Consider the following 288,358-nt stretch of genomic DNA (forward strand, 5'->3'; position numbering starts at 1 on the left):
CGTCCCCCGTGAGTGACCATGGTGACACCACTTCTGTCCTGGGGGATCTTCAGGCACTGTCAGATGGACAGGGGTCGGGAGATCAGCGCCAGGCAGACTGTCACACGACACATGAGTTATGTGTCACCCTCAGGGGGGGCATGCGTGCTCCCCGGGAAGTCCTGGTGCGCCAGGCGAGCGTTCAACCGCATGGGTTGGTCCCAGGGATGGGAAGCCAGGTTCAGGTGTTGTCTGGCCTGGAGGGTGGGACTACTGTAATCAGCGTCCTGACCCATGTTGCTTCTGGGGGTACCACGCCAGTTGGGCGTGGGCAGTACTCTGGAAGGGGGTGCAGAGGGAGGGAGTCCTCGCCTCTGACCCCGGCTCAACTGAAGGGTTTAGACCCTAGGTTGGAGGGCCAGGTTCAGGGTGTCCCCCCTGACCTGGACGCCCAGTTGCAGGATAGAACACCTGAACTGGTGGGTGAATTGCGCAGGACACCTGCCCCAGGTGCCCTGGCAATTCTGGAAGGGGGTACCACTCCAGGTGGGAGGGTACAGAGCCCCAAGGAGAAGGACCGGGTGTGGGAGAGGCCACCCCAGTCTTGGGTCCAGCCGCCGGGTACAGTCCTGGGGCTGGTGGGTCAGTGCCAGGATGTCATACCTGACCTGACAAGGGGGAGAATGGACAAAGGGTGCCAAGCACCTGGGGCTACTGCCCCCCGCTCCCTGGCGCCACAGAGGATTGAGGGCCCTGAGAGGCATACGGCCTGGGTCTCATCCCTGACTACTGTCAGTGGCCACTGTAGCATTTTGCTGTCTGTCTGTTGGGACACACCTGTGGGCCAGTTAAGGTTAGGTGCTGCACAGGTGGTGTCCACGGGTGAGGAGAAGGGTTCCCCATGGATTGGCTTGGTGGGCCCTGAGAGTATGGACAGAGGGAGTCCGATAGGTTCAGATTGGCTTAGAAATGGAGTCTGCCCCTGCAGTTGCGGGCCAGGTCCTTGTTCTATCGCCCCAAGCAGGGAAGACCATCACGGTGGTGATTGGTCTACCCTGCGTTTTGGCTGGAAGGGGGTTGTGTTGGACTTGGCCCTTTTTGCAGGGTCATCCCTAAACTTTTTGCCTTCCTCCTGTATATTTTCTGACCTGTTGTTGGCTGTTTTATGACTCTGGGCACCTTACCACTGCTGACCAGTGCTAAGGTGCATATGCTCTCCCTATGGTAAAATGTATACATTGATTGGTGTCCATGTTTGGCTTATTCGGTTTACTATCAGCCCCTAGTAAAGTGCACCAGGAGTGCCAGGGCTTGTAAATACGAATGCTGCTGGTGGGCTTGCAGCGCTGGTTGCGCCACCCACAGAAGCGGCCTTGTAAAATATGTCTAGGGTCTGCCACTGCAGAACCTGCGTGCAGTCTGGTACTGTCATGCTGGCTGGGCAAGTGCACACACTTGCCAGCCTCCAAACCTTCCCTTTGCCTCATGTTAGTCACCCCTATGGTAGGCCCACGGGCAGGGTGCATTGTAGGTGTAAGGTAGGACAAGCCCTGAGTGTGTGGCATGTCCTAATAGTGAATTACAGCCATTTTCGTTTTTCACTATTGAAGGCTACCTGCTCTCCATAGGCCAGAATGGGCTGCTGGAGTCACTACACGCTGTGACCCCAGTGGACTCATAGAGCATGGTAGAATGTCAAGTTTAGTATGCCTGAACTCAGAATAATAAAATACTTCTTTTAGTAAAGTTTATTTTAATATCCTGCGTTTGTAAATACTACTTTTAGAAAGTTAGTATTTACTGACCTGGCCATTTCAGTCCGCCTCTGCTGTGTGTGTGTGTTCTGCCTAGCAACAGTAAGGAGCAGGGTTGGGAATCCCCAGAGACAGGCTGGCTGCCAGGTGGTGGGTAGAGAGATTACACCAGGATGGGTGGGAGGAGTACACCTTGACTCTTAAATAGACCTGTGCTCTGCCACCACAAAGCCGGCTCCGCCCCCTGTGGAGCGGCTGATGTCTCTGCCCTGCTGCTGAAAGGAAAGAGCAGAGTCACCCATAACAAAGTGCTCCAGAACTGGACTGAGCCAGGCCCAGGCCCCCTGGCGCTAAAGAACAAAAGAATCACGGTATAAAAGTAGGAGCCTGGCTCCTAAGAAATCAGAATCCTGTTTACCACAAAGGACCTCTGCCCGACTAGAAGGAGAAGAAGACGCCGGAGGAGCTGGCCTGCTGCTTACCTTGCTGAGAGAGGAGAGGAAGAGACTTACTGAAAAGACTTTGCTACTTTGTGCTTGAACATTCTCCAAGGGCTTGATCTGAGCTTGCCCCCTGAACTGAACCCCAGGAACAGTGGGTTCTCTGTGCTTCTTGCTCGTCCTCCAATTCGAGCCGTGTGTGCATCCCGCTGGAAAAGAGACTGCGCCCCTCATCGCCCCTCCTAGGGCCGTGACACTCAGAAGCTCGCCTGCCTCCAACCCGTGAGAGCCCCGCTCCGTCCGGAGCCGCTCTCTGTTCCCGGGCCAGGCCGCCTGCATCCCTGTCACCGCCTGCCATTGGAGTGCGCTGAACGTGCTATCACCCCTCCTGCCGGAAGCCGTCCGACGACTGTGATCTACGCCGGGTCATCCAGCTGCACTGACCGTGCCCTGCGACCCCGCTTCGCTATCCCCGGACGTCTCAGGCCGCGCCGCCCCCGCTGTGGAGACCCTCCTGCACCGCCGTGCTAAAGGGTCGCTGGCCGCGCCTGCCTACGTGCCCACACCTGCTGATTGAGGACCCAAGAACACTTCCCAAGCTGAGAGTCGCACCGACCTGTGCCGACTCTCCACATCGCGAAAGAAGTTCCAGTATCGGGCTCGGGGCCCGCAACGCCTTATTTCCCCGTTCGCAGGAACCGATCTCTGTGAGTACTGGAACGACACGTAAAGAACCTACGAACTATCCATTTGAAACTACGAACCAAGAACATTTGCCTGCTGTATAACCTGGTGGCCTAGCGAAAACGTTATTGGTCTTGTGATAAGTCTGCTGAGATATATATACCTTATTTTTACATAAAGAATCGTATTTTTATATATATCCAAGTCTGGTGTCCGTTTCTGGGGGGATTGATGTATTTACTGTGTGTACGATTGTAAGTGCTTAACCAACAACGCCTGAGGAATCGCCTTGGCTGCTCACGCCACGCACCTTGAGGGTGAGCAAGGGTCATTCGCGAGGGGTTATCCTGCGCCCTGACGTGGAGGAGAGGGTTCCTGCTTGACACAAGGGCAACCTTGCGCCAACCAGAGATCCCCGACTCTAACAGCAATGAATTTTGCGCAGCTGTTTAGGGAAGTCATGTACATATCCAAACAAAGCAACCTTGGGTGTAGGGGCTATATCAAGGTGAATCTTACGCAATAAAATTGTGTAAATAGCTCTCCAGTAATCCCCAATTTTAACACAGTTCCAGGTCATGTGAACAAAATCAGCATGCTGCAGTCCACACTTAGGGCACTTGTGCGGCCGGTCGGGGTCAATAGAGTTGATTTTCGCAGGAGACATGTATGCCCTCCACAGGAACTTAAAATGAATCAGTTTGTGTCTACTGTTTAGGGAAACCTCTTTGGTCTGGGTACAACAAAAGGAACAGTGTGAGTCCTGTATCGGGTCGCCCGGGTCACGCTCCCATGCCTCCCGGACCTTGGTGTCCTTACTAGGGATTAAAGCCATACATGATCTGTATAATTTGGAGATCAGGTGGTCACCCCCTTTGCTCATGATCAATAGTGTTAGTGGCGGAAAGGACTCGGGCTCCAAAGGGAATTTAGTAATCTGTGTCCTGAGCGCTCTCCGAATCCTACTGAAAACGAAGTGATCCATAAAAGATGTCTCCCTTCCTCTGTGCTAGAGAAAACATAGCCCTCTGGGAATAGGTCCCTGATCTTATCTGAGGAATATGAGGTGAGTGTGCGTTGAACCAGCTTTTCCTCAGTAATGGGCAGCCATGGGTTATTAATAATCGGGATCGCAAAGGGATTTTGGGTGCGGCCACCTGTCACGCGCGCTAGCTTCTGTCAGCCCAGCTAGTGGGGGATACTGTTTGGATATCCCGGGGGTCTCTGGGAAATCCCTGTGGAAATACTGTTCTCAATGGGGCTGGGAGCACTAGATCAGCCTCAGGCCTAGTAAAAGGAATCTGTGCGTCAGGGTGGTACCAGGAATGCACAAAACTGCACTGCTTGACTAGATAATAAATCTGAAAATTGGGGTCCCCAAATTCTCCTCTTTTATACGGTAAGGTCAGTGTGTCCCAACCAACTCTGGCCCTGCCACCTACCCAGACAAGCCTGATGAGGTGGGAACGGAGAGTACGGAAGAAACTGTTGGGTAGCGGAAGAGAATATTGTGCAGCAGGTAAAAGAATTTGGGAAGGACCACCATTTTTATGATCGCTACTCGACCAGCCAGCGAGAGAGGGAGCCTTAACCAACGTTCCACCTGCTGCTCTAGCGTATGTAATGCTGGGCTATAGTTAAGTAAAATAATCTGTTCAATCTTCCCTATGGATATGGATTCCCAAATATCTAGCCGTCTCATCACGCCACGACAGGGAGAACTCACAATCCCACTTAACAGCACTCGGCGTTAGGGGAAAAATTTCCGATTTACCCCAGTTTATGTCCAGTCCAGAGAATCCACCAAATCGGATGATCTCTCTGATTAGTTGTTCCAAATTCTCCTGAGGATAGCGAACATAGATAATAATGTCATCAGTGTAAAGTGAGATTAGGAGAGGGCCCCTATTGAACTGAAGCCCCCTATGCAGGTGCCGCTCCTGCAATTGTCGGACCAATGGGTCCAGCACAATGATGAAACGCAGTGGGGAAAGCGGGCAGCCCGGTCCGTTGCCCCGGTTAAGAGCAAACTGAGGGGACAGGGTGCCGTTTAGCCTAAGCCTAGCTAGTAGCATCAATATCACTGATGATTTCATCAGTGGAGAATGGCTTAGCTAGAAATTGTTGCATAACTTTGTCGAGCCACACCAGCGCAATTTCTGCTAGGTATTCACTGCGATTCTCGGCGCTGTGTGTTACGCACGTTGAGTGCAGGTTTGAATAATAGTCCAAAAATTCATCCCGTATGTCCGGGGTGCCTGTCAATGTCTGCCCACTTGAGGAGCGGAGACAGGCAATGTATGATTGTCCCGGCCGGGGTTCTCAGAAGCTACGCTAAAGTGCTCTCTCCATAGCATTGTGCAATAGCATATTTACTTAAAAAATGTGCCTCACGCTCACCAGCTTCCGTAAATTCTGTCAAGGGTGTCAAATGGCAGCCGTGCTTTGCCAGATCAGACTGCCCAGCCTGCTCCCTGTCAAGTAACTCCAGGTGTTGTTCAATGCGAGCTAACGTGCGTCACAAATCTCTCAACACCCCAGCATGCTTAGAGATACAGATGCTCCGTAAATAAGCTTTAAAGGCCTCCCAAAGAGTGGCCCAGGATTGAACTGACCCTTTATTTATTTAAAAATATTCCACAATTGCATCTCAAAGTTCTGCGGCATCCATCAGCGCCTGGACAGAAAACCTCCACTGTCTCTCACAACCCTCAGGTCTGGGGATCCTAACCGTTAACACAACAGGGGAGTGATCAGAAAACGTTCTAGGTAAATGTTGGGATGACCGATACCAAGCTACCAAATTAGGGGTTACAAGCCAAAAATCTAATCGTGTCTAGGTATCATACTGTGCGGAATAGTGGGTATATGCTGATTCCCACGGCTGGCAGTGTCGCCACACATCAATTAGACCAAGCGTGTCGCACACTTCCAGCAACACGCTCGAGGTTTAGTGTCTGGGGAGTCAGACGTACTGTCACGCGTGGGATCTAGTAGGAGGTTAAAGTCCCCACCCATGCAAATGTAGTCCACGTCTAACTGTATTAGCTGCGCTTGTAGATCGTGAAATAATTCTGGGCTATCAACATTAGGCGCATAAACACAAACACCATGCGATGGCCCATCAAGTGACCCACTACCATTGTGTAGCGACCTTCACTATCGTTACGAACCCTAGAAAATTAGAAGGGCAGGCGTCTATGGATCAGTATGGCCGTACCCCTGGCATACGTGCTATAATTTGCAAAATAGCGATGGGGGGCCCACCTCGAGGCAAAGCTGGTGGTAGCTGTCTTTGGCAAGTGCATCTCTTGTAGAAATGCAACATCAACTTGGTGTCTCTGTAAATAGTGCAACACTTGTTTCCCCTTCCTCGCGTCGTTGAAGCTCCTTACGTTCCAAGAGATCAGTGCCAGGTCTGAAAAGGTGGACAATTTACCCCTCAAATGACTATGTTTGTGTGTCGCATTGAGAACACAACATGCTACAACGAGTAAACTGGAAAAGAAGTAATGGTTTCCTGTAAAAGTGAACAACCCCACCCCCCACCCATCCCTGCGCACCCAATCGCAGCGAGTATCCTCAGTAACTAAGAAATAGAATGTAACATGGAAACACCATAGGTAATAAAGATGAAGTAAGACAATATACATTTCCTATTGGCACCGCAGCTCCTTTTATAGTCTCTTCAAAACTCCTGAACTGCTGTGGGGGTATCAAATACTCGGGACCTCCCCTAGAGAGCAACTCGAAGACGAGCCGGGTAAATCATGCCACACCTGAGTCCCAAATTGCAGAGCGTGGCCTTCACACAAGCGTCTTTTCTCCTCGCCTCCTGGACCATAGCAGTGAAGTCAGGGAACAGCGCTATCTTCGAACCTTGCCAGGATGGAGTGCAATTTATCTCGCCATTCGTAGCACAGTATCCCTGTCCCGAAAATTTAGAAGGCGGCTATAATGGGTCTAGGTGGGCAACCTGGGTTGGGACGGGAGCCAAGGGAGCAGTGCTCTCACTCCACAAGGAAAGTGGTGATAAAAGCCTCCTTACCAAAGAGATCCGTAAGCAGGGTTTCAACAAGCAGATCCATGCAGCCTGTATTGGTGGACTCTGGAACACCAAGAATGTGTACGTGGTTGCGCCTGCTTCTCGCTTCCAAATTTTTGTTTTTCATGGCGACATTATTGAGGATTTTCTCCATTCGGTCCAGGTGTTTGGTGGATTGAGCGGCTCCATCCTCCAGATCGGACACCGTGCCCTCCGAGTTGTCCAGGCGTTTCTCATGCGCATCCAATTTAGCCCCCATGGTATCCAGACGCTTTTCTAAGGTATCAAAACGCCCATCTAAGGCCTTGAAACCTGCTCTAATGTCCTGCATCAGAGCATCTGATCCAGAAGGAGCATTCACTAAACTGGCCACCTCTGCCCCCACTTCAGCCATGGCAGTTCCAGGCTCCACAAATGCGTTGTTCAGTCGACCAAACTACAACAATCTTTGTTTAGGGTCCTTACGTACCATGACGCTGTCTGCGGACCAGATGTAGGTTGGTAGTAGGCTAGGAGGCCACTGAACTGCGCCGCAAATATGGGTTCAGGATATAAGTGCCTCGTCCCCCCCAAAAAACGACCAGGGATAACAGCGTAGTGCCTGATCAAAACATGGTGGTTTAACTCGCTCTAGGACCCCAAATTTAGACAGTCCAGCGTGAACAGAAACTTAGCACCCCCCTGGCTCCTTTCACCAAGGTGAGGCTCCGATTGGTTCGGGCGAAGTGCGGTGCTATTTCAAATGTACCCCAGGTAGGCTGTAGTAAGAAGGAACATCACAGGCCAGGCAGCGGGGGCAAATCGGATCCAGCGAGCAGGGTGCCATGCGCAGCTCAGGCCCAGGCCGCATGCACACAACTCCCAAACTCTCAGCCTGTCCCGGGGCCACACATCATTCCATCAAGGTCGGCCAAACACTCCCCCAGAACCCACTCGACCGTCCCGACCGGCCCGACCAGCCAGGTGGCAGGCCCCCATGCTCACCCACGGCCCCTCTCACCGCGGGGCTGTAGAGTTGCGGTCTAGTCGTTGCGTCTACGCGATGACGTAGGCGCGCAGCGGCCATTTTGGAGATCATTAGCGCCGAGACTGTGCACCGGTAAGACGGCCCCCGGCGCGCTCCCTCTGAGAGTGATTATCGTTGTTAGAGTGAATAAAGAGATCACTAATTCCACTTACCTGTGTGTCCCTACCATCATTGACAAAATTGAGAGCAAAACAAGTGTATTGGTGGCCGGCGATAGACAACCAGATAGAGAGGCATGTGCGGGAGTGTAGCCAGTGCCAAGGGGCTGACAAATCCCTGAGCCTACTGCGCCCACCCCTGGGGAAGTTCGACAACCCGGTGAATCCTTGGGAAGACCTAGCCATAGACATACTCGGGCCGATACTGGACAAGCAGGGCATCCAGAAGTATGTGTTGGTTCTTGTGGACAAGTACTCCAAGTGGCCGGAGGTGGATGTACAAGAGGATATGGATACGGACAAGATACTGAAGTTCCTGATGGCAGTATTTCTCAGGGAAGGCATCCCTCGCTCCATCCTAAGCGACAATGGGCCTCAATTTGTGTCCGACAAATGGAACACGTACATGGCGAGGAACGGCATTAGGATAAAACACACGTCGATATACCACCCCGCGGGGAATGGTCAAGCCGAAAGATTCAACCGTGTCATCATGGGGTCGGTGCAAGCGGCGATTGCGAGCGGAAAAGACTGGGAAAAGGAACTGAAGGGTATGGTGTGGGCGTACAGGATCACGCCTACCAGCACGGGGTACAGCCCCTTCCAGATCTTGAGGGGTAGAGACCCCTTTACGAAAGACAATGTGGCTTGGAAGGAGCCAACCATCACGAGCAAGTGGTCGCCTGCTGTCGTACGTCACAACCTAGAGAGAGCTCAAAAGATATATGCGGAACACTACAACAAAAGGAGAAGCGTCAAAGAGACGGAACTCGAGAAGGGAGAGTGGGTGCGGGTTGAGCTGGCCCAGTTGCGAAGGAAGGGGGACAGCAAATTTAGCGCACCGATGCAAGTGGAAGAAGTTTACAACAACCGTTCAGCCCTCCTCAGCTATGGGAAGGTGTGGTCGCAGGACCGCATGTCCAAGTGCAACAAGATCATGCAGTGGGACGGACGGGAAAATGGACAAGGGATACCGTCCCGGACCCAAGGGACTGAGTCAAGGCTGGCAGACAACACATCAAGCAACCAAAGAGAAAGTGGAGGTGAAGCGGACGTAAATGATGATGAGGGTCGGGGTAACTCGGACCTTTGGGGAAGCGGTAGCAGATCTCCAGGGGAAGGAGTGATCCCAAACACCGGGAGGGAAGACCAGAGAACCTCCCGGGAGAGCGCCGTCCCCGCCTCAGGCACCCCTGTGAGGTGTAACCGGAGTAGAAGGACAGTGGTGAAACCTACGAGGTTTAGAGACTTTGAGATGGAGCACTGGTGGGGAAAACACGCAAGTAATAATTTTCTGGTTATTAATGTGTAAGGAGAGAAGGGGGAGAATGCACGCAAATAATAATTTTCTCGTTGTTTATGTATAAGGAAAAAAGGGAGATATGTAGAGTTGCGGTCTAGTCGTTGCGCCTACGCGATGACGTAGGCGTGCAGCGGCCATTTTGGAGATCATTAGCGCCGAGTCTGTGCACCGGCAAGACGGCCCCCGGCGCTCTCCCTCTGAGAGTGATTATCGTTGTTAGAGTGAATAAAGAGATCACTAATTCCACTTACCTGTGTGTCCCTACCATCATTGCCCCTGCAAGCTAACTTCTACAGGGGCCTCCGGGAGCGACGCAGGCCAGTCTACCTGTGGGGCGAGGAGTCAAAGGTCGAGCTCAAGGGGTCTAGCTCCGGGCCGTGCTCACCAGCCCTCCAGCAGATCTCTAGGCACTGCTGCTCATGCACGGGTACGAGGTAGGCTCAGCAGGATCCGCCCAGAGTGCGCATGACGGCCTCGCCCCAAATCCCGCACCGCTCAGGCCTCCGGCACTGCAGTATCGAACACACCAGCTCCAGATCACGAGCTCCGCAGCATTTCGGCCGCTCAGGACTTCTCCGTCATAGGAGGGCGCATCACTGCACCAGAGTCTGCCACCCATAGGTAGGACGACTGAGGATAGTGGCAGGATAGGGCAAGGATGTCGGGTTCGCTGGCAGAGCTTCAGCGCTACATGGCATTCTTGATGGCAGCCTGGCCACGCCCCCACACATGGAAAGCTTTAGGATGGTATTGCCATATTTAAGAAATAAACGAAAATGTTAACATAACTTCTAATTAGTTTAAATAGCATCTGACTACTTATCAATGCATACACTCCTACATGAATATGTGTGTTTATGACTATACATGCAACTATAAATGCAAAAAAAGCTTTTAAAGCATTTTTAGATCTGGCCAGAAACAGGATTAGCTCTTGCTAGACTGTTTTTAGTTGCATTTCTATGTACAACTTGTGGCTACTTCAGAGGAGTATTTCTTGTTCACCTTCAAGCCCTTGACTTTTTGGTCCATCATTCCACCATTGCATGAGGTACACTGTTTGCAGCTGTGGCAGGGACTTTTCGCTAAGCAGGGACACCATCTTCAAAAGATCTCTCTGTGCACTTAATGCAACAGATTTCAAGTGATAAAGACACCTACTTTAACTTTCATTGAAATAAGTATATAATTGCACTATGTACATTTTTCCCAGAAAATGTTTTACTGTGTAAAAGAAAGTCACATAAAAATACATAAGAGACTTGATAAGTTTTAATCTGTGTTTACATATTTTCCTTGGTCACAATAAAACTAAGCATTTGTTTCTTCGTTGTATTTAGTCATGCCTTTTTTGATGTTGTGATTTGCCTTTCAAAAATTTATTTTATGGACAATTTATTTGTTTTATTTTAGGCTGCTGCCATCTTGGTGCTGATGATGACCCTGTCATAAATTAAATGAGGGGTCGAAAACATCGAAATTCACTAGTGGATTGATGATGATCATACACATTTTCACCCAATGACTCTAATTTTGAGTCTTGTAGTTGTAATCTTTAACATCAATTCCAAGCCTATATATTGTAAATAAGCGCCCGTACACTTTATTCACATATCTCACATTGCAGTGTGCCATATTTGGAGCCCCTACAATACGAATTTGGTATCAAGACTTTGCCATACTGATTCATTGTATGATAAAAAAAAATGTATTTACATACTGTACCAATATTAATTACTGTACGGTTCTCATTGGCCATGGGGGGATAGGCTTTCTCTTCTCTCCAAAGGGATCACTGTATTGCATAACTGATTCATTACCCAGATCCCAGGATTACCGGGTTGTCCCCTATTTGATATATACTCTTGTCAGTCGCTTGACTGCGAAGGCTTTTTACCAATTTCTACTTACTGGATCCAATCCAAAGAGAATGACTGAAAAAGATCCTCTATCATATTCAGAAGAGTATATCAAAAAGCTTTTACAAGGTCCTTCTTTCCTTGATACACCTATGATGCCCAATAAGCCAAAATTTATAAACTGGAAAAGATAAAAAACAAACTGATCAGAACCCAAGTAAACGGGCATTTAATGAACCAATACTTACAGTCAAACATTATTCCGTTAGGGTTACAAGTTAAAAACAAGCATTGGCATAGCCAATAGGTCTCGCCTTTGGGACCTTATAAGTGTTTAGCCATGCAACAGTTGCATAACTAAACACTTATAAGGTCTCAAAAGCGAGAGCTATTGGCTATGCCAAGCGGCCGCGAAAGTGAAAGTAATCGCGGTAAAAGCAGCGCGCGCGCCCGAGCACATGCACTGTAGCTCTAGGCTGGCCTGGTAGCACTTTTTGGAGCCCTCTCAATAAGTCTCGCCAGACCAGCGTGTGCGCTGGGTCAGGCGAGACCTAATGAACTAGCAATTTTCACTGAGGACCCTAAATTTCGTTGTAAGTTCAGTTAACGTGGTCAACCAATGTTGCCGACACTGGATGGTCCTTGGGATTGATACAGCTCTTGAACACATAAGGAAATTGCCTGAAAATTGTCCAGAGCACCACCACACACAAAAGTAAAAGTTCCGTCATTTTAACGGGTCCATTCAAGTAGAATTAGCTGCGATGCACAAAGCATAGCACAGAGAAGCTGTTGGTTCCATTCTTTTATTCTGTATATAACCACAGAGACAGCCGACACGTGTTTCGTCGCACTAGGTGACTTTTTCAAGGCTTTGGCGTACAATGCTCTGTTCTTCCAAGAAGGATTCATGAGAATGAAAGCCCTGAGGCCCCCTGAGCCTCAAGGACTAGAAAATAGGGATCTCAGTCAAAGTTAAACGATACAATATCAGTCAATGCACAAAGAAATATATCTTGAAACCAAGCCGAGACCTTGATAAGTCCGGAAGGCAAATAAGCTCAGTCTTGTGAGCTCTACGCGTCCTCCGTTGTGCGTTTGCATAAGGAAATTGGAACAAGAGATTTCTGAGCTGACCAGGGAAATTTTCAATGGTGAGGCACTTATTGATTCTAAGGAGGCAATTGAGGCTTTAGAAAAGACCGTTAAAGAACACAACAGCTTAAACTCAGTAAACTAGCCAAAGAAATTAAAAAATATGATAAACTACAGCCATCCCTATGTTAGTGATGACTACTACAAGCAAGATGACACTAGACGATACATTAAAAGAGGTAGATAGTACCCTAAAAGACACATCACATTCTCAGACACTTCTGCCTCAGATAGCTCTGAGACTCAAGCAGGCTCAAGTACTAGTTTGGTCCATCAATTACGACCTCACAATCAGGAACCCAAGACTTTTTAGGGAGAGGCCATGGAGGCTGAGATCAGCAGGACAGGGACAGGAGGTGGCGAGGTATGGGCAGGGAAACGTACTAGTCAATAACACACTGCAAACGACAGACACGCCACAACCACTACTCAAGGTAAATGAACCAACAATACCCATACCATATACTGCTCATATAGTTAATCTTTCCAACCATAGATTATCCACACATGTGATGGATTTTCTTAGTAGAGGACTCTTGTTTGTAACAACTGTGAGACCTAAGTTTTTCCAGACCAAAATTGGGATGCAGCGTTTTTTTAGGAAAATTTGACTGAATAAATTTTCTGGTACCAATTCCTTTCAGACCACATCTGATGTCGCTGGGCTCTGCCCACTTCCTCTTTCACACCCCAGATGCAACTCATGCTCCCTGAAATACTCAGTTTCAAAGAAAGGGTGCTGCAAGACTCTTAGATTCTCTTAGCAAACAAACGCAGTCCATACACTACAATATTTCTAAACCTGAGATGGAGGAGACATGCCTAAACACCAAAGATGGCAGGGCCTGTCCGCACTGTTCACAGTGGAACGAGCCCATTGGGTGCCGTCATGTCGTCCACTTCCAGGAGCACCACCAAGACCATTAGTAGCCCGAATCCACAATTTCAAGGACTGTGAAATGGTGCTACAAAAAGCCAGAGAGAATGCGCCTACACATGTGGATAACGCAACGGTGTCTCTTTTTCCTGACTACTCGTTGGTGGTCCAGTGCCAGTGATCATCCTTCCATGCAGCCAAAAACAGCTTTGATCAGTGGGCCTCACCTACACACTTATGTTTCTGGCCAGGTTGAAGGATGTCCATAGGCGTGCTCTTTTCGTTGATTCTCTGGAAACCGTGTGGTACTGGAGAGAGCCATATTATCCACACACTCGTTGACTGCTTCCATTGAGACTACCCTCTCAGGAGACTCAGCAGCCTACCCAACAGTGCCTGCGTGTAGCTGCCCGACTTGTGTCATCTACAGCGGTGCCATCCTCGCAGCAAACTCTGGAAGGCAGACAGGCAGTGACTGCAACGATGTCTTCCATTAGAACACAACAGCTTTTTCCCCACTCAAGCTCCTCTGGAGACAACACTTCTGACTCCAAATCCAACGCCAGTCTGGCTCTGTGTTCCTCTGTGACACTACAAAAAGCGAATGACATACTCTGAAACTGTACACTAACTGTAAACTGTACTGTGTGAGTACTCAATTGTCCCTGACTTGCGAGACTCCCCTGACGGACTTCATCCCACAAGAATCGCCATCTTCAAGGAACCAGGGATGGATCGTATAACCTACATTGTTACTGGGTGAGTGGGAGGTGGGGGGTCTGATTACGGGACTTGTTCCTTCCAGTTCACCCCCACCAGATACACTATATGATATTACACTAGATTCCTCCATCTGGTCCCCCAGTAAGATGTGGCCACACTCTGGCACTGGTGGCATGGGGACCCCCACCATTATGGAGGGGATGGATCTGGTATACTCATCTTCATATCGGAACACCCTACAATTTTGTATACTTACAATTCAAAACACGCCTCCCAATATGGTTTTCTGGGGCATGCATTCAGGGGCGTCTCATCCTCACTATTTCTTACAGCTCTGTAACATTAAGAGGTACTTGTTGGCCTACTCCTACAGCAACTACACACTGCAATAACCTGTTAATATGGTTTTACAGTTCTGGTTGAATGGTCGTTCGTCGATGGACCTAGTATTGGGGACATTTTTTGTCATCCTCTGGCTCTGTCTCATGTTACATAATATGCCTGATAAGTGGATCATACTGGCATAACGCATTCTACTTGTTCAAATGTTAAACATAAATATAAGATACTAACTTGGAATGTCAGCGGCATAAGTTTCATTACAAATGACAGAGAATCCTCTCCCAGCTCCACCGCTGTAAGGCGAATATAATTTATTTGCAGGAAACACATCTCTCCGCCACTGAGACTGTTACATTATGGACAAAATCGAGGACAATTATTTTCCACAACATACTCGGCCTTCGCCCGTGGATCATTCGTTTGGTTGAAGACTGGAGTACCATTTGAAGCCGGTGACACTAGAATAGATGAAAATGGCTGTCATGTCTTTGTCCCAGGCACAGTGGATGGCAGACCGGTGGTACTGAGAAGAGTTTATACCCCTAACACAGAACAAGATATGTTTTTGTCACACCTCTTCATTATATTAGCTGATTGGACACATTTCCCATGGTTTATTGGTGGGGATTTCAATGCAGTCATGGACATAGACCTTGACCATTCTCACCCTCCACCGCTGAGTGCGAGCTTGGTTAAACAGGCCAGGCCCCTAAGGGAATGGATGGAATTGTTTCTGACTGACGCATGGCATATTCAAAATGCAGGGATGCATGAATACTCATTCTACTCCCCCCTACAAATTACATGCCCGTTTAGATCGAATTATTTGCCCTTCCTCTTCATAACCAAACATCATAAATGCCACCTACCTGGGTAAAACACTACCAGACCACAATCCTTTAGAACTGTACGTGGCCTGGGGGCATGTCTCAACTCCTATCCCAGCATTGTGCTTGCCGCCACACTTATTAGAAGACATTGTCTTTAAGGATACAATAGCCAACAAAATTGACACATATTTTACAGATAACACCAACACTGCGTCATCCCCATTGATAGAATGGGAAGCTTTTAATGTGGTAATAGGAGGGGTATCACTCAGTATCATCATAGGTGCATGGAGTACTGTCCTCCAAGACCTAAGTCATATTGAAACTCATTTTACAGATAACACCAACACTGCGTCATCCCCATTGTTAGAATGGGAAGCTTTTAAGGTGGTAATAAGAGGGGTATCACTCAGTATCATCATAGGTGCATGGAGTACTGTCCTCCAAGACCTAAGTCATATTGAAACTCAGCTGTGGAGACTTGAACGTGAAACTGTATTGGACGATATGAGTGAGGACAGTTTACAAGAGTCATATTTAAACACGCAGAACTTCTTGAGTGCATATGAGTTATAGGCTATGCTGCATATACACAGGAACTACATACAGAGGGGGACAAAGTCAGTGCACTTTTGGTAGGCATAATCAGACTGACACCACCACCTACACCTCTTCTATCGAAACTCACACCCACAAATACTCACTGCACCACTCAATTAGATATTGATGAAGCCTTTTGCGAGCACTACACTGAGTAATATGCTGCCCTCCCCCTCCAGACCCCTGGCATCATTGATGCCTTTATTAACGATCTACAGCTGCCTCAGATATCTGCTACAAATAGGGAAGGATTGGGAGCACCTCTGACACCAGGCAAAATCCGCCAGGCTATTGCCAAGCTGCCCTGTAATAAGATTCCCTGGATGGATGGGCTACCCATTGAATTGTATGTCAAATTTGCTTACCGGCTGATTCCACAATTGGACTGGCTCTATTATGCACTCTTGGAAAGTGGGATCCCTGCCACCCACTACATGACAGGCCTTGGTTACATCCTTACTTACTCCAGGCCGCAACCCAAAAGACCTGTCCTCTTATAGACCTCTATCCCTCCTAAACATGGAATACAAAATAAAAAATGTAAAGTATTGGCAAGACGATTGCTCCCCCAACGGTTTCATGCCGACCAGTTTTATTTTGTTCCGCAGCGGTCATGGATGCAGCACATGAGCGCTACCCTGCAGCAGGCTGTCTCTCCTTAGACTTACAGAAAGCACTTAACATGTTGGGATGGAATTATATTTTCCTTGGCCCTGGCGAAATTCAATACCCCTACTACATACATACACTAGGTCAGGCTCTTGTATGCAAATCCCATAGCTAGAGCAAAGATGGCGGCACATATATCATCACAGTATCCAGTGTTCGGCGGCACCAGAAGGGATGCCCACTATCACCTCTGTTATTCATTCTGGCTATGGAGCACCTGGCACAACACCTCAAAGTAGGTGGCCTTCACTTGGGGAATCCCACAGGAACGTATGAGCCATACAGTCTCCATGTACGCAGACAATAGGATTTTATATATCAGTGACCTCCACACAGCTTTGACGCCTATATCTGAATTACTCCAATAATTTGGTTACCTGTCCGGCCTTTGGGTCAACCATGCCAAATTCCTTGCATTCTTATTACGGAACAGAACGGAGCATGATACATTACCCATCGGTACATATGATTTACCAGGAGCACACCACATGTCCGATATCTGAGAATCCAGATCTACGGAAGAACTGAGGACTTTATAGATGGGAATCTCATAAGAGCCATCACGTCACTGAAATCTCAAATAAAATTTTGGGTCACACTGCCTCTGTCAGTAGCAGGTAGGATAACACTGACTAAGATGCTGATGTTGCCCTGCTTGTCGAACTACTTAGTTAACTTATCTGTCGTTCTCCCTGCTGCGACTTTCAAAACACAAAATTCCTTATTATTGGAATAATGTGTGGTAGAGAATGACGTAGGGTTGGCCTACTCAAAATGCAATCACCACAGGGGAAGGTGGGATGGGCACTTCTTATTTCAAAGCGTACTGCATAGTCGGGTAGCTTCAGTGGTTCTACTGGTCAGCGGACTTCCATTTAGGTGAATTTGGCTATACGCACCACATGCTAAAAACAGGCAACCTTTAGAGAGTACTCTTACCAGGAGCGACATGGCCCACTTCTCTCCCACTATTACTCTGTATTGCACTAGCCCACTGAAAATGTACCATATGTTATACAACTACACTTCCTAATTATGCCCCTAATATACCGCTGAGGGGTTTGCCCACACCCCTGGGCACACTCACGGTGACTAGTCTATCACCTTGGGAAAGTGCGGGGCTCACTGCGGCAGGGGATCTGTTCACAGAGGGTGCACTAATGTCTCAGTAAGAATTCACACAGTTCCATGGTTTGCCAGACTCACTTTTCTTGGCAAACGCCGACATTCTTCTGTATGTTCGTACACCATGGGGTACAGAGCTTGTTACACACACTGATACAAACAGTTTATAGGGTGGGTCATGGTCCATACCTGGTTACATGGATATCCAGTGGTCTGAGTACCCGTTTGAATACATCTTTGGAATCCCTGCGGACTAAATGGGAGGAGGCTCTAGATTGAACCCTGCACGATGAAGAAGGGCGCTTTGTCCTGGAATACCTGAGCAAGGTCTCTCACAGTTCACAATTTAAATTCATACAATTCTCGCTTCTTCAAAGAGCTTACTTAACACCGCTGAAACTTTACACTCTCTACCCCACTGCCTCACCCATCTGCCCTAGATGGCATAGAGAGGCCGCAGACCTATTACATATGTTAGGGGCTTTCCCCACCTTAACCTCTTTTTGAATAAACATGTGTACCGGTCTTTCTGGGCTGACAGCACCCCTCCACCCCCCCTTCCATCACCACTGGGGTAATGTTGAACACCTACCGGGCCTCTATCCCAGACCCAAGAGTTTCAAAGTTATAGCAAGGATTTTGGATTTGGCGCTCCTTTTGGGGATGCGACAAATAACCAGACCCTGGCAGCCCCTCATCTCGAGCTGGCATGAGGAGGTCATAGCTGGGGCACAGCTAGGAGAGCTATGCGTTCCGCAGAGAGGAATACCGAGGTCTGTGGAAACGACCCATTGCCATGATCTGGGACGACTTACTGGAACCCTTTAAATCCCAAGATGAAAATGAGTGAGAGTCCCTGCTTACAAGATACAGCACCCTTTCCCCCCACCCTCTTCTGGTGAAAGACTATCCTGTCTTGCCCGGACTATGGGTTGGAGATACCCTCTGCAATACTCGACTTCATGCCCCTAAACACCATGGACTCCCGCCCTCCAAGGGCATACTTACACACCCTAGCACTGCCTTCTTTAGACATCCCTACACCGGTGACATTCCCACTCAAATATAATACCGCTTGTAGAGACGTATTTAAGAGTTGACACTTCGGGGTTATGGGTAGGGGGTTTGGGGTTACAATGGAGTTCTTTGTTCTGTTTTTCTTCAGTTTGCTCCTACAGACCATCTGCATAGGGATACTGTATTGTTTGAGGTTTGTTCAACATGTTACATGACATGGAAGAGCGATTACATAATGTACTTACCCTCTAACGACACTCGAAGCTTACGGTATTGTTATATTTGGCATGTATGTGATTTATAATGCCCAATAAAATGTGTTTGTATTTTTAACACGAGAGCTTGGCTATTGGCTCGATCAGCAACAACCCAGAGATTGTAATTAAATCTGCAGATGAGGGCTGTGGCATGGGCATTTAGAACATTGATTATTATTGTGTAAAAATTCTGAACGATTAAAAGGCGAGACTTGTGGCTGTAAGATTAACTCTGCCCTCACCAATGACATCAGGACCTTAATTAAAGACCTTACTAAAATAGGGATGGAGTAAGGTTTTCTAAGCCAGAATGAATACTCATATCTTAACTAAGATTTCCCTCACATTCCTGTTAGCTACATCCTACCTACAATTCACAAGAGACACGATATGTCTCCAGGTTGACCTCTTGTGTCTGGCTCATTTTGGCCCTCACACTTATCATATTAAGTCAACATTTCTTATAATTTTACAACCATTTCTACTTTCAAACCAAATGAGTGGTGAATGGGCAATCTTTGCCCCAGATTGAGCTAATCTGTTTATGGCCCATTACGAGGAGATGAATGTGTTCAGCCATAAAAACCCTTTCAAGAACAACTTCTCTCAATGGATCTGTTATATAGATGATTTCTCATTCATTTTGGCACTGCTCCGATACCCCCGTGCTTGAATTTCAAATATAGCTGAACTCTATATCACCAAACATCCAGTTTACCCTCAAATATTATAGCCACCACCAAAGGAATTTGACGGACAATCTGCCTTTTGTCTAATTCCTGTGGATTCTGAAGAATTGTACCAAAAGTGCAGATTACTTTCGAGAATCTGACATACTGATGACCAGAATACTGGAAAGGTGCTACCCTAGGATATTAGTCATACAGGCTTGGTACAACCCCCAGGGACAGTTACTTGGGCCTGTCATCACATTCACCTCTGCAGATAATGACATGAAAAAGATCATCTTCAAACATTGGGGTTTGATTAAGGATCAGGTATCCATGTGAGAATTGCCAGTGTTTTTCTTCAAAATGAGGTAACAACCTTAGAGATGCGTGTACAGGCCTCTCTCACAAACCCAACTAAAATTACTCTTACATCTCACTGGGGTTTACCACCAGTCCTTGGTCAATACAAATGTGGTCACTGTTTGGCCTGCAGATACTGTATCAACACAAACGTATTCACTCATCAGAATGTCAATTTGGTTTACATGCATTTACTAACTGAAATTCACAAGATGTAATCTATGCAATATGGTTTCCAGGTGATTTGGTATACATCGGGCAAACACCTCAAAAAATCAAGAGCAGCATAGCATAGCTTAGAAGCCGGATCAATTGTTCAGTTACTGGAGCACCTCTGGTAGAACTTTTTTTGCCTAGTGCACCACATGTCTGAAGACCTGAGATGGCAAGTGATTGAGCAAGTGAGGCTCGGCACCAGAGGAGGTGTCAATTTGGATATATATTGACAGGTAAAGAACCGCAATCCATAGATAGAGTGGGCTGTGCTGACAAAAGGAATGTGGAAGATTGGAAACAAGCTGCCTTTTTAATCTATTATAAGGCTGTAATGTGGAGATTTATTTATGCCTCATTGATTGCATGAATGTATATAATGACTTTTAATACATCATGAGCCGTCAGTTTTTTAAATGCTTTTTACAAATGTTTCCTTTTTCATTTTTTACTACAATCACTTCTTTCATTCCCTTATTTTGGTTATGTTTTAGTTCTAACTTCATCACATATTACTGTTGATGTATTCTGTTTTATAGTCCGGCAACCTATTTTTTTCTGTGCCCATAGTAGTCCATTCTTGGATTGGACTTCTCCTTTTTTAAATGGCGTCCATTATTTTTAAATTTTTGTCTACACTCCTAATAATCTTTGCTTTTGCCCTCTTGGGTCCTCCGTAAGATACAATGTTGTTTTTCTTTTTAAAGTAATTTATTTTTGATGCGGCATGCACTCTTTCGCACCCTAACTTGGTCTATTCCTAAAAGCCAACTCACGTGAGGTCAGAACACACATCCTTTCCTATTGCTTTCAGCCACATCTTAGAGTAAGTACAGCTTCATGCCATTTGTCAGCATCATGCCTCGTTTTTCTCCCCATTCTTTGTCCTAAAATATTACTCCCTCGCTTTGCCCTTTTGGAATTACTTGGGCCCGAACCACTGATTTTTGCACAGTGTTGCCATTACGGAGAGCAAATTGTCTCTCTTTTTACAATACGGGGCCCTTCTGCTTTTTGTTGTTCATGTCCTGGTTGGTGATTTTTTCCCACCTTTTGTTTTTCCCAGTAGATTGATTCTTACTGTGTCAAAGAAATTGGTCTTATTTTACCACCGTTCCGTGTTGGTATGTTTTGCCTCTTCTTTATAAAAAAATATTTTAGGTATGCAGTAATTTTTCAATAACTCATTTTTTGGACAATGTATTTGTTTTTTTGTAGGCTGCTATCATCTTGGTCCTGATGATGACCCGGTTATAAATTATGAATGGAGTCGAAACTTCGACTTTAACTAGTGGATTGATGATGATGATACACATTTTCATCCAATGAACTCGAATTTTGAGTCTTGTAGTTGTCATCTTCTTTAACATCAATTCCTAGACTGCATATATTGTAAATAAGCACCTGTGCACTTTATTCACTTATGTCATTTTACAGCGCGCCATTTTTGGAGCACCTACAATTTGAATTGGCTACCAAGGCTTTGCCATACTGATTCATTGAATGATTAATACATTGAATTTACATACTGTACCAATATTAATTGTTGTACGGTCCTCATTGGCCACGGAGGGTAGGCTTTCACCTCTCTCCAAGGGATCACTGTGTTGCCTAATTGATTCATTACTCAGATCCCCAGGATTACAGAGTGGTTCCGTACTGTTGCTAGTATAGTATACCTTCTTGTGTAAATCTCATGCACATACAAGATTGATTTGAGCAAAACTGGCAACAGTATGTCACTGGCATCCAGGTACATCACTGCCACTGAAATGACCACTAAATGGCAGCATGTCCACTTGCTAAAAAACACAATTTCTCAGCAATCAAACCTCAATCTCACAGGAAACATGGCTGCCTGTGCTGCCACATAGGATTAAGTCTTTATACCATATGGAATGATGGGCCACCAAGAATCTCGTTAAATAATCTAACTCAAAGGTTATATGATTCAGGGATCGCCCTCCCTGATATCTGTAAAGAGTAACAGTCCAGAAAATGATGGTAGTCACAGTTCTCCCCAACCCATTGACACCATTACTATTCCAACAAGGGTACAAATCCTGCCCACTCCTTGATCTTGAATGGCATGTATGCAGTTGTGCCACTGTTGCAGGTGATGCAGGCAATCTTGAAGGTGATGTGGGAGGCAAAGGAAGCAAGCAGAGATCTCTGAGGGTTGGAGTTATGCTGTCGACTTTCAAAGGCCTTTTATAACTCTTATTGCAGCCAGCATACGGAACACTTCTCTGGGGTATGAGATGGGTATCTAGCATGCGGGCTAGCACAGCAGTATAGGCAATGCTTTAGCCTATCAAACCTGGATGGCCATTCTAAAGTTGATTTTTTAGACAAATAGCTTCGATTTGTGCAGCAGGGACAGCTGTTGGGAGGATTTCTTGGTATTGTGCGCAATCTATATCTAGTGTCTGGGGTGTGACTTTGATGTAGAAACCCAGGGATTTGGTGCAGTTGATGGGTCAAAGTGTGAAGCTCTTCAAAATAATTTGATTGAGCAATTCCTGGCCTTGTTTTCTAGCAATTGCAATAAGCATGCAGTACCTCTTAGTAGTGTTTAATTTGAGATAGGCCCTGGATATCCATGCACGGATCATGGGGATGAATGCCTTCAGTCACTTCAGTCAGATAATGTCATTGCTGGATGTGACCGTCAAGTTGATTTGTGTTTAATTTGCTTGCCTGTGAAGGTGGATCTCTTTGGTGTAAAGTAGAACTCCCAGAGGCTCCATGTAAATGCTGAAGATCACTTGTGAGAAGACAAAGCGTTGGTGGTCACTTCAGGTTATGGGGATGAGTTTGGAACTACTGAAGCTCATTTGCTTAAGGTGGTCTTTGACCTTCAGATGTGATTCAATCCACTAAAGGGCAGTGCTATGGAAGCCCATTATGGAGTTGGGGTATGAAGCAGGGCTTGATAGCTGAAGGTATTAAAGACTGTAGCGGTGTAGTAGGATAAGTAAGCAGCTGTGGACATTATGTGTAAATTAGAGTCTCTCTCTGTGCCAACTTAGAGCCTTAAGCTTAAATTGGTAATACTGTAGGGGTTGTTGTTTTTTATTTTTTCATAGAACTGGTTAGCAATAACCTACTTGATGATCTTTCCCAGAAATAGACAGTGTGTGGTTGTGCAGTAGTTTACAAGGTCCAGGTTTGATTTCTTGAGGACCTCTAGTATCTCTCTGGTCTTAAGGGCATCTCAGAGATGTCTGGCAGACTCGAAACAATTATGATGCAAGAACTTCTCCAGATATTGTTTTCACAATAGATGGGGGGCTGATATTTTCATCATAGGATGTGGCTTTAAAGTGGGGCTGCTAGGTCTTCTATATAAAGGGCATGTAACCTAAACCACTTTGGACCAGTGTGTCATATGATTGTCTGGGACATTTCGTTTTTTGTAATGGGAAACTTTGTTCCATGAAAGCTGCTCTATGGCAAAGTTTCAATAAAACATGGGAGTTGGCTGCCATCTGAAAGGTAATATAGAAGTCCCATAGGAAGGTTTTGACATACATAAGTGCTCTGGTCATATACATCTGGCCTAGGCTGTCAAGTGTATATGGAAGACATAAATTGGGAAGTTCTTAAAGAGTCTGCTCAGCTTCTTCATTGTATTGTTTTGTCCTAAAAAAAAAGTGCCTGGTGGGTCAGGGTCATATGAAGTAGAAGGTGACGTTGGACATGGATGTGATTTCAAAGCTAGCGGAGAGTGTTGAGATAAGATGGGACGGCTCAGTGTAAAATGCTGGTCTCAGGTCTGGTTATTGACAGATAAGGTGCGGTACAGGAGAGGCAGACTGATAAATCTAAATGTTTGCTATCTTTAACCCCTTTATAACTGAGTGATCCATGATGTGTATAAGCCCCTACAAATGCTGCTATACAAAGGGGAATCGTTCTAAAGAATACAGGAGGCATGCTAGGGCTATCATCTTTAGTGTGAAGAGTACGGTCATTATTTAAACCTCTGCATAATCCTACATCAATAAGAATTTTGGGGCCTTAAGTAAAAGCTCAATAGTTTCATGAATACCCATAGCGAAGTATTTAAGAGTACCAGATTGCAAAAGTAAGCCTACTTCTTTTAATTGGTATACTTTATACAGTGAATCACTAGCAGTGTTCATTCAGCTTTGCCTTTGTTCAAGGTATCATCCTTGACCCCAAAATAACCTGTTATCATTGACAGAATAGTGGCGAGTGAGTTTCTTAGTCAAAAGGAGGTATGCAGTACCTATAAGAAGATGCAGTTTTTACCGAGAGGAAACGAGGGGGGAGTGCTCCATAAAGGAGCAAGGTCTAAGAGTTTCTACACTGGAGGAAAGAGAATGTTCTTATCTGAATAGGCTGCACATGATTATGATCTACTTTTCATTTGAATACCAATCAATTTATTGTTTTGTCTGAGAGTGAAAATCAAGGTTAACAGAGCAAATGAAAAGAGAACGGGTAATAATGAAGCTCTGTCTTGTACCTACTGAAAGCTCAAAGTTTCTTCATTTTTTAAGTTGTGCTTGTAGGCAGGCAGCACACATACAGCTGTTTTTATCACTTATAAAGCACTTATGCCTTGAAAAGGTGTCGAGTTGTATGGATAGCTCTTGTTTAAAACTTAACGGCGCTAAGACAGAGCTGATGCTCTTGGGTAATTCCACTACATTGGGCAATGGCTCATTTTGGCCTAGCTGCTTGGGGCTACCACCTTCCCCAAAAGAACAAATTAAGAGTCTGGGTTTATGGCTGGACCACAATCTTGATTTTAAGGAGCAAGCACGCAAGGTTGCAGCTTGTTGTTATGGGATTTTAAGAATGTTAAGAAAGATTCTCCCCTTGCTACCCTTCTCTGCAAGAAGAGTGTTGGTCCAAGCGTTGATCTTGTCACGCCTTGACTAAGCTAATGCTCCCTATTCAAGAGAGAATCCAGTTCAAGGCTTTGTGTATTACACATAAAGCACTCTCAGGCAAGGGCCCGCCTATCATTAGGCCCATTATTCAACCCTATTGTTCTAATAGGTATTTAAGGTCAGATAATAAACAACTGGCGGTAGTCCCAAAAATAAGAAAAACACGGAGCGGAGGGCGTCGCTTCGCCTACAATGCTGCTAAATTGTGGAATCTCTTGCCCCTCTGTAAGCTGTTAAAAACCTACTTGTTTCCCTAACACTGCCCGTAGTTGAAGCTGCACTGCTATTAGCGCTGGGATGTCCCCGGGTAGCCATGCGCACTAGAAATGCCTTTCATTCACTTCATTTGGGTACTTCTAAATAGCTAACAAATACTATCAGCTTCTCCAGAGGGAGCAACGCCTATAGAAGTAGTAAAATGTCTCTCTTGATGAGTCAGGTGTTAGCACTGGCCTGGGTAAACCCACTGCAGCATTCCACACAGATCGAGTCTCCAAGGAGGATGAAGTCAGTATGTTTCACTATGTGCCCTCACATAATAGAATAGAAAGGGAACGAGAGGAGGAAGCTGACACTTTGCCCCCTTTCTTCTCACCTTCCCTACAGCCTTCACTTACAGGACAGCTGATCCTGACATTAGCGGGATCGAGGCAGCCCAAGCTGAGCCGACTGCTCATGTGACCGGGACTCTACTGCAGGAGGAAGCTGGAAGCGACTCAGGCCCTTTAAGAAGAACCCCTGAAGAAGAAGGAGGCAGGACTCAGTCGACAAATCCGTAGGAAGACGCAGACAAGTCAGAAGGAGGAGGATCAGGAGAAAAGGTGGGTTTATGGCTGGACCACAATCTTGATTTTAAGGAGCAAGCACGCAAGGTTGCAGCTTGTTGTTATGGGATTTTAAGAATGTTAAGAAAGATTCTCCCCTTGCTACCCTTCTCTGCAAGAAGAGTGTTGGTCCAAGCGTTGATCTTGTCACGCCTTGACTAAGCTAATGCTCCCTATTCAAGAGAGAATCCAGTTCAAGGCTTTGTGTATTACACATAAAGCACTCTCAGGCAAGGGCCCGCCTATCATTAGGCCCATTATTCAACCCTATTGTTCTAATAGGTATTTAAGGTCAGATAATAAACAACTGGCGGTAGTCCCAAAAATAAGAAAAACACGGAGCGGAGGGCGTCGCTTCGCCTACAATGCTGCTAAATTGTGGAATCTCTTGCCCCTCTGTAAGCTGTTAAAAACCTACTTGTTTCCCTAACACTGCCCGTAGTTGAAGCTGCACTGCTATTAGCGCTGGGATGTCCCCGGGTAGCCATGCGCACTAGAAATGCCTTTCATTCACTTCATTTGGGTACTTCTAAATAGCTAACAAATACTATCAGCTTCTCCAGAGGGAGCAACGCCTATAGAAGTAGTAAAATGTCTCTCTTGATGAGTCAGGTGTTAGCACTGGCCTGGGTAAACCCACTGCAGCATTCCACACAGATCGAGTCTCCAAGGAGGATGAAGTCAGTATGTTTCACTATGTGCCCTCACATAATAGAATAGAAAGGGAACGAGAGGAGGAAGCTGACACTTTGCCCCCTTTCTTCTCACCTTCCCTACAGCCTTCACTTACAGGACAGCTGATCCTGACATTAGCGGGATCGAGGCAGCCCAAGCTGAGCCGACTGCTCATGTGACCGGGACTCTACTGCAGGAGGAAGCTGGAAGCGACTCAGGCCCTTTAAGAAGAACCCCTGAAGAAGAAGGAGGCAGGACTCAGTCGACAAATCCGTAGGAAGACGCAGACAAGTCAGAAGGAGGAGGATCAGGAGAAAAGGTGGTGTTGCTCTGCGGGACGCCCAAGCTAGGGACGAAGAGTGACCGGTGCTGGAGAGAAGGAGACCCGGTGCCCCGCCATGTTCCCGGAGGAGCGTGGCTCTCTCAGGTGCATGGCCGGGTCCTTAATTGGTGGGAATCTGCTCGAGTAAACGAACAAACTTAGCGTAGGGGCAAGTTGGGAGGAGGGTGGAGGTGGGGAACCACAAGGGAGACCCTTAGAAAGAAAAATAAGACGGAGTGACTGCACTGGTGACGGTTGGGTGGCAAGAGATTATTTAACTCCTCACATCCCTCTACCACACTAATGAATACAGACAGTTTAAAATACTAAGAAGAAACAAAGACAAAGGTGCCAATTACGATCCTGTAAAAACCGGGTACGAACCGTCGGACGGAGCATATTCTCCGTCCGACGCGTACCCGGTCGTAACAAAATACAAACATGGAAGTACGATTCGCACGGACACAACAGTTCCGTACGAATCGTACAAAACCCCGACCGACGAAAATATACATACAAATGTCATCCGGGAAAGCGCCGACGTGACGTCGGGATGCACGCAGCCTGCCTTTCACGAACCAGGAAGTACGATTCGCACCGACGTCATCCCGCACGTAGAATATTTTCCGGCAGCCAAAAACTGCCGGGAAATCAGGACGACGCGAACAAGGAGTACCTGCACGCGACGGACAGACATGGACCCGAACCTACGTGTCATCCCCGCCCTCATAGCAGTCGACCTCCTCCACAGGTTACGACGCAGACGCCGCAGAAGGTCAGAACAACAAAGGGAGGGGGGAAAGGGGGGGGCAGGAGCAGGGGCAGGCCACAAAACCCCCACCCAAGTCACACAGCACACATGCCCTGGACATACCTGACCCCAAGGCCCTGGTCACTACGAGGGGGTGGGGGCGTGTCCAGCAAAGCCAGCGGGCGCCACAACGGAAGTGCTTGACCACGCGAACCGGTAACACAACAATACAGGTACGTCCCGTACCCACGCCTTAAGAGCGTGGGTACGAGTCGTACCACGCCCACACCTACGTCACCCCAACAATGGCGGGACGGCTCGTACCCACGTGGCAAAGGCCTGGGTACGGCCCGCACAAGCATTCCACAGCGTGGGTATGGATATGTACGGACCGTACCCCCACCCCAACCGTGTATGTACGACCCGTACCCTCACCCGCGTATGTATGGAGCGTACCCCCATGCCAACAGTGTACGTACGGACCGTAACACCACCCCCGCATGTATGGAGCGTACCCCCACCCCCCCGTATGCATGGAGCGTACCTCCCACCCCAACAGTGTAAGTACGACCCGTACCCTCACCCGCGTACGTATGGAGCGTACCCCCCACCCCAACAGTGTAAGTACGACCCGTACCCTCACCCGCGTATGCATGGAGCGTACCCCCCACCCCAACAGTGTAAGTACGACCCGTACCCTCACCCACTTACGTATGGAGCGTACCCCCCCACCCCAACAGTGTAAGTACGACCCGTACCCTCACCCGCATATGCATGGAGTGTACCCCCCACCCCAGCAGTGTAAGTACGACCCGTACCCTCACCCGCGTATGCATGGAGCGAACCCCCCACCCCAACAGTGTAAGCACGACCCGTACCCTCACCCGCATATGCATTGAGCGAACCCCCCACCCCAACAGTGTAAGTACGACCCGTACCCTCACCCGCGTACGTATGTAGCGCACCCACACCCCAACCGTGCATGTACGGACCGTACCCCCACCCCAACCGTGTATGTACGACACGTACCCTCACCCGCGTACGTATGGAGCGTACCCCCACCCCAACCGTGTATGTACGGACCGTACCCACACCCGCGTATGTATGGAGCGACCCCCCCCACCCCAACAGTGTAAGTACGACCCGTACCCTCACCCGCGTACGAATGGAGCGTACCCCCCACCCCAACAGTGTAAGTACGACCCGTACCCTCACCCGCGTATGCATGGAGCGTACCCCCCACCCCAACAGTGTAAGTACGACCCGTACCCTCACCCGCGTACGTATGGAGCGCACCCCCCACCCCAACAGTGTAAGTACGACCCGTACCCTCACCCGCGTATGCATGGAGCGTACCCCCCACCCCAACAGTGTAAGTACGACCTGTACCCTCACCCGCGTATGCATGGAGTGAACCCCCCACCCCAACAGTGTAAGTACGACCCATACCCTCACCCGCGTATGCATGGAGCGAACCCCCCACCCCAACAGTGTAAGTATGACCCGTACCCTCACCTGCGTACGTATGGAGCGCACCCACACCCCAACCGTGTATGTACGGACCGTACCCCCACCCCAACCGTGTATGTACGACACGTACCCTCACCCGCGTACGTATGGAGCGTACCCCCACCCCAACCGTGTATATACGGACCGTACCCACACCCGCGTATGTATGGAGCGAACCCCCCACCCCAACAGTGTAAGTACGACCCGTACCCTCACCCGTGTACGAATGGAGCATACCCCCCACCCCAACAGTGTAAGTACGACCCGTACCCTCACCCGCGTATGCATGGAGCGTACCCCCCACCCCAACAGTGTAAGTACGACCCGTACCCTCACCCGCGTATGTATGGAGCGTACCCCCATGCCAACAGTGTACGTACGGACCGTAACACCACCCCCGCATGTATGGAGCGTACCCCTACCCCCGTATGCATGGAGCATACCCCCCACCCCAACAGTGTAAGTACGACCCATACCCTCACCCGCATATGCATGGAGAGAACGCACACCAGTGTATGTCCTAAGCGTACATATCCTGAAATTGGAGGGGTGGGTGCAGAGTCCTCCCAACAGTGCCCAGACGCAGGAGGGGTGGGTGCAGAGTCCTCCCAGCAGTGCCCAGACATTAAGGGGTGGGTGCAGAGTCCTCCCAGCAGTGCCCAGACGCAGGAGGGGTGGGTGCAGAGTCCTCCCAGCAGTGCCCAGACATAGGAGGGGTGGGTGCCTAACACACACAGCAGTGCCCAGACACAGGAGGGGTGGGTGCAGAGTCCTCCCAGCAGTGCCCAGACATTAAGGGGTGGGTGCAGAGTCCTCCCAGCAGTGCCCAGACATAGGAGGGGTGGGTGCAGAGTCCTCCCAGCAGTGCCCATGGAAATAAAATTGGTGGAGTACCCACAGATCCAATGGCCACAATTGTCAGTCAGGTGCACAAAGACCCTGCAGTACATGCAACACATGTGTGCGAGGCTCGGAGTACACACATGCATACTGCCTAAAAGGGAACATGTCCACATGAACTCATGTCAACAGACTCCATACACAAGTAGAGTGATCACCAAGGATGCCACGAATGATGCAGGTGTAGACATCGCTCTGCATGCATAGCCAAAGTTGAAGGGCTCCGTCACACACCCAGCTCATGTAGACACAGCTCAGCACAACACATTGGAAACACCCTGCAGGGAAGATGTCAGGGTACACAGAGGAAGGAACACACCTTGGGACAATGTCACCATGCAGTAACTGCTTACATGAACAAAGAAAGTTAGCTAACACCTTGTGATGGCACACAGATCCCAGGGTCCCCCCTATGAGCAGCACACTACTACATTTCCCACACACCCAACACATGAACACCACCCAAAACCATGTAGCAGCCCCACCAATAGCAATACCAGCAAAGCAGTAGTGTTCTAAGGAAAAAAATAAATTGCTTTATTCAGCATGATCCAAAAATTGTTGTTTGTAGGAAGTTCAATATTTACAAAGCCCATAGGGCAGTCCAGAAGTCACAGCCGGATGGGGGACACAGTGGGATGCGTGTCCCCTAGCTTGCCTGCACAGTCAGACTCCGTCGTCTTCCACAGGGGTGAGGGCATCATGTGGGGGGGAAGGACCAGGCACCGCAGGGACATGAGGGCGAAGGGTAGGCGTCGTGGGTGCAGGGATGGAGGACTCCACCACAGGGGGTGGGGCAGGGCCAAAGGCGGAGGCCAGGATGGCGCTGCACACCTTAGCAAGGTCCTCCAGGGAATCCCCTGCACCCGAAGGAACCACAGGCCCCAAGGAGGGGGGGGGTCAGAGGGATGGGTCGCAGCACCACTGGGGGAGGGTGTGGACAGGGGGGGGGACTCAACCACCCTGACCGGGGACTTCCTTGACCGCTTGCGGGGTGGTGTCACTGTGGGGCTCAGGGACAGAGCGGCCATGAAGGAGTCTTTGTCGGATATGTGGCCAGGAGAGCTGAGGGGAGGGGATTTGGAGGGAGTGGATTTTGTGGAATGCGGACTCCCACTCTGGCTGCGTGTCTTACGTTTGCCCCCCGACCCAGTGGGTGTGCCTACTTCACCCTGTGTGTGCGTGCCAGGAGGTGTGCGTTTGACCTTCCCTGCTGGTGTGGTGCCTGTGTCTGTTGTGGTGGGTGCATGCTGACGTCTGGGTGTACGTGGGACAGGCATGGGAGTGGGAAGTGTGGATGGGTCAGGGGTAGGGGGTTGGATGAAACGCTGCAGGAGACTCACTGCTGTAGTCAGTGTGGAATCTATCGACCTCAGCAAGTTGCGTTGGTCAGCCTGCAATGAGTAAATGCCCTCCAAGTATGCCTCCATGTTGTTCAGCACCTGGCTGTGGCCATGGGCGACATTAAGGATCGCAGCCTGACCAACCTGCAACTGCCGCTGGATGTCCACAGACTCGGCATTGGCGGCAGCAGTGGAGACAGGGGCAGGGGGTGCGGTGCCTGGCATGAAGGAGACATGCGGTGACTGGGCACGCTGGGAAGGGACACGAGCAAGTGGGAGGCGGCTGATGGCAATGGAGGGGGCGGGGCGAGATGTTGTGCCGCTGTCAGCTGCTGGTGCAGCCTCCGCCCACTCGGAGAGATCATCCTCGGACCCGTCAGCTTCATATTCTGTGGTGCCAGTGGACAGGTCCTCGGCCTCACTCTCCTCCGCCTCAGTCCCACTCGATGTGCCAGCCACGATGTCACCGCTGGCACTGGTGCTCGGTCCCTCCGCTCCGTCTGTGCCCATGTCTCCCTCCGTGTCCCCCGACGATGCTGTGGGCAGGGTGAAGAGACAGCAATTAATCATACACCTGTATACATATGTCACATGAGTCCAATCTACATAGGTTACAGTGCATAGCCTGAAAAGAAAGATGAGTTACATCTACAAAACAAGGTACATATGTAGGGCATGCAACACACAGTTGGTTGACCCACCATGCCACTGGGGACAATCCAGCACTGCATCTGCACCGCACAGCGTGGCAGGAAATAGGGATGAGCAGGGACCATATCCATGAACTTGAGGCACATGCTGCATAGGTTATACTGAAAACATGCCCACCATGACTGGCTCACTGCACCTTGAGTGTATGTCCACACAAACATCACACACCGGCCAGACCTAGCAAGGAGACAACAGGTTTTGACATGTAGGCTTTGCCCGCACCAACTACCCCCTACATGAGACAATTAGTTGAGACACAGGAAGCACTGACATCTCTTAGTCTGGGTGAAATACACATGGGCTGCATGAAAGCAAGATTGGCCACCAAATACCCAAGGTGCGCCTGTCCAAATAATCATGTACAAATGGGCATCATCAGATGATTGTAACAAGACACACAGGCACTGGCCACCGTGAGTATGAACAAGGAAATTCAGGTCAGGCTGTACAGTGAACACTTGCACTACATTTTACGTCAATATACATGGTGCCAGGGGACAATGGCACAGAGCACAACCTATGCTGTAGACACTGAGAGTGTCCACCTTTTGTGATGACACACATGACACCTAGGAAAATATGCCCCAGGGGACAGTATTGGCCACGCAACTCCATGGTCCTGAATGGGAATGACTGCAACACACGCCACCATCCCTGTACCATGCGTATCGCACACTCATGCACATCATGTCACAGGCCACAACATAGGACATGCGTGCTGTAAGGCATGACACTTGGGAGACTAACTCCCATGTCTGGACTCAGCATCAGTGCCAACTGACATGGAACCCACAAGTACTGAACTGGACAGGGCACAGGCAAGGTCCCAAAACCTGTTACACACCACCCCCACACATGATGCTACAGGCATTGGTCACATGGATAAACTGCCAGCCTAGATAACCTTGTGTAGGAGTGACTACACACACACCAGGGAACACATTGCAAGGAGGGGAAGGGAGGCAGGAGAGCACCGCTATACTGTGGGTAACAGGATCTGCACAGCACCTTTGAACCCTGGCAGTGTATCCATGCAACTGTGCACTTACAAATGTTGGTGACACACAACAAACACACATGTACCTACCCCCTTCCTGCTGCTGCTTCTCCTGTAAGCGCCTGTCAAAGTCTGGAAAGACCACCGCCAGCACACGCTTGTGGATGTGGGTCAGACGGCGGCGCCCGCGGTTCTTATGGGTCTCAGGTGAATCCCACAGCAGGACCCGTGCGATCCTCCGCGTCCAGCACCGGATATCCTGCCAGCGTTTCCTCACCTGGGCCAGGCGCCGCTTGCAACCAGCCGTCCTCCTCACGGCACTGACGGCGTTCAGCCAGATCTGCTTCTTGGCAGAGGCGCCTACCTGTGAGGATGAACAAGTGACACTACATCAATACACCTTGCACATGTCACAGAGACACATATTAGAACTAAATAGCTGCTTACAACAAGGCATGTTCTGCAGCCAACGCATTGCACCTTTGTCATAGGGACATTATCCTCTGGGGAAGGGCAAAAGCAGTACGTGCCATTGAAAGTACACAGGTGGAATGAGGGCAACGACACAATCAATGATCCAGGCTCACACTGTGCATCACAAGCCACACCATGATTATGTGCAGCACCTCAAAGCAGTCACATGCCACAGGCCACTGACGCTACCTCAGCAGAGTACACAGGCACACACAGGCACAGGACATTCACATGCCATTGCCAAATGCTGCGACATACCTCACTCTGCACATGTGCCACTAGACGGGGCAGGCTCACAGGTGTGGGGCTGGCTCTGCACGTCAGACACACAGGACTGCTCCCTGCTCACATCAGATGGGCAGGGTATATCCATCCCTCATGCAGCCCGGGTGCTACACTCCACATATGCACTCACTCACATGACAGGGGACTTACACACACACACCATTGTCCAGGGGACAAACACATCATTTGGACACTCTCAGCACATGTACACTGAACAAACACACATCTGTGGGTACTGCCACCTGTCACACTTGGGGGAACACAGATTCACATGAGGACTGTAGTACCAACATTCCCAGGAGGATTAGACAGGCAGAATGTGTAATGCCACATGCAGTGATTGTCACAGTACACACAATGCAAGTGAGGAGAGCAGACATGCACCACAGCATGCTCTGGCTGGGAGACATCAGGCATTCCCCCCCCTGGTACCCCCCCTACAGTACATAGCATGTGTGTCACACCTGGACACAATGCCAGAAGTCACAGTCACAAAAAAGGGACACAGTCTGTGCTAGTAGCCTCTGCACTCACCTGATACCCTGGTCGCCCATACAGCATGGGGTACTGTGGGAGGATCACATCCAGCAATGCCAGGTTCTCCTCCAGGGTGAATGGCTGTGCCCTCTCCACAGACCTTGACATGGTTCCAGGGAATCAGGAGCAGCAGCAGTGTAGTCGAATCCAAATATGTGCAGGCAAGTGCTCCCTCATGGGACCTGGCTGCCTTATATCTGCCTTGCTGGCCTGTTTCATGCACAGGAGTACAGAGTGATTGGTCACTCACATTTGCATCCTATGTTTCCTCTAATCCCTTCAAACCTAGCACAGTCAGTGGTTTTTTATAGTGTTTTTTTCTTCAGCATGATGTCAACTCCAGAACCACATTGCAACAAAGTAGATTCATTCAAACTGACTTCTGCTGTGCACCTTCCGGAAAAAATTCAAACTTTAAAATTGGTCTCCATGACAACCAGCATGCATGTAGGCCTTTATATATGTCCCTCATGTGTCCCCTATGTAATTTTGAGTTTCACACACAGGTACGGTGCGTACCGGGGCCCTAGGGCACCCCAAATGCATAGCAACGGCCCGTACAGGCGTGTGTACGATCCGTATCACAATGGGTACGCATACGCGAGCACACCCATAGTGATTGTGAGCGTATGCGCGTGTGTACGCTCCGTATCACTATGGGTGTGCTCGCGTATGCGTACCCATAGTGGTAGTGAGCGTACAGCCGTGTGTACGGTCCGTATCACAATGGGTACGCATACGCGAGCACACCCATAGTGATACGGACCGTACACACGCGCGTAAGCTCACAATCACAATGGGTAGGCCTACGGCAGCACTCCCATAGTGATAGTGCACGTACACACGCCCTCAGTGCGAATGTACGGTGCCTTACACACATAACAGTGGTGACAGACAGCACACAGAAGGTAATGGAGCTGACATACTTGTCCATGGATGGACATCAAGGCATTGTCTGGCAAGTACTACTTGTGTGGGGCACAGGTGTGTAAGGCTGTGGGGTGCCACATTACTCCTGAGTCTTGAAGGCAATGGATGTAAGATGAGAAGTGTACAGATGTTATGTGTGACGGTGCTATATGTGCCAGACATGCCCTTCACTCCTTTGACATGTGTGCATGTGGTACAGCACACTTGAGATGTCCGTCCGTGGCGTGGCAGAGTCAGCAACACACGCAAGTGTCCCCTGACGCCCGCTACAGGGGTTACCACACCAGACATGTGACTACACACGGTGCACGATGTGACTCTGTCATGTATGTGTGGTGTGTTCACATTAGCTTGATGTTGGTGCTCCCACAAAGGCATCTCCTGTTGGTGCAACCAACATGTGTCTGTGTGTAGATGGACATGGCACACTGTCACGCACACCAGGCCACATGTGGTATCGGCAGTTAGGTGTGTATGTATGCATGGGACACGGAGTAGCGTAACAATGACCTGTCTGCATCCTCTCAATGTATGTGTGGTCAGTGATGACATGTACACCTTCATGGCAAGGTGTGTGGGCTGTCCTAGTGTAATGTCATGTGACCTGTGGCTCTGGTGTTCCGCTACCTGTCTCTACAATCGGCATCCTACTTCTGCTGATATGTTGATGTATGTCACTCCTGTATTGCGTCTGGCTGTTCACTTACACTGGGACACAGCTAGTCCCATGCCATGGGATGTGGAGGTTCACAATCTCCGTGTGTAGCTGGGTCTTGGTAGGAGTGTCACCTGGCAGCCATACGTGTCCAGGGCATGTAGCACATAACTGACTCCCTATGTAGCATATGTGTATTGACAGATTAACATGTGCTCAGTACATACAAATTGTTGTTGTAGTGCACTCACTCTTCCTTGTCACTTCCAAATTACTGCAGAGCGCCGCCTCTTCCCCGACCCATTCCGGACTTGGCTGACATGCGGGAGAATGACTGTATACGCTGCTACCGCTTCCCCCAACCGTTGATTGCGGAGTTGACGGCAAGGCTGGCACCACACCTGCAACCGCTGCACAGGTATCCTACGGCACTGACACCCAAGCTGAAGGTAATGGCAGCCCTACATTTCTTTGCCACGGGTACCTTTCAAAATACCATTGCCCATGTTGGTGGCATGTCCCAGAGCATGTTCAGCCGTGTGCTGCATGATTTTTTAGAGGCCATGTTGCTTCACCTGGATGAGTTCATCCCTTTCCCAACTCCTGAAATGTTGACTGGTGTCAAGCGTGGTTTCTATGCCCTGGGAGGGATGCCCCATGTCATTGGGTCCATAGATGGGACACATGTGGCTTTGGTACCACCACAGGCACAGGAGGTAGTGTACAGGAATCGCAAGCACTACCACTCCATCAATGCCCTTGTGGTGTGTCTGTCCAACATGGTGATTTCACATGTCTGTGCTCGTTTTCCAGGATCAGCACACGATGCCTACATCATGAGGCGTAGCAGGGTGCCTGAAATGATGACGCAGCTGCGAAACGAACGAGCATTTGTTGTTGGTGGGTACACTCTGGCTGTCCTGTATTTTGCGTAGACTTCCAGCCCGACCGCTTCCCCTGTCCTAATTATGTCCATGTTGTTTCCATGTAGGGGACGCTGGCTATCCCAACATGCCATGGCTGATCACACCTCTCCGCAACCCCATCACGCCAGCCCAGCTCCGCTACAACACCGCCCATGGCCGGACAAGGCGAGTGATAAAGAGGACGTTTGGACTCCTGAAGAGCCGATTCAGGTGCCTACACAAGACCGGCGGCGCCCTCCCATATGCCCCGGCGAAGGTCTGCAAAATCTTCATGGTCTGCTGCATGCTGCACAACATGGCAGTTGAGAAAGCTGTTCCACTCATCCTGGATCAAGATGATCAGGACCATCCACCCGTGGAGGACGAAGGGCTTGGCAATGGGGCTAGTGATGTGGAGGATGTGGTACCGCAAGAGGACATCAGGAGTAGGCTCATACGCGACTTCTTTGCTTAGTGGTGAGTACCAGTGTCTGAGTGTGCACGCATTGGTCCCCGTGTGGCATGTGTTGCGATGTGTGTGTCCATCTGCATGTATGGCACGTGAGTCAGAGGTGTGTGTGGATGTGTCACTCGAGTGATGGTGCCAGTGATGTGTGTATTTCGCCAGTCATAATTGTGACGTAGCATGTTGTCATCCTTACATGTGTCGAGTACATGCACATGCAGGTGGCTGTGCTTTTTGTGGCTGACTTCTTGTGTGTCTCTCTTCCCCAGGTACTTGCGCATGCCGTCTGCTGGTTGCATTGTTGTGGCACTGCTATTCCTCACGGACACGTCATCGTGAGCTGACTCTGCGTTACACGCACGGACAAGTTTGGAAGTCTCCTTAGGGTAAGGGATGCATCAGGGGTGGATTGGGTGTGGCAGTTGTTCACGGTGTGTGCACAATGCCCCTGTCGATGTTTGGTTCCTCTGCAGACATGTTGCATCTCCATGGGACACATTACATGTAGCTGGATACACCTGAACAGATGGTCAGACTTGTTGACAGTCAACTGTGATGGGATAGTGGATTGTGATGATGGCATCAATGTGTGTAAGACTGCCCTCGGACACATACGGTTTGCATTGGCTTGACATGGTGTGGGACTTCCACATCAGAGGATCAATGGTGTATGGCAGGCTCTCTGTGAGCAGCAGGGGGTGTTGAGCTGTTACCAGGCACTTGTGTGCCCGTGCCATGGATATCACGCATTTGTGGGGCAGAAGGGGGGGTGCCAGTGTTGGACCCACATGTTAATCCACATAACCTGTGTATGTGTACTCCGAGTTGCCTCTGCATACAGGAATACATGACTAGTAAAGGTGTCCCTATGCCTCCAAGGTGCCTCTTCTCAGTCAATGCTGGTGTGTTGCCACGGTGCATATGACATGTCTGGCGTGGTTTTCAGTCATAGTGGCTATGTGTCTATGTGTAGAGTAGCAAGATGCAAGCTGTTTGTGTGGGATTGGACTCTGTATTGTGCATGATGTCCAGGACTGTGTGGGTATTGTGACATGTGCCATCCCCATGCATCCAACGTTGGCCAGGCCACCATTCTCTGCATCCACCTGACTCAAACTTGCAGGACATGGTCCTGCCACCTGTCTACACTTACCTGGGTGCCCCCCAGGCCACTCCACATGATCCCTGACCTCTGTGCATGACTGTTGCTGTACTCAATATGTCTGTCGGCACAGTAGTGCGGCCACCCCCTCAGCTGGTTGGGCCCATCACGGGCGTGTATGGTGCTCCATGTCTGTCTTGCTTAATACATTGTGACCCATGTGTGTCCTGTGCCAGACTCAGGCCCCAGGGTGTGGATGGTTGAAGTCATTTGAGAACTCAGGCATGCTTAGACTTTACAAGACATATTTAAGGTAATAATGCAATATGTAGGCCTCATCTCTTAATCGTGTTAGCTTTTATTTGTGTTGGGGTAGGTGGGGGGGGGGGGGGGGGGGCAATGACAAGAGGGGCTTTCCGGGTGTGTGGAATCCAAAGTTCACTGGGGGAGTTGGTGTCCTTGCCATTGAAAATCCTCTGAGTCCATGCCACAGTCTTTGTCAACATTGGTCAGACAGTGACCAGCAAGTCCATGTGGCAGAGAATGTAATTTGCTGCTGTGCTGCTGTTGCTCCAGTGGGCCAGGTGCCAGGCCAGGTGTCCTGGGAGATGGTGCTGTTGCGCCGACCCTCACGGTCTTTTCCGTGGACGACCCGTCCTCCTGCGGGAACCCTCAGAAGCAGGCCGTGACGATGCTTGGGAAGCTCAGTCGGATGTATCCTCCTCCTCCTGATCCCTCCCTGTGGGTGGTGATGTTCTTCGCCTGGTGGCACAGGGAGGGTTGCCCATGTTGTCGGCTATCCGACGGAGTGAACGGTCAATTCCCGTGAACAGCGTCACGAGCTTAGCCTGTCTGTCCTCCATCCGCCCTTGGTGTCGCAGTAGACAGGCATGTTGCTCCGCATGTTGCTGGGCCTGCTGGGTCTTGATCTCCTCGAGGATGGACACAACCTGGGCCATGCCCGTGGTGTCCTGCCGGTATGTGTCCAGGATGTTTCTGACATGGGCATATACCGGTTCCGCAGCCAACTGGTCAGGCTCGCGCCTCCGCCGTCCTCCACTCCCACCACCCCTGCCCACTTGCGCCTGGCCTGCCCTTGTGGGCACATCGGGTCTCCGGGACCCCTGAGGGGTGGCATTTGCGTTGTCGCCTGCCTCCTCCTGGGTGCCCGGTACACCGTGTCCCTCCTGGTCGGCCTGGCTGCTTTGTGGTGGTGGGGCAGGGATCCTGGGTGTCTCCTGGGATGTGGCAGGAGTGGGGGTGGTGGTTGGCCCAGTTGTACCTGACGCAGGTGCTGCAGGTGGTTGGACACCAGAGGGGCCAGGTTGGTCGGGGTCGTCCACAGAGTGGTGAGAGTCGTCGCTGCGGGTGGGGTCGTCATCCCGCAGAGCCGGGTCCTGTGAGTCTTCCCCCCCAGTGTTGGGGGGTGATCCACCACGTTGACCTGTGTGTGTGAGAGACAATGTTATTAGTGTACCATGCAACATCCATGTTTCATTAGTTTCAAAGTTTGCACATTTCCTCTGGGTATTTGGATATGTCTTGCATTCCACTCACAGTGCACTTGTGCATGAGTATGTCCCTTGTCCACAGCTTTTGAGACTTTACCTATGTGTGACACAGTCTTATTTGCTGCGTCAATTGTGACTGCAGTCAGCAGTGGAGTGGGCAGGTGTGGCAAGCCATGCATTGGCGCCTTCCGTGTTGCACTGTACGTGGGCACATGGAGTTGTTCCACACACTTATGTAATGCAGGTAGCTGTCGTTGTGCTCGTGCACAGGTTGAGACATGGCCCAGTGTTTTGCCATGGAGAAGAGAGGGGGATTCATGCACTGGCCACCCTTGTCTACATGCACGCAGTCCACCTGCTGACGAGCAGACATTCCCACACCACCCAAGGCTGGATTGTTCTCCCTGTGTATCTCCCTCCATGTGCCAGCCTCCTCCCTCTGTCCGTCTCCCTGCGTCTTCCTCCCTCTCTCTCCCCCTCTCCCTCCCTCTGTGTGTCACCCTCTGTCACCTCAGCCCAGCTTCCTAGGCACACACTTTTTGCAGATCTTTGAATGGCCCTTGGCTTGTTCATGTGAGTGTGTTTGTGATCTCCAGGCACCCATTGGGTGTATTGTCTGTGTCTGCGCTGCTGCTGTGGTGGTGTGTGCTGCCACTGTTTCACAGTGTTGGCTGTTCATTGGCTGCTGTCATGTGCAAAAAGGTGCCTTCAAGCCCATGTCTTAATGCTAGGCGTGCGCCATTTGCAGGCAAGTCTTTCCTGTGTGGGGACACACTGTTTGTCTGGGTGTGACCTAGGCCATATGGGCAGAGGGCATTGTTGTCTGTTTCTGAGTTGCACTATGTGATTTTTGAGGCCCACACTCCCACCATCCGGGTTCCCGTGTATTGTGTTGGTGTTTTCTGTGGCCTGTGACTTGGGATTGTCCAGCTGGGTGCATGTGGCATGGTGGCGCTAGTGGCATGTGCGTGTTTCTGGGGTGTGGTTGAGTCATGCGATAGCTTTGGGGTGGTTGCGTGCATGATTGTGAGTTTGGTTGTGGATGACGTTCCCCCCATGTGAGGTGAGTTGTTTGTGTACTCACCAGGCTCTCGGAGTCCTTCTACTCCGTCGACTGCCACCACCGGCAGTATGGCCATCACCCTCTCCTCCCAGGGCTGGTATTGTACGCGTCTGCGGGGCGGCCCTCCTCCGGTGATGTTGGCCTGGTTGTGGTCGTCGGTCATTTTGGCTCGGACCCTCCTCCGCAGATCGTACCACCTGGCTTGGCATTCATGCCTGGTCCTTCTGGTGGCCGCAACAGCATTGCCAGCATCGACGATCCTCTGCCACATGCCAGTTTTTTCAGACATGCTGGTCTGTCTGACCAATGTTCCAAAGAGGTGTGGCTCGACTCTGAGGATTTAATCGACAAGGACCTCCAACTCTCGGCTAGTGAACTTTGGATTCTTGTTAGTGGGCATGGTGAGGGGTGTGGGTGTGGACGGTTGTGGGGGGTGTGGATGGTTGTGGGTGTGTGGGTGTGGTTGTTTGTGTGTGTGTGTGAATGTGATGAGGGGGTGTTTGTGAAGGTGTGTGTGTGAAGGTGTGCAAGTGTAAGGTGTAGTAAAGGTTCAAGTATGGTGCTGTAGGTTGTCTGTGGGGTCTGGCAGCAGTGAGTCTGTTGCAAAGGCTCATGGTTTGTGTGTGTGGGCCCTTTTTATTGGTCCATTGGTGGGTGTGGCTGTGTTTGAACTTTGGGTGGGTGTGTTATAAGGAGTGGTTGTGTTTTGGGCCTCTGTTTGGGATTTTGGCAGTTGCAGGTCAGTGAATGTGTTGTATTTGTGCTTGTTGGACATGTTTTGTGGCTTTGTGCCATTCGAATAGTGTATTCTTGTGTTGTTGTGCTTTGTCCTGGTTGTGTACGTGCGTTTTTTGCGTCTGTACGGTGTGTACTCTGGCAATTTTGTTGTACAGTGCTGTCCTTGTGTCTGGCTTGGTTCGACTCGTACATGCGCGATGTTGTGTGAAGGTGCTGGTGTTGGGGCCTGGGGTGCGCTCAGTACTTAGAATGTTGGGGTGGAGGTACGCTCCATACATACGCGGGTGAGGGTGCGAGTCGTACATACACGGTTGGGTTGGGGGTACGGGATCGTACATACACGGTTGGGGTGGGGGTGCACTCCATACGTACGCGGGTGAGGGTACAGTTCGTACATGCACGGTTGGGGTGGGGGTACGCTCCATACATACGCGGGTGAGGGTACGGGCCGTACTTACACTGTTGGGGTGGGGGGTATGCTCCATACGTACGCGGGTGAGGGTACGGGCTGTACATGCACGGTTGGGGTGGGGGTACGCTCCATACATACGCGGGTGAGAGTACGGGCCGTACATACACGGTTGGGGTACGCTCCATACATACGCGGGTGAGGGTGCGAGTCGTAAATGCACGGTTGGGGTGGGGGTACGCTCCATACATACGCGGGTGAGGGTACGGGCCGTACATACACGGTTGGGGTATGCTCCATACATACGCGGGTGAGGGTGCGAGTCGTACATGCACGGTTGGGGTGGGGGTACGCTCCATACATACACGGGTGAGGGTACGGGCCGTACATGCACGGTTGGGGTGGGGGTACGCTCCATACATATGCGGGTGAGGGTACGGGCCGTACATACACGGTTGGGGTACGCTCCATACATACGCGGGTGAGGGTGCGAGTCGTACATGCACGGTTGGGGTGGGGGTACGCTCCATGCATACGCGGGTGAGGGTACAGGCCGTACATGCATGGTTGGGGTGGGGGGTACGCTCCATGCATACGCGGGTGAGGGTACGGGTCGTACTTACACTGTTGGGGTGGGGGTACGCTCCATGCATACGCGGGTGAGGGTACGGGTCGTACTTACACTGTTGGGGTGGGGGGTACGCTCCATACGTACACGGGTGAGGGTACGGTTCGTACTTACACTGTTGGGGTGGGGGGTACGCTCCATACATATGCAGGTGAGGGTACGGGCCGTACTTACACTGTTGGGGTGGGGGGTACGCTCCATACGTACGCGGGTGAGGGTACGTGTCGTACATACACGGTTGGGGTGGGGGTACGGTCCGTACATACACGGTTGGGGTGGGGGATGCGCTCCATATGTACGCGGGTGAGGGTACGGGTCGTACATGCACGGTTGGGGTGGGGGTACGCTCCATACATACGCGGGTGAGGGTACGGGCCGTACTTACACTGTTGGGGTGGGGGGTACGCTCCATATGTACGCGGGTGAGGGTACGTGTCGTACATACACGGGTGTACATACACGGGTGGGAGTTCGACTCGTACATACACGGGTGTTCATACACAGGTGGGGGTTCAACTCGTACATACACGGGTGTACATACACGGGTGGGGGTTCGACTCGTACATACACGGGTGTTCATACACGGGTGGGGGTTCGACTCGTACATACACGGGTGTACATACACGGGTGGGGGTTCGACTCGTACATACACGGGTGTTCATACACGGGTGGGGGTTCGACTCGTACTTACACGGGTGTACATACACGGGTGGGGGTTCGACTCGTACATACGGGGGCTGGGGGGGGTGTTGGGCGCGTATGCGGGCACATGTCTCCATGGTTGCTATGGGAGTTCGGTGCGGACTGTGTTTTTTCCATACGGTTGTAACATCGGACGGTGTTTTTTCCATCCGGTTGTAACATCGGACGCACGGGATGGATCGTACTTGCGCGGTCGGACTTCACTTTTCACATTTGTACGGTAAATCGTCCAAGGACGTGTCGGACACATTTTCCGACCCGAGGACGTGTGGGGAAATATTCCCAATGCGATTCGTATGGACTTTTTCCCATGCGAATCGTACTTGGCAGTTTGTACGGCACTTGTACGATTCGTACGGTAAAAGACCGGATACGAGTCGTACGGGGATTTTTTTTACAGGATCGTAATCGGCACCAAAGTCTTACCTGGGTCCTGTTTTCTTCCGAGGGACAATCTGCGGGGAACCAGAACATTCCAGAAGGAAAGTAAAGAACCTGAAAAGGAAAAGAGAAAAAGAAGACTGTAAGAGTTGGGACGAACAGACTGTCTCGGAAGAGAGAGAAAACCAGGTATAATTTACGTAATCAGAGAAAATAAAAGGAAAGAAAACCAAGAAAAAAACATGCTTCTCTCTTCCTTTACAACCTTAACTAGAAACGCTGGCCTAAGTGCCACAGTATGTGTGACAGGTCATCAGTCAGTTCATTTTGATTTGGAGGTTGACAAGTTTTCCTGGTGTCATGTCCCAACGCTGCAGCCAATCACCACCAATTGAAGGCTACAGGAAGCAAAGGATCGCTAGTAGGGTGAACAAGCAAGTTCAGGGGGGGGAGGGAGGTTAGTGGTGAACTTGCATGGTGCTGATCTAGTTTCAGTTGTTACCTATGAAGTTCATTCAACTGGATACTAGTGAATATGTGCTTTATAACTCTGTTTAGCGCATACAACTTTTAAATTCAAGAAGTGAAATGATAAGTAGGCACGTGGCTCCTTCGCCTTAGTACAAGTGGGCGGGCTCATTAACACTGCCAGGAGTACGCCTTTTTATATGTACTTTTTGTCGTACTTATTGTTAGAAATTGGGTTTCTGGCTGACTGGGATGTGAGTCCTGGTCATGCAGCAACCAAACTTTTAGTTAGGATAAAGCACCCCAAATTAATCTGTGCTCTCCCTCTGGTAGTTTGGCACAGAGCAGTCAGGCTTAACTTGAAGGCAATGCATAAAGTATTTGTGCAGTACTTCAAATAATACAAACAGTGAAAAACCCACACAAAAAGATCCCACACCAGGTTAGAAGAATAGAGCTTAACTTAATGAACAAACCAAGACCCAAACAACAATATTCTAATAAGTAGAACTGGAGTTATGAATTTCTAAAGAATAAACTGCAATAAAGTGCCTAAAAGAATAAATCGCCAACCTTGTATATCTGGTCCTGCTAGACCGGGTCAAATCCAAAAGTTCAAGCCGACCACAATAGAGTGTGGCTTGGATACAGTCCTAGATTAGTCGCCCTTAAAGCTTACCTTCTCAAGTTTTGTGCCAAGGGACCTGTTTGCAGGTTAAGAAGTTCACTGGGAGAAAAGAAAGCGTTGCTGGCAAAGGTCTGCATTGCTTAAAGAGCAGGCCGGATGTTGCAGGTTGGCGGACTTGTGTCTTGTGGTGGTGATCCACGCCGGCAGACGATGCTTGCTGAGAGAAGAGATTAACTTTCTGCAGCTCTCAATCATTCTTTGTGCGAGGAGGGCAGTTCCAGAGCCCGTTCACATTCACAAAGAGCCCAAAAGCTTGATTTTAAGAGCTTGAGATCCTCAGCAAGGTCCAATGGGCCTGAGAGATGCCTCTTGGAGGTCTGAAACTTATGGAAGACGGGACCATAAGCTGTGGGAAGCCTGGTATACCCCTGAGGCTTAGATCAGGAGGCCAGCAGACTAGCCCATCGAGTCAATTTGGGGTCCTGGGTTCAAGACGGGTTCCAGGTCCAGTTAGGCCAGCAGACTAGCCCATCGAGTCACTCTGGGGTCCTGGGTTCAAGACGGGTTCCAGGTCCAGTTCTTCTTCCTCAGGCAAGAGGGCACCAGACATCCGATCAGCATAGCAAGGCAGCAGCTCCTTCAGAGAAGCAGTCCAGCACAGTGGCAGTCCTTTAGCAGCACAGCAGTCATTCTTCCTGGCAGAGTATTCACAGGTCCAGAAGTGTACTGAAGTGGTGGGGTCTGAGGTGCAGTTCTTATACCCAGTGGTGCCTTTGAAGACCTGGATTTTTGATGGACACACGGCACCCTCAGCGCCTAGATTCCCCTAGGGGTGCCAGCGATGCGCCATACAAATGCTGATTGATTGATAAACTGGTGTGGAGTACTTATGTGATGTTTTCGCTGTGTTACTGTGTGTGGGTGCACACATACTTTACACATTGCCTCTTTAGTTTAGCCTGACTGCTCTGTGCCAAGCTACCAGAGGGTGAGCACAGGTAAACCTTTAGTGTGTACTACACATGTCATCCTGTATCATAAATGTTTTGTGGGCATAGTGGGCCACAGCACAGATCTATACTGTGGCACTGCTGTTGCATAACACAAGTGTTCTTATTTGCAGCACACTCTTTCACTGACCGTTGTGGAAAAGAAGTGTGACCAAGACAATAGATTATATTTTTCACAAGCGGCCCTTATGAAAATTCAATATGCTCCACAGATACTTCCGCATACCATCTTAACAAACGTGGACATACAGGCACCTCGTACACTGTCTCTGAACAGGATAAGCTCAAGCCTATGGCACCCACTGGATTCCCCAATCCTTTTTATATATCATGAAATGGCAAAGGATCAAATAGGTGGTCTCGGACATATATGCTATATTGATTGCACAACGTTTTTTCAAAGAAAGTAGAGGAAGATGTACATCTGTTTTTGGCAGGCGACTTTGTCCCTGGATTGATAGGAAACTGAATTGCTATCCATGGTGGAAATGCACAACAAAGTGCTGGGGAAAGCAAGGCTTAGAATTCTGTATTTCAAAGTGCTTCATAATTGGTAATGGACTCCATACAAATTATTGAAAGCCAAATTGACTGGAAACGGAATGTAACAGGAAAGTATTGAGTAGGGATGTGATTTGATGCATGTTCTTTAGTCCTGACCAACTTTTTCAAGCTACTGGAGAGAGATGTTGAAAACAATGACACGAGTCACTATGTCTTTCTACTATTGGTTAAAATAGCTATTTTACATGATATGTGGCATGTCTAAGAACCTCATCTCACTGCAAAATCTGTATGGCTACTTTTTACAGCAAGGATTTCCATTACTCGACACTGGAATTAACCGATACAATTCCCAAACATGCTGAATGGTTTAGGTAACTTCTCAGCTTTGCTTCTCATGAGTGTATTATATTCAGCCTAAATGACCAGGTACCACTGTTTACATGTATTTGGTGCCCGTGCTTAGAGATGGATGCCAAGTGATGGTTTCAGTGCATTGAAAGGGATTCCCTCCATACCACCCCTCTCCCTTTTTATGTCACCACAATGGCATAAACAACATTCCCTTGCCACCTTACCCCTTCCCATCTATTTCCCCACCCCACTGCCACCTTCTATTACATTCCAACACCTTCTGATTTCCAGTACTCTCTTATCCCTCTTTAAATAGATCTTGATTTACGTCCACAGTCTTTTTAAGGTACAGTGAGCGATTGTAATACTCACTTTTTTACATATAAGTTCCCTTCAATAGTTTGGTGGCATTCTGTAGCACTGTAGGGTAAGGCAGCATTTCATTGAGCAACAATAAAGGAAAGTGAAAAAAAATAACAGAGGACCAAACCAGTAATACGTCTTAAAATGAGCCAATACTCCATCTTATCACAGATAAGTTGAGAGAGGAATTGAAAGGTTACTAAAGACAGGTGACAACGAGGAGATCACAGTGGTTGGGAGAAATAGTTCTGTCATCCAAGGCATTTGCATGTGTGAGTAAACGTCTGGGATCTTAATAAAAAAAAGTTGGGTAGATCAGTACACTCTTCCAAGATTTCACAATCATAATAATAGATTTGTTTATTTCACGATTACTTAAAATCATTACAATCTAAAAACGCTTCCATATTAAAACAACTACAATAGAGTTAGAGCAGCACACATAAATAAATCATTTAACAGAAGCGATAATGAAGCGAGTGATATATTAAAATCAAATGTCTCGGGAGGAGGTTAGTAGTAGGCAGGCTGATTCCCCCAACCTCCAGAATTCTCAATTTCACCCTGTCTGTCCCTATTTTAGTCCACATGTGGTAAAGGGGAGTTAGTGTGTCAGTTTTCTCTTCAATGGCTGGTTAAGCGTTATGAGTTATTAAACATTCTGCCCATGAGCAGTCTCTTGTAATTGTCAAGAAGACAGCAGTGCCACTGCAGCCTTCATAAATTTCACAAAGCGGGCAGAAAATTGTACAGATTCCCCTTTTGTACACTCATCTATTGCTCTTCGACAAATCCAGACATTCAAGATGTGCCAAAGTGGGCGAAGCCAAAACTTCTTTAGCAGAGATCAACTCCTCGCAGATACAAAGCACATGAGTCAGTGAGTCCTCTTTCTGAGCACAGAGGTGGCATCGCCTATCCTTCTCCACTACGTTCCTCCACAAGTACCAATAGGACTTCACGAAACTAGATCAAAGAGTAAGCCCATTAGCTGTTGTTTCATGGTAGGATTAAGGGGCAGGGAAAGGTAGAATGGAAGGGAGCTAGGCTCATAAAACACTGAGGCCAGACTACCATGCACCAGTTTTTTCACAGCTTGTGCGTCATGGTCTGTCAATATTAGGCTAGCTAACTTGTGCCAGTTTGTTGCCAGGTTGCTTATTCATTTCCAGATACAGTTTTTCAGCATGCACTCCTGTGCCCGCTTGGCTTTCAGGCTATAAGCTAGGAACCTGGCTTTTAGTAACCATTACTGCAAGGTTATCCCGAACTCCAGCTGGATTTGAGCATATGAAGTGCAATTTGGAAGCAAAAATACTCTTCAAAAGCAAGATGACTGTGCTCTATCCAGCCAGTTGGCCATTCTGCTTCTGAAGATCAGTGCACCATAAGCCACTGTGGGTAGAAATTTACATCCTATTACTTTCAGAAGCAGGGATAATTGCTCAATTATTTTTTTACTTTGCAAAATTCCCCTTCTAGGGAATTTGCTGCCCTCTGTTGGGCGGTGAGAAGTGCTGCAAAGTGGCCCCTGTGGTTCAACCAAACTTCCAAGTGTTTGTGGTCACCACCTCTACGTATGGCCTTTCCCTCGATAGACTATGACCCCTTTATTAGCAACTTCCAGGAGATTATCATCACCTTTGTTTTTATTATCAGTCAGTCAGTCAAACCACTTTATTCGATTATTTAAAATCATAAAAGTATAATACACAATACAATAAACAGAATCTTATTATCATTAAATACATATGAGCGATGTTAAAAAAGAATAAGAACATCTTCATCAGTTTTATAATTAATCAGGGCTAAAAGAAGTATGAAATAAAAACAAAATTTCATTGAGAAATAAAATAGGGGATTTCATACATCATTAAGCATAGGATATTTTTTTTTCCTGAGGCGTACAGCTGCAACAAGAAAACTAGCGATATTAAAAATGTTCTGTATTATCAAGCATTTGAAGATAAATTAATGCTGGTCTGACCTGTAAAAAGCCGTTTCCCCTCAATAGAGGGACTAAAAACCTCCTCCGAATTTCATTGTAATATCAGGGCTATTCTCAGCGAATCAGTCACATAACCCAGCCCCATTTCCTGATGGATAGCAAAAGTTGGGGCTGATTGGGGTACGCACAGAAGGGTACGTAAAAATCTGTTTCCAGCCGTCTGCACCCCTACCAACTGTTTATTACCCCAAATGGCTGAGCCATACGTAGCAATAGCCAGGCATTTGGATTTGTAAATATTAAGAATAGCTTCGAAAGGCCTAGCCCCCAAGCGGTGTGAAAACCCTAATAGAGATGTCATTGATATAACTACTGCATTTTTTTTAACCTTGTGTTGGGGGACCCAGGAGCATCTATCATCGAATAGGACCCCCAAATAGGTAAAAGAGGACTCCTCTGTTCCATTACAGAAGAAAGATTTTACTTTTCTGTTTCTTTGGCCCATTGTCATGACATGTGATTTCGAGATGTTCACTATCAAGTCCAGGGATTTCATATAGGACCCAAAGGCATCCAAAAGCCTCTGGAGGCCTATAGCAGTACGGGATAATAACACAGCGTCATCCGCGTATAGGAGAACCGGAATAGTCCTTTCTCCTACATGCGGAATGTCCAAACTTGCCTGGTCTAATTTTTTATCTAGTGCATTAATATAAAGGGTAAAAAGTAGTGGCGCCAATATGCAGCCCTGGCGTACGCCTCTACCTGATTTAAAGTGCCTTGTGCATTTACCTTCCTGAGTAACCCTGACTGTTGCTGAAAGATCCCGGTTTAGAGCTGCTAAAAAATACACTAGGCAAGGCTCAATGCCCATGTCAAGCAGAATAGACCACAGCTTCGACCTGTTAACCAGATCGAACGCTGAGGTAAGGTCCATAAATGCCATCTGCAAAGAACCTTCTTTGGCTATGGTGTATTTGCCTGTTAAATATAAATTAAGGCACTGATCCATGGTGCTTCTGCCTTGTCTAAAACTGTACTGTAGATTAGATAAAACCTCATTATCATTCACCCAGTCCGTGACTTTGGCCAGGATCACTTTGCCTAGTTTTTTAACTGCAGAATCAATCAATGATATTGGTCTATAAAACCGTGGGTTCCCTCTCTGTCCCTTTTTAAAAACTGGTATAATTGTTGACAGGGACCAGGATGCAGGAAACCCCTGTGCACCTGATGCATTAAAAACGTTTGTTTATATCTTAGTCCAAAATTTAGGGTCACATTTATACAGGTCTGCAGGGACACAGTCTGGGCCAGGTGCTTTATTACTAGATGTTTCTATTATCGCCCTTTCAATATCCTCCTCTTTAAAAACCAACAAGGGTAAGTCACAATAGGTATCTATACAAGGGAAGGAGTCCAAAACCTCACTAGGTCCATCGAAGTGAGCAAGCCACTGCCCATCTGTGATGTTAGTTTCCAGGGCATTATTCTCTATGCCAGAAACAAAGGGTGTATTAACAATAGCCCAGAATCTCGAGCTGTCCTTTATGACTTCAACAGACATAAGTGCGTTCCAGGCCTCTTCTTTAATCTCATTTTTTCGTGTATGTACTGCTAGCTTATACTGTTTCCTTAAACTGGCAATCTGTTCCCTATCTTGAGGTATAATTTTCATGGCTTGTACTAGGTTTTGGTGGGCCCTAAAACAGTTGGTATCAAACCACATTTCACCTGTATTTGATCTGGGTTTAGTTTTAACAGTCAGATCAGATGCTACCTTGCCACAAATACCTTCAAAGGCTCTAAGGACCTCTACCCTTGGGGTGGTGTAATCTACACATTTTGCGATATTTTCTTTGGCCTTCTCACATAAATCTGCAAAGAAAAATTCAGGAATTACCTTGGACCATTTGAGCCTCCTCCCCTGATCACTTGTTGCCACACAATTAGGTCCCATATTCCTACCCGCTGATCCCAAAAGATCACAATCTTTGTTTAACTCTAAAATTACTGGGTTGTGATCACTAAAGGGAGACAACCTAGCATTGTAGAACACTACCTTAGCTAACATCATGGGGGACAGAAATATATAGTCAATAACAGTGTCCCTCTCCTTGGCCTTAAACGCCGGAAGCCGCTCAAATCGATCATTAAAGCTAGGTTCGAAGAGGTCAGCTCCAGCCAAAACGTCCTCCAGAGCCTCCCCCTGTTTGGTGTGTGTGCTTAAAGTGAGGTGTCACTGAGTAGGCAGGCCCCAAGTGATCATCAACATGGCAATTCGAATCACACAAATGAATATTAAAATCGCCCATAAGTATAGTATAATAAAAAGTGGATTGCTTCAACCTATAATCTTCTAAAAAAACATTTCAAATAACATAAATGTTCATTCATAAAATCACTATCCCCAGAGTTATAAAAATTAACTAATAACATTTTAGGATAGTTAGGAGTGCTTAATTCTACTATCAAACAATTATGGGAGCTCGCCTCCAACCTCTTTGTTGACCCTATTAGCTTAAGTGAAAAAAAAATGAGCACTAGGCCCCCCTTTGTTCTACCTGCCGGGGGTGGACGTGCAGTTGAGCAATACGTTTTAAACCCATCCAGCCAGAAATTGCTCGCCCTATCCCACGTTTCCTGGAGGGCAATAATGTCATATTGTTTTATAAAATTCATCCAGCTTGGGACATCTCTTTTAGTTCTAAGAACCTCAATGTTCCAGCTGATGGTCTTATAATTGGGGGTAGTTTCTATATCTATGGCCTGATCATTGTGGCTGGGTTCAGGTAAACAATCATTGGGTGTCTCCAGTCAATCGTTCTCATCCAGCTGGGACAGTGGGAAAAATCTATTTGATAGAGCTAAACCATCTCCTTCAGACCCTGTTTGCATGGATAATATTTATGGGCTGCTACGTCTCTCCAGCAGAAACTTTCTGGACGTAACTCAGGGTCTTTAATTCGTGAGGGGCGATTAAAAATCTGATAAGGCCTCTTTGGGTATGCCTCACGATGAGATCTAACAAGTGCATTTGAACGCCTTACGGGGAGATAGAAAAAACCCAGCGGCAGAGCCCTAATACCCCCTTCTCCAACTCAGAAGCATCCCAAAACAGCCTATCAGCTAAATTCCGTTAGTTAAAATTAACAATAATACAATCACCGCCGACTTGTTTGGAACAATTACCAACCCACCCCACCCGTCTAGCCATTATAATGTTAGAAGAAATCTCAGGATTGCCAGTACAATGTGGATCACACCAATTTTTGTTTTTTCGTAGCAGAGCCAGGGTGGTTTCGTGGTCATCATCACCAAGTGGGGGTACCCCTACAAGAACCGCTACCAGAGGGGTGGCTTCTGGGGGAAGATTAAGTCTACAACAATTGGGTTTTATATTCCTCTTTTGTAGGGCTGGGGTCTCGCTAGTAGCCAGAGATGTGTCATTAACTGTCAAGTTTAAAAGGCTCCGGACAACATGGGTGGATACCCCCCCCCCTACATGGGGGCCCTGGACTACCACAGATCTATCCTGGAATCCAGATTTAGACCTAGCCCGTGATTGGAATTGGGGTTGACTACTAGTGATTCTTACCAGTATGTGGCCTAATCTCTAATTGGGCCTTAGGTAGCATATTTAAGCTGGGGGTAACTGAGAAATTTTCGGTTCCATTAAAAAAGAATCAATACGCTCAAATTTTTTCAAGATTCCCGCGACACAAGTATTCAAAGTGTCAATTATATCTTTAGCAATACTAGTGAGTATAGATTCCAACCGCGAGATAAATATGTCCTCCAGCAGGTTCCGCAGTATTAGTTGAGTATTCTCACCCACAACATTCCCTTGCATAGAGTTACTCTTTTTCGAGCCTTTGTCCCATTTAATAGATTTTCTGGTGGCCCTCTTTTTCCCAGAAGGCTCCAAGGTCGGCCCTTTTGATACCTTTTCCAAATCAGGCAAGGGTTCTTTAGTTGCACCATCCAAGGCCCCAGTCTGCACAGCATCATGATTCGGTGCTTCTCTCACAGCTATCGGTGTATTTATCAGCACCCTTGGCTCCAGAGGAACAGGGATTTTTTTTTTTTTTTTTTTTTTTTTTTTAATTGGTATTTCAATAAAATACAACTCAAACACAGACAGAAACAGTGTGGTCACAGTACAACAGCATCCTTCATCCACTCGTATAGTTACAGTTCTTATTCCAAGGTCCGCCAGGCCCCCCGCACCCCAGAGCATTTAGAATATACATTCAATTTATCTGGTGTAATTGCAGGTATTGGGTTAGGTATGCCCAGTAGTCTCGTGGCTGCGACCCAGTGGGGAGTTCGTCTTCATATGTCTTTAGAGTGTCCCTACAGTATGTTAGGTCCGTGATCCAGTCTTTAAGTTTCGGGATTTTCCTGCCACTCCAACATAGCGAGACTCTCCGTTTGGCCATGAGCAGTGCAATCACGCAAAACTTGCGCTTCAAGGCCTTTACCCCGGGTAGGAGACCCAACAAACAGGTTCTAATACTGCAGCTCACTGCACAGCCCACCATCGCCCCCAACAGCTGCACCACCTGCGTCCAGTATTCCATAACCGCCCCACAAGACCATGCGAGATGGACAAAGTCCGCCCCCTCCACATTGCATCTGTCACACCTAGAGTCGGCCCGTAACCCGTACCTGTGCAGCCTAGCAGGTGTGTAATATGCTTGGTGTAAGTATTTGAAATGGAGGATGCGTAAGTTGCCATTTGGCGTCAACATGCCTGTCAGTGTACATGCCACACCCCATTCTTCCTCATTCAAGGGAGCTTCCAGACATCCATTCCACTTCTCCATGGATTTACTTGTGTTTGCCGCTATATCGGCTTGTAATTTTGTGTAGAGCGTGGATACTAAATGTTTGGCCGAGGGCGTGGTTATCAGCCATTGCAGGGTATCCAATACCGGCGGTTCCACCGGAAACGTTGGATAGAGGTGGCTCACGGCCTTTTGTAGGCGTTGATAGTTGAATTGGAACAACGCTGTCTTGTTACTAATGAAAGTCAGACTGTCAAGTGTCTTGAAAATTCCATCCTCATAGAAGTCCCCCATCGTGTCTATACCGACCTGCCGCAGCAGTCCCATCCCCACCTCCTCCTGGGTAACGGAGATCTCCGGATGCCACTGGAGCCGGAGCGCCGGGGCATAGAGTGGCAGCTTGTTAGCCTTCCTTCCCATGGCGCGCCAGGCCTTGTTCGTGGCATCTACCGGGTTAATGTCGTTCTTGTGCAAGGGGGGCCTACGATGGGTGATGACCGCCTCCAGCGGGATCGGGGCGGCGTCCCCTTCCTCAATTGCTGTGTGGGTGAGAAATGGGACTTTGTGATACCAGAAGTGGGCATATTGCGCTTGCGCACATAGGTAGTAGAGCAAGAAGTCTGGGACTCCGAACCCCCCCTGGCTATAAGGTAGGGTAAGCGTCTGCATCTCAACCCTGGCCGTTTTCCCTGCCCATATGAGCTGCAGTACCATCGAGTTAATACGTCGGAACACCTCTGCTGGGGGGTGAATTGGAATGTTATTGAAAAGATATAGTAGTTTGGGAAGCACTACCATTTTGACTATGGCAATGCGGTCTGCTAAAGATAGCGGTAGTTGAATCCATCGTCGTACTTTCCCTTCCAGAGCAGCTATTGCCTTCCCATAGTTAGACCTAATCACAATTTCAGGGTCGCGGTGGTACCACACTCCCAGATATTTTACCGGTTCGGTGATCCACTCCAGCGGGTAGTCCATGGGGTGCGGCAGCGTTCCGTCCGTTAAAGGTATGATCAGAGACCTGGCCCAGTTTATAGTGATACCCGAGTGATGCGCAAATTTGATATATTCCCGCAGGAGCGGGTTCAGATTGTCCCCTGGGTCCCTCACATATAACAACATATCGTCTGCATACAGCGATATGTGCAGCGGCCTTTGCGGGAATTGTAGCGCTGAGTAGTGATGTCCCTGCCGAATCTTGCATGCCAGTGGCTCTAGCGCTATTGCGAATAAGAGAGGGGACAGTGGACATCCCTGCCGAGTCCCCCTTTGTATTGCAATGGGCTCCGAAATATATTTATTTACCCGAACTCGTGCCACCGGCGCATCATACAGTAGGTGTATCCACTGGAGGAACATAGGTGGGAAGCCCATCCTTCGCAGCACTATATTTAGATACGGCCACTCCAGCGAATCAAAGGCTTTGGCCGCGTCTAAAAAGACCGCCGCAGCCTTAGTCGCGGGGGTTAGATAGTGCGACAGGGCGAACAGGGTTCGCGTATTATGTGCTGTGGATCGCGAGGGAATGAACCCAGATTGATCAGGCAAGATCAGCTTAGGCATCAGAGGGTTCAGCCGGACCGCGAGCAGCTTAGCCAATATCTTATTGTCCACATTTATGAGGGACAAGGGTCTGTACGAGTCACAAATCTCCGGGTCTTTTTGCGGCTTAATCAGTGCCAGTAGCAGTGCTTCACGCAAGGTCGGTGGCAGTCTCTGCTGTTCATGGGCATTGCCATACATCTCCACCAGACGAGGGGCCAGCTGATCCACAAACGCCTTATAAAACTCGCCGGTAAACCCATCTGGTCCCGGGGCCTTGCCATTCGGCAGCGATTTGATCACGTCTGTGACCTCCTCCACCGTGATGGGTAGAGATAGGTACTCCCGGTGTGTATCCGACAGCCATGCTATCGCCACATCATCCAAATATTCCGTGATTTCCGCCGAATTGGCTGTGGGTCTGGAGGCATACATCGCTCCATACGTTGCCACGAACTCCTTTAGAATGTCCTGTGCGCTATACTGCCGCTCCCCCTGTGAGTCGCGAATCACTTGGATGTGCTGCGGTGCACGACCGCCACATATGCTAGCCGCCAGATGCCGTCCAGGCCGGCCACCCTCCCCATAGGCCCTCGCTATCTGTCTCTTCGCTGTATATTTGAGTTCCTCCTCCGCATAGTTTTGGTACTCCGAAAGTACAGTTCGGATAGTACCCAATACTTTCGCGTCTCGTGTATGCTCGTACTCCCTTTCCAGTTCACGCAACTTATCTTCTCTCACCGTGAGCTGCCGCCGTATGTCTTTTAGGATTCCCGCAGTCGTACTAATACAGACACCGCGAATCGTAGCTTTAAAAGCCTCCCAGAGCACGCCCGCGTCTTTCATAGTAGGCGCGTTGTGTTCAAAGTACTCCTGTATCGCCTGCCCAATGGTGTCTACGTATAAGGGATCTAGTAGCGCTTTAGCATTAAATCTCCAGCTGAAGGGGGGTGGGGTATAGTTCGGGAGCTCTAGCGAGAGGAGCACCGGGCTGTGGTCAGACAGCGTTCTGGGCATGTGCCGAACTTCCCTCGTCCACAGAGCAACATCCCCAGTAACCAACCAATAATCAATGCGGGACCAGCTACCGTGTGCTGCCGATGTGTGCGTAGCCTCATTCCCTTCTGAGTTCCTATCTCTCCATATATCAGTAAGTCCCCTGTCCATCATTATGTCTTTTAAGACCTGCAGCGCGCGTCTATGCGGCTCTACCGTCTGTCCAGATCTATCTAGTTCGTCACATAGCGCGATATTAAAGTCTCCTCCCCATATCAGGTGTGAGTCATGGACATCTCTTAGTTTACCCCACAACGAGTGGAAGAACTGTGGGTCGTCCACATTCGGCCCGTAAACGTTCACTATGGCCAGTCTCTGCCCCCGTAGTAGACCCGAGACTATGACAAAGCGTCCCAGGTCGTCCACCACGACATTATCTATCGCATATTGTAGCCCTTTTCTTACCAATATTAGCACTCCTCTTGCATAGGATGAATACGAGGAGTGATGCATTGATTCAGCCCACCTGCGCCCTATGCTGGGTTGGTGATTTGGTGCACAGTGCGTCTCTTGTATGAGTGCAATATCGATGTGTAGCCTGTCTAAGTATGCCAGTGTCTGTCTGATTTTCTTGGGATTACCTAGCCCCCTAACATTCCATGTTAATAATTGGAGGCGCCCAACCCCTATATGTGCCTCAGCCATTGTCCAACAGTGGTATTAGAGCAGCATTTACATAACCGTTCGGGTAGCACGCTCCAAAGTGTAGGCAAGCATGGACTGACCTCAGTGTGCCGCAACATAAGTGCTCGGATTTCAGCGATGCGTCTCATGCACAGTGACCAACTAAACAGTTCCCCAACCCCTACCCGCCTCCCCCCACCCACTTCAGCACCCCAACCATGCCAAAGACAAACCCCACAAATCAGAACAAACATTATTGAAACTTGATTCGGGGCTCACCCGTGTCGGGGGGACCACCTAGAGCCCACAAACTCCATCCAAGTTAATGGATGTGGACGGGGATATAGTACATGTCAAGTCCTAAGCGGTATTGTGACTGCGCAATCATCACCTCACCTTGCGGTAGGGCCTGCCGTAATCATGTCAATAGCCTGCAGCTTATTCTCTACCACATTATAGTCTCGCAGGTATGTGGAGTGCAGCCCGGGTCCCAGTCTCCCAGGCGCGCAGCCCCCTCCGGGGTGACACTTGTGTCAGAGGCCCAACGCTGTACATTTGATGCAATTCTCCCACCGCCCCAGCCGATTGTCCATCGTCCCGACCCCCAGGTTTCACAGGGCCATAGGAGGGAGGATCAGTGTCAGCCAACATGACAGCCCAAAAGTATGTGAGCATTACCCCCCTCGGCAGTTTTTAGCTGATCCCAGTCTCAGTCTCATCAGGGTTAGAAAGTTTGCAGAGGTGCCACAGATCAGCAGGGCGTGTGAGATGGCGAAACATTGCGCATCATTCATACTTACAGTCTCTGACGATCCAGCAAACCTCCACTGCCAGAGAGACACCATGACGCCTCCATAGTAGGGCCGCGTGTTCGCCCCACGCTATCCAGTTCGGGCGACTTGGGCGTCCTCTCAGCTTGACCTGATCCAAACCACCATCTCCCGAGGTTTTCTCATCGACAGGTCACTCATCTGCGTCCGCATTCTGGTCGCCTCTCTGCCGTTCTTTGCGCCTGGTTCCGATTCTTTTGACGAGGTCCTGTGCCGCCTTAGGTGTGTGGCATATTGTCGCTCGGCCTTCATACGTCACCCGAAGCCGGGCTGGATAAAGCATCGCATAGTCAATACCAAAGTCGCGCAATTTCTTCTTCACCGGGTTGAATTCTTTTCGCGCCAACTGGACGGCGATCGTAAAGTCCGGGTAAAATTCCAGCGCATTACCTTGATGTGTAATTTGCCTCTTTTCTCGTGCCAGCCTGAGGATGACATCACGGTCTCTGTAGTTGAGGACCCTGGCGATTATTGGACGCGGGGGCGCCCCGGGCTTCGGCCTCTGGGCCAGCGATCGGTGTGCTCTTTCAATCAGGAACATCGGGGAGAGGTGCTCCGTGCCAAAGACGTTACGAATCAGCTCCTCCACATACGTCTCCATCCGGCCAACATTGGTGGATTCCGGAACCCCCGCTATGCGCACGTTATTGCGCCGCGATCGCGCCTCCAAATCCTCTGCCTTGTTTTTGAGCACGTCCAGCAGTCGCTCAGCTTCCGCACACTTTTTGGCCGTGGCCTGTGAGAGATCCTCAACCGCTCCAATTCGATTTTCGGCCTCCACCAGCCGCTCCCCGTGCCCATCCAGCTTGGCCGCCATGTTGTCTACGCGAAGCGTTATGGTGTCCAGTTTACCGTGGATATCCTGTAGACTCTGCTGGATGGCCTTCAGCGCCCCCTCCATACCCGAAGGCCCTGGCTCCCCAGCGTCCGAGGCAGTGTCCGACAGCGCCGCAGCACCCTTGTTCTGGCGCTTGGATTCGAAGGGGAGCTTGGATTGCGTTTTTTCTGGCTTCCCCATGTCGCACCACTCCGCCGTTAGATACCAGGGGAGTCGACTGTCCGAACGGCGACGACCCCAGCTATCACCCGCTTACGCAGCGTGCCCCAGTCGCGCCGCTCACCAGGCTCAGCACAGCGCCCCAGTTGGTCGCGCTCGTAGTATCGCCACTCTCCTGTACAGCCACCCGGGTGCCGGTATCAGCGATGTCCGGCAGCGCACCTTCGGGCCAGCCAGCGAGCCAGGGGGTCGAGAAGCCAGCAGGCCGCGCAGGGGGCCGTGTCCTTCAAGCCAGGTCACCAACAGCCAGATCACACGTCCCGAGGGGGGGGAAGTCATCAGCCAGTTAGTTGCGCCCAGAATCAGCCAGGATCTCCAGCTCCGCCATGCAGGCCATCTCCTCGCAGGGAACGATGCCAGACCCACCCAAGAGCCCCCAGAGGCCCCCTCTCAGCATTCGCTCTGGTTCCTCCTCATGCAGCCATGGGCATCCGGGCAATCGCAGGCACGTTCATCATGGAGGAAGCTCTCACCTTCCTCGCGCGGATTCCTGTGTTGCAGCCGTGTCACTCTCGGGCCGGAGCAGTGCCTTCCGTGTGGGATATGCTCGTCTCGAGCCAGCGCCAGTGCCTCCTTACACCGCCGTTTCGCGCCGCTCCGCCCCACAAGAGCGACGCCTGCTCCGATACGCTCGGACCGTCAGAGCGTGTTTGAATTTCAGAGGCAGCAGGCAGCGCCAAGCCTCAGTTCACCGCCGCCACACATCGCGGTTGCCCCCGCGGGTTCTTCCTTCAGCGCGGCTCGATGTATCCGGGCGGCGCCATCTTGTCAGCCGCCGGCCGCATCCGCATCAGGGCACTCAACAGCCCATATCTCTGCTCGTGGAGCCTCCCGAGCGGTCCTCGCACCAGCCCCAGGTGGCCCCCGCTTTCCGGTCACTCAGGCACTAATTGGCGACGACATCACTGCACAGCTCACGCCCGCCGCGTCGTTTTTTGTCCCCCGTCCGGCGGAGCTGTCTCAGTAGGCAGCCATTCCGCTGTGCGCCCTCTAGCGCCCCCGAGGAACAGGGATTTTAGTAACAGACTCAGTTATAACATTCCCCTCCCCAGACTCTTGACTCGTCCCCAAACCCAGTTCTTTTTCTGCGTTAGCTATCTCCTTATTTAAAGCTCCCACTGCCGAGGTTAAATATGAGATGATAGACGCAGACTTTCTTGGGATTTTTGCTTTTAGACCCCCCTGGTCTTGACTGCATAATTGTTTCCGCTTACCCATAATTGACATTAGAGGGATGGCCCAGCCTCTTTCGGTTTCTGACGGGCCCGCTCTTGGCCCGAGCTTCGCCCGGGCACAGCCGCGATTTGGATTTACGTGCCTCCGGGCGTGGGAAAGCGGCATCGGCCTGGTGCAAAGGCCACTGGGTCTTGTAGTCCCCCTGTGCTCCCTCCTTGGTGCTGGTAACTGTCGGCGGCGGCCTCAGCGCTGCGGGAGCCACGAGTTGGATTTACGCGCCTTCGGGCGCGGGAAAGCGGCATCGGCCTGGTGCAAAGGCCACTGGTGCTTGTAGTCCCCCTGTGATCCCTCCTCGGTGCTGGTAACTGTCGTCGGCGGCCCCCGTGCTGCGGGAGCCGCGAGTTGGATTTACGCGCCTCCGAGCGTGGGAAAGTGGCGTCTGCCTGGTGCAAAGGCCACTGGGGCTTGTAGTCCCTCTGTGCTCCCTCCTCGGTGCTGGTAACTGTCGTCGGCGGCCCCCACGCTGCGGGAGCCGCGAGTTGGATGTACGCACCTCTGGGCGCTGGAAAGCGGCATCGGCCTGGTGCAAAGGCCACTGGGGCTTGTAGTCCCCCTGTGCTCCCTCCTCAGTGCTGGTAACTGTCGGCCGCGGCCCCCGCGCTGCGGTAGCCGCGAGTTGGATTTACGCACCTCTGGGCGCGGGAAAGCGGCGTCGGACTGGTGCAAAGCCCACTGGGGCTTGTAGTCCCCCTGTGCTCCCTCCTCGGTGCTGGTAACGGTCGTCGGTGGCCAAGTACTCACAAGTAATTGGTTTTACAATAAGCAGTGCTGTAAATTGTCTTTGGAGGCCAATCAGTGTTTGATCTAAAAGGACCGTATCGTCCACGTACTGGAGTAATTGGATTTCAAGGTTGACCATTTTTGGTGGGAATGCCCTCACCGGCACTAGATGGTCTGGAAGGTCAGCCAGGTACAGATTAAATAGAAGTGGTGCCAGTATGAAACCTTGCTTCAAGCCTTTTTTGTCTGGATTTTATCTGTGGTGGCCCATCCAATGCTGACTCTTATCTTTACCCAGGTGTCCGATGTAAAGGATGATGATTGCTTTTAATACATTTAGAGGAATGCCCCAGTTGCTAAGTTTCGACCAAAGTCTTGGCTGTGACACGCTGTCAAATGCAGTCTGGAGATCGATGAGCTCAACGTCGAGGGCCCTTCGCTTTCTTTGCTAATATGGCTTCAATCAGATGGGAGATACAAATAAGGTCGCCTTCAATTTGGCTGCCTTTTTAGAAGCAACTTTGAGACAGGGAATAAGCTTCCTTTCTTCAGCCCTGGCTTGGAAATCTTGGTTTAATATGCTGGCGTAGCACTCTCCTTCGATGTCCAGTCATGCGATCAATCGGTAATTCCCCGGGCACAATCACCAGCCTTTTTTATGCATTGAGACCAGGAGTGAGCCCCTCCATGTCCCAGGAATACTTCCACCTAGCCAGCATTCTTGGAATAGAGGTGCCATCACTGTGGCCCATCGAAATGGGACCCACTTGTATACTGCGGCAGGGACGCCACTTGGGCCGGTCATACCGCCGGCTCGCATTGACTTTATGGCTAGTGCTACTTAAGTCAGAGGTTTTAGAAGTATATCCTCACAGTCTGGTGTTAGTAAAATATCTTTGCCATCTCGATCTTGTTACATCATGGAACCATCTGTGTTCTTTTCTGATAGTCTAGGCTGGCTATGGGCCACTGTAGGGGTCCACATATAGAGCCTTAGTATAGGTTTCCCATTCCCCAGGGTAAATGTTGATAACGGTCGCCTGATGATTCTGTGGCTTCACGGTAACGGCTGCTGGTTCTTGTTCTAATATATGACTGCTACTGATGCCAATTTGCACTATTGCGCCTTTTGCACACTTGACATTTTTACCGATCTCAATGGTTTTTAAGTGCTTTTAAATTGATTTATTTCTGTGTTTTGTGAATACTTTTTAAATATTGCTTGCCTCAGCCGATAGTGCCTTAGAACACTTTACCCCTGACCCCGGTCCGTCACGGCTTGTGCCGATTGCACGGAGGGTCGCATAGGGGTTGCGCAACTTCCGGTTTTCGGCCGGAAACGCAGCTGTGCATTCTAGTGTTTCCCCTCGTTATCCCTACTTTAGTGGGCTGAGGGCGCGGACGCGCGCAGCGGCGCGCAGCGGCGCGCCAAAGGCGCGCCAAAGGCAAGCCCGTCTGCGCCTGACCGCCGCCAGACGCCAGGACCGCTGCCCATTTGCATTTTTACCCCCTCGCATTCTATCTCTGATGGCTCACATCAAATACTCCCGTTTGGAGCTTCTCGCCTTGAACACTTGTAACTCAGCCACCAGCACACCGAACAACACCTCACTCCCTTTTAGGAACAATTCACTGATCGGACTACCGTCCCTGAGAAAACACCCTCCAAGTGTTTCCACCAACATCAGACCCTTGCCCATCACACCTAAGTACCTCACCTGCTCATATTGTAATGTTCGATCCCTTCCCAAACACTCTTTAGAAATCTGGTCACTCTTAGATTCTGACAAGCCCGACCTCTTTTTTATTACTGAAACCTGGCTTTCAGAATCCTCACTGCCAGACATTGCAATCGCCCTTCCCCAAGATTATAAAATTGTAAGACTGGACAGGACAGATAAAAGAGGTGGAGGAATTGCCATTGTGTACAAAGCCAACATCAAGCTTCATCTTGTTAATTCACTTCTTGCCGAGTGGGGTGAAATCTGTACCTTTACAGTAACATTGGGGAATAAGGAATCTTGAAAAGGAGGCCTCCTATACAGACCTCCAGGAACTAAAACTAACTTTGTAAATAAACTTACCGAAACCATCGCCCCGCATGCTCTATCCTCGACAAATTTCTTTTTATTAGGTGATTTTAACCATCACATTGAACTGTCACAAGACCCACACACCACTGAACTGATTACCAGCATGAATGCGCTAGGTCTTGACCAGTTAGTGACCGGTCCCACCCATATTGCCGGTCATACCCTGGATCTTTTATTCACTAATTCCAACAAAATAATTATTGACTGTCCTGTACCCGTTCTCTGGTCCGACCATTTCAAGGTCAATTTTCACATTCAGCTCAACTCACTTCCACCACAATCTAGGAAAGATCCTAACATGAGCAGACCTTGGAACAAAATTAGTCTTGAAGCATTTTCCACCCACTTCTCCCCTTCACCCTTTGAATCGCTCACTGATCCTAACCTGGCGGCGATCAACTTAGATCTAGCTATTACTACCACCCTCGATATCATTGCTCCCAGTAAATTAAACAGATGTCCCAATAAACTGTCCCCATGGTATACCGCAGAACTTAAGACTATGAAACTGGCCGTAAGAGCTTATGAACGCAAATGGCGGCACGCTAAAGACCCTAATGACAGGTCCCACTACAAAAAATTGCACCATCAATATATGAACGATATAGCTCTAGCCAAAAAAGTCTACCTGGGGAACAGGATAGACCAGGCTGCTAATTCGCATAGAGAACTCTACAAAATAGTTAAAGAGTTCTCTAACCCCCCGGCCTGCCAGCCCGCCACAAATGTTTCCCATCAATGGGTTAACACTATTTCCTCTTTCTTCTACAATAAAATTAATGATATTTACAAGACATTCACCAATCTCACCGATATCACTCCTTCCCTTGAGCAATCCATCATTACAGCCTACTCCGGTTCAATCGCCATCTTAAATCAATTTCACCCATTTACCGAAGATGAAGTAACTCTCACTATGAATAGAATCAAGTCAGGCTCTCCAACTGACCCGGCTTCTTTTGTAATTCTGTCCAAAATTGCGCCCATCCTGATCCCGCACCTGACCAAAATTTTTAATCTCTCACTTTTTCTGACCCTTCACAGCCTCTGAACTACAGGCCCATTTCCCTTCTCCCGCTGTTCGGTAAGGTATTGGAATCCCTAATTAACATCCAACTCACTAAACATCTTGAGTCTAATAAATTATTAGACCCATCCCAGTCAGGATTTAGGGCTTTCCATAGCACCGAATCAGCCCTACTCGAAATGGTCGACAACATTAGGTTAGCTTTGGATGCTAAACAGTCAGCCATTTTAATACTACTCGACCTATCCGCCGCCTTCGACACCATCTCACACAGCATTCTGAAAGAACGGCTGACAGAGGTTGGTGTCGAAGGCCCAGCTCTAGCATGGATCAAAAGCTACCTGACTGGACGGAGCTCAAAGGTCCAGATTGGCAAATTTTCATCAGCAAATCAGGAAGTAGATAAAGGTGTTCCGCAAGGCTCCATTCTGAGCCCCACGCTCTTCAATCTTTACGTCTCTCCTCTTGCAAGATTAATCAAAGCTCACGGATTTGAAACTGTGTCCTATGCAGACGACACTCAAATCCTTATCACTTTGGGACCCAATCCTACTAACTCTAAACTGAAGTTACAAAAATGTATGCTTGCAGTAAAGGACTGGATGTCAAGCAATTATCTTTTACTTAATGCGGCCAAAACAGAGATCTTGCTTTTTGGCAACGCTCATAGGCATAGGTCAGACGAGTGGTGGCCAGCATCGCTGGGAGCTTGCCCTCTTCCTAAGGAAGCAGCCCGTAATTTAGGGATCATGCTTGATAATAAACTCACCTTGGCTGACCATATCAACAACATCTCTCATACCAGCTTTGGGCTCATGCGTAACCTAAAGAAAATCTTTAAGTGGATTCCTCTTTCTTCTCGCTTGCCTCTAATCCAGGGACTTATTATTAGTCGCCTGGACTACGGCAATGCCCTTTTCGCCTCTATAAATGAGAACCTCTTGAACAAACTCCAGGTTCTCCAAAATACTGTAGCCAGGATGGCTCTTGATCTCCCCCCTCGTACCCCTTCCGCCCCTTGTTTGAAGTCGCTTCACTGGCTCCCCATCAAAAAGCGCATTAAGTTCAAAGTGTGCTGTTTAGTCCATAAATCTTTGAACGGCAAAGGCCCAGTCTATCTAGCAAATAAACTGACAGAATACCGCCCGACTAGAACACTCAGATCTATGCCTATCATCTGAGTATCTGCTGGCGCTATGAGACCTTCGGGTGATATATGCGCCTTACAAATGCCAATACAAATACAAATACAAATTGGGTTTGAAGCATTTGTTGACCCATAGCTAACATTTCCTCTGATCCCTGGATTTTATTACCTCATGTGAATCGACCCACCTCTGACCTACTGCTTCCCTCATTTGGGCATATAGGACTTTTCTATATTGTAGGCGAATGGTAGTGACTTGAGTCCGCAGTCGTTTAGTTTTCCCCTTATCCTTGCTAAACATCTGGCCTCATTTAGGCTGCGTTTTAAGGTCATTGTTTGATATTTGATATTGCCTGCTAAGTTGGAGTTTACAGGTGGCCGGCCAAGGACTACCCGAGATTTACGGGGGTAATTTCATTGCTTGGTTGCCAGGTCGTGTCCAGGAAAAGGCCCACAGTTTCCTATTGCTTCTCTTGATTCACTGTGGGCCACTTTATTTTCTTGACGGGCTCAAGCTGTTCCTTGGTGCAAAAGGGTCTTGTTTTGGGGCGAGTGCACCAAGTGGACCAGACTTCACACGTAAGGATTGCATGGATTGCAAGGATTTCACTGGCCAAGGAAAAGGTCACAACAAACTTGGTGATGTTTTGAAAGTGAGCCAACGATACCCAGATATAGACCAGGGTGGCCATTCTGAAACTAGAGGTGTGCATGTAGCCCGTGGGTGAGTCTGTAGTGAGTCTCCCATTTAGTGAGCACAGGACTAGCTGGTTTATAAAGGAGGCCAAAATTACTTCCTGTTTATCCGTTCTTTGGACTTGCCTCTTTATCGGGGTATGGCCCATATTTGATCGTCCAGGGCCACAAATGGCGTATATGACACTATAGGCATAAGGTCACCCATCACGACCCACATGTCGTCTGGGTGTGAGGCTGATAGACATTTCATGATAGGAAATAGTATAGATATTGTTGCATCTCTTCTTGCTTTTGCTGGATGAAGATAGATACTCCCTAAGATAATGGTTATGAGCCTAGTTCTTGCATTGCCAGTCTTGGCCAGCGAAAGTTTAATAAATATGTAGTCACCGCTTCCTTTGCAAAGCACTGTGGCGGTTGCTGCCAAGTCATCCTTCAAGTAAATTTGCCCCCTACCAGAGGCGTGACCCCCTATCCGTGAGGCTACTGCTCATGATTCACAGGCTGTGAAGTCAGGCCAGAGGAACGATAGAAGGGCCCAGGTTTCCGGCAAAGCAATAAGATTGCATTTCTTTAATTCGCTGATGGCTGCCATTCTGGCTTTACAGTCATTTAGGCCTCGTATATTCCATGACCTGATTTTCAAGCTAGGGCTTGTTGCTTGGTTGTAGTTTGTCCATGACTGTTTGCTCGGGTCGGGAGCTGAGAGCGATTAGGAGCACACCTAATCTGGCATTTCACATGTTTTGGCTGCACTGGGAAGTGAAATTGATTTTCGTGTTATGGATTTGTCATCTGCCTACTATCAGGTGATGCGGGAAGAAGCAAGTGAGTTTTAGTGAGAAATGAAAAATGTATTGGTTGGCATTGACAATTGTAAGGAAGTGGGTTTCATTTGCAGTAACCCCCCCACTTTTTGCCTGATAACTGATGAACTTTCCCTTGTTGTGCCCTGGGCTCCTGCCAATCAGTTGCCCAGGGCCTGTGTTCCTTCCCTAAAAACTGCCTAACAGTCAAAACCCAATTGGCATCTCTGGTCACATATCAGCCCCTGGTAAATGGTACCCTAGGTACCCAAGGCCTTGTGACCAGAGAAGGCCCCTAAGGGCAGCAGCACTTATTGTGCCACCCTTAGAGGCCCTGTACCCTGACACACACACACTGCCTTTGCAGGCTGAGTGTCTTGGTGCAGAACAAAACAAAGAGTCGACATGGCACACATCCCTGTGTGCCATGCCCACAACACACACTGCCCTGGCATACCTCAGTCACCCCACTAGCTGGGTGCCCTATGCCAGTGGTGTGGGCACAGGTGCATGAGCCCTGTGCCCCTACAGTACCCAGGTCCATTCCTGGGCACTGTAAGTGCAGTGCTGCCTTTAAGAGTATATGGTGCTGGGAGGTCGTCAACACAAACTCCACAGCACCATGATGGCTACACTGAAGACTGAGAAGTTTGGTATCAAACTTCTCAGCACAGTAAACCCACACTGATGCCAGTGTGGGATTTACTGTAAGATGCACGACAGAGGGCATCTTAGAGATGCTCCCTGAACCTAACCTACAATTCACGTCTTGTCTGAGGGGCTGCCTAGGCTGCCACACAGCAGACATGTTGCTGGACCCCTGGGTAGAGAGCCATCTGCTCTCCTGGGCCTGCAACAATGCACATCCTGGGTGAGGTGCTAGGTCTACTCCCCCAGGATGGACAGGGGAAGCTTCAAAGGCATTCCGCCTTTGTGAGCTTCTCCAGGGCACTTGCTGTACTCAGCAACTGGCCCCTACCGGTTCTGACCCCCACTCTGGCTGGAAGACTGGCCGGAAACCCCAAGGAAGGAAAGGGGGTGTGCCAGCCTCTGCCAACCCCACCCCTCAGGTGGGGGAGGCGAGGTGAAGCACATCTCCGGGATCTCGCCATCTTGAAGATGGGAAGCCCTGCCCAATCAGGACTAGGCTACTGCCTCCCTCCCACAGGAGAGTGGCAGGATAGGGGGTGCACCCACCCTAGGGCAGGGACCCATTAGACCCTGCCCTTTACCTACCTGTAACGCCCCTAAATCTAGTTTTTAGGGGCACCCTGAACCTTCCTTCCTCAGATCCAGATTCCGAAACAGCAAAGAAGATCAAGAAGCAAGAAGACCTGCTGTGCAGCTGCTAACAAGAGGAAGACGCCAACTGCTTTTGCCCCAGCCCTACCGGCCTGTCGACCCTCGAACCTGCTCCTGCTAAATCCCGGCATCTCCTGTGGCCAGCAACCTCACAAACCCCGGAGGACCTGGCTACCTTGTGACTTGTTTCCGGTCCAGGGAAGACATGGCTTGGCAGTTCGGGCTGGACTGTTCCCATGAGGCACAGGGTCAGACTGATTTGCATATGGCCTTGTCTGAACTGGGGTGGCAGAGTGGGCTAAAGAACGGTGGTGGATTAAACCCAGATCAGTTGACTGGGGGTGAGTGCTTGCAATGTTCAACACTCCATCCATCATTTCCTTTGGTTTTGCTTTGTTCGCCATAAGTTGGCAGGGTATGCTCAGACGTGAGTCCCTTGCTCACTTTGCCACTGGAATCAAGCAAGCCTGGCTGAAGACGGCTGAAATGCCAGAAACCGGTCCTAGGAAGCTTGTTTCCGGTCCAGGGAAGACATGGCTTGGCAGCTCGGGCTGGACTGTTCCCATGAGGCACAGAGTCAGACTGATTTGCATATGGCCATGTCTGAACTGGGGTGGCAGAGTGGGCTAAAGAACGGTGATGGATTAAACCCAGATCAGTTGACTGGGGGTGAGTGCTTGCAATGTTCAACACTCCGTCCATCATTTCCTTTGGTTTTGCTTTACCTTGTTACTCTAAGCATCTGGGACTCCCACGAGAAGCGGTACTGCTCAAATCAAGTATCTGACCCCTGGCATCAGCCAGGAACCACGAACCATGCACACTCTGCACCCGCCAAGCCAGGCCTGTGCTGGAGTGGACAAAGACCACGAGGACGTCCCCCCAGCAACTATGACCCTGAATCCGGCACTGAAGGACCCACCTCGACGCTCTTGACGACGCCTGCAGCCTCAGAACCAGGGACCCCCCAACCGCGATCAACAGAGGGTAACATTTCCCGACACCAAAAGGCACCCCTGCACCCGGCGCCCTGCGGCCCCCTGTGCCCAACTCCTGGGTACCTACCTATCCTACAACTACCCAACTTACCTCTCGAAGTGGTGGTCGCACCTGAAGAATCTTCGTCCCCGAGCTTGCAGCCTTTGTTCGTTCTTGAGCTTCTCCATTGCAATCCATTGAGAGCCCGACGGCTCAAAAGCACCTTGCAACCAGCCGCCCGAGTGGCCCTGGCAGTGCAACTTCTACTCTAACCTACTTCCCCATTTGCCCTGAGCAAGTGACTAGGAGCCCAGCTCCCACAGCTCCGTGGCCTGCTAGCCAGCAGCCACCAACCACGGGCCCCCTGCCTCCCGTAGGATAACATTGGGCCTAACTCACTCTGCACCCGGCTGCCCCAGCGCCGCTGAGGGTGTAACAACTGTACTTACCTGACCCTGGGAGACCCCTGAGTCTATGCCCAGAACCTTAACTTTGCCAGTCGAGTACTTACCCAAAAGCTGATAACCCACTTTTCTTCCATAGGGTAACATTGTCTGGTTTCACTTGAAATTTCTTCTAAGTGTGGAGTTTCTAAACTTTAAAATATTCACCTAAAATCAACCGAGTAACGAAAACGAAAATACTCACCTGCTATCAGGAGAGATCCCAGTGCTGGAGATTGGTGCCCAGCCCTCACCCTGAAAAGTAATTACATCCATACTTACCGCTAACTCAATTTTCTTCCATAGTAGACTATTGACTGTTTTTCTGTGAAATTTCTTCTGTCGATTTTTGCAAACTACAAATATTCTTTAAAAATCGCACCAACTGTGAAAACGTAATTACTTACCTGTTTTAGATAGATGTCCCAGTGCTGAACCTAGGAGCCCAGCACTGGATTACAAAAGTAACAAGAACATACTTTACCTGTAACTTGAATTTTCTTCCATAGGAAACCATTGATTGTTGAAATTTCTTCTGTCGATTTTGCAAACTTACAAATATTCGTTAAAAAGCGCCATATTCTATCAACTGCTTACAGGTGGTACACTAGTGCTGGATCCAGGATCCAACACTGAACTAGAAAAAGTAACCATAGCCCCTCTTACCTGCTAAGTGAATTTCGTCCTATAGGATAACATTGGTGATTCTATTAGAAAAAGTGTCAACTTTTAAAATACCAAAATATTGTTTAAAAATCACAACAGTAACTAAAACGTATTTACTCAACTGTTTCCAAGAACGTTCCCAGGACTGAATCTAGGATCCAGTCCTGGAGTTAGAAAAGTAATCCTAAAAGTAATCAATTGCATTTACTTAGAAATTCCCATTGAGCTCATGTATAATTGTGTTTGAATTGTGTTGCCAATTGCAACAAACTGTAACTATTGCGTTCAAAAGTCTATTGACTATTGCAAAGTATTTAACTAAAGCATCTCATTCTGAGAAAGTATATTTTGATACCTATTGTTGGTTCTAAAATAAAACAACCATAAATGTTTATATAGAAACCATTGGCCTAGAGTTCAGTTCTTGAATGTGTGAGACCATTTGCTGACTGAGTGTGCACAACAAATGCTTCACACTGTCCTCTGATACTGCCTTACTGCTTGACCAAGCTAGCACTTTAGAGAGTAAGGTTATTTCTAACTTTAGCCTCTACCAATCCTCTGGGGACTGTGGACTCTGTGCACACTATACCTATTTGGAAACAGTATATACAGAACCACTTTCTTACAACAATGTAACATTTTAGTTTACAATGATTAAATGAAGGGACATGATGCAGTGTTGATGAATGTCCCAAAAAGACTGGATGAGTGTGGTTTGACTGTAAAGGGAGTGAAATGTTAGTTCACAGTACTCTTCGTTTAATATTTTCCCTACGCACTGAATGCGGCAGAGGCAGTATCAAAAGTGCCAGTGCCTTATACTAGTGGCGGCATAATTCGTTTTAGGCCTTGCAGAGTATTAATCCAGCTCTGACAATGATTTTACACGTATTAGTCCTCTATCCTCTGTGTGAAGAAACGGGTTGGTCTGAGTGAACAGAGGAATATGAGAAAACATTTGCCATTTTATAAATGTTTTTAACATTTTCTTTGTTACAACATATGTTAGATCAACATGAGCACTGAGAAAAACTACAGTCTCAGAAATATCAATGAGCATTTGACATTAAGAATGAGATTGCTAACACCAAATCTTTGAGTTGGTTTGATGTGACAAAGAAAATAGTACTAACTACTGAATAAGGATTGAAAGGTTAGGAATGGCTTTATTATAGATTAGCAAGCAGTCGCGGCCAGCATGGCTCGTGGGTGGCGGGATGCGCGCAGAGGATGCGGGGGGCGGGTGTCGCGTGGAGGGGAGGGGGCATCAGAAATTCAAAAAAATTAAAACGTACCTTGAGGCCGGGTCCCACGTCTTCTCTGCTCCTGCCTCCGACAAGAATAGGTAGCAGGCAGCCAGGCTCCCTCCCCTAAGCCAATCACAACACTGCATTGCAGTGATGTGATTGGTCTGAGCACCATGACATGGCGCTCAGTCAAGGGCTGCAGGGGAGGGCATGTTCTTCATGCAGGCTGTAATGCAGCCTGCATGGAGAACAAAGAAGTGAGAATGACTGGTTTGGGCGGCCCAAACAGTTATTGCGCACTTAGGGGTGGGCAAACCACTCCACCCCTGACCTGCTCGGAAAGCACAGCAGCCTCGAAAAAGTAGCAGGGCCTAAACATAAAATGACAATAACTCTAAGTTATTATCATGTTACTCACTGCTTAAGGGCAGTGGGGCGACACTCCTCCGCCATAGCAGAGGAGCTGCCCCTGTTAACAAGTACAGATTAGCAAGCGACTGAATGAGCTATTTTGTTTTCTTCAAGAGCACTGTGAGGACCAGAGGTGAATTATTCAGTGATAGAGATGTACCAGTTGCACGCAGCCTGGTGATTCAGTATTTCCAATAGTTTTTTAATGTAATTTCCCTTTTGTGGTGAAGTTAGATCACAAACCACCAGTTCAAGTTATCTCATCTAAAGGTTCGGCCTGAGTAATACAAAGGATTTGTAGGTGGATTGAGGGGTATAGGAAAGTGCCTCTTTTGACATGGTTACCCCCCACTTTTTGCATGGAATCTGGTGCAATTTTGACTGAGTGTGTGCTGGGTTCCTGTTAACCATATACCCAGCACCAGTGTTCTTTCCCTAAAACTGTTGCACAATTGACACAACTGCAGCCCCTACGTAAGTCCCTAGGAAACTGATACCCCTAGGACCTGGGGGAATGGGAGTGAAAAGGTTCCACTAGGACTGCACCACGAATTGTGCCACCCTAGGGCCCCCTCACCAAGATCATGCCAACTTCCATTGCAGGCTGCGTATCTTGATACAAACAAAACTGAAGAGTCGACATGGCACACAGCCCTTTGTGCCATGCCTATGGATCCTGCATGAGATATAGGTAAGCCACCCCTACAGCTGGCCTTACAGCCCAAAGGCAGGGCGCCCTATGTCCCATGTGTGGACATGATGGCTTCACTGTATGCTAAGGTGTTTTGTACCAAACACCCCATCTTCTTAATAAACCCACACTGATGCCAGTGCTGGATTTATTAATAAATGCACACAGAGGGCACCTTAGAGTGATGCCCTGAAAACCTATCCACTACTAGTTTGTTGACTGAGTGGTCTTGACCAGCTTGCCACCACTAGACATGTTTCTGCCCAACTGGGGTGACAGCCTTCGCTCTTAGAGGCCGGGAACAAAACCTGTGCTGGGCGGATGTGTTCACACCTCGCCCAAGTAGGAACTGCCTTCCAGGGTGGGAAGCTTCAAAGGCCATGCTGCCTTTGAAATGCGACCCAGGGCTCTCCAGTTAGTGGAAGATGCCAACCCTCCTGTCCTGACCCCACTTTTTGGCGGCAAGACCGGCGAGAAATTTTTTTGTATTAGAAGGTGTGCCCACACCTAACCCACACCACCCCTAAGGTGAGGAAACCTCTTTTGGTTTGTGAATTCCAACTACACTGTGAGGTTGCTCATAGTGCTTTTTTATGGGATATGACTGTATTTATCTCGTCATCAATGAGTAGTTTGTTTTTTACTCTTCTTTCACCAGTTATCCAGTACATATGAGAACTGTCCCTCACAACCATGAAAAGTTTCACTGCCCACAACAGACCGCACATTGCCTACTTCGCTTCATAAATACCTACAGTGTACAAGTGCTTCTTAGTGAGTATACCACTTTATGCTTAGAAATGAGATATTGGATTTAGCTGAGCATATAGGACAGCTGAGACCCCTGAATCAGTATCATCAAACTTATCTCTCTTTCTAAAATTACCATCCAAGTTTTCTTCCTTTTTTCATGGTAGCCCTATGGAAATACTGGCAACTTTGACCAGCCCCAATCCACCACTCTTGCAATACGTAACAATTTTCCAAGTTATGACTCGTACACGGTACTTCTTCACTTACCTCAAAGGTGAGACATGAGACAATATAGAGTGCACACAGAGCTTTTTCAATGTTTCAACAATTTCTCACAGTTACAGATCACAAGACACATACTACTTTTCTTTCCTCTGACACTCAATAGCACATTTGGCCAAACACTTTTGTATTTTGTCTCCTTTTTTTTTTTTCTTCCTCTCATACATGACTTTGAACATTCCCAATGAGGACCTTCCCGCTGGTTTGATCGTCTTATAGACTTGCGCATATTGTAGTTACAGTCTAATACTGTAGACATAAGTCAATCTAATCACTGGAGAAATATTTATTTTTGATCCAGCGTTGGATGCTATGCACCTGACATGTGAATTATGGACTAGTGGCTAAGGGCCCGTCTCTTTGTTTTCTCTACACTCTGCTGCCTTTCATCTTCTATTGCTGCTTCTACTGCTAGAAGTTTGCGTGTATCTTATATTTTTTTATCATATATTTTTTCATCATTGCTTATATAGCCTTGAAAAAGTCAGAGTGTGACAAAACACGTGCCGGCTGTCATTCAACATCACAAACCTAAAAATGTGAAATGTGTGAAACAAAAATGTACTGAAGTTACTTGAATCTACGCATCCTCATAATAAAGTAACAGCTTATCCTAATACAAGTCCAAACTGTCTGGACTCCATACGTTATTAACAATACACAATTGAGTGCTTTGGTTCTCCTTGATATAACCATATACAGGGTGTAGTCACGCTAAAGGTATGTAGCTTATTGGCTACTACCTAGTACTCCCCTTAATGCCGCTAAATTATTTAGGTGGCACCTCTGGATCCACTACTTTAGATTTGACTGACCTAAAGACAAGGAGGACAAAGAAGAGCAGTGAACCCAAAAACTTGGTGGCTGCCACAGAGTCTTGGCGCAAACCCTTGGCTGCCGCTTCAAGACTCGACAATCAAGGTGAACTGTCTCGTCCTGCTGCTGTGTGGTCTTTAAGATCCCCAGAGGACTACCAGCTTTCACAAACTGCCCAAGAACTCCCTTGGAGTAGAGGAGCTACTCCCCTGCAGACTGCAGACACTGAAACGGCAGAGTCTGGTGCACTGATTAGCAGCTTCGAGGCCTGACCGGCGCAGCAACCAACCAGGACGAGGTACTCATGCCCTGCGAGGCCAGATTTGTCTCCTCGTACCCACCCCCGAGTGTGGAGGCAGCAGGGCCGACAGGAGCCATGCTGTACCAATCTGTGGGGTGCCAGACACACTGCAACCAAGACTGACATCGAAGAGTCCAATTGGGACTCCAACTATACCAGAGTCCTGCAGCCACCAAGGAACACCCAGACCACTGAGACCCACTTTGCGAGTGGCCCAGCAGCCCTGAAATTGCCCCTACCAGCAGTTGGCCCCTGAATGCGAAGAGCACCTTTATGCACTGGAGCTGGCAAACCTTCCTGCTCTGCACCCAGCCTGCCTTCCTTGGGTAAAAACGAACTGGCTGTGCTCCCTTGTCACTAAGGACCTTGCGACCCTAGCTACTGTTTGGGAGCTCTCGGACTTGCCAGCAAGTCCTCATATGCAGCCTGTCTCTAGAGTGCCCCCCTTCCCTGTAGAACGCCACCTACCAACTCCACCAATGTCTTGCTCCTGGAGGAAATCTGGACACAACTGAAGAACTGTTGGAAGAACTTTCGACCTTGGCTTCCTGCTACCCTAACCCCAGATGGTGAACCTCTACTACTGTGCTGTGTGCTTTACCTACCTGCTTTTTCCTCCCATAGGATTGTATGGTGTGTAATTGTGCAATCCAACCAACAGTTCCTGTATATAAATATATTACCAAACCACTATTTGAGGAGGGAAATTTTAAGATTACAAATAGGAATTAACCCTTGTTATATGAATATTGGGATAAAAAAGGCTATGATGGATCCTGAAGGAAATTGCACCTGCAGCTTAGGTACGAGATGCAACATTTTACACTTACTGTTATATTGTCTTAAGGTCCTTGATACACGGAAATTGTTTTTACGACCCATATTTATAAAATATGGTATAAAGAACAGTACACAGGCAGCAGAACTGTTAAAAGGAAATGATCTATTTAGATATCACATGTGCACTGGGGAGATTTATGTTGGAGGTTAAAAAAGCTTTTAATGTATATAAAACCGGGATTTTATGAAATTCATTTTAGGATAACTGGACAGATTAGGAAAGGTAATAATTATTTATTATGGTATTGTATTCTTTTTTTACTGTGTACAAATGATTATAATATTGTATTATGGAAAGAAGGAATGTTTACTTTACTTTTATGTTTAAGGACTAATGGTCTAAATAAACATAACCTTGACTTGACTTTTGCACGGTTTGAACAACTTGCTTAACTTCGAAGATTAATAAGAAATACAGTACATACCTTTGAACGTATCAGTATGAAAATATATATAAAATGAATTATTTTTCTAAAGTGATCTCTGATTTATTCTTTGAGTGTGTGTCTCATTTATTATCTCTGTGAGCACACCAAACGCTTAGCACTACCCTCTGATTAGCCTAACTGCTTGCCCACACTACCACAAATAGAGAGTTACTATTATCTACTTTTACCTCCGTCAACTAATTGGGACACACTGGACTCTCTGCACAGAGTACTTCTTTTTAGTGCACTATACAGAGAGCCAGCTTCCTACAAGGGGTTAACAAACTATGATTTCCAGATGGAGTATGTTATAGGCACGCAAGATAGTTATGGACTCCTTGTCGTGATTGCCCTTAGGGAGTGGAGGGTGAGGATCAAATTGAAGAGTGTGAGGCGAAGATTATGAAAGTGAGAAAATGGCCATGACTGAGTTTGTAAAACTTGTGCATATGGTAAGTTAGGGAGGAGTAGGACACAAGCAAAGATTGGAGATGTTTGTTGGTGGCCAAAGATGGGTGATACGGTGGAGGAGTTTGTGAAAGAATGCCATCATTGCGCTGTTATGTTCAAATCTAAGAAAACACTTTAAGTGGCTTTGTCACCAGTTGAAGTGCCAGTGATTCCTTGGAGGAAACTAGGTATAGATAACATGGGCCTCTTGAACTTATTAACACAAGAAGTAAATGGTATTTTGGTGTTGGTGGAATATTATTCTAAACTTGTGATGGTGATAAATGTTGGGATTGTCACAACAATGACAGTTACTGACTTACTGAAGGATGGGTTTGTGAGTTGTCAGGAAAGATATTCACCAGACTACTGTCACTAATAGTGGGATACAATTTGTTTCTGAAGACCTGTGTGAATTTTCAAAGGGTTTGGCTGTGGAACATCTTAGAATAGCTTTAAATTCTCCTCAAACCAATGGATTAGGAAATGGAATGAGTTGAATAATGAAGGCTTGTATACAAATGCTATTACGGCAAGGAGAAAACGGAAGTCTACTCAACAAATGCCCGGGGCTCATCGCTCTGCCCCAAATGCTGTTACGGGCAGAGATCCTTTAAGGGTTTGAGAGGAAAACTGTTATAGTTCCAAAACTTCTCCTGCATGGATGGAAGGGAGGTTGGAGGGTAGCTCTAAAGTAGATAAGCAGTAGAGTTAGAAGATTGAGATACTAGCAAAAATACAAAACAAGGTAAGAAGATAAGAGTTGTGTGAAAAATAGGTGAAATAGATTGAGTGTACATGAAAAAACCTAGCATGGATAGGAAAGAACAATTGCATTTCTCGTATTTATGAAGACTGTGAAAGAGAGGAGAAATATGGTGGTATAGGACAACCAGGAATTACGGCCATGGCCAGAGAATAAGTGGCGAAGTGAGGCATTGTGAGAAAAGTGAGGATGAGGCACTAGCAATTAAGGTGAGGGATAAATGAGGAAATACACTTACTTGAATTAAAGATTTTGTGTTTCGGCATCATGTTCTTTATTTATTTAATTCTAAATAATTTTGCTTTATTTTCCCAAAATCTTGAAGAGTATTCCCAGGTTTATATATACATCCATGCCTATTATATTTTATTGTGTACAGAACTGTCTTGTACTGGTACAAAACAAAGTGTTTTAATGAAATAGTTGTGTTAAATCTACTCAATGAAAGGTGAACCAGAAAAGTTATCCAACACACTATGACAAAGGAGCTAAATGATAGTCCTAATCTAGTGAGGGTGGTGAGGTACTAACTTCGAATATTCACATTGCATTAGAAATCTGTGAATTGCACTATTTTGACAAATTCTTTGTTCTTTGTCTCTTCCGTTTACCATGTTTCTCTAACACCTTTAATTGCTATGCACACTTGTCCACCATATGTTCTGTATAGAATTATTCATTATTATTTGTGTGTATCCTTCACAAAATTCTTGTTAATTAAAACTCCCAGCTCGTTGCCAGTTAAAATTAAAAGACAGAATCACTTAGCTAATTCAAAAACTGAATGCGTTAGCAAGGAAAGAAATAGGGTGGAACAAAGATGTGCAATTATTGTCTTTCACACAAAGAAAATGCCCTTTTATTGCAGAAATTGCAAAGATAAGGGAGATAAAGAAAATGCGCTGTTTACCATTGCGGATATAATCGAAGTCCTTACGGAGTATGGATATCATGCAAAATGCAATCTATGGACGGGTGGCATGCAGAATGTGACGTGTTTATTGGCGGTACGCAGAATGTGACCTGTGTAAGGGTGGCATGCAAAATGTCACATGAATGGGTGCCATGTAAAAAATGAACCTTCCCAGTCAGTCATGCCACAAGGGTTTAATATGCAGTCTTACATGCCAGGGAGCAGTCAAAGTAGTAGTAGAGCTTGAATAGAACCAGTGATGCATAGCAAACCGAACATACAGTGTCAGTAAATATTAGAGGTGTAATGTACTGTAACATCTGTATGGCGCTTACTATTCCTGTGTGGGGTACTGAACCACTTTTTTTGCATGTTTGGAAAAGTACACCATGTAGGGTGTGTGGTTTGAATGGTGTTATCTATGTTTTGTGCCTATGTGGAAAGTTTTTTTATATCATGTGGGATGACCACTAAGGTGCGGGTATCATGTTATGGGATACGGTGCCTGGCAGTGTGATGGATGAGGTAATGTGACAGATGCATATTTTAGTTTTGTAGAATACTGGTCCGTTATTATTGTGATTTTTTGGGATGTTCTCAAACTGGTGTCCTATGCTGGCTGTGCCTGAGTTCATCTATTCTGAGAACTTATGTATCTGGGGAGGTAATAGGTGTAGAGAAGGAGAGTCAAATCTGCATTCAAGGACTGTGTTACACTTATCTTTTATACTTTTAACAATATGGGTATTAACTAGTGATATTTGCCAAGATGCACTGCACTAAGTACAGCATTTATATTATTGACATCATGAAATGTCAGTGCTCATAGAATGTGACTACTTGGGACTTGCAGGACAACCTAAGTTGGATTCGTCCTGTGACAGCTGTGTAGCAGATCTCTTCAGTCACAGTTTGACTGGTGTCATGCTATTAATTGTATCAGTGTCAGGAGAGTCCAACAACTCCTTTCAAACATTATATGCTTGTCCTATTAGCAGTAAGGGATCATGTAGTGTACTAGTATATGATGACACAGAGGTTAAATCAGATAGAGACATGGCGGACTGTTTGAATGACTAAAGTTGCTATCATTACTCAAGTGGTTGGATTTAGGGGGCAAGGTAGACATTACATAATACGATATTGATCTGTAGGCAGGACTATGGTTTAGAGCTCCACAATCTTATCAATCGAGTGGATCCTTCAACAAATTTCTTATTACAAGGCAGTATGAGGATCCGAGGACTCTGTGGATTAAACAGCATGCCTTTTACACTGACCGTCTAGTTAGTTGAAAGCCAGTGAATTGCTTGCCAAATTGGTTTAATGTGTTCTCTAGGATGGCCGCAGAGGAGGAGTCTTTTGACAGCGTTTTGGATCCATTGTCGTTTGCATATTATGAAACAGGGGGATGCCAGAATATAGGCCTTTGGCTTAATCAAGCTTGGTGATCATGAGTATGGGGATAGGGGTAGTTTTAGTTGGCATCCAAGATATGGGAAAATGCATGACAACATTTTCAAACAAGTGCTCCTAGGTACCGCGCTGACATCTAATATCCGTGATAGATCTGAGTCCATGATCCCCACTCTGTTCCTCACCACTTTTGACGAGGCTGGTAGGACATCAAGTTATCTAGGGCTAAATAGCGGTTAGCTTGTGTTTGTGTCACTGTCCACAGGTCATTGCAAGGGTTTTCGCTGTGCTGAGCTTTAGATGGTCATTCATCATCCATGCTTCCATGAAACAAGGATTAGGAGGATAGGGTAATGGTTGACAGAAACAATCAACTGTTGTCCGTTTCTTCTCAAATTAACTCTCCTAATGTGGGTGAATGCAGGGCACAAGTCGGGGGTACACGCGGGTAGAATGTGTCTACCCACTATTTTCACAGGGTAGATGCCGTCCACCCTGCCAAGAAGCTGGGTCCCACTGAAATATGCTGAACTTCAGCCAGAGTAATTTTCAGACAATGGGACACGTTCAGCCACCGGGCACGTTGTCTGCTTTTCATTCCCAGCAGCTACGTGCAGGCAGGGAGTGGGCTTTATTATTTTCAACTGCAGCTGGGCCAAAGATAATGACCGAAGTTAATTGGCCATCAGTCCTCTTTTTGTTCCTGTATCCTAGCTGAGTGAGGTCTGGTGCCTCACACTTATATTCAAATGCAACGAAGAGGAAACAAAGGCATATATCTTATCATATCTCGTCACATGTACTTAAGAGAGGCATACTTTTGACTTTGTTCAGTCCCTGTATAAAAGACGTATGTATGCATGCAATGTAAACATGTTAGATGCGTTGGTCTGTCCCAGTACTTACACAAATAAAATAATTTAAATGCCACTATTTTATTTCTTTCATGGCGCTATTCACCCTAACGCAGGGTTTCAGAGCGATTTGCATCACACGAAAACATTATACATTGATAATAAATCATGTAAGTGTATAAATCAATGTAGGGGCGTGGCTTACACATCCGACGAGATGGCAGCATCCTGCTGAGCTCCGTCCGTCCACGGAGCAAAGAATTTCGCCCATATTGAGACCATGCCCAGCGCACTCAAAGCTGGTCTCCAACGTCTCTTTATTGTGGCAGTCTTTTGTGCGAGTGGGGCTGAAATTATACCTGCATATTATCGCATTTCAAATACAATGCTGAACTTTCCCTGAGGTACGGAGCGGCCGCCATTTCATGCATTCCAGTGCTTGCGCTGCATTTCCTCTGCCTGAAATATTTCTCCTTCTGTAGCGCATATGCTGGGCATCTCGCACCATTTGCAAACCTAATTACAGTCTGCATGGAGCTTTTATTTTCATGATAAAATGCTCTTTCACAAAACTGCAGGGCAGGGAAAACGATCGTGTTATCCTTTGAAGTCAAAGACAAGGAACTTCTGTGTAAGATGTGAAGGATCTCAAAAATGGTCTTTGTCTGCTCTCTAGTGGAATTATAAAGTACTGCGGTTCCACAATCATTTAACAAATGGCATTTCCAACAAACCTTGGACTTTTCTTCAACAGCAGGATTATTCTTGGGTCTATTCGTTACACAAAGTAATATTCCATTTCTGTTTTGGTCCACTTTTTGTTTTGCGATTGTCAGGACTGGGATTTTATTGTGAAAATGCGCACGCTGGGTTCTTTGAAGTGCCGAGCAGACGCCTTTTTATGCATTTCGGCACTCGAGCTGCATTTCCTCCAGAGTCCACATGTGAGTTTTTTTAAAAATTTTTTTTAGCTCTCTTCAGGTCTGGCTCTCACATTAATGCCACATTACAATGCTCTAGTTTATTGCATCTGTTAATGGAATTTGTGTCCTTTTGGAGCTCTCTGCGCAAATTACTTCAGAACTAGTTTTTTGGTGATTGCATTTCTGCTACGTGCTCTTCATATTTCTCAGTAACATAAATTGTAATGTGATTATTTATACCTCCAATTTCTTCTGTGTACGTTTTTGAGGTATTAGCATTTATACATTTGCAGTGTGCTGTTTTCTTACGATTCCTTCATTACACCATTTTTTTGGGCTGAATTTCTCCTACTAAAAAGCCTCTTCAACGTCAGACACGCATTTTTAAAATGTCTACTGAATCACTTAGCCTCTCTAAGGCTTCCTCCTCTGATACCAAGCCTAAAAGAGTCAATAATTACCTGCCTTCTCCAATTCAGTAATCCTCAAATCCGGTCCTGGATACAATTCTGGACGAGCTACGTGAACTTAAACCCTTCATGACTGCCACCAACGAGAAACTTCAGTTGATTGAAGATAGATGGATCAGCATGGAAGATAAAATCACCGACATGGAACAACGTGTGGGTCACATTCAGGACTTTACAACCAAGATTCCTATATTGGAACAAGAAATCCAAAAGCTTAAGCTTCACACCGAGGACCTTGAAAATCGCAACGGAAGGAACAATTTACGTATTTATGGTCTGTATGAAAATATTGAGGGTCCTGACCTCCTTTCCTTCCTTCCTGAATTTTTACCTGAACTCTTGAATCTTCAGTCTTCTGCACCTTTAAACATTCAAAGAGGACATCGGCTTGGTCGCTTTCACCCTCATTCCATCAGACCAAGTGGTATCATATTGCTCTTCCTAGAATTTACTGACCTAATGCGAGTACTGAAATGTGCTAGAGAGCAGCTCCATCTTGTCTGGTCACAACATCTTTATTTCCCAAGATCTTTCTAATGCGACCAATGCTCGACGTAAGGAATTTTTGGCACTACGTCCTCAAATGAGATCTCTGAATATCCGGTATGGTATACTACATCCCTGCCTCTGCAGAGTTACTCACGAGGGTGTTTCCCGCTCTTTTGAAGATCCAACCAAACTAAAATTATTCCTGCAATCTATCACCAGGTCATATATGGACACTATTGTGTAATATACTATGTTCTCATGTTATTTCAATGCGGTTGCTACTCTTTAGGCTTCCAATTTGGTTCTTTAGTTATGTTCTCTAATTTTTGATTACGTGGTTCGAAATTTAATGTCTAATATACACTGTTCTCATGTTATTTAAGTGCGATTGCTACTTTTTGGGTTTCTAATTTGGTTCTCTGGTTATGTTCTCTAATTTTTGATTACGTGTTTCAAAATGTTTGTAAAATATTATCGTCTATTTCTCTCCGATGTTGTTTCTTGTTTTTGGAAGCTTACAGACCGGTTTCTCTTCTTACTCTTTTTTTCTCTCCGATCTGGCTTATGGTCTTGATCTGTCTCTTCTTCTGCCTATCTCTCTTATTTTCTTCTCATTCTTTCTTGATATATATTATCCTTCTGTCATTTCTTTCTCTCTCTCCTTTTAACTCTTCTTTCCTCCTTGTTTTGTTCTCCTTTCTCCATCTTCCCTATTTTTGTTTATCTTCCTTCAATTTTTTTCCATGCATATGAATACTTCTTTCTTGTATTTTTGTGTCATCTCCTTTATTCTACGCGACTCTATATCATTCATTATCTCTTGCTATTTTTCGTATTACTTTCTGTTGATAAATGGTGTCTTTTTGTCTTCATGGTTACTCCTTTTATGTTCCTTACATTTCCTCATTATTACCTCATTATTGTTAAACAATGTCCTTTTTCCTCCCATTGTTGTCTCTGCATTGTTCCTGTACCCTTGTCTCTAAAGTAATATATGCTTAATGTTGTCTCGTGGAACTTTCGGGGTTTGAGTCACCCTGTCAAGCGCCAGAAGGTACTTTCCCACTTATCAAAGTTAAATTGCCAAATTGCTTTTTTACAAGAAACCCATTGTAACAATGTTGAGTCTCTTAAACTTAAACGTCAATGGGTGGGTCAGGTTGTTTTTTCGCCTGCGGTCAACCGCAAGGGTGGGGTTGCAATTCTCTGCCATAAATCTTTACAAATTCACATATTTTCTACTGAAAATGATACAAATGGCCGATGGGCAATGCTTCAGGCCAAGCTCCATAATAAAGTGATCACTTTTTTCAATATTTATGGACCAGTTAAACCTGACCCTGATGTTTGGAATGGATGTATGACGTAACAACGCAAGTCATTACAACGCATGCAGGTACATCGCGGTCGTTACAACGACTGCGATGTTACTACGCTATGCCATTACAACGCAAGTCTTTACATCGACTTGCGCTAGATGGCGTGCTAACATTAGAAAAGCGTAATTTACTATTCCAACTCCAGTCCACTTAACAGTAGGGAAGGTGTTGGGATTGTAAACTACACTATTTGTAATGTTAGCACGCCATCTAGCGCAAGTCGATGTAAAGACTTGGGTTGTAATGGCATCGCGTGGTTACATCGCGTTCGTTGTTACGACCGCGTTGTAACAGCATCGCGGTGTACTGAATGCGATGTTAACGATGTTTCCCGTTTGGAATACGATTAAACTTAAATTATCTTCCATTACCAATCCCAATATTATTATTGCCGGAGACTTCAATAATTGGCTTCATCCTTTTTCTGATAGAAAATCAAATTGTAAATTTAAACCAGACAAGTCCCATAAATCATTTCAATCTGCTATTGCCTCTCGTCATCTCTTTGATATATGGGAAACCTGCAATCCTGATCAATATGAATTTACTTTTTTCTCTAATGTTCATCATACAATGTCACGTATTGATTATATTTTGGTTTCAAAATCCCTTTTACCCTCTGTTCAATCCTCAGAAATTGGATCCATTTTTATTTCTGACCATGCCTCTGTTTCTTCGACATTTGATCTCTCTCTTACCAACTCTAAACATGCCCGATGGAGATTCAACAACTTTCTCCTATCCGACCAATCCTATATATCTGAAGCCACTTCTTTCATAAATGAATTCTTTCTGTTCAACAAAGCCAGTGATACTTCTATCCATAATAACTGGGACGCTTTTAAGGCATCCTTTAGGGCTTTCACCATTGCATACACGGTCAAGAAGAAGAAATTACTAAACTCCAAGTATCTCTCTGCTCTCAAACACATTACATCTCTAGAACACTCTTTCTTTACATCTAATTCTCCTTCACACCTTTGCGACCTCATTAAGGCAAAATCTGACTTAAATAAATTAGCTACTAATGATGCGTGCAATATTTTACTTAAAATAAAATCCAAATATCACGTGGGTCAAAATAAAGCAGGCCAAATGTTGGCTAACTATTTAAAAATCATAACGGAAAAGAAAACCATCAGCCCTATTCGTAACACTACTACTAATAAATTACTTCATTCTGATTCTGAAATTGTTAATGCTTTCCAGTCCTACTATCATTCTCTATATATGGATGATACTTCTCCTTCTGCTAGTAATACTCAATCTTTCTTTGATGACTTTGCCTCTCCCCCATCTGTGCCTGATGAAATGTCTCTTCTTGAAAAAGATATATCTCTCCAGGAGATCCTTGATGCCATTAAATCCTTGAGAAGGGCCAGGGTTCCTGGTCCTGACGGCTTTTCCATTGAGCTAATCTCTACTTTCTCCTCTATTTTTGCCCCTCGCCTCCTTGAACTTTTTAATTCCTTCATCTCTAAATCAAAACCTGGGGGATCCTTTTTAGATGCCCTCATTATAATCATCCCTAAACCTGATAAAGACCATACCCTATTGTCAAAATTATCGCCCAATCTAATTAATTAATTATGACTGTACAATTTTTGCGAAAATTCTTGCTTCTAGATTGGATACTGTTATACCCCTGCTAATCAAACCTGACCAATCCGGTTTTATCAGAGGTCGGCTTACTTCTGATAATGCTAGGATGGTATCTAATGTGCTTGCATTGGGGAAATATTATCCTGACCCTCTAGCCGCATTATCTCTCGATGCTGAGCAAGCATTCAATCGTGTAAATTGGCCATTCATGTTCAAAACCCTTCACTGGTTTGGTTTTGGCCCTAAATTTATTTCATTTATTAAGTTGTTGTATATTGAACCCCGCACATCTATTGCTGTTAACGGTCTCCTATCCCCCTATTTTAACTAACATAAAGGTACCAGGCAAGGCTGTCCACTTTCCCCTCTTTTATTTCTTTTATGTCTTGAACCTTTCCTTGAACGCATCCGACATAACCCCCTAATACAGGCTTTAAACATAAATCTCATGAAATCAAATTATCTGCTTATGCAGAAGATATTTTGATCTATCTCTCTAACTCCTCTACCACTTTACCCCCATTCCTACAGGAAATTGATTTATACTCTGAAGTTTCTGGATACAAATTAAATTTCTCTAAAACTGAGGTATTACCTTTAAATTCCACCTGTTTTCAATATATGTTTTCCAACACCAATTTTACATGGTTTCCCTCCAAAATTAAATATTTGGGTGTATGGTTCTCCTCTAATATCCCTCATACTCTCTTACATAACTTTAATGCACTAAAACTCAAGCTTCAAACGTCATTTAATTCCTGGTCCCCTCTCTTTCTTTCTTGGTGGGGTAGATTGGATTCTATTAAAATGATGACTGTTCATCTCATTCTTTTTTTACTTTCCATGTTACCATTCAAAATCCCCAATTACTATTTTAAACAACTTAGTTCTCTATGTATTACATTTCTGTGGAATAATAAGCCTTCTCGTATTGCCTTGTCTAAATTAATTAAACCAAAAAATGAAGGTGGTGTGAGATTTCCTAATTTTAAATTATATCATACCGCTTTCTTACTTAGACAGCTCTATGCTCTAAATAAACAGTCTCACGACTCACCGATGCCTAGATGGATAGATTTCGAGCGCTCCTTGCTACACGACTTCTCCTTTTATGACATCTGCTCTAAGTCTAATTGCTCCTTTATTTCTCATTATCTCATTTTAAAATATTCCCAACACTTGATGCTCTCATTGTTCAGAGAGGGTGCCACCTTTCAACAAGAGTTCCTTACATCCTCCATTTGGTATAATAAATTAATTAAATTCTGACACAAATCATTTTACTTAAAACATTGGAAAGAGAAGGGTATTTTTTATGTTCATCAACTTATATCCCATACCCTTCACTGCATTGCAAGAACGTTATAATTTACCTCTCTCCTACTCTTCCCAATACTCACAAATATTCAATATCCTACAGCCATTTCTGTCGTCAAAATTTTCTTCCAATGACACCACTCCATCTAAACCCTTTACACCATTGACCCCTTTAGCCACCGTAAATCCCGACTCCAATCCGAAAGCTTCTATCATATACAAGCTTCTGTCCACCCCTACATCTGATAGGCCAAAATCCACTGTTGAATTAGCTTGGGAACAAGACCTCTCTCTATCCCTTTCCACTGATAGATGGAATAAATTATGGCAACATTTTCCACTACTTCAAAAATCTGCTAACATTACTCAATCTTTATTTTTTCTCTACAATAGAGCTGCTTGCACTCCTATTCATATCCATAAGATTAATCCCTCTTCCTCTTCCCTTTGTTGGTCTTGTCTCTCTTTGGATGGCACATTGTTACATTTAATATTTTACTGTCCTAATGTTCTTAAATTTTGGAAATCTATTTGGTCCATATCTTCCAAGATATTTCATTGTAATATACCATTATCAATTCAAAATGTATTTCTTGGATCTATGTCTACTGATTTTCCTGACGTTACACCAAGTTTGAAACTGTTTGACCTTCTCAGTTCCCTTGCATTTAAAGTGATTCTAACTTGTTGGAAAGATAATTCCAAAGTTTGTACATTAATATGGTGGAACCTTATTTGTAATGAACATAGAATTTCTACTGTCTCATCATCAACGTTATCTCAGAAAATCAAATCTGATTTATTTTGGATTCCCTTCACTTATTTATCCTCTCACCCTTCCATATCTTAGTTCTTTATCTCATTTTTTTTCTTTCCCTCTTTTTTCTTTTCCTCTTTTTGTTTTTACTTCTCTTTCGTCTCTCTCTTTCTCCCCTTTCTTATTCCCTTATTTTAAAAAACGTTCTTCTCGCTTCCACTTATCCTAATATGTACCCTTATTCTTCTTATTCATTTCTTAACCATAAGATGATCTCATTTCCCCTCTCCTGATTATCTCTGAATTAGATTGTTCTTTATTATAATATTTTTTGATGTTATACACTATATTATTCTATTGTTTCATCTTATGTTCAATTGTAACTCTGGTACCTTAATTATTACATCAATAAAAATAATTTAACCAAAAAAAAGTGTATAATTCAATGTATAAATTGTGTTACATAAGACAGTGAGGGTTACGAGGTGTAGGAGTTGCATGTCCTTCATAGCTCACTGTGCTATATTAGAAAGATTATAATTTATGAACTGGAAGTAACAAAAGGATCTCTGTGTTAAAGGCAGTAACTTACCCATCTACATAAAATAAAAATCGGTCATCTGCATGTCACATGATGTGCTTAGCATGTGACGCCTTAGCCCTCTATGCGACTATAATTTGTTACTGGAACTAAACAAAACACATATCTCTCTACCAAAAGCATTAACCTTCAGAGAAATCTTACCATTATTATTATTCTGCAGCAGGAGCCTTAACCCCATAATATTTTTAAATGGTGACTTTGCAACCAGAACAGATCTACTGCCATGTGTATCTACTGCCCGAGTAGTAACCCCCACCCCTTCTTTTTCTTAAACCTTGTGCCCTAGGAAGAATGGGTTTGGACAGGGCTTTAAGTGGGATGAAAAAAATAGGGGGTCTTTCAAAAGGGCATGGCCGATTTAATTAAGGGCGTGGCTTAAAAACAAGCAAGCTAAGTATCTGTGCTTATGATAGTGTACCGCCCAACTGGTATTTTGCTTTTTCTGTCACTGCATCCAGATATATAATACAGCAAGTATCATTACACCTACAAGCCAGGACTATTGGCTTTGTCAATGGTTGTTAGCTGCATCAGATAAATGAGCAGTGACTATGGCTTCGTTGTATAGAATATTGAAAACGCTTCAGTTCTGAAATGATGAGACTGAAGGAACTCTAATGCAGAACCCGATAGGGATCCATTTCAGCACCTGCTTTTTATGTCTCAGCTGGCGTGGGCTGCGCACACGAGCAGTCTCGCTGGCGAGATTTAACGTTTGTAGGTATTTTCTGTAAAGGGCTTTAAGTCCCGCCCCTCTTTTCCATTGGCTGGCGTCACCGTTTATGCTAAACAGTGGCCAGCCATTGGAGCTGTTCATGACGTTTTTGTTCGGCTTTTTGAGCCGTCCCATTTGGACGGGCTCGTCTGACTTCCGTGCGTCGTGAAAGCTTTCTTATCTTTATGGGGCCATGTGTTTCAAACACATGGCCCCATGAATACAAGAAAACTTTCACAACGGACGAAAGTGAAAGCGGACCGTGCTTGTTAAAAAAAGGCTCAAGGGTGTGATTTACTCTTTGTTTGTGATGCTCCCCCGGCCCCTCCTCCTCCTGCTGCTTTGTCTTCCCCTCTTTCATGTCTGGAGAGCGGCTGGGGGTGAGGGAGGGGTGGGGTTTTTAAGGCCGCGCAGGGGGTGGTGGCACATTACACAGACCTGCCGGGAGGGAAGGAGAAGGCGAGCGGAGGAAGGAGGCACACGGAGCAGCAGCTGCCTTTTCCAGGGGCTCAGCTGCTCACCGGAGGAGGAGGAAGGCATCAGCCCCTCGGACTGGAGGCTCGCTTATTTCCCATAATAGGATCATTTCTGGATTAGGGGCTCACCCAAGTTACTCGGAGGCTTTTCCTTAAACCGTGATTGGCGGATCTCTGAGGCCGCCGTGCTGTTTGGTGCACCTTTGATTGATGCACGGTCCGTGTACACTCCCTGCTTCCTCCCGGCCGATGCTCCAACCCTGCCGGGTTTCCGGTTTTACCCCAGGCTCCTCTGGGCTCAGGTATGAGAAGATCTCGGGAGGACTCGAGTCGGATTTTAGGAAACTTCATAAAACAGCTTGGTCTTTCCCAGCGGCTCTGGGAGGAGTCCAGTCCCGGCATCTCAGACGTGTGTCCGGCCGTGGGGCTCGATCTGTTGCGGCTCATCGGTCCGGCCACCCTTACCACAGCATATAGAAAACCGCCTGGGCACTCAGGAAGTCGTGTTGGTTGCTTGTGTATAGGAGCCCTTTAGTTGGTCCTGGGAAACCCCCTCACCCCCACCCACACACCGCCTACGAAGAAGAGCTGCCCGAGAAAACTTTTGGCAGCCCGAGTTGGCGGCGCCGGTGACAGTGGTCTTCCAGTAAAGCAGGCATGAAGCTGAGGAGGGCGGCCCTACTGCCCCTATGGGGTTTGCTCCTAATCCAGGTGCATTTCTATATGTCGTTTTGCATTATGTTATGAGGTGTGTTTGTTTCATGTGAGCGTTTTGTTTGTAGTCGTGCCTGGAAGGTGGTTCATTGAGGGAGGGGGCGCTTATTGTTACTCAGACTTTTACAATAATTTTATGGCCCGTAGTCTCGGGGTTTTCCACTTTTTTCCACCTTTTTTATTTATTTTTTATTTGTACTTTTTTGTTGTTATTTACGAAGTATAACCTTTGAGATCCTTAGTCACAACGTTGTGCGTGCGTTTGATAGTACATGTCTAATGACATATTTTAATTTTAAACCTGTCTTTAAGTGTGATAGGTATTTTGACCTAGCGCAAGTATGCATAGAGGTGAAATAGCTCAGTGGGTTTAGAATCTGCTTTAACGATCTGTGGAACCAGGAGTGCACAGTTGTGATTCCAGTCGACTGAACCTTTCTACCTTCGGGGGAAGGTGACGACAACTGAAATAGGTACACAGGGTGTTGCAGCGGTTAGAGGTGGTTCACTTTTGTGGTGTGCACTATATACAGGGTCTATTATCACTAAAAACCAAAAATGTGTATAGTATATCATAACACAAGGTATGTGCCGACGTCAGTGCGGGTCCAAGCTTGCCAAAACCACCGGGAAAGCAGGAAGGGTGTTGCTGTTGCTGTTCAGGGATATTGAAGGGGAGGGAGGGGCTGTTACACTGTATACAATATTAAGGAGTATTCCACTGGAATCATGTTTTCGGGGCCACATGTGTGCTATGTCCAGTTCTAGGTGGAGTATTGGATCTAGGTCTGTCAGCCGCGTGTAGACTATTGTGTCCAGCCTCAGGTGAACATCTAGAATGCGGTGCACATGGACAGTGTTTTGCCCATTTGGGAGCACAGTGTCGTTTTCTAGGTCCTCGTCTTTAATATTGCGTCCAGATGTAGAGGCCACCTAAAGTATTCGGCCTGGTCATGAAGTGCACATCTGTAGTTGTATCCACTCCCAGGGCGCACATTCAGTTGTGGTGTGTCCAGTTCCAAAGAGCATATCCAGAGATGTCCAGTCCTAAGATGAACATCTGGAGTGATGTGTCCAAATCGAAGATGTACATCTGGAGTGATGTGTCCAGTTTAGATATTATTCTGAAGTAATGTGCAACCCCAAGGGGCACATCTGGGGCACTGGGTCCACTTTCAAGATCTACATCAGAAGTCAAGTGTGCAGTTCCAAAGTTCACATCTGGAGTATCGTGTGAGGTGGGTTCTTCGGTCAGCTGGCAACCTCCAAGCACACAGGGGGCAGAAAGCAGAGAATTCACTCACATCCCATCAGGACAGACAAAGGCAAGTAGTTTCTCCGTGTACACAAGGGTAAAGCTGGAAACCTGGCAGGGAAGCGGCCTCCTGGACGGCCCAGTGGCCCATGTAGATCTGCGAGAACCGTGTTCAAGCAGGCAGCAGCGCAGCCATTTAGAAGCCCTGGGTTCAAGCGTTTGATAACAGCCATAGATTACAACTAGCTATCTAGGCTGTCCAAAAGTGGGCTAATTGGTAGCGGGTGGGGGGCAATATGTTGGCGATTACAGGCAATGGGAGGGGCACAAACAGACGTGGGCAGAGGCTTTGAAGTTTAAATTAGGAGGGGGGGTGCAACCCAGTAGACTAGGAGAAGTAAGCAACAGGACACTGGAGAGTTTAATGTCATTCATAATATCAGCAGGCGTGGTGGCATCTTAGGGCCTTAACCCCCCACCGCCTCCCCCAATGCTTCTAGAGGACATTCTTTTCATGTGAGGCACTGAATTCCAAGCTACGGGCAGCTTCGAGTCTCAGGTCCACCCTTTAGTTCTTTGATCCTGTACATGTTGTGTTTTCTCTCTGTGGCTTGCTTCATCAGCCAACGGCCCGCGCCTGCACATAGTTCTAATACTTATTTGAATGTGTTTCCATTTAATGAATGGATTGATTTCGCATGTGTACCTCTTTCACACAAGAGGGCAGACAACACACTAGTCAAAGAACATGTGTTACTGGGTCACCCAGGCGTGTATACGTGACACAAAAACAACAAAATGCGAACTGAACATTTCACTCCAGCGCGTGTTTTCCTGTCACACTTGATTATTGTAGTCTGTAAAATGCCTGTCACCGGCCTGTCTGTTTGAGTTATATTTCCTGTGCTGTGCACCCCTCGAGTGCACGTCCACTTGCGCCAAAGGTTCCCAGTACATTCTAGCATTTGACACTTCACACTTGCCCTTGAGGCACAACGGTCGCTCTCTACCGATGTCCGCTCGTTGTCTCCCTGGTGCACAACTTTAAGAAAAGGCCTGTCTCTGCACCTCGACAGCTCTGTTCCAGACTGTGTCTAATCTGCTTTACTCCTTCTAAAGGTGGTTTCTGCAGAGCGGGGCAGAGTGCTCCAAATCCGAGCTCAAGGCATGACCACTAAGGGTGGGCGTCAAATTCCGTTCCGCTCGCTGAATTGCGATATTTTGACATTTTCGCATTCCGCGGAGAGCGCGAAAATGCCCAAATTTCCGCTATTTGCTGCGTTGCGAAGATTTTTTTCAGGTTCACGCTTTGAAAATGTGTTCTCGCACGATCGCCTTACCGGGATCCGAGCGTTCGCTGCCGAGTTTTCCAATCCGATCGCGTGCTCCACGAGATGTTGATAGCCGGTCGCGCTATCCCGTGAGAGTTCGCGATCGCGATCACGTCATTCTCCTCGCCATCAGACACCGCGAGAGTCTGCGATCAAGAACACGTCATTTTTCCACAGCGAGAGAGAGCGTGAGGTCGCAAACACGTCAATCTCCACCGCGTCAAAGAGCATGAGATCGCGAACACGTCATTTTGGACGCGCCATCGACATCCGGCGGAAGTGTGGTGAAGGTCGCGATCGCAAACACGCCAAATTTTCGATTTGGAGAAGAATATTAGCTGCATAAAACCTTCTCTAAATGATGATTTGGATGGAAAAAAACTCCTCTGATTGACATTTGGCTGTCCTTTTTTGTGCAAGTAGTCCTTTTTTTAGAAAAAACTTTTGGGGGGGGGGGGGAGGGAGGAAGTGCCACAGAGTCTCCAACTTCCTGTTCCTGTCCATCAGGCTCCTCCCAGTGCTTTGTTCATCTCCTGTTCATTCTGCCTTTGGATTTCAACTGGAAGGATCACTCTTTGTCTTCTGCGTCATTATCATTTGATTTGAGGACTTTTGAATTTGATATTTTACAAGTAGGTTGGTGTTGTGTCTGTTTGATTGGGGGCATTGCAGTTGCTGAAACTACAATTTTAGTACTTATCATTCTTTTTTTTAAATTGTTGGGGGGAGCCAGTAGGCCCAGAGCTAGTCGTGGGTGGGTGCATGATGAAGCAACTGTTCCTTTGGTGTGTGTTGAATGTTTTTCAAACATCATTTAGGGCATGGATGGCATTGGATTGAGTTGGAAAATGTGTTTTTGGGGGGTATTTCTGTTTTTGGGGGTTTGTTAAAGAAATGCCTTTGTTGTGTGTGCCTGGTGTGTTGGTGTGCACCCTGCAGACCTTGTTTTGCCCTGTGGATTTTCGTTTTTGCATTAAAAAGGCACAGCAGTGTGGTTTAGCATGCATCTTTTGCCTGGCTTCTTTATAGGCCTTTTGGCAGTTCATTGTTTCCCAGGCCTCCAGCTTGTTGCTTGTGATTTGCGAGTGTCCATGTGGCTGTGGGCCTTTTCTGGTGGGAGTTATTAGTGTGCTGCTTTTGCCATATATAGACCTGCGTGGTATTCCTTTGTGGCCTAGGCTTCTTGTTGTGGGCCTGGCCATGAGGCTGGCGGCCATTTTGAAGGCAGGCAGTGTGTTTTGTAGTTGGGTGGGCCTGGCCATGTGGCTGGCGGCCATTTTGAAGCCTAGGCCTGCAAGCTTGTGTGGCCTTGTCTGCCCACGGGCCTGCCTTCATCCAGTAGGCTCAGAGCAGGTAGCCACAAGTGCATTAAACAAGTGTTTATCTGTGTGTTCTGTTGAATTTAAACATCATTTAGGGCATTGATGGCATTGGATAAAAAATAGCATTAGAAAACGGAAACAATAGTTCGGTGAAAAAAATACGGTGCAGTAAAAGTTAGTGAATAAGAATTAATATTAAAAACAGGAAGACTCACTGGGGCCAGCAGAAGAGCCCTCGTTCTGGTCCTCCTGTCCGACTGGAACTGCTCCTGCCGACTCTGCCCCCGTCTTCTTGCCCCTGGGTGCTGATCATGAAAGATATAAGAAAGAAAGAGACAAACATTGATGATTGGTGTGAAACAAATAAAATATTTTTATAAGACTGTCAAAAAAACATTTGTGTAAACAACAATTGCAATAAAATTGACCTATCTAATCTGGTTGACAAGTAGTATCTGGGGATTCGCGGACCGACTAGTTATTATTTATCTACACTAATCCAGTGTTTCCATTCTGATTCCAGAATACTAACTAAGTAGTACGTACCACCTGACCTAGCCCACCTATTCCAGGTATGCCAATTGTACATTAAGTAAGCATTTCCACTTCTTTTAGTCCTCAAAAATGCATAAATGGAGGACATATGCCTGTATTTTTGCACACACAAAATTGTTGGTTGATTGATGCAGATGTTCTGCTAGTGCTACGCCTATTAGCACTCACTGAACAAACTACAAAAGGTTCTACTAAGGACTGGGGTAAGCACTAGCAGCACTCAGCAGCACGTGACATAATAGAGGGGGCGTCGCAGACCACTAAAAAATTACAAACTTATAATAAGTAACTAAAGTATCAATCCACCCCTATCTCTTAGTGACAGGACAAAGGAAGGACTAGAGTCACTCTAGCATTACCTAACTTAAGTTTTCTAAGATAAACTCTTACATAATCACGCAAAACGAGGGCAAACGCAAAGTTGCAAATAACAAGATTAGTAGCGCAGAGCACCTGTGTCATAACAATCACAGAAGACTTTTAAACGTAAATTACCTGTAATGTATGTAAGCAGCTGCATTGTAGCTGGTCGGAAAAAATATATATTCGCAACATAAGACACAGAGCAGAAGAACAGACACAAAGTAGTAATAATTAAATAGCTACTCACCAAGACCCGGGACCTCCACTCCTAGCAGGTCTAGCAGGTCCTGCTCCCGGTCCAGGATATCGGACCACCAGTGCGTCAGCTGGTTCTGGCTGCGCCGGACACCCGAGCATCGAAACACTGCCCAGAGCACCTTTCCTCACTGCTGCCGACGCTCCCGGAGCCCGTACCCGGACCCAGGCCTGCCGCCTGCTGCCAGGGTTAAGGGGAGGTGGCGCTGCACAAAAAAAAACAGTGTGGCCGACTCCACCTCCCCAAATAAGGCCCGTGCCTTCCGCAAGGAAGGCGGTCGCGGCTCAGGCTGCGATGCCCCCAGTAGCCCTTTGCCATGGTTCTGGGGTAGGCGGGGGCGGAAAAGAAAAGGTAAAAATTAAAAAAGAAAGTAAAAGAAATGAAAAAAGCAGATAATGGAAAAATAGTGAAAAAGTAGTTAAAAAACACACAAAAAGTAGACAAAAATAAAAAATATAGCGTCAGGAAAATAGAGAGAGAGATAATAAATAAAAAAGATCAAAAAAAAGTTTTCAGAAACAAAGGATTGAAAAGATAGATACGCGTTCCCGAACAGGAAATACCTATCGCGAACAAGCGCGAGCATGCATTGCGCGACCCGGAACAGCAAATAGCATCGTGAGCGGGCGGGACAAGTGAAAACAAGATGGCTTCGCCCATTAGAGACCGCATGGGCAAGTTGGCGACACATTTCCAACGCGATCACGCAAAAAACATTGCGATCAGGCAGGTCAAAAACTTTCGCGTCTTCGCGATATTTCCGCGTCTTCGCGGAGATTTTTTGCATTTTCGCGAAGATTTGCGTAACGCGATTACTCAATTTCCGCCCACCCTTAATGACCACACAAGTCCATATGTGGCTCGAGGAGTGCTCACGATATTCTAGCCCTGCTCTCTACAAGTGGCACCATGTTCCAGATGTGCAATGAAAGCTGGGCCCCGTGCTCCTGGATGTTCGAAAAGGGCGCCATACTCCTGATGTGGCCTACAGGACCGGACAGAATGATCCAGGTGTGGCAGCTGCGTCTGATGGTCATATGCCAGATGTGCAATTAAAGTTAGGGCATCATACTCCAGAACGTTAGAAAACAACACTATACTGCCCTGCGAAGGAGCTACGTGAAGATTCAGATGTGGCACCCATGACTTGCTGCCATATTCTAATCAGGATGTTTACTTACAATTGGGAGCCAACCTCTACCTATAGAATGTAAGAGCAGAACACCATGCTCCCGATAGGGACTGCAGGACTGCACACAATGCTTTAGACGTGGCACCATGACTGGCCGCCATATTGTAGATGTTCTCATGCAGCTGGGCGACATCCAGGATGCAATTCTCACAAGGCGGCCTGCAGAACGGATGTATGATGTTACAACGCATGCTATTACAACGCATACCTTTACAACGCATTTTTTACAACACAAACACTATTACAACGCATTATTTTACAACGAATACTGTTACAACGCAATACCATAATAGTACTTTTACAACGAAAACAATTACAACGCATACCATTACAACGCCAAAATATATATATTTTTTTTAAAAAGTACAATAAAATCTGGCACGGGATGCAGGGAAATTAGGGGTTTTAGGGTGGGGAAGTGTATTGAAATGTGGAGCAAAACTGAACGTAAATTAACTAAAATGCATTACTAAATGAATGCACGAGTATTAAAATTAATACTTGAGTATTAAAATTAATACTCCTATTTCCCCAAAAAATCAGTTTTAACAAATGTAAAAGTTTAACACAAATAACTAATAATTAAACAACAGTTCATATACATGCAAATCATGATTATATCACAAAATAATTAAACGGATTAAAACACAAAACACATACACATAGTCGCCATTTTATCCATCCCACTTCTAAAACTTGTCCTACAACACTTTCTATGAAAACAATAGCAAAAGACATGTTCCAAAATGGATGCCAAAACGGAGCAAATAAATGAAAACAACACATCTTTTAATGCTTTTTTAAATTATCATTTTCCACAGCAAATAAAAGTATACTAAAAAACACAACGAACGCTGTTTTTAAAAAAAATAATAATGACACTGACTAAAACTTATAAATACCAGCAAGACACCATTTTACAATCAGTTGATTATCAACTACCAGAGAGACCAGACACAAAAACTTGACCCTCTGACACCTAGACTGAGACTGAGACTGAGACCTAGACTGAGAGAACACTGCAATCGATTCGAGAATCATTCTTTCTTTCCTACTACAAGTAAGTTACTATTATTTTTTAACACCATGTTTTTTCCTAAATCATGTTTCATTTCCATCCAAACAGTGCAGCAATTATAATTATAATATTTTAAAAAATGTACTCTAACCATTTTTTATCTCTGAAATAACTTTAATATATACAAACTTATAATATCTTTTTTTATCCTAAAACAGAAATTTGTTTTTCTAACAAAACCAACAAATCGTTTGCCAATTTTTTTTCAAAAACAACCAACACGACTCACCTTTCTTAACCCCTTCAGCGCTGCGCGGATTCCCCCGCGGTGCTGAAGGGTTCTAGCGCGGGCGTGGTCATGACGGAACGGTTCCGTCATGAGCACAGCTCAACCGATGCTCATGACGGAACCGTTCCGTCATGAGCATCGAAGGGGTTAATGTGAAGGTAAATTAATTAATACTTCTTTTAATAATAAAATTGTAAATAAAAACATTGACTTTACCATTAGCAAAAGTGTTGGATGGTGTAGGGGTAACAATTACTTTTTTAACTCCTTGAAGGTGCCTCATTAAGGAAAGTGTGGGATGGTGCAGGGGTAACAATTACTAATGTAACTCCAGTTAGGTGCAGCAGTAGAAAAAGTGTGGGATGGTGTAGGGGTTACAATTATTTTTCTTACTACCGGTAAGTGCAGCAGTAGGAAAAAAGTAGGATGGTGTAGGGGTAACAATTACTATAGTAACTCCAGGTTGGTTCAGCATTAGGGAAAGTGTGGGATGGTGTAGGGGTAACAATTACTATTCTAACTCCAGGAAGGAGGAAGTGTAGGGAAAGTGAGGGTTGGCATACGGGTATCCATTACTATTCTAACTCCAGGAAGGTGCAGCTTTATGGAAAGTGTAGGATGTTTACAGGTACAATTTTTTTTTTTTACTCAACATAGTTGCAGCACCAGGGAATGTCAGATATGTAATGTAGTTACACTTAAATAAAATGTCACTTTTACAAAAAAGTTTTCAAATTTTGCATTTTTCACCAACGTTGTCAAAGTTGTTCATTTTTTTCTTTCTTTCTTTTTCACAGATAATTTTTTGCAACTTTATCGAAAAACTCAAAAAACAGAAAAACAAACAACCAAAAACTGAAGGTATTTTAAATTAACACTGTTATAAATCCAACAATATAATATTCAAACCTTTTATTTAATAATTAAAATAAAAACCCACAATACAGAAAATATGGGTTGTAGTTGGAATAACTATTACTATTCTAACTCAAGGAAGGTGCACCAGTAGGGAAAGTGAAACATTGTGTAGGAGAAAAATTACTATTCTAACTCCAAGAAGGTGCAGCAGTAGGGAAAGTGTGGGATGGTATAGGGTAACAATTGCTATTCATTCACCAGGTAGGTGCAATATTATGGAAAGTGTGGGATGCTGTAGGGGTAACAATTACTATTCTAACTCCATGTAGGTGCATCAGTAGGGAAAGTGTGGGATGGTGTAGGGGCACCAATTAGTATTCTAACTCCAGTTATGTGCAGCAGCAGAAAAACTTTGAATGTTTTGGGGTTAAAAAATATTAATTTAACTGAAGATAGTTGCAGAATCAGGGAATATGTGATATATGATGTAGTTGGTCTTAAATAAAGTGTCAAATATACACAGATGTTTTCAATCTTTGCAATTTTTCAAAACATTGACAATGTTTCCCATTTGTGAATTGTTTTTTCTTTCTCTTTTTCAGATAAATCTTTCCTACTGTTTATGAAAAGTTGAAAATAAGAAGACCATACAACACAAAACTCCCGACAGCAGGCAATAACCAAACCAGAAGTAAAACCTTGAAAATATCTCATAAGCCAAAAGGTATTTAAAGTAAACACTCTTAAAAATCCAACAATCTTTTTAACTAACTTTTTTTTTAATTTGTAAAATAAGCTGCCACAATATATAAACTATAGCTTGCAGTAGGAATATCAATTACTATTCTAACTCCAGGATGGTGCAGCAGTAGGGAAAGTGTGGGATGGTGTATAGGTATTAATTACTATTCTAACTCCAGGAAGGTGCAGCAGTAGGGAAAGTGTGGGATTTTGTAGGGATAAAATTTAATATTCTAACTCCGGTAAGGTGCAGCAGTAGGGAAAGTGTTGGATGGTGTAGGAGTAATAATTACTATTCTAACTCCAGGAAGGTGCAGGAGTATGGAAAGTGTGGGATGTTGTAGGGGTAAAATTTACTATTCTAACTCCAGGAAGGTGCAGCAGTAGGGAAAGTGTGGGATGGTGTAGGGGTAACAATTACTATTCTAACTCCAGGAAGGTGCAGCAGTAGGGAAAGTGTGGGATGGTGTAGGGGTAACAATGACTATTCTAACTCCATGAAGGTGCAGCAGTAGGGAAAGTGTGGGATGGTGTAGGAGTAAAAATGACTATTCTAACTCCAGAAAGGTGCAGCAGTAGGGAAAGTGTGGGATTGTGTAGGGGTAAACTTTACTATTCTAACCCCAGGAAGGTACAGCTGTAGGGAACGTTTTTGGATGGTGTATGGGTAACAATTACTATTCTAACTCCAGGAAGGTGCAGCAGTAGGGAAAGTGTTGGATAGTGTAGGGGTAACAATTACTATTCTAACTCCAGGAAGGTGCAGCAGTAGGGAAAGTGTGGGATGGTGTAGGGGTAACAATTACTATTCTAACTCCAGGAAGGTGCAGCAGTAGGGAAAGTGTGGGATGGTGTAGGGGTAAAAATGACTATTCTAACTCCAGGAAGGTGCAGCAGTAGGGAAAGTGTTGGATGTTGTAGGGGTAACAATTACTATTCTAACTCCAGGAAGATGCAGCAGTATGTAAAGTGTGGGATGGTGTAGGGGTAACATTAGAGTTAGTGTATTTACTTGTACATCCTAATTTTTTTTTTCTTCTCTTCTCTTCACAGATAATGTCTACTCTTGAAGCAGCTAAATATATAAAATCTAGGAAGGGGAAACATTTATTAAACCATGCAGGATACATATATAGTAAGGAAAGAATAAGTTTTCCTAGAAATCATTGGAGGTGTGTGCAATACTACTCTACCCATTGCAGTGGCAGAGCGGTTACACTTGATAATTTAGTTGTAAAAACAACAGAACATAACCACTCTGCCTCTGCAATGGAGGTAGAAATAAGAGAAACTGTAAATGAAATGAAAGCCATTGCAAGCACCTCCAATGATTCTACAGGATCCATTTTAAGAGAGGTTGCACAGCATGTCCCCAGTCATGTTGCTAGTAATATGCCTATAATTCCTAATTTGAGACGAATTATTCAAAGACAAAAGCAGGCAAGTAACATCCAATTATCTACACCACATACATTTTCTGAAATTAGAATTCCACATGATCTTTCTATTTCTTTTGCTGATGAACCTTTCCTTCTGCATGATAATGAAAACCCTCAAAAACGAATTCTTATTTTTAGTACCCCACGTAACCTAGCTAAATTAGAAAATAGTGAAATTTGGATGATGGATGGGACGTTTAAAAGTATACCCCATCCTTTCACTCAAATTTATACTATACATGCAAAAATTAACAATAATGTAATCCCCTTAGTATATAGTTTGCTACCTGATAAGACTTCTGCAACATACTCTGAACTTTTATCAGTTATTAAAAATAAAACTTCCCAAAGTCCTAGGAAAATAATAGTAGATTTTGAATTGAGCATGATCAATGTGATCACTAAAACGTACATTGATACCCAAATTCAGGGATGTTTTTTCCATTTTTCCCAGGCATTTTGGCGTAAATTACAAAAAACATCCCTAGTTGCAGAATACTGTCGAGATAGCAAACTACAGTTTGAATTAAAAAAATTAACAGCACTTTGTTTTGTTCCTCCCGATAGTGTGGACGAGTACTACACTGCTATTACAGAATCTGATTTTTTTACAAGTAATGAAGAAAAATTGGCACCCATCCTAAATTATTTCGAGGACACATGGATTGGGCACCTAAGCAGATCGGGTCGCAGGAGGAAGCCACGATTCCATGTGGAGTGGTGGAACTGTTTCACGAGCTGTTTAGAGGGAGAAGCAAAAACAAATAATGCCATTGAGGGATGGCATAACTCCTTCAACCATACAATTGGCAAACCTCATCCTAATTTCTACTCTTTCTTGGAAACTTTGAAGAAGGAGCAAAGTTTTCAAGAAATGAGACTTTCCCAAACACTTGCTGGTAGTCTAAACCCACGAGTAACTCTAAAAACAAAGGAAATGTCTGAGAGACTATTGGGTATTTTACAACAATTTTCGTTGTGTGTGGCTCTAGACTACCTTGAAAATCTTGCTAACATTCTATCTTTTTAAAAATAGTTATCTACTTACTTTCCTGCTTTGCTAAAAATTTAAATTACCTTTAATTACAATTGGCATACAAATCTTTCACAAACATTTTTTCAAAATTACGAGTCGGGTCTACTTTTTTGTCACTTTATTTTTTCAATCTTATTTTTTTTCCTTACAACAAAAGTATCCAAAACGACTTTCCTAGAATATTTTACCAACTTTCCAATGATCAAAAGCAAGATATTAATGTGTAGTAATCTTCCTAATTGACTACCACTCAAAAAATCCAAAATATCTCTACCTCTTAAAATATCCAAATGTCAATCCATTTTTCGAAATGCACATTGCTGCATAAACCACACTAAAAATTCATTTTTTTTTTTAACAAATTACGAAAATGCCATATTTTTTTGTTTAAAACCAAGAACTAAATCATTTATATTCGTTCCGAAGTGTTGAAATGATCATCTTTTTACAAACTTTAATTAATGTAACAGTTAAATAATTTTTTTTTTTCTTACAATTAGCTTTTCTCGATCCGACATAGGCATACACTATTGACATGAACGTGGACATGCTTTTTTACATTTTAAACATCAATTAGTTATTCCGCAACCTCTCCTTATTCTTTATTTACTATATATGTATCTATTTTTAACTTTATATCTATAAATAAATCTGAAAATGTTTCCTACCTGGACGCAGATCAGCTTCCTGCTGCTTCTTCCTCTGATGCTCTCCAAAATGGCGCCTTACGTTTACGTTCACGTCATGACGTCATCGCGTGCCTCAATGTTAAAAAAGGACTATTTTTTTACAGTTTCAATAAATATATGTTTTAAATTATTAATAAATAATGTATATTAATTGTAAAATATGTACATTTTGTTTTAAAAAATAATAAAACAAAAATGTTTTTTCTATGGTTTTTCCAATAAAGAAATATTTAATACACCTTATTTGTTTACTGTTATTTATTTTTAATTTGTTATTTATACATGTTAAATATATATTATAATATGTAAATTTACTAAATGTGTTCCTTACCTCGACTCTAATTTCTTTTTCCTTTCAAACTTGCGTTTTCTTCTCTTTTCACTCCTTCCTTTCTTGTTCCGCGGGTTGTATCTTCTTATGCTGCCAAAATAAATAAAGGCCAAATTTTCACATAGACTTCAATACAAAAGCGTGGGAATTTTTTAAAAGTAAGTTATATTTAGCTGAATCTTTTTTCTTTTGGTTTAATTTAAAATTATATATATATTTTTTAATTATTTTTATTATTATTACTGTACCAATTCTAAAAATTATATTATTTAATATTAATTTTATTATTTATTATTTAATTATTATTATTTTATAAATGGTTTATTTAATAATTTCTCTTTTTTTTTATAAGAAATACTCGTGTTTTACTTTTTCTTCTTATTTTATTTAATTTTAATCAATAAATACTCAAGGCATTTTTTTTATTATTTATTTTATTTCTTAAATTATTTTTAAATACTCTATAAATACTTAAGTATTAATGCTCTATTATTTTACAATATTATTTTGTTTTAAATGTAATACTCCAAAAGTACTCATTCTTTTTTTAAAATATTTAATATTATTAATTACATTTTAAAAAGGAAAGCTAAAAATACTCTAGTATTAATCTTTTATAAGACTACTCATATATTTTACTTTTTCTTATTTATTTATTTTTTTACACTCAAAAATTACTTTATCATATTTTAAAAACAGTAATATATTTACTAAATACTCAAATATTAATTAATTATTTTTTTTTGTTTTAAATTAATAAACATGCGTTGTAAAGGTATATGCGTTGTAAAAGTACTTACCATATAAAAGCATGCGTTGTAAATGCATGCGTTGTAAAAGCTTTTGCGTTGTAAAAAATGCGTTGTAAAAGCATTGCGTTGTAAAAGTTGCGTTGTAAAGGTAGTTTACCCTGCAGAACTGCCCACGATATCTGGATGTGGCCTGCAGAACTGGCTCACCACTTAGGTGTGGCCAGCAGAAACAGACGCTATACTTGGATGTGAGTCGCAGAACTAGACACAATACTCGGGAGGTGACACAGTGCTCAAGCAACTGGGCACAGTATTTGGATGTTGACACACTACTTCTATGTGGCATTAGGAAATGGACAAATTATATTCCAAACGTGGCATTCAAAAGTGCACACAGTACCGGGCTGTGGCCTGCAGAACTGGGCACAATAGTCAAGACTGGATACGATACGCATCTTGCTGAACTGGACTCAGTGCTCGAATCTCAGTCGCAGGGTGGAGCTGGTACAGAAAATAGGCCCTGGAGCAAAATCCAAGCGGCCCCATTAGTCAATACAAATGTAGCCCACGTTTCCGAATTGGGGCCACTTTGAACTTGCGAAAAAGAACATTGTATGGCTGTTTTGGAAGTGTGTGGGACTGCATGCATTTGTGCCTGCTGGAGGTAATGTTTATAATATTAGGAAAATCAACATTAAAGCCAGACCCACACAGTGACCTCGCAGACCAGCCCTTCCAGCACTGCAAGATTGCACTTTAGGCCAATAAGACGCTGCTCGGGCGTGGCCTTCAAGACACAATGCTACTGGGACAGTCTGCAGAACTGGGTAGAGTACTCTGTTCTCGGGCGTGGCCTGCAGAACTGGACAGAGTACTCGGGCGTGGCCTGCAAAAGTGGACAGAGTACTCTGTACACATGCGTGGCCTGCAGAACTGGACACAGTACTCTGTACTCATGCGTGGACTGCAGAACTGGACAGAGTACTCTGTACTCATGCGTGGCCTGCAGAACTGGACAGAGTACTCTGTACGAAGGCGTGGTCTGCAGAACTGGACAGAATATTCTGCACTCATGCGTGGCCTGCAGTACTGGACAGAGTCCTCTGTACTCAGGCGTGGCCTGCAGAACTGGACACAGTACTCTGTACTCATGTGTGGCCTGCAGAACTGGACAGAGTACTCTGTACAAAGGCGTGGCCTGCGGAACTGGACACAGTACTCTGTACGAAGGCGTGGCCTGCAGAACTGGACAGAATACTCTGTACTCAGGCGTGGCCTGCAGAACTGCACAGAATACTCTGCACTCATGCGTGGCCTGCAGAACTGCACAGAATACTCTGCACTCATGCGTGGCCTGCAGAACTGGACAGAGTACTTGTACTCATGCGTGGGCTGTAGAACTGGACAGAGTACTCTGTACTCGGGCGCGACCTGCAGAACTGGATAGAATACTCTGTACTCGGGCGTGGGCTGTAGAACTGGACAGAGTACTCTGTACTTGGGCGCGGCCTGCAGAACTGGATAGAATACTCTGTACTCGGGCGTGGGCTGTAGAACTGGACAAAGTACTCTGTACTCGGGCGCGGCCTGCAGAACTGGACAGAGTACTCTGTACTCGGGCACGACCTGCAGAACTGGATAGAATACTCTGTACTCGGGCGTGGGCTGTAGGACTGGAAAGAGTACTCTGTACGAAGGCGTGGCCGGCAGAACTGGACAGAGTACTCTGTACTCATGCGTGGCCTGCAGAACTGGACAGAATACTCTGTCCTCGTGCGTGGCCCGCAGAACTGAAAACACCAGTGCAAGTGTTACATGTCGTACTGGAGACGATACTCCAGATGTGCACTTAAGTAGGTTAGTTTATTCTGCACAAATCCCCTCCATTTTGCGTCCTTCCGGCCGCAGTATGCAGTTGCTTCACATCTGCGAGCTCTAAGATGGCGTAATGATGGCTCAGTGAGTTTATCACCCTTAATCTACGGTGCGGTCTGCTCATTATGGGTTTGGTTCCGACAAGGTAACACGGTTTCCACTGCTGGTGAATTCAGTTAATGTGCCCTCCTACTTAACTGGTCCACAACTGAGATTACTAGTGACTTCCCATTGCCTCAAGCCTCCTTCCCTCTTGTTGTGGGGTCTGTGGCATGATGGACTCCAGCACCCCCCCACGCTGTACCTGTCTTACCCTTAAATTGTGCAGGTGTGTTTGTGTGTGCCAGGTAGCCCAAGGGACGCAGGCAGTTCTTTGTTCTGTCCCTGAGGAGGCGTGAAGGGGGCGGGGAGCAGCAGAAGCGAGAACCAGTTGTTCCTCAACAGCTGCACTGTGCTCCCCCAACCCCCTCCGCCATCTGGAGGGTTTCCATGCTTGATGGAGCTGCTGATAGCAAACCCGCACTTCACAAACTGGCAACTCGCTGCTCTCACGCTGCCCGATCGCATCTCGGATTAAGCAGTCTCTTCAGGCTCCAGCCTCAAGATCTGTCTAAGATTACAAGGGGAGGGGGCCCCCGAGTAACTCCTTCCCTCGCTGTTGCTTCCACGCCGGTGTCTACGCCCAGTTTCGCCTTCATTCCTCGTAGATTCGCCCATTCCTCGCTCCGCGCTCATTGGATGAGGATCCCGGGAGCGGCTCGTTATCTGTGGGATCCGAACAGACAGGGCACTGGGAGGGCAAGAACCTGGCGCCTGAGGGCAGCACAATGGGCCACTATGCCCCGAGACCCAGCAAGCAGCACAGGCAACTGGCACTGGTAGGCAGCAGGAGCACAGCAATGATGGGCGGTGTGGAAATGTGACACCGGTGGGCAGTATGAGGGCGCTGCACTTTAAGGGCAGTGTGTGAAAATGACATTAGTAGGCAGTATATGAAACTGGCATCGATAGGCACTAAGGAAACTGGCACTGGTTGACACTGTGAGGAGCTGGCATGGGTAAACAGTGTGTGACGAGCTGGCATGTGTTGGTAGGATAGGAAGGGCGCACTTGTGGGCAGAGCAGGCAGTTGGCACGGGCAGAAACTGCAATAAAGATGCACAGCTGAGCTGTGAAAAGGACTGGCAATGATGGGAGATGCAGGGGCAGGTACTCAGGGTACCTTATGCTTCAATAAAACCAGCCTACTAGTACAATTACTCATCCTAACAACCAGAGAAGGCTGTGGTATAGTCTGAGAATATTGAACCCCAAATACTGACGGGACAGAGTATTGTTACAACAATATCATGTATAAAGTATCAGAACATAAGTTTCTATACATTTTTTATACCTATCTCCGCATGTATGTACCTTCATGCTATGTATAACTTCAAGGTACGTAGATGTGGAGTTAAGAATAGTAAATCCCACATCCCTCTGTGCACTCACTTACCTTTCAATGTTTTGTTCCTCAATATTGTTGTAACGATTTACAGTCCTAGCGCGATCTGGGATTGGATATTCCCTACTACAGTCATGGCCCCTTAAGTCCGTTAGTGACCTTCATGTAGTAGCGATTCTGGAGTTTGCCACAAAAAAACGTTTATAAATGCAGCCCTATGGTATGAAAGCTGGCATTGCTGGCTTTTTACCAGTAAAATATTTTCCTGGTGGAGATAAAAAAAAATGTGATGTGCAATCCACTGTACTGACTGAGCAGATTGCACGCCAATCACATAATTTGCAGGAGTAAGTGTAGGAAGAAGGCTGGTGGAAATCTACCATTTGTGTAGATTTCCCTGAGCAATCGTGATTTTCTAAATCCCTAAAAAGTTAGAAAGTTTCTCATATCGTAGACAGAAGCATTGGAGTGGATTCACTTTTGTACATGTTTAGGTCTCACCTGGTGAAAGCAGCGCATGCGCTGCTCTCGTCAAAGAGACCTTTTGGAATCGATTCTCCGCCGTGGGCTCATGCACGCGCCTACATGGACAAAGATGGCTGCTCTCGCCTTCTGTCCAAAGCAGATAGAATGAGCGTGTCCCTACGGACTGTAGACAGTCCGACGCCATTTTGCGAAGCTTTCGTTGTCATAGCAACGAAAATGCCGCTTCGCGTGTGCTTTTAATTAGCATGGCCTTCGCGCGATCTCTTTCACTTTCACGGCCGCTTGTTATTGTGTTCCTTCTTCACCTCCCACTCAGCACTTCTGCTAACCCCCCCCTCATGGCCGCTTGTTATTGTGTTCCTTCTTCCTCTCCCACTCAGCACTTCTGCTAACCCCTCCCCCCCTGCCCCCCCCCCCCAGTCCGTGCTTGTTTACAGGGTATTCGCCTTTCGTCGGTGCACAACTTCCATCTCTGTGGCAGGGAGACAAAAGCAAGTCCCTTCTGCAAGCACTTTTTTGCACCTCTTTCAAATGTGCTGTGCTTTTGAGCCGTCATCTTCCTCCATGGTGCCGCGTGTGTTATTTATTTTTTTCTTCAGACTCTAAGATCCTTTGGAACCTGCTGGTATTTCTGAGCACACTCCAGGCTGTCTCCTCCCTGTCTGAAGTTACTAGGTGAGTGATTGATCAGCACATTACACGTGCACTGACTTCACGCACCCACTGCATTTAATACTTCAAGTTCCTTCCTTATCGATGCGTTTCACGGCCCTACCATGGCGGACCGGCCGGGGGGCGGCTGGCGCTGCCTGCTTTAGACCGTCAGCCTCCTGTTCTGGGTGAGGTGCCATGCCAGCGTGTCTCACAGGGAAGCAGGGGGCTACTTTCCAGGGGCTCACCTGCCCCACCACCAGCATGTATGTTCACCATTCTGCCAACCACCTGCCTTCCACACCAACGGGCCCACTGCCCTGCTTCGGACCCTCCTTTCTCACCTGCCCTGCTTACAACCGGCTCCTGCCCTGCTTATAACCAGCTCTTCTCACCTGCCCTGCTTACAACGGGCTCCTCTCACCTGCCCTGCTTCCAACCACCTCCTCTTACCTGCTCTGCTTCCAACGATCTCCTCTTACCTGGTCTGCTTCCACCCACCTCTTCTTACCTGCTCTGCTTCCAAACACCTCCTCTCCTCTGCCCTGCTTACAACAATCGGCCCCTCCACTTCTCTGCTTACAACCACCACCTTTCGCCTGCCCTCCTTACAACCACCTTCTCTCCCCTACCCTGCTTACAACCACCATCTCTCACCTCCCTGCTTTCAAAGTGCCCCTCTCCCTGGCCCTGCTTACAACCACCAGCTCTCATCTGCCCTGCTTACAAACGGCCCCTCTTCCCTTTACAAACGGCCCCTCTGCCCTACCCTGCTTACAACCACCATCTCTCCCCTGCCCATCTTACAAACGGCCCCTCTGCCCTGCTTACAAATGGCCCCTCTCACCTGCCCTTCTTACAATCACCAGCTCTCACCTGCCCGGCTTACAAACGGCCCCTTTCCCCTGCTTTCAAACGGCCCCACTGCCCTACCCTGCTTACAACCACCATCTCTCACCTTCCCTGCTTACAAACGGCCCCTCTCCTCTGCCCTGCTTACACCCACCCCTCTCGGGGTGGTGCTGTCCTGCCTCCCAGGCAACAACCTTTGCACCCCATCCTTTCGGCATCACTCAGACACGCTGCTACCGCTGGCGCAGCAGGCGCAGTGTCCCAGGACCCCAAGCGGCAAATAAACCCTGATAATCGCTCATTTTACTACCGCCCCAGCAGTGACAAGGCCCGTTTTCCATGTTTGCACCAGAGCCCAGAACATCCTTTCTATGGTACTTACTCACACCAAGACTTTACCAGACTCACCTCGCCTCCAAAGTGTACACCCCAAACATGACACCCCTCTTTTAAGCCAACTAGTGCGCGTCGTGTCTCGACATCAAAAGGTGCCAGTGGGCAAGTAATGCCCTTGGTGGCAAGTAGGATACCTTTAAAGCTGCACTGAACGAACAAGTACATTTTTTTAAATTAGAAAACTGTGAAACTTTTATTTTGCACCCGTGTTAACAAATACAAAAAGAGACCTTTAAGCTATGCAATAAGTACAGAAAGGTTTTCCACACAAGCTAAAGATGTTTATTGATCTCCTCACACTCTTATTCTGCATAGCCCGTGCTTAAAAAAATAAAATAACAAGCATTAAAAATGCAATAGGTCTCGCCTTTTATGAAGTTAAAACCTTTTGCTTTGCTATACAATACCATTAGCAAAGCAATTAGCTTTAACTTAATTAAAGGCGAGACCTATTGCATTTTCAATGCTTGTTAGAACTGCCGGTGCTTAGCACTTGCAAGACCCAGCCCAATTAAAGCCCTGGGTTTGGACACAGGTTAGGAGGGTTAAAAAAACATAACGTGATAATTGACTGTTTTGGAGACATGGGTGGTAATTCTATGTCAGTCCACGGAGGCTCTGATTATGCTTCTCAATCTTTACTGACAATAACAGCAGCCAAATTAAAAACTATCAACTTTAAACTGGCATGACCCCGGAAGTCAAACCCCCTTGCGTCTGCACCAATCACATTCCAGTCCACCACATAAGTGTCTTCGTAAACTCCATAACTTCCTCTTTCTTTGCTGCTGCAGCAGCAGATAAGTGCCTTTCCCTTTATTTTACTGAGGTGGTAAAAACGTTGGGGGAGGATTGTGTTATCGAGGTTTACGGAGTATATATTTAATTGTTTCAGCTGGTTTCTACGGCGACTCGCTCACGCGCGGTTTTCGGTGTGTTTTGGGTTTCATTAGACGGAGCGCGCGTTAACGATAGGGGGCGGTGGAGCAGGAGGAGGCAGACGCGAGACCCTCGCGCTCAGAGAGCAGTCTCGTCGTTGCCCCAGACGCTGCGCGTGAGCGCGAAGAGCCGTTTTTTCTCCAGTTACGGGTGTCCGGCTCTTGGCGTGTAGCGCTAAGCAGGACTTCGTCAATCTCTGGCCTCGTGGAACGCTGACCGGAGCAGTTTCCGGATTAGAGCTTGCCTCTAGGGGAGTGTAGGGGTCTCCTTCCACCTTGAGTTTATGCCTCAGCGCTCAGAAGTGTAGCGGTATTACTACAGCGGTTAGTGACATTATAAGGGTCTGAGGCACCCCTGGGTTGCTCCCCCCCTTCTGAAAGTTCCTCCAGTCCTCTCTGCTTTGCGGCAATGGCGTACTACGCCGAAGAGGAAGACCAGTGGGTTGAGTGCAATCAATTTGAGGAATATCAGGAGCCAGAGGAAGAACAGTTGGAGGAGAACCTTGTGGAAGCCCTGGACACCCACGTCCAGGGCTCTGTGAATAAAGCCCTGATCAAGGCCTTAAAGCCTTTTACAAAACTCCTTCAAAATTATGGCAAGAGGAAGATGAAATCTTCTCATAAAAGCGCAGGGCACACACAATCATCGGCCCAGGTGTTAGCGCGCATGGCCAGGAATGTAATGAAGGATCATGGCTCCATGGCTAATTGGACTACCGAGGAGTCTTCCCCGTCCACACCGGCTACCTCAGACTCCGAGGTTGAATCGGTGCTGCCTAAAAAGAAGGCAAAGAAGACTAAGCACACAGCGTATAAAGCAGACGACAGCCAGGCGCCCAAGAACCTGTTGTTTGACCCTCAAAGTTTGATCCATCCTAGGTCCACTGAGTGGGTACCCTGTCCGGAAGTGGCACATTAGGTGGCTTATAATTTGCGGCAAGGCTTTGAGAAGGAGGTGCGGGCCACTTTACGGTCGGAATGCCCGAGACCCTCCTTGACCGGGAAGGTGGCGGATACGCCAGAATTAGACCTGAATATGGCAACATTCATGAGAAAGAAGGGTTTAGATAGGGCCTGGCGGGGGTGCCAAGACAAGTTATTAGATGTCTCCGGACCCCTCACTAGAATCCTGGAAGCTGCGGTCAACGCAAAGGATCAAAACGTTCCGATGGACACGTCGGACGTCATGGAATGGGCCCAAAGGGCTCTGTGTTTTCTTGGCAATGCCAATGTGGCTCTCTCCACGGAGAGGAGACGTTCCTTTTTGATGCGTATTGACTCCCAGTTGGCGGAGATGGCCGCCACAGAACCGGGTTCCCTCGCCAATGGCATGCTTTTCGGGGACAAATTCGTGAAGGAGATGGGAAAATACGTGGCCACGTTTTCAGCGTTAGACAAGGCTCAGGCGAACATTAAAAAAGTGTTTCACACGGGTGTTTTTGACAGGGCCGGCCGCTCACGGGGTCGAGGGTTCGGCTGAGGCTTTAGTCAGACCTCACGAGGAGCGGAACAGCGGGGCAGAGTTACCCAAAGACCACGTTTCTATCCCTCCCGCAACAGGGGAGGAAGAGGCAGAGGCCAGAGAGGAATCTACCGAGAACAACAGAACACGGCAGGAGATGTCCCCTATTCAGGTACGGGTCTTAAGTTCCAAGGAGTGCATGGTGGGAGGTCGGATAGCATTGTTTCTCCACAGGTGGCAGGATCTCACGTCCGATCCCTGGATTTTACAGTTGGTGCAGGGATTTCACATAGAGTTTTATGCCTCTCCAGAACAGAGTCACGTGCCCGGTCCTCTACATTTTTCCCTACTAGAGCAGAGTTTCATCGACAGGGAAGTGGAGTCTTTGCTCCAGAAGGGGGCAATCGTGGAGACTGTCCCACACACACAGGGCTTTGTAAGCACCATTTTCTTGGTCCCCAAGAAGGATCAGGGGTTCCGTCTGGTGTTAAATCTCAGAGAGTTCAACGCATGGGTTGTGTATCGCCATTTCAAAATGGAGGGCATACACCTCCTGTGGGACATCCTACTAGAACACGATTGGCTGGTTCGATTGGACCTAAAAGACGCTTATCTCGCGGTCCCTATATTCCCACCGCACAGACGCTTTCTTCAATTTCTTTGGCGCGATCAATGGTTCGAATTTTCCGCCATGCCCTTTGGCCTTTCGTCCGCCCCTTGGTGTTTCACCGAACTCATGAAGCCTGTCGTACAGTGGTTGAGAGAAAGGGGGGTGCGTCTGATCATTTATCTAGACGACATATTGATTATGGCGCAGTCGAAAGATCTTCTGTTGGTCCATCTTTCATGGACAATACGACTCCTGCAGGAGTTAGGGTTCATTCTGAATCTGGAGAAATCGATATTGATACCATCGCAGGTAATGGACGTTCTGGGCTTTCAGGTCAATTCACTCATGACGCAACTTCTTCTGCCTCTCAAAAAGAGAGTGACGATCAGGAAAGAGTTGAGGAGAGCGCTTGCCTCTCCGACAATATCATTGAGGACATTAGCTCGCCTGGTAGGTCTTTTAGCATCCTCAATTCAAGCGATATTTCCGGGCCCCTTACACTACAGGGCCCTACAGAGACTGAAGATATTACTACAGGGCCCTACAGAGACTGAAGATATTACATCTGCGCAAGGGTCTCTCATACACGCAGCAGATTGTACTTTCATCAGAGGCACGTACGGCGATGAATTGGTGGTTAGAGCATATGGATGCCTGGAATGGCAGAGACATTTTTTCATCCACCCCGGACGTAGTGAAAGAGTCGGATGCCAGCCGCTGGGGCTGGAGAGCACGTTGTGGGACTCTGGAGACAGGGGGTCGGTGGTCCCGGGAGGAGTTGAACCTGCATATCAATTGTTTGGAGCTTCTAGCAGGCTCATTTGCGATTCGCACTCTTGCCCCTCAGCGGGTTTCTTGCTGCATTCTTCTCCGCATGGACAATGTGTCCGCGGTCCGTTACATAAATCGCCTCGGAGGTACCAGGTCTCGTCTCCTGACGGAAATGGCCAAGGACTTCTGGCATTACTGCCTGGACCATCACATTGTGGTGACAGCGGAGTATATTCCCGGGTGGGCCAATGTGATAGCGGATTGGAATTCGCGGTATTTTTAGGGATGCCAGCGAATGGAAGCTGCATACCAGGATTTTCAGAGCTTTGGACCTCAAATGGGGACCTTGTGTGATGGACCTGTTTGCGTCCAGACTCAACAGACAGGTACCCCTGTTCTACAGCTGGCGGCCAGATCCTTTAGCGGTCAGCTCGGATGCCTTCCTTCAGTCATGGACGATGGGCATTCTATATGCATTTCCACCGTTTGTCATGATCCCAAGAGTTCTGGCGCAAGTCCACAGACGGAAGGCGGAGGTTATTCTGATTTCACCATGTTGGAAGGCACAAGCGTGGTTTCCAATCGCGCTGGCGCTAACCTGTGCGCCTCCGGTTCAAATTCGGTCGTTCCCAGATATCCTCACAGATCCTAGGGGGCTTCGACATCCTTTGGTACTACAAGACCAGTTAGTCCTCATGGCTTGGAGACTTTCAGGCATCGTTGGCAGGTGCCGGGAATTTCACAGGACACTCTCTTTTTCTTGTCACAAGCTTGGGCACCTTCCACACACAAACGGTACGAGTCCGCTTGGAGACGATGGGTTGGTTGGTGTAGTGAACGACAGGGTGATCCTGTGGCATCCGACATACATATGATAGTAAATTTCTTGTCGGAGCTAGCCAGATCAGGGTTAGCATATAGGACCGTGAATAACTTCAGGTCAGCGATCTCGGCGGGACATCCGCACGTGGAGGGCAAGCCGGTGGGGGAGCATCCACTGGTTTGCAAGGTGGTGCGAGGTATTCGGTTGGTGAATCCTCCTCAACCTAAGTATAATGTACTTTGGGACGTTACTGTGGTCCTACGTTTTTTGGTAAGCTGGCCGAGTAATGAAGGTTTGTTGAGGAAGCAGTTATCGGCGAAATTAACGCTTTTGTTGTGTCTGATCTCATGCAGACGAGTGTCTGATGTGCGGGCCTTGGATTTGGCAGGTAGAGTATTTACTCCTTCTGGAGTTTCCTTTACGATTTCAAGACGTACAAAAACACATTCGCATTGTATTTCTTATCCTGCATTTCCTCATCACAGCAAATTATGTGTGGTCAAATGTTTAAAAGTTTATGAGGACTGTACTGGGGAATTTAGGAATGATGTGTTAGGTCAATTATTGATTTCTCTTCAGAGGTCTTTTCGCCCGGTCACTACTGCAACTCTGGCCAGGTGGGTTACTTGGTTACTGGGTCTAGCAGGGGTTGACACTTCCAAATTTGGAGCTCATTCGGTTAGAGGTGCTATGGCCTCCAAATCATTTGGCGCCGGTCCCCGGTTGCAAGACATCATGACCGTGGCGGATTGGTCTACTGATTCCACTTTTAAGACGTTTTATCATAAACCTATTGTGGATGTGGCTTCGGTGGTGGTGGAACAACTTTAAACTAGCATAATCAGAGCCTCCGTGGACTGACATAGAATGAAAAATTGTCTAGCAGTCGCGACAAAGAATTTTCAATTCTATTAAGGACACGGAGGCGAGGATTATCCCACCCAGGCTACATTGTCAGTGACAGTATTATGTAGGTTATAATGCATTTTACCCGCCCTAGAGTTGGTTCAGTGTTATTGTATTTCCATTAGTTTGGAATGGAATTTACGGTCAGTTTCCATTTCAGGTGACCAGAGCAAGCAAACCTGAGACAGTGGGATTACTGCAAGTGGCGGTGTGAAGTTCAGTAGAAGTTGAGGAGAGCTTCGGTTATGACAAGGATCTACGTCACGTTGGGTTTCCAGTTATGGTTGGACTGTTGATAATGATCGCAAAGAAAGAGGAAGTTATGAAGTTTACGAAGACACTTATGTGGTGGACTGGAATGTGATTGGTGCAGACGCAGGAGGGGGTTTGACTTCCGGGGTCATGCCAGTTTAAAGTTGATAGTTTTTTATTGGCTGCTGTTATTGTCAGTAAAGATTGAGAAGCATAATCCTCGCCTCCGTGGCCTTAATAGAATTGAAAATTCTTTGTCGCGACTGCTAGACAATTTTTCATTCCTTTATGTCTCAGTTTTTGGTGCAACAATGGGATTTGTCCACCACTATGGGGATTGCCTGGTTTTCTAGTTTTCCATAAGGAAACGGAAGATCTATGATAAAAGCAATGGAACTTGGCTCTAATGCGCAGTCGAGATCTTTCCAGGGTGCCTTCGAGAACTATCGCCATGAATCCCACTGTCACTAGCCGCCTCAGCTCAGTCCCTAGAACGAGGAAAGCAGCCGAAATAGCGCTCTCTACCGGCAATCATGATTAGAACATTCATCGCTGAAGCATTACTCCCATGATCGGCATCCTTCTTCTCCCCATCCCTGGCGATGCTCTTCCATTCAGAACAACAGGAGGCGGCAGCAGCTAGGCTTGCCACCTCCGGACGAAACAGGCTGTCGCCACACTCAGTCTAAAGAAGTTAGCACCACGGAAACTAAAAATCAAGTCACCAGCCGTTGACGCTTTCTAAAACTCCTGGAAAGTTCGGCGGCTCGGGCAGAAGCACGCGCAGACGCCACAACCAATCAGCAATACATAACACCTCGTAGCGCACTAGGATTGGCTCAGATGTACATTTGCGGCTCCAATTCTTGATCATGTCACACTTGAGCAGTACCTCCCGCTCTCTGACGGCTGGCAGAGCATATTCTGCTCTGAGATTGGCTGGCCACCTGGACAAATGACACCCATTAAAAGATCAACAACGGACGAGAGAACTTGTGCTGTGGTTTTCGGATGGTCCGCGTAAGTAGCGGGCAGCTGGTCATCCATATATTTATCGGTGGTAAAGCGTATTGTGTTATATTGTGAGAAGTAAAATGGCGTCACCAGCAACACATGGAACTAGGCAACCGAATAATGTACTGATTGGATCCTGCCGCTAGTTAGGTCAAACTTTGTCGTCCGGGCATTCAGTTAGCGAAACAGGAACTGCACCACGCTGCAGGAAGAATTGAAGACCGGGATTATTTGGTCAGATTGCCTGACTAGTTGTATGGGGAACAGAGAAAACCACCGTCAGTCTGAGAACGGGTGTTGTTTTTTTGGGGTGGGTGATTGAACTCGAGTGAACATCAGCTCTCCGCATGGCAAGAAATGTGGAAGCACACAACGTTTTCTTGTACACTTCTGTATATGGTGCCCTCCGAGTTTTCCCGTACACCGACTCGCTTACTACAGGAGCTGATATGAACACGTTACCTACCAGTCATCTTTACTATCCTCAGTGCTACTCGTTCTCATCAAAATCAATACGTTTGCGCTATATCCTCCTCAGGCCAAAGAAGTGGGAGCATGACCGCAATTACTTTCACTCATCCAATTGGACTTTATAAAGGTATAACCTTTCAGCAGTCTCCCTGACTTTACCAACCCTTAACGAAGGTCATCCGCCATGGTGGGAGGATAGGTCATAATGACTGTGTTTAGGATAACTAGGACTAATGATAATGAAAATTACAAGTAACTGGGACATTTACCTTCTGTCCCTCATCTCCGCCATTATTTTTGAGGAACACAAACGTAATGCTAGCTTTACATGTTAAATGAACAGGACTTACTGCTCATGTTTACCAGTAATGCCAAACTAATTTTATTGGTGAAACAAAATAATATCTGCAGAGAATTGCAGATAATTATCTCAAACAGAATTCAGTGTATTCTTCACAAAACAACGACCTTGCGTTCCTAACTCCTTAATTCTATATTGGTGTGGGAAGGTACACGTTGAACCTACGCACATGAGAAGCTTTATATCCTTGTACAGTATCCTCACAGGTTACAAACATATGTTTGAAGATCCCAAAGGTTTTAAAATATTCAGGATATATGGTGAAGGCCCTTTTTCATATCCAAGAAGTGCAACTAGTTATCCTGCATAGAAGCACACATTAAAAAAGACTGGTAACAAGACCTCCCTCTTAATTTCTGTGAACCATGAAAGTAATCTTTGGTATAAACTTAAGGTATGGTTTAAAAACTATCCAGTCCTCAAGAATTCTCAAAGAAGGTTACATAGGATACAACATAGTTCCCCAATCCTTCTAATCACCAAGGAGTCAACAGAGTCTGACTTTTTTTTCAGATCTTCAATGGGATAGGGTGTGGACATGAACCTGGGAACATTGACCCAGACCAGGGCCTTCCAGTGCTGTAACATAAATTCCAAAACTTGCTGATATAGCAAACTACTCAGAGCAGGAGCTGATTGGCACTACGTTTGTCATGTTTCTGATGGAAGTGTCAGGAGATTTCTTGATAAAGTCACCCATTGTCTGACGAATTCTTCCAAAGGTTTCAGGTTGCACCTCCTCATCTTTATGTTTACCTCTTTAATCTGAAGAAGCAGATTCCCATGTTTTCTCCCTCATTATTGGAAGCATCACTATGATCCGGCATCTAGTATGATGACTTCTGTTTGGGAGCAGGTGGCTGCTGCTTTGAGGACATGGTTTCCCTAAGGATCTGTCTTGTCCTCAAAACCATCTTAATCATTTCTCTCTGTCTTCCTTGCCCTCGTAAGAGAAGAAGTTTACCTGGCTCTTTAGGAGGAAAAATCCTCTACATTGTATCCTTTCCTAGGAATTGTTCCCTATTGTTACAGTAGAACAACTCAACACTTACTTCTTCTTTTCAATACTTAAGAAAGATTGTCCTGCATAGGATGGAAAGCGAAACTATGCGTAGGAGCACAACACCTGATTTCCATCCAGCATATGCGTCCTTTGTCAGAAAGCAGAATGCAGGAGACCCTATTTCGTATGTTTGGAAAGGAAATGTGCTACCCTCCACCTCAGTTAAGCACCGGACCTCTTACTTTTATAGCTGCTCACTCCCACGCATCAAAAGCAGTTTTTGGTACCCTTCCAGCCTATCGGGGATAATTGCCTCCTTGTCCTGAAATTCTGTCCTCTGCATTACTCAACCGCATTTCTCAAACCAGACGTCCCCATGCCCAACTCCTGGAGGATAATGGATGCGATGCTCATGACCCAAGCCAAGCCGGGTTCTCAACATTCCGTCCTGATCTTTTCACGGAAAAAAATACAATAAGATTTTCATGAAGCTATACCTTTGTAGTGCTCTGTGGGGTAGGCAGAGTTTAAAACCATCATATTTCCTGTTCTTTTTCTTGTCATGAGTTGCGTCCACCACAAAATGAATTGCTGTGACAAGGATGAGTGAGGTTTGGATATGCCATGCCACTAAGTGTGATAAGAGATTACACTGAAGGTAAATCAACCAGTGAGAACTTGGAAAGATGCCGCAGATAACTGTGATTGTCCAGAGTTACATGGCCTTCTCCCTTTATTGACTGGGGACTGGAAGATATAGAAAGAATGGAATAGGCAAGAGTGCTAGTAGGTGGATGCCAAGCAGCTACTCCCAGTGCACAGTGATAAAATGGCAAGAAAATGTAATGGTGAATAATAAAAAAGCAAAACTAAAAACTCAATTAGAGAAGTACATTATTTCTAGAAGTATTATTTTTCAAACTTTATTTGCATTTATGATCTACAACTGAGAGTTGTTAGTACATACTTTATTATACATGATATATTAAGCACCCCATTTCCCTCTGATGGTGATTCACTCACTGCCCTATTCCATCCTGTTCTTCGTGCCATAGCCATTTATGGCTGCAGCTCTGAGCAGGGCCTACCTTTTGGACCTTGATTGGTTTTATTTTGTGTTAACCTGCTTTAGGAAGTTTTGGTTGGCTGAATTTTATAATGTTTTATTATGGGTGTGTTGTGAGTTCTATTTTGTCTTTCACCCTTAAGCAAGGTTTCTGTCATTTGCTAAACATTATCGATCAACCAAAGAATGAGCATTTTTGTTTGTTTGTAATTCTTGTTCCAGTTGAAGGCGTGTCTGTAGTCTGAGGAATACCAAGCAGGCACTGTAGAAAACTATTCTGTGTGTGTATGTGGTCCTTCTGAAAGTGCAGCATGCTTTAACTTTTAATTAAATCAGTTAGTGCCTGAAGTAAGCTGACATTGCCCATTGATGAATGTTGGAGTGGGTGGAAGAAAAATGTGAATGACACAATCCCAGACTAATGGATGAAGTCTGACTGAAAACCCCTATAAGTACATATGTTAGTCATAATTTTAGTAAAATCAAAAGGTCTTGTCTAACACAAACCTAAACAAGCATTTGCAATGCAATAGGTCTCACATTTACGCAAGTTTGAGCTATTGGCATTGTAAATGGCTATCTAAAACACAAACAGGGTAGGGGATGGTCCAAGGGAACAAATTTAAAGACCAGCGAGGAGCATGTCCCCTAATTATAATCAATAATAACACAAGACAACCTCTGGTCTATATTGACACACAAATATGCATCAACAGGCGTGCATGAGATATTGGAAGGACTGGAGTATCACAAAATCTCCCATGTAAATCGGGGGATGATCCCTTTTAGGACGAAAACCCTCACCCACCACAGGTGGCATGCTTCATCATATGGGTTTCTCCTCCCAAAAGGAAACCTAGTATTACTGAGGGCTACAACTCCCCCACTGTGAGGTATGAGCTCTGGGATGTTTTTGCAAGATGGTCACAAGTAGGATGCTAAAATCCCATATGTGAAAGATGGTGTGATGAGAGTGCAGCGCAATGGGGCATGATAAAGTGTATGTGCAGTGGTGAAGTTAAAACTACCTAGTGGATGCAAAAGCGACTCTTTATTGACTTGCTCGCACTGGTAGGATTAAAAAAGCAGTGCAAAGAGTAATATTGATTTTAAACTACTCAAAAAAGGTTGACATGTTTCAGCCCTATAACGATCAATAACATGTATCCAGGCTTTCTTCAGGACCAACAATAAATCAAAAATTGCTGCTGCTAATGACAAACGTGAAAAAGTAAAAAAACATAATACAACACGAGTAATCCTATATGTTGATGAAGGGTATTACTGGGAATATCTGTAAGGGTGAGATAAAAACAAGGTGCAACAAGTCAAACAACGGTCCTTCAATTCCATTGTGGTGCATTTATTGCTATAAGGTTAAGCCTTTGACCTTAAATAGCAATTCCTCATACATTTTTTTTTCAGAGAATATATATACACTTACCCATATAATTTGGATAAGTAGCCTCACCTCTACCTGGCGACAGCTCAGGGAAGGGGGCCCCGCTCTGTAAGAGACAAGATCTCGTGTCACACTTTCCATCTCTAATTGTGGGCACTTATCTCTATATCAGTGTGTGTGCCCAGCATCTAACTATTCATGACGGCACGTGCAAATGGACTATAAAAATCCACAGACCTATCTATGTCGTATTACCTGGCTATCAGCCCGAATATGCCAGGCTCATTGTCAATCAAATGGTATATTGCCATATGTAACCTCTCGTTCTGTGGTCAGACCAACTACTCCCGATATCTGGAGACAAACAGATGTTGAGTAAACCATGGTAGGACACCAGGCCCCATACCCTTGGCATCATGACTGTAGGGTAACTGCTGATATACCATCTTATTAGAGCAGTAACCATGGGTGTACAGCCCCCCTTTTTTTTTGGTAATTACGTCAATCCCGGATAGTGTAATTGCAATACCCGTTTGTACTTATGAGCTGTAACACTTCCTGTTTCGTTGGATTAACCAAGGGACCGATACGCTCGTCACACATTGGACATTTGTTGACGAATAGAGCAAAGTACCAAAAACAGTGTGCTGATGTGCGGCAGATGGACGATACAGGCACATTCATTATACACACAATTTCCTTCAGATCACCAAAAATTGTGTTAAAATATGTGTAATAACAAATGTTAAGTCCCGATGTTTTTGGACCCTGAAAACAGTGAACGTAAATAAAGTTGTTGTTGAGAAAAAACAGAATACCTAGTGTCTAGGGCGGAACAGGACAAGTCCATGCCCTTAAACTGGAGTGAACTCATGACATTTTAGCCATTGTATTTTAACTTTTTACCTGAGTACTGCTTGTTGCACGACCTCGAGACTCGACCCTCAGGAATCCCTCGCTGACGCCACTCGGCTGATCGGCTGATTGGTGGGGCGGGGAACCCAGCTGCTATTGCGCGATGGCGCAGCGCTGCCTACTGGATTCTCAGGTTGTGTACAATACCCGTCAGGCTGCATTTGTAGGTTCGCTGTTTTAATCTAATCTGTGTTGCTCATATACATTTTAGCTATTGTATTTTAACTTTTTACCTGAGTAATGCTTGTTGCACGACATCGAGACTCGACCCTCCGGTATCCCTCGCCGACGCTGCTCGGCTGATTGGTGGGACAGGGGGGCAGGGAACTCAGCTGCTATTGGACAGGGTTATTTTTTACTATTACTTAAATGCATGCTGACGTGACCGTGCAGCGGACGCGCGCTGCTAGCGTGCTACTGACGCACCTAAGGCAAGCCCGTCTGCGCCCGTCCGCGCTCGGCCCGGGTTCAGGGCCAGTCCCCCTGGTTCTATCAGGCCAGATGTATTGACATATTCTAAAAACTTTCTTAGGAGTCTGGACCCGGAGGGTGTGAAGGCATGGTGCCCTAGGTTTATGCCATGCTGCCCTAGGTTTATGCCCAGTATTCGGCCGGGAGATTTGGCAGCGGCTTGCTCCAACTGCCATTGACCCCTCCCTTACATCTTGGCCCATCCTGGCAAATTTCCCTTTAAGGAGGTGGAGGGCCCAATGAAGCGACGTGAAGCTGCTCACATTAATTGGCACACACACTTCTATAGAGATAAGTGCCCACATTTAGAGATGGAAAGTGTGACATGAGATCTTGTCTCTTACAGAGCGGGCCCCCGTTCCCTGAGCTGTTGCCAGGTAGAGGTGAGGCTACTTATCCAAATTATATGGGTAGGTGTATATATATTTTCTGAAACAAATGTATGAGGAATTGCTATTTAAGGTCAAAGGCTTAACCTTATAGCAATAAATGCACCACAATGGAATTGAAGGACTGTTGTCTGACTTGTCGCACCTTGTTTTTATCTCACCCTTACCGATATTCCCAGTATTACCGTTCATCAACATATAGGATTACTGGTGTTGTATTAACTTTCTTTACTTTTTCATGTTTGTCATTAGCAGCAGCAATTTTTGATTTATTGTTGGTCCTGAAGAAAGCCTGGATACATTTTATTGATCATTATAGGGCTGAAACATTTGTTTGAGTGGTTTTAAATCAATACTACTCTTTGCACTGCTTTTTTAATCCTACCAGTGCGAGCAAGTCAATAAAGAGTCGCTTTTGAATCCACTAGGTAGTTTTAACTTCACCACTGCACATACACTTTATCACAACCCATTGCGCTGCACTCACACCACACCATCTTTCACGTATGGGATATTAGCATCCTACTTGTTACCATCTTGTAAAAACATCCCAGAGCTCCTACCTCAGAGTGAGGGAGTTGTAGCCCTCAGTAGGACTAGGTTTCCTACTGGGAGGAGAAACCCATATGATGAAGCATGCCACCTATGGTGGGTGAGGGTTTTCGTCCTAAAAGGGATCCTTCCCCCTGATTACATGGGAGATTTTGTGATACTCCAGTCCTTCCAATATCTCATGCACACCTGTGGATGCATATTTGTGTGCCAATATAGACCCAAGGTTGTCTTGTGATATTATTGTAAATGGCAATGCCTTTTATTTATGTTTTGGTTTTTAAAACCTAAATAAAAGGAATTGTCATTTACACTGCTAATAGCTTAAACTTTTCGCAAATGTGAGACCTATTGCATTGAAAATGCTTGTTTAAAGAACGCCCAAGATACTACTTCCCCCCAACCTACCAGCCTTCAGCAATGGGACAACTGCAAGCTCATCTCTAAAAGACATCTTGCACCTGGTCCTGCAATCTTACCTCCAGAGATCTAAAACCAAAGCTCCACCCCAACACTACCGGCCTGCGAATATACAGAAGTATGAACCCACCGGGTCAGGCATAGTCTCTTCTCTTGCAGAACTATTTCATAGACTCTCCTGTTACCTTATTCCCTCTCCTGCCACCTGCATTCGCTATCCAATCACACATATTATGCTAATGCGCTGTTTAGCCATAGCAAATAGGGAGCTGTTACCTACTCGTTATGACCCCCCCTCTTTTCTGTCTCCTAATCTGCACTTTGAGGCGAATTCAACAAACAGTTTAAGGAATAAACGTAAAAATGAATACTGATTTTGGTTTTTATTTCATTCATCATTACTACTGCTGGCTTGGGCCTGGCGTGCAGGATTAGTGTTATCAAAGAGTTCTGACTGCTATCAGAATTTGTGAGATTACTAATTTGAGTCGCAATCTTAGAGCCAAAGCTTGTACGATTAGTCGAATGTGATGGAGAAATCGCGTGTACAACGCTGCTATTACCCCACAGGTAGGTAACAACGCGGTTGTTACAACGACCACGTTGTTACCACGCATGGCTTTACATCGCAAGTCGTTTCTAAGAATTACGCTAGGTGGCTTGCAACACCAGGGAATGTGTTGGATTTTAAATGAAATGAAAAGAGCATTTATAAAGCGCGATGGCTACCCTGGGGCGTCCCAGCGCTATATGGAACTGCGTGTGCGTGAAACAAAGGAAACCTTAATCTGAGATATTAAACAGCAGCGTTTTTAACCCCTTTCGAAAGGATAGGTGGTTAGATTCTGAGCGTAGATGGAGATCCAACACCTTCTCCGCTGTTGCGCTAACTGGAGCAGGAATAGTAATTTATACTATTCCTAAGTCCAGCGCGCCAACTAGCGCAAGTCGTAGAAACAACTTGCGATTTAAAGCCACGCGTGGTAACAAGCGGGCGTTATAACGACCGCGTTGTAATGTACTGCGTGGTAATAGCACGCGTTGTAACGTGCTATATTAGGAGAAATCTACTTGCTGAGACTGAAAATTTACATCTGTATAAAGTGAATGTTTCCGGCCTGCCCCTTCTGTAGAGTATCACTGACCGAGAACCTGCTTGGAAAAGGCAGGATGACATGTGAAAGGTAAACTTTAAGAAAGTGGAGACACTGCAAACCCAGATTATTTAAACTGCAGGTAAAGTCTACGATTTTCACCCGATTTTAAACCAGTTTGCCATTATGTGTTCAGAGCTTTAGGGTTGAGAGGGTAACTGGGTTGGAGATTTCCTGTCACAAAGTGTTGAAATTGTTCATTGGATGCTTCTTCAGAGTGCTCCTTAAGAACTAGTTGTAAAAGCTGGTGTTTTAGAAAACATATATGTAAAATTGCACTGTATAATGTTGCGTTTGACTACGTTTTTGCTGAAAGGGTCGGTGAAGTTTCTAATTTAGACAGAAAACACAGGAATGGAATTGTCCCGAAGAACTGCCAGAATTTATTTATATGCAGAAACTCTACACCCTGCCAGTTTCAGCAACTGGCCAAGCTCCTTTAACAATTCAACCCACAACATTCTCCCTTAGAATCCAAAAGGAAGGACTGCACGAGGAAGTTCTGTAGCAATGCACTAACACAAGCTGCAGCAACATATCACACAAACCACTAAATATCCCTGGGGCAAGTCGGTTCTGTTACTACGCTAGGTCTGATTCATGGTAGCTATATAAACCATACCATGTTGAAAGTTTACCCCATGGATTGAGTATCACAACGACTCCTCTGTCCCACAGCACCATGTACTCACCGCCCTGATGGGAGACTGGAAGAGATAGCGAGATTTCTGGCTAAGCCTTTTATATAACACAAGAGGCCTGTCACTCTGCCAGGGTGTTCCAATACACAGCAGACGTGAACACTCCGTACACACCAACGTGCTCAGAGCAGGAATGCGTCCGGCTCTCCGGGAGGGACAAGGCGGCCCCCATTGTCCCGGCTGCTTGTAAAGTGAAAGCGGGCGTGGTGCTGAATGTAAACAAAGCACGTTGTGTTGTGGTGCCTGAAGTAGGAGAAACTTAATAAAGAAAATAGTGCTTACAAGTCAAGTAACAACCGAAGTAAAGGGGCCAGTAGCCATTGGAGGCTACAAATGAAGACAAGGCAGTACTGAGGAGGGACTAACAGGGCGATTACTGAATCACATTCCTGCATTTACAAAAGACAAACACATAAGCCAATTGAAAATGTGGGCGGGGTTTCTTCTCCATACTGGACTACAGCAGATCGCCAGTGCAGCGCTTGCGTGCTGACTCTGGCATGACCTAAAAAGCCAATTAGTCTGGCATTGGCTGCCAGCCTCTTGCGAAAGAAGGCAATAAAGTAAAAAGGGAAAAAAGAAAGGATGAAAGACAAAAAAGGAAGGAAGAATGGTAAAAAAGAAAAGCAATAGAACAGAAGGAAAAAGGAAAGAAAGAACAGAAGGTAAATGAACGAAAGAAGGCAAACAGGGAAGATAGAAGGTACAATAGGTAGAAAGAAGGAAAGAAAGAAAAGAGGAAAAGCAAGAACGAAGGAAAATAAAATAAATGGAAATAAGGCAAGAAAGAATGATGGAGTAAAGGAAAGAATAAAAAAATAAAGGCAATAAAGAGGGAAGGCAAAAAAGAAAAGAATGAAAATGCAAGACTGAAAGGAAGGAAAGAAAAGGAAAGGAGGCAAAAAGAAAGAAAGATGGAACGAAGGAAAGAAGGCTATAAGGAAAAAGGAAAGAAGACATGAAACAAGGCAAAGAATGAATGAAAAGGCAAAATAAAGAATGTAAAATAGGAAATAAGACAAAGGAAGAAAGAATGGGAAAGAAAAGAAAAAAAGGATAGAAGGCAAAATGGATGAAAAAGAAAGGAAAGAAGGCAAAAATGGAAGAAGAAAGATGGGGGAAAAAGAAAAAGGCAAAGAAAGAAATTGAAGTAAAGAAGGGAAAAGCCAAAAGTAAGAAGTGTGAAAAGATAGAAGGAAAGAAAGCTTGAAAGAATATGGAAAAAAAGAAGGAAAGAGGACTCACAGTATAAAACATTGGACACTAAAACTCGCAATACACCCTACTTATGTGTAAATTAACACGTTAGAAGTTGCTGCAAATGAAACAGGATAAAGTTTGATCTTTTTCCTGTGCAAAGTTTATTAAAGCACTATTAGTGAAATTGAGTCCAGTCCTAACTGCAGTCAGCTAAACAAATGCCACTCTAAAGGGATTTGACCAACACATTGTCGGGAGACAAAAATAAATAAAGCTTGAATCTGCCTTTTGCTCACTGCAAAGGGGTCCTACTATCACATCTGGCGACACTGAAGAAACGTCAAAGTAAAAACAAACACTGGGCACTAAAGGGAACTACATTGTGAGCGGATGTCCACCTTGTGAAAGAGCAAAATGCTGTCACGCAAAGTGAAGTTACCCATTGGCTTAAGTAGGTTGACCCATTGTCCCATGCTAAAGTGGGTGGAAGCAAAATGTGAATGGCACAACAACAGACCAATGGATGAAGAGAGATGCCCCCCCTTACGTAAGTATATTTTACATACTATTTTAAAATCAAAAGGCCTTAGCTAACCAGATTTGACATAGGGTCTTGGCAAACGCCAGACCTAACAAGCATTGGCATAGCCAATAGGGGTCATATTTGGGACCTTATAAGTATTTAGCCATGCAGCACATTATTATGGGTGATACAACATCTACTGTTCTTTAACGTGGACGCTTTGACACTGCTAGACACATTATAGCACTGTATTGAGAAGTACTTATTTAAAGTGTTATAGGCTTTTTGCTTCATTTCTATTGACAGCGAAACGCATTTCATTCCACAAACAACTGAATATATGAATTGCCAGACTTGAGACGCTTGTCGCGTGTTCAAATGGAAATCCTTTTACAGTGCAGAGAAAATGGTGCTTAAACAAGGATTTCATTCATTAAAGAACTGTGATTAAAGGTAACACTGTATGGAGCAGTCTCTCACGTTTGCCACTTTATTACCAAGGGGAGAAAGAATAAAACAAGCAGCAAGTGGTAGGGGGTTGGGTCACAAACAGGCACCCTCAGAAAGCGTATAATATTTGATCTCTGTTTTTGCCTGCACGGCAAATGTGACGAGATAATAGGAAGAGACGAGCAGGAAACAAAACGAGCCAGGCAATCGAGGGAAACTGTTTGTAAACTAAAGATTCAGTGTGTGTATACTACAAATGCCAACAGCTAGGTGTCTTCTGCTAGAAAAGCACCAAAAAACACAATATTCCTAACACAAAAGCCGGGGGAATCTGTGTTTGTAAATTAAACATGCCATCAGCTGAGCGCGTTGTATTCAGAAAGCTAAAGAATGCAACATTCCTAACTGACGAGGCAAGGCAATAGTAAAAAATAGTGCGCCCAAAGTAACAAATGGCTAGCAGAAAAAGATTGTGTAGAGGCGGGTGTAGGAAGAAGGTCTAAGCGCTGCTTGCTTTGGGTGAATCTGCAACAGCTGTTAGACGCTATATATAGGAGCATTTATATAAAGGAGGAATACGTGCATATGTGCCGCTCTGAGCAGGGAAAGCTCCAGTAGACAATGCGGCTCTGCATAGGCTCAGGGATGCGGCTGAATCGCTCTTCCACCCACTTGAAGCCCCAGCTCTCACCCACACGCATGGCAGCACAATCCAATAGCGACGTTTGTTGCTCGTTTAAATACAAAACGTTTTCCAGTACAGAGCAAATAGCGCCTTTAACAAGGATTTAATTCAATAGAAAGAACTATGATTAAAACAGTTAACAATGTATGAAGTAGTCTCTCACGTTTGCCACTTTATTACCAAGGGAAGAAAAAAGAAAATAAGTAGCAAGCAGAAGGGGGTTAGGTCACGAACAGGTGCCCTCTGAAAGCGTTTGACATTTCATCTCGGTCTTTGCCTCTCCATCAGATGTGGCAAGATAAGAGGAAGAGACGAGTAGGAAACAAAGAAAATGCAATTGAAGAAAAGGCAATCGAGGGGAACTGTTAGTTTGTAAACTAAAGATTCTGTGTATGCGTGTAAACTGTAAATGCCAATTGCTAGGCGCTTTTTGTTAGAAAAGCTAAGAACACAACATATTCCCAACACTGAAACCGAGGAAATCAAGGGAAACTGTGTGTTTGTAAACTAAACATGCCATCAACTGAGAGCTTTGTATTCGGAAAGCCAAAAATACAACATTGCTAATTGATGAGCCGAGGCAATAGTGAAAAATAGTGCGCGGAAAATAACAAATGCCCAGCAGGAAAAGACGGTGTAGAAGGGGTGTGGGATGACGGTCAAATCGCTGCTTGGGGTGAATCTGCAGCAGCACTTGGGTGCTATAGACAGGAGTATTTATATAAAGGGGAATACATACAGAGCGGGGGCAGCTCCAGTAGACAATGCAGCGCTGCACAGGCTTTGGAATGCAGCTGAAGCGCTTCTCCACCCGCTCAAAGGCCCAGCTGTCGGCCACACGCTTGGCTGCGCAATCCAGCAGTGACTCAGCAAGCTGTGGGGGCCAGGCGGGCAGACTGCGAAAAGGAAGAGCAGGCCAAAGGCCTGTGGTGTGGTGCAGAGTAGGGCCGTGAACAGATGTTTGATTGGGGCGGCAGCAACTCGACCATGGTGAGTCCAGGACACAACTGAGTAGGCTGGGGGAAAAAAAGAGTGCGCTGAAAAAGGCATAAGTAAACAAGATTAGGGAGACATGTAGCAGTGGTAGTGTCCATGTGAGGGAACAGCACACAAAAAAGCAGGACAAATAGAACATTTCACCAATGAAAAGCAAAGAATTTAAAAGGTACACAAAGGAATGAATGAAAAGCGGTGGGCGTGATGGACGCCGGTACAGTAGATACAGCATGTCTCGAACAGACAGCACACGCTCTTCTTAGGCGAGACCTAAAAATGCACATCTGGCCGTCTAGTAGAAATCTGACATTGGGTGGCACTGCAGACTGATGCCAAACTCCACTAGACAGAAGTGCTATTCCTGCCTCACATTCTACACTAGCCGCTCTACCTGATTCAGTCTCATTTCTCACTGATCATTTGCTTTTTTCTCCATCTGCAAACAACTTTGGCATTATGTTCAGCCTTCCTATGAAAAAGTGATGCATTTATTACGCCTAGAGCTACTTAGTACTAAAGAAATCCGATCACTGTCCCATGCAACACTGCCTGATCTCTTCTCAACAGCCTCCTGATTGAACTCCATAATGAGCTTCGTTGCTGGGGCATTTGTAACTCGGAGCCCTGATACATCGGGAGAAGCTGCTTTGGAGACACGGTTGCTTACGAGGGGGTGAGAGGCAGGGGAACGGACTACGGTTCCCAGGAGCCCGAGCATACCTGCCTGACTGCACGCACCTGAGCCGCGGACCGCCTCCACGCCCACAATCATTTAAAACTGCTCGCGGAACCCGCTGGCGCGGGTCCCGCTTCGCTGCTGGGGCATTTGTAACTCGGAGCCCTGATACATCGGGAGAAGCTGCTTTGGAGACACGGTTGCTTACGAGGGGGTGAGAGGCAGGGGAACGGACTACGGTTCCCAGGAGCCCGAGCATACCTGCCTGACTGCACGCACCTGAGCCGCGGACAGCCTCCACGCCCACAATCATTTAAAACTGCTCGCGGAACCCGCTGGCGCGGGTCCCGCTTCGCTGCTGGGGCATTTGTAACTCGGAGCCCTGATACATCGGGAGAAGCTGCTTTGGAGACACGGTTGCTTACGAGGGGGTGAGAGGCAGGGGAACGGACTACGGTTCCCAGGAGCCCGAGCATACCTGCCTGACTGCACGCACCTGAGCCGCGGACCGCCTCCACGCCCACAATCATTTAAAACTGCTCGCGGAACCCGCTGGCGCGGGTCCCGCTTCGCTGCTGGGGCATTTGTAACTCGGAGCCCTGATACATCGGGAGAAGCTGCTTTGGAGACACGGTTGCTTACGAGGGGGTGAGAGGCAGGGGAACGGACTACTGTGTGCCGCAGCGCGGGACGCGCCGCGGGACGCCCTGGACGAAGCCCGGACAAAGGGCGGACAGTCTGTGACAGTCCGGGACAGGAGGGGGCAGGTGGGGCAGCAGACCGGTTTACATTGTATAACGCTATTTTTCTGTGGGTGGTCCTGGCTAGCTACCACTGTTTATTAACTAATTTATCAAGGTGTTTGGTGGTCGCACGTGCAAATCTATCTGGGATAGGCTGGTATATACGGTGAAAGCTCTTAGTCTGCTGTTTGTACCAGAGAGACCTGTAGTGGGGTTTTGGTCCCGGTCTTAGCTATCATGCCCAAAGCTAAGCCAGCAGCCATGACCACAACCATGGACAACTATCTGGTCAAGATGGTTGATAAAATCAACCAAGAACGCAGGAAGTCCTTAGGTCGCCCGGGGTCACTAAGTACGAACTCCCCCCCGCCCAATTGTCCGGCCCCCCAGCCTCCTATCGATCAGGATGTCAGTACACCTTTAGATCTTATGGACTGTACAACTGAGGGAGCTCCAACGGATACTTTAAGTTCGGAAAGTGGTACCCCTGAGCCCCCTAACGACCTGGAATCTGGCCAAGTCATAATACTTGATACACCAACCCCCAGCCTGACTGTCCCTAGTCGCCAAAGATTAACACGCACTTGCAGGAACACCAGCAAAACCACCCAGTCTAAGCGAGGAGGGAATCGTCATGCTAAGAAAAACGACCCCCCTCCGCTCAAAAATCAACAAGCCCAACCAGTGCCACTGGATGGAACCAAGGTCACCCTTGATAAAGAGCAGTTGGATTTCATAATTAATGCTATAGATGCCAAGTTTGACCTATTGGTTAAACCCCTTTTGACTAAACTTACCACTATTACCGATGAAGTAGCCAGACTGGGAGGCATCTTGGACTTTTCTCAAGGCTAGACCCGATACGAATACTAGCGCTAATATCCTGGTGCCTGATGAGATACCTTTAATCTCATCTAATACAGTTTTATTGACGGCTGGGAGTAGAAGCTCTAATCGCAGTCCTGGGAATGCTCCTGGAATTCAATCTGTAGTTCCCAATATGTCACCTCAGCGGCCGGACTTCACTAAACCACCCTCTAATACAGTACCAGGGAAACCGATGGGCTATAACGTAAATATCTACAGCCATAGTAGCCCTCAGCCGGACCTGCCACCTACCTGTGCTCCCTTTGTAGCCGTCCTGACCAACGTCCCCCCTGTTAAGAGGCATGGCGGTAATCCTGAAAATGGAGAATCCCACTCGTCATTAAAGAACAAGACTGTGGACTGGCTCCACCGACAGTGTGATTTCCCTGTAGCCCTATCTAGGGATATACTAAGTACTAGGAGAACCAACTGGGTTGGCAAATTACGTAAGACCTGTGAAGGTGACTGTATAGTCATTAATTTTCGCAACCCTCAACTTACCTCTACAGTACTAATCAAAGCCGCATCTCTCCCTGCGAGTGATCAAGGTATTTCTTTGCGGCCCCTTGGGTACTTCTATAGAGACCTTGCTACCCAACCTGATGATGAGCACCACTGGCGTGGGCCCAGAGTCCAGAACTTGTGTGCCGCCCCTGCTATCCCTACATATAACAGATTCCAACCATTGAGTGGGCTTGATTGCAATGACTGACTGGAGCCCCTCCCAGATGATGCAGGGATCGAGGACTTTGCTATGGGTAAGAAGAGTTCTAGCTCGGTCCCTGGGATATTAATTAGTACTACTACTGGTACCGGTGTAAGCCATCTAGACTCTGTAGTGGCTCATGATCATGATAGACCAGTTAATGTTGGAAGGTATAGGACTGCATCGAATACCCTCATTCACCCAGCTAATTCTGGCTCGTGTTTTATTGCTTGTTGGAATGTTGCGGGACTATTACATAAGGATGAATGTTTAGGTTGGTTTGATTTTATCAATCTTTTTAATATTATATGTTTTCAGGAAACCTGGAGTCTGGACCCCATTAACTATAATGGCTTTGTTTCATATCAATTACCGGCCGTGGCTTCAAACTCGGGAAGAGCCAAGGGTGGCCTTCTGACATTGATTTCTGTTGATGTTCCACTTACTGTAAAGAAACATGTCCTGATTGGGGCCCATTCCCAGATTCTATGGCTTTGTAAGGAGCAGGATAGAAATATCCTTTTAATTAATTTTTATAACAATGTTTTTGATAACACTAGGCAACAGGTAGTATATGCCTTGGAGGCCGCTTTGGCAAAAATTGTAACGGGAAATGATACTGCTTTTGATTTTATTTGGTTGGGGGATTTTAATACTTCTGCCTGTCCATCCTCTGCACATAGGGTCTGTGGTTTCGTAAATTGTCGGGATGAGGGAGTCGCCCATTTCCCCCATAATCCGTACGGTGATTCATTAAATAAAATCCTGATGACATACGATGTGGAGATCTTGGGTAATGGGAGGGGCGCTTCTGGTGAAATCCTCCCCACTTTTACGGGTAGAAATGCTAACACTGTTATTGACTTTATCTGTACCTCTTCCAGCCTTAATCCATGGTGTTCAGCCCCCTTGGTAGTTGACAACTTAATCAGTGACCATAACTGCCTGTCCATGGAGACGGTGCTTTGGAAGGCCAATCCAGGTCCTAAACCATGTATTGTTGATAACATTGAACCACACCGACCCAATGGAATCAGAATTAGGTGGAAGGGGGATAAGGCAGACCTTTTGTCTAATTCCATTATTGTAAATTGTATAAAGGAAATTGATGCTATTCTAGTGAGTAATGAGCTGACTGATGTAATCCTGTATAATTTTATTGATATTAATCTTAGCATTGAAGCTAAACTCACCAAGCAACTCAAGGGCAACCTAAATCGGCAAAGGGGGTGGTTTGACCATGCCAGTACTGCCGCCCTCAAGAGCCTCAAAGAGGCACTGGCAGCCAAACAAAGGGATACAACCCTTATTAGGCATCTTAGGGCTATCTACCGGGCAGCAGTCTCTGAAAGAAAGGCAGAACTTAAGCGAAAGGCCTGGGACAAGTTAGACCAGGCCGCTGAAACCTCTGATTCTTCTTTATTTTGGGCTACAGTCAACAGTCCTTTTTTTAAAGAACGAGGAGACACCTGTTCTGTCGGCAAACGTCAGTGCGGAAAGTTGGGTCTCTCACTTTTCTTTGATCTTTGATTCAGCTTAAACCCATGGACGTAGGAGGAGGGGACTGGCCAATCATTCCCTTAGATATTTCCCCAACCGAGGTCAAGAAATGTATCATCGCAAGCAAAGGAGGGAAGGCTCAGGGGCCAGACGGGGTGCCGGTTGACGTTTATAAAATGGAACCAGAGATTTGGGGCCCACTACTGACCAAAGTATTTAATGCAGCCGTTTGTTACGGTGCCCCGCCTACATGGAAGGAATCCATTATAATTCCTATTTATAAAAAGGGGGAGAAGAGGGATGCTAAGAACTATCGCCCAATCTCCCTCTTAGATTCCTCCGTGAAAATTATGAATCGGGTACTTCTTGTTAGATTAGAAGAATGGGCCGAAACAAATAACATCTTGGCCAATTCCCAATATGGATTTAGGAAGGGTCGAGGCACAGTAGAACAGTGTCTCAACCTAGAACTACTTATAGGGAAATATACCGTGGCCAAGAAAGGTTCCCTCTTCCTCTGCTTTGCAGATTTAAGTAGTGCCTTCGATATGGTTAATCATAAGATTCTATGGGAGATACTACTTGAAATGGGGGCACCGGAGGGTATTGTTTACTTCTTGGCCAGACTCTATGCCAATCTCAGTTCTAGCGTCCGATATGGCCCAGGTGGGGAATGTACCCCTAAGTTTACTGTTAAGCGTGGAATTAGACAGGGGTGTGTGCTTGCTCCCCTGCTTTTCACACTTTTCATTAATGAGGTCGACTCTGTTTTAAGGACTGTGGTGGCAGATGCCCCAAATATACTTGACTTCCACGTCCCAGTCCTACTATATGCGGACGATGCCGTTCTTCTCTCCAGGACCCCTGTCGGCCTTCAACGCCTCATGGACAGGTTTTCCCTGTTCATTGGGGAAAGGAAGCTGGTGATTAATAAATCAAAGACATTTGTTATGGAATGTGGCAAGGGCCGTAAAAAACCGCATCCCTTTTTTATCGAAGGGCATAGGGTCCAGACGGTTGATACTTTTAACTATCTAGGTATCACCTTCTCCAAGACAGGTAGCTGGTCCAGCGAAGTCACCCACGTTAGAGCAAGAATGGCGAAATGCGCTCACGGGGTGTTTACGTTCGCCTCCAAAATAGGGGATAGGCGGATTGGAGATATGCTGAAAATCTACCAGATGAGGTGTCTTTCAATCGCCCTTTATGGAGCAGGTGTCTGGGGGCATGTATCGGCTGGGAGTCTACAAATGGAGGAAAATCTGTTTTTAAAAAGACTACTCTGCTTGCCTATCTCAGCGTCAACGCATCTGGTGCATAGGGAACTCGGAATACACTATCTTTCGGATTCTGTTGCCCATAGACCTCTTTTGCTGTGGCGTGCCATCTGGGCAAAGGAGGAGACCTCCTTGAATAGAGCCATTATCAAGGACTGTCTGTCTCTAGACAATCATTTAAAGATCCCCTGGGTAAATTTTGTTATGAGCAGTTATAAGGAAATATATGGTCTTAACTTATATGAGGACTGTTACGCTGCCAATAGTTTGACCAAAAGTGAACTGAAATCTGTTTTTATGTTTCTAAAGTACGAGCGACGTTTGAAGGCCAGTAGCAACTTATCCACCTGTATGCTCTATGACAGCTGTTGTGAGTTGTTAGGCTATCAACCTTACTTGAGCTTTGTTACTAGACCCTCCCACAGGTTCGTTCTAACTAGACTGCGCTTTGGGATTGTTCACCATTTAGTGGCGTTTCCCAATATCAAAAAATACCCGATTGGTCCTTGCCCTTGCGATGGCACTACTGCTCAAAGCACTATGCACTTTTTATTGTTCTGCCCACTCTATGGTAATTACCGCATTGCTTTTTTAAAACCTGTTTTCAAGAAATTTGGTGTTAGGACTGTTAAAGACACCATGAAACTGATATTTAATCCCCCACCTGATGTTTGCTTTTTTATTGCTACATTTCTTCTCAAAGCTATCAAGGCAAGGCCTAGTATTATTTTTTAAATTGTCATTCTGCTGTATTTTAATCACTTGTCTGTTTTAGCCGTATAGATGAAGTTTTATGACTTATTTTTTGTTATTTGTTTGTGTATATTATTGATGTTTTATAATGTATGATCTGCTTTTATGGACTTTTGTCAAGCTCCGAATAAAGCTTTATGAACTGAACTGAATTACTCTAATAATCAATTGTCATAAACTTTGCAATCCATACTCTATCCACTCATCTCAGGCAAACCTCTAAATCCAGATAGGATGAAAGAATGCCCAAAACAGAGCATTTTAAAAGGGTCTGGTACTTTCCCACAATTCTATACACAATTTGGCCCTACAGGTCTTGCCCATGCCCTGTCGTATTACTCAATATACAATTCTCATCTGACAGGCACAGCCTGTTACCTTCATCAATCAGCTTGTGCCCTATCCAACTTTGTACCCTCCTGCCATCTACGTCTACTCCTTTGGAACGATTTATTTATACATATATCCCCATGACATATATATGTTTAGTTAGTATAGTATACTTATATTTACCTATTGATGCTTACCTGGTAATACTATAGTAGTCTGTATTTTTGCTACAGTATTTTGTAGCACAATATCTTTACCACCCTATTGTGGTTCTACAACATTTTATGTATATCTGTACATAATATATCAACTTGTGTGTGTGTGCCCTGCTAAACAATGTGTTTAGCTTATTCCTAGTAACCCTGCGTTTGATGTGATACCCTGCCAACCATACACCATAATTCCCTTTCTTCACCCCTTGCACTCGCTGAGGTACAGATTAGAATGACTCGGATGTTAACTTGTTTCTTTCACTGGTCTTTCTTTCTTCCTCAGGCACTACTGCCTGGTGCTATGGTGATTCTACGAGAGGGCCTCTGTCCAGGCCTCACTGCTGAAATAATCAACATTTTGAAAACCAACAGCATTCGGACAGGTATGCATAACATTTTGTTTCTAAATCCTTATGTGATTCTTGGGTACTAATTCTGATTGATGTTTGAGAATTACTGCATTTTAAAAATCTAAAATGTACAACAAGTAACAACTGAAGTAATTAAATATGTAAATCAAGCAAAGACATATGAATGTTCTTGTCATAGTTATCAGAGGCGAGTCCAAATAGACAAGCAGTCGACCTTCTGGCTAAGGACTACATCTTTGCTGTTGTTTGTAAACACTTCCGGAGTCTTTCCTAGTCTCAAAAAGCCAGTCTTTACTAATTTATTGGGTATTCAACATGGCTGCTGAATGCTTGTAATGGCAAACACTATTTCATGCAATATAAGGTAATGGAATAAAGCCTTCGGTATGTCAAATGTCGAGTGGGCCGTAAGTGCCTTTTCATAGGTCTCCTTATAGTTTTTCAGGATCTTCTGTCAGTAGCTGGCTGCAGAATACACCAATTTAGTTCAGTGTCCTGTAGTGAAATCAAATCCATTTCTTTCCATATAAAGAAAGGTAGGAGATGTTTCATAGTCTAAACTTGTTCACGGTTTGTCGAATGCAGCATTGAAAGGTGATCTCTTACTCCTCAATTTGAGGCGACATACAGCCTCAATTATTTTAAAATGCAACTGAGACCATCTCCAAAATAAATCTTTTATATTGATTATAGTCCTCATGGACTATGATATAATCTGCAGCAAAAACTAGGCGAAAGTGATGGCCACCTTAGATGGGAAGTAGAAAGTATATTAGTTTGAATCCTTTTGAAAAGCTGTATGTGGTGCTGCTCTTGCAGATTATTGTTATGGATGATATGGTGTTTTATTTCCTGGTGTTCAGTTGTAGACCTGGTGTCATCTGACTTGGAGGAAGTAGCCAGAAAATGCTCCCTCTCATACAAGGTAAGAAATATGCTAACACAAGTTAGCAGAACATTTCAAATATGCCTTTTTAAATGCAATCGTCATTTTTCTCAATGTTTATAGTTCTAGCGATTGGACACCGTTACCCGATCCTAGTGTTATACAAATGGAAAAGATTAACTATAATATCGACACCTCCTGCTAATTCTTATTTCATTAAAATGGGAAAACGTAGAGAAGAAATGGAATAGCACTATGTGTCCGTACATTCAGTGGTTGTATGTCATTTGTATATAAAAACATTACATGACAGAAAAACGGTGTCCTAAATTTGCTTCAACAGTTGCTCGATTGTTGACTTTATTTCTTTATATCGTCTGGATAACTGTCTGAGAGCCCCCCCCCTTGCTTCTCCCTACCTCGTCCCATTGGCCCCCACATGTTTACACATTCCCTCCCCTCCACCCCCTTTCTTTATGCCCCCATTTTTTCGCCTTCCCTCTAGTTGCTGGAGTTGCTGCAACTACTTTAAGGCATTGTTATTCTCATAATACAGATGATCCATGATGGATTTTGTCGATTTATTTTCAGGTTTTGTTTGTCTGTGTTCGAATCAAAGTTAATAAACAAATAAGAAAACTGTGTCCTAAATATTTTTTACAAACATATTATCCTGTTAAGTTAGATGTTCTTATTATTATTTCATTGGAGTGATATTTCTGTAAACAGTAATTTAGGACAAAATATTTCTGCATATGATAATTTGATTATGGTATTGTCTTACTGCACTACCTTCAGGTTCTTCGTTTATTGCCAGCATAACTGAATACTAGCCATACTAACAATGCTTGACAGACAGGATTATTCGGAAAGTGGGCAAATGGCGTAGGGCACAGAGACCGAACTACTCTGGTTCAACATTAAAATTTTGCAGTTATGAGCAAAATGTAATACAACCGCTAAAAAGAAAGCACAAGGAAAATAAAGACAGTTGGTTAATGTTAATTGTAGTTGGGTAGATTGTGTGGGCACAGTTAAATACACTCCTGTATAAGATGTATGTTTAGAGTAAACCCCATTTCCTTAAATCATTCGCTCACTCGATGGCTATGCTGTGTTATTTTGTTAGCTAGTGTTGCACGCACGTGCTTAGCTTGTTAATTTATTACATCATTGCTTTCGTGCCGTGCTAAGCACAATTTGCTTGTGTGTAGACCATGGTGGCAATAAGACGTGTGCTGCTGGCACAGTTCTCAGCTTTTCCATCCAATGGGGCTGATCTATATGAGGAACTAAAGAGCTCCACTGCCATTCTCTCTACAGGAATTTCCAGGTAAGCAGCACATTCAACAAATAGCCATGTTTTCAAAAGAGGATGCTAATGTTCAAACTGTGGAAGGATTTTAATGCGTTTTCTTAAAAGTGTTTTTCTCCGTATAGTTTCACTTCTGTATTTTGCTGCATCATTGGTACAACCATTGTATGTATGTTTTTGTGCTCTGTTTAGCAATACTGGTGATGATACACCCATACAAATGTCAAATAAATCCCATGATACATGGAGATAGACTAACAGATAAAGCATAGCGACAGATGAGACAACTTAATAGAAGAGCTGAAAATGATTAGGGTCTGAAATGTTTTTTTCTCTTGTAAAATGTGAGCTTTTGTTTTTTAAACAACATTTATTTTTTAGATCTTGTTATTAACATGTCAGCCACATTTGCATTCCAGCAGGATTTGTTAAGAGTCGCATTAACAGTATTTACACATTTGCTCCTGGTGCAGTGCTGGACACCATAACAGCTTATCGTTATCACAAGGGCTTTCAGCTTGAACTCCACTCCCAAACATGGTGTAAGTGCAGCTAACCTCTCTGTCCTCTGTAGGTCTGTCAGTTTTCCCATAGTTTGGTCTATTTTTTAGGACATCCTCTTCCTTTATAAACGTGGCTTTCACTCGTCATACACTAGTCCATGTATTTTTTCCACTTGTCTATTTCCGTTAGGCAGGGAGCACCCCACTAACAAGTAATTTTTCTTTTTGAAATAATGAATCCAAGGTTGAGCAGATATCTTGGGCATTTCGATGGGCTTCCCTCCATCCCAATGTTTAACAGGGGTGCCTTAGGCGAGTCCTAAATCTGTTGACCTGTGGCATAGCACATCCAAGCTTGGGTGCCCTCCCAAGAGGGTCTCCGAGAGAGTCAAGCCTAAAGAAGATAACGGAGCCTGACCTCTGACCCCAACCCCCTATACAAATGTCAAATATAGTTCTTCCCATTTTCAATTGTGTGACTCTAGTGTAGTAGGAGCTGCGAAACTTAAGTTTTGCAGTCAATATACAGTAGGCTTCACAAGAAAGATGTCTCTTTCCATTCCATTATTCCACTAAGTACATTTCTTTGAATTTTACAAATAATATTTGAAGATTTTGTTGTTTAGTTGAGAATGAAGCATCATTTAAGTCATGCTCTTCAAAGATGCACACAGACTGGAAAGCTCTGCCTCCTGGTCCTTGCTTACATAGACAAAACTGTTTGAACAAAATCCCTTCCCAGAATGTGATGGCGCAAATAGTTACCAGAAAAAGCCCAAAATACATTATCCTGGCAAATTAATGCTTCTATTTAGTTAAAGACAAAGGGCATGATTTTGAGTTTGGTGGATGGGTTACTCTATCACCACTGTGACGGATATCTGCCATCCTTATTACAAGTGGTATATGATATGATGCACTTGTAATAAGGCGGGTGGGACATCTATCAGGTTTAAGACAGAGTAACCCTTCTGCGAAACTGTAAACCAGGTGTTGAATGCAGTAGGCAAAGTACACTGTTATAATTGGCTCTAACATATCCAAAATATTGTAATGATAGAGAATGTTTTATGTATTATCGTCTATATTTGTATTCTAAAGTGTGAACCTATTTACAAAGAAGTGGAGCACTGTAACATAGAGGGGAATATTGTTGTGTACTCTGAGATTTTTTGGGGGTCACGTCTCGTACAATTCCTGAACCCCAACATCAGGTTATGAACATTTAGAGGAGAGGAAAACTTGAAGGTGTCTCTCCCTCCTGTATTATGCACACTTGAAGTAAGGGTATTTGGAGTTGGGCAAACTGTAAAATCTATTGCATCTGCAGATGATATTGCAAAGCTCCAACCAAAAGCTAGCATTAGTACACACATAAATAATTGGATTTTATAGTGTATTTAAATGTATTATTGCTGTTCTCTTTACATCGTTTGGGTAAAAATGATAATAATTATAAACATCTCATCAATCAAAAGGGAAATAAGTGTGACAGCTGAAAATGCCTCAAACATCACCCATCACATATCCCTAACTTATTAGTATAGTTCCCCAATTTGTTTTTTATATTAAGCTGTCTTGCAGCTTAGTTTAGTAACTTAGCATAACATTTGCAGAATAATGTAATGCGCCTCTGTGCTTGTATTTCAGTAGGCTTCAAATCGGAATCGCGATTATGAGCATTTGCGACCGAACAGACTGCTTGCCCTGCCACAATTACTAGGGTTTTTGTATACCTTTTCAAAACATCAAGGCTTATATGCTCGGAAACTGAATTTGTTTCAAAGGACACAAAACAATGTTTTCATTAGGTTTTTTTTAGGGAGGAGACTGAAGCTGTTGTTGTGTATCTTTCAGTTTCTCGAGGATTTTCAACTTTCAACAGATCGTTAGTCACTGCGCACAGACAATGGACAAACCCTCTGACTTTAAAAATGCATACAGCAGAAAGTGTAAATATGCGACAATTTAGTATAAACTCGGTTAGCCTAACCAAGAAATGAAGCTAAAAGGCTTACATTAGTAGAGACCTGCATTAGGCCTAACATTCACATTTACATGATCATGTTCACATGCATCAAGACCTGTGACATATATACATTGGTAAACACATAAGAAAAACATGCGAACACGCAACAATACAGTGTGTCGAGAGATTGTGGGAGGGTCAATATAGTTTACACCAAAGTTCCAGCTAGTTTTGATCTTATAAATTTGTCATGAATTAGACTATTGCTGTTCTTGAGGCATAATTTATCTGTTACAAAGTAAAATCATCAGTCATTTGTGGCTGGCTTGCCAATATAAATTTGAAGCCCTTTCTTGACTGTCTTCTAAGTTGATGCCATTAGGGATTTGACCTGCAGAGACCATTGATGTTCTTGATTGTTAAATTATAATAAACTCTTTTGGGTCAGTGTTCATTGCCCTCTGCGCTAAACGATCTCAGATGTCTGCGGGCACCACAGCCCACAGTTCTTCTCTCCATGCAGTCGACTCTGGGGAAGGTATCAACATTGACTTCAACTTTGTTAGATGCTACTTAAAGCATGGGAATACTTGATGGTTACTTCTTTGCCATCAGTGCTTCCCTTGAATAATCCAGCCAATATCAAGTAGTAGGTTGTAAGAAATAGCCTATGGACAGAATCCCAAAATTGATGAATAAAAAGGTTTGAATTAATCTGAATCACTTGTAATTTCTCTTGGCACGTTCCATTTCATCAACTTTATAATTTCTCTTCCATACTTCCCGGGAGCAACCATATATTATATTTTTGCCCACACCTTTAATGGGGATAGTCTAGCCTTAATAGCGAGGGCACATCCGCTCTGCTTGGGAATACAAGCAGCATCAGATATGTTCATCAGATATTAGTTGAGAATGAGCTTGTACCTGAGAGGATAAAAACTGCTGTGACCTATATTTTTGTATTTTTCGATTGCAGACTTTATTCCCATATGAGGTTTTATTTCTCCTAGCACGGTATCACCTTGTTTAATTTGTCATAGCAAGGCATCATTGTTTCTCCAAGCCTGTTGCAAAGTGCTAATGAACAATTCAGTATTACTCTAAAAAAGACACTGAGTCTTAATAGTTTTACATTCCCATCAATAGAGGTACTCTTCATCATTCGCAATACTGTATCCATTTTCAAGGATCTTTACTATTTCAAACCATAAGTTGGCATAGATTTTCATCCAGGCCTCTGCCCCTAGCCTATGACCTACACCTTGTGGTCATTTCCTCACAACAAAAAATGTATCATGGTTTTCTTGCTCTGTTTGCTGTGTTTCAAAACAGCTTCATTGTGATGTTTTGGATATGTTTTATTATTCAGCCTTTTCCTTTTAGTGATGACTGTACAGCATATTCATCTACACGTTGTCTGGGAAACCAAGTCATAACTGCTAGTATTATGTTCTATAAGTGTAGAATTGTCCCCACACTGTGTTACCAACATCGTGGGATCAGATGAATATCTCTTCATACATTTCTTACCTCAAGGAAGCCATTCTAAAGGCCTAGCTGATTAGACAAAAGGAATATCTTCATGCAGGGAGACACTAAAGGAGGTTTGGCACGCAGCTCCTCATATACTTGCTTTATTTCTTAGTCCAACTAAGAAGAAAGTTCTGATTATTAGCATCATAATATAAATTTCCATTATGACCAGCAGTCACTAGATAGTTGTTAAGGATGCAGAGACAATTAGTAGCCATGTTATCCAGTATTGGGGTATCTTTCATAGATTCACATGCCTGAATCATTCCCCGTCGCCGAGGCGGGAGTCCCCGGTAAATAAAAAAGTAGTGCCAAAATGCTAGTAGTAGTAGTAAGCCCAAAGAAAAGGCCAAAAGCCTGTATCTTAGCAGCCTATCTACCTCATTATGCCAAAAGAACCAAGAATTTGGTAACAACCAATCAGACACCAGCACCCTTCTAGAACCCTCTCAGCAGAGCCAGTTCTCCTCAGATTTTCACCGCACGTCGTGTGGAAGGGAGTCTCCCTTAGTGCCTCTCAGTTTTCTTTCAACTTGCTTCAGCATGTCAGACAAGAAGGCTTTGTTTAAGTCCTGCAGGACCTACACCAAGAAGAGAGTCCATGTTGATGATCAACATGTAGACTGCATCTACTGCCTCTACCCTAAACATGAGGCAAAAGATTGCAAGATTTGCCGCACCTTCCCATACAAAAACTCTCAGGGATAGGGAGGCGAGAGTGCTTTTGTGGCTTAAATCCTCTTCGCCTGAGGAGGATGACAAAGCCTCCACTTCTAGCAAGAGAGCTAGATCGCAGGACAGCTCTTCCAGCGAAGGGAAGAAGCGTCAGAAATCGCATCATTCTACTTCTGATGCGCTCTCTCCTCAGGATTCTACAGTCAAGACTACCACACAAACTGTGACTAAAAGCCTTTCAAGATCTTTGGCTTACTCTCAATCTTCAGTTTCTGTCACCTCGTCTGCTTCTTCATTGACACAAACCTTCACGACGACGGCACTTACCTCTCCTGTTATGTCTACGAAGATTACTATCCTCACAAAGAAGCCCGCCGTCGAGGTGTCGTCGACGAAGTCCTCGTCGACGAAGTCAGCTGTACCGCCGTCGACGATTCCCCCATTGAAAAGCCTGTCGACGTCGAGCTCGTCGACGAAGATCCCGTCGACGAAGAGCTCGTCGACGAAGAGCTCGTCGACGAAGATTCCGTCGACGAAGACCCCGTCGACGTCGAGCCCGTCGACGAAGAGCTCGTCGACGAAGACCCCGTCGACGACGGCTCCGTCGACGTTGAGCCCGTCGACGACGGCTCAGTCGACGACGATGGCACCGTCTACGATCCCGTCGACGATCCCGTCGACGATCCCGTCTATCACAGCCCCGTCGACGACGATCTCGTCGACGATGACCTCTACTCCAGTTTCCACCTGGACTTTTCAACTAAAGTCTTTTCAAAGGCAGGACATTTCACCGCTTACTCCCTCGCATCTCCTGGAAACTTATGTGCAGTGTGACGATGATGATTATGTGGACGACGAGGACGAAGGGCCCTTTGGGATTGCTCGCCATCCTTCGGAACTGCACATCAAATATCAGGAGGACGATGATGATGGGGAAGATGACAATTACCAAGGGCATTACTATCAGGAAGACATAGTCGTTCCGCATCATAGACCCTGCTACACACAACCTCGTAGGAACGAGATGTCACATCTGCCTCCTACTTTAATACAAGACCTACAAGCCATGCTTGCGGATTATAAGCAGCGTTTTCCACCGCAGCCAAACGTTCCACAGGTTCCACAGACTGCGCCGCAGCCGGACCCTTTGCCTCTGCCTGAGGGTCCAGCCCCAATGCCTCAACTGCCTGATCCTCCACAGGACCCGCATCAAGATATAACCTCGGAGGAGGAATACGAAGAGGGCGAGCTGCCAGACCCAGCAGACCCTTGGGATTCATATATAATCCCTATGCCTTCGCCACCTACCCCTCTACCATCTGATTCGCCTCCAGAGGATATAGGGGGGTTCCATAACCTTATGCAGCGAGCTGCGACCAGGTTCAACTTGCCAGTCACCATTGAGCAGTCTGACTGCTTTCTGCATGACTTTAAAGAAGAGTCAAGAAAGGTTACGAGAGCTATCCCTATCATTGGCTATATTTGGAAAGAAGGGGTTAAAATCATGAAAAACCTGGCATCAGTACCAGCGGTGCTTCCACGGATTGACAAAAAATACCGTGCTCCAGCCGACAGTCCCTCTTGTCTCATTGGCCAACCGCGTCCAGACTCGGTTATATCTCAGGCAGCCCAACAAAAGTCTAAGAATCCGGCAGCACCGGTTACTACACCACCGGATAGGGAAGGACGCCGACTGGATCTAATTGGAAAAAAGTTTTCAACTATGGCAGCTGCTTCCATCAGGGCAGCCAACTCCCTAGCGATAATGGGGCGTTATGACCGCCAGATGTGGTCAGAAATGGCAAGCTTTATCGACCTCATCCCAGAGGATAGCAGGCAAGATGCTCGAAAGATTTTGTTGGAGGGTGAGCGTGCAGCCTCAGAGACTATCGACTGCGCACTGGATATTGCGAATACTAACTTTCGCCAGTTGGCTGGGGCTGCGGTTCTTAGGCGCCAAGGTTGGCTGAAAGCTACCACGTTCAGGCCAGAAGTCCAGACAAAAATATTGGACATGGCCTATGATGGCGAATCATTGTTTGGAAAACACATAGATGACGCACTCCAAGCAATTAAAACGGATACTGATACTGCAAGATCGTTGGGCTCCTTGCAATACAAAAGAGGTACCTTGAGAGGAGCAAGGGGCCGTGGATTTTCTTCCAGAGGAAGTTATCATACCCAACAAAATAGGTACCAGCCTCAGTATCGGCAATCATATCAGTCTTCCTACAGACAGACCAATACATCTGGTTTCTCTCGTCAGGGCGAACGAAAAAGATCGCAGAATCAGGGAAGAGACACCTCACGGAAGCAATGATTTCTGCAGGGCGCCTTCCACTCCTTTTCAACTTTTCAACTTTTGCGACCAAGTGGCAAGACATTACGTCGGTCCAGTGGGTTCTGGACCTGGTTCACAACGGTCATACCTTAGAGTTTGTCACCAAACCACCCAACAAACCACCCAAGGGACCCCCTCCCCCTCGTCTTCACTTACTATTCAAAGAAGCTTTAACGATGCTCCTCAAGAACGCAATCGAGAAGGTTCCTGCGCTTCAAAAAGGGACAGGTTTCTATTCCCGCTTTTTTCTCATCAAGAAGAAATCAGGGGAGTGGCGCCCAATCTTAGACCTTCGCAATCTGAACAGATTCCTCAAGAAGCAGGGATTTCGCATGGTCACTCTGGCGGAAATTCTAGGTTGCCTCAACGAGGGAGATTTTCTAGCTTCCTTAGATATGGAAGACGCTTACTTTCACATCCCAATACACCCGAAGCATCGCAAGTATCTTCGCTTCACAGTGGCTGGCGCCCATTACCAGTTCAAGGTGCTCCCGTTTGGGTTAAAATCTGCCCCAAGGATCTTTACGAAGTGCCTAGCTCCAGTGGCAGCAGTGTTGCGCTCCCAAGGAATCCAAGTCTTTCCGTATTTAGACGACTGGTTAATAAAGGGTCCTTCGGAAAGATCAGTCAAGACTGCCGTGACAACATCTCTTCGTCTGTTCCAGTCTCTGGGGCTTACGATCAACAGGAGCAAATCTCAATTACAACCAAGGCAGATCCTTCCTTTTCTGGGCGCGCTGTTAGATACCGCCCGCTGCAAGGCATTCTTGTCTCACGAACGGCAGGTTCGTCTTCAAAACTTAGCAATCCGAATTTCCAAAAGAAAGTCAGTTTCTGTCCGGATGTTCGCGTCGCTCCTAGGGATGTGCTCCTCTGCAATACACCTCGTTCCTCTGGCGCGGCTCCGCATGCGACCCTTGCAGGAGGAGTTACACCTTCAGTGGCAGCAGGTGATGGGCTCCTTCGACGACATCATCAGAGTCACTTTAGGCATGAAGAGCGCTCTACGTTGGTGGTCCCATATTCCCAACTTATCAGAAGGGCTTACTTTCATTCAGAAGATTCCAGACTTTGTCCTCACTACCGATGCTTCCATGGAAGGATGGGGAGGTCATCTCCAAGATTTACAGATACAAGGGAAGTGGTCCCCAGAGTACAAAAACAAACACATCAACAGTCTGGAATTGCGAGTAATTTTCCTGTCTCTGCAAGCTTTCCTTCCAAGGATTGCAGGTTCTTCGGTTCTGATTCGAACCGACAATACCACCAGCATGTTCTACGTGAACAAACAAGGAGGAACAAGATCAGCAACTTTGTCCACGGAAGCTCAGGAGTTGTGGGAATGGGTCACACTCCACAACATAACCCTCAGAGCAGAACATGTCAGAGGTCTCTGCAATACATTAGCGGACACGCTCAGCAGATCACAATCAGATTGCCACGAATGGGAGCTAGAGCAAGCTCAGGTGCTCAGAATATATAGAGCTTGGGGAACACCACCACTGGATTTGTTCGCCACGAAGGAGAACAAGAAATGCCGCTTCTATGCCAGCAGATACCCTCAACAGGGCTCAAGGGGGAATGCCCTGTCCATGCGATGGTCAGGGACTTGTGCTTACGCTTTTCCCCCGATACCCCTGATACCGAGGGTCAAACGCAAGATGAAGTTGGAGGGCTGTCGTCTCATCTTGATTGCACCCAGATGGCCACGCCAATACTGGTTTCAGGAGCTCCTATTGCTATCACAGGACCAGCCGATCCGTCTTCGCCCGACGCCCACAATGCTGTCAAGGAACAGAGGTCAGGTTCTCCACCTGGACCCTCAGTCCCTACATTTACACGCATGGCTCCTGACTTCTTAGAGTTTAAGGACCTGGATATCCCTCAAGACTGTAGGGATATATTAACAAAATCACGAGCTCAGAGCACGATAAAAACTTACCGTCTAAAATGGAAACGGTTTTGCTGCTGGTGTGAAGCAAACCAAGTGCACCCGGTGGACGATCCTGCAGAAAAGATCCTTCCTTACTTGTTACACCTGGCAAGATCTGGACTTTCTTTCCCTTCAGTCAAGGTCCACTTAGCTGCACTTTCCAGATTCAGAAAGGGTGCTCATGGCCCTTCGCTTTGTTCATCCTCTTTAATTAAACAGTTTATGAAAGGACTATTCCGAGAGTTTCCTCCGGTCAGACTTCCGCCACCGGAATGGGAACTCAACACAGTCTTAATGCAATTAATGAAGCATCCATTCGAGCCCATCCACAAGGCTGACCTAAAATTCCTTACATGGAAGGTTGCTTTACTTCTGGCTTTAACATCAGCTCGAAGAGTGAGTGAAATTCAGGCGTTTACTGTAAAGGAACCTTTTCTACACTTCACTCAAGAACACCTCCGAACTAATCCAACGTTTATCCCTAAGGTGCCTTCACAGTTTCATATTAATGAACCAGTGACGTTAAAAACTTTCTTTCCTTATCCATCCACCCCGGTGGAACGAGCCTTACATTCTCTCGATATCAAGAGATGTCTTAAATTCTATCTTCTGAAAACAAAGAACCTTAGAAAGTCCGATCAATTATTTGTGGCTTATGGCCAAACTACTCTGGGAAAGGCGGTTATAAAATCCACCATTGCCAGATGGATAGCATCTACAATACTTTTCTGCCATGACAAGGCTCACAGGCCTTTGTTGAGGAAACCCAAGGCCCATTCCACGAGGACAGTAGCAGCGTCTACAGCATTGTTTGCTGGTGTGACTCTAGAAAATATCTGCCGTGCTGCGACATGGAAAAATGTCCACACTTTTACCAGACATTACTGCCTCCAATCTACGCATCGTGAGGATGCAGCAGTTGAGCAAGCTGTACTACGACATCTGTTTCTTTGAGATACCTTCAGGTACCCTTTTTTCATATTTTAATATGTAAGATGTTGATATCTTTGGTATAACAATGCAATGTGTTACAATGATGATTTGCTTTCATGTTTACATGCTTTTCTCTTTATAGATTGCATATTTCGAATTTGAAGATTTTTCTTATACCTCTTGTTAACAAGCTGTGGATGCAATTAGGGAGTATCAGTACTAGTCTCCCGCCATCCGCAAACGACTGTATACTTGGTATACTGCTCGCTATTCTGATTCAGGCATGTGAATCTATGAAAGATACCCCAATACTGGATAAGAAAACAAGTTACTTACCTGTAACTACAGTTATCCAGTATTGGTATCTTTCATAGATTCACATGCACCCACCCTCCTCCCCGTAGAGTCAGTTCTATATAATTTGGGACGTTCACTTCCCACTTGTGCTACGAAAATCTGAGGAAAACTGGCTCTGCTGAGAGGGTTCTAGAAGGGTGCTGGTGTCTGATTGGTTGTTACCAAATTCTTGGTTCTTTTGGCATAATGAGGTAGATAGGCTGCTAAGATACAGGCTTTTGGCCTTTTCTTTGGGCCTACTACTACTACTAGCATTTTGGCACTACTTTTTTATTTACCGGGGACTCCCGCCTTGGCGACGGGGAATGATTCAGGCATGTGAATCTATGAAAGATACCAATACTGGATAACTGTAGTTACAGGTAAGTAACTTGTTTTCTTATTGGTCCCTGTTGTATATGTTATTGAAATGTCAGTGCCAGGTTATTTTTATTGACCACTCTCTATATGGCTTATACATGAATCCATTTTCAGTGAAATGCAATACAGCGGGCAAGTAGGGCAGCCTATTAATTGCCTTCTTTAATAAAGCTAGCTTGGAAGGCATAAACGGTATATTCTTAGATTCTTGAGTTCCCACTTGCCAAGTTACAGGGCTTCTGGTGTATCTTCCCACCCACACATGCTCCCCCCTTGGTTGACATCATGTTTAACTCACTGGATTTTTCAAATCCTCTTTTCATTTTTCTATTGTCATTCAATTGAGAAAGATCACCAGCCTCAGTGGTTTAAAGTATACTTCACCAACCACAAATGTCCTAATCTTATAGTGATAATGTAGTAGATGTCAATGTGAACTGAATGAAATGCACATCTTGTTATATTTTATTCAGTGGCAGACCTTAAGCCATAAATTTGTCAGAAATAAAAGGGAGGGGATCACTGATAATAAATATGCATTTAAGACTGTAGTCCAGATGTTTGAAGTGCCACAGTCTGACATGAATTTATTTAGACAGAGTTTTATAGTACGGATGCCATCCTCTAGGGCATCAAAGCGTTTTACTGTATGGGTGCATGATGTTACAAAAGAAATATGCAAAGGTGTACAATTCCAACCTGATAAATTTGGTGGGAATCTAAAAATTGATGTACAGTAGTTTGTGGCATAACCTCACATAACTTGAAATATCCAATACACAATACTCACCAAGGAGGTAGCATGTAATTTAATCTCACCCTAGTGTGTGGTAGGTACCCAGTAATTAATACATAGCCACCCAGACCTGCCTTTCTGAGGAAAGAATTGGGAAATCTCTGGGACGGAATAGATTCTGGAAGACAGTTGAACCAGACATTTGGAATAATAAATAACAGATTTTCTAATCTAGTCTGACATTATAAATGCTCTTACTAAACACTCATATTCATATAACTTTTAAAAGAGTCTTACCTTAAAAAAATATTTCTCTCTTTCACTTCAGATAATAGGTTAGCATAGATTTCTTTGCATAGCGTGGGATGTGGAATCTCCGCAGTTCAACATTAATCCAAGAGAATGTGCATATCATTAGTAATTAAAATGTAACAAGAAAACAGAACCCAGACCTACACAGATATAACTGGCGAGACATTGTCAGAGCAGACCCGTAATATAGTTGTGACGGGTGAAACCTAGTCATCTAAACCTGAAATGGAGAACTGAGGCATTCTCTAAACTAACACTAATTAATTCTGCAGGTGCTAAATCTCTCATCCCTACAGCCATTCTCACACTTTCCCTGAAGCTTTTAAAAAAAATAAAATCCTCTCCCAAAAACTTGGTTCCTACTGCCCAAACTACGTTAGTAGAAAGTAAAGTTCCAGAAAAAATAAAAACAAACTTATTTTAACATGTTCTAACTTGTGGAATATTATGGCTTTTGTAGTGAGTGTAGAGTCAGGAAAGGTTCCCTGATTAAACATTTATTGACACCGCCAAGGATTAGAATGAAGCTTGTATCAATAATCTCAGGAATGGGAGTGCCAGATTCACAACGTTACCAACCGCAAAAAAGGACTCTCCTACATGCTTCTTCACAATTTTGTTTGTAAGCCTAGTAACTCCCCCCCCCCCCCCACTCCACCTCCTTTAGAAAGCAGTGAGTCGCTCACAATTGACTGGGAAAAAATCATGGAGGCCTACTAACAAAGGCATTTCGGAGTACATGAGAAAGTTTGCGGGTAGTATTCCTTTACACACTCTTACTTTGTAAATTGGCCACAAAGCATCTAGAATGGCAGACGTATGGGAATACTCATATACAGTTAGTTAAGTAAAAAAGACTACATTTTCTTTACACTTTTACTAATCTTGAGTTGGATATTTTGCACCAATTTACCAAGGCATGTAGGAGTACGTAAAAGATTACTACTTTAGTACTATTAACATGCCTAGACCTTTTGAACGGATTGCAATTCGACCTGGTGCTGACACAGACTCCTCAAGACACAATCGTCCAAAGCCTAAGATTAGCAACTAAGATGGCTATTCAAGGGCCTTAATACAGAACCAAAACCTGCATCAAGGATGCTGCAGATAATACCTTTAGCAATGTAACATGGCTTTGTTTACACACAACAAATGGCAGTTGACAAGATTTGCAGCACTGCTCTGAAGCCTTTTTATATCGCAATTCCCCCTCTGATGATTTATTTTTCACTTGCAGCATGTTAATGCAATATAACAGCTCTATTGACATAATACATTCTGAACAAAAACATTTGTCAGCTACTATCAACCAACACATCTCCACAAACTCTGATGGAAACCTGTCACATAGGTAAATATGACACAATGCATTTGCCAGCAGTGGGGTTCCGAGCAGTGTATACATGGAAATAGGGAATAGCAAGTAGCATGTACAGCAAAAAGGCTGCATGCCAAAAGAGATAGCCCAATAATCTTATTTATTTATCAAATAAGGAGTGATAAAAACATAGGGCCCAAATACGAGTCTGGCAGTCAAAGGACCGCCAGACTCGAGGGGGCGCGGCATTTTACCGACCACCCTATTACGATTCGAGCTGTCAGACCACCACAGCCCACCCGCATCCTCCAAGGAACCGCCGTTCCCTGGCGGTGGTCAGGAAGCCGCAGTTTCATGTTTACATTTTAGAATGATTTCATCAATTTTTGTAAAATGAAAAAAAAAAGTACCACTGACCTATACCTTTTAAAACTCTTTTCATGCCAGACAATTGTTTACAGATCTGACAGAGAATTTACCTCGGTTATTTGTAAAGTGCCAAGGGCACTGCAAACCTGCTTATACAATAGCTATTATCTTCCTCGCTATGTCTGTTAATGAGCCTTATTAGAACATTGGAATGTTGGGAGCTCCATTGTAGACAATGGAGTGCTCCCTGCATCTATGTACCGGTAAAGGCCCGCAAGCAACATTCCAATCTCCTAGAAAGGCCTCTCGGAGCTTGAGGGGATTTAAATCCCCTCGAGCTTCGAGAGGCCTTTGTTTTGTTAGAACGTTCTAATAGCCTTATAGCCCTTCGTAGTCCCGCTACCTTGTTAAAGTCCCTCTACTTCAGCCAGGACCTTTACTGCAGTAGCGGGCCTTTAATAGCCGGTATTGCCTGCTACAGCGGGCTATAAGGCTATAGTAGAAGTCCGAGGTTAATTTGGGACACAGATTAAAAAAAATCTCTCACATGAGTAATGTCAACATTTCACAAAATATCAGTTTTTCTTTTGACGGATGGCACAGTTCTGAGTCATTAGACTACCCTCCGCATGTATTTGGGGGAATGCTAAATTCTGAAGAAAAAGTATTCTTTCTTTTAATATTGGGTGATAAAGACTTATAACGTACTTTCTTCGGGTTCCATAGCAAACTCCTTAAAATAAGAGTTTATACCTCATCCTAAACCATGTGATTCAAGAGAGATTTAAAACACTGTGTGAAAGGCATCATGAAACATTCTGAAATTTGGAACATTCAGACCTCAGACCCCACAAAAACTTTAAACAGCTTTGTTTAAAAAAAGGAAGACTGTTTTTGCCAAAATAAAGTTCTATGGTACTATAACCAAGAAACCAGCTGTGAGTGCAGATTTTGCAGTTCCATAAACATTGCTGGTAAAAGATCTAGACTTCAAGCACAAAAAAAAAATATGTAAGGCCTCAAGCCGCTCTCACTAGCCATCATATATAAAACCAGCTTTTCATACTGGAGTCAACTGTATGCTACCTAAGCAAATATAATTTATAGTTCTAATTTGAATGTCCAAGTCTGGTTTGAGCAATTAAAATCTCTTCACACATCACCAATTCATATAGCTTTACCATCAGTACTAATTTAAATCTAGAAACCTACGTAAACAAAATTACCAGGTCTGCCTTTACCCTGCTCCTACTAATCATAGGGCTCAACCCATCAGTACCTCATGAAGATTTCAACAGGTCATGCAACTTGTCCTTCTCAAACAAGGATGGAGTTAATAACATGTTTCTGGGATTGCAGAAAATAATATGTGCATCTCTCAAATTAGTTTTTAATAGGGTGCTTAGTCACATGTGTGAAAATGTTTGCCAGGTTACTTCTGTTTTTTATTGACTTACTTCCAGTGGTTTGTCCTCTGCCTTGTGTGCAAGGGCATGTGTTATCATCATTCAGCTTTCCTCCTTAAGAACTCCCATGTGGCTTCTGTTTGTCTCAGTATCATTCCACTGTAAGACTTACAAAACTCCCCAAAAAAACGGCAACTTCCTAATAATAAATAATCAATGGTTAGGTTAGTATACCCCATCAATTGTTTCTAACTCATGTCTACACTATTTTTGTTAGAGTTTTTTTTTTTATTACATTCATGGCCTATCGTAAGGGGGAAGTTGTAAAGTATAATTTTGGAATGTTGAATCAGTGCATACATTTCATTAGGGTTTGAATATAGATGTTCATAATTCACTTAATTATGTCCTAGTTCAATAAACTGGACCTCAGTGTAAGTGAGTGAACATATGAATGTACAGTATAATAAACACGTTTGTGCCCGAGAAGCAGATTTTGTTTTAATTACCTCATCTGGAAGTGTTGGTGAGATTCTTAATTTCCATTGTTGATCATTTTTAAGTGGAAAAGGTTGGTTGGCGGAACACTTTCAACTGTCCCTGTTGTTTAGCAATTTACCCTCAGTCGGTCTTCTTTCTACATTGTGCAGCTCCTATTAAGTTGTATGTGCTTTCTTTTTATGCTGAAGGCACCCTTTGTTTTTACTTGGGTAAGGCCAAAAAATGTGACTAAATAAGAAGAAAACCTCCTATTCTATTGGCCTGGTGTCGAAAGAAATGTTTTCTGAACAAAGGATCTCCAAAATAATAGTTTCCTACTTCCATTACTGTTACTATTTGTCCAACTGTCTTTGCTTGGTTACTGCCAGTGGACACCATAAGATGTAAGGCTGCAACTGCAGAATTGCTAGGTAAATTCTCTCTTACTGAAATGTGTATGAAGTTGTAGCGTTTCAAACATTCTGTAACATTTTACCCTTTTATACTGTCTGTGTGGTGTGAATTCCCACACCAGTCTCAAGCCTGTTTTAGTGAAATTCAGTGCTCTTTAGCGCTCCTTCCTTTGGCTGTTCATTGGTAGTCTGGGAATGTGAATCTATAGACAACGCTGTTGCAGAAAATGCAGCTGGAGGTATCTTTTATAGATTCACAGGCTACCAAATTTACATTCACGTTCAACCCATATTGGTTATGCAAATGTGAAAAAAGCCTTAAGACATTTGAATGTCATGGGGCTTAAGAAAGCGGCTGAAACTGTTATCACAAGACTTACATTTTATAATACGTTCCTAGATTTTCCTCCTGACAGCGTGGTGGATATTCTGACCATTTTAATCTAGAGATGATATTCAGACTGGAGAGGTGTTGTTGCAGGTAAGTCAAATTGTTCTGCATAAGGAAAAGCTGACCTTACTGAATGATGTTGCCATTCAGTTATCTTGTCATGCTGCATAAGGCTCACATTTTTGCGTTCATTTTCAATATATCTCATCTTTCCACATATTACTACCCTGTTCCTAGTCTAGATAAGCTGTTGGATTCTGGTTTGTACACTGGGGAGGTGACGGAAATAACTGGAGCAGCAAGCACTGGTAAGACTCAGGTTAGTGTCCGTAGTAGTAAAAGGGTAAACCATTAATTGCCTCAGAGCCGCTTTGCTCCACCTCTTCTTTTTTTTTTTATCCCCCCTCCTTAGTTTACGTCCTGTTTATCCTCTGTCCTGAAATGTTGGGGCCTTGATATTCCCTTTATGTGCAGTTGCTTTACAGCCTCTTTGCATCCATTTTGTTTTTCTGGGTATGCTGTTTCAAAGCCTTTTTTGCATTGGAGCCCATAGGTGGTGCTCTGACTGTGCTGAGAATTAGACTACATTCAGCCTGTGGAGATACCTTTCACTTGTTCACCAGCAGGACTGAAATCACTCTACACAATTTAATCATTCAAAAAGACAATTTTGAATCATTCCTTTTAATAATTGTTTAGTTTTACAATAATTCATTTAATCTCCAAGGTTTTCACTCTAGAGTGCAAGTGAAGCTTCATAGAAACCTGCCTGTATGATTGAATTATGACAGATACCAGGATATGTTAGGCCACCTAGGTAAATCGCCAATGCTAGTATAAAAAAACTCATGAGTAAAAGACTTGAATGCAAGTGAACCTAAGTTTCATAAATTACGTCATCTGCAGACTTTATTCAGACTTGGTCGTGATCAATACTTTTCCTATTTACTCAGGTGTGTCTTAGTGTGGCCATTACTGCGGCGCACAGCCTGAAACAGAGCGTGCTGTTTGTTGACTCCACTGGGGGACTAACAGCCTGCCGCCTATTGGAGCTGGTAAGATCTCAGACGGAGGATGAAGAGGAGCAGGTGAGGGCATTAATTCTCTTACAGCAGCTTGAAGGTTTAGTAGAGTTCACAGTTGGTAAAATTGGGCATCCACTTTTCATCTGGGGCCTGCAGTGCATAAATGAGTCTCTACAGTCTTAGTTTCATCACCACTTCAATTGAAAAGGTCTCATCATGGCCACATTAGTGATCTCATTTGTTGAGATGGCAAAAAGGACTCTGCTATTTCTTTTATGCCTTTCACACTGTCCAGTTTTTTCAGTATGCGATTCTGAAGACACTTGTATTTGTTTTGCTTAGTTTTCAGATATTTATTACCACTGATGTTTTTGTGGACAACTTAATGGTATAGGTTATTCACAGTAAATGTTTGATTCCAATTAACATATTAAGTTACTTACTCAATGCTGCTGGAGTGGTGCCCACTGCCCTCCTTTTCTCTTTGACAGGTTGTTTAGCTGCCTCTACGATGCTGTCTTTGTTTTTTTAAGAGCACTTTTTATAAATGTTCAACAACGAGGAATTCTAATCACTGCTGCAAGGACAAAGTATTACATATCTCACCATGCATGGAGCACAGGTACATTCTCACATCTGCCACCTAAATAGTCATATGTCTCTGGGGTCAATTATTATTACCAAAGCATGGAATATGAATATTTACACTGTTGACAAAGTCCCTCAGAAATTCTGCTGGTACTGCCATATTTTAGTCCCTTTATTCGGGCATCGTCTACCTTAATATACTTGTTTTTCTGCTAGCATCCACCAATCCTTATCGTCCTCACAACTGGACAAGTCTTGTGGGGAAGCAACTCCCCATTTCCTGGCTTCATTTCTCTTCACTGCCACCAGGCTCTCGTTGAGAAACATGCTTGTATGTTTTGATGGTCCCCTCACTACAAATATTAAGAATGGTTATCCTTGGTGATTTGTATACTTATATACCAGTGACTCGCCCCAAGCAATCCCGAACCTCCTCCCAGAAGGGCAACAGTACTAGACCCGACCAAAGAAGAAAGTGCCCTTTTGGCCACAACCTCTCGCACAGATGTCCGTATCCACCTTTCCCATCTTTCATGGTGCAGCTGTGGTACTGTATGATCTATGAAGGAATATGTAGTCCATCCTCAATTGCACTAGAGAATTGGAATTATTAATGAGTTACTTGTTTGTCAGAGAGATGTCCCTCTTAAGGATGGGCTCAGTGAGGAGTCGATCTTCCATTAGTGAGGACTTTGCAATAACCGTTTCTTTTGCTACTTTGGGCTAGCAGGGTGTGTCTTACTTGTAGGTATTTCTAGACTTCCAAATTTGCCAGCCCATACTCCTCCAAAGGAAATACAAGGTAATCGGGGCCCTATCTTTCCATAAACTACATAATTTACTCATCCCAATGCAGTCACAACAATGGAATCCCTGGAGTGTCCCTACCTTTTGGTGGGAGGATGATATATCTTTGTTTGGTTGTGGCATTTGGTGTTATTGATTTCACATTGCACAAATTGTACTTTTATAGGTCATTCTGCTAAAAGATGTGCAGTTTGACTTATTCGGGTAAACTAATATTATTTGCGAAGAAGGAATGGGAGGACCTTGCTACATAACTCTTTAGTACTATTATGCAGTTGCTGATAATGAAGTAGACACTTGCAGAACATCAGATCAAACAAGTTCTGATCATTCAGCCTCTGGGTATTGGTCAACTTTGCCACAATTTACTATTCAGTCCTCTTCTGGAAGAGTTATTTCTGTGATAGAGCCTCTTCTTTAAAATTAATTTCATTTGTCACCATCTTAGTGCTTCCTTCAACATCCTACTAGAATGAAATATTATCTTAATGCAAGCTAATTACACCTCTTGAGCAAGGATTTTAATTGACTTGCTGCACGGCCTAAGCCATTTGTACTTAGAGGTACTTAGACCTAACAAAAAAATACTGTTGAATACTGGTTACTCAGTGTTTTCTCTTGCCACTTCCTGTGCTATCATTACTTCGAAGAACTGTACCTTATATATACCTTTTCATCACTTTATATAAATATTAAAATGTAGATCACTAATGATATGATGCAGAAATACAAGGTCATATTTCTTTGGGTGAAGTTAAGCACATTCTGATATGGTGCATCTCCAATGCAGTCACTAGTTGTTGCACTCTGGGCATTATAACACTAACATCCTTGTATTTGTCAGTGAATCTTCAGTCACCGCTGTTGTATAGTAAAGAGATTCATCTGCCATCAAAAAACTGTCATTATAAAATATTGCCATATGTTTATTTTTCATTTCAAATATGTTTATTAGATATTTCATCAATACAATAAGCAATAAGGGCATATTAATTGGCAGTGGAGTGACCAAAAGATGGAATGCTTGAGTTCTTATTTTGAAACCAATGGAAATACCTTAGGTCAGCATTTCAGACTTTTCTTGGCTCATTATTATCGAATGGAAATAATATTTTACAAAAAAGTACAATCCAATCAAAACAAGCAATGCGGCCAGAATTGTTAGGACATTCCACCTCCATACAGTTACAAGGAACCCCTGATGCACTCTTGCCTTATTGGACCTCGAAGAGTGTCCATTCTGTAGATACAATGAGAAGAGATCAACATCTGCCTAAAATCGCTCTCCTTAGGGACTCTCAACAGAGAAATAACATGTTGGAACTTTCTACATTGAAACAAAAGCTTTTCTGTGCCAGTTACTAAGTGTGGTGTTTTTTCATTTTCTTTCTTTTGAGTCGACATGCATTTGCTCTGCAAGATTTACAGTGTTCAGAGTGTTGTCAGAACAGGTATTCTAGACTAAGGGCCTCATTGAATGTGGCAGAATGGGGGTATTGCCATAAATCGGCAGGTACTTCTTATCTTTCTGTTCCCCTGCCATATTTAAAGTCAGGGAAGACTAGAGCAGCCTCTGTGGGCTATGCAAGTCTAATCCTGGACTAGGTGGATCTCTGTCCTGGACGATCTTTAAATAGATGACGGGCCACCAGTGTATAAATTACCCTGTTAGTCTTTTGCTGTTACCTTAGTGAGGTGGTCATCTCAGCTACACTGAATGACATAAATTCTACTTTGGATGAGACAGGACAGGTATCCCCTACGGCTTCTAATTTCACTAAATTGTTCCTTCAGATTTCATCAAAGCGTATCGGCTTTGAAACTTTCATTCTGATGCCCTCTTTTCACTTGATAAATTCATATAGAATGCCTGTCTATGTAGATGAGTATACAGTCTGGATACAGCTACCACTGAGGCTGTAGGAATGGAGCACACATCACCCAACCATTCTGGCAAGGCAAAACTCCACCTCACTAGCAATCTCACTTGCAGCGCAGTAATTGGGGAGAGGAGAAGAATTTCAGACCACAAGGTACCCACACTTAACATTACTAATGTTACGCTTGACAAACGACTGCTTCGACCTGGTGCAAATAACAGATATTATCTTTACTCAGTGTAATGATACTCAATTTATGGACAACCAGTGGATCGAACACAGAGTTTACCGTGAAAGTATTATAACATGCCACCTGTAGATCAAAATAGATGTCACCAGAAAGTAGTATTTCAAGTTGTGTCCTGACGGCATATAAGCACAGTCCTTCATGATTTCTCAACTTTCTAACACTCTTACCTGGAGTTAATAAGCTCTTAAGAGATTGAGGAGGAATTCATCTATTCTATGGATCTTGGAGATAGGTCACACAACTCCTGGTGTGGGGGCACTTTGTTTTTTCAAGTTCAATGTTCCTGCCCAACTTGAAACACGAATGTGTGCCTAACTAGTGGCTCATGCAGCATCTTAAATTTCACACAACACACCTCTCCTCTGCCCATCTTTCTTCCCATCACACCTCCTATTGAATCCAGTGTAGAACAAAGGTAAAGGTCAAGAGCGAAATATCTGAAGGTCGGTGTGGGTTTTGCATACATGATAGCACGCTGTGTTCCACACAACACATCCAGGTGCACACACAAGAGTCCTAGGTTAGACATGAAGAAGAGAACTTCCTCCTAATATGCATCCATAAGGGATTAAGCTGGGACAACATGTCAGTTATGCTAAAAGGTATAGCATTTCCTCGTAAGCCCAAAAGGAAGGATATATGTGGCTTTCATCTGGAAGTTTTTATATTTTTTCCTAGTCCAAACTTATATCGTTAGTACTTTCATCTTGTTCCATTGTTAGTAAGATATGACCTTATGCTTGTCTCTTGTTATTGTACGTCCTGGTAGTCACATCAAAAGTATTCAGAAATATCCTTATTCCCTCACTTCTTTTATACAGTTGCCTTAGAGTGACCGATATTACATTACTTTTCCATCTTCTAGTTTGGGTCACCACAGGGTCTACTAACCTCACTAGATTTAGCAACCTCGAAGGAAAAATAGGGGCGGTTGGGCTCTGTTGTGGTCACCCTTTAATGGAACCACCTCACTGTCTTTCTTCTGCCCTTTTATCCATCCTACTCGCCTGGAGATAGAAATAGGGGAATTTTGGATTCAGCTCTGGTCTCCAATTAGGTTGTACAACAGAACAACGCAGGGAAATACATCACATGCCTTAACCTCACATTTTTTACGCCACATTTTTTTACATATACGTTTACAAGTATGCCATTAACATGCACTGTTTATAAATAGAGACCCCCCACTCCACCAACTTACCTTACATGTATGGTAAAGGCATGCATTGTAAAAACATACATGTGGTAAAAACATGCAAGCTAAAAAATGTGTGGTAAAGGCACAAAATGGTACAAACCTTGTTGTGAAGGCTGTTTCCCTTCCAGTTATTCTCCATTAGGGCCCAAGACTGGTGGGATTATACAAGAAGAGCCTTCAACCGCCACTTTGTGCCTGATCAAGTCTGGTAACGTATTGGGTGTCTGGTATGGAAGCCCTACCTTCCTGTAGTCTGCTGGGTTCTGATTGGAAGGAGGCCTCTCTTTCCTCTGGGAGACCCCATCCACTTTCAAAGAAGTCCCTGCTCTTGGTTTGCCAGGACGGGTGGTTGACGTTTGTCTCTCATCATGGGCTCTTTTCCCCGTCTTCACTTTCCTACACCAGCGGCAGCCCCTCAGGAAGTCATCCTTTGGGGCCACTCCATATCTGGATAAAGGACTGTGGGGCATCTGTACCACCCTGCATTTTCCTTGTAACGGTGGGAGCCTTCAAATATGTACAGTGCCTGTATTGGGAATATCAGGGATGCCTGTAGCTTTATATGGTATGGGTCATGAGTTCACCTGTTGCCCTACCAATAAGAGTCACCCTCCTGTCCGTAGAGATCAAATTGGAGCAGAGAATAAAGGACGATTGTCATACGTGGTCAGTCTTGTGTCTCCACTGGCTTATCCGGGACAGCACAGGAGGGGAAGAACACCTTTTAAGGTCTCGCCCAGCGTTGCAGTGCGCATTCGTTGCTCGCTTGGCGAGACATATTGTTAATGAGGAGATTTCAGAAGGGGACTTGAAGCCCCGCCCATCATTTTCATTGGGTTGCGTCAGCGTTTATGCTAAACGCTGGCTTCCCATTGAAAAGGAGGCTTTTTGGTTACTGCCCTTTCACGGCTGTCGTGAAGCCATTTCTTATCTTTAGGAGGCGTGTAATACGTATAATGAGTTTTTCACACTGCAGGATCATGTTTCTGAATTCTTGTTTTATTACTTGTTACACTTATCGTCCTGAATTTTCAACCGTGCCAGTTGGTCACCCTACCCGCACTGCGGGGACTGATGTTACGCCACTGCCCATCCTGCTTGATTACCCTGGTGGCGGGTCCGTGGAATCTCCGGGGACTTTCACACGCTTCTGCATCTCACCGGGCCCCTCCTTAACTTGCCCACCCCCAATTTACATTGTGATGCAAACCCCGGGGAAACCAGTCTGGTCCTCAAGGAGCTAGACTCAAGAGGGCTCCTCTCTGCCCACGCAATCTGACTTCTCCTTCAAGTGCCAGGAGCTATCAGGGCAGACCTCCGAATGGGGCCTGTCGCCAAGCCAGAGGTAAGTGGTTACTATTCTGCACGAACATGTAATCTCTCTAGACTTCCCACCTGCATCTTATGGCACTTTTCATCCAACCCACCAGATTTGTCGTCCAACCTGTCAGGTGTTTTGGCGAGTAAAAATAGAGAGAATCTTTTATTTCTCAACTAGTAACTAAGAGTCCTAATTTACGTGGTTGCCTAGTGGCCCAATGTCGCTTGCCCTCCACAAGGCGCACATTTTATTTTTATCCCGTAGCTCTTTAGATGGGGAAAGCTTTCATGGCCCTAATTACAATGGGGAAATGAAACTACAAGTCCCAGAATGCAAAGTACGGTGAACTCGAGCCAGGACCGGACAGATTTTCACTCGGTGACACGGGCGTAGTTGGCAGCTAAGGATGCAAGCGCGCTTCCCTTAAGAGGGGTGTGGGCACATTCCAGGCAGAGTCAGCCGTGAAGGCATGTTCCCTCTGTTTTATGCCTCTTTTCCATGCCAGTCACTGCTGTAATGCCAGTTTTCCTTGTGGTTTTATCTTGTCTGGCTTTGGTGCAGACCCTGATTGTGTGGTAAAAGCAGCTCAACATGCACTTTCTGGCGTTCAGGCAGTTTATTTGGGCTTCTGTCTGTTTTCTGGCAACTCGTGCTCAACCCCTCTTTCTGACCTTTCACCCGTGAAGGACAGGTCGAACCTGTTCCTGTCACTAGGAGGTGCAGCCAGGCCAGAGTCCCTTGATGGTCGCTATTTATTTACTCTTTATGCAATGCTTTGGCCCTAGGAAAAGTTGTCGGAGCGCTTTACATATTTAAGGAACACTGACAAACAAACCAAGAGGTTGTACAATGTGGAGCATTGAAGGTGTAATTCATACAGTAGGCAAGACTCTCTTACACTGCTAGACTCCTTAGCATCCTTCTGCACAAATGCCCACCTATATCTCTATACCTCTGGAAACCTGCATCAAGGTGCTGCTGGAGACTAAATCCACTTCTAGCTGCTAGTAATATTGACGCAGAACATCTGAGAGTTGTCACAAATCTTCTACACCACCGGTTGTGCTCTTCTGAGCACCCCCTCAAACTTGAGGCCGTCTTCGCTATCTGGATCACCGAGGTGAACCGGGAGCGAGCCCCACAGCCTGAACAAACTTCGTCTTCGGAGCTGACCCTCGAGGAGGAGGGCAGCAGAGCAACATGGGACAGAACTGCTTCCCGCCCAAAACAGAGTTCTGCTTTGGCGCGTTGGTTTGTGAAACCATACTCTTCGTGCAATAAAGACCCAACCACAGGCCTATTGTAACATAAAATGCCGCTTTATTAGGACAGGCTTGCAGCTATCAACATTCATTTATTTACATATGCAAACAAAATAATCGTCATCACTACTACATAATATATCCTGATATCCCCTATCTCTTAAACTCCCCAACTTTGTAACATGCCCCAAATCTTCTCCCCTTATCCCACAACATCCTTTCATCTTCCATTCACAGCTCTTCCGTTTCATTACCCAATCTCTCTCTGATACCCATTCCATTTCATTTTTCATTTCAAAATCTAAATGTATGGTACAAATACTCCCAAACATGGCATTGAAATTATGAGAACTGTTTATTGCAAAATATTTGACTCTGGATTTGTGTAAATTTTATTTTTAACATGATTTTTGTCCTACTGTACATTTATATTTTTTATTTGTGAAATGTATCTTTTATGGTTTTACAATTTGTAATAACCGAATAAAGAAGTTTATTATTATTTCAAAATCTCACAGACTGTTGACATCTGTCATTGATTCTGTTCTGTGCTTCTGTGGTTTTCTTCTATTGTGTGTTGGTAGCCTCTGTGGCTTAAGGCAAAGCATTCAAGGATAACATGTTTTCTTTTGCTAGGAGTAGAAACCCAAAACCAAAAAACAATGTCATTTATAATGTCAATAGCTCATAATAATGTCAGTGCGAGACCTATTGTATTGTAAATGCTTGTTACAGAAAAGGGGTTTTGTTCTATTGATAATACTCCCTCCTTAACATGGTGTTTGGTCTCCAGCGCAACCAGTATACAAAACCTGAGGGTCCAAAATATCTCAAATACAGTAGATGAAAAATCCCAAAACGTGAAGTTAATGTTCTGCTAGAAAAAAACTGTTGTTAAAAAGAGCGTGGATGTTCCTCAAAATGTACCTGAGAGTTTTTGTCCAATTACTGGCTTGTGTGAGAGTGTAGTGTAAGGTGGATTTGTAGAACGTTGCTAGTCACCCGTGAGGCTATCCAGGTGCTGAGTAGGTAAGTGAAGGCGTGTGGTGAGGCTGGCCCTGCATACAGGCAGTTTCAATGGTCCCACAAGAAGACTAATCGAAAAGCCAGGTCTTCAGTTTCTTGAGTAATTCAAGAAGTGAGGAGGAGGCCCTGATGTGTGGGGGGAGGTTGTTCCAGGTTTTGGTGGATTGGTAGAAGAATGATAGACCTCCTGTTCTGCTTCTGTGGATGTGGAGTGAGTGTGCGAGTGAAAGTGATGCCGAGCAAAGTTGTCTCAGGGGTTAGTGGAAGTGAAGCCAGTGATTGAGGTATTCAGATCCCGTGTTGTGTAGTGACTTGAATGCGTGCGTGAGAAGTTTGAACTGGCTGCGCTTTTGGATGGGAAACCAGTGGAGCTCTCCAAGGAGTGGTGTGGATTTGGCGCGGGAGGTTATGATGAGTGCAGAAAGAGTTTTGGATAGTTTGAAGTCTATGAAAAAGATAGGCAGGTATGTTGGGTTGGAGTGTGTTGCTGTAGTCAGTCTGTTTGTGATTAGGGCCTGCGTGGTGGCACGCCTCGTGTCCAGTGGGAGCCACTTGAAGATTTTATGAAACACGCGGTGTATGTTGAAGCATGAGGAGATGACGGCGTGGACCTGGAACTTAATGGTCAGGTTATTGTCCAGGATGAGGCTTAGGTTCCTAGCTTAGTTGGTTGAGGTGAGTGTGGGTCCAGGTTCGGCAGGCCACCAGGTGGAGTCCTAAGGAGAGCTCCTAATCGAGAAGATCAGCACTTAAATTTGGTTGGTGTTGAGCTTGAGGCAGTTTTCTTTCATCCAATTGGTCACGTTGGTCATGTGTTGTTTGAAGTCTGTCTTGGTGGGGATGGTCATCTTAGAGTGAAACAAAATGAGCCGGGTGTTGTCAGCAAAGGAGATGATGTTGATTCCTTGGGATCTGATGTTTGCCAGAGGAATCATGTACATGTTGAAAAGTGTGGGGCTGAGTGATGATCCCTGTGGGACTCCGCAGATGAGGTCCTTGTGTTTTCATGTTAACAGTATAAGGACGACTTTTTGAGTTCTTCCGGAGAGGAAGGAGGCTATCCATTTGAGAGCTGGTCCTTGTATTCCTGATGTGCTTAATCTGGCGATGAGTGTTTGGTGGAAGACGGTGTTGGAGGTCAAGGAGGATAAAAAAGAGGGAGGCAGTCCACGGTCGAAGATGGTATGTAAGCTATCTGTGGCAGCGATGAGATCTGTTTCAGTGCTGTGGTTATTTTAGAATCCTGATTGTGAGTCGTCCTTGAGTTTGTGGTGTCGTTAGTTGCTGAGTACTTTGGGGTAGGCTGGGGGTTTTTGAGGAGGATAGTGATTCTGCCATGTTTCCAGCTATCTGGGAAGGTGGCTGTCTTGAGGTAGGTGTTGATGATGGAAGTGAGTTCAGCGCTGATCGTGGCTCTTCCCAGCTTGTAGATATATTGGGGTCAGTGGTGATTGTTTTCGTGGAAGAAGTCAGAGAGGTTATTCCAGGGCTCTTGTGTAGAAGTAATGGTGTTGATTGCGACTTTTGGGTTGGTCAATTCCTTGACGATGGCGAAAAGTTCCTTGCAGTTATTGGAGCTAGATTTGATTCTCAGGGTCAGGCCCTTTTTCTTGGTCTCTTTCACTTGATGGTACTTGATGGCGATAGTGTGATAAGTACGGCCTTGTAGGCGCTTCTTGCAGTGGTTCCTCGAGTGGGTCTCCATTTCTATTTGAGTTGTTTGCAAACTCTCTTGGATTTTCTGAGGTCACTGTAGTACCAGCTAGCTTGTTTGTTGGATCTTTTGGGTTTGGTGTTTTTCAGGGGTGCCATTGTATTGGTGATCCAGTTGATGAAGTAAGTCATTGGTAGGGTTTGGGTAGTTTAGTTGGAGGGCGTTGAGCAGGGCTGGACCGGCCGTAGCAGGCACTGTGGATTTCCCCAGTGGGTCGGAAGGGTGGTGGCCGGTTTTGGACCGGTGGGGGCCGATTTTGTTACTGGGGGCTGGTTTTGCAGCAGAGCTGCAAAATATGCCCCTTGTAACAAAAGTGCAGCAGCAGTGTTCCCGCCAGCACACACCCTCTCAACACAGCACCCCCAACCCCCCGGGGCCGTATGGACGTAATTGCCAGGGTTTGCGATCCCAGTCCGGCCCTGTCGTTAAGCCGTTCAGTTTCTGGACTTTCTTCCAGCAGCGGCTTGGGCTGTTGCTAGACTCCGTATGGGTGATTGGTGGTCCGGTTATGTGAAAGCTGACGATGGAGTGGTCCATCCTTGTAAGTGTAGTGATGTGGCTTCTTTTGTAAGCCGTATAACCATACATCACAAGACCTATTTTCCTCTCATTAGCGCTGCCTCGTGCTGGACACTCATTTGTAATTTAGTATGGTAGGTTGATTCACATGCTGCTGAGATCGGTGTCTAGTGAGTAGGTCGTAGGTTTGATTCATTGATTAAAATGAGCACCATTTGATTGGGTTTTATGTTGGCATGAAAGGATTTAGTGTCCACGTATTGTCCATTTTAATGATTTCCATTATTCTCCTTCAGGGGATCTCCATTGATATTCATAAACAGAGAATAGTCCCATTCACAGCACTTTTCCCAAAACTCACATTTGGTGTAACGTCTTTGCCTTACTTTGGAAAGGCCAGTAGGTATATGTGACACAAATGCATGATTTAGCAGATTAAAAAAAGCTATATGGTCAGTTTCATTAATTTAGTTTTAATGCTGAGCAAAAATATATAAGACCTTGAAAAGTCACTAAAAGGAAGAAAAGTGACATTTCAAAACTATTCTTTGCAAACCTTTTTTGTTCTTTAAAAGTAGATGGAAAGTAAGGACATGGCAATGTAGCCCTATAGGTTGCAGCTTTGTAAGAGGAATAGACACTGCCTCTCTAAGGGCAGCAAGACCTCCAGTGTGCCATCATGCCTGTAGGTGGCAGTCGGCATCAAAGGAGAGTTAGTGTATAGCTTCTGTGCACCTATTGTCTGTTGTAATGAGTTCCATTATTATAGTGTGCTTCTGGGCTACTCATTTGCTCTGCTGACCTACGGTGTTTTCCTCTTATTTGCAGACTTTGTGTTTTTATTTTATCGTACTGCTTACTCTCTCAGACTGTCACGTACACTTTCCCTTGGTCAGAAACTCAAACCAAGCACATTCCATTTCTGAATGCTGTGACTCTGTGTATTATGTGATAATCACTTATCAAAGGAGCTCGTTGAAAATGTCTCCTCAAGAATTGCGTCACTTTAGGAGCTCATTGAAAGGTGGCTTAAGCAAAAATATTCATGAATGTATTGAATAGGCTTACTCAGATATTTTAGAAATTGAAGTATGGAATAGTAAAGTAGCATATATGTGTGCTCTTGGTGACTGTACCCCTTAGCTCGGAGATGAGAGAGTGATTGCTGAAAATAGAGCTTGCACCCTCTTGCCTGTTTCTCTCAGTGTGAGCAAGAGGTGGTTGGTGGCTGAATTTAATGGCCAATTCTCCCCAGTGTAAAGTAATGGCTATGTTGACATGGTGTCTTCAAGTTTCTCCTAGTTGATGGCTGAGCATGTATGGTTGCTGCACAGTTTCTCCCCCAAACTATCATGGCCACTTTCCAGTTACTTGCGCAACTCCATTACAAGTTCTATTTTTATCTCTTTGCATTGGGCTGATGGGACAGCATACTCCATCTTTTCTCTTTGTTTCAGGCAGAAGCAATGCAGAGAATTGAAGTTGTGCGAGTTTTCGACATATACAAAATGCTGGATGCATTGCAGGACTTGCGCTGGAGCCTGTCCCAGCAGGTATATTCTATCTTCCTTTCACTCGCTGTCCCTTTTTTGATCCCACTTTTCAACCATGCCATAAAAATTATGCATCCTTAGCATTATGACCCTCAAAATTGTGAGGTGATTTGAAGCTGAGCGGATTTCCCTATGATAACGGATTATTCTGTGGAGCAGCCAATGGCTATAGAAATGTCTTAGTAATAGAAAGATCTTGCACACATAGTGAGGTTAAAAGAATGTTTTTTCAACATCATCTTCTTGGTTTCAGAGAAATATTCTGCCAGCACGTGTCTCTAAAATAGGTTAATTTCTACAGAACCATACAAGGTCATCGATTTTACACATTCAGTGTCCAAAAACACCTGCAGCAGTGGGAATTAGTTGTTTCTTGGTTTGGTTGTTTGCTTTGTTTAGTGTCTAAAATTCAGCAAAAACTTTTTATGATGAGCATGGTTTTAACCATTATCCCATACAAAATCTCATTACTCATCTGAGATGGGCTCATTTTGTGAGCTACTGTGACTAACATATGCCGTAACTGTGACCTAAATATTAGAACTTCTCACCGTAATTGAAAGTGGTTCGAGAGCCCACATTGTTTGAAATGTCTATAGTATACTATATTTGGCATGTTCTAGGGCACTGTAATAGTTGGGGCTTAATCTGTTTTGTTACTAAACCCATCACTGTTCTTTCATAACTCCACAAACTGAAATTTCATCATTTAAGTTTTATACGTGAGATGTTCAGCTTGATACCACTCTCCAAATATGTGTGCAAAGGACCAAGACAAATCTGCTTGCTTTTTTATTTACTTTTGCAGCACTTGATTAGGTGAGGCCAGAGCGATCCATAAAGGAAGGTGCCTGTAGTGTCACAAAATGTAGAGAGGAAGAAAGTTTTTTATTTTTTTATTTCTTTATTCGCATTGGGAATGTGCAAACAGTATAACACAAAAAACTGCTGGGTTGACAGCCATGATCATAACATATAAACATTTAAATAGTTCCGCAGCACAGTAGTCTCCTATCTCTTGGGGGGTTCCAATACAAGCAATGTATTCCTGCCTGGGATTTGCCCAGAGGGAGTAGGGGGATGACGTGTGCATGTGCGCGTAATAACTAGAAATCTACTAATCAGTGGTCCACTGGGGTCACAGGGCAGGAGACGGAAGCAGTGCTGTATTATCACACATCTCCTACACACCCTATATCGACCCCAATGCAGGGTCCATCCGACCACCCCCTGGGGGGCGTGGCGAACCATCAGGCTATTCTACACCCCGTCTTGGTTCCCCAACATCGTCTGAGGAGCCTCTGCCTAAACATTAGGTCAGCCTGGGGAGGAGTCCTCAACCACAGTTTCATCATCCTCCGCCAGGTGGTCTACCATAGCACCCCATATCTCCAGGTCCCCCTCTGCATTGTCATCTGTGTGGACTTTTCAAGGCCTACATTCTTCAGCTACTGCCCACTCCAGTAGATCAGTTCTTCATTTACCCCGCATCGGTGGTATCGGGCTGGCCCAGTGAATAGCGATGCGCCACCTGGCCAGCACCAGTCCCAGTTGGGCAAATCTAGCCCATCTTCCTACCTTCTTTAGGGAGTGGCAGAAGTCTTAATAGGCTATCGCATATCGTTAATTCAGCCCTAACTCCCATTACCTGTTGCATCTCTATAGTATCTCCTCCCAAAAGGGTCTCACCACATGGCACGTCTACGTGACAGGACTTAAGACGGCTGTGGTCCCAAAGCACCTCTTACACCCAGCCGAACGCATCGGGTAGACCCTGTGTAGTCACTGCGGCATCAAGTAAGCCCTATGCAGTTAATAAAATTGTGTCAACTTAAATCTAGTGTTGCTAGCCACTTATTGCACCTGTGTCCTAGCACGTCTCCACTCTCCATCTGAGAGGGGGCCCTCAAAGTCTCCATCCCAATTGTCGTGGTTGGACGTCTATCTGCCTTTAGAGCCGTGTACAACTGGGAGATGATGCCCCTATTGAACCCACGTCCAACACCACCTTCAGGACGTGTGAATCACTTGGTTTGTCTGGGAAAGTTATCCATATCTCTAGGACCGTGCAGGACATGCTTGCGTACTGCAGAAGCTGTTTTAGTCCTACACCGAAGAGTGTCCCAACTTGTATGAGTGTCATGACGGTGCTGTTCAGAAACAGGTCTGCTGCCCTCTGACAGCCTCCCTCTACCCAGTGTGAAACATACACTGATTTACGGATGCACGTGAAGGGGCGCAACCACCAAATGGAAAGAAGTTCAGTGTATGGCGTGCGACTCAAAACCAGATTGACTGCCTATCATCCCATTTCGCTCCTGCCTAGCTTGGCTAAGTTCTGCGAAAAGGTGGTTACGAACCAACTTACCAATCATGTGGAGGCATCGGGTCTGTTGCATCCAGCACAATTTAGCTTCCGGCCTTTGCATAGCACAGAGTCGGCATTGCTGGAGGTGTCGGAAGCGATCCGGGAGTGTCTGGACGCCGATGGGAGAGCAGATCTTGTCATGCTAGACCTCTCTGCGAGGTTCGACACGGTGCCCCACTCCTTACTCCTTGACCGCCTCTCGGAGATTGGGGTTTCCGGGGCTGTACTGTGTTGGATCAGATCCTTCTTGGAGGGCCAATCTCAGCAGGTCTGGCTTCCTCAGTTTGCCTCGGTGCTTCAGCAGGTGGACACTGGTGTCCCGCAGGGGTCGTCCCTTAGTCCCCTTCTTTCTAATATTTAGATCATTCCCCTGGTTTATCTAGCGGAGTCATTAGGGGCTAAGGTGATGGCCTATGCTGATGACACTCCGCTTCTGTTCACTTGGGGCAGGGACGATGACTCAGTCCTTGCGTTTCCTCCATGTTTCAGTGGCTCGCTCTGGCACAGCTGAAGTGCAATGAGGAGAAGTCCGAGGTCCTTCTATACAGTGCGTTTCCTGCCAACTTTAGAGAGAGACTGTGGCCCCCTGACTTCCCTTTGCCTAGTGCAGAGAGAAATGTTGCAAAAAATCTGGGCGTCTGGTTCAATGAAAATTTGAACCTTTCAACACAGATTAAGAAGCTGGCGGGGACCTGCTTTGGTACCTTGATGGCACTGAGAAACTTTCTTCCTCTCCTCTCGAGATCTGCCAAAGAAACAGTGGTCCGGGCACTGATTTTGTCCCGTCTGGACTATGCTAATGCACTCTTCGTGGGTATCCCCGGCTTCCTCCTAAAGAAACTGCAAGTAGTCCAAAACTCAGCAGCCAGACTCCTTCTGGGTCGGTCTAATAGGAGTAGTGTGCGCGCACATCTGCACACCCTGCACTGGCTCCCAGTGGAGTCTCGGATAGAATTCAAAATGCTGACCATTGCTCATAAGGCCCTCTATGGTCTTGGCCCCATTTACTTACAAAAAAGATTTGCTTTTTACATACCAGTGAGACAGCTGCGTTCATCCTCTCAGTTATTGATGCAGACCCCCAGGTTTAACCGCCAAAGGCTGGGCGGGAGCTCTTTTGTTAGGACAGCTGCTTTGGCTTGGAACTCACTGCCGCTGACATTGCGTGGCCTTCAGGATCCAATAATCTTCAAGAAAAAAACTAAAAACCCTTCTCTTTTAGTTACTGCTAGGTCCTTGCTTCCTTTTCCAGTGCACGCGCCGGGACACTCTGCTGAGTAGTCGTGCGCACTATAAATAAATATAACATAACATTTTCCCATGCCTGAGCGACCTGTGACACTATGAAAGGGGTACCAGCTTACACTGCAGACTCTCATGAGAATGGGGAGGTCTTACACCATAACTGATCCTTCCAGGAGTGCCTTCCCTCAACTTGGGCCTATGCTCACACCACAATGCGGCATACTGGAGAAGCATACAACTTGAGGCCCAGCCCGGTCTCGGTAATGTCTAATTTTAGTCGGCTCTGCTCCTTTTTCCTGCCCACACCAAGGACACCAACAACCCATTAAGAGAGCACGAAAGGTTAACTGGTCTACCCTTTCATATCTGGATCAGGAAAATGGGCAGCATAGCCTGAACTGCATTTGCACTTACTCCTGAATTTAAAGTATAATCAGTAGGATATAAGTCCCATTCTGTTCTTCATGTGAAAGGGTTTGAGGGTAAGAAGTAGTGTTTTGCCAGTCCAAGTCTGTTTAAATACACAGGAGACTTAAACAGCTAACTTCCTCATGAATATTAGCAATCAGGGAAGGGAAGTCTGGATAGACAGGCATTTAGGCTTTGCTATTGGACATTAAATTTCGATGGTCGTCTAACTCTGTTTCCTATTTCAGAATGGTTGCTCTTAACACAGTATTGCTATATTAGTATAGATTTATTGCAGTGTATTTGTCTTCCAACTTGAAGAAAAGTCTCTAATAGGTTGTGGAGCATGTTTTGTACAGGACATAGCCACAGAATATTGCCCTAAGTGTATAATGAACCAAAGCCTACTGTGCATCACTGTGCTCTGTCTCGAATGGGGTAGGCTGTTCTTTAAAAACAGGTATTGCTATGTTGATGTCTGATTTTAATGTCCGTGAGTGTGTGTCACCGTTTCCTAATCTAGTGTGTTTTGCAGGTGGCTAGCTCCTTGGGGCCAGTGAAGATTGTGATTGTCGATTCAGTCTGTGCTGTGGTTTACCCACTGTTAGGTGGCAAGCAAACGGATGGTAAGTGTAATAGACTGCACATGTTGAGGGAGCGTTGTTACGGGGGCACGGGGGACCTTCACCGATTGATCGAGGGAGTGATTTAGGGGCAAAAGGGGCACCTTAGGCGGGGTGCCTGGGAACGCTCGCACTAAAAATTAAGCAAACAGATATGTGAGTCATGGAACCTAAGCCAAAAGGTTTAACAGATTTATTTAGAAGGTGCAGCTTCAAGAAACTTCAAGAAAAAGGCATAAAAATCCAAAATACAAATATAGTGACCTCGCATTCACAGAGTCATATGAATCAGAAGGCATGTCTACATGGAAGCATTGAATTTGTTTGGAAATAGACACTTCAAAAAACCTCAAAGACACATTTATAAATGCATTATGAAAAACATTAGTTAAATCAAGGAAAATGTTCTCAGATTGCAAAACACACTTGATCTAAAATACTGACAATACTTACATACCTACCCAAAAGAAAACAGCCTTGCAAGTGTAATATAAGCATTACATTCTCAATAAGAAAACACCAATTTAGAGACAAAAATAGCATACATAGCATATACAGCATATATATTGGCAAGTTAAATTGTATCTTAAAAACAAAAAACAAGAGCTCTTGGGGAGCACCCACACCCGCCTGCCATCTAGTAACAGACGGTGGGGTAGTCTGACGAAAAACCTGTGGGCCTCCCTTTTATACTTTTTAAGGCTATGAGAAGCGCCTACAGTAACGTTATCTCACGCCACTTCTACCTACGTCACTTATACCATGGTTCGCACATTTATCAGACATGTCGTGTCTATCCTACTAAATGCGGAACGTAGACTAGATGAAAGGTTATATTCTCAGGCCAAGCGCTCGTCGTAAATTGCATCGGGCAAGCGGATAATATGTAATGCAAAGGAATAAAATATATATATCTATGGATATATGTCTTGGTTGCCACATTCATCACCCCAGCTTGACGCGGCTGCGGTGGGAACTTCTCTATTCTCATGTACAGACCCAGGATGTGATGTGCTATGTCGACAGAATAGAGAGACAGTGAACTCTGCGACAGTGAACTTTGCGCATACAGGTAGGGTGGGGGCTATCCAGGCTGGAGCAGAAGAGCCTCACTGAGAGAGGCTGGCTGTGATTTTTGGTCAGACAAGCCTGGAGCCTGTTGTTTAGTAAAGATGGGTGCAGAACTCTGGTCAATTTAACAAAAGGCCTACAGATCAGGCTGGCAGGGCTTACGTAGAGGTTCATACTGCCTGAGTGACAAGGATGGCCCTGGGCATTTGTTATATAGTAAAACAGGACCTTCCGGTTAATTTAACACAGCCCACAAATTAGGCTGGCAGGGCAAGGACAAGGGTCTCATACCTCAGGTGTGGACAGAACGGGCCTGGGGTACCCTATGATAAAAAATAGACCCTCTCTCATTCCCTCCTCTTGTTCATTCTTGAACAAAATCCTTACAGCATACCTTTCAGGTCTTGCAGGTATTTGGTAATGGTAGCAGGCCGTATTTAGTGTAGTCCTATTGTTGTTACTTCTACAACTTCTATACGTGCAAAATTATTCACATTCCCTGTTCTATCCTTGCTCTCCCTTTGCTAATTATGCTTTTCTCAGGAGGTGCAACTGCTACGGAGTTGGTGTGCCGACTGAAAAGCATATTGTACATTAGGACACAGCATTTTCTCTAATTGTTCTGAAAGTCTTGAGGCACTGTTCCAATCGTTGGTACGTGTGGCTAGTGTTACTTGTTGGAGGAATGTCTTATCTTCTGTACTTTCACTCTTTTCAAAAAGTCTGCTGAGGAATAATGTAGAGCCTCAGAGATGATACCTTTAAACAAAAAAGTAACCGTTGGTGCCTGTCTTCAAGTAATTTGAGAGGTTTGCAAGCACTTCTATTACTTAGGCACATTCAATATGAAGAAAACAAAGTGATGAAAAGGTAAAGATGTCTCGTTGTCACAACTTGTAGACTGAGGGGTTGGAGCATTGATGTTCCCAGACGTTCTTTAGGTGATGTATCCTTGGGGCCCGCTTTACTCACTCTTCCTTTCACTGCTGTGTAGCACATGCAACCCTTCAGGATGTGCTCGGGATTCCATTCCCACTTGGTAGTTTCCGTGGAACACATGTAGTTTCTGTGTGGCTCCTTGCCCCTTGCACAACCCCTCAATCACATGTGAGATGAACGCCGGTCCATTGTCAGAACCCAAAAGCATAGGTACTTTAAAGCGCGGTATGAACTCTTTCAGGAGGCATTTGGCAATAGTTTGTGCATTGCTGTTCTTGGATTGGCATGCCTTAGTCCATTTGCTGATCATGCGCACAATAACCAACAAGTACTTGTAGTTTTAGTAGGGGGTTATGTTGATGAAGTCCATTTCATGTGGGGAACTGAAGTGGCCTAGGGCAATGGAAATACAGCATTAGGAAAACATTCTGATCTTCCCATCACGTCCTACAAGTGATGAACCGTGAAAAAGACGGGCCATGGGAGCAAGCATTATCGCTGGTAAACATATCTTTCCATTTGGGCCTATTCATATCCCTTTTCTGTTTGCATACATCCCCCCCGTTCCCTTCTTCCTTTTCTTCCACCCAGCCCTTTCAATAATATATTTAGTGTCAGTACATTTCTCCAGTATTAGGGTGTCTTTCATAGATTCACATGCTTGAATATTCCCCGTCGTCGGAGTGGGAGTCCCACGGTAAATAAAATAGCAATATATATAGCAAAATATATACATAAATAATCACATAATTAGCGTTATACAGGTGTAAAAACACCCATAGTGTACCTATATGAGAAACTCCATAGGAATACAATGGAGAGAGACAAAAGACTTTTGTAGTCTATCTCTGTCATTATGTAAGTCCGAACTCCAGCCAATCAGGCGTCAGCCCCTCTCTAGAACCTTCTCCTCAGAGCCTCTCACCTCAGATTTTCTACCGCACGTCGTGTGACAGGGAGTCTCCCTGAGCTCTGCTCAGTTTTTGTCAGTCTGGATGTCTTCTAGTAAGAAATCTTTGTTTAGACCATGTTCTTCGTGTGGAAAACTGCGTTTATTTTCTGAGGACCCACACAGTAAGTGTATTTACTGTTTATACCCAGACCATGAAGGGGCAAAATGTAAATTTTGTAGAACCTTTTCTACAAAAACTTTAAAGGACAGAGAAGGCCGCCTGTTATTATGGCTACAGAGACTGAAGGATAAGGATAACCCACTCTCTGATGTTGAAAGTCTTCTTTCTGGCCGTTCTCAACCAGCCTCTAAGCGCAGTAGTGTGCAGGAGTTACCATCTCCTTTCCTCAAGAAAAAGAAACTATCTTTGACTCTGACAGCTGCCACTTCTGCTGTCTCACCTACTGCTTTGTCGCCTAAGGGACACTGTTCTCAGGCTGCTGAGGCGTCTACTTCCCATTCCTCAGGGAAAAGATTGTCCGCCTCGTCGACGATACTCCCGATGACGAGATCTGCTGTTTCTAGCTCGTCGACGGTGACTCTGACGACGACATCAGCTGCTTCGTCGTCGACGAGCGTTCTGTCGACGTTATCCTCGTCGACGATTACCATCAGTACCTCGAGGGCGGTGACTTCTATTTTGCCCATTACTTCATCGTCGACGAAGAAGGTAAAGGTTCCGTCGACGAAGATTGTGTCGCCGACGAAGACGTCGTCGAGCTCGTCGACGAAGAAAAAGAAGATCCCGTCGACGACACTGTCGACGGTGGTTCCGTCGACGAAAGCCTTGTCGACGAAAGCATCGACGACGGCTCCGTCGGCAGCGGCCCCGTCGACGGTGGCTCTGTCGACGGCGGCCCCGTCGACAGCGGCTCCGTCGACGGCGGATCCGTCGACATCGATTTTGTTGCCACAGACTCTGTCGACGATAGTTCCGTCGACCATCATTCCGTCGACGACGGCTCCGTCGACGAGGGCCTCTCCAAAGGCGTCTGCAGAACATACCATGCAGCAGTCGACGGCAGGGACATTTGTAAAGATAAGAGTAAGCAGCGTTTCGTCTGCCCAGAAGACAAGGAGGGAACAACTACCTCAGCTAACTTCAGCGTCGGTTTCATCTTTAACTGGGGTTTCTTGGACACCATTACCTCCTACTGTTGGCCTGGATAGCCAGGAAGACAATATTCCTGTGGGAGATGCACAGCCTCCCTCACCATTATTCGCTACGGATTCTGATCAGGAGTCCGAGGGGTTACCGGAGTCTTTTGGAATGGCACAAAGCCCGTCCGACTTAGTTATTAAATGCCAGGATGTCAGCAGTGAGGATGAAGATCCAGTTTACATACAGCAGGTCCCTCCGAAGCATAAAACGGCGACTCTTCCTTTGTCGCTCATAACTAATCTCCAACGCATGTTGGACGACTACAACCAACGGTTCCCTCTATCCCCTCAACGTTCAGAGGTTCCGTCAGCCCCGGTGATTCCGGCAAATATTCCACCGGTACCTATTGTAAATCCGGTTCCTCAGATGCCGTCTGCACCTCCAAGACAGGTTCCAGAAAGGTTGTTGCCTCACTATGAGCCTGTAGAGGAAGGCCCTCAGGACACAGAAGAGGGTGAAATCCCAGATGATGATGGGGATGTGGATGACAATGACGATGATATGGCGGAGTGGGACAATTACCAGGCACAAACACCATCCCCCTCACAGATAGTAACAGGGGATTCACCTCCAGTGGACATAGCCAATTTTCACCAACTGATGGAAAGGGCAGCACACCGTTTTAAACTAACAACGGAGCGCAGAGAGGAAGATTGCTTCCTTTATGATTTCAAGAATCAACCTTATAAACAGACGCATGCTATTCCCATTGTGGAGTTTATTTGGGAAGAAGGCAAGAAATTAATGCAGACACCAAATACCTTGCCAGCACAGGTGCCTCGATTAGAAAAGAAATATAAGGCACCAATAGGAACCCCACCATGCCTCACGGGTCAGGCTAAACCAGAGTCAGTCGTTACGCAGGCAGCGCAACGTAAGGCGAAAAATCCTGCATCTACTATCACCACACCTCCGGATCGTGACGGACGTCGGATGGATGCCATAGGGCGTAAATTCTCTTCTATGGCCTCTACTGTGGTTAGAGCAGCTAATGCCTTGGCCATCTTGGGACGATATGACAGACAAGTATGGGCTGATATTTCGGATGTGGTTCAGGAGTTGCCAGAGCCATCTAAGGTGGAGGCAATGAAGTTGCTCCAAGAGGGAGAAGCGGCATCGGCGGAAATAATCGATTGTGCAGTAGACATCGCCTGCATGGGGTTCCGTCAGCTTGCCGGTGCGGCTGTTCTGCGTAGGCAAGGATGGTTAAGATCGACATCCTTTCGTCAGGAGGTACAGTCCATGATCCTTAACATGGCGTATGACGGCGAGGCGTTATTTGGAAGCCACGTCGATGAAGCTCTACAGTCCATAAAGAAGGATACTGAGACAGCTAGATCGTTAGGAAACCTTCAATTTCAAAGGAGCAATTTTCGTGGTGCACGCGGACGCGGCACCTCCTCAAGTTTTCGAAGGGACAATAAACAATACAAACCTTACAATCAAGGATCCAACCGTTACTCTTATGGCCAGCAACAGCAAGCATCACGACAGCAAACCTCCAAGTCATATAGAGGAAAATCCGCATACAGAGGAACCGCGTCAAAGAGACAGTGACTCTTACCAGACGGACAAGGTTGGAGGTCGAATCTCTCTGTTCTTTTCCCAATGGTCCTCCATCTCAAGGGACCGTTGGGTTTTGGACATTGTAAAAAAAGGGACACGCCTTAGAATTCACCAAATTCCCTCCTCCCACACCACCCTCCGGACCGCCACCAGCTCACATGAAAGAACTGTTGCATCAAGTTCGACTTTTAAGGCAAAAAGGAGCTATAGAATTGGTGCCAGTGTCTCAAAAGGGAAAAGGTTTTTATTCCCGGTTCTTTCTGATCACAAAGAAAAACGGAGAGTGGAGGCCCATCCTCGATCTAAGGGCACTAAACAAATATATAAAGAGCCAATCCTTCCGTATGATGACGCTAGTAGACATCTTGCGCTTACTCTTGCAGGAAGATTTTCTGGCAACGATAGATCTCCAGGATGCCTATTTTCATATCCCTATATTACAGCGGCATCGGAAGTTCCTGCGTTTTCGAGTGGGTCAACACGATTACCAATTCAAAGTGTTACCATTTGGCCTGCGCTCGGCCCCTCGAGTGTTCAAGAAGGTACTAGCTCCAGTAATAGCGTTTTTGCGACTCCAGGGAGTGCAAATATTTCCATACCTGGACGACTTTCTCCTGAAATCTCAGTCAAGCACTCACCTGCGACAACACATTCTTCTGTGCCAGGACGTGTTTCGCTCATTAGGTCTGTCCGTAAATGCAGAAAAATCCCAACTTCATCCGTACCAACAAAGAGATTTTCTGGGAGCAACTCTGGAAACTGTATCAGCAAAGGCGTTTCTCTCCCAGGAGCGTTTACAAAAGATGCTGCGACTGGTGTCTCTGATCAGATCAAAAGAGTCAGTTTCTGTGAGACTGTTAAAATCATTTCTGGGAATGGCGTCATCATCCATTGCCTTGATCCCTCATTGCCGACTGAGGACACGTCCTATCCAGGAAGCTCTGGATGCTCAGTGGCGTCAGGTAACGGGATCTTTCCACGACATGATATGTGTCACAGATCAAATGAAGTCAGCACTCGCATGGTGGACAATTCCAGCCAACTTGACGGAAGGCATGTCATTTCTGTCGGTGCCGCCGGACAGGACAATCACGACAGACGTCTCATTGGAGGGATGGGGCGCACATTTGGAGGATCTCTCTGTGAAGGGAAGATGGTCAACACATCAAAGATCTTGGCACATCAACAAGTTGGAGCTGATGGCGATTTTTCTGGCTCTAAAATCATTTCTACCTTTGCTCCAAGGAGAGTCAGTGCTAATACAGACAGACAACACAACCTGTATGCACTATGTGAACAAACAGGGCGGAACAAGATCCCCAAGTCTCTCCAGGTTAGCTCAAAGAATTTGGGACTGGTCTCTCAGTCATCATATCATGATTACGGCAGTACATCTACCAGGAGTATCCAATGTCCTAGCGGATTCCCTGAGCAGGTCCTCCTCGTCGACCCACGAGTGGGAGTTACACCAACCCACTCTAGAGAGGATATTCCAACTATGGGGTCGTCCGCAACTGGATCTCTTTGCTACGCCGGAGAACCGGAAATGCCGAAATTACGCAAGCTGGCATCCCCACAAGGAGTCGCAGGGGAATGCCCTATTGATAAACTGGTGCAATCTATTTGCATACGCCTTTCCTCCAATACCCCTCATACCTCGGGTTCTTTGGAAGATGAGGAGACAACCTTGCCACCTGATTCTAATAGCCCCGCGCTGGCCACGACAAGCGTGGTTCTCAGAACTGCTCCTGCTGTCCCAATGCCAACCAATCCTCCTGCAACATCGGACGGATCTGCTCACAATGAGCGAAGGGAGAATTTGTCATCCAAATCCCTCCTCACTGAGCTTATCGGCCTGGAACCTGAACACCATGAGTTCGCCCACCTAGACATCCCGCAGGATTGTAGGGATATTTTGGCCCAAGCAAGAGCACCCTCTACAGTCAGGACGTACAAGTTCAAATGGAAAAGATTCTGCCACTGGTGTGCTGCTAACGGAGTCCATCCGATACATTCCACGGCAGAGCAATTGCTACCATTCTTCTTGCACCTAGCTAGTTCTGGACTGTCTCATGCAACCTTACGGGTTTTTCTAGCAGCTATTTCCCGATTCCGGCAAGATGGATCAAGTTCCCTTTGTTCCTCAAGAATAATCCGCCAATTCTTTAAAGGCTTATTCCGAAAATTTCCGCCAGTTCGGCGTCCTCCTCCGTTGTGGCACCTCAACGTTGTGTTAGCGCAATTGATGAGACCTCCGTTCGAGCCCATTCACAAGGCCGACCTAAAATATCTAACATGGAAAGTAGCCCTACTTCTGGCACTAACGTCTTCACGTCGTGTCAGTGACATTCATGCTTTTACCATCAAACCTCCTTTCCTGCAGTTCAAACCGGATGCTGTAGTGTTACGCACCAATCCATAATTTCTACCCAAGGTGCCTACTGACTTTCATATTAATGAGCCAGTAATATTAAAGACCTTTTTTGCCAATCCTCAGACACCTGCAGAGCAAAGATTGCATTCTTTGGACGTGAAGCGGTGTCTAAAGTTCTACATCAGTAAGACAGCTTCGTTCCGAAAATCCGATCAACTTTTTATAGCATATGGACGCTGTCATAAAGGACGTCAGGTTACTAAACCAACGATTGCACGCTGGATCTCGGCAGCTATTGTCTTCTGCCACCAAAGGGCAAATAAACCTCTGCAGTCTCCAGTGAGGGCACACTCCACTAGGGCAGTATCATCATCTACTGCCTTATTTGCTGGAGTATCTTTGCAACACATCTGCAGAGCAGCTACGTGGTCGACCAGACACACGTTTACTAAGCACTACTGCTTGGCAACTTTAAGCGAGGAGGATGCTGCAGTGGGACAGGCAGTGCTGCGCAATCTTTTTAAGTAAGGTGAGCCTCTTCCTCCCTCCTCCATATTGTTTCCATTTATATTATGCATTTACAATGTTACAGTTGTTCAATACTGTTTTTATGCATAAGAAGATTGATTATCTTTATATTTTTGAATCTATTTTGGCATGGAAACAATGGTGATTGTTACTGCTAGCTATTCTATATTTAAGCATGTGAATCTATGAAAGACACCCTAATACTGGAGAAGAACAATTGTTACTTACCTGTAAACAGGTGGTTCTCCAGTATTGGTGTCTTTCATAGATTCACATGCGACCCTCCCTCCTCCCTTCAGAGGCTCTCTTCTCCTCATACACTCTACAGTCACTCTTGTGCTACGAAAATCTGAGGTGAGAGGCTCTGAGGAGAAGGTTCTAGAGAGGGGCTGACGCCTGATTGGCTGGAGTTCGGACTTACATAATGACAGAGATAGACTACAAAAGTCTTTTGTCTCTCTCCATTGTATTCCTATGGAGTTTCTCATATAGGTACACTATGGGTGTTTTTACACCTGTATAACGCTAATTATGTGATTATTTATGTATATATTTTGCTATATATATTGCTATTTTATTTACCGTGGGACTCCCACTCCGACGACGGGGAATATTCAAGCATGTGAATCTATGAAAGACACCAATACTGGAGAACCACCTGTTTACAGGTAAGTAACAATTGTTCATCCTCATATATCATGTGGAGTAGAAGCAATTTGAACCATTGTATACTCACAATCAGTTAATGCTATTCCTTTTTGTACATCTGCATATAATACATTCTTTACCAATTGATACATAGTCCTTGGAGGAGGTTTGTGCAGCACATTCTACATTGACAGTGGTTGGATTATAAAAATGTGTATACACGTTTTCAATATTTAGCAATCTGAGGCTATGTATACTGCTCTCACAATGCTCTTCCATTAGATGCAAATATTTGCAGAAGCTTGAAAGCAAGACTGATTATTCTTTGCTTTCAAACTAATATGTTCACAAAAAAAAATGCAAAAACATTTCGCTAAACTAACTGCAATAATGTAGGTACCATTTCTTTGCAACATAAAAATAAACAAGCATTGGTAAAGCCAGTAGGTCTGAAATTGTTGGTCAGCCCTTTGGCTTTGTCAATGCACAACTTGTTCTAGCAATATTTTTGTGAAACCTCACTGGTGTGGGAGCTACTGGGCCCTCACCATAATAAGAAACATTGGCAAAAGCAAAAATTCTTTTGGTCTCAAAAATCACACCATGCACAGTAGTTCCTGGCACTGAATAAAACAACTGTGTGTCGATATGCTCCTTGTTGAAGAACAGAATGAAGTCACTTACAGTGAAGCTAGCCAAGAGAGAGAGGGAGAGAGACAACATTTTATTAAACATAAAAGGTCATGGTTAACGCCAGACCTAATTAGGGGCCCAATTATTAAATAAAGTGCACCCATGTCCTTGGATTATGTGCAGATATACAACGTTTTTGAAATTCACTGGACTACAGAAGTAGGCCAAGAAATAGTACTCCTAGAAAATATTTGTGAAGTGCATTTAAGCATGAGCAAATACGCAGGTGTAGATTTACTCAAGCGAAAATCTGAGTGATTGCAAGTTCACTTTTCCTCCAGCCACTTTTTTTTGTGAGCCAGAACTGTTGCTTACCATTACCTTCAGCCCCAGTAGGTAGATCTGCGGAAACGTGGCAACATAAGGGAATTGTTAGTATTCAAAGCCTACTATGGAAGGAGCCCTAGCATAATCAGAGAGGCTATTTCAGAGCTCTTATATAATGACATTGCTGCCATAATTTTTCGCGGCACAAAAGGGACAAGTTGATTTTGTTACAGGACAAGTATATTTAAGAAGCAACCTGCCCCATGAACAAGTAGATATTTCATTAAATCCCTTAAACCTTGAAACCTGTTTTCAAACACCCTGAAATATTGCACCTATATATTAAAAGACATATTAAATCTGCACACATTGTATCCTTGAAACAATATATTATGAAGCACTGTTATTCAATGCACACTATCCTTCTGTATTGGCATATACTCATTACTAATGATCAATTGATAAACATAATACAAACACAACATTACTACTTTTCCTATTACTCCTATCCTTTGTAGTCCCTGGCGAATGCACTGCATTAGAATGCATTTTAGTACATTCCACCGTACAATGTAATTTGTTACAACAATATTGTCTCCAATTCTGAAGAACCTTGGAATGAAAAACATTAATATACATACACATTATTTCCTTTAGATACACACATAAAACAGCACTCCTCCTTGCGCCATCCAAATAGTCAAAACCCTTCAAGAACACAATATACCTAGTGCTATTATATATATATACATATATACATCTGCTTGTGAAGATGGCGGTGTTCCTGTTGCGATGGGGCCCTTCTCCTTCTGCCTGAATACCTGAGTAGAAAGAAACTTCATAGCGCGTGTTAACTTATACAAATATATGTCTACTTTCATAATTTCAATGTCACTGTTAGGTCAAGTTGATGTGTCTTATTGTTCAGTGAGAAGTATATGGGGCATTAGGTGGTTGTCAGAACATTGTAATATTTGTGAGTGAAAACAGAGTGATCCATGGGCAGTAAACTATTTTTGTTTTCTCTTAATTTATTCATTTATTTATTTCCCTCAATTGTGGCGCTTATTTTGCCTATTTTATTTTTAAGCAGTCCGTTCAGGCATTGCTGAATGTTCTTGTTGCTTTTATATCAAAATGGACACATGGTCTAGCTGTCATCCAAGTGTGTGGGAAAATGTGGTAGGCCTGAGCCTGTGGCATGACAAATCATTCCTGTGCAGACCCTAGAGACCTCAAGAACTTCCGCCCCATCTCTCTGCTCCCGTTCCCGGCCAAGGTCATCAAGAAGATCGTCAACAGACAGCTAACCCGATACCCCGAAGAAAACAGAATCCTGGACCCTTCCCAATCAGGGTTCTGCAGCAACCACAGCACCGAGACCACCCTCATCGCCGCCACCGACGACATCAGGATACTGCTGGACAATGGTGAGACCGCAGCCCTCATCCTCCTGGACCTCTCCGCCGCCTTCGACACCGTCTGCCACCGCACACTACGCGCACGCCATAGGGATCCGAGACAAAGCCCTGGAATGGACCTCCTCCTTCCTCTCCGGCAGAACCCAGAGCATCCGCTTCCCCCATTCCGATCCAAAGCCTCCGAGATCATCTGCGGCGTACCCGAGGGTTCCTCCCTCAGCCCAACACTGTTCAACATTTACATGGCCCCGCTTGCACACATCGCCCTACAGCACGACCTCAACATAATCTCCTACGCCGATGACACTCAACTGATCCTCTCCCTCACCAAGGACCCCATCACCGCCAAAGCCAACCTCCACGAAGGAATGAAGGCTGTCTCCAACTGGATGAAGACCAGCCGACTGAAGCTGAACTCGGACAAAACGGAGGTCCTAATCCTCGTCTCCAACCCTTCAGCCTGGGACGACTCCTGGTGGCCGACGGCACGAGGACAGCCCCGACACCCACCGACTACGCACGCAACCTGGGAATCATCCTTGACTCAACGCTCTCCATGACCAAGCAAGTCAACGCCATCTCCTCCTTCAACACCCTCCGCATGCTCCGCAAGATCTACAGGTGGGTCCCGACAGATACAAGAAGAACAGTCACCCAGGCCCTCGTCAGCAGTAGACTCGACTACGGAAACGCCCCCTACGCGGGAGCCCCGACCAAGCTCATCAAATGACTGCAACGCATCCAAAATGCCTCGGCATGACTAATCCTCGATGTACCACGCCAGGGCCACGTCACACCCCACCTGAGAAACCTGCACTGGCTGCCCGTCAACAAGAGGATCACCTTCAAGCTCCTCACCCACGCACACAAGGCACTCCACAAGACCGGCCCAGCCTACCTCAACAAATGACTCTCCTTCTACACCCCCAACCGCCAGCTCCCCTCTGCCGACCTCGCACTCGCCACCGTTCCGCGCATCCGAAGAACAACCACCGGCGGGAGGTCCTTCTCCCACCTCGCCGCCAAGACCTGAAACACCCTCCCACTGAACCTACGACAGACCCAAGACCTGCAGACCTTCAGGGGGCTACTCAAGACCTGGCTGTTCGATCAGTAGCGCCCCCTCGCGCCTTGAGACCCTCACGGTTATGTAGTGCGCTCTACAAATGTTGTTTGATTGATTGATTGTGCAGTCTGCTTATTCTAAATATTTTGCAAAAACCTCGAAACATCACCTAACTCCGAAAGCCGAAAGTGAACGAAGAACCAAAACATTGTACTCTAATAGTTCCCAGGAGATAGGAGACCAGAGGAAACTCGTAGTGGTCGAACTGCAAAATATATGCAACCACCTCTAAAGTCTGCAGCTCTACTTTTAAAAGGCCTCTTTAAATCCAGACCTATTATTCTGACAACATTGCGATACTGAGCATTGCTTACTCCATGCATACCGTCCTTTAACATTGAGATCTACTTTATATCGGCAAGTATCATTTATTCTTTTGTATTTTCCTAGCACTGGGGCATGTGTGAAGGAAGTTGGTGTGGTGGCTACCTGTGGTAATCTATTCCTACGAATCTCTGATTGTCTCATATTTTGAAGGCTGCACACAGCTGTGCATATCTGAAAACTTATGCCTTACCTCCTCTCACCCATCTGCACATAAACATATACATCTTCCTTCACTAAACTACACAACGTGAAACCTGAAATACTGCATTCAATCTCGGGCTTCCCCCGTTACCAAATTGTGTGATTCTAGGCAACTTATTTCTCTTTTTTTTTTTAACTTCCACAGCCCAACGTATAATATATTTCTACACATACATATTTTTCCTCTCAATCTCATGTTCGTTGCCAAGGCCAGGCATGCTACTTCTGAAGGCAGCCCAAGAAAAAATCTATTAACCCTTCAACATCATGTAAAATTCAGACACATGTATTGTCTTTAATTGTACTTAAAATATAGCTTATTTTAAAATAATATGGCGTATTTGTAAAGCGCACGTTCACTCAGAATGGTATTGTGGCGCAAAATAGCAAATTTGTATTGTTCCCCTAACTCAATGGTACTTACTTTATCCAACTTGGAAAGATTAAAGGCTGAGGAGACCTAGCAGCATTTGACGTGTGACCATGAAGTCAAACCATGGGTGTAGCTAGCGTGCATTCCACTCCATCATTTTAATCCGCCCTCTTCTGTGCACAAGAAATCGGAAGAGAACAGTCTTAACTTGCTAATTCCAGTCTTCTGTCTAATGTTCACCATCTGCTCCGACATTTACGTTGCTCTAAATCTAGTGTCACTAACTTTCTTGGACACGAGACACAATTTCAAAATCTTTCCTATGAACTAACCCCAAGTGTGTGCTCTCTGTGGCAGTACTTACTGGATCTGCCCTAGCATTCGGGCTTCTGCTTATGCCTGCTTCAGTTGCTGCTGAATTTGTACGCAGGTAGGAGTAAATTATTTCGTACTTAGTTGCTCAGTACTGCAATATTTGGTGTAATCTTCAGTGTGAATTATAATTGGTCATTCAAATAGAGAGATATTCATATGCATTTGAAAGTATCTTCTTTTCTGCCAGGAAACTATACTACTTATATTGATGGCATTTTTAGTCTTTTAACATTGTGGGCCACAGAACATTGTATGTACTATGTTAAGCCTACAATCCAAAAATATCAAAGGGAATAGCTCCATTTTACCTGGTATTACATCTTCTATCATTGTGCTCTGGGATTTAAGGGATGGCAATCCTTGACCTGTGTGGCTTGTCTATCATTTGATGCTGGGCCAAGTCTAGGGCGTAATAGCAACCAGAAAACGTAAAAAGGTGGCTGTGTGTTGTGGCGAGAACTGCATGCGAAAGCCTTCCTCCCCATCTTTCTACCACTTGACTGAATATTCAAGTGGGAGGATTCATTACTAATAGTTCAAGCACGCCAGAAAGGTGAGGTGAGAAGCGTGGGGTGTGACGGTCAAAGAACTGAATGTACTTCATTCAGGGTATAATGAGTTAAAATAGGGGAGCATATTTAAAACCGTGCTCATAAAGACGTAATTAAGAGTCGTGAAGGCAGCTACTTGGAAGCTAAACACAGTATTCACTGGATGCACCGTGCACCAGTTGCGTGGTCTCTATTTGAACCTGTCTCAGTTAAAGTGGGTTTGCTTGGCACATACCCAGATGTTCCTGCTGATCACTGCAGTGCACAAGAGAGAAGTACGCCTATATATAAGATCTCGCTAAACAGTGGTGAAAACCTGTGTTACCACTGTGAGAGAAAGAGACGAGAAAGGCCCATAAGCCAGATAAGAGAGGGAGACGCAAAATGCAGAGGGAAATCCAGAGGGAAGGAAATAGAGTATATCTATTAGAGTACACTGCATGTAACTAAAAAGGGCAGAGAACAAAGGACCCCGTTTACAATGAAGAGAAAGAGGTTGAAAGGCGTTGGCTGCTGCCAGGCCTGAGATAGGGAACCACAATGCGATGTGATGAAGGAAAGTAGCTCCCCTTTTGGAAGCACGCAGTTGAAAAAAGACACTGTTAATCTCAATGCGATAAGATGCCTCCCATTCCTTGTAGAAATAAACGTTCAAACAATACAATTTACACCAAATAGGTAATCAAAATTCAAAACAAATGTGAGCCGCCAGAAGCAGTCCCATAAACACGTATTTGTGGCACAAAGTGGGAGACACCAGACGCAACCTCCTGTCTCCAAGTACATACTTCAAAATATAAATGTGAGGAACTATTTCAACAATTCAGTGTATGTTGTTGTGCATTACGTGGTCAGTTATCTGAAAGTGACTTGTGCTAATTAAATGTGGTGCTGCGCCACATGGGTCAGATAGGGGCTGGGGGGGCAAGGGGTAACTATATAATACTATTTATTCACAAAAAGGCAACAGCTTTGATATATAAAAAACAGTTGCAATTCTAGTTTTTATTGACCTCACTAAATACATAAAAGGTTGTTGCGCCAGGCACATATGCTTAAAAAAACAACCACAATGCATGCTAAAAAAAGACCACAATAAAAAGAGATATGACCATAAAATAATCGCACTTCAATTATACAAAATGTGAAGCATATTATGTACACGTCTATCTATGTATATAAACCCACAGAACTATTTGCGCATTCTCCTCTGCTGGCCTAAATGCGTACAGAAGGATGTCTTAAAATAACATAGCACAAAATAAACTTCTTTACGTTTCATTTTAACACAGGAAGAGAACAGAAAACCACATTGGAAGGCGTTTTGTTCTCACAATACTCATGTTGACTGTCTTTGGAAACAAAAAAAATATATACTGACAGTCCCTCGCAAAAGCTGAGGAAGTCTGATAACTGTTTATCATAAATCCTCATGTGCCAGTCACAAGACGTAGAGTGGCACATCTTATCCGGGACTCGGAACTGCTCCTGAGCCCGCAAAAAGCTGAGATTTGCATCATGCAAACTCCTTGCCTTCCTGCACAGGCGTAAACTCTATCTCCGTTGCACAAAATATATTTATATAGTAATAAAAAACCCATAATGTAAGCTGTATATAAAAAAAAACAATGCTTAAGCTAGCGAAAATATAATGTCTAATACATCCCGGGAAAAACCATTTTCTTCTCTTCTTATAAAAGAGGCAACCGTAACACAAGAGAAAATCGTAACTCTGTTAGTTAGACACAGATACGCATTCCGTCTTCTTTCTCAGAACTATTGACTGAAAGAAATCTCTCATCCCTGTCGATCCTTACAGCTGGACCATGGTATACCTTATCTCTATGTATAACAAAAGAAACACAATTGAACACTGAAAGATGCCAGACGCAATCTTCCCTTCCCGATCAGTCCTTGTGACTAGACAGGGGTCCCTCCCTGCTTTCAGAGAGGCACATTAACAACGTATGTCTATTTATAAAAATAAAAACACATAATTCAAACAACTTCCTAACGTCACCCCTTTGGCTCTGTCCACTACGCACACGTTTCCTCAGCTTGGGAATGTTCTTTTAATAACCGAGACCAGCTAGACAGGAAAACTGAAACAACGAACACAGATGTCCCCCGGGCGCTCCTCTGAAACTGTTCCCAAGAGACACAGCACATCAGGCAGCGATAACTTACCCGAGCGCTGTTCTCTGTGGCCCAGTCAGGAAAGAGGCACGAAGGTTAGTCTGCGTCCGGGGTCCCAGTGGTCTCCTCCTGTCAGCCGGCACTGCTTATCACGTTGAGATCACCAAATGTTCGAGGGAGCATTTTTTAGGGGGCATGGGGTACCTTCACCGAATGATCGAGGGAGTGATTTAGGGTCAAAAGGGGCACCTTAACTTGATGCGGGGTGCCTGGGAACGCTCGCACTAAAAATGAAGGAAACAGATATGTGAATCATGGAAACTAAGCCAAAAGGTTTAACAGATTTATTTAGAAGGTGCAACTTCAAGAAACGTAAAAAAAAGGCATAAAAATACAAAATACAAATATAGTGACCTCGCATTCACAGAGAGTCATATGAATCAGAAGGCATTTCTACATGCAAGCATTGAACTCGTTTGGAGAGAGACACTTCAGAAAACCTCAAAGACACATTTATAAATGCATCATGAAAAACATAAGTTAAATCAAGGAAAATGTTCTCAGAATGCAAAACACACTTGATCTAAAATACTGAGAATACTCACGTACCTACCTATAAGAAAACAGCTTTGCAAGTGTAATATAAGCATTAAATTATCGATCAGAAAACACCAATTTAGGGACAAAAATAGCATACATAGCATATACATCATATATATTGGCAAGTTAAATTGTATCTTTAAAAACAAAAAACAAGAGCTCTTGGGAGCACCCACACCCGCCTGCCATCTGTAAACAGACGGGTGGGGTAGTCCGACGAAAAACCTGTGGGCCTCCCTTTTATACTTTTTAAGGCTATGAGAAGCGCCTACAGTAACGTCATCTCACGCCACTTCTACCTACATCACTTATACCATGGTTCGCACATTTATCAGACATGTAGTGTCTATCCTACTACCTGCGGAATGTAGACTAGGTGAACGGTTATATTCTCAGGCCAAGCGCTCGTCGTAAACTGCATAGGGAAAGCAGAAAATATGTAATGCAAAGGAATAAAATATATATATCTATGGATATATGTCTTGGTTGCAACATTCATCACCCAAGCTTGACGTGGCTGCGGTGGGAACTTCTCTATTCTCATGTACAGACCAAGGATGTGATGTGCTATGTCGACAGAATAGAGAGACAGTGAACTCTGCACCAGTGAACTTTGTGCACACGGGTAGGGTGGGGGCTATCCAGGCTGGAGCAGAAGTGCCTCACTGAGAGAGGCTGGCTGTGATTTTTGGTCAGACAAGCTTAGAACCTGCTGTTCAGTAAAGATGGGTGCAGAACTCTGGTCAGTTAAACAAAAGGCCTACCGATCAGGCTGGCAGGGCCTACGTAGGGGTTCATACTGGCTGAGTGACCTGGATGGCCCAGGGCATTTTTATATAGTAAAACAGGACCCTCCGGTCAATTTAACACGGCCCACAAATTAGGCTGGCAGGGCAAGGACAAGGGTCTCATACCTCAGGTGTGGACAGAACGGGCCTGGGGTACCCTATGATAAAAAATAGCACCCTATCCCACAGGTGGCTAGATCCTTGGGGCCAGTGAAGATTGTGATTGTCGATTCAGTCTGTGCTGTGGTTTACCCACTGTTAGGGGGCAGTAAACGGATGGTGAGTAATAGACTGCACATTTTGGGTTTTGAGTAGACTGGGTCAGTGAGCTAGCGATCCCAAGGCTGCTAACTGCTAAGAAGTTAGGGCTTTGACTTGATACATATTTCAATTGGTGTTTCAGCAGTTATGTGGTCGTTGCTTGAATTTACATTATTTAAATGTTTTTATTAATTTGTAGTTAACGTTTTGGACGTGTTCAGTGCTTTTTATTTTGTGGGTAATGCTGAAGCATTACTCAAAGAAAAAAGGCCTCATTACGGAAGTCTCCACTCAACTGTAGGTAGTCTATGTCCTGGCCGAAGCTATCGCCCTATTATGGGAAGATTAGTGGTGGCCTATGTTGCCTCTGGTGAATCCAAACCAATCAATCAGTCAACTCTGATTTGTATAGCGCTGCTAATCACCTGTGAGGATATCCAGATGATGGGTTCTTGATAGGATTGGTCGAAGAGCCAGGTCTTGACTCCCTTTCTGATTTCTGGGAGAGAGGATGATGTTTGGAGGTGCAGAGGAAGGTCGATCTAGGACGTGGCAGCGAGGTAAAAGGAACGTCCTCCACTGTTGCTTCGGCGAATGCGGGGAGTGTGAACGAAGGTGAGGGAGGCGGAGCGCAGGTATCTGGGGGTTTTGGTGGAAGATGTATGATCGTCCTTGATCGTAAAGGGCTTTGTATGCGTGTATCAGCAGCTTCAACTGTCATCTTTTCTGGATAGGGAGCCAGTAGATCACAATAGTACGTGTACATGCGTATCTACATATCAGTGGCATATGTATGCTCTTCTGAACGGCTGTCATCCCCTCCAGTTATTGCTATACAAACAAATACAAAGTCCTTTTTCTACCCAAAGTCTCCAACTTCAGCAAGTAAGGGACTATCAACATTATTGAAGATTCTACCATGTGTTTGAAATCCAGAACAAAGCAAGAGATCCAAAATAAGATTGCGTCATGTGACTGCCTTGCAAAATTTCATTCTACAACTTAAAAAACAAATCATACTTGCCCATATATGTAATTAACAACAAAACATACTCAAACCAATAAGTAATACTATATTCATAGGCCTCTCTTTCAAAGTGGCATGGGTAATGTAATATGCTATCTCATCTGAAAGATTATGTACAACTTTTTTAATTGCGTCTGTTGTATGAAGGGTCAGGTAATGAGCATTACACTTGATGTGCAAGTTATGGTGTGTATAGCTGTTGTGCGTGTTATGGATTGTGGTCCTAACCATAACTTGAACATTTCTGTGGTTTTTCGGTTTTTATTTGTAATCATAATTCCACGTCAACTGAATTTTGTTAACTCAATCTATTCCCATTTACATCCACAAATTTAATTATGTACACACATACACACTGAGCTGAGGTTCTGTACTGGTATAGGTACAACCTGAAAATATCATTCAGCTAAAGAAAATAACAAATTGATACCTTAATAAGGGTAACACAATAAGTTATTAACAAGCTTTTCTGATGATTGTCCCCTCGTCAGGCATGCCCAAATGAATTATTTCTGAGCACAGCTTAAATAGTGAGTCTCTTAGCAGCTCATTTATGTCTACTTGAATTGTAGTAGTACACATTCCTCTGATTGGAGTATATAGTGCTTTTTTAGGTTTTGCCTGGACAGCGCTTGCGGTGTGCTTGTGAAATCTACTGTTTTTAACATATCTTAAAAGAGACTTGCTTTTTATCGAACCGTATGCTTGCCAGTTTACTTTCCTCCGTTTCCTTTGGCTGTAGCCTGTTCTCCCTTCTGTGTCTCTCTTATCACTTTCCCATAGCCTAACTACTCATACCCATCCATTCAAACCTTTTTTCTTCTGGTTAACGCTGCATACAGTTTACATTTTATCTATCTATCTATCTTGTACACCTAAGATTGCTATATTTTAATACAGTTACCTTGCAGTTAAAAGGGGCTTGATTTACTTGGTACAGCAGGTGCAGTGGCATCGGGGGCAAAAGCACCAGGGACCCCACTAAACACAGATTATTACTAAATCTTACTGCTAAACAGTCACAAGGGCATTTATCTAGCAGGCACGGGGTTCATGATTACAATCGTGCAGCAAGTGCAGTGACACCGGGATCAAAACCTCTAGGCTCATCACTAAACACCTAATATTGCTATATTTTACTACTAAACAGGTAGTCATAAGCCATGATTTCAATAGTGTAGCAAGTGCAGTGGCACTGGGACCAAAAGCTTTAGGCAGTCCACTAAACACCAATTATTACTATATTTTACAAATAAACAGGCAGTCACAAGTGCAGTTATCTAGCAGGCACTAATGTCATGATTTGAATGGTGCAGCAGGTGCAGTGGCACTGGGCCCAAAAGTTGTGGAGCTTTTTTCTTGTGTTAAGGCTGCACAGCGTTTACTGTTTATCGATACTTATCTTCCCCTCGCTGCCTGCATTTAAATCGTGCTTGTTTAACTCTGCTTTAGTGGGTGAAACTTTTAACCAATCACATCCTTTATGATATTGTTCCGCTAATAAAATTGCATTTTTTTCTCTCATGTGTTTTTTGCTAATTAACATTTTTGTTTTCTGTTTCATGTGTTTGTTGTTGGCGCATTATGTAGCGTAAACCCGAACAAAGTGATTGCAGTGCTTTACATGAGCATGCACCATGGTGCTCTGAAGGGATGTTGTAACCTCCTTTATCCATTGTGACAGCTTCTGTATAACATTACAGCGCCAGCTAACTGCCGCAGAGTCTTGGACTGTAAACATGATCATGTGCCTGTGATAAAAGTATTCCTCGAGTTTTGTGATTGCAGCCTGTTCCTACTGGCCAGGAAGGCAGGCTTTACTGGTTGAAGAGCAGTGAATCCAAAAATTCAAGCTGCTGGGCATTGTTGTCGCATTGCATCAAAGCTGGCCTTTGTGGGCAAGCGTGTTTCGTGACTGTATAGGATTTGTGCTGCTGTTTTTTTCCGGAAAGTATCTATTATTTTGGAATACTTTTCAATTTTAAAAAACTAGTTTTTCCTCTCTGGTGTGAGTTCTCCACTTTTTTAACAATGAGTCTTTAGCTTAGTAAGCAGGTAGGTGGTAAGACTCGCTTTTTTTCAGACTGGCCTTTTCTGTGCAGATTGTATTGTTCTAGCACCAAAAACATGTTATATTGTTTGCTGTACTTTCCGTTGGCCATATGAATAAGCAACGTGATAATTGGGCGTTACTGTAAACTGAAGCAAGAGTTATTTCCTAATAGTGAGAATTTTGCCGTTCATGTTTCCGTGGATTTAAAATGCCTTAATATTTATTTGCATACTTTTAATGTGGGGTATTTGACCTTAATAATTCCTTTAAAAAAAAAAGGGGGTTGAGTTCTCCTAAGTAATTTTAACAGCCTCCTGTATTTTCGTTGTTATATAATATAGAAAACATCAACTGCACATTCTTAAAACAAACAGGCAAACGCTTTGTCTAATTAAGCTCGCTTTATGCCTGGTATTTTAGCTTAATAATTGCTATAAAGGGTTCAAGTTGTCCAAAGTAATTTAAACAGCCTCCTGTATTTTCGTTGTTATGTAATATAAAGAACACCAATTGCACCAACTGCACATTCTTATAACAGGCCAAGTGCAGGTATCTAGCAGGCACTAAGGTCATGATTTCAATGGTGCAGCAGGTTTAGTGGCACCAGGACGTATTATAAGAAATGCCTTGGAAAAAAAATACAGTATTTGTGACAACATGCAAACGTCAAAGTATATAGCACAATAATTGAAAATGTCACAGTGTACTGTTTAAATAAAGAAAAATTGTAAACCATAAGTAACACAATGCCAGTGACAATGCAAGTGCAAATATTTACAATATGCTCATTACTGTTTCAGAGTTTATGTTCAAGTTTAAGGTTTTTTGCAATAATACAAAACATGTGCAGTACAAAATAAAATAATAAAACTTTATAAGAGAAATCTGTAATTCAAAAAAAGTTTGCCCATCTCAAGAAAATAATAATCTCACTTTGTGTGTTTCTTTCACTTATATTGCACAACTGCTCAAATGCTCATTTGAAAAATGTAAAATACATTTTCATTTGTTTATCTTAACAATGGACAATAACAAAACAACACCTTTTCATCTAGTTTTCGAAACCTTGTTTTTTTGGTTTTGCAAAAACAGTGCTTACGTTGTACTTGTATGGTTCTTCATCCACCGTTTGCCTATTCTCCCCATAGCTGCACCACTTTCAAGCCTACTTATCAGGTACATATTTTTGTTATCTTTGTCCTCCACCATTTACCTAATCTCCTCACTTTATTATACCACTAGTAACATCATAATATATTGCCATTTTGTACATAAACAAGTCTTAGCACTTTAACAGATTTTCTGTAACTTATATTGTACAACTACTCAGCAAGCTACAACTTAAAACAAGAAAAGCTTATTATCAATCACATATGCGAAACCTAATGCATTTCCTAATGTTTGTTACTGTTTGCAGGAGTTGCATAACTCTGTGCGTAAACATTAACCCAAGCCTCCCATAGAGGAATGGCCATTAAAAAATATTTGATGAGGGGAACGGTCATCTTATATGGTACTTCTTAAAACAACTGACATTTACCAGTGATGAAGACCTATGCAACCACTACTCCCTCTGTGATTTCACTAATGAGGCCTTCATCTAGAGTAGTGGTTCTTAATATTTTACTTCTGTTGACTTCAACTCAATCACTACAAGAAGCCTGGGATCCCGCCTATACAAGTTCCATAATTCGAATCTCAAAATAACACTCAAAAATATAGAAACAAGTATACTTTACACAAATTATGGAATATTTTACTTAATTCACAAACAAAAAATTTGCTAAAATCAACATTTCATTTTCAATTTGAAGGTTGTTGCCTTTCAAAATATTATTTCTAAAAGAGAAATCATGGGCCACATGTAGCAACCTTTTTTGCGTTCGTGAACGGGACGATTCGCAGAATCGGGCCATTTGCAAACTCAAAAAAGTGTTTTCACATGTATCAAACCCAAATTGCGAATCGGTAACGTTGCTGAATCGCAATTTGGGTTTGCGATTCGGTAATAGGAAGGGGCGTGTTTAGGGCATGCCTTCCTAACACCGAATCACATCGGTATGTATGAATGTTTTGCAACCGAAATGCGGTCACAATACATTTGCATTTTACCACCTACTTCAAGTAGGTGGTAACCCATTCGCAAATGGGAAGAGGTCCCTATGGGACCCCTACTCCTTTGTGAATGTTTGTACGGACCATTGCCTGCTCTTAAAAAATGAAAGGAAAGGAAAATTATTTTTTTTTGTAAAGCATCCCGTTTTCCTTTAAGGACAACGGGATGCTTTACAAAATAAAGATTGCTTTATTTAAAAGCAATCACGGACATGGTGGTCTACCGACCCCAGCAGGCCACCATCCCTGTGATTTGTGCAATTCCTAGGGGGTCACAAATTGCGATCTACCTCATTAATATTCATGAGGTAGGTCATTTGCGACCCCTAGGAATTGCAGAAAGTGTTCAACACACTTTCATGCATGCTGTTTCATACATCTGGCCCTATGTCACTTGCTTTTTTATTCTCCTACTGCATGATCTCTTCTTGTATATGCATACCAGTGCTGGTTCAATTGAGGCCGCTAACCGTTGATGCCATATCCTGTTTGCTGTATGTGCTGCTCCCATAAATCAAGATAAGGATACCAACTTAATTTTAAATTTCCAACTTTATATTTCTTCACATTTATAGAGCATTTTAAAACTTTCTATGTTGGCTTCCTTTTTATGTATGTCCTATCAAGGACCTCCAAAGGAAAATCCATGACCTTGAGCTAAATGTTGTCAAGAAGGAATTAAGTCCCGAGACATGGTTGATGGCACAAAGAAACTGAGCCGCTTATGGTCCTAGTTAGTCATTGTATACTTACGGTTGCAAAGCAGCTGCTTTTACCTTTGAGGTCTATGAACATCTGCTACCTCATGAGAAAGAAATAATGTATACCTTCAATTCTGTTCCGGTTTTAAAGACTAGCATTAAATTGTCCAAATGTATCTGACTTAGGGATGGAAAATCATTCTAGTAACTCGGCTCCTGCAATTTCTACCAAAATTCTGCTTTCTGTCTACCTCTAAAGATGGAGGGAGAGATGAATCCTGAACCTTGCGAAATGGTGTTATGACCACTGCCAATTGAGATGGACGGTTTCCTAATACCATGAAGGGATAATTCTTTGGGTTAGGATTTTTTGTGCCTAAAGTAGTAAGCAGTGCAGACTCTGAATGTGTCCTTGACCAGCTGGGTATTCATTATTAAATGATTGCTTCACAGCGAGAATAGGCATGGGGCAATCTTGTGTAGCAAGTCTATAGAACCACCCAGAAGCACAGCAGCCTAGGCAGCTGTATGGAATCAAATTCAATGCTTTGCTTTTAATATTACATCTTAGATTGGTTTAGATAGCTGTGAATGGTCTCGATAATCTCCAACTTCTGAACCAGCATATCTATTCCGAACCTAGAAATAACTGGGAAATCAGCTATTATTTTGATTTTATTTGACAAGTGTCTTTACAACTAAATCTGTTAACTTATTTCCTAAGCCATTTTTAAACTATTATATATTGCTGGCACAGCCACCTCACCAGGCCCCTCAGATATTGTTGACAGAGATGGTAAATAATTGCTTGAATTTACAGAATTATAGCACTCATTAAAAACGACCCTAAATGTCCAGGAATCAAAACATTTGTCAAGAATTTAGGCTAGTGGGAGGAGGTGGATGAAGAGGTGCTATAGCTCCCAGCTTCGACATGCCTGCTATCTGTTCCTACACTGGAGACTATTTACTTTGGTAATATATTATACTTTTTTAAATTTGAATTTATTTATTTGTAGATTGTTGGAAGCCTAAGGGAACAGGGTGGGGATTTTTTTTTTTTAAACATTTCTAATATCTATTATAAAAATATTTTTTATTTAATTATGTAAATGATTTTAATTGAACATTATTAGATCATTTAAATTAAAATGGTAATTAATTGGTTAATTTGACTTGATTTTGCATATTATTTAGCTGAATTGAATAATTTAATTGATTGAAAATTTTACATTAATTATTTTTACTTCTGTTTGGTTTAAATTAATATGTATTATTTATTTTCAAATATTATTTAATATGTTTTGTGGGAATTGGATGTTTGGGGTAGTAGGTTGGGAAGTTGTTTAAATATATAAATATTCTGTAATTTTTTTAATTTGACAATATTAAGCTCTTATACATTTTGTAATATAAAAACATTTATTATGTTTATTTACTTATTGAAGTATTTTTATTTTATGTTGATATTAATAGTTTTTTTTTAATTTAGTCTGAAGAATAGCAAATGTAAGTCTTCCAATCGTCAACATATTCCCTCCTGTTGTTTTGGTTGGCGCAGGTATCTGGAATGGGAATGGTAAATTTGATCCCTGCAAGAGTATTTTTATGTGCATTTTTGTTTTTAATTTTTAAAGATTTATTTTTGATGATTTATTTTAAGGTATTATAATAGATTTTTGGAGAATGTTTTTTTATTTTCTGAAGTAATGTTATTTTCATTAATTAATCGTATGTTTTATTATTTGATATATAGTGCCTTATCCTGATGTCAGTGGGCCTGCTACCAACAGGCCATCCATGGCGGGCCCACTGACATCCACAGAAGCGGTCCACCCGCCGTATCCAACGGTCAGAGGCATAGGGCGGAGGGACCGAGCCCATCGGGGCAGCGATGGGACGATAATCCCTACAATAAGGGTGGTGCCTGCTCAAGCACCACCGTAGGGATTATGATGTCAGTTTCCCTCAACCTGTACATGCCAGTCTGACCGCCAGGCACAAAAAATACCTCCGCTCTGTGTGTATGTGTGTGTACATATTTAAATATGTATATGTAAATGGGAATAGATTCAGTTAAAAAATTATTTTAAAGTGGAATTATGGTTACATATTAAAACCCTTAAACACGTATGAGAGGGACTTCTGGCCCCAGAAGGGTAGAGAGGCCCTTTCGTAAATGAAAGTTAAGGGGATACGTACTCCCTATTAAATATCCAATATCCTATGTGGTATACTTATGTAAAGGTGGCAGTGTGGTAAGGAGATTCTACTACACCACACTCAGTTATACAACCATCACCCACTTTAGTAGTGGCATGCTCATCATCGAGTTAACCCTGACTCAAGGTCAGGGTGGGCTCAACCATATTCCAGGGAGCTCTTTGAAGAATTATGTTTTTTGGGGTTGAGGGCTCAGTGAAGGTCAGTCAGCCCCTTGAAGCAATGGTTGAAACCAACAATCAGCATTACTGGAAAGAAAAAGAGAACAGCCAGATTAGTAGTAGTCGCCCACAGGTGATTGGCCGAGAGGCAGTAGCGCAGACATTCTCTTCAGTGGAGGCTGGAATTTTGTGAGCTATCCTTTGCTTTTTGGAGGTTTTATTCTCTGAAATTGCTAGCTGACATGTTATGTTGAGTTATGAGTTATGAGTTTGATCATGGAAAATGTTATGTTTACGCATAAAATGTACTTTGGGCTACATTAATTTAGATCACTCTCACAAGACTTAAAACGAAAAATTAAAACAATGTACATTGTGTTGCAAATCTATAAGCAGTCGAGGTAAGCGGCTGCCACTGGAATGTGCTAAGCTGCCTATACAGGATGGAGAGAATAAATAAGATGCACCTTTGTAATGTGTTTGCATGGAAAATAGTGTATATTGCTTGTTTCATATATACAGAATGGAGAGAATAAATAGGATGCACCTTTGTAATGTGTTTGCATGGAAAATAGTGTATATCGCATGTTTAATGTAAAATGGATCTCCAAAGAGCTGAAACCAGAGGTGTGAAAACTGGTAACTGTGGCTTGTACTTTTCAGGCATGGCGTTGATGATGCAATTGGCCCGTGAATTAAAAACAATGGCTCGAGAGCTAAGTATTGCGGTTCTGGTAAGTGCCATGTTGAAGGGTGATCCTGTCATAAGGACTATAAAGGATATTTTCCTTTTATAAGTGATTTTTTGTGGTAAAAGGGAGACCACAAAAAGGCAGAGCAGATCCTCTAGAGTATTGGTGGGTCAGTGTCACAGCACCTTTCCCAGAGTTCTTATTAGAATTTCTTGATGGCTCCAGTGTGTTTAAGTTAATACTGTGAAATATGTTTTGCGTTGATGCAGATTATGCTCAGTGAAGAGAGATTTTAGGACAAGACCTTGCTGTATAAGGTTCTGTTCATGTGAATAGTTGCATCAACATGCATTTTCAATCATGCTCAGTATGGGTGCTCTTCTAATACTTTGTCTCAGCTGAACATTCCATAATTCTCCTTGTGAAGCCAAAGAGTATACTTTTTTTACTGGATCAGAGTCCGGTAATTTACTGCTGTGACTTCTGATAAACCACTTTTGTAATGTCACATAGTTGAAGCATTAGCTTCCCATTTGTTCTGCCTCCTCACCAGGGTCTCCAGAGGCCCGAATGGAGGCGGAATAGCAGTTGGTGGTCTGCCCCGTCACTCCTGGGTCGCCACAGACCCGGGGGATGCGGGAGAACGTGGGCGGCACTGTTCCTGCGCGAAACACCTTCTCCCCTGTCAACATGGGGAGTGTGTAGATAGTAGTGAGGGTTGGCAGGACACTAGATTATTTTTCTTTCAGTTTTAGCGGGGGAGGTTTGGCTGATTGTTTAGAGCTAGTGGGTGGCAGGAAGCCAGGTAGTTTTTGGTTCATTATCCCTAAAGAGTTTTGAGGGGTACATGCAGCTGGTGGTGTGGGTGGGGGGCAGATGAGAAGATGTTTCTTTCATAGCTGGAGATAGGTGGCGTGTTTTTTAACCCCTTCGATGCTGCGCAGATTCCGCCGCTGTGCTGGCGGAATCTTGCGCGGGCGTGGTCATGACGGAATGGTTCCGTCATGAGCACAGCTCAACCGTGGGTCATGACGGAACCATTCCGTCATGAGCACCGAAGGGGTTAAGAGATTAGTGGAAGTGGGTGCCAAAAGGCCAATTTTTATAATTTTGTTTATATGTTATGAATGTAAGTTAGTGGAATTTCTATTGTGCAAATCCAAAAAGCGCTGTACAGGGTCAAGACAAGCATAAAGTCAATTATTGATAGGAAATGTAGGTTGCTTGTGGACGATTTATGCATTGTATTTGTAGTGTTCTTTTAAGAGGTTTGTCTTCAACTCTTTACTAAACAGGAACATCGTTGAGTCTGTCTTGATGGATACAGGGATGTTGTTCCAAATCCTGGGTACATTGATGGAAAAGGCATGCAGCCTTGTTTCTTTCTTGTTTCTTTTGCTGCGTACAACCAGAGATGGTGGGCTTGTATGCAGGATAAGTGGGGGGCTAGTTGTGATGACAGCTGGTTTTGAAAATGGTGCAGGCCAGCAAGGTGAGCCAATAGAGCTCCATTCGGTTGGGGGTGATCTAATACTATTTCTTCAGGCCTTGGATGAGACGTGTTGCTCCATGTACCATATCCTTAAGGGGTGCCAGTGTGGAGGGTGGGGTCCTTGCGTCAGGGCATTACCTCTATCCAGATGCAAGAGTACAAGGGCTTTAACAGCTGTTCTGAAGTCTCTTTTTTAAAGAAATGGATACATTTTCTTTTTATGGCAATGTGTTTGTTAAGGGTGATTCCAAGTGACTTGGTATTTGGTGACAGTTCAGGTTTGCAGCTGCTATGGTTCATGTCATTGAGCCATATTTGTACAGTTTCTCATTTGTTGTTAATGCCAAATAACAGCTATTCTGTCTAAATTGATATGAGCTTCGGGTAGGGGCTGGACATCCAGGTCTGGATGATGTGCAGGTAGTGTTTGAGGACTTGGATGGCTGAAGCGGAGGAGACTTTCAAGTAGAGTTCTGTATCATCTACATATTGGTGAATTGTTATGCTGTTATCTGTGAACATAGTACGAAGTGGCTCCATATAGAAAGTGGAGCTGACAGAAGACCGCATGGATACCTGCGATTTCTATAGGTGATGGGGATATAATGGGACCTTGAGGTGCACATGTGAAAGGTAGGAGGAGATCCAGTGAAGGACATTACCAGTGAATCCCATTCGATACTCTGGGTGGGATGGTCGTGTTAAAGGCAGCAGAGCTCCAACAATTTCAAGAGGCAGGTGTCCTCTTCTTCTGTGCCCAGAAGGGCATTGTTTACATTTTGTAAGGTAGTGGGCTTCGTGCTGCAGCGTGATCCGAAGTCAAACTGGTAGTCGTCCATGAGATGATTAGCATTAATACAGGAGATAATAATAATAATAATAATACTGGGTTTTATAAAGCGCGACAGCTACCTCGCGAGGAGGTGTCCCGGCGCTAGTAGAACACAGAAGTAGAACACAGAAGTAGTTAAAATTAGCAATAAAAAATAAAAATTAAAAAGCTAGCGTGGTTGGTTAAAAAGCCAAGTTTTTAGCAGTGTCTTAAAACAGGATTCGGAAGGGGCCTGCTGAATTTCTTGTGGCAGGGTATTCCACAGAGCGGAGACGTTAGCCGAAAAAGTCCGACCCCCGAGTCGAGCCTTTTTCGTGCGTGGGATTGTCAGTTGAACACGGCAGTTAGACCGCAATGCGCGGGCTTGGGAGTGTCTGGGAAGACGGTTTTTCAGGTATACTGGACAGGAGCCATGCAAAGATCTAAAAGCCAGCGTTAGTGCTTTAAACTTTATTCTGCTGGCAACTGGCAACCAGTGTAGAGATCGAAGATGCGGAGAGACTGACTGCTTGAGTGGAATTCGCAGTAACAGTCTCGCAGCCGCATTTTGAACTACCTGAAGCTTTTGTGTCAGGTATTTTGGTAGGCCTAGGTAGAGTCCATTGGCATAATCCAGCCTTGAGGTCACAGTGGCGTGGATAACCGTTTTTCGGCAGTCTTCTGGTAGGAGTCTGAGAATTTAACGCAGATTTCTCAGTTTGCTCATACAACATCCGGCAACTTGTTGGATATGGGAGGTAAAGGACATGCAATCATCCCATCTCACTCCAAGATTTTTTGCCGTGTGACTGGGTGACGGGGCAGGACCCATCTCCGACGGCCACCAAAGATCTGACGCGGGCGGGGAGCCCTTGCCAAAAAAGATAACCTCTGTCTTATTGGCATTAAGTTTTAATTTATTAGCGTTCATCCAGTGGGCTACGTCTTGAAGACAGCCTTTAAAGTTAGAAAAGGACTCTTGCGTGATCTCGGAATACGGAAATACCAACTGTGTGTCATCGGCATATGAAATTGCCTTGACACCCCAGTTGGCAATTAGCGTAAAGAGAGGAGCAAGGTAGACATTGAACAGAAGGGGGCTTAAGGCCGACCCCTGCGGGACTCCACAGCCAAGGGGCTTGGGTGATGACGAGAATGTTCCAAGTGCCACCTTCTGGGTTCTCTGAGATAGGTAGGAGTGTACCCAATCCAGCGCCTTATCCTGGATCCCTATCTCGGCCAACCGGCTGAGTAGTCTGGCGTGGTCCACCGTATCGAAGGCGGCCGACAGATCCAGGAGTACCGGCATAGCTGAGTTCCCTGCATCCATCGACCACCTAACTGACTCGGCTACCTCAATAAGCGCTGTTTCCGTGCTAAAGCCGGGCCGGAAGCCAGACTGTGTTTCATGGAGAATTTTGTTTACTTCTACAAATTTACTCAGCTGGCGTTGTATGACTTTTTCCAACATTTTTCCCGGGGCGGCTAATAGGGATATCGGGCGGAGATTAGTGAGATCTTCCGGGTCCCCGTTAGGCTTTTTCTTTAAGGGCAGGAGGGTAGCATGTTTCCATGCATCCGGAAATATGCCCGAAGCAATGGAGGAGTTCCAGATATGATGAAGTGTAGGAGTTACGAAGTCGGCTATAGAGCTCCATAATTTTGCAGGGCAGGGGTCGTCTGGTGAACCAGATTTGCATCGGAGCAGTTCTTGCCGTACCTCACACACGGGGATATTGAGAAACTGGGTGAAAGTCTCACTTAGCTCGCTCTTATTCGCAAGGTCCTGTTTCACTGTTTTTATTTCTGGTCCAAAGGAGTCGTAGACCTTTTTAATTTTTTGATCAAAGAATTCAGAAATTTGCTCGCAAGGCATAACTGTTGGAGCAACCTCCCTCTCAATGCACTTAGGTTTAAAAAAAGACTGTACTATTTTGAAAATCTGTTTGCTAGACTTTTCTGCCTGTAGAATCGAGTCTGCATAAAAACATTTTTTATTTTTCCTAATAGCTTTCCGTAGATTTTTAGAAGCTTCTTTGTACCTAATCTTTTCCTCCAGGCCATAGTTTGCTCTCCAGAGTCTCTCCAGCTTTTTACAAGCTGATTTCTCTATTCTTAGCGCCTGCGAAAACCAGGGTGCTGAGGGAGAGTCTCTTTTCGATAGTGCACGGGAGGCTGGCGCAATAGAGGAAACCATTTTTCCAACCCACTCATTGAAGAGTTGAGCATCAATATTGGCGTTGTTTGTCAGGGATGGGGTAGTCTTCTCCAGGACAGGGCCCATAGTCTCGGGGATCAGCTTCTTCCATTGTCTTTTTAGGAAGTAACATTTACTGGACGCAGAAATGTCGTGCGCCAAGCTCAGTGTGAAAGGGACAAGTGAGTGATCTGACCAGGTCAGAGGGAGTGGATCCTCGGACAGCACATTTTTGATATTAGAGAAGATAAGATCAATAGTATGGCCCCCCTATGTGTAGGGCCCTCAATGATCAGTCTAAGACTGGCCGTGCTTAAAGTAGCTCTAAGTAGCTCTGCCATGGCACAGTCGGCTTTATCCATGTGGATGTTAAAGTCACCCACCACAATAAAATGGGGGTGGAGGAGCGAGCTCTGAACAATCATGTCCAGTAGGATAGATAAGTTAGAATCTGCGCCGCCCGGTGGGCGATAAATCACCAGTCCTGCTAATGAAAGCTGAGAACTTGCCTGAAAGCAGAAGTGGAGGCCTTCAATTCCTTGAGTAGTCGTAGGTGCTGAGGAGGTTAGTCTTAAGTGCTCTTTAAAAATGATAGCTACGCCGCCGCCTCTTTTTGTCCCAGAACGGTTGGCGAGGCATATTTTAAATCCCAGAGGGACTGCCAGTGCAATGGAGGTCAGGTTGCCTTCCTTCATCCATGTTTCTGTTAAAAACAGGATATCCCATTCCTGTTCTTCAAGTAACAGCCAGACATCATCAGCATGTTTGGCCAGGGATCTACAATTCAGTAGTCCGGCTCTAATGCCTATCTGAAGTGGAGATTTGGGAATAGGAAGCCTCACAGAATTTACATTGCCAAAAACTGACACACAAGTGTTACAAATCTGAGGAGGGGCGAAGGTTAGAGGGTCTGTAGAGTGCGGACAGCATTTAAAGGGGGGTGCCAGAGCCTTTAGGTCCTCACCTGACCACACTATCCTTTCACCCTGAGATCCCTCGCCAGCAGCATGTCTGGCCCCGGCCGCGGTCTGGTCGCAGACGGGCGCAGACGGGCTTGCCTTAGGCGCGCCTTCGGCGCGCAAACGGCGCCCCCGCTGCGCCCGTCCGCTGTGCTTCCGGTGGAAACACATGATAAATAGTGGCGGAGGTAGGGGTGTGGCCTGTCAGGTGGTGGGCGTGGCCTGCGTGTCCCAGGGCAGGGCGTCCACTCGAGACAGTATCCCGTAGCAGAGGGGGATCGAGGTAGGAAAGTTGTCAATCACCTTACATACACTGTCGAAATAGTAAAATAAAGTTTAAAATCACTTTAATTTACACAGTAAGACAATTTTAAAAACGCTAGCTAGACTCTCCCGGCTTCCGCCTCAGGAGGTCAAAGTGTTCTGCCTCGCGCTAGGAGTGGCGCGCTATTTGAGCGTTCGTTCGTCTAAAAAGGGGCGTGGCCTGTCAGGTGGTGGGCGTGGCCTGCGTGTCCCAGGGCAGGGCGTCCACTCGAGACAGTATCCCGTGGCAGAGGGGGATCGAGGTAGGAAAGTTGTCAATCACCTTACATACAATCTCGAAATAGTAAAATAAAGTTTAAAATCACTTTAATTTACACAGTAAGACAATTTTAAAAACGCTAGCTAGACTCTCCCGGCTTCTGCCTCAGGAGGTCAAAGTGTTCTGCCTCGCGCTAGGAGTGGCGCGCTATTTGAGCGTTCGTTCGTCTAAAAAGGGGCGTGGCCTGTCAGGTGGTGGGCGTGGCCTGCGTGTCCCAGGGCAGGGCGTCCACTCGAGACAGTATCCCGTGGCAGAGGGGGATCGAGGTAGGAAAGTTGTCAATCACCTTACATACACTCTCGAAATAGTAAAATAAAGTTTAAAATCACTTTAATTTACACAGTAAGACAATTTTAAAAACGCTAGCTAGACTCTCCCGGCTTCCGCCTCAGGAGGTCAAAGTGTTAGCATTAATACAATCTTGTATCTATTTAAAGTTTCCCTGTTACTCTTCCCCTCCTGTGTACATGTACGGAGCAGATGATTTGGGGTGGGGGGAGTAGACAACATAAAATGCCATATAGGTAAGATGTGAATAAGATTGACGTTAGTCACCTCAGGGTTCTAAGTGACATCAGCGATAACTCTAGCTTTGCTGTCGTCGTCACTCAGAACCCCTTCACAAATAACCTCCCGATTATTCACAGCTACTCCTCTATAATTCTAGATGCAGTACACTGGGCATAATTAAGTGTAGAACTATGACTGTGTCAGTGCAAATACTTCATACCAAAATTCCTATTGCTGATCTCCTTTTTAGACCTCGACCACCTTGTCACAGAAATACATCTACTTTTGTGCTTCACTTGTTAATTTCAGATTACAATACTTTGGTACAAAGTCACTAAGGAGGGCCCCATTTGATTCAAATAATTCAAACCACTTCAAGGTAGAACAAGCCATTTTCATTTCATAAACTTTAGAAGACAGCGAAAGTGTTGATTAGTAGTGAGTGACTTGTGATAGATCCAGTTTTCCTTGGTCTTATCTGCAAAGAACTAAAGGGCATTTCATATGCTAATTCTTGAGAACGCCCAAGAAGATTTTACGAAAGGAAGATGGGGAGTTGTAATTTGTTCTTTGATGTGCATTAAGGTGATGAACATTTTACGAGAAAGAAAGGGGAAAAAATAAAAACAATTAGGGACTAAAGAAATCAAGAGTCTCCCTAATAACAGATGGCTTGGTTACAATTGTTTCTTTGATGGCCTTGAAGGAGCCAAATATTGATCCTCAAATGTACATTTCCATGCGCGTCATCTGAGCAGCTGCCTACTTGACCTCTTTCTATAGTACAGGAATATTACAGGTTTGCTGAACCAATTATTGTGGCAGTGTGGCTTTGCTTTCGTGCATAATACAGTGAATTGAATTTAAGAACACCTGAAGCTATTCACATTGTAGCAATATCCTTCGAATGGCTATGTACATCCTAGAAACCTGACATCTGAGAGTGGACTTTTGAAATCACATTCGTAGAATTTAGTGTGTTTGGCCTCAAAAGAAGTATTTGCCTAAAAGAGCAAGTATGGTGCTGTATTGCATGCTACAACATTTGATGCACTGCCTCAGAATTAAAAAGATAATTTTGGTATCCTCGTGTCCAGATGAACGTTGTATGAAACAGTATTACTGTACTCGTACATTTTCAGTTGCAGAAGACAATGAAGCGGTGAAAGACAAGCTTTTCAGAGACAGTATTTTATGGACAAGCTGAATATGGCTAAGGAAGCTACCACAGCAGTATCTGGCACGACAGCACCTGCATATCTTTGAAAGTGTTTATTTTAAACTGTGTTCCCCATTACAAAATCTTGAGGATTTTTTCTTTACTCTACTTGTTGAATGTTCATATGTAGGACAAAGGTGTGCTTTCCTCATTCAAAGCTCACATTTTCTATTACATTCACTTAGCCCCTTACAAAATATAAATGATCTGAACCCTTCAGTATCCTGTTTACAGCCCCCTCCACCATCAAGATGTTTGAAGGGCTATACAAAATGATCCTAGACCTGCACCGTGTACACCTTCATAGTTGAATTTGTTGTTATTGTACAATGTTCTGAGTTATTTCTCTGCAGGTGACTAACCATGTGATTCGTGAAGGTGGGGGTTCCCTCAGACCTGCCCTAGGCCGTTCCTGGGGTTTTGTGCCGAGCACCCGCATTCTTCTGGAACAGAAACAGGGTTTTTGTGTGGAGTTGACTAATCAGCGCATTGCCACCTTAACCAAGTCACCGCGGCAGGTAATCAGAAGAGAATTCGTATATGGTTACTGCATGTTGATGACTTTGGGGACTAATTTGGGTCTCCTAAGGCTTGTGTAGCATTTCTGTTATGCTGTCATGTGCCCTTTATATCTCCACTTCTTTGTTGACTGGCATATAAAGCTAATTGTTTTTAAAAAAAAAGCTTCTGTGGTGGCCTTTTTGAGTTTTCTCTTTCATTGTAAGCATCGAACCTAACCATATATATTTTTTTAGCAAACACCCAAACTATGCTTGTCCCAGAAAAAACTTTGGGAAATACTCGTGTGGGCGCAAAGCCCTTTTTCAGAGCTAGGCGTTCCTTAGAATTGAAATTTCATACCTTCGTGGTCACGATGAGGAACGCCAAGATGTGCTTGTTGAGCAGGAATCTCTCTACATCAACTGATGTATAAGGAAGTATTGTAATCCTTTCTTCCATTGGAATCTCATTTTTTCATAAACTGATAGAGGAAAAAAGGGAGCCGTCTTAAAAGGCACTGTCAAATGGAGGAGGCTGAGAAAACGTATAAAACGTCTACTTGATTTTTCATTTTATCAAGAGTAGAAGAGTACTTTGTTTGTCATGATGCTGTATTAAATATGTTTATAAGTATGCATGTATTTTTGAAGCGGGTGAGTCAAAACACTTGTAAATCCAAGTTGTTAGATATGTAAAGCTGGACATTCTGTACTTAAACAATGTGTTTTTTAACAAACCTGTAACACACGTCCCCAATTCAGCCACGGCGCTCTTGTAGTTTTAGGGCTTGTACAAAAGAGATTTTAGTCCAGATTTAGCTTGTCTTTTATTCACAGGTCTCATGATATGAGTTCATTCATTAGGTACATGCACATTTTTAACACCTCAGGCTTGGAACTTTATTTATCCTGGATTACTAATCCAGAGCACAGATTTTATCTGAGCAGGCTAAGATTAAAAATGGCTCATTTTTTGGTGGTCTTCCCCCTAGGTGGCACTTGGTTTGCTTCTCTCTCCCATGATGCCCGTGAGATGCTGTCTCTGCCCAATCCACCGTGCACTTTGTTTTTTTTCCACTGTGTACCAAACCCTCGGAGTACGTTTTTATGTCCAATGCTTCTGCATACGCACTTTACTTCCCAGAAAGAAGGGCTGATTTTTTTGAAAACTCTATCTACCGTCGCCTGAAACCTGCACTACTGTGTATATTGTTGCTGCTGTCAAACTGAGGAAATATTATGTATTTTAATTGATTTATGTGAACACTTTTTTATTATAGGGTTTCTAAAATGAACCTATGTATTTTTTTTCGTATCTTATTGCCATGATTGCTGTGAATGTATTTTATGTTTTGTGCTTTTATGGTCACATACATTTACCAAATAAAGATACTTTTTACTTCACTTAAGCTTATCCGTTAGAGTGAAGCGATGATGTTTTAAAATATTTTTCATAAAATCAAAATGCAAAAACATCAGAAATGGAACTAAGTCAAACTGCTAAGTGAAAAATGATTTGTTCTGCTATGATGACACTACTTGTTTGTACAGATTGTTGACTCGTCATTTCCTCTCTTCTTCCTCTTCTAGCCGACGGGGCTCCAGGCATTTTTGGAGATCAGGACCTGTGCATCTCTGGGCGCTGGTTCTGCTGCATCGGGAAGGGTATCGTGACATGGGTGAAAAACTCGTCCATGCCTACCATACTGTGTTAAGACAAGTGCATAGGGACCTGAGATGGACTTCAGGGGTATCTGGAAATAGCCTTTTTCCAACTTGGACATGAAAAGAATTCCATACCGCAGAGGGAAAAAGAGCAAGGTCGTAAGCACTGCAACTTGAAATGGGTGTGAAACTGGATGATTGAATATAGCACAGTGCCTTCAATCAAGAGGGTCCAGCTGGGCTATGCTGCCATACTCCACAACCATCCGACTCTAGAGCTCTGGCACAGTATGGCGGGAGGAGGGGGATGCTGGTTTCTTTGCTCTCCATGTAGAAATCTGATGCATCTCTCTTACTGAGTCCCTGGGCTCCAACAGACACCGTGCAGATCTGGGATCAGGTCTCAGTCCTGTGCCCTGTGTTCATCTGGGACAATGGACAGAACATGAACAGCTGTCTGGCACTAATAAATGTTTGAATTATTTAAGAATGACATGACTTTGTGTTGTGAAGGTAATGATTTTACTTTGAATATCAATAGTTTAGGGGTTTAATTTTTCAAAGTCAGTTAAGATTGTTACAATAGATCTCAAAACCAAAGCAGGTGTCCTCAAGCGAAGCACATTTGTAGAATGCCTATGGTTAAAGATTAGGAATACAGGCCTGGATAAAGAGAATTGTGGTTTTTTTTGTACGTTGTATGTCCACTTTAAGAACTTCCAAATCTAAGCATGTATAGGCTTGCACGCTCCCAGGATTGGTCTCCTTCTTACCAAGCAGCCTTGTTATTCGTTGTGGTTTATTGTATTCCCTTAAGGATAGGCGCAGGCTGTGTTTTGCTACTTTTTGGGAAAAAAGATACATTTTTATAACAGTAGAGTGGACTACGTGTACTTCTTTCTTATGTCGCATTACACTTTAAGTTTGTGAATTCAGTACTCGCTCTTTCTTAGTTTCAGGTCGTCATATTATATGATTAATGTCTAAGGACGTCTCCTGGGGCATGTAAATAGCCGACATTGGGCGTTCCATGGCACGCCCAACGTTCAGACATGAATTCTGCTTCAGACAGAGATTTGTAAGAAGGAACCATCAAATAGTTTATGGATCTGCTAAAGAAAAAGACATGTGCCTTTGTTATTCTGGCCCCTGTTTTCAAGTAGTTTCTTTTTCTGGATTTTAGCCTAACATAAAAATGGGAGTCACCTGCTATGGTTAAAACCAAGTTGTTGTCAGATGTGCTTATAGTGTCCATATCAAGAGGACATGCCAGCCCCCTGATTAAAGAATCTTTTGAAAGGCCTTACAAGAAATGCTTCACCTTGAAAGTTATGTTGTCAGAAACTCATTAGAATCTCCTTAGGTTTCACTTAATGAATACAGGGGTAGCTGTAGATAAAGATAGGCCACTTTTTGAAAGTAAGGTGAGCCTTCTCTATAGAATTAGTAGGTATGCACTGTGCCTACACTGTAATATGACATTATAGAAGAAAAGACACAAGAAGACATGCTAAACAAGCCCTTCTTTACAAGCACAGTTTGAGCTCAAGCATATTCTGATTGCTGTGCACCTGCCTTTTCCTGGAGCTATAGGCTCAAAGTCCTCTTAGGCTTGTTGCTCCTTTCAGTTGAAAGGAATTAAATGCCCCGTTTCGGCACTAGATGTATTTATAATTAGTGTTTTGTGACTTCCAAAGTCTCTAACTGCAAAATGTGAAGTGTGTGCATTAAAGCACTGTTAAAGAGAGCTGCGTCTTTGCACACATTACAGTAGTTTCCAGCAGCTGTCAGCCCAAACCCCACTCAACTTCTACTGCAGAGGCAGGAGATAGTACTGCATCAGATGGGCATTGTTGTGACAAAATGTACTTGTTCATATTGGCATCATCTTTTGGCTGGAGCAGACATCAACAACTTTTGAACAGAGCTTTGCAAGTTTGATAAAAGATCCCCTACTTTCGCGCAAGTGGACTCCTTTGGATGTTTCATTTGTTCACTGATTTGCGTGCATTAAATCCAGATACATTTGTTCCCTAAATATTTTTGCTGTTTTTCACCCTCTGTTGAGATTTTCCTTTTGTTCATTTAGTTTATGATATGAATCTGGGCTGTAGTTCTAAGCCGTGCAAGTTGTGACCAACCGTTTTTAGCAAGTGATCCGCATAACCTCCTGTTTGTTATGCAGTCATCCACTGCTTGTCTCTGCTCAGTGAAGTAACATTGGTAAACTGACTTTCTCAAACATAGGGTGTGCTGCAGAGTAATGGCCATTATATTGGGAGATATTGATCACCTCCAATCCAAGCCACACACTTTTAACGGTGTTCAAAACTGTTTCAGATACTTTTTTCCCTAGCGTGAGACCTCCTTTGGTCTGTTTTTGTGTCCTTGGACATGAAATTCTTCATCTGATGCAGTTGTCCCTTTTAATTTTTTTAAGCCAAGTCTTGCCTCTCTATCCTGTAAAGTCTTACAGGAAGGTTCTCCGCGTATCTTGCAATATTTAGACTTATGAGATGGATGGAGGCAATGAATACAGTCCTTATGAGTTCATCCGAATACAACCTATTTTTACCACAAGAGGCCAGGGTCTGAAAGGCTCTTCTTAGTAGTATTTGGCACCCTGAAGTAGTCTTTAGGAATAAAGGCTCTTAAACCACCATAAAAATGCCTTACAAGTATGAAACAAAACTCAAATAATTAATTAATGACGGGATTAAATAGAGGAGAGCTCAAAGGTACTCCCATCAATCACGACGTGTGGTAAAAATATGAAGGATGGTGGCCTCTCAGGTCGTCATTTTTCAGTCTGCTTGTCTCTGATTGGCTGAAGTTTGGTTCTTCTGAGATGATGTGACTAATCTACTTGATAATCACTGTTACAGCATGTAGCCTATCTTTAACATGGAACTGCTATTTTGATGTTACTGTGTGACTCACAATTTGACTACAGGTATGATAAAGCATGTGGATCTATGACAGAAACAAATACTTGGGAACTGCAATAACAGCTAAGTAACTTTTTTCTTCCTAACATAACTGGCATTGTTTGAAGTGCAGATGACCAGTTTATTTTACTGGGCATTACCTGGATATGGCAATTGATTACACATTGTGATTAAACAGCTCCTATGGGTAGTTTGCCAGGACCCTGGATGTAGCTTCCTGTAGTGCAGCCCAGCATAGTATGTAATTCAGAGGGTCTAGCAATATTAAAGAAGGCAGCATTACACATCTCCATATTCATGGAGTGACCTCCAGCCAAACCAGTGGTAGGCAGACACGATTGCTCACAAACACACTGTGACTGCCTGCAGTACCTGTGACAAGCCCACCTGTGTTCACTCTCAATGTAGCAAAGCCGCTTGGAGAACACTTAACATGTCCCACTATACCAGTCATAATGTTAGTGAAAACAATTAGTGAAAATTGGCCCATTGCCCGTAATAGTCAGAGTGGATTGGCTAGAGTGTGGGATTGCCCGAGAAGGTAGAAGTTTGACACTAAAAGGCGCCATTGAAGTTTGCATGTACTTTTTGACTGAGTCGGTTATTATTGGTTTTCAGCAGGCATCGGACCTATCTTAATTGTACTGTGAGAACCATTGAGGTCAACATCTTGGAGTAAATAGATGTTTGTGTTTCTGGAAGTGTTTATTGTCAGATACACTCGATATTCAACCGGTAAATAGAGCTGAATGCAGTTGTTTTTGGTAGCATTTCAGCTTTGTTTGACTTTAGTTTTTTACAACGTATTTTTGGTTTTTCAGTGATCCCTCGTGGGGAGGACTAGCCTAATTTTGATTGTGGAACTTACAATCAGTTCTGTTTGACCTCTTCGTGTTTAAAGGTAATTCGTCAGGCTAACTAATGAAAGTAATCTAAGCAGAGATTCACGGTGGTTCGCGTTTTGAACAATTATTTATTTTTTGGTTTTAGTACATAAGGCATTCTGAGTTGGACAGTGCAATATGGTCATTTTCAATTTATTGTTGGTAAGTGGCATATGCAATATGAGATTTCTTTGTTAATTATGCACCGGGTGTCTCATTTTGGTGAAGGTCTATTCTATGACCTACTAGTTTTGTTTTGAACCTTTATATCAGATTCTTGTGAGACAGTTATATGTGATTTATTCCACTATTAGTTGTGCTGTAGAGAACAAATACATTTATGTTTATCATGTTTTATTTTAACAGTTCCCCTGAAGAAGGGATCCTGCATCCCGAAATGCATTGGGATAAAACAACAAATTAATTATAAGAATGTCATATTTGTCAAAATTTCTGTTTGATAACAAGAAATTACATAGAATATTGGTTTCAACATACAATGTATTTTTGTGTAAAGCAATTTTGATGATATTATTTTGATGACATGCTTCATTTAAGGCAAGATGTATTAAAATGATGTGAAATGCATGAAAGTTCTTACAAATTTGTGGGTATACATTTGGAAAATTAGTAGTTTGCAACACGCAGTGCGGGCAGGGTCAAGTGATCATACACACTTGAAGCATCCAGTTGATTCTTTACATTGGGGAGGATAGCTACCTCGTCCCCCCCCCTTCCCCCACCCTCCCCCCCCAGCATGCCCAGACTAAACATAGGTTTAAAATTAGATTCAGGATTACATTTTAATAATAATAACCATTATTGTCCATTGCCCGAGAAAGAGCAGAAGTGTGCGAGAACTATATGTTATCAAAACCTATAGCAACGGAAAGCTAAGGCTATGTTGGGAGTGGAGATAGGTAATGGGTCTGCTTGTTTCAGACAGTGGGATTGGTGTGTGCATGTATGTTTGTGTATTTATTTAAATGTTTCTGTGTGTATGTTTATCTGTGCATTTATGAATGTGTGTTCCTCCTTTAAAGACACTGTCTATATTTATCTTGAAGATATGCATATTCATATAAGATACATAGATGTGGGAATTAGAATAGTAAATCTATTGTTACATATGTGTTTATAGGTACCTTCATGATATTGTATTTGTCAATATTCTGGCTATAATATTTTAGTATAACTCAGTGTTGTGACTTATAACATTTGTTAATTGGCATTTCAAAAAGATATATTCATATAATTACAGGATATATGTAGATTAGACTTAGCAGTATAGTATATTCTTGCAATATTCTTTATTAATGCTGGGCAGCAACTAGCCATTCGTTGATTTACAATTGTCTTTATTCAGTCTTCTGCCTCCGGTGCTCCTACAACTCCCTCTTCATCAGATTCATTATTTTCTAGTGTTAGGCTCTCCCAGGATCTCACCTGCGCTATCCCCTCGCCTCCTTTTTGGAAAGTGCCCTCCCTTCCACCTCGATCCAGCGTGAGACGTCTCATTTCCAGGTCTCTATATGTGAACTTTGTCTTGACTTCCAAGTCATCGCCACTCGTCTGTTGGCCAGAGCCAAAGCTAGATCTATAAATCTGTTCCCCACGTTCCGTTTCAGTGGGCATGGAAATAAGCCCAGCAGGCACACCTCCGCAGAGTTATCCAGAGTTTTCTCCAGGGTCGTCCCTGTTCGTTTCACTACTTTAGCCCAGAAGGGAGACAGTGGCGTACACTTCCACACCATGTGGATAAAATCCACATCCTGTTGGTCACTTCTCGGGCACTTACGCATCTCTCCTCCATGAATTATTCTAAGCCTGTGCAGAGTCAGTTAGGTCAAATGTAAGTAATTAAACTGAATGTATTTCAGCCTTGTATTACAGGATATTGACTTGGGCGAAGCCAAGACTATCGCCCAATCTCGGTCTGTGAGTTGCCTTTTCAGGGCGTGTTCCCAGCAGCCTCTGATTTTAGGTAGTGGCTCCCGCAATGTCTCCATTAGGGCCATGTAGAACCACTTCACCTGGTGCTTAGCAGCTCCTAGGGAAAGCAGGGTATGCAGTAGGGGGTGTGTCTGGTTCTTCCCTACCCCCACCCCATAGATCCCCCAAATGTGCGGACCAGGGCTTCATGCTGCAAGAACTGGCCCACTGGCAATCCATATTGTTTCACTAGGTCCACAAAGGGAATCCATGTCCTCTCCTGGTAGCAATCTCCCACAGCCTTTAAGCCCAACACTATCCGTTCTGTTAGCTGCTCAGGGGTGAATATCTGGCGCGAGGTTCCATATGGGAGACCCACCAAGGGGAGCCGTGGTGTGTAGTTGGAAATCACAGGCATCCTAGACACACTTCTCCTCCAGCACCATAGTGCCGTATTTTGTAGTATCGACCTATAGGGGTCACCACCTTGTGATCGAGAATCTTGGCTAGCAGGAGGGCAACATTTCCACCCAACTCGCCCAGAAACGTTCCCTCTACATTGGCTCCCTCCAGCCATTGCTCCAACCATTTACCCGGGAGGCTAGATAATAGAATTCGAAGTGGGGCACTCCTAGTGCTCCATTCCGTATGGGGCGCTGTAGTATTGCCAGCAAGACTCTTCTACGGCATTCACCCCAAATTAAGTCTTGTACTAAGGAGTCCAGTGGAATGAACCAGCTTCTGGGAAGCACCAGTGGAAGGTTCACGAAATAGGACAGTAATCTAGGCAGCATTACCATTTTGATCAATAATATACGCACCATTACAGAGAGCTTAAGTGAGCTCCAGGACGTTACACAGGATCTAAGCAATCAGAGTGTTTTATCCTCGTTACCTTCACGCATATCCACTAGAGAATGTTGGATATGTATACCTAGGTACTTGAACGTGCTTTGGGCCCAGTTAAGATCCTCTCGGAGTGTCAGGGACCTCGTCAGCGGTCCCGGTATAGGGAAGAGGTAGGTCTTGGACCTATTAACTCGTAATCCTGTCAGGGTGGCAAATCTGTCCGTTACTAGCCATAGGGGTGCTAGAAAGTCTCCAACGGTGCCCTGGGGGTTACGGGTAAAGCGGTGTATAGCCTTTCATAATATTTCCAGAACAGGGCTTTAACCCCTGTTGGCTCATATAGGATCGTGCCAGCAACATTTTTGATATATGTCATTTGCGAACCACGCGTTTCAGGTTTGATCAATCTCACTAACAGTCGGCCTGGTTTACCTTCCTCCTCATGTACTCTGGCCAGGTGGCCTTTATAGTCAAACCTTCATAAGCGTTCCAGCTCTTCATTATATTAGGATCTGGCGGCTAAATGAGCCGCTGATTCTGTCACATCTGCCCCCTGTATATTGTCAAGTGTACGTAGGTGTTCCTCCAGTTCATCTAGCTCCCTGCACAGAACTCTCCATGCCCCAACTGACTGACTCAAACAGTGCCCCAGACCACAACTTTAAAGGCTTCCCATTCTAGTAATTCCGTGGAGGCAGAGTGTGTATTTGTAGCGAAGTAAGTTGCAATGCAGGAGTCTAGCGACTCCCTAAAGGGGCCATCTTCCAGCATCTCAGACCTGAGCCTCCACATGGGGATCGGGGTCTAGTTCCCAGGGGTCAGTAGAACAGCAGCAGCAGACTATGGTCTGAGCAGGTGCATCCCAGATATTCAGTGTGTGTGTGACAGTCTCATTAAAATTTGTAGAGCCGAGAAATGCATCTAGTCTAGTGTACAATTGATGTAGGGGAGAAAAATAGGAATATTCCCCATCTGTGGCATGCTGTACCCTCCAGGTGTCAACCAAATCCCAGTGATTACTCCACTCCTGAAAACCCATTGATGTGCTGGGTGCCAAGGAGGGTGCTGGGGGTGTGAGCGATCTAGCACTACATCCGTCATACAGTTAAAGTCTCCCCCTATTATTGTGGCTCTCGGCATCTGATCGACTAGTTGGACTGAAAGCCCTCCAGGAAAGCTAGTTGGTTGTAATTTGGGGCATAGACCTAACCAATAGCAATGTCCCTGCCGCACAGTTTCCCAGTAAGCAGCACATATCGCCCTTCTTTGTCTATCTTAGTGTTGGTGACTTCTAAGTGGACCCCCGGTCGTATCCGTATCAAAATGCTTCTAGCAAAAGCCGAATAACTCGTTGCGTACATCTTCCCTCTCCACCTTCTATGGAGTTTAGTAATTTCGGTCTGTATGAGGTGCAATTCTTGGAGTAGGGAAACCTGGACCCCCCTCCTCCTCTGGTAACTATGCACATTATGTCTCTTGTTCATTGACCCCAACCCCCTAACGTTCTATGTGAGGAATTTGATAACACCCTGAGTGGCTGCCATGGTTAATGGTACTAGAAAGTTATCCAGCTCCCCGTGTCACCCACCAAGCAATCCCTGCAACTTGGTAACGACTCCTACTCGGCGGAAAAAATAACATCACAAAAAAAACAGTTTCCTATAACTAACAACTCCGTGATCCCAGAGTGGCTTGAAAACGGTCGGCTGCCCAAACCTTATCCAATTCACTAACCATCAATGTAGGGTAGGGACCATCTTGAGTCTCACCCGTCGGGCGGGTGAAGCCAGTAGAACAAGTTTAACATCTCGCCCTACTGCACCAGCCCAAAGCACCTAGACTGGGCCGAGGCTGTTTCCCCAAAATCCACTGGGGTACAGGCCCTCATCAGTTCCAGCTACATCCTGGCATCTCACATTTAATTGTTCAGATGAAGTCGTCCGCAGTTCCAGCGGTAACCTTAGGGAGCACCATGCTGCTGGCCTCGGATTCCGAACCCTCCATTCCCTTGGCCAAGCCCACCTCTGATGGAGACCCAGCACTCTGCACAATCTCGGCCACTGCGCGCAGTGCTGCAGCCCTCTCTCTCTCAGTCTGGGAGGGGCTAGGCTGTTTTGACCGCTTTTGTTTGGGTCGTTTTCTGCGTCTCTTTATGATGTCTCCATTACTTTGTCTCCGGGGTTGTCCCTCTCCACCCCTCAGCCTACCGGTTTTGTACTCCTCCAGCCAGTCCCATGCTATTTTATGATCTTCACAGAAGTGTGATTGGCCATCTAGTATGATGTGGGGAACATCAGCGAATATTGAAGGACCTCATCTCGCAGAGATTTTTTCACCTCCAGATATGATGTCCTTCTCCTCTGGACTTCCAGTGTAAATTCGGGGTAGATGGAGACCTTGCTGTTATTCACTGTAAACAGGCTGTTTGTCCGCACCCTCTGCAGGAGCAAGTCCCTGTCTTTGTAGTGCAACAGTCTGGCGATCACTGGGCATGGGGGGGCGGAGCGCCTTCCCTGACCCAATGCGCTCTCTCTAATGTGTAACATGAGGACAGCCCTTCTGGCGCGACCACCGTCTGAAGCCATGTATCAAGATAGTCAACCATGTCTCCTCCCTCGACTTTCTCAGGGAGTCCCACCACACGGATGTTGTTTCTTCTATTGCGGCCTTCCGCATATTCCACTGATCGTTCAAGTTTGCCCACTGTAGTTGATAGATCTGCGACCTGATGTGACAGCACCACTTGCGCTGGAGCTAGGTCTGCTATGGACTACTCTGCTGTCTTTACCCTTTCGGATAATTTGGGGTGCTCAGCTTGGAGGAGCCCCAGGCCTACAGAAACTGTGCTGATGTTGTGATGCAGCGTAGCTTTAGTGTCTGCTATGGCTTCCAGGATTTTGGCTAGCTGTTGCTGCACCGGGTCTCTTGGTAGTTGAGGTAGCGTGTTCGGGTGTTGGGGGTCTAGGGAATCGTCTTCCTGCATCAGAGGGGCTCTGTTAGACCTGTCAGCCCTTTGGGTGGTCCCTCCTCATCATTATTTATTTTGTCCCACTTTTGCCTCAAACCCTGTTAGTATTTTTTCCTTTTTGGGAACCACCAGACTTTTTAGTATTGATGCAGATTCAGGGAGCCATTTTATCTACCCCTGGAACTTCTGTCTGAGGGCCTGGAGCACAAAATGGTGGCCACCTGTGACATCATCAGAACCCACTGGAACCTACTAGAACCTTCTGCAACATTCTGGAACCCTGTGACAGTTGGAGGCGGTTTGGAATGTTGGGAAGCTAAGCCAGAGTTGACAGTTGGAGCTGGCAGTTGGCACCTGACTGGTGAAGAGAGAGCAGCAGAAACCTGAAGGAGGAAGGAGTGAGGCAGCAGGGGTGGAAACTTGTGCCTGGAGTGGGGTCCATAAACCCACCCTTGATACTAGTCCCTACTGACTGAGCCCAGCCTGGAGCCCTGTGTGGGAGAAAGCAAGAAAAACCATCTTAAGGACCTGGACAGCAGGAACAGGCCTTAGAAGTAAAGAAAAGCAAGAATCTGACCTGTTTATTGGTTTCCCTGGAGTCCGACGTCGAGAAGCCTGAGACCTGGAGCCCGAGGTGGAGAAGCGGCGCTGACTGGAAAGCAGACGTCGTACCCGGAGCCGCCAGAGGTCGAGAGAGGGCGCCGACGGAGGTCGTGGAGAGTACCAGAGGTCGAGGAGGAAGACACCTGAGGTCAAGTGAGCGGCGTCGACGGGGGAGTGAAGTCCGCCCTCCGGAGTCGCCGGAGACCGAGGTGAAGCGTGCCGGAGGTCGGGAGTGGAGATCGCACTCCGGAGTCGCCGGAACCTGAAGAGAATCGTGCCGGAGGTCGGGAGTGGAGATCGCACTCCGGAGTCGCCGGAACCTGAAGAGAATCGTGCCGGAGGTCGGGAGTGGAGGTCGCACTCCGGAGTCGCCGGAACCTGAGGAAAGGAGCACCGGAGGTCGGGAGTGGAGATCGCACTCCGGAGCCGACGGAAGTCGACATCAAGCCAAGGCCGGCCGACGTCATCGAACCGGAGCCGCTCGAAGTCGTCATCGAGCCAAGACTGCCCGACGTCATCGAATCGGAGATCGACATCGAGCCGAGGCCGCCGACATCGAACTGGAGCCGCCTATCGACGTCGTCAAGAACTGACATTGCGCCGAGGCCGCCGATATCGAACCGGAGCCGCCTCACGGCGTCGACACGACTCCAGCGGCGTCGGAGCTTCATAAAAAGGGCAGTAAGTGGAATAGAGGGCGCCTTAGGCCCTGTGGAGCCCTGAGAGACTAACCTAGGGTGCTGGAACCAGCTTGATTGTGCCAGGGGTGAGCTGAGACTAATACAGAGGGGTTGTGTAGTGTGGGAGAGCCAGATCTCTAGATTCCCCCTTTATCTACCTCAGTTTAGGCCTCAGCCTTGTCCAAGCCAGGGAGTATACCCCTCAGGCCATCTAAATCTTTACAAGCTGGGATTGGGTCAAATCATCCCATAGTACCTCAGGAATGTGAACTGATTTACAAGTGTCACTGTTGGCTTTTATTATTTATTAAGAGCACTGTATTTATTGTATTTATCCTATTTATGGCCTCACAGTATTTATTGTTTCACAATATTTATTGTCGTACAGTATTTAATTGCCTGTAATGTAATGCACTTATATTTATGCCTTGATTATTTATGATCTACCTTATTTATTGAATCGTTAAGACAGTATTTATTTGACGTACCCTTCCACAGAAAAAGCCTTGTGTAATGTGATTGTCTTATTATTTATTTAATCAGCAACTAAGAGAAAAGAAGATAAAGAGATATATTTTCAGTATAATTTTTAAGGTGTAGTGTCGTTTTTGGAACGGATGCACGCATGGTTATTGTGTGGGTATAACGTATGCTTAACACGGTGCCTGACCCCTGACCACTCGAGCCAAGCTACCACAGTGTATGTCTGGAAAAATCCCGTTACCACCACCCTTTCCGGTGTGGGAGTGGGGTTTTTCTAACATAATTGGTGTTCAGCGGCGGGATCGAGCTGTGCCTACGTATACTCGACAATAACTGTGGGTAGTCCATAGGCCTACACCTGGAGTTTTCTCAAAGCGGCCTTCCTAATTGTGAGTTTTTGTTTTTTCCAAATTTACTCTGGTGGTGGGAGGAGGTATTATATAAGGTACCCCCCTGCATAGCTTCTGCAAATAACTGTCCTCTGACCTGAGTGGGCAAGATGGAGTTTGTGCTAGAAGACCTGGAAACCTATACTGTGGCCCAACTCAGGGAGTTTTGTCAGCGGGAGGGGGTGTATTGTCCCCCAGGAGCAAAGAAGGGTGCACTCCAAACCAGCTTAAGGGCTTGGGGGGAGGCACGACGAGAAAGCAAGGCTGAGGAGGAGGACAGGGAGAGAGAGCCCGACAGCGAGGGGGCTGGGTTGTACCAACCTGAGGTGGGGAACCTAGTAGCGGGGCCCAGAACCATTTCCAGGAAGGGCAGCACTGTCTCTAGCGGTGGCTTGTCTGAAGTGGAGTTAACAGACCGGAGGGAGAAAAGACAGCTCACATGGGACTTAGCAAGGCTGGAGAAAGAGAAGGAGGAACAGAGGATGGCTCACGAGTTAAGGCTGAAAGAGATAGATCTTCAGATCCTAAGAGTCGGGGCACACACTGTTCCTAATGGTGGCAGCAAAGACCAAGAAATCACCAGGGAACCCAAACCCTACCTGCCAAAGGACATAGTAGCTAGCTATGGAGTGGGTGACGATATCGCCAAGTGGCTAGCGGCCTATGTGGTCTCGTTAAGGGCCCATGGGGTTCCAGAGAAGTACTGGGGAGGGGGATTGTACAAGTACATGCCTCCAGCTGGTAGGGATGCATTATTGGCCCTAGAGGAGGATGAGCAGACCCACTACCCCACCATGAAGGTGGCGCTCATAAGAAAGTTTGGACTAACACCCGAAAAGTACAGACAGAAGTTCCGGGGTAGTCACAAACTGGGCACACAGAATTGGGTGGACTTCCTGGACTATGCAAAGAAGGCATTAGAGGGTTGGATTCAGGGCAGTGAAGTGAGGAACTACGAGGGGTTGTTTGATTTAGTATTGAAGGAACACCTGCTCGAAAAATGTTTCCCTGAACTGCGTCAACACCTGGTGGATAGCAAGCTGACCAATCCCCGGAAGCTTGATGAGGGGGCGGACATTTGGGCTAGTACCCGGGTGTCCACAAGGGGGACTGGAGGGGATACTCAAAAGGCCGGACAGGGCGCCCCCCAGAAGAAAGAGGGAGGGGAAAAGAAAAAGGAGTTCTCCAAAGGCCCCCAAAATAATTTCCAAGGTAAGGGAACAGGATTCACCCCTAGGGCTAACCCACCCAGAAACCCTAATCCTGGCCAGAGTCAGCAGCCAAGGGTTGTCCATTGCTACGAGTGCGGTGGCGTTGGACACTACAAGGGAGATGCGAAGTGCCCGAAACGACCACCCCCTCCCATTGGAGGAAAGGCCCCCGGAGTAGCTAGTGTAGTGCTCGGGGAGGAGATGCCTTTAATTAAGGGAAGGGAGTGGGCGGGTGTCACTTTAGTGTCCCTGGGAGAACGGGAGATGGTTCCTAAGATCCAGGTGCCCGCAAATACCGTAAAGTATGGGCAGTGGGTCACCATCAACGGCCAAAGAGGGGAGGCTCTGAGAGACACAGGGGCCAGTATGACTATGGTGCGTAGCCAACTGGTGTCTCCAGAGCAGGTAATTCCCGATATACTCCACCCAGCCGCGATGGCTGACGGCAGAACAGGCCACTATCCGCTGGCCGAGGTTCCCTTTGAATGGGAAGGGGTTGCAGGTTCACTTCGAGTTGCCGTAAGCCCTGCCGTGCCAGTCGATTGTCTGCTAGGGAATGACATGGAGCACAATGCTTGGAAGGAGGTGGAATATCGGACTCATACTGAGATGCTGGGTACACCTGACTGGGCCTGTGTGAGCACAAGGTCCGCGACTACCCGGAGAGGGAGTTTGTTCAGGCTGGAGCCTGGAACAAAGGCCCAGCCAGCTGCCAGTCAAGGGAAGAACCGAGGACAGGAGGAGCCTGCCTCGGCGTCCGCACCCCGTAGGACGGATAGGCCACCGGAGGTGGTGGACCAGGAGTCTGCGGTGGGGGATGTCACCGAACTGGAGGACCTACCCATCCCGGCCGAGTGGCACGTGGAGGGAGGCCCGTCCAGGGAGGAATTCTGCCAGGGCCAGAAGGAGTGCCCTACCCTTGAGGGACTGAGGTGACAGGCCAAAGCCCAGGCAGCAGGGAACGTTGAAGGGAACTACAGTGTTTACTGGGAGGATGGCCTCCTCTACAGTGAACCCAAGGCACCCCTACATGGATCGTCACGAGCCTTGGTAGTCCCTCAACGTTATCGAGCCTTCCTTCTGGAGTTGGCTCACGAGATCCCATTGGCAGGACACCTAGGGCAAGACAAGACCTTCGCCCGTCTTGTCCCACACTTTTATTGGCCTCAAATGAAAGTGTCATCCGATACCTACTGCCGGACATGTGTGTCTTGCCAAGCCAGTGAGAAAACAGGGGTGAAGCTGAAAGCTCCCCTGGAACCACTTCCCGTCGTTAGCACCCCCTTTGAAAGGGTGGGCATCGACATTGTGGGTCCGTTAGATCCACCTACTACAGCTGGTCACAGGTTTATCCTGGTTCTGGTGGATCATGCCACACGGTACCCAGAGGCAATACCTCTGAGGACCATAACACCACCTGTTGTGGCTAGGGCCCTGATGGGAATCTTTACCCGAGTGGGTTTTCCCAAGGAAGTTGTGTCCGACAGGGGGACCAACTTCATGTCAGCGTACATGCGGGCCATGTGGAAGGAGTGTGGAGTGACCTACCGGTTCACAACTCCTTACCACCCCCAGACCAATGGTCTGGTGGAGAGGTTTAACAAAACCTTGAAAGGCATGATCAGAAGTCTGCCTGAAAGCCTGCGGAGGAAATGGGACGTCCTCCTACCCTGTCTACTCTTTTCTTACAGGGAAGTGCCACAGAAGGGAGTGGGCTTCAGCCCCTTCGAGCTTTTGTATAGGCACCCTGTACGTGGACCTCTCAACCTGGTGAGAGACGGATGGGAAAGAACTCCCAGGAAGCTTCCCCAGGACGTGGTGAGCTACATGCTGGCCTTCCGAAGCCAAATGGCTAAGTTGTGGAAGCAAGCTTCTGACAACTTGGAGGCCAGCCAAGCAGTAATGAAGGCGTGGTATGACCACAACGCTCACCCTGTGGAGTTGGAGCCTGGCCAGAAGGTGTGGGTGATCGAACCAGGAGAGCTTAGCGCCCTCCAGGATCGCTGGTCAGGACCCTTTGAGGTATTGGAGAAGAAGGGTAAGGCTACCTACTTGGTGGATCTTAAAACCCCTCGTCAGCCCCTACGGGTGCTGCATGCCAACCGCCTCAAACCCCACCATGAGAGGCCCGAAGTCATCTTGATGATGGTGACTGACGGAGCAGAGGACGCGGAAAGCGAGCCTCTCCCAGATTTGTTTGCGTCTCAAGAGAAGGATGGGTCGGTGGAGGGAGTGATTCTCTCCCCATCCCTAACTCCTGAACAGCAGGAGGACTGCCGCCAGGTCCTGGGGCAGTACTCTTCGTTGTTCTCCCTTGTTCCGGGTAGGACTCACCTGTGCGTCCATGATGTGGACACAGGAAACAGCCCACCTGTGAAGTCCAAGATCTACCGGATGTCAGACAAGGTGAAGGCCAGCATTCATAGTGAAGTCACGAAGATGCTGGAGCTAGGAGTGATCGAACCTTCCAGCAGCCCCTGGTCCAGTCCGGTGGTGTTAGTACCAAAAGCCGCACCACCGGGTGGCCAACCGGAACTGAGGTTCTGTGTGGACTACCGGGGACTGAATTCAGTAACCAAAACTGATGCTCATCCGATCCCTAGGGCGGATGAATTGATTGACCGGCTGGGAGCTGCCCAATATCTAAGTACCTTTGACCTTACTTCTGGGTACTGGCAGATCTCTTTGACTGATGGAGCAAGGGAAAGGTCAGCCTTCTCCACGCCCAATGGCCACTACCAGTTCTGTGTGATGCCCTTCGGGCTCAAGAACGCACCTGCCACGTTTCAGCGCCTGGTAAACCAGATCCTCACCGGAATGGAGAGTTTCTCTGCTGCTTATCTGGATGACATAGCCATCTTCAGTAACAGCTGGGAGGATCACTTGCGTCACCTGCAAGCTGTTCTCCAGGCCCTGAGACAAGCTGGATTAACGATCAAGGCCAGCAAGGGCCAGATCGGGCAGGGGTCGGTAGTGTACCTTGGACACTTGGTGGGTAGGGGAGCGGTGCAACCCCTCCAGGCGAAGATCGAGGCCATCATGGCCTGGGAACCCCCCAAGACTCAGACTGAGGTCCGAGCTTTTCTGGGCCTCACGGGATACTACCGCCGCTTCGTGAAGGGGTACGGAACCATCGTAGCCCCCCTCACGGAGCTCACGTCCAAGAAACAACCTCGACGGGTAGTCTGGACGGAGGCTTGTCTGCAGGCCTTTGTGAAGCTGAAGCAAGCCATGTGCGAGGCCCCAGTCTTAAGGGCCCCAGACTTTTCCAAGAAGTTCATTGTCCAGACAGATGCATCAGAACATGGCATTGGGGCAGTGTTATCGCAACTCAATGAAGAGGGTCTGGATCAACCCGTGGTCTTCCTATCCCGGAGACTACTTCCCAGGGAACAGAAGTGGAGTGCAATAGAGCGTGAAGCCTTTGCAGTGGTATGGGCTCTGAAGAAGTTGCGGCCATACCTGTTTGGCTCGCACTTCCTGGTTCAGACCGACCACAGACCCCTTCGTTGGCTGATGCAGATGAAGGGGGAGAATCCCAAGTTGTTGAGGTGGTCTATTTCCCTACAGGGAATGGACTTTCAGGTGGAACATCGGCCTGGAGTGGACCACGCCAATGCAGACGGTCTCTCAAGGTATTTCCGCCTTAGTGATGAGAACTCCCAAGGGGTTGGGTAGCTCTCCCCACTTTCAGCTGGGGGGGACGCGTGTTAGACCTGTCAGCCCTTTGGGTGGTCCCTCCTCATCATTATTTATTTTGTCCCACTTTTGCCTCAAACCCTGTTAGTATTTTTTCCTTTTTGGGAACCACCAGACTTTTTAGTATTGATGCAGATTCAGGGAGCCATTTTATCTACCCCTGGAACTTCTGTCTAAGGGCCTGGAGCACAAAATGGTGGCCACCTGTGACATCATCAGAACCCACTGGAACCTACTAGAACCTTCTGCAACATTCTGGAACCCTGTGACAGTTGGAGGCGGTTTGGAATGTTGGGAAGCTAAGCCAGAGTTGACAGTTGGAGCTGGCAGTTGGCACCTGACTGGTGAAGAGAGAGCAGCAGAAACCTGAAGGAGGAAGGAGTGAGGCAGCAGGGGTGGAAACTTGTGCCTGGAGTGGGGTCCATAAACCCACCCTTGATACTAGTCCCTACTGACTGAGCCCAGCCTGGAGCCCTGTGTGGGAGAAAGCAAGAAAAACCATCTTAAGGACCTGGACAGCAGGAACAGGCCTTAGAAGTAAAGAAAAGCAAGAATCTGACCTGTTTATTGGTTTCCCTGGAGTCCGACGTCGAGAAGCCTGAGACCTGGAGCCCGAGGTGGAGAAGCGGCGCTGACTGGAAAGCAGACGTCGTACCCGGAGCCGCCAGAGGTCGAGAGAGGGCGCCGACGGAGGTCGTGGAGAGTACCAGAGGTCGAGGAGGAAGACACCTGAGGTCAAGTGAGCGGCGTCGACGGGGGAGTGAAGTCCGCCCTCCGGAGTCGCCGGAGACCGAGGTGAAGCGTGCCGGAGGTCGGGAGTGGAGATCGCACTCCGGAGTCGCCGGAACCTGAAGAGAATCGTGCCGGAGGTCGGGAGTGGAGATCGCACTCCGGAGTCGCCGGAACCTGAAGAGAATCGTGCCGGAGGTCGGGAGTGGAGGTCGCACTCCGGAGTCGCCGGAACCTGAGGAAAGGAGCACCGGAGGTCGGGAGTGGAGATCGCACTCCGGAGCCGACGGAAGTCGACATCGAGCCAAGGCCGGCCGACGTCATCGAACCGGAGCCGCTCGAAGTCGTCATCGAGCCAAGACTGCCCGACGTCATCGAATCGGAGATCGACATCGACATCGACCCGAGGCCGCCGACATCGAACTGGAGCCGCCTATCGACGTCGTCAAGAACTGACATTGCGCCGAGGCCGCCGATATCGAACCGGAGCCGCCTCACGGCGTCGACACGACTCCAGCGGCGTCGGAGCTTCATAAAAAGGGCAGTAAGTGGAATAGAGGGCGCCTTAGGCCCTGTGGAGCCCTGAGAGACTAACCTAGGGTGCTGGAACCAGCTTGATTGTGCCAGGGGTGAGCTGAGACTAATACAGAGGGGTTGTGTAGTGTGGGAGAGCCAGATCGCTAGATTCCCCCTTTATCTACCTCAGTTTAGGCTTCAGCCTTGTCCAAGCCAGGGAGTATACCCCTCAGGCCATCCAAATCTTTACAAGCTGGGATTGGGTCAAATCATCCCATAGTACCTCAGGAATGTGAACTGATTTACAAGTGTCACTGTTGGCTTTTATTATTTATTGAGAGCACTGTATTTATTGTATTTATCCTATTTATGGCCTCACAGTATTTATTGTTTCACAATATTTATTGTCGTACAGTATTTATTGCCTCCTAATATTTAATTGCCTGTAATGTAATGCACTTATATTTATGCCTTGATTATTTATGATCTACCTTATTTATTGAATCGTTAAGACAGTATTTATTTGACGTACCCTTCCACAGAAAAAGCCTTGTGTACTGTGATTGTCTTATTATTTATTTAATCAGCAACTAAGAGAAAAGAAGATAAAGAGATATATTTTCAGTATAATTTTTAAGGTGTAGTGTCGTTTTTGGAACGGATGCACGCATGGTTATTGTGTGGGTATAACGTATGCTTAACACGGTGCCTGACCCCTGACCACTCGAGCCAAGCTACCACAGTGTATGTCTGGAAAAATCCCGTTACCACCACCCTTTCCGGTGTGGGAGTGGGGTTTTTCTAACAGGCTCCCACTGACTTTGTTCTGGCCTTTCCTATAGCTCCACTTGACCTCCCACCAGCCGTCTGTGCCGCACAAATATTGTATATGGGGTTTCTGGCAATCCGAACAGAATGAGAGGGTGGTGGAACAGTACGTACTTGTTAAGTAGTGATGGTGCGTGTCTCCCCTCAGGAATAAAGGAAGGTACAAGGGAGGATGTTGCAATGGCTTGCGAGGTTTCACGGTCACTTCAGTTCTGGGCCATTCATCGACTCGCACCCAGTTAGGGCTAAACCAGGCATTCAGGTGGGTTGACAGAGTACCCCTCCAAGGGGTCGCTCAGGTGTAACGCAACAAGGAGAGACAAGGTATTGTCTCGCAAGTAGAGATGGACTGTTATTAAGGCCGCCACACACCAGTCCGTTGTGCATGCAGCCAGGACCGCAGTCCCTGAGCCAAAGAAAAGGAAAGACCCCAATCGTGTAGGCACTCACAGTCCTCTCCAGGTGGAATTCGGCCCATGCCCCCAGGTCTCTAATCAGGACTTGCTGCCACTCGTGCCTCAGGCCTAATTTCAGGTGTTGTCTCTGGCGCCCCGGCAAGGAGCGTATGTGTCTCAGTTCTTTAAGACCTTCAATGGCCAGGCCCAGCCTATCCAGGTAAACTCCGCAGGGTCTGTACAGTACCTGCAGGCCAGCGAGGAACAATGGTGCAGGGGCAACACTAGTCTGCCCGGTCTCCGGTGAACACAGGAGCTGGTCAAAGTTATTTGTAGCTCTGGACTATTTTCATAGATCAGCAGTAACCCTTGTTATAGAAATGTTTGGAGACCCTTGGTTTTATCTATATAGTGAGTGGTCTAAATACTATTTATTAACTGTGTGTACGTAGTAATAGCAACCCTATCACATGGCAGACATTCAATTTCATTGTTTGGAAGAAGATCAAATAGGTTAGTTGGTTGGCTTAGAAAGTGGATGTGGTAAAGAGTGTACTGATCAGTGAGGCATTAAATGTCCCCATTCAGGATCACTTCCCCTTCCATGTTGAGGTCCCACCGCTTTACACAGTTGGTATGAGTAGAAGTGGGGACCCTGAAGCTTCCTCGACGCACAACAGTTTGTCAAATCTGGTTGTCCTGCTCCAGGTAAAACTGTGCTAACGCGGCGTGCAGGGAGAGACGAAATACGTTGAAAACAGCTCACCTGGCAACCAAGAGTGCTAATAGGAAGCTGTCCTCACTCCCCTGCCATTTCGAGTTTTAGATTTATATAAACTCGGTTCCTCTTCAAATGAAAGGTGACATCCCCCTTCAACTTCTGAATTCATAGAAGGGAGGGGGAGCACCCAGGGTCACAGATGTGAGAGTCCTGAGGAAAGCCGGGGCATTGTCATATTGCCGGCTGAAACATGTCGACACCCATGCAGAGTGGAGCGGGTGGAGTCTCATTATAAGCGCCTCTACCCAGCATCCACAAATTTTCTTCAATTTTAATTCTGGATAGGGGACCTAATATTAAAATTGTAATAAGGATTCCCTGCGACCAGTTCTTACACCACTTTTTCTGCACCATTTCTCACCCTTGATTTCACATTGTATGGTCTTCCCCTCCCTATTGCTCCACCTCCAGCGTTGGGTAAACGCGTAGGTGTGCTAGCAGCCCTATGATGAAGCATGACACAGCTTGCTGTGTGTGAGGGCAGTTTTTAAAGCATGGTGCATTTCCCTTTTCACTCACTCATTGTCACTTAAGATCACTAAAAAAAGATTTCCCTCTTATTTTTGTGATTAAAAACTGAGGACCTTACTCCAGAAGTTCTGTTGTGCTTGGGGTCGAGTGCCACTCGCTGTCTAAGGTTAAGGTCCCCAAACTGCAGTTGACCATAGTATTAATCTAGTCTCTCTTAGGTGTTGCGAAGCAGATCCACGGCTCCCTGTGAGCCTGTTAAGGTACCCATTTTTATGTGCACTCCAGTGGCTCCTGAGAATTTCTTCTACAGCCCAGATCATCATGTGAAAACATTGCTATGATTTCAACTAGATAAAACCCAACCAGCTCCTGACTCCTCCATTGCAGTTGAGGTTAGTTCCCCTTCAGTGTAGGGGGTAAAGAATAAAATACTGCTTAGTCATTGAGCAATAACTTTCACAAGGCGCAAGAGCAGGTACTGGCCGTGTTGTGCAGTGTTAATGAGCCATCTGATGTCAGCAGTTAATGGTGTAGAGCTATGCCTGCAGAATGCTGTATGCTGAGCGCATCCATTCTACAATGTTGAGGCAGACTTAATTCCTGCCACTTAAAAACATTGAAAGAGAAGGAATGAGAAGGTTTTATACACTCAGAGTCCCATACAGAGTGTTCTGGTATGAATGAGGTCAAGAATTTGCCACTAGGGGAGTCTTCTACTGTCCGGGGAGACCGTTATTCAATTAATGGGTAAGAGCTACATCCGGTCAAACAGTTTGATTTCAGATGCCTTTCCAGTGACCAGAGGCACCAAGCAGGGTTGCCTTCTGTCCCTGTGTTGTTCGTACTGTTCATGGATCACTTGGGGTGCTAACTGCAGAAATAGCACATGCATAGAGGGTTATACTTTCGTTCAGGCTGCCTGTTGCTTTCTATGTATGCAGACCATATTTTATTTTGTTATAGAGACTTCTAACTGCAGATTTGTCACCTTGTGCATTTCCTAAGGCAATAGACTGGATACATAAACTTTTGAAGCAATTCCCTCATGTGTCAGTGGCAGCGACATGCAGCTCCTCATCGGATCCATCCAGACATTCGTTAAACAGATGTTCTGCACAACCAACCTCGTCCCTAAGTCGGTAAATTACAACATGCCTCATGGGAACATAGTTGCGTGTATTATGGGACAAAGTGCTAAATATCTTGCCAATGGTCTTAGATGGCATCCATAAACCTTGCAAAAGATCATCTTGGACAGACAAACTGTGGCGATATATCCAACTAAATATGGTCCGGACACTACCGACTGCCTGGGTAGGGCAGTGTGCACCAGTGTGTTTTGTTCCATGGACCTAAAAGCTGACCTCCAATGGTCTGACTTCCGATACCCGTTGACGGATCTAGGCTATTCGGAGTGAAGGAGGACTTTGTGCTTGAACGGTTTAAAGAGAATAAGGCCACTGCCTGCTCTCAGGGCTTAGCTCCACCAGCTCAGCAGTTACCCCAAAAGCAGCATCCCTTTCCAGGCGTCTGTGGGGGCTACGACCAGAGGCAGACAAAGCCTGCCTCAGCTACAACAGGCCTCCCATGCCTTTCAAGGTCAAGGCCAGGCATTAGGCTAACAGCGTCAAGGCTCCTGGGACAACCAGCTACCCAAACCCCAACCCCTCACCCCGCAGCCACTGCAAAACCGCTTTAATTTGTCCTTGCAATGCACTTTCGGCCAGTAGGCGGTCACATGATATTCCACCAACCCCCTAACCTACAGTCAATCAATCAATCAATCAATCATTGTTAGTTAAGCGCTACTTCTCACCCGTGAGAGTCTCAAGGCACGGGGGACGGTGGGCTGCAGGTCCTGATGCGTGCTGTGGTTCAGTCAAAGAGCCAAGTCTTGAGGTCCTTCCTCAATTGGGTCAGCGATGGGGAAAGCCTGAGGTGAGAGTCAGATTGTCCCACTCCCAACAGCAGGAGAAGCATTACGTCCAGTTACTGGGTGCTCCAAATTGTGCAAACCTAATACTACCTACCTTTTCTTCGCTACTGGACAGACCTGCACCACAACACTTCCCAGAGGACCACTTGTTCATACTCTTTGGAGAAGTTCAAACTCACTTAACCAAGTAAGAAATAGAGAGGGTGCCGGCATCAGAGAATGGGACAGGTTGCTACTCTTATAACTTTTGGGTGCCAAAGAAAGACGGGACTTCTTTTCATTCAAGATCTTCGCCCTCTAAACTTCTTCCCCAAAAGGATAAGGTCAAAATGCTTACCATGACCCAAGTTCTCTCTACCCCGAATCCATTAGACTGGATGGTAATGCTGGGCATGCATGGTAACACTAGACATGCAAGACTCATATGTTCACGTTCCAGTCCCAAAGACGTTACTCTGCAGTTTCAGACAGGCCGAGAGCACTTTCAGTTCATGGTGCTCTCCTCTGGCCTTATCAGCACTCCTCAGGTGTTCACAAAAGTGATGGTGGTGGGGGTTGAAGCCCATGTAAGAAGGTTGGGAATAACAGTCTTCCCATACCTCGATGACTGGCTGCTGAAGGCAGACTCATGTCAGAGGGTTGTAAGCCATGTCCAGACAACAGCCAACCTGTTGACATTGTTAGGTTTTGCCATCAAGGTGCTGAAGCCACACATGACTGTTTCACAAAGGCTCACCTTCATTGGTGCCATCCTAGATATAGTGCTTTTTCAAGCCATTCCTCTGCCTCAACGAGTCCACGACACTTAGGGCTATGTTCCCTATATGTTCTGGCTTATTGGCCTCCTGCATCCTGTTCATGGACCATGCAGGCTCTCCAGTGGGATCTGAAGTCTCAGTGGGCTCAGCACCAAAGGGACCTATCGGAGTCCATCTAGGTGTTAAAGAAGACTGCAGAAAATCTGCACTGGTGGCTTCTTGACCAAGAGTGAACCAATGGCAGATCCCTCTTCTTACCCCAAGCAGAGCTTACATTCTTGATGGGTGCATTGTTGCTAGGTTAGGAAGGACATGTGGGAGAGGTGGAAACCAGAGGACTCTGGCCCCCTGTGGAGGCTCGCCTCCCCATCAATCCGTGGCACTGAAAGCATTCCTCTTAACTATCAAGGGGGAACAGGTAGTCTCATGGACAACATGACTGCCATGAAGTATTGCAATAAACATGGTGGAGTGGGGTCGTGGATCCTGTGCCAGGATGCTCTGTGTCTCTGGACCTGGCTGAACTCTCAGGGCATCTCACTGATTGCCCAGCACCTGGCAGGATCTTTAAAAACTAGGACAGACTAACTCAGTTTGGCGGTGCTTTGTCGATCCGGAATGGCAGTTACACTCTGAAATAACACAGGGCATCTTACAGGAATGTGAAGATCTCTGGCTCAGTCTATTCACCTCCACAAAGAACGTGTAGGGTCCAAACCTTTATGCGATGGAGTTCCCAAGGCAGGCCTCCCTTGTAGACTCCTTTCACCTAAATTGGGGATCGGAACTCCTGTATGCCTTTCCACCACTTCCTCTGCTGCCCAGAGTGCTGCAAAAGATCAGGAAAGACTGGGCCTAAGTCATGCTAGTTGCTGTGGACGGGCGAGGAGAGTGTCTACTCCAGTGCTTTTTGCCATGAGCACATGTCCTAAAATCTGGCTGACTCTTTGGGTGGGATTTTCTGTCTCAGCAATAATGACAAGTATTGCACCTGAGCCTGCACAACGGAAATCTCCATGCATGGAGATTTGAGCAGCAACAGTTGATGGTTTCCAACCCTCCTCCCGAAGTGATCGGTGTCATCCTGGCAGCCAGATGGCCATCTACTAAATCTGTTTACTTGGGATGCTGGGACAAATGTGCTGCTTGTTGTCCCAACATATTCAACCTCTGAATGCACAGTTATCAGATGTTCTTTTATTTTGTTTTTTACCAGCAAGACCTTGAGTGGCCACAGTTAAGGGTTACCTTTTGCCCCTCTCGGACTTCCTGCATTTAATAGGTTAGCCATTCCTCTTCAAGTCACCTGTTGTGATACATTTTCCGAAGGGGCTGACCTACATGTTCCTCCCCCCCCCCCCCCCCCCCAACACCTTTTGTGATGCCGCAGTGGGCCCTAAACTTGGTTCTCACTTATCTAATGCACCCCATTCAAACCTAAGCACAGTTGTCCTTTATGTATTTTGACCATCAAGACTGTGTTACTTACTGCAATAACCTCTGCCAGGCAAGTAAGTTAACTGTAGGCTTTTGTGTCGTACAACCATACCCGTCATTTTTCCCCAACAAACTGCAAAAGTAGCATTCCTGCCGAAGTTAGCCTTGCCATTCCTTATATAGCAATCCATAACCTTGCCCTTTTTCTATGTTCCACCTCACCCCTCTAAGAAGGAGAAACAGCTTCTCAGACTTGATCCCAAAAGGGCCCTTATCTTTTACATCAATAGGACCAGAGATTGCAGACAGGATGGCCAGCTTTTCATTGGTTTCTCTGGAGCAAAGAATGGCAAAGAGGTGCAAAAGAGAGCCATTTGCAGATAGATTGTATTATACATTAAGATCAGCTAGCCAAGAAACATCCCCTAGAAAGCTTGTGCGCTCATTCTACCAGAGTGAAGGCAGCTACCACTGTGTTGGGGTGCGGTGTGCCAGTCATTTGCCAGGCTGCTATGTGGGCATCCCTACATACAGTCAAAAGCATTACTGCATAGTCAGACAGATCCTGAGGGATCCACACTTTGCCTGATCTGTCGTGCAGGATTTTCTGGTTTGAGCCATTCCACCTGCCCACCACCTTGGGGGGCAGTGCTTTGATATCCATTCACAAGGTGAGTACTCTGCAGTTCGAAGTCTCTATTTGAAGAATAAGTTACTTAACATAGGTTACACCTTTTCTGGTAGACTATCTAACTGCAGATTCCTCACTGACCCGCTCGCCTGTGTTCTGTTGACTGGACTCGGATAGTCCAATAATAATGTTGCAGTCTATAAAGTATGCACACTGCCAAATTCTGATTTCTATAGTTCTGCGTCCATTGCCATAGACAGATTAGAAATAATCCGATGTCAGCGCTGAGTTGATGCATTCCTCCTCCTCCTCTTGGGAAAAGGAATCTGCAGATAGATGGATTTTCAACTAGAAAAGGTCTTACCTTCGGTACATAACTTATTAATTTGTGCAACATTTATGATAACATTCCAACTTTTATAAGAGAAGGCATTAGATTTTACCCATTTTCTAGGTTTTCCCTATATTGGGGGAATACAGTGCTCAAGCGAACACAATTATATATGATTTTGAATTTCCACTACAGTGGGAAGAGGAATCTGTAAGGTATTTGGGGATTACCCTACACAGAAGCAGTGAGTCAGTTATTTGATTGAATTATGGTCTGGCAACAGATAAATTAACTATCCAAATAAATAGATTGAGTTGCCTTAATAAAACTGATAATACATCCCAAATTTCTTTACTTATTTGCAAACATAGCTATCCCACTCAATAAGCAATGTTTCCATACATTGAGAAAGTTATTATTTAGGTTAGTGTGAGCAGATAGACAGCCCATGATCAGCTGAGAGACCATGACTTTACCGTATGACCGAGTAGGGGTCGCATCCCAGACCTGAAGCTTTACTGTTTGGTGACACAGTGCTCTCAATATTGGTTTCATCCAAATGCTAAACTTTGTATCTCATACCAGAAAGAGAGATGTTGGACGGAATTCCAATACATGGAAAGGTTCCAGGTTTTCCTGATGAGTCACAGGAATTAACACCTCTGACTAAACTCATTAGATTACCAAATGCCACATGTACAGATCAAGCTCTTAACTCGGAGTAGGAAATTCCATGACAAATTGCTCCACTACAAATTTATACATCAGGCCAACTTTAAACCTTACTAACAAATCAGAATAGAACCTACTAAGTCACATCACTGCCCACGATGCAAATTAGAACATGCAGGGTTTTTCCATCTGGCCTGGTGGGTATGTGCTTCCATTTTGACTTCTTGGCAGAAGATAACTAATGTTTCTCTAAAATGTTAGGAAAGAGATAGCGGTGCTACCGTTAACACCTCTGCTAGGATATGCAAAACTCATTCCACATGGGATGAGGAAATTTACAGCATTAGCACTGCTGAGGCTGAGATGAGTGGCCATGAACTGGTGCTTAAAGTCTATGCCTAAAAATGAAGACTGGCTTGAAGACTTAGCCCTCTTCAATGAAAGAAGTGAAACATATGCTAATGTTTAGCAACCCACGTCTTGACCAATAAAGATTTGGTGCCCACTACAGCTTAATCCAGCGCAAGATGATAGAAGTTCTGTGGGTAGATGCTGAAATACCATGCTCTCCTGATAGAGCCACTTGAAATATGTTATATATAAGACGTGATATACAAAGATGCAGAATCATGAAGTCCTAATATATAAGACAAGATGCCCTTACCATCTGAATCACATATACAGTAATACGACACAGCTGCTCTCAAATTGTAAATATACCTGCAGTGTTTTACTGTAATGTTCTCTGTACAAACTCGAGTGGATAAGTACACCCAATGATAGCGCTCTATGCGGGGTTCTTTGCATGTTTGTATATATAAATATATTCACTGAAATGAACAAAGGTTAAAGGGATGCTCAATGTTAGGTGAAAATGTCAGTCAAAGCATACTGTTTAATACTAACAAAACCACTGAAATTTACCAGTTATAGTGATCTCAAGTAACTATAACTCGTACTCTAATTCAACTATAACTCATGCCCTCTCCATGCACTGCAAAATTATCTCACCCATTACACCACTCATGACATTTTCTATGACATCATCCATAATATCACTGCAACATCTGAAATGACATCAAGTGGTCCTAACTGTAACGGTCGCCACTGGGTAGTTATAGTTAAGACCAGGTATCCATAGCAAAAGCATTTTTTGATTTGCTAATAACTTTGTCACCATTTGACAAATCTTCACAAAACTTTCCCAAAAACTGTTATTCCACTTCAGCTCCTTCCTGGAAAGTTTTCCCTAATTTCTCCATAGGAAAATTAGACAGCTACAGCCCAAACAGCTAAACAGAATTATGCCAAATTTGGCAGGAAGCAAGATCTTGGTCCAGAAAACGTGCGTTTTATGATTTGTAGTAATTCTGTGGTTTCAGATAAATTAAGGTTTGAAAACGTTATATATTTCACATTGCAGAGGATCCGCAGAGCCGACAGACTTCACAATGAGACCTGATTACCTGCCACCACATTAACAAAGATGGTATCCATTTTAGAACTCAGTATCCTGTCCTACAACAAAGTAAAAAAGAAACATATAGTGGGTGTAGGACTTGGCCTTTTTGGCTAAAGTTCCCTAAACTTTTTGCTTTCCCCTAGGCCGTTTTCCTCACGTAGAGTTGCCAATTTAGATGCTTTGGGTACTTTGCCACTGCTGATCAGTGTCAAAGTACAAGTGTTCCCTATGTAAAATGTAAAGGTAATTGGTTGGCCATGATTGGTATGTTTGCCTTATTAGTAAAAGTCCCTAGTGATGTGCACTGTGTGTGCAAGGGCTAGTAATGCAAAGGCACGCAGAGAAGGGAACTCGGGCCTTCAGTGTAGGGTCTGCGTGCAGAGTGCTAAGTTAGCATGTTGTCCTGACAAGTGTAACCACTTGTCAGGCCTTACTTTCGCTTTTGCATACACACTGGGCACCCCCTGTGTAGGTTCCAGGTAACCCCTGGGCAGGGTGCAGTGTAGGTAAATGGCAGGACATATACTGAGGTATGTGTTATGTCCTGACAGTGAAAAACACTCCATTTCGTTTTCACTGGTGAAAGACCATTCTGCACATAGGACAGAATGGGGGAGACTGGGTATTGTATTTTGTTAGCCCAGTTTCCTGTTAGTTTATAATGGAAAGGTGAAGTTTAGTATGTATGAACTCAGTGTCGTAACACATCTTTCTATGAAGGTGGTTTTGTCACTGTGTTCAGAAGCCACTCTTTTAGAAAGTGGCTGAGTTTTGTGCTTTAAGCATTTCTGTGTGTCTCTGATGAATGTGGATTGACTGTCTGGATCTGAGAGGTGCGAGGAGCTGGGAGAGGTCTTGACCCAGGGAAGTGTTGAGATGGCAACAGGCTGCCCTGTATCTTGAGATAAGGGGAGAGGAGAAGCCCAGGAGGTGAAAAGGCCTGGGCTGGTGCTATAAACCAATTGACCCATCTCTTGCTGCGTGATTAAGGATCCAGACCCCAGTATCAAAGGGAGAAAGGTGACACTAGGAGGGAGACACCCAGAACTGATTTAGTGAGGGGTCAGGGACCCCTGAGCACAACAAACTTCAAAGACATTGAGGGGTATAACTATGAGAGCTGAAAGCACTGAACGTTGGAATGAAACAGAAATGGATTGAGACTGAAATGGCTTGGACCCGTTTTTGTGGTCAAGAGGAACCTCTGCTAAAAGGAGTAACTGAAGAGACTGCTGGGGAAAGACCAATCCTTGCTTCGTGATCTGGGGCTGGTCTGCAGTTTGCTGCTCTAACCAAGGAAGAGGCTGTTGGGACAGTGCTTGGAGGAGCTGGGTCCCCCTGCTTGACGAAGACTGTGCTGTGGCTTGTAACCCAAAGGGCCCGAGGTGAGCTGGCTCCCTGTTTGGAAACACGGGAGCATAAATGGTTCCGGAGAAGTTTCAAGCGACGCGGTGGGCGCGTGTTGTGGCAGCTTGAAACCCTCAGAAGGTGTGCCCTGTGATCTTGGACACACGGAGGAGGAGTCAGACTCAGACGCTTGTGGTGCACAGGAGGCATTAGTGAAGAGCGCCTGGTCAACGTGTGCACCGAAGCTGGAGTGAGTCTCGGACGCGCTTGGTGTGTGTCGTGGTGCACCGCAGGTGTTAGTGAAGAGCGCCTGGTCAGCGTGTGCACCAAAGCTAGAGTGAGACTCTGGTGCGCAGGGTGCATGTTGGGGTGCATCGCAGGCACTGGTGAGGAGCGTCTGGTCGGCGTGTGCATCGGAGGGGGAGTGAGTCTCGGATGCTCAGGGTGCGTGTCGTGGTGCACAGGAGGCATTGGTGAGGAGCTTCTGGTCGGCGTGTGCATCGGAGGGGGAGTGAGTCTCGGACGCGCAGGTTGCGTGTCGTGGTGCACAGGAGGTGTTGGTGAGGAGTGCCTGACCAACGTGTGCATCGGATGTGGAGTGAGCCAAGGATGCACAGGGTGCATGTCTGGGTGTTTCAAAGGCATTGGTGAAGAGCGCCTGGTGATCGTGTGCACCGGAGGAGAAGTGAGGCTTGGACACGGTGAGCGTGTCGAGGTGCGGCCAAAGGCGTTGGTGAAGAGTGCCTGGATATCGGGGCACCGGAGTTGGAGTAAGACTCAGTGAAGCAGTGTGCGTGCTTTGGTGCAGCCTGGGACTGTGGAGGTGATCAGCTGATCATCGTGTGCACCGGAAGAAACTGAGTCTGCAGCATGGTGAGCGTGTTTTGGGGTCAACTGAGACTGCAAGGAGGAGTGCCTGGTGAGCGTGCACTCGGAGTCAACGTGAAGTCCCATCAGTGTTGTATGTGTGGCTTCTTGCCAGAGGAGACCCGGAGGGTGCGGTGGTGAACGTGCACCCAGAGTAAAAGTAATCTCAGGGGCATGGGGTACGTGTGCCCTGTGGCCACCTGAGACCTTTCTAACAGTCGCGGCCTGGCAGCCCTGGAAGAACTGAGCTGCCAAGCCGAGCCGCTGAGGCCCATTGAGAAAGTTCTGCACGACAGGCCCAGTTCAAGGAAGGAGGAGAGGAGAGTGGGGTCGCGCCCCAAGGTAATGTGGATTACTACCTGTGCAGGCTTGGAGGGACACTCTCTCGGCCTATCAGTCCTTCTGATGACGTGAGCCTTTTGCTTTGGCTCAGAGTAAGGCCCGTACTGACGAAAGGAGTGGCAGTACAGGGGCCAGAGTATTAAGCTGTACTCTGTGTTATCGTCGAACCGTGTGGGGGCAACTGTTATCGAAGAGGCTGATTGTCACAAAACACATTGCCAATATTGCTGCTAACGAACTGCTGGACTGTCTTAGGACGCCTGACATTATTATTGCCTAACGAAGTACACGATTGTAGCGCTACGCATTGCATTCTCCCTTGCCAAGTACATGATTGTAGCAGCCCGCATTGCATTATTTCTTCCTTGCAAAGTACATGATTGTCGTTACGCATTGCATTATTCCTTAATTGCAAAGTACATGATTATAGCAGCCCGCATTGCATTGTTTCTTCATTTCAACATACGTGATTGGGGTGTGATGCATTGCATTATTCCTTCATTGCACAGTACATGAAGGTAGCGGTACGCATTGCATTATTTCTCCCATTGGAGGTACTGGAGTGTATCGTTACACATTGTATTATATCTCCTTTGCCAGCACAGGATTATTTGGGTACGCAGTGCACTATTGTTTGTCTATTGCAACGTGTGTGATTGGGATTTGGGTTGGGATTTGAACCTACCAGCCAGCCAGAACGAATATTACCCTTTATTCTGTTGGCTTATGTATTGTGTGGTCTGATCTTATATCTTTTTGTATAAAGTTTATACTCGTTTTTATCAAACTCGTGTGGAGTCCATTTGTGGTGTTGCTGTGGGTGTGGTTGCACATACTGAACACTCATGCCTTGGAGATAGGCTTGGCTGCTCGTGGCAAGTTACTTAGGGGGTGAGCAGGGCTATCTCAAACGGTGTCCTTACTTGGCCTAACATTGAGTGGGGAGCCCCGGGTCACGCACTTGGTGACAGGAGTGCGGGACTGGGACTCCGGCTTCCAACAGTGGGACAGACAGACCCCTCCTACCCCGCAGGCCAAAAACTGCTTTTTTAAAACACAATTTAAATCTGAGCAGAGGATCTGCAGATCTTGGCGCTTATTAAAAGAAAGATAAAAAATATGGGGGTCTCCTGCCTTTTTTAGGTCTTGCCTAGGCAGTGCATGCTCTGTCTCTTTGAGACATGCTGTAAGTCCACTCTGTTGATTTGTTTCTTTGCGTGCCCTTCCCAGAAGCTTGCTTCTATACAGGTAATTTGTGTTTTTGTCCCTCCTTCTTGTGTTTTGCTTCCTGAGAGCAGTGGCCTATTACTTGCATACTTTCACTTTTGTCTCTTTCTGTTTCTGTATGTGCTCTATTTATTGTTTGTTTCTTTCAACCCATGTGTTGGGAAAGTTCCCTTTTGTTTCTTTGTAGTATTGATGCCCCTATCACTGTTTCTGTTAACAGCCCTGTGAATCTTGTCAACTTTGTTGTTTTCCAAGGGCACCTGTTCCGTCCACCCACCCGCTCCCTCATTGCTGCTTGCCCCCTCTGTCTCCTTGCCTCTTGAATCTCGCTTTAGCTTCCCGGACCCTCGTTACAACAGCTTCCAATGGAGAGCTACACGCACACACAAGACTGCCAATCATCATTCAGAGGCTCAATGCATGAACAGTGATTATCGCAACCATATATGCCACCCAAAACTTTACAGCTATGTATTTTATAATGGCTCCGTTAGTGCACAGTCTTGCTGCTACCCCGTGTGTTCCAAATGTTAGTGTTCAGGAGTAAGGAAAGCAGTTGTGCGAGCAGTCTTGTTCACGCTACGTCACGTGACTCAAGTTCGCTGACGGGTTGCGCAGATACGATGCTGCAAGAGGTAATTTACTGACCTTGATTATTACATCAAACTGCATCAGCAATATTTCACAAACCAGCTACGACTTCTATCATATGATGGCTCTACCTTGACAATCGGAAACGGCATTAACAACGCGGGCTAATCAAGGCATGCAGTTACAATACAAGCAGAACAACGCTTGACGTGACCACTCATATGCCTTAACCACGCACATGCGTGATTTAGGCAGTCAGCGCTCTAGTGGCGGGCTTGAAAACTAGGGCTGGGATTGGGTTTTTGGGCTCAGGGCGGGGGGTTTGGGGTGATTTTTAGGGCTGGGGCTGTTTTTAGGGCTCAGGGTGGGGGACTGGTGTTGGGGTAGTTTTAGGGCTGGGTTCGGGTTTTTCAGTCTCGAAGTGGGGGCAAAAGGGGCTTTTTTCAGAGCTAGGACCGGTTTTATGCCTGAGGGTAGTGGGCTGGTTCAGGGTAGGTTTTTTGGGCTGGGGGCCGGGTTTTAGAGCTCAAGGTGGGGGGGTCGGGTAGTTTTTAGGGCTGGGGCAGGGTGGATGGCTGGGCTGGGGGACAAGTTTTTGGGCTCAAGGCAATAGAGCTGGGGTATGATCTTTACCACGCATATGCCTTTACCAATCATAAACACAAATGGCCCTGTACTCATAAAAACAAATAGGTTCTTAGTGAAGGCAATTTAGTGTCCATATCAAAAGAGCTAGAGAAATATATTGAAGTCTTCCCAAATGAAAAGAACAATGGTCGATATTGATTGTAGAAAATAGTTCCTTTTATTCCATAGAAAACTTCTTAAAACTCAAGACTGCTGACGCGTTTTGTCCCAAAAAGGGACTTCTTCAGGGCTTGATATAGTATTGGTAGTTTTGATACTACTAACTGAACGGGATGCAATCACAGCTATTCGGGAGATACATATCCTGTATTGTCTCTTCTAGAGAGACGAACATTGCACATCTTGGGTGCTCGGATCGTCCTAAATGTTGAAATCTGACTCCGTTTTATGTAATCGGGAGAATCACTTTCTATGTATATGTATTTTTTGTACTATTGATCCGATTGCACATGCAAGAACCACACCACAAAAGAACCTTTGACACATACCAATACTATATCAAGCCCTGAAGAAGTCCCTTTCGGGACACAATGTGTCGGCAGTCTTGAGTTTTAAGAAGTTTTCTATGGAATAAAAGAATAAAAGGAACTATTTTCTACAATCAATATCGACCATTGTTCTTTTCATTGGGGAAGACTTCAATATATTTCTCTAGCTCTTTTGATATGGACACTAAATTGCCTTCTCTAAGAACCTCTATTTGTTTTTCTGAGTGCAGGGTCATTTGTGTTTAAAGTTAGTTTAGTGGTTTCTATACTACTTACTTGGGACGTATGGAGGTCACGTCCTAGATCCATTGCACCTAGCTTCAAATTATAACTACAGCCACGATAAGGTATAATGACTGGTGCAGGAATCGCTTGCCCTGATCTGCCTCTCTTTGTGTGCCTTTACAACGAAATTCAGGGTAAATGCATGCATGGTAAAGTCATTTGTGGCAAAGACACAGTCGTGGTAGAGACCTCGTTGCTTAGGCATGCGTTTTTGTGCTATACAACACTTGACAATATATAAATACCTTATGCATACAACTTCTGTACTGAATGAAGGTGAAACTAAGACCTCTCTCCTACTGAAAGAACCAAGCCTCTGTGTCCTGTGCTAAAATGGCTTAACCAAAGTATGCACTATAGCTTGTTGAACACATGCCAAAGGGAACAGGGCATTAATGCTACAGCTGGCTAACATTGACAGAAAACATTTGCAAAGCCAATAGGTCTACTGAGGCAGACATAGCATCCAACATACATCACTTAATCAGCAAAACAATAAAAAAGATTTTATTAACACAAACAATCTACACTTACTATCCACACAACTATTGTAGAATAAAGAAAACAAGAATAGAAGCTCTTGCAAGGCAAGACCTATTGGCCTGGGGGGACGGGAATTTTTTTTTTTGTGGGGAGGGGAGCATATGGCCTGCCCTCCCAAAACCTTAATTAGGCCCTGGGGACTACATCCCACTGGTCTAGTATTTTATGAATAGAGAGGGAGGATGCGTCCCCCCACCTGAGCCTCAATGAGGCTCATGGGACTCCTTCCTCCGTGACTGATTTTTTTAAGAACGGATATATGTTAGGAATGGGGAAGGGAGCCACGGTATTTTAAAAACGGGGTTTGGGGGTTATGCGCCTCCCTTACCCATGCATGGTCCCAAGGGCCCCATATCTCGAGGCCTTTTCTGGGATGGTGTTCCTGGGGCCCCATCCCCGGTACACTGTCTATTCTCTGCTTGAGAGTGCAGGCAGGGAAGTCTTCTTGTGCTCCTATCTTGTGGGAGTTGAAATCTGCTCCTCCTGTCGGGTGGGACCATGAAACTTTCTCCCTGCCCATGTTCTTGGCAGGGAAAAATAGAATGCTCCCGCGCAGTGGGACAAAAATAAATGCTGCTCCTGCTGGGTGGTAGTAATATTTTACTTTGTATTTAAAAAAAGAAAACTTAGAAACTCACAGAAAAAACTAACGGTTAAAGCGTCTTTATTTTAGGTTAAAATGTCAGTTAAAACGTACCGTAACAAACAGAACAACTGAAATTCACCAGTTATAGTTATCTCAACTAACTATCACTTGTGCCCTAAAGTAACTATAATTTGCGCCCTCGTCATTCACTTCTATTTACCTCACATATTACATCATTCATAACATATTCTATGACATCATTCATAACATCACTGCTACATATGAAATTACATCATTGATGACAACACTGTGCATGACGGGGGCTCGCTCCCGATGTCAACTGACTTCAGAGACGATTCTGCAATGCTAGCACAACCTGAGTTTCCAGGACTGAATTAATATTTAATATTATTATTGCGGCTTATAGAGCACACAGCTACCTCCAACGAAAGTGTCCAGGCGCTGGCAATGCATTCAGCATATAGGGAGTGACCAAGCCAAGCGAGAGACACTAGGGGAGGCCGAAAAGCCAGGTTTTTAGAGCTTTCTTGAAGATAGATTCAGACTTGGTCTTCCTCAGATGCTCAGGCATAGAGTTCCATAGTGTCGCCATTTTGACCGAAATAGCCCGGCCACCGATCCTGGCCTTCGCAAAACGAGGAGTAACCAGTAGGTTCTGGTCATTCGATCTAAGTACTCTATTCTTGCTGTATTTCTGAAGTCTCTGCCTCAAATACTGCAGACCAGTATCTTTCATTACTTTGTGGGCCAGGGTCAGTGCTTTATATTCTTTTCTTCTTTTTACAGGCAACCAGTGTAGATTCCGCAAATGAGGGGTAATGTGGTGTTGCAATGGCACATTCCTGACGAGCCTAGCTGCCGCGTTTTGAATAATCTGTAGCCTCCTGAGCAAATACTCGGGGAGACCCGGGTAGAGGCTATTCACGTAGTCAAGCTGAGAGGTGACTAATGCATGCACCACGGTCTTTCTGCAGTCCATAGGCAGAAAGTGAAGGAATCTCCGCTGAGCCTTAAACTTCCAGAAACACTGTGCGGAAACATGGGAAATTTGAGCTTTGCCAGTCATTTGTGAATCAAACTTAAAACCTAGATTCCTGGCAGAGGCAACTGGAAGAGGAGGTGGATTTAACTCAGACGGCCACCAGAGTTCTGAAGGAGGGGTAGTGGAATGATTAAAAAACAGGACTTCCGTTTTGCCGTGTTCAATTTTAAGCAGCTATCCATCATGCATGACGAGATATTGAGAAGACACTGCTTAAAACTGGCAGTGAGAACACCAGTTGCGTGTCGTTGGCATACGTGACGACCTTCACCCCATATTGCTTGACGATGACTGCAAGGGGAGTAAGATACACATTAAAAAGCGTTGGACTCAGGGCCGAGCCCTGATGGACCCCACACACAAGGAGGCTGAAGGTGGAAACATGAGGATGGAGAGTCACCTGCTGTGTACGCCCCTCCAGAAATGAGCAGAACCAGGCCAGAACAGTTCCCGTCACTCCTAGATGTTCAAGTCTGTTTAGGAGAATCCTGTGTGACACTATCGAAAGCTGCGGACAAGTCCAGCAGCACCAGCATCGCGCAGCTTCCTAAGTTCAAAGTTTCATGGATAGTCTCAGTGACTTCAAGTAGAGCAGTCTTCGTGCTGTAGCCAGATCTAAATCCTGACTGGGAGCCGTGCAGATAGTGGTTCGACTCCAAGAAGTCTGATTATTGTTTCTGAACTTCTTTTTCTAAAATTTTAGCCGGGACACGAAGGAGGGAGATTGGCCTAAAGTTTTTGGGCTCGGCTGTATCAGCGTTTTCTTTCTTAAGAATTGGCTGGACAAAAGCGTTTTTCCAACCCATTGGATAAATCCCAGTCTCTAACGAAGAATTCCAAATAGAGTTCAGTATAGGATTGAGCCAGGGGGCTAGTAACTTGAAGAATCTGGCAGGGCAGGGGTCCACCGGAGAGCCTGATTTTATTTTATTCAGTGCCACCAGGGATGCTTCCAGGCAGAAAGGGCGAAAGACAGACCACATACTTGTGAGTTATGAGGTATGGGATGGCAGGTCAAGTGGTCCTGAAAGTGGAAAGAAAGAGTAAATAACTTGAATTTTGTTCTGAAAAAAGTGGCTACATCTTCACAAAGAGCCACTGAGGGGGGAGTCGTACTCTTCAGAGCATGTGGTTTGATAAAACCCTGGACTATCTTGAAAACGTATTTTGCACTGTTGTCAGAAGATTTTATCTGATTAGCGACATAATCCCTAATGATCTTAAGTTTTAGACCATGAAGTTTTCTTTGCGCTGCTTTATATGCGCACTTGGCCTCTGGCTCATAATTTTTCCGCCAGGCATGCTCCAGGCCTTTCATTGGATTTTCTCCCTGCGGAGTTCAGTTGTAAACCAGGGGGCAGAGGGTTTACTCCTGGCCAATTTTATGGTCTTAATTGGGGTGATTCTGTCAAGGGCTGAAGCAACCCAATCGTTAAAAGCTGAGACGTCATGGCTCGGTTCACCTGTAAGCTGGGGGAGGGGGCTGTTCTGTAACTCACAACCCATAGATTCAGATGCCACTCTGCTTCAGATCAAATTGTTCTGCACAGCTATGCTCCAGCTCTGTGGATCCTTGCCAACTCCCTCTGGCGTGCCTTTTGGTCCCCAAGGAGCTTAGAGGCCTTCCAACTGGGATACTGCTTACCATCCACTTCAATTGGACCCTCTGAGCCCTTTTTGCCTCTGGCTCCACTGCCATCTCTGTGAACTGTGCCAGCCCCAGGTACTTCGATACCAACGGCAACTCCATAAATGCCACAGGAGTACCTAATTGTTCTCTCCGACACTGAGTCATGCCGATCTGGCCTAGCCTTGAGTCACGTCCGATTCTGCCCGAGGCGCCTCTTCCCCCTCTGGATTTACCAGCCTCACAAGGGAGGCAGCACAATCTGCACTCTCTCTTTGGGACAGACTCTAACAATGGTTATGACCCAGGGGATAAGTTCACTCAACCCTACCGTGATGACAATTGGTATGAGGACTAACAGGAGACAAATACCTGCCTGAGACGGCTCTTTTGTCTCCCCCTGGTCTAACCACGGATGAATCTGTTTCTTTTGCCATGGTGATACGCAGGGCAGCCAAAGTACTCCACTTTCAGCACCCCACCTTGGAAGTCAAAACGACTTTTCTAACAGAAGTCCTTCATCCAGGACAGACTTCTTCTGAGCCCCTTTTACCATTTAACAAGGCACTAACAGACACCTCATTTGCGGCCTGGGCCATACCTCATTCTGGCCTACCAATCAATCGACTAATTACCAGGCACCTTCATGCTGCTTCAGGCGATCCCGCTTTCCTCTCGTAGTACCCTTCATCCGAGAACCTTTTGGTGCAAGCCTTCACAAGGCAGTCTAATCCAGACACATTCCATACCACTTCCCATGACATGGAACCTAAACGAGTGGAAACGTTTGGCAAATGTGTCTTCTCTTCCACCACTATGGCCCTTTGATCTGTTAACACCAGCTGCTTATTGGGATGCTACTTCCAAGCTCTTTGGTATTCGGTGGCACAAGTCCTCCCTGGTGCGCCTGAAGACCTTCGACCTGTCCTTGCTCAGGAAATATAAGTTGATTGTGGTGCTACCAAGTTCACAATTCATTATGGCTTGGGCACCACTGATTTCATCGGGCAGGCCATGGGCACCAGTGTTGCCATTCGTCGCCTTAAATAGCTGAGATCAACTGGGTTCTCCGATGATGTACAGACCTTTTTGATGGACATGTCTTTTCATGGGACTTGCCTCTTCAGGGATAATGCTGATTTTGCTCTCGAGCATTTTAAGGAGCCCATGGCTACTGCTTGCTATCTGGACCCCTCGGCCCCCTCCTCATCAAACCGCAGTAGTTCCACTGCTCCTTCCGTGGCTATTCCCAAGGCGTCCCTTACAGCCAGCTTGTCTGGCCTCTCCAGGGGACCAAGCAGTTTTGCGGCCAAGGTGATCCTGCCCACGCAGCCAAGGTCAGCGTGCCATGCAATCCACCATTTCACATGCAGTCCCACCTGCCAAACCTCTTTAGCATGCCCTTAATGGAGCACAGCCACACAGTGGGAGACAGAACCCATTGATTCTTTCCGGGTTGGCAGGCGATGACTTCTGACAGGTGGGTCCTGCAGATAGTTCACTGGGATTATGCTTACCATTCTTTTCTTCCCACCCACACCTTCCACCGTCTCCCCAACGATTGGCGAAGCGCTGTCTCTGTATTTCACAGCATGGAGTGCAAGCCCATTTGGCTAAAGGGGCTCTATCAAGAGGATGTTGGTTCCAGTAGTAGTGCATGTTTGTTATTCCCACTACTTTCTAGTGCCCAAGAAGAACGGAGGCCTTTGGCCTATCTGTACCCTCCCAATGCCTTCCTCCAGAAGAAAAAATTCAAGATGCTCACCCTAGCCTAGATCTTCTCTGTCCTTGATTCTGGAGGCTGGATGGTGGCGTTGGACCTGCAGGCAATACCTGCAGTTCAGGGTGGGACTGGAGCATTTTCTATTTGCTGTGCTCCCGTTTGGAACCACATGCCCCTCAGGTGTTCACAAAAGTGATGCAAGTAGTGGCTGTAGACTTTTTGAGGTCTGGGGTGCCAGTCTTCCTGTCAGGGCTCCTAGGGGCGCTTGGACAATAGCGGGCACAGTGTTGGGCAGAAGTTATGGGTCAGGAAGAAGAATGTGGGCCAGAGGCAATGGCTGTACCAGGCTGAATCAGAAATGGAACCGAAGAAAGGCCGCCGCTTTCTAATCATCGCAGCGGTCTAGTTTATTTATTCCCCGCAGGTGTTCAGAGGCAGCTTGAGACGCGCGCGCTGGAACCAACGCGCACTTCACTGAGGAAGTTTCAGAGCACGCAGGTTAATTCGCAGGCTCCTCAGATTTAGTCAGAGAGCAACCTCGTCGGGTTTCGCCCGGTTTCTCGTCCGCTACCTCCGTCGGAAGTAGTCAGAAGCAGTCTAAGTTCGCAGCAAGTTTGAGAAGGAGAAGTTTGCTGAGGTAACAGTTTGTGGCGCCTCTTCCCAATCTTACGGCTTCAGCTGGTGAAAGCAACTCGTCGATGGATACCTAACGCTACCAGAACCTGAAGGGAGAAAGAAGTCATAAGCTAAGTCACAAAGAAAATAATAGAATTACTCTGAATAAAATGTAAAATAAAATGTTGTATATAGTTAGAGACTAGACAGTACTTACCAGAAAAAAACAGATTAACGGCAATATCCTGCTAAGAAGGAAAGGGTCGTCAAAAAGGAATTCCAGAACAGTTAAGAAAAGTTGTTAGAAAATAGATACTATTAAGAAGAGTCCCTACAGAGACAAAGGCATACACACTCAAGTAAGTGAATTAGATTACCTAAAGAGCAAGAGAGTTCAAGGGGTAAATAGGAAATAAATACATTAAGTGATATCTTGTTGACAGGTAAATTCCAGAGGTGCCTCTTCAAGAAAAAGAAAGAACAGAAAGAGAGATAGTAACAAGAAAAAATAGAAGAGAGGCACAGTGCTTGGAGCTAAGGGTAGGTAAGAACAAGGGAGCGGAATAGAATATAGAATTCAGTTAAGTGTAAGAGATTATAACTTAATGCTTGGTTTTTAGATTCTCTCAGTTGACACGCAGTCTGCAGATAGAACGAAGAAGTAGACGAAAGAGAGAAGACAAGCTCCAGGACCAGTCTCTTCTTGTTTATTATTTTATCCACTCCCCCTTCCCCCTTGGGGGTAGATTTGTGGGACTAGAAATTAAACTGGACCGCAGAAATATCCTTGAAGGGGAGTTGGGAATCAGCGTCTCTGTTCCTGTGCAAGATTACTGAAAGAATACTCTTGAACCCTTGACACTTCCCCTACCAAAATGACTGCCTGTTGAAGGCAGGTCAACTCAGGTAGTCGTCAACCACCCCCAGACTATGATTAACCTCATGTGATCTTTGAAACTCACTATCAGCGTGCCGAAGTCAGACCTCACTACTTCTTAGACATACCCCACAATTTGAGCCATTTAGGAAATGGTTCGGTTTCGTAACTTACCCCTGGGAAAGAGATTTCCCAGGACATCCAGGCTATGATCCCGATCGTTCAGCCTCTGTCCTGGATTTCATTGAAGTCAACTCTGAGGCTGCTGGGACTGAGGGCCTCCTACAACCTGCTGGTTGAGCAGGCCACATGGCATATGTAGGCTCTGCCGAGGATTCTGAAGTCCGGGTGGGCTCAACATCAAGGGTACCTCACCAACCAAGTTTGGATTTCGGAGGAGACTGCAAAAGAGTTGCAGTGGTGGTTGCTGGACTGCGATTGGGTTAGCGGGAGACCGTCCTCTCTTCCCCACCCAGAGCTCACAGTGGTGATCACTTCTGGATTGGGGTGGCCATGTGGGAGAGGTGAAGTTCATAGGCCTCTGACTCCAAATCAACCTTCTAGAGCTTAGGGCCCTCTGTTTGATGTTGAAAGACTTCCTTCTATCCATCAAATGGTGGTTGATACAGGTGCTCATGGACAGCACTACCGCAATGTGGTACTACAACAAACAGGGCAGGGTGAGGTCAGGAACCAAGTGCCTAGAGGTCTTGCACCTCTGGAAATGGCTGGACATCCAACGAAGTTTCCTGGTGGTGAACCACCTGGCAGGATCCTTGAATTCTAGGGCATACAAACTCAGCCGTTAACATCTAGCGGATCATGAATGACAGTTATACCCGTAGGTGACGCAAGGTCTCTTCCTCAAATGGGGAGAACCTTGGTTCGATATGTTCACCAACGCTGAGAATGTGCAATGTCAGCTCTTCTGCCCTTAGGGAGGTTTTAAGGAGTCTGTCGATGGGAGAAGAGCATCACTTCGAGTGGAACTCAGGACTCCTGTATGAAGATCAGGACAGACCAAGCCAAGTCATCCAGATTGGGCACAGAGAGTATGGTATCCATAACTCCATGGCTTGAGCATATGTCCTTCAGTCAGGGTGCTCCTCTGGGAGGACCTGCTGTCACATCAACAGGGCAGGGTCTTGCACCTGAGCCTTGGAACTCTCCAACTTCTTTCTCTGAAATTGAGCGGTAACAGCTGAACACCTTCGACCTTCTTCTGGAGGTGGGCAATGTAATCTTAGCAGCCAAGTGTTCCTCAACTAAAACTGTACATGTCTGTCTTTGGGACAAATTTGTGGTTTGTTGCAGCACCCGCCAGATTGACCCCCTCTAGGCCCAGAATTCTGATGTTCTATTGTTTGTTTTGTCTTTTTCCTGGCAAGGCTTTGCTTTGGGCACAGTTAAGGGTTATATTTTGGTCCTTGCTGCCTTTGTACAGTTGCCAGATCTGTCCTCTTTGTTTTAGTCACCAGTTGCAATGCTATTTTTGAGAAGGCTACAACATATAGTTGCCCCTTTTCCCTTTGTCATGCCCCAATGGGACCTTAATCTGGTTCTGACTCATCTGAGGTGCACCTCGTCCGAACCACTTTATAGCTGCCCCTTTATGTCTCTTTCCTCTCAAGACTGTGTTCCTCAACACCATCCCTTCAGCTCTGGGCTCTGTGTCAATCCACTGTACACTTCCATCTTCACAGACAAACTGGTTCTGCAAACTGTGGCATCCTTCCTGCTGAAAGGTGTGATGCCGTTCCTCATCAATCAAACCATCACCCTGCTGGTGTTCTATGCTCTGCCTCACCCATCTAAGGAAGCAGGGAGACTTCATCACTTGAACCCCACGAGAGTACTGAGCTTCTAGATAGATCCTACCAAAGAACACTGGGTCGATGATCAGCTCTTTGTGGGGTTCTCTGGAGCAAAAAAAGGGAAGCCTGGGCAGAAGAGAACCATCTCCCGCTTGATCGTGCTCTACATAAAGATCTGCTATGGACTGGCAAAAAAGCAGCCTCCAGAAGGACTAAGTGCTCATTCTACCAGGGCCAAAGCTGTCACTACTGTGTTAGCACACAGAGTCCCTGTGCTAGACATTTGCTAGGCAGCTATATGGGCATCCATCCATACGTTCATGTAGCAATAATGTCTGGACAGCCAGGTTTGCAGAGAGGGGCATTTTGCCTGCCTGATGGTGCAAGATTATCTGGTTTGAGTCCACTCACAGACCCTTCTATAAATAGGTACTGCTTTGGTATCTATTCATATTTGAGGAATCTGCGGTTAGAAGTCTCTCTCAGAAGAACAAGTCACCTACCTTTGGTAATGGTCTTTTTGGTAGAGACTCTGTCTAGCCGCAGATTCCTCACCAACCCTCCCATCCTCCCTGTTCTGTGATATGACTTTATCCAATAATAAGATCCCAAGTCTACGAAGCTGCACAGGCTACTAATTTACTTTTGGGGCTCTACATCTGGTGGCAAAGGCAGTCTCGAAAGCAATTGACGTCTACATGTGGGAGTGGCACCTATATACGCCCCCCACATCATTTCCGAAGCGGAACTGCGTCAGTGCGGAGCCACAAGGCGTAACCTTCTGTCAGAGGTATTGCTGAAAAGTTTCCAGATCCAGTCTAACACTACTAGAATATTCAAAAGGTGAGGAATCTGGTTAGATGGAGTTTCTGCCAGAAAGAGTGTCACCAAAGGTAAGTAACTTGTTTATTTCGATCAAATACACTTATTTTGAATAAGCAAAAAATTACAAATTTGAGTAATTTTACTACTTTTGGCACTTCACGATTTATGAGTGTAAAGGTACTCAAAAGTGTGTACTTACATGTCTCCGGCCTTTAAAAAAGGGGGTTGGGGCAAATGTATTAATGTAAATCTACTCCTCAACCAAGTGAGGCTGATCTGCAGATACCAACGCTAGCTGAGAAAGACCAGGGTTTAAAAGATGAAAGGTTGACTACAGAGAAAATAGTAGAAGCAATCAGTCTATAAAACAACGGAAAGACTCCAGAACCCAACTGGTTTCCAGTACAACTATTCAAACGCTTGGTGAGACATATTATCGAATATTTCCCACATCTTGAAGCTAAATAGAAAGGAAGAATACCTTCTGATTTATGGTTAGCTAATATAACTCTAATCCACCAGGAAGGACACTTATACAAGAATTTGAATCATATTGTTCTATATCCCAACTAAATGTAGAAATTCAATTATTAGCAGAGATGTCAGTAAATAGGTTACTCAACCTAATATAATGACTTGTCAGTCCATACATATCAGGCTTTATTTTGTACTTGACTCAATCTAAAAAGTCCCTGTGGCTGTCCGGAATGTACTGGGGTTAGTGGCAGGGGATTAATGAACCAGTAGTGGTTGTATCATTTGATGCCACTAAGGCACCTCATTTAATCAATGGCCAATCCTGTTCAAAGTCCTAATGAATATGGACTTTTATGCTTCATTCATGTCATGGTTCAAAATTATATTGTGAACATTTGTCGAAAGTCAAGCCACATGGTGTTATATCAGACACCATTGCTATTGGCATGAGCAGTAGGCTAGGCAGTGTTACCCACATCCACCCCTACTGTTTGCCTCAGCAATAGAGCCATTGGCATTCTGGATGGGGGAGACCAATGTTTCAGTGGTCTAAAATGGGACCCCTTGTGGTATGAGAAGCTATCACTTTACACAGCTGGGATAATCGTGCACATTGCTAAGGCAGAACTCTTCATTGCTATATTAAGTAATGTATTTCATGCATAATAATTTATATATTTGGTAATACTCAGAATGTAGGATAAATTGGTTGAAATCAGTCCTATTGCCCTGAACAGATGACCTACTTTGATAGTCCCTTCTGCATGGACACAACAGGCTTTCACTATTTGGGTGTACAAATTATAAAACGAGGAAATAATTGGAAAAATAAAGCCATGCAGTTATCAATGGTCCTGCTATAACTGAAAACCACTGGGTTGTAAATTCCCTACCAAACAACCCTAGTATTTACAAGAGATTCCACTATACCACAAAGGCCCTCATTATGATGTTGGTGGCAATCCATCCGACATCCAGGGCAAGGGTCCGACTGATGAATTACGATACCTGCAGTCGCAGCGCAGAGGGTGGGGGAAAAGACCGCTGCCTCCGACAGGATCTAGGATCCCGTTCGGGTGGCGGTTGGACTCCTATTCATACAAAGGAGGCAGTGCCTGCGTAGGCACTGCCGTAAGGATTAGGATGTCCCTTTCTGACTGCCTTTTCATGAGGGCCCCTCTGCCAGGGAAAGGCAGACGAAAATTGACTTTGGGGGCCCCTAGCAGGGCCCTTGTCCTCTGTGGGCCACTGGAATGTGGCCCTGAGGGCACATGTAGTGCTCCCACGCACATTCATGCACCTTTTGCCAGGCACCACATGATGCCTGGCACACGGTGCATGAATGTGCACCAAGTGCTCAAGAACACTGCAGCCTGTGCTGCGGCCCTTGTCGAGGACATTACGACTGCCGTGCTGGCGGTCCTATCATAAGACGGTGGTGGGACCTTCGACTCCTTTTTAGGCAGTCCCATTTCCGCTGCGATGGCGGTCGGTCATCCGACGGACCGCTATCATAATAAGCCCTTAAGTGTTACAATTGGTGAAGAGTCATACAATAAATGTCCAAACTCATAACTTTCTTTATTGACAATCAAGCATATCAAAATGGAAATCTTTTTGCACATTAGTAAATAGTCAGTGAATTCTGTTAATAAACACTTATGATTTCACATAGGACATTACATAAAGATAAATATATTTTTCATGAAAAATAATAATATAAGAGCTTTACATTACATATAACTTGAAAGACAGTTCATGTTACATTCATAGATACTATACTGTTCAAACCACTTTACATTGTAATCCGTAGCCAGTATTATTCGTCTCCTACTGGACAACTGTTCTGTTTCCTTTTAAAACTATCAATCCTGGCTGTGTATGATTCCCCGGACTCATCATTACTAGTTTACAGCTGGACCATGTAATAAGGAAGCATTGCCCTACCTGACATATGAAAATACCACTGGGAATTACAGCTATTGAGCGTGAATGGCTGGGCTTTCAAACCACAGAGCCTTCTCTCACGGTAGAAAAACATTTCATATAAGTGTAGTGTGTAAACCAATCCAACACCTCCTGGAAAACATGGCGACAGTGGGAAAGGCATGGATGGCATCATGTTAATGCTAAAATGGGATGTACAATACACTAAGTTCGTCCTTATGGGAGTGTAAAAGTTGAAAGGCTTCCAGATATGGGACATAATTGAGGTATCCACAGTTAATGATATCTGGAACCAAAAAATGCCTGAAGAGTTTTGACCAACTATAGATCGAGTTTGTGTTAAATGCGACAGACTGGTTTCGCTATTTGCAAATTATACGTGCATTGGTAGTCCTCATTCAAAGCCCTGCATACGTGCTGGGAGACAGGCCAATAGAACTCAGGGTATGGCCTCAAGAGCTATGTAGGAAGGCAATTTCACCTATGGAGTCAATATTAGTAGCCAACGGCCGTGATACACTTATTCGTTTAAAGACTGGTTGGGCAAAGGAATTGGGCAAGCTTGATGATTTGGAGTGCGAAAGAGCTGTACAGTACCTCAGAGAGGCCACAATGAAAGCAGGATATTGTTAAGTACAGCATAAAAGTTTTTTTGAGATTTTAAAACAAACAGACCTGAGACCCAATATAACAAAGTGGCAATAGCAATGACACACGTTAATCAAGCATGTTACAGCAGAGTACCCGTAGGACAGCAGATAGGCCATTTCCAGCGATATATTAACAATCCGCACCACCTCACCTATACATAGAGCATCCCTCCAACTACAGTCACGATGTGATATGATCGTTTAGAAGGCGGCCAATATGTACCTCTCTCAGTATGTCTGCCGAAGGCTGTCGCTAAATGTCTATATGTGTGGAGTAGATCAGGTCGGCTCCTGTGTGGCGTCAGTAGCTGCCACCGCGCCCTGCGCCTTCGTTGCGAGGTAAGTTTTGTACAGTTCCCAAACGTTTTTAGGTCTGCTCCGTGGCGGAAGGAGTTCACTAAAATGCTCTGTTTGTGTGCTACAGTATATCATATCCCATGACCACTTGGCTTTCGTGGGAACCGGTCCCCGTGACCAACAAATCGCTACCCTGCGTCTGGCTAATAACAGTCCCATGTCCACCAGCTGGCGCACCCCCTTAGGTATCCGTTTAGAGTAGCCCAGCAGGGCAAGGGCAAGTTCCGGTGTGAGTGTCAGTTCAGTTACCCGTCCCAGTTCCCTAAAAACCGAATCCCAAAAATTCAATATCCCCGGGCAAGACCAGGCCAAATGTAGGAAATCAGCTGGCAGCGCAGTGCATCGCTCACAGACTGGCTCATCTCGTAAGTCATATCTATGCAATCTCTCTGGGGTGTAATATACCCTATTGAGATACTTAAAGTGGAGCAATCTATGTCTACCGTTTAATGGGATGCGTTGGGTGCTAGAACAGCAGTAATTCCACAGTGTGTGGTCTATGTCCCTATTCAAGTCTCGTTGAAAAGCTAGTCGGGCTTTAGTGTAGTGGTATTCCCTACAGGACATGGATAATTTGTAGATTGTGGATACTATTCTGGAAGGCGACTTCGCCTTTATGACATAGGTCAAGGCTGTCAGCTCCGGGGGTTCTAGCAAGTCATCTCCCAAAATGTTTAGCCGTGCGTGTCGTGTTCTGTAGAATTGGAATTGTGTGAGAATAGAGGGCGTAGCTTCTCCTGCCTTCAGATCTCCCCAATTCTTAGCAATGCCATCGTAAAATAAATAGCTGATGGCCTGTACTCCCAGCGAATTGAGTGCACTCGTGACCCCTTTATTCCTGCATGGGGGAAGCCAGCGACACCAATCAAGCAATGCGGATGGTGAATAGAGGATAGCGCCCACCTGTAGTTGTAATAGGTAATGCCACACGTGTGTTGTCGCATTAGTTGAGTCCAGAATCCCCGTCCTTCGGTCAGCCGCTAGGAACATTAACACCGGCAGTGGCAGTGGAGCCGCTACTACTGTTTCTATGCGGAGATGCGGAATGTCTGGAGAACTGTGCATCCAATAGTAAGCTTGCGCGCTCTGCGCTGCTCTGTAATATAAATCGAAGTCAGGCGCGCCTAGCCCGCCCATATGGTACGGTAGAGTAGGAATCTGCCATTTGACTCGTACCTGCTTGCCCGCCAAAGCTAACTTTTCCATCAGAGTTGTGAGTCAACGGAAGAATGAGCTTGGGAGAAATTTGGGGATGTTCGAGAAAAGAAATAAAAAACGTGGTAGTACTACCATTTTCATAATGGAAATTCTGCCCAGCAAGGATAGGGGTAGTTTAATCCAGCAGTCCACGCCATCCTCTAATTTGCTGATAGCTACACCATAGTTTTCTCTGAACACAACCTCAGAGTGAGTATGCACTCTTATGCCTCAGTATCTCACCGCTTCCGTAGACCACTACAACGGGTAATCCGGTTTGAACCGTGTTGTGGCCGACGTGAGTGGGAATATAATAGACTTCGGCCAGTTAACTCGCAGACCAGACAGTGCACCGAAATGCACCACTTCGTGCAGAACCGGCGAGAGGTTACATTCAAGGTTTCTAACATATAGAAGTGTGTCGTCTGCATAGGTGGAAACTATGAGTTGATAGCCCGGGAACCTAATACCCTTGTGTCTATGATATTCTCTGAGCGCGCAGGCGAGAGGTTAAGCCACCAGCACATATACAATTGGAGACAGAGGGCAGCCCTGTCGCGTGCCTCTGGAGATGGGTATAGATTCTGTCACTAGGTTACCAATTTTGATTCTGACTGTGGGAGTGTTATAGAGGACACCTAATAATTGGAGGAAGACCTGCCACAGGCCCATCCTAGTTAAAACCTGTCTCATGAAGGGCCATTCGACGGAGTCAAAAGCTTTCTCCATGTCAAGAAATACTGCTACAGCCTGCGTCTCTGATCGGGTGTGTTGTAGGGCGCCAAACACTGTGCGTAAGCTATAGGTCAAGTTTCTGCCTGGCAGAAATCCCGCCTGTTCCGGTGCGACCAGGGTCGGAACTAGGGGGACCAATCGGTTCGCTAGGATTTTTGCAAATATTTTCGTATCCACGTTGAGTAGTGAGAGCGGGCGATAAGAAGCGTATTCGTCTGGTTTTCAGGATAGCAACAATCACAACTTCTCTCATCGAGGGCGGCATAGTTCCCGATACACACATATCATCAGAGAGTGCTGCCAGCTGTGGGAGCAGCAGATCTAGGAAGGCCTTATAGAAGGTAACTGTGAGGCCGTACATTCCAGGAGCGCCCCTCCCCACCCCCCACTTTCATGTTGGAAAGGGCTAAGAGAATTTCCTCTCTTTCAATAGGTCTCATAAGAAACTCACGATGGGTGTTCGTGAGCAATGGCAGTTTTATATGTGTTAGGTAATCTAGAATTTCCTCCTCCGTGCTACTGCTACGGGTAGCGTAAAGCTCAGAATAATATTGACTAAACCTATCCGCCACCTCTGCTTCTTCAGTTAGGGTGTCGCCTTCCGCCGTTCTACTCTCTGCCATCATCGTTTTTTCACGTCGCTTCTTGAGTAGTTGGGCTAATACTGTCCCCGGCCGCTCACTCTCACTGTATGCCCGCGCCGTGGCGTACTTACCGAGGTGTTTTATTTCAGCATCAGCCGCCTTATGGTATTCCTCCAACAAATCTTTGAGCTCCTGCGGGATTGTGTCATCTGTTTCAGCCTGTTGGCATTTTTCTAAGTTCATTAGCTTCTTTTCTAAGTCCACCAGTCGTTTTCGAATCGCCGTGAGAACGCCAGAATTCATAGTCATTGTGAGCCCGCAGATGTAGACTTTGAACGTCTCCCAGACTACTTGATAGCTATCAACCGAGCCCACGTTAGTCTCAAAAAACGTTTTGATTGCTTCAGCCATTTCTTCTTTAAAAACCGCGTCGAGTACGGAGTAAGGTGGAAACCTCCACGTGAAGGGAGAGATTGACTTTCTGGGGGTGTCAAGCACCAGCTGTATCGGGAAGTGATCCAAAAGTGTACGGGGAAGTACCCTGCAGGAACGCGCTCTCTCGTTGAGTTTCCTAGCTGCCAGCCAATAATCTATTTGGGTGTGCAGATCATGGTATGCTGAGTAGTGTGTAAAGCCACCATTGCCCGGGTACCTCTGGCGCCACACGTCACATAAGTCAAACCTAACCATGGTGTCCTCCACTGCTCTGGGTGCCACCATGATGTGTCTCTCCGGCCCTCCCGACCTGTCTAGCCGTGGGTCCCTGACCAAGTTGAGATCACCCCCCCAAAGCTGTAGTCCCTCACCTCTCAAGTCTACCCTGTCTGATAGCGCAGTAAAGAGCTCAGGGTTGTCAAAATTTGGGCCATAGATATTGACTATGAGTAGGTCCATGCCCTTTCCCCTACACCTAGTAATAACATATCTACCGTCCCTGTCTGTGTCAAATGGTACAAGAGTCAGGGCTGACCTAGGGTTGGCCCAGGTAATTACTCCCCACGCATGAGTGGTGAATCCGGCGGCATGAATGTTACCGTGTTGGCCTCTACTACGCAACATAGGACTGTTGGGAGGAAGGTGAGTCTCTTGTAGTAGGGCTATATCTATTTCAGGTATGTCTGGAGTTTTCAGAGCTTCCTGTTGTCGTTAAGTCCTCTTAACGTTCCAAATGAGTGCACGGAGTGTGTCGACATTCATGTCACTACTGAACTTACTGATGTTCGTCGTGGGGTGTGTCTTGTTTATCACGCCAGGCCGACCTGTGGTACAAGTATGATGTGCGCTCTTCGTGTGCAGTCATGAATATACCAAAAGAAATGTTAAGCTGTCTGAGTCTCATGCTCCACCCCCCCAACCCCCACGTCAGGCCATCCCCAACTGTGCCCCAATGAAATTCACCCAGGAACCCCCCCCCCCCCCTGTGTATAGCGTATGGTCTGGAATTCTAAACTACATAACAGTAACTCTGGATCCCCCTCCCCTCCCCCAAAACAATACCCAAGCAGTGCAAAACACACGTGGGAGGACGTTGCTCTCCTAGCAGGGCTATGTGTTCGAAGTAGTCTCTACTCCTACTCCTTCCGCCAATCTGCTGCTATGGTGCATCTGCCCTTTAGCGCATATCAATCACTTATATTGTATAACCTGCTTAAAGCATGTTAGCATACAAAAACTCCCAGCACAGTTTAGTCACATTGCTCTTATCTCTGAATATCTGCACAGTATATAGTGTGGTCAACCCTGTGAAACTCAGTTCGTTAAACCCCAGTCTCTAGGGGCCTTCGTGCAACAGTACTTTATCTGCTGGAGGCTGCTAGAGTCGAAACAGCCCTGGACTGGAAATCAGGCAGGCAAAGTGTCAGTCCTGTTCATCTAGTTGTCCTCCAACTGCACCCTCCAAGGAGCTGCGCTCTGGACTAGTATGCTTCTCCTTGGCCCACTCCTTCAGGGCCTTCTGCAATGCTTTTGGATCTTTGAAGATATGGGAGTTGCCGTGACGGTTCACCCGTAGTCGGGCCGGATAGAGCATGGCATAGTCTATGTGTTGGTCTCTTAACTGGCGCTTCAATGGTGCGAACTGTCGTCGTGCCTCTTGGACTCGAGGCGGGAAATCCCGGTATAAAGAGATGTTGGCCCCCTTGTTCTCTAGTGATTGTTTATCTCTGTCTGCTGACAGTGCCGAGACTCTGACCTGATAGTTCAGTAGCCTCGCAATTATCGGTCGTGGGGGGGCACCAGTAATAGGGCGAGGGACCGGTGTGCTCTTTCTACCACAAACATGGGGGAAAACGTATCCCTGCCAAGGAGTGTGACCAAAAGTTTCTCAACAAATTTCTCCATGTTGCCAGTCTCTGTCGATTCCGGCAGGCCTGTGATCCTCAAGTTATTGCGTTGGGAATGCACTTCCAAGTCTTCCGCTATCTTGTAGCACCTGTAGAACTCTCCCTATCTGCTTGTGGTCAGTGTCCATTGTAGTCTGCGCTTTCTCAACTTCAGCTACTCTGCGTTCCGTCATGTCTAGCCTTTCTTCATGCTTATCCAGTCTCTCAGACATTCTGTCCATCCGGTGTGACAGTGAGTCAATTTTTTGTTCCCAACACTGAGAGGCTGCTCTGCAAGCCTTTTTCCATAGCTGCCAACATGGTGCGGATGTCGCCGTCCGACTCCTCCTGCGTCTGATCTTACGCGTTGTCCCCTTCATCAGCAGCGTTTTCCCACACCTTTGTCTTCCTGTGGTCAAACGTGATTTTGGCCTGGGTTTTGTCTACTCTGCTCATCATGCTCAGATCAGTACAGCGACCAGACTGTATAGCCTTCGAACGCTGAGGGAATTAGGGACCAACAAGCACCCCAGTGGTAGGCCCTCCCTATGTTTCCAGCCTCGACCTCCGATCAATGCGCTGACCCACACAAACCAACTGCGTCTTCCCCGCGCGGTTTCGTTGCAACTCCAAGGCCTGCGGTGGGTTCCCACGTCAGTGCTGCCAAGTTACACTCCCGGTCTTCACTGTCAACCAGTCTAGGCTATGGGAGTGGTCACTTCTGGCTTTTACCCGGGGTTCCGACGAGTGTCCTCAGCCAGTGTGTGATTAATGTGCCTTTGTATGGTGCCCTTTCAAAAGGTAAGTATTATTTTGAATGCTACGTGTGGCGAGTCGCGTATCGTGGGTCAACCACGGGGGAACGAGACCACCTTGTTCCCAGGCGCATCTATGAAAGGCTCTTCCGAGGTCGGTAGCGCCAGACTGGGCTCAGTGTAGCTGTTATATCCCCACTCCTCGCACAAAATGGCTGCAAACATTATGGACTCACAGTCAAGCTATCGTTAGATACCAGCTGGGCCCAAGGTGCACGCAGGCATTTGTCCCACTCCTGGGCTTTCGTAGGCCTAAAGGACGCAGATCTCCCCAGCTTGTCAAGCGCCACAACTTGTCCCAGGCGGACCACCGCGCTCACCGGGGGACAAAACGGCCGGCACACCAGCCGCGTCCCATCACCGCCCCCTGATTGCAGGATACTCACTGCGACATAGTTGCTAGGTTGTAGAGGCCTTCATGCTTGTGCGCTGCGGGGAGAGGGGCACCGCCAGGTTACCGGGTGCCCCTCAATGTTGTCCAGTGCCGAGTTACAGGCCGGCTGGGATCAGGCTCAAGCCTGGCCCTCCGGCAGTGTGCTGTCGGTTCTGGCGTGCTTGCTGCCTCCAAGGTCCTCAAGGCCGTCCAATGCTGGGTCGTCCCGCGGTCTCAAGCAATTCCGAATCCACCCACTTCCAGGTGTAGTTCTCCTCTACCGCATCTCTGCCGTGTGTGGTTGGCAGACTTGCGGCTGCAGAGGCGCGGTTTGCCACATCACAATCACTGCAGGTCAAGGCTCAACACTCCTCACAGGGCCACAGCAGGCCGCGTCTAACAACTCCGTCGCGTGTGGAAGTACGGGCCAACGGCAGATTCGTAGCAAGGCTCAGACTCAGGATAATTTCAGGATAGTGTGTTGGCGGTTCGGAGCGGGTTGCTCAAGCGGCCATCTTTGTGGCACGCAAGCTCCGCCCCCCACAGCTTAAAATACTTCATATGATATATTACGCAAGTATTGTAAAGTCTGATCTATGGGCTGGAAATTGTGGTCAAATGGGTGGCTTTAATCAAATGGTTATGCTCGAGGCTGCTACCCTTTTTGGAATATGTTATGACTCGGATGTCTACTGTAAGTGACCATAATTTAGACTTGGATCCTAAATTTATTCTCACTGGGATATGGGATGAACACCCCGCTCCCCCATGGACTGGGTCATGGTGATGGAAAATACTTTTTTGAAAGTAGGGGTTGCCCTTGGATGAAATAAGCATGACTGGGATAACATTGAACTAGCAATATGAATAGAATCATTAAGAACCATAAGATCATTAAATGGAATCAAAGCCAGCCATTAGAGAGAGACTCTGTGTAAGGAGGTCTGATAGAAGCTGGGAGAGGGAGGTGGAGAATGGACCTGATATTTTCTTGATTTTTTTTTAACCTTTTACTGAGCAGAATCATATAAAAATCAAATACGTGAAAAAACATTGGAAAACGTACAAACAAATAAATAATCATTGACTTTGTTCAGCATGATTTATATACAATTTAGGACCAAACACCGATTAAGAGAGGCTAAACTTACTAAATATCAGTATTTTACACATATAAAATAATAAAGTGCATTCGTGCCTGCCTCGGACTTCTACCTAGGGTAAGAAGAGGGACATATCTTTGCGGTGGCTAAGATATTCATTCTCCCCCCTTTTTTTAAAAACTCAAAACTGTATAGCAGCAAACAAAAATTGCAATCATGCCTAAAATCCAGAAGCTACTATAACCTGCTCAGGCCTAGCTTTAGACATTCATGAAATAACAGCCATCGGAATTAATCACTGAAATAAAATACAATATATAATCAAGAATAGTGACCAGTAAAAGTGCAACAATGCTTTGATAAATTACATACTCAGCTACAATCATAAATGTAAGGATATGACAATACAGTACACATACAACTAAAAATGCCTACATAGCATAACGTTGAGGACTACCCTACTATATTGGAATTTTCTATTGCCTCCAAAAACTGCCACAAGGCAGTGAATCTTTTACTACCCCCACCCTTTTCACATATGCCTCTTCAAACTTTTTTATTCAGTTCATTTTATTGAGCCACTCTTGATACGTTGGTACTCTAGATGACTTTCAATTCTGAAGATCAAGGAACGAGCTATTAAAGAGGATAAGGGCAGCCATTTCTACTCACGTAAGGTGAAGAAGCACCCATTTATCCAATAGGTCCTTCATCTTCTTCAGCATCACCTGATAATTTAATTGGAAATGCTCAGAATAACGATTTGTTACATATATCCCTAAATACCGAATTGCATTAAGAGAACAAGCCTGCTGCTGCAGGGTAGAGGGGAGATTACTTATAGAGGTATTAAATAACAGCAGTTCAGTTTTGTTCTGGTTGATTTCATATCCCCCGATCATTTGGAACTGCTCAAACTCTTCCAGCTTCTTTTGTATGTTCTGCTCTTCTGGTCTTAGGTAAAGGATGATGTCAAACCACCAATAATTTTAATTTTGACATCCTTGGTATTGGTGCCTCTATCCTCATATTCCCCCGAATCCTGACTCCCAAGGGTTCTATAAAGAAGGAAATTAAAACCGGGGGCAAAGGATATCCCTGGCGTGTCCTCCTGTTTATATCCACCATCCCTGCTAGATCTGAATTCATTATTACCCTTGCCTGGACCCCTGGATATTGATTTGGGAGCACTACAATAAATTGAGACAGAAAACCAAACCTGAGTAAACCGTAAAAAGAGTGTCTCAGTTTACTAGGCCAAATGCTTTCATTTCATTTTGACTGCCAAAGTCTGGTTTACCTCAAAATAATTCAGTGGGTGCACTAAAAAACCTGTATTGGCTGACATCACTCTCCCAGCCATAAACCCAGTCTGATCATTATGTATAACCACCTTGGCTACATGGGTAATTGGTTGGCCCATACTTTCATTAAAAGCTGCTTATCCTCGCAGACTGATCTGTTGGTATGAGTTCACATCACTTGAATTTTTATCCTTTTTAAAAAAACGAACGCTTGTTGATTCCTTAAAATTTGACGGAACCTCGACCCCACTTCCTTTATAAAATTGAAAAGCTTGATCAAGAAGGGTGCAAGCTCAATAGCAAATGCTTAAAAAAACTCTGTTGGAAGGCCGTCATTGCCACAGGCTTTCAAAGATGTCATGAAGGCAAGAGTCTGCTGTATCTCTACCGCTGTTATTTCGGTAGCCATTTTCTCTGCCTGAGATTTTGTCTGCTGTGGCAGCCTGACAGACTGGAAATATCGAGCTATGCTTTTATTAGAGACTAAGTATTTACTTTCATACTAATTTTTATAGTGTTGTAAGAAAACATTTGATACTTTTTCCCTATTACTAACGAGTACCTCAGATACTGGTTTCTGCAACTCGGTAACTAGTGCGGCCTCCTGTTTAACCCACGTTAATAAGGCCAGAAATTTACCTACCATCTGGCTCTACTCGTAAACCCTCTGTTAGAACATCCTAGAGCTATTGATCTTTGAAGTAAAATATTCCAGCAATTCGTGTTTAGCTTTAATCAGCTGTGTGTCCTTTAGTACTTGTGACGCCTGGGAGCAACGACAACTGCGTATTGGAGCTCAGCTACATGTTTCACACAATTTTTTAACATGTAATGCCATAGATGCAATCATCTGCCCCCGGATAGTTGCTTTAAGTACTCCCCAGTTTGAAAACAATGAAGCAGTAACTTTATTTAACTGAAGAAACTTTTTCATACTTAATTCCCATTCTTGATTGGCAAGGAGGCTACGATCCATCTGCCACCTGGACCTCTCCCTTCTCCTTACCTCCAGCTCAATTTCAATGCTAGCCAAAGAATGGCCTGAAAATGAATTTGCACAGATAACTGAATCTACATATTTTAGGGAGCGTGAAATTAGAAAATAGTTCATACGGGAAGCTGAATGAAAATAGCACAAAAAACAGTTTTATTGTGAGATTCGCAAATGGTCTCTGTGCCATGGATCAATCAATTGGTAATCCTGCTTCAATACATGTAACACCTTTTCGGTATTCGGCTTCAATTGCTTTTTAGTTTTTACGGATGTATCCCAGACCAAATCTTGGATAAAATTAAAATCCCCCCAGGATAATTGGGCCAACAGCTCCCATAGCCATATTATTGATCTGGTTTATTGCATTTGAATCATCCGCTACCGGGGCGTAGTAATTTACCAAATTCAGAGGGTTACCATTTACGTTGACGGTCCATCAGATCTATCTGCCATTAGGGTTCCTACAGACTTGAGTAACCAACTAATCCACCACTTTACCCAGATAGATCGCTTCTCTTACCGCCAACCCTGCTGAAGCAAAATGTGTCCCATAATAATGTTGGGTCTTTTGAAGTAATAGCACTGGTGGGTAAAAAGAAGTTAGCCATCTGACCATCCCTCCCATGCCTCTGCTCATTGGACATTCCGTTGACTTTACACAATATAATTCTTGCTTTAAGATCCATTATCCTGGTAGCATACTCATAAATAAGGCCTCCATCAATAATAAAGTCCCAATGAAGCATAAACTCCCATGATTCTGCTCTTTTTTGCTAATCATGTACATCACCACCTAAAACTCTCCCTACACCCCTCCCATCCTGTGACCCTCCAAACCCCAAACCCAAGCGATAGGGGAATGGCCCTCAGTACCCCTCTTGCAGCGGTCGTCAGACTCTGGGGGTGCCATGATGGTTCACCTCTGGTGGACACCAACCCACACTCCCCCACCGCCAAGGCAGCGTTATACCGATCGATTCCACTTCCACTTATATAGATTCAAAACTTGACAGTCAGCCAGAAGTAGCACCTTTAAAGCAATTTCCAATGCAAACGCAATCCACCCGGCCCCCTGCTATGCCACTTATACCATATTTCGAATTTGTGAAATCTTCTGCAGAAACTCTTGAGCATCATCCAGATTCATGAACATATGACACTGCCCTTTGACCAATATTCTTAGTTTTGAGTGATTGTTGCCTGGCCTCCCTGAGCTTTAAACAGATACTACATTTTGAAAAATTCTTTACTGTGGTGAGCCACAAAGCCGACATATAAACAATTCGACAGTGGGGTATTTCATTAGTTGAAAACTGTTTCTTTTCTATAGCTTTGGGTAGCACTTGCTCTTTTATACGGTAGTCTGCAAAGTTCACCAATATCGTGCGTGGTAGTTTTGAGTTTGGAAATTGTTGTGCTGGAACCTTATGTGCTCAATGTAATGTCAAATCCCTGGCATGCTCTGGCAAAAGATGCCTCTTGATGAATGCATCTACCCACTGTAAGACCTGCTGCGCTTCGCAACACTCCAGAACACCCACCAGGCTTGAATTTCAGCGGCGCACTGGATTTTCCAGCTCTTCAATTTTATTTTCCTTAGGGGGCTTTTGATTCCTTACTTGGTTAACATGTTGCTGCAGTGCGCTAACCTTATCTTAAAGATGCGAAATTCTAGATTCTGCTTTCTGCATTCTTTCTGAAAAATAACTGTTGATGCAAGGCTGCAATTTCAATAGTTTGAGAAGCTTTCAGCTCCCTAACTTCATCCAAGATTACATTCAACATAGTATTAATATCTGACTGCGCTGTAACTCTATTGCGATGCTGCCCATTTGCCTGCAGCGTCTCCCGGGGCTGAGGTGGAACCGTGTCCTGGGGCTGGGGCTGACCTAACCACACCATCTCTGAGCTGGAGGCCGGAAACAGAGACTGAGATTGCAGATGACATTGAGATTGCAAAGTTGCTGAGAGTCACTTCCCTGGGGCTGAAGTGCCCAGTATTTGAGTGTGAAATTGTAGGAAAGTGGGTGGAGCCCAGAAAAAATGCCTTTCCTGGGCGGAGGTGTTCACACCTTCCACAGGCCAGGAAGAGCCATCTGTGGCAGGGGAGCTTCAGAGGCCTGGCAGCCTTTGTAACGCGACCCCCAGCCTCTCCTGATATCAGGAGCAGGCCCCTTTCCTGTCTCCCCTCCCTTTCGGCGGGAAGACGGGGTGGGGGGGAACTAGCCAGCCCAGGAGGTGTGCCCACCTCTGCCAACTCCACCCCTCAGGTGGGGGAGGCGAGGTGAAGCCCACTCTCCAGTGCTCGCGATCTTGCAGATGGCAGGCACTCCCCAATCAGGACTAGGGATTGTGCTCACTCCCCCACGTAGGGTGAGCACACCAAGGGTGTACTCACCCTGAGGTCAGTAAACCATTGGCTACTGACCTCAAGACCCCTAAAACGCCCCATAAATACAGTATTGAGGGGGCAGCACTGAACCAAGAAGGCAGATCCAGCCTTCCTACAAGAAAAGAAGAAGGACGAAGAGCCGTGCAGAGCTAACAAGAGGACGACACCCACTGACTTGGCCCCATCCCTACAGGCCTGTCTCCCCTCGAACTAGCTCCTGGGAAATCCCGGCATGTCCAGCAGCCAGCAACCTCACAAACCCCAGAGGACCTGCCTGCCTTCACTTTCCAGATTGTTCCTCCCGTGAACGCCGGACGTATTTAAACTGCAGCTTCTGGTGCCAGCCAGAGACCGCAAATCCAGCCCACTCTGCACCCGCCGAACCCGACTCGAGTGGAAAAACACCACGAGGAGGTCCCCCCGGCGATCCTGACCCGTTTTCCGGTGACCCTGACCTGTCTCAAGTCTCCAGACGACGCCTGCAGCCTCAATCCAGAGGACCCCCCCTACTGCGACCAGAGCGGGTAAGAAAATCCAACGTCAAAAGACACCCCTGCACCCGACGCCCCACGGCCTTGTGTGCCCAAACTAATGGCGCCTAACCAACCCACGATATCCCAACTTACCCCTCGAAGTGGTGGTCGCACCTGGAAGATCCTCGGCCCCGAGCCTGCAGTGTTTCTTTGTCCAGGAGGTTCTCCATTGAAATCAACAGGGCACCCGACCTCAAAACAGCACCTTGCACCCGGCCGCCCTAGTGCTGCTGATGGTGCACCTTCTGTGCTACTTTGGCCCCCAACTTGCCCTGAGCTTAACCCAGCTTTGCTCCCACAACCCAGTGGCCTGCTTGCCAGCAGCCACCAACCGGGGGCCCCCTATCCCCCTTTGGATAACAATGGGCCTCAACACTCTGCACCCGGCTGCCCTAGTGCCGCTGAGGGTGCAACAACAGTGCATTACTGACCCTGGGAGACCCTTAACTCCCACTGTCGATTACTTACCTGAAAACCGTTAACCTGTTTTCCCTCCATAGGATAACATTGACACTTTTTCCGTAAAAAGTTTTTTAATGTGGAGTTTTGAAATCTAAAAATATTCCTTAAAAATCGCACAAATAACCAAAACGTGTTTACTCACCTGTTTGCAGGAAATATCCTAGTGCTGAATCTAAGTATCCAGCACTGAGTTAGAAAAGTAACGTGAAAAGTACCTTACCTGCAATTTACTGTAAAAGCCTATTCATTTCAATGTACTGCTCCAAAAAGCTTCTAGGTGTGGAGTTTTGAAATCTGAAAATATTCCTTAAAAATCATGCGAATAACCAAAACGTAATTTCTTACCTGTTTCCAGGAAATGTCCCAGTGCTGAATCTAGGTATCCAGCACTGAGTTAGAAAAGTAACGTAATAAGTAACTTACCTGCAATTTATTGTAGAAGCCCATTCATTTCAATGTACTGCTCCAAAAAGTTTTTAAGTGTGGAGTTTTGAAAACTGAAAATATTCTTTAAAAATCATGCGAATAACCAAAACGTAGTTACTTACCTGGTTCTAGGAAATGTCCCAGTGCTGAATCTAGGTATCCAGCACTGAGTTAGAAAAGTAATGTAAAAAGTAACTTACCTGCAATTTACTGAAAAAGCCTATTCATTCCAATGTACTGTATTTGCTAAGTGTTGCATACTACTGCTCCCCTGTAAATCAAACAAAGTACAATTTCTATTGCATTTTCAAACTGTTCCATATCCAGTAACTTAGTACTGAAATGTATTTAATGCTTACCTGTACTAGGCTTGCTTGGTTCTAAAAATAAACAGTATATTTTTTATACAAACACAATTGGCCTAGAGTTCAGTTCTTGAGTGTGTGAATTCATTTGCTGACTGAGTATGTACATCAAATGCTTAACACTGTCCTCTGATACTGCCTTACTGCTCGACCAAGCTACCACTATTAGAGAACAAGGTTCTATCTGACTTTAACCTCTGCCTACCTCTGGGGACACTTGGACTCTATACACACTATACCTCATTTTGGTGCAGTATATATAGAACCAGTTTCTTACAGAAATCTATAGAGTCACAGGTGGGCCCGCATCAGAGGCCTGGTGTATTCCCTGATGACCCGAAGTCAGGGTTTCCCTTTTGAAAATAACGGACACTCCTTAGCTTTACCTTCAGTCGTTGTAGTGGTTGTGTTATCCTGAAGCTGATTTTCTTTGCCTCATACCCCTCCTCTCTTTCCTTAAAGGCAAACGCACTGCTGTTATCCATATACTCCTTACATAGTTGTACTCCTATCAGTGAGCTCGCCCTTGGGCTCCCATCGAATACCCCCACCTCTTGAGAGAGACCTACCTGGTCCGGCTCTCCTTCTTTGGAGACTACTGATAAATCATCTTCAGCACTCAATGGACTTGTTACGAGCCCTGGCCCGTGGCGTGGCTGTAAACTACGATCAGCTCTTGCCAATGCTGATGCCAATTTCACTTGGGCTGCCCATGATTTAGCTCTCATGGCAAGTGTTGAAGTGACTTCAAAATGTGCCCTTAAAGCTACTTTCTTGATGTTGATAGTTATATACCCACAACTATGACTATCTATGAATTGTTTTCTCTTGTGAAATTAAATTCAATACAATTATTTTTTTTAATGAAGAAGGCTCTTAACTGTCTGGCCACAGTCTAATTGCAGCTCTCCTCGGCTAGTGGATTGCTCACGTGGCTGCCTTCACTCTGGCTCTTGCAGGTCCACATTAAAGTTACTATATTCTGGCTACTGCTGGGATTCGATTTTCCTGGCTCATTGTTCATGCACAAAGTGAATCTGAAACTGATAGAGGTGGGACTGAAACATGACCAATCTGTATCCGACTTGGATAGGTTGAGAGTGGAGACAGTACCTTTTAATGACATACTGGGCTGGCCTTCAGGTCCACACGCTACTCTAATGGAGCTGGTGAGTGACCAGTAGCTCCTGATCAATCCTTTGGAGACCACCAAGGTAGCACATGTGCTTGAACTGCCCAGCAGGAATCCGGAACTATATACATCAGATTTCAGAATAGGATAGTAGAAAGTAACCTCTTCAATCAGATGTAACTATAACATGACCCAACAGTAAGGCAGTTTGGCCACTGACACAAACCAAGAACGAGCACTCTTCAAGAAGAAGACCCTGCGGTGGAGATTACACTCAAAGCCCATCCGTGGGTCGACCTGCAAATTTTATGGCACAGTTGTGCCGTTGTATAGAGAATACCCAATCCCGCGTGGGCAGGTCATGTGACAAAGTTACAGCATTGTTCATTTACTTGTTAATTAATCCCTGCTAATCCTTTTAAGGCTTTTTTCCAGGTTTCTGTGCTCTGTGGCAGGCAGTTGAGGTGTCCAACATTGGTGTTTTTGGCACAAAATTAACAAATTTGTGGTTTTATGGATGCTTCTTGAGCCTGGTGTGCGAGGTCGTCCCTGCCTCTCTCCCATTAGGCAGAGCACACATAGTTCAGGAGATCCTGTGAGTCGTGCATTGGATCTAGTCTCAAGGTATACTGCTTGAGCCTCACCTATAGTCTAGTAGCCGAGCCCCATGTATTGAGCTTCTGACATTGCCAATCTCCAATCTCACTTTGAGGCAAAAGAAAAGTGATGGGGGAGAAGAAAGAAGATAAAAACGTTGGCGACACGTGGACAGAGCAAGAAGGAGGGTGTGAAAGAATAAGAGCACAATAAAATTGAAGAGGGAAAACGTGAGTAAAAGTAACTACAAGAAATGGAACAGTCTGGAAAAAAGGAACAGAAAAGGAGAGAGAGAAGACGTGGAAAGCACATAATGATAGTGGATGAAATGGAAGACAAGGCAAATGAGGGCCAAGAGCTCGAAGTAAAATAAAAAATATTATGGTAAAAAGAAAGCTAGAAATTAGCACAAAAAAAACAAAGAAAAGAGCAGACGGGAGAGCTAGGAAAAGAATGCAAATGTACAGACAAATGCAGAAAAATAAATGGGGACATTAGTCAAGACCTTTTGATTTTCTTAAAATTATATGTAAAATATACTCACTTAAAGGTGCTTTTAGCCACCTCTCTTTATCTGTTGGTTTATTGTTGAGACATTTACATTTTGCTTCCACCCACTACAGCACACAGCATGGAACAATCAGCCAGCCTACTTCAGCCACTGGCTAACTTACCTTTGAGTGACTGCATTTTGTTATTTCACAATGAGCACATCCACACACAAGTATTGTTCCCTTCAGTGGCAGTTTTTTTCTTTTTCTTTAGTATTTCCCTTGTTTTTAGAGCCTGAGGTGATGATAGGATGCTTTCCACTAGATGAGAGCACAGGGCACATTCCAGCGTTATCAGATTCTGTCTGCTGCCAATGCTTGTATTTCACAGCGTTAAAGATTGCATCCATTTGAAACTGTTCTGCATTAAGTTATTCTCTTTTTGCTATGCATGCAGTACACAAATCAAAAGCTTCAATATTATACATGTGGACAATTCAAGGGACAATTCTTTGAAACGCCTTTATTCTGGTCTAACGTTCACCAATGGTTCTTTAATACCCTTTGTTCAAGAAGAACATCCGCCTTTATTGTGTTTATTTGCAGCACTTGTAACAATTTTTAAATGTATTTCCTTCTTTCTTCCTTGTTTCTTTCGTTCCTTCTTCCTCTCTTGCCTTCATACCTTTCTTCGTCTTTGCTTATTTCTTACTTTCTTTCTTCCTTTCCTTCTTTCCTGCTTTCTTTCTTGTTTTCTTTTCTTTCCTTCTTTCTTTTTCTCTCTTTCCATCCTTCTTTCTATCTTTCCTTCTTTCTGTCCATCTTTTGATCTTTCTGTCCGTCTTTACTTCCATCACTCTTGCCTTCTTTCCATGTCTTTCTTTCTTGCTTTCTTTCTTGTTTCTTTTTCCTTCATTCTTTCTTGTCTTTGTTCTTACCTTCTTGCTTTCCAGTTTTCGTTCTTTTTTTCTTTCCTTCATTATTTCTTATTTATTTCATCTTTATTTCCTTCTTTCTTGCCTTCTTTTACTCCTTCTTTCTTCCCTCATTTCTATCCTTTCCTTTATTCTTTCTTGCTTTCCTTCTCTTTTATTCTTTCTTGATTTCTCCCCTTTCATTCTTTCCTTTTTCCTTCCTTTCCTTTTTCCTTTCCTTCTTGCTTTCATTTTTTCATTTTATTTCTTCTTTCCTTCTTTCCTGCCTTCTTTTCTTCATTCTGTCTTTATATTGTTCTATCCTCTTTCATTCTTTCTTGTTTTCCTTTGTTCTTTCATTCTTTTTTCTTCTTTCTTTCTTTATTTCCTTCTTGCCTTCCCTCTTTCTTTCCTTGTGTTTTTCTATCCTTTCTTTCTTTCATTCTCACCACTTAAAGGCAAGAGGCTGGCTGCCAATGGTAGAATGATTGGCTTTTTGAGGTCTGGGTTTCCCAAGACCTTTTGATTTGACTAAATGTATGTGTATGACGTAGTTACTTATTGGAGATTTCAGACAGACTTCATCCATTTGTTTATGGTTGTCTCATTCATATTTTTCTCCAACCCGCTCAAGCATGCATCAAGCTGCAGTGTGTCAGCCTTCTTCAGCCATTGGCGGACTTCACTATGAGTTATGGTATGCTGCTCTTTTACAATGAGCACATACACACACAGTAGTTAATTTCAGTGCAAGGGAGTACTATGGCAATGTGGGCATTTTTTAGAACAAAAAACATGTTTGCCTATTTTAGACTCACAAACACCAAGCATCTTCCCGAACAATACGGTTTTGCAAAAACCATGATAAAATAAGAATTGTCAAAAGGCTAGCAGACAATGCCAGGTCTATTAGTTTTGCCAATGCTTGTTGTTCTAGATTAATTTTTCATATGGTTCTAATCTTTGTGAGATAGGTCACAGGGTTAGTAGACTGTCTGCAAAGAACAATGTGCAGCCTGCTTTCAAAGAACTTTATGGGTAAATGAACCAACTGCAAATATTTATGCACATTCTGCAGGACATAGATTCACCCCCATTGAGAAAGCTCAGCTGGTTAATGCACTTTTTTCAGGGATTTGTGAGTGACATTGATCCCAGTTTACAATCATAGTTGGTAGATCAATGGGTTAATATAACTACTGCAGAGATCCCGTAACTTGTGTGTGACAAAGGTTTTAATTCTAGCAAATTACCTCCATCCCAGCCACACAACTGTAATATTCTGTGAATAGTAAGTAAAAAGTGCACGTTTCTCACATTTTGTGGATGTGTTTAAATGTCGACAACCTAACCTTTCCAAACCAAAACAAAATGTAACTCTCAGTTGAGAGCGCAATCGAGCCAGATATTTTATCTGCTGTTATCTGTAGATGAAATGCCAACAAAATAATTACAGACATTCGTAGCCACAAACCGGCCAATTTCACTCTTAGATGCTCTAATGAAGGTAGCAGCACGGGCAATTTTAAATAGAATTCAACTTTGGGCAGAGGAAAAAAATGTATTATCTCACTTGCAGTACGGTTTTAGTCCAGGAAAATGGACCATAGAACAGAGTTTAAATTTGGCCTTAGTTTTAGCAAAATACACGCAGGCAAAAAAGGGAAATCTTTTTGTTACATTTGTGGACCTGAGTTCCGCTTTTGATTGTGTGAACCATGAGATACTATGGTCCATATTATCTGAAATGGGCTTAGATTCTAACATTCTACAATTTATAAAAACTCTGTATAGTGACGCAGGCGCTAGAGTACGTTACGGAAATAAAGGCGAGTGCTCTGATAAATTTCCTATCAAGAGAGGGGTACGACAGGGGTGCATTCTAGCCCCCCTCCTCTTTACCCTATACATAAACTCCATTGGCCAATATTTAACAGAATCACAGCATGATTACCCAAAAATTCTAGGAGCTCCGACCCCAATACTCCTTTACGCTGATGATGCCGCCATTATGTCTCGGAACAAGATAGGTCTTCAGAGGGCTGTCTTGAAGTTTGCAACTTATATGAAAGAACGAGGGTTAAAAATTAATATTTCAAAAACATTCACGATGGCCTGTGGCCCGGGAACTGTGGAAATGTGGATTTTCCTGATCAGTTATGTCCCCTATCTTGGACCCCAACGGTTCTATATGCATGTTACAAGTACATGTATGTTCCCTCCAGTTCCAGTTTCTAAGACGCAAACATATGTGTGTCTACCGTCGACATGTTCTCTGTCAGATCCGCCATCAATGGGCTGGATATTCGATTCCTAAGTATGAAAGGCCACCGACTTTATATAGCTAAGTTACTCCATTTTTACAGTTCAGGCAAGTAGGCCCGATTCTGTCCTCAAAGCCTTTCCCTGCTCTCTGTCTTTGACAGCTTCAGCTTGAGCTCGCATCTGTATCCATGAACTTTGTCCTACTCCCTGTGCAGCTAACGGTGCCTGCCTCGGCCAGTTTTCGCCTGCCTGCCAAGAAGCTGTATTTCACCTTCGAATTATCTATTTTGCTCCTCAGCCGATGCATTCCTGTCTAGTGATTTAGGTAAACATTTCCTTTAGCTCACAAGCAAAGGACTCAGCCTTTCCGTCCTCCTGCAAGTGATTCATAGCCCTGCTGCCATGGAAAGTTTTCTGCCTCTCGCATCTCATATAGACACTTAGACGTTTGTGCACGCACACAGTCAGTATAGACTAGATTCTGTCCGAGAGTCCTTCCTTGTGGATAACATAGTTCTCTAAACATAGGATGTTAGATATGATTTGGGATTAGGTTGACTTGACCCCCCAGACTTCTTGTCTCCACATGTAGAGCTAAATGTCAAATCCCCTTCACCCCCTAGTTGCACGTCACTCACACGTCATGCTGCTGCGCGCGCATCTATGTCAAGTATTATCTTATAGATCCACCTATGTCTGATAATCCTAACCAATCATGTTTCTTTTATTCCTTATTACGCCTAGTTTCGATTACATACCTGTTATGTCACTTTTCTTATCAAATGTTACGCCTTCTACATTCGTTTCATTGTAATGTACTTATTATAAAAATGCATGTCTGTCAATAAAGTATTGTACTTCACTTCCTGAACCCTCGTGGTGACGGAACCTGAAGGCCGCGACTCGAGTCGGCCATTTTTTATGGAATAAAGCCCATTTAGAAAACCTCTTATACCACGGATTCTGCCTCTTGTTATTTTGAGCTATTTTACTTTATTTTAAGATTCCGTATGAAATTCAGTCCGGTAAAGAAGATTTTATTTACCACATAATGGCGCCCGAACAGGGACACTTTCTCATCTCACGCGCCGGCGGTGCGTTGCAGGCCCGGTCTCCTGCCACAGCTGGACGGACCATAAACGCGTACCAGCAGGATTTCCTGTAAGCTCCCTCCGGTCAAACGGGGGCGACTGAGGCTGCGATCAACCCAGACGAGGCGGTGAGAAGTGCGAAGTATCCCGACCAGAGCCTAGCTGAGAGAGCAAGATCCGAGGTATACAGAGGCCCACCAGGTTTCTCGAAATCCCGATGTCCAGAGGGTCCGCTGTCCGCAGTCATCGAGTCCTGTCTATTCTCTGAGGCCTTCCGTTTCAAGGAGCTACTCGGTGAGTACCATCGCCGGGGAGGCGTGTTGACGCGCACATAGGTTGTGCCGGTCAAGACGGATTTGGGTACACAAATCCGGTCTGCACTGTTTAGCAGTGTATATGTACTGTTTAGCAGTATATCAAGTATTCCGAAGTATGCAGTTTATTGTCAAGAATTCAGCGTGGTGATTAGTTAAGCAGACTGTCATCATTGTCGGTCATTGTTAAATGTTTAATGTTTAATGTTTTCAGAAATGTCTTGCATATTGTGGTATGAATGATTGTTCATTGTACACTGTTCATTATTGGGGTTTTTTTTCGTATTAAGTAAGTTCAAGAGTAAGTATCAGATCAGTTGTCAATATGCCGCTCTTCTCGAAGTTAAGACAGATTACTACCAGAAAAGGGGTGCTTGAAGAAGCAGTTCCTATTCCTCCTAGGGACACTCCAGGGCATTTTATGTACCATAAGCATGGCTTAGATGCCATATTGTTTCTTGATCTATGGGTAGATTATACCAAGGGATTGCCGGAAAGTCAAAGGTGGCCCGCAGCGGGAACCTGGGATGCAGAGTGCATCATGAAAGTGGAGGAAGAGTTATGGAAAAGAAAGGTCAGACAGTCACAGAAAGACGCTGTTGAGTTATGGCGTAAAGAATCTCATAGACGAACAGAAAAGGCACGTAGACAAGAAGAGAGGAGTAAAGAAAGTTCAAATAAAGCTCAAGAAAATCTATTAATTGAGGAAGGTATCCGAGTGAAATCAGAACAAGTAAATAGACAAAGAAATGCTCTTATGAATGGTATGTATCCCCTTCTAGCCGAAGGACTACCTAAGGCTGCTCCAGAGATGCCAAAAGACTTGCCACCCCCATTATTTCCAATTAAGGTACATCCTAAAGGGCATCCCAGAACCGCAGAAGATGTTTTTCTTTCCTCATATCTAGACGACGCAGCTCCCGAGTATGCTAACGCCGCACCACATAGACCGTCTGGTGTAGGGGTTCAACGTCAGGATCAGGTATCTGTCCCCGTGCAACAGCAAGTCCCGATACAAGCTTCGGCAAGCACATCTGTTTCCGCATCTGTCTCCGCAGTCGATTCTACAGGGGTGTCGACGCCCATAGTTGCTGTGTCACGTTCAACGAACCCATTCACACCCGACGCCCCAGATGGGGCCACGGGAGGTGCTAGCAGTACCTTTACACCACCTAGAATAAATAAACTTGTCTTTCAAGAGTCAGCACATTCACGTACACCTAAATTCGTAAGTGAACGTACGCTTAAAGAACTCCTTGTAAATTGTAGATATGATCCGGTGGTTGGTAAAGAGGATGAAATGGTCCTGGCATCATTACGTATCAGGCGAGCCGCAGAGTATTTAGCGAGGTTACCAGGGATGATTACGCATCTAGATAACATATATCATTTTGTTCAAACAGGACGAGATCCAGGATGTATTAACAGAGCTATGGAATTCCAGAAAGTAGAGATACAGGGGGAACTGTTACGTTTCCTCATAAACTGTGTGATCAGAAATCAAGACCGTCCGGGGGTAGACCCGAATGCAATGCTTATTCTTACAAGATGGAGTCAGAATATATCAGAAGGGAGACACGATAAGCAAAATTGTATAATAGCCATGTGCCGAAAAATCCGTAAAGAAATAGAGCGTATTCATGAAGAAAGATTGGGAACAGACGAGTTTGAGCAAGATGAAGTGTCCGAATCAGGGAATTCCGCAAGACAGTCAGAGACCATAGCCTATGTAGGCAGAGGAAGATCCTGTGAAAATACTAGATGTTTTTCTGATCCCATACACTCTGTATGCCCAAATAATAGCAGAACGTATCCGACGCCTATAATAAATCTGAAATCTCCTGAACATTCGTTTCAAGCCGCAGATAAAATACTACGAGAACGAAGGGGTTACCACCTCCTCGATTCCATGGATGAGCAAGAATTAGCCAGATCAGCTGTTCACTGGATTGACAGTCCTGAAAAATACGGTGATGAGACCGTAGCACACACGTTTTTTAATCTCAGTGCAGATGAACAACGTTTAGCTGGAATATATATGATTCAGCAACTCCTCATATTATATAAGAGCCAACATGCTGACCCTGGTCCTTTACCTGATATATTAACGGAACTACTCACAAACAGATGGGGAGGTTCTAGTAACAAGCTAATTAAAGAGATATTAGTGTCACGTAAGCAGTATGTCCTTTTTGTAAGTCCGGATTCTCTCTCGCTGCCCCGCAGAGAAAGAGCGCCGTACTATATGGATAGACAAAATCCCTTACGAGAAGTGCACCCAATAAAAGGCGAAGACAATGAGTTTCACCGTGTATTTGTTTACACACCCATATCAAAAATGGAATTATTAGAAATGAAGAAAGTAGTACCTAGTCATGACAAAGACCCAGCGGGTTTCCACCGAGAAATTAAAGACATGTTACTGATGGGAGAGTACACCTTTCCTGATATTATGACGATATTAAAGGTGCTTTTGCCTGCTGGCATTTATGAAAAACTGAAAGAAAAAGAGTGGGAAGTGGGAGACCAAAAGATAGACTGGACAGCATTAGCAGAGGAAGAAAGGGGCCGAACTGCAGGTTCAGGGCTCGGGGATAAAGTTAAACTGTTACCAGGTTTACTAGTACAGGTACTGCCACGTTTATTAACTACAAAAAAGGAAGATTGGGGTGCAATCACAGCCTGCAAACAAAAGCAAGATGAAGACACAAGCGATTATTATGCTCGATTTGAAAAATGTTTTGGTATAAATAGTGGTATAAAAGCAAGCAGTGACTCATATCCACATTTATTTGTGACAAAATTAGTGGAAAATGCATTGCCTCCAGTAAAGAATAGAATATTGAAATTCGAGAGTACCTGGCAAAGTAACACTCCGTCGCAAATGCTACAAATGTTGCAGTATCATCACAATAGAATTAGGGATGAACAAGAACACGAGCATAGACGCATGAAGGATACAAAAATGAAAATGCTAGTTTCTCAGACAGTACCAGCAGATGGTCACAAAAAGGGTGTGACACATTCTGGTGATTCTGCAGTTCCTGTAAAGGGAACCTGCAATTACTGTAAACAACTGGGCCATTATGTACACGATTGTCCAGTCCTGAAACGTAATATAGCTACAGGCATTGCAAAGGAGAGACCACGATTAGTTAGACAAGATCAGAATGAACAAGGAGCTATGCAGCATGGACAGCCCATACCAGTTCAACAACAGTCCATGCCAGCCTCACAGCAACCCATACAGTTTGTGCCAGCTGCACCACCGTTGCCTGCTACTGCCACACAAACCACAACACGACAAATGTATCAGACTGCACAGTATGAATATCCTGAGTATCAGCGTTACGCATGAACAAGCCTAGAGAGGGAAGTTGACTTACCGCTTATCGAGATTCCTGTAGATCAAGAAGGACCTTATGTACATAGTGAATTATTAGGTCAAGATAGAAAATTCTTACTCGATACAGGGGCAAGTCGAACAACTATAAAACGTAGTGAAGTTCCAGGGGCACCCCTCTCAGGCTCTCAAAATGTTTCCCTTGGTTTTTCAGGAAAACCTATTGTTAATGAAGTATCACAGCCTCTACCACTTACGATAGGACCTTTGACACGAACTACAGATTTATTGCTTACTAAATCATGCCCAGAAAATCTGTTAGGAATTAAAACTCTGAAAGCACTAGGAGCCATAATATGTTGTTCTCCGGAAGGAGTAAGGTTGTTTTTACGTGATTTTAAAGGTCACTATGTGTCTAGAGACATGGATCCCCGACTACAGACTTTACCAGTACATCTATGGGCACAAGGCCCTACGGATGTTGGCTGCATGAACATTACACCCTATCGAGTCACACTGAAAGCAGGAGTGGTACTACCACGAATGCGACAATACAAGTTACCGCATGATGCTGTAGTGGCTTTGCTAAAAATCATTGATGAGCTGATTGCCCAGGGAGTAGTTGTAGAAACAGACTCCAATGTATGTAATTCACCGATAATTCCGATTCTTAAACGAACTGATCCTACTGCCCCACCAGTGTACCGATTGGTTATTGATTTGCGTGAACTAAACAAGTGTATTGTACCACAATTCCCTGTGGTCCCTGATATATCATCATTGTTGACAGCAATTGATTCCGAAGCAACATTCTTTACTGTAATCGATCTCAAGAATGCCTTTTTCAGCGTCCCAATAGATCCGGAAAGCCAATATTTGTTCGGATTCAGTTTAAATGGGCGCAGCTTTAAATTCTCACGCGCTCCCCAAGGATTCACAGAAAGCCCCAGCATTTACAGCCAAGCACTGAAACGAGAACTTGACAGTATCCACATGCCAGTCAATACTGCACTGCTTCAATATGTCGATGATCTGCTGATCACAGCGAGAAGCGAGCCAGAATGTGAAAAAGCTTCTCTGACAGTTTTACATTTTCTAGCCGACAAGGGGCACAAGGTGTCTCCTTCTAAGCTGCAATTCTGTGTCCAGCGAGTTATTTATCTTGGTCACTCGCTGTCCAAGGAGGGAAGGCAGCTTACACCAGATCGCATCCAGTTAATTGCTAACATGTCAATACCCCAGACACAAAAGGAGGTGCGGGCTTTCATAGGCCTCACTTCATATTGTAGGCAGTGGATCCCTCAGTACGCATTTCTAGCAAAACCACTCATTCAGTTAACCACACAGGAGGCAGCCACATCGACTGTTCTCCCTTGGACTCAGGAACATACACAAGCTTTTGAAAGCTTAAAGGAAGCTTTATGTCAAGCACCTGTTTTAGCAACACCATGTTATAGCAAACATTTTACACTCTTTGTTACAGAACGCGAAGGTACTGCCTTGTCAGTACTCACTCAGGATCAAGCAGGATCACGCAAGCCATGTGCTTATTTTTCCAGTACATTAGATCCCGTAGCTCAGGCTTTGCCTGCATGCCTGAAATCAGTGGCAGCGACAGCTTTAGCAATCAGACAAAGCGATGCCATAGTGTTAGGACATCCATTGACAGTACAAGTACCACATGCAGTAGAGGTTCTTGTGAACCGAACACAAACACAACACTTGACCATAGCAAGACTTACCGGTTATGAACTGACATTGTTTCAACCACACATAGAGATCCGACGGTGTAATACATTGAATCCTGCTACACTATTACCTGTAATTGGAACAGACCCACTAGCTCATGATTGTGTTGAAATCATTGAAATAAAGACGAAACCTAGACAAGACTTGACAGACGTTCCATTGTTAGATCCAGACCTGACGTTGTATGTAGACGGATCGTGCATGAGAACAAGTACAGGAGATTTAGTGGCCGCGTATGCAGTCACAACAGACACTAAAGTTATTGAGACAAATTGTATAGATACTTTGTCAGCCCAAGCAGCAGAACTTATTGCTCTGACACAAGCCTGTATTCAAGCCACAAATAAGAAAGTTAATGTATACACTGACTCACGTTATGCATTCGGAGTTGTACACGACTTCGGCGTGCTGTGGCGAGAGAGAGGTTATTTAACCTCCCATGGTGCCCACATTCAGCACGGACCCCTCATTCATGCTTTGTTAGACGCAATACATCTACCCACTGCTATATCGATTATGAAATGTAAAGCACACACGAAGGTTACTGATACCATTTCTCAAGGCAATGACTTAGCTGACAGAACAGCTAAACAGACTGCTCAGAATCGCACATTAGACATGACAAAGCCAATAGTTCAGACACCAACACAGTGTATGACAATTAAGGATCCCGCACTTGACGTAATTGACATACAGACACATGCCACAGCAGAAGAAATAAAGAAGTGGACTGAACTAGGAGGGATCCAGACAGATCAAGGATGGATGACGAAGGAGAAATCTGTATGGTTTCTCCCTGATTCCATGGTTCAAGCCATTATAGCTACAGTTCACAGTCCAGCACATTTAGGAGAGAAGGCTATGCTAGACAGCATTCAGCACATTTGGTTCAACAAACATTTACGAGCAGCAGCTAAACAAAAAGTTCGTACCTGTATGATATGTTGTCAGTTTAATCCAGGAAAGGGTGTTCCCGTAGAGCAGGGTGGATTTCAGCCTCCTGACCATCCTTTTGAAGTCCTCCAGATGGATTATATTCAGATGGAACGTTGTCGAGGATTCAAATATGTTCTCGTAGTTGTCTGCGCTCTCTCCCGTTGGACAGAGGCGTATCCCGTATCAGATTACACTGCCCCGACTACTGCCAAGCAGCTAGTTCGAGAATTCTTCCCACGGTACGGTTTACCACGTGTTGTATATTCAGATAACGGTCAGCCTTTCTCATCCGAATTAATGAAACATGTCTCACTTTTGTTGGGATATCAGTGGAAATTCCACTGTGTCCGACACCCCGAGGCAGCAGGTCTCGTGGAACGACATAATCAACTTTTAAAAATCAGATTGTCTAAAATATGTCAGGAAAAAGGTGTGGACTGGATAGTAGCTTTACCAGTTGCGCTATTTTACATGAGAATGGTAGCACACTCTCGAACAGGGCTATCCCCTTATGAGGTGATCTTTGGTAGACCACCGAATATGTGGGGGACGCCTATACCGCGTAAAATAACTGATGTTGACTGTAATATGCTGACAGATTACCTGGCTTCCTTGATGTCTGCACTACAATCTTGTCGTTCACAGGTAGTCGCAGCTTTTCCCGACAACACCGAGGTGAAACCTCATGATGTAATTCCCGGCGATTATGTTCTCGTCAGGAATTTTGATCGAAAAACCCAACTGGAGCCAAGGTGGAGGCTTCCTAAGTTGGTCCTGCTGACGACCAGAACAGCTGTGAAGATCGAAGGGAGAAAAGGCTGGGTGCATTCCAGCCATATAAAGAAATTTCATGGACTTCCTCCTGACACAAACAGTACTCCCCGTGTGTCTTCCCCCATTGACTCAAAGCTACCCTTGGCTGAGGCCAGTAGCACCGAACTCTATAAGCAGAAACTCAGGTCCAGATCCAAACTGTCGGACGATTTGATTGTTTAAGTCCTCTCCAAGGTGAAGCGGTTGAATCTGTCCCGACATGTATCCCTTAGGTCTGAATGATGTAGAGTCCAGAATCATAATGAAACGACATGCTTATTGTAAATTACTGCGTAGCCACTGTATTGTGACTTTATTAATTTTGTTTTCCTTGAGTTTTTTAATAGTTACTGCAAGCATATTGTTGCATATGTATTATCCTGTTTCTAAACGTGCTTTCAATATAACTGATGAACATTCTTTTAGTGAATTACCCCCACATGAGTTGTCCTATAGACTTGCGCTGCGCAATAACACATTCATTAGTATGTTACATCATTCCCATCAGACTAGTAATGCCACCAATTGTTGGGTGTGCGGCCGACTCCCTCCCTATCAGAATAACAAAGGAGTTCTGCCTTTCTTTCCACATCCATTCACACACAATGGCTCCTGTGGAGCATGGTTTAGTTTATTAAATTCCATAGACCCAGACACAGCAGTTTATCAACAACATTGGATATGGGGAAATCTGAATCTAGTTTTATTCAAAGTCTGTCACCCTAATAAGGAGGGTCACCCCAGTAGAACAGGAACTGATTTAGAAAATGAAGTGTATAAATTAGGTAATTTTACGCCTAATCTTATGATTTTGAATGTCAAATCCGAAGTTGAACTAATTCTGCCCACTATGTCAGTATTTCCAGTTAAGGGTGAATTATGTGTAAGAAAAATTGGTTCCATACACATGGGCCATAGCCAATGCGTTACTACAGTAGAATATAGTGATCAAGGTAAATCTTCATTTAGAGCTTCTCGCCATTCTTACTTTATATGTGGTCAGACTGCATATATGCGTCTGCCTCTAGATTGGGATGGTACCTGTTACATAGCATTCCTTCTGCCACCTGTTTTCCTAGCTCCCCCTGATTATTATCGAAATGTTCATTTAGTACACAAAAGAGAGCGTAGAGATCTCCCAGTTGTCGATTATACTGAGACGGCATGGGACAAGTATGTAGATTTCAATAAAGGTATCTTTCCCTATATAGGTACCATATCAAATAGTAAGCTGATACGCAGACTCACCAAGACTCTTGAAGCTGTAGTAAACGAGACTATAGCCGCCCTAGGCAATCTGACAGAGGAACAATCAGTGATGAGAATTGTTGTTCTCCAGAATCGTCTTGTCCTTGACGTCATCCTGGCCGATAGGGGCGGAGCTTGCAGGGTCATCGGATCCAGCTGCTGCATATTCATACCAGAAAATTCGCCATCTGTATATAAAACTATAACACGCCTTCATAAGATTGTAAGCCAGATACACGAAAATCCAGGCACTTGGACGTGGTCCGGGTGGTTTTGGAGTGTGATATCAGCCTGGGGATGGAGAGTTCTATCCTTCCTAGGTATTGGCCTTCTTATGCTCTTCAGTTGTTGTTTATGCCTGCAATGTGGACCAGCGATTTGTGGTCTGTGTGCCACATCATGCATTCCATATCACAGTTCTCGTTCAAAATACCGGAAGAAGAAGGAAGAAGAAATGATGCTCCATGAGCAAATCGATGGAATGATGAAGATTGATATCTCTTGAAGGGCAAGTAGGGGACAAGGAGGGAATGTGGAAATGTGGATTTTCCTGATCAGTTATGTCCCCTATCTTGGACCCCAACGGTTCTATATGCATGTTACAAGTACATGTATGTTCCCTCCAGTTCCAGTTTCTAAGACGCAAACATATGTGTGTCTACCGTCGACATGTTCTCTGTCAGATCCGCCATCAATGGGCTGGATATTCGATTCCTAAGTATGAAAGGCCACCGACTTTATATAGCTAAGTTACTCCATTTTTACAGTTCAGGCAAGTAGGCCCGATTCTGTCCTCAAAGCCTTTCCCTGCTCTCTGTCTTTGACAGCTTCAGCTTGAGCTCGCATCTGTATCCATGAACTTTGTCCTACTCCCTGTGCAGCTAACGGTGCCTGCCTCGGCCAGTTTTCGCCTGCCTGCCAAGAAGCTGTATTTCACCTTCGAATTATCTATTTTGCTCCTCAGCCGATGCATTCCTGTCTAGTGATTTAGGTAAACATTTCCTTTAGCTCACAAGCAAAGGACTCAGCCTTTCCGTCCTCCTGCAAGTGATTCATAGCCCTGCTGCCATGGAAAGTTTTCTGCCTCTCGCATCTCATATAGACACTTAGACGTTTGTGCACGCACACAGTCAGTATAGACTAGATTCTGTCCGAGAGTCCTTCCTTGTGGATAACATAGTTCTCTAAACATAGGATGTTAGATATGATTTGGGATTAGGTTGACTTGACCCCCCAGACTTCTTGTCTCCACATGTAGAGCTAAATGTCAAATCCCCTTCACCCCCTAGTTGCACGTCACTCACACGTCATGCTGCTGCGCGCGCATCTATGTCAAGTATTATCTTATAGATCCACCTATGTCTGATAATCCTAACCAATCATGTTTCTTTTATTCCTTATTACGCCTAGTTTCGATTACATACCTGTTATGTCACTTTTCTTATCAAATGTTACGCCTTCTACATTCGTTTCATTGTAATGTACTTATTATAAAAATGCATGTCTGTCAATAAAGTATTGTACTTCACTTCCTGAACCCTCGTGGTGACGGAACCTGAAGGCCGCGACTCGAGTCGGCCATTTTTTATGGAATAAAGCCCATTTAGAAAACCTCTTATACCACGGATTCTGCCTCTTGTTATTTTGAGCTATTTTACTTTATTTTAAGATTCCGTATGAAATTCAGTCCGGTAAAGAAGATTTTATTTACCACAGAACAAAGAAAGTGCCTTGCTCAATCTTTTTAGATAGCAATAGGATCGAGACCACAGACCACTTCTCATACCTTGGAATACACTTTGACAGGAGGGGAAATTGGCATACAGCTGTAAATGCCAGAAATTTGGCCTTCACCCGAGCTATTGGCGCCCTTAAACAGTTTTCAGCTAAATTAGGTGGCAGACCAGTGAAAGAGCTGATTGTTCTTTATAAGGCTAAATGCATTTCTACTGCCACCTATGGAGCCGGTCTGTGGGGTATTGAAAACTCACAATTACTACAAAAAACAGAAAATCAATTTTTGTGTTATTTACTTGGAGTTTCTAAATCAACATCGACTTACTTTATACATATCGAACTGGGTTTGCTGTACATCTTAGATATTATTAAAATTGCGCCTATACTCCTGTGGCATAAGATTTGTGTTACTCCGGAGACTCAACTAAACAGAGACTTGATCACTGACTGTCTCAACCTCGACGGATTAACCAATATCAAATGGCTTACTTACGTAAGAAACATGATGATTGACCTTGGCCACCCTGAGTTTTTCACGAGACCTTCCACCATGGAAACGGTTTCCAGGAAGACCCTAAGAGAGTTGGCCTTAAACCATCTAACAACTAACAGATGGAACCTGGAAAAAACAAAAAATACAGTTATCAACTACCAAAAAATAACCATCCAAGAAGGCCTCCAAAATTATCTGTTAACTCAGCCTACTTGTTATGCCCAAATGCTTCTGACTCGCCTCAGATTTGGAAACTTTTATCGTATGATTGCTTTCCCTCTCTGCAACTCTTGGTCAAATGAACTCCCACTCTGCCCTTGTGATGACACCTCTGCCCAATCCAACATCCATTGTGTTCTTTTTTGTAAATTTTATCAGCTGCCCAGGGGGGCTTTTCTGAAACCACTTTTAAAGTCCTGGGGAATCCGTACCTGTAGACTGGCCATGCTTAGGTTACTACAGCTGGATAATGAATGTACTATTACTGCAGTAATGAGTTTTTTAAAGCTGGCTGTTAAGTTCCGGAGCTCTATGTAATTACTCTAATATGCATTTTGCGCAATCTGACCAATTTTTTATTAACAGGGGGATGTGTCTGATTGACTCTGATTATGTAAAAACAAACTATTCTTAAACTTTTTTATCTGTATATATATGCATGTACTTTTTAATGTATGCTTTTTTATGTATGCTTTTATGATTTCAACTTGAAAATCGAATAAAGCTTTCTTGATTGCTTGATTGAATTACAGACATTCGTAGCCACAAATCTGACTCCGCTCCCACACAGACTGACCCACACCCCCAGTTCCCCTCATTGAGCTCAGGACCACAGTTACCATAATCTTTAGGTCGAGCCTAGACAGCGCTTGCGCTGTCAGGTGATCTGTTGTATGTACTTTGTGGTGTCTGACCCATCCCACCAGTTTGAATTGGCTTATGTCTGTGTCATTCCAAAATCATAGCCTGTGAATGGCTAATGTTGGGTGCATGTCCCCCTTTTCTTACAAGTTAACTCCCATGGAGTATTGCCTTGAGAGCAAGCAGCCACCTGCACGCTGCTTACATGCCTTTATCTTGTCTTTCTAAACTATTCCCCGAAATAGCATTTCTTGGTTGTGGACGTGGCATGCTTGTTTTGTTGACCTTCACAATGCCTTCATGCTTTCTGCTGACACAGCTGCAATGGCCCCTCCTCCTGTCTGTTCACACTGCCTCAGATTTCCTTATGGCTGTCCATCTGTTCGTTTAATTTACACCTGTGAATATGCTTTCAGTGCCTTGGCTTCGTGGGTGCCTTTATCTAATGAAACTGGAACTACCTGTAAATTGGGGGGCTGATTGTTCACGTTCTTCATGTGCAGTTGTTTATTTAAAGTGTTTGTCGTGAGAGCACCCAGAGCACCGGCTTATTGCTTTTATTTGTTTTTTTATGTAAGGTTGCTGCGTGTGTATTGAAAAATAATGTTAGATGGAAGCATATTTTCAGTATGGCGGTTTTGTTGGACGCAGTGAATTATTTGTGTGTTTATGTTGGTTATTAGAGTATTTGTCTGAATTCATTTTTTGAATAATGTGTCTGTTCCTGTTTTATTGCATTGTTATTTGTTTTGCTCAAGACTAATCTGTGTGAGGGTTGGCATGCCTTGCAGTGTCAGGCAAAGGTCATTAAGACACTGTCCATCAATGCGACAGAATCTCAGCCTAGAATGACCGGGGCTCTGTAGAGCCCTAATAGAGAACACAAATTAAGGGTGGCTATACTCTGCACCCAAGGAGTACAGAAGGACAAATCTTCTGTCTCTTTGCAGAATTGCTATTGCGCCCTTGAATATCAGGCCCCAGTCTGTTTGCATGCAGTTTGGTAGTGCTTTAAAGTGAAATCAATACGCTTTTGTGGGAGTCATCAAGTGCATATGCCAGGCATTGTTGGCTTGATGTGTTGTTTACACCTCGGGAAAGGATTCCCTGGGAATGGGAAGAGCGCTGGGTATGCCAGCACAGAAGAC

General features: G+C 45.3%; 1 protein-coding gene across 1 annotated transcript; it reads left to right on the top strand.

Annotated features, from left to right (window-relative positions):
• Window positions 1-115,509: 115,509 nt before the first annotated feature.
• RAD51D (RAD51 paralog D) lies at window positions 115,510-210,007 on the top strand. The gene is made up of 11 exons (XM_085649641.1): window positions 115,510-115,652; window positions 135,753-135,852; window positions 136,704-136,765; window positions 137,941-138,059; window positions 154,314-154,395; window positions 155,030-155,164; window positions 167,124-167,219; window positions 171,776-171,866; window positions 199,166-199,236; window positions 207,319-207,483; window positions 209,056-210,007. Exons 1-11 carry the CDS (start codon window positions 115,644-115,646, stop codon window positions 209,137-209,139), a joined length of 1,014 nt encoding a protein of 337 aa, XP_085505767.1. The 5' UTR covers window positions 115,510-115,643; the 3' UTR covers window positions 209,140-210,007.
• The last annotated feature ends 78,351 nt before the right edge of the window (window positions 210,008-288,358 follow it).

Source organism: Triturus cristatus, chromosome 3_2, assembly GCF_964204655.1.
Source record: "Triturus cristatus chromosome 3_2, aTriCri1.1, whole genome shotgun sequence".
Classification (NCBI taxonomy): Eukaryota; Metazoa; Chordata; class Amphibia; order Caudata; family Salamandridae; genus Triturus; species Triturus cristatus.

What these genes read in the sequence shown, in the direction of transcription:
- RAD51D (XM_085649641.1), top strand. An exon ending in CGGAGGATGAAGAGGAGCAG is followed by an intron (nt 155,165 to 167,123) that starts GTGAGGGCATTA and finishes TCTTTGTTTCAG; the next exon opens with GCAGAAGCAATGCAGAGAAT. An exon ending in AGGTGGCAAGCAAACGGATG is followed by an intron (nt 171,867 to 199,165) that starts GTAAGTGTAATA and finishes TGTACTTTTCAG; the next exon opens with GCATGGCGTTGATGATGCAA.